At 47.8% G+C, this 233,727-nt stretch overlaps 5 protein-coding genes across 10 annotated transcripts in view; all 5 read left to right on the forward strand.

Annotated features, from left to right (window-relative positions):
- The window catches only part of CLEC19A (C-type lectin domain containing 19A), a 16,402-nt gene extending 5,714 nt beyond the window's left edge, over nucleotides 1-10,688 (forward strand). The window contains exons 2-5 of one of the 2 annotated variants that reach the window (XM_077316550.1): nucleotides 1-113; nucleotides 550-643; nucleotides 8,211-8,356; nucleotides 10,425-10,688. The exon at nucleotides 1-113 is cut by the window's left edge and continues 53 nt beyond it. In XM_077316550.1, coding sequence (XP_077172665.1) covers nucleotides 1-113; nucleotides 550-643; nucleotides 8,211-8,356; nucleotides 10,425-10,446 — 375 coding nt within the window. In that variant the 3' untranslated portion in view covers nucleotides 10,447-10,688. The remainder of the gene's footprint in view (nucleotides 114-549; nucleotides 644-8,210; nucleotides 8,357-10,424) is intronic. The other variant, XM_077316549.1, reaches the window with a different exon arrangement.
- A 25,543-nt stretch (nucleotides 10,689-36,231) lies between these two features.
- On the forward strand, nucleotides 36,232-135,954 carry SMG1 (SMG1 nonsense mediated mRNA decay associated PI3K related kinase). Its single transcript, XM_077316958.1, has 63 exons — nucleotides 36,232-36,573; nucleotides 53,237-53,400; nucleotides 53,636-53,791; nucleotides 56,353-56,489; nucleotides 58,155-58,213; nucleotides 59,196-59,409; nucleotides 60,757-60,882; nucleotides 60,970-61,042; nucleotides 62,281-62,378; nucleotides 64,249-64,422; nucleotides 65,307-65,531; nucleotides 66,233-66,334; nucleotides 68,158-68,427; nucleotides 68,995-69,125; nucleotides 70,457-70,618; nucleotides 71,878-71,996; nucleotides 72,810-72,897; nucleotides 73,549-73,650; nucleotides 74,413-74,553; nucleotides 75,516-75,715; nucleotides 80,774-80,970; nucleotides 82,051-82,215; nucleotides 82,836-82,990; nucleotides 83,566-83,711; nucleotides 84,855-85,056; nucleotides 86,308-86,417; nucleotides 86,605-86,752; nucleotides 88,552-88,711; nucleotides 90,640-90,760; nucleotides 92,091-92,339; nucleotides 93,872-94,156; nucleotides 94,369-94,513; nucleotides 96,976-97,111; nucleotides 98,258-98,488; nucleotides 100,289-100,466; nucleotides 102,021-102,182; nucleotides 103,005-103,222; nucleotides 104,242-104,396; nucleotides 105,042-105,264; nucleotides 105,885-106,131; nucleotides 106,591-106,820; nucleotides 108,328-108,576; nucleotides 108,754-108,892; nucleotides 108,970-109,079; nucleotides 109,620-109,838; nucleotides 112,585-112,775; nucleotides 113,511-113,683; nucleotides 115,289-115,568; nucleotides 115,783-116,055; nucleotides 117,772-118,006; nucleotides 118,952-119,175; nucleotides 120,327-120,477; nucleotides 120,570-120,759; nucleotides 120,959-121,428; nucleotides 123,290-123,427; nucleotides 124,552-124,704; nucleotides 126,653-126,832; nucleotides 127,643-127,870; nucleotides 129,399-129,610; nucleotides 130,303-130,409; nucleotides 131,521-131,700; nucleotides 131,790-131,896; nucleotides 133,397-135,954. Exons 1-63 carry the CDS (start codon nucleotides 36,440-36,442, stop codon nucleotides 133,472-133,474), a joined length of 11,025 nt encoding a protein of 3,674 aa, XP_077173073.1. The 5' UTR covers nucleotides 36,232-36,439; the 3' UTR covers nucleotides 133,475-135,954.
- A 2,348-nt stretch (nucleotides 135,955-138,302) lies between these two features.
- On the forward strand, nucleotides 138,303-147,823 carry ARL6IP1 (ARL6 interacting reticulophagy regulator 1). The gene is made up of 6 exons (XM_077316133.1): nucleotides 138,303-138,452; nucleotides 142,068-142,201; nucleotides 142,597-142,716; nucleotides 143,557-143,674; nucleotides 144,935-145,019; nucleotides 145,578-147,823. The coding sequence occupies exons 1-6, from the start codon at nucleotides 138,417-138,419 to the stop codon at nucleotides 145,694-145,696; spliced, it is 612 nt and encodes a 203-aa protein (XP_077172248.1). The 5' UTR covers nucleotides 138,303-138,416; the 3' UTR covers nucleotides 145,697-147,823.
- A 4,621-nt stretch (nucleotides 147,824-152,444) lies between these two features.
- Nucleotides 152,445-164,192, forward strand: RPS15A (ribosomal protein S15a). Its single transcript, XM_077316283.1, has 5 exons — nucleotides 152,445-152,616; nucleotides 157,789-157,926; nucleotides 161,803-161,882; nucleotides 162,895-162,980; nucleotides 164,058-164,192. Exons 2-5 carry the CDS (start codon nucleotides 157,794-157,796, stop codon nucleotides 164,149-164,151), a joined length of 393 nt encoding a protein of 130 aa, XP_077172398.1. The 5' UTR covers nucleotides 152,445-152,616; nucleotides 157,789-157,793; the 3' UTR covers nucleotides 164,152-164,192.
- A 4,088-nt stretch (nucleotides 164,193-168,280) lies between these two features.
- LOC143827136 (uncharacterized) lies at nucleotides 168,281-177,880 on the forward strand. Of its 5 annotated transcripts, none has more exons than XM_077316454.1 (6): nucleotides 168,281-168,431; nucleotides 169,661-169,801; nucleotides 170,867-170,960; nucleotides 172,485-172,644; nucleotides 173,923-174,075; nucleotides 174,507-177,880. In XM_077316454.1, the coding sequence occupies exons 2-6, from the start codon at nucleotides 169,674-169,676 to the stop codon at nucleotides 174,677-174,679; spliced, it is 708 nt and encodes a 235-aa protein (XP_077172569.1). In that variant the 5' UTR covers nucleotides 168,281-168,431; nucleotides 169,661-169,673; the 3' UTR covers nucleotides 174,680-177,880. The 5 variants fall into 5 exon arrangements, with proteins under 5 accessions (XP_077172569.1, XP_077172571.1, XP_077172568.1 ...); XM_077316456.1 differs by lacking the exon at nucleotides 168,281-168,431 and adding an exon at nucleotides 168,458-168,476; XM_077316453.1 differs by lacking the exon at nucleotides 168,281-168,431 and adding an exon at nucleotides 168,957-169,258.
- Nucleotides 177,881-233,727: the final 55,847 nt, after the last annotated feature.

Here is a 233,727-nt window from a genome sequence, read left to right on the forward strand (position 1 = left end):
GAAGGGTCCTGTTACAGATACTTCCCCATCAATAAAACGTGGGCCGAGGCAGACTTGTACTGTGCAGAGTTTTCCATTGGTCTCAAGTCGGCCAAGCTGGCTTCCATTCACAGGTAAGGACTGAACAGCGGCTGTCCTCGTGTCAAAGCCTGCTCTTGCATCCTGGCAACCTTCTTGCACACGGCCAGAGTTTGGAAAGGACCCTAACAGGGATTTTCCTCCGGTGTAGGCCAGAAACAAGGCCTCCCTCCCATTAGCATTGGTCAGACATGACTGCCATGAAAGGGCAGTCTCTGCAAGGTAAGATCTTGCACCCAAGTGAAAACCTGAAACTGAGGGGGTGGAGAGGGTGGTTGTCTGGCTGTGCTTGCAACCATTGTACGGTACTGTCTCCTTTTCTCCACACCACTCAAGCATTATGGACACCAGGTGTGTTTTATCCGTTGCTCTCCTGACACATTGCCTAGCACCCAGCAATACTGTTTGCTCATTACACCAACCCTCTGGTGGATTGCCTCTTCACCCTACATCTCCCTGTTTGTTTGGCAGCTGGGAAGAGAACGTATTTGTATACGACTTGGTAAACAGCCGCGTACCTGGGATACCCACCGATATCTGGATGGGGCTGAACGACCTCAGGCAGGTAAGGAACCGAAGCATCACAGACCCTGTGAGGAGGACCCTGCTGGATCAGAGCCGAGAGCCCATTCAATCCAGCTTCGGTTGTCCATCAACATATGGTTCCGCAAACAACAAGGACAAGAAGAGCTGGTTTTATACCCTGCTTTTCTCTACCTGAAGGAGTCTCAAAGTGGCTTACAATCTCCTTCCCTTCCTCTCCCCACAACAGGCACCCTGTGAGGTGGGTGAGGCTGAGAGAGCCCTGAGATGACTGAAGAAGAAGAAGAGTTGGTTCCTAGATGCCGCTTTTCTCTACCCCAAGGAGTCTCCAAGCGGCTTACAATCTCCTTCCCTTTCCTCTCCCCACAACAGGCACCCTGTGAGGTACATGGGGCTGAGAGAGCTCTGAGGGAAACCGCTCTGTGAGAACAGCTCTAACAGCAGGACTACGACCATTCCCAAGGTCACCAAGCTGACTGCATATGTGGAGGATCCAGCCTCCTCTTATGGTTCCAGTCAGAAGTAGACTAAGCCATGCTTCTCATATTTGTCATGGGGGGGGGGGGCAAGGCAAAACAGGACTGCCAGTCTCTCATCTGGGCTGGCTCGTGGTCAAATCCTGTGGCAGTGAATTCCGTAAGTGAACTCTTCCTTGTAAAAAAAAACATCAAAACTGTCCAGGGCCAATTCTGCAACTGTTGGATAATGCACTTTCACTGTGCTTTTGCGGCTGGATTTTCCCGTGCGGAACAGGAAAATCCACTTCTAAAGTGCATTAAAAGCACGTTATCAAACAAGTGCAGAATGGGCCCAGGAAAACTTAGGAACCTTTTGACTTGGACTCCTTCAGGGGTTCCTGAGAATCTCCTCATTTAGAGAAGCCAGCTATTTGGACAGCCCTCCCAGCCTGGGCCAGACAATGACCCTTTATTTATTTATATTTATACCTTCGATTTCTATGCACCGCTCATCAAATCATAGAATAGCAGAGTTGGAAGGGACCTCCTGGGTCATTTAGTCCAACCCCCTGCAAAATGCAGGACACAACCCTATCACTCATCCACTTCTGGGGTTGACTGGCCTGTGGCAGCTTACAACAGGATGTCAAAACCCTGTGGGATTTGCCATGTTTAATGTTTGGTTCTGTTTGATTTGATTCCTCATATCTCCTGGTCAGATACATCCTCCCCCACCACCTGCTGGGCCCCTTGCCTTTCACTTCCTTTCACTTCCTTTGTAATTCCTTTTCTCCTGGGGCCAGCCCGACACCTGGGCTGTTCCTACTATCTTCTTGATGACCTGATAAGTGACCAGCCCCCACCGCTACCTTGCTGACCATCTGCAACTCAAGGCGAAACATTGACTTGTGGGGGAGTGGGGGTGGTCCTTCGGGGAGCCTTCAGGGAGGGTGGCCTATCCCCTGTGCAAGCACCGAGTCATGTCTGCCCCTTGGGGTGACGCCCTCCAGCGTTTTCATGGCAGACTCAATACGGGGTGGTTTGCTAGTGCCTTCCCCAGTCATTACTGTTTACCCCCCAGCAAGCTGGGGACTCATTTCACCCACCTCGGAAGGATGGAAGGCTGAGTCGACCTTGAGCCGGCTGCTGGGATCGAACTCCCAGCCTCGTGGGCAGAGCTTTCAGGCTGCATGTCTGCTGCCTTACCACTCTGCGCCACAAGAGGCTCTTTGGGTGGTCTATACGTGTGAATACATAAATAAAATAAAAATAAATAAATACTCCAAAAGCAAGATAGGACCTGAACCGAGGGCCCATCCTCAGTTCAAGCGATAAGTGTTTACGATCCTGCTCCGATGCTACAATCAAGAGTCTTGTTGGTGTCTACGGGGGGCAATCCTCTCAGATAAGCAGGTACATCTGGGATTAAAGAAAAGAATGAGAATATCTATCTGTATATTTTCACATGCTCTGAGCATCAAATGGCCAGTCAGCTGCATCATGAGGCTTGAGCAACACCCTGTGGACTTAGGACATTTGTTGTGACATGAGCTTCCCTCTCCCCTCAGGACTTGAGTTTCTGTCCGTCTGGGGATGCCTCCGAAGCTGCTGCCTCCGCTTATTAAAATAATCACTTCACTTTCACTGAGGGTATCAATCAAATCAATATTTATTTACGGTCATTCAGGCCAAAATTAAACTACAAGCAATTGAAAACTAAGACCATTTAAAAAGAGAAGAAGAAGAAAAAAACACAGTAATAGTACTATAAATTTTTTAAAACATCTGACAACATAAAACTTGTAAGTTGTTACATTCAGTATTCAAGACTGAGGGTAGACTGGCCATGGGGAAGTGGACAGGACTGGTCATGCTGGACTTCTCAAAACAGGCAGCCGTTGGTCCAGAGAAACAACCCTCCCCCCCCCCCGCCAAAACAAAACAAAAAAAAACGGGTGTATGACATTTTTCTTCGGATAAAATACCATACATTTTATTTTATTGGGGTTTTTATGTATTGGGTTTTTTATGTATTGGGGTTTTATCTTGTTAGCCGTCATGAGCCCTTGGGCAATGGCTCATTTCTGCCTTGAAACCCCACAGTGGTTGAAGAAGGAGAGTTGGTTCTTATATGCCCCTTTTCTCTACCCGAAGGAGTCTCAAAGTAGCTTACAGTCGCCTTCCCTCTCCTTTCCCCACAACAGACACCCTGTGAGGGAGGGGAGGCTGAGAGAGCCCTGATAATACTGAAGAAGAAGAAGAAGAAGAAGAGTTGGTTCTTATATGCCACTTTTCTCTCCCCGAAGGAGGCTCAAAGCGGCTTACAATCGCCTCCCCTTCCTCTCCCCACAACAGACACCCTGTGAGGTGGGTGAGGCTGAGAGAGCCCTGGTATTACTAAAGAAGAAGAAGAGTTGGTTCTTATATGCCACTTTTCTCTCCCCGAAGGAGGCTCAAAGCGGCTTACAATCGCCTCCCCTTCCTCTCCCCACAACAGACACCCTGTGAGGTGGGTGAGGCTGAGAGAGCCCTGGTATTACTAAAGAAGAAGAAGAAGAAGAAGAGTTGGTTCTTATATGCCGCTTTTCTCTACCCAAAGGCGTCTCAAAGTGGCTTACATTCACCTTCCCTTTCCTCTCCCGACAACAGACACCCTGTGAGGGAGTGGAGACTAAGAGAGCCCTGAGATGACTGAAGAAGAAGAAGAGTTGGTTCCTAGATGCCGCTTTTCTCTACCCGAAGGAGTCTCCAAGCGGCTCACAATCCCCTTCCCTTTCCTCTCCCCACAACAGGCACCCTGTGAGGTACATGGGGCTGAGAGAGCTCTGAGGGAAACCGCTCTGTGAGAACAGCTCTAACAGCAGGACTACGACCATTCCCAAGGTCACCAAGCTGACGGCATATGTGGAGGATCCAGCCTCCTCTTATGGTTCCAGTCAGAAGTAGACTAAGCCATGCTTCTCATATTTGTCATGGGGGGGGGGGGCAAGGCAAAACAGAACTGCCAGTCTCTCATCTGGGCTGGCTCGTGGTCAAATCCTGTGGCAGTGAATTCCGTAAGTGAACTCTTCCTTGTAAAAAAAAAACATCAAAACTGTCCAGGGCCAATTCTGCAACTGTCGGATAATGCACTTTCACTGTGCTTTTGCGGCTGGATTTTCCTGTGCGGAACAGGAAAATCCACTTCTAAAGTGCATTGAAAGCACATTATCAAACAAGTGCAGAATGGGCCCAGGAAAACTTAGGAACCTTTTGACTTGGACTCCTTCAGGGGTTCCTGAGAATCTCCTCATTTAGAGAAGCCAGCCAGACAATGACCCTTTATTTATTTATATTTCTACCTTCAATTTCTATGCACCACTCATCAAATCATAGAATAGCAGAATTGGAAGGGGCCTCCTGGGTCATCTAGTCCAACCCCCTGCAGAATGCAGGACACAACCCTATCACTCATCCACTCCTGGGGTGAGCTGGCCTGTGGCAGCTTACAACAGGATGTCAAAACCCTGTGGGATTTGCCATGTTTAATGTTTGGTTCTGTTTGATTTGATTCCTCATATCTCCTGGTCAGATACATCCTCCCCCCCCCACCTGCTGGGCCCCTTGCCTTTCACTTCCTTTCACTTCCTTTGTAATTCCTTTTCTCCTGGGGCCAGCCCGACACCTGGGCTGTTCCTACGATCTTCTTGATGACCTGATAAGTGACCAGCCCCCACCGCTACCTTGCCGACCATCTGCAACTCAAGGCGAAACATTGACTTGTGGGGGAGTGGGGGTGGTCCTTCGGGGAGCCTTCAGGGAGGGTGGTCTATCCCCTGTGCAAGCACCGGGTAATGTCTGGCCCTTGGGGTGACGCCCTCCAGCGTTTTCATGGCAGACTCAATACAGGGTGGTTTGCCAGTGCCTTCCCCAGTCATTACCGTTTACCCCCCAGCAAGCTGGGTACTCATTTTACCGACCTCGGAAGGATGGAAGGCTGAGTCCACCTTGAGCCGGCTGCTGGGATTGAACTCCCAGCCTCATGGGCAAAGCTTTCAGACTGCATGTCTGCTGCCTTACCACTCTGCACCACAAGAGACTCTTAAGTTAAAGGTAAAGGTAAAGGTATCCCCTGTGCAAGCACTGAGTCATGTCTGACCCTTGGGGTGACGCCCTCCAGCGTTTTCATGGCAGACTCAATGCGGGGTGGTTTGCCAGTGCCTTCCCCAGTCATTACCGTTTACCCCCCAGCAAGCAAGCTGGGGACTCATTTTACCGACCTCGGAAGGATGGAAGGCTGAGTCCACCTTGAGCCGGCTGCTGGGATCAAACTCCCAGCCTCACGGGCAGAGCTTTCAGACTGCATGTCTGCTGCCTTACCACTCTGCGCCACAAGAAGCTCTTTGGGTGGTCTATACATGTGAATACATAAATAAAATAAAAATAAATAAATACTCCAAAAGCAAGATAGGACCTGAACCGGGGGCCCATCCTCAGCTCAAGCGATAAGTGTGTACGATCCTGCTCCGATGCTACAGTCAAGAGTCTTGTTGGTGTCTACGGGGGGCAATCCTCTCAGATAAATCCGGGATTAAAGAAAAGAATGAGAATATCAAAAGAATGAGAATATTTTCACATCCTCTGAGCATTAAATGGCCAGTCAGCTGCATCACGAGGTTTGAGCTTACACCCTGCGGACTTAGGACATTTGTTGTGACATGAGCTTCCCTCTCCCCTCAGGATTTATGTTTCTGTCCGTCTGGGGATGCCTCCGAAGCTGCTGCCTCCGCTTATTAAAATAATCACTTCACTTTCACTGAGGGTATCAATCAAATCAATATTTATTTACGGTCATTCAGGCCAAAATTAAACTACAAGCAATTGAAAACTAAGACCATTTAAAAAGAGGAAAAACAACAACACAGTAATAGTACTATAAACATTTTAAAACATCTGACAACATAAAAACTTTAAGATGCTACATTCAATATTCAAAACTGAGGGTAGACTGGCCATTGGGAAGTGGACAGGACTGGTCATAGTGGACTTCTCAAAATAGGCAGCCATGTTGGTCCAGAGAAACACCCCCCCCCCCCGCCAAAACAAAACAAAAAAAATGGGTGTATGAAATTTTTCTTAGGATAAAATACCATACATTATTAGGGTTTTTATGTATTGGGTTTTTTATGTATTGGGGTTTTATCTTGTTAGCCATCACGAGCCCTTGGGCAATGGCTCATTTCTGCCTTGAAACCCCACAGTGGTTGAAGAATAAGAAGAAGAGTTGGTTCTTATATGCCGCTTTTCTCTACCCAAAGGAGGCTCAAAGCGGCTTACAATCATCTTTCCCTTTCCTCTCCCCACAACAGACACCCTGTGAGGGAGGGGAGACTGAGAGAGCCCTGAGATTACTGAAGAAGAAGAAGAGTTGGTTCTTATATGCCACTTTTCTTTACCCGAAGGAGTATCAAACTGGCTTACAATCATCTTTCCCTTCCCCACAATAGACACCCTGTGGGGTGGGTGAGGCTGAGAGAGCAACATGGCTGCTTGAGAAGCAAGTTAATTCAGCGCCCAAAGGGACTTTCTTCCAGCTCTGTCTGGCCCCCTCCCTTGACACAGCCCAGGTGGTCACTTGGATCCTGTCACACACCGGCATCACAACTAGACGACTGGAGTGCCCCATCTACTTAGGTCCCCATTCAAAGTCAACTCAGAGACTCCAGCTGGGGCAAACAATGCATAGCTCAGGTATTGTCAGAAGCTAGGCAGAGTCTGTCTGTTATTCCCACTGGTTGCCCACCAGTTACCTGGCTATCACGTACGAAGCCATGTTAGCTTGGTTCATCTGAGCTGGATCTTCTGCAGGTGCCAGCATCCCTTTGTATACATGTACACGTGTACATGTTGTGGCTGTCTTCTTGTGGAATGGCTGGCCTGAGCTCAGGAAGGTTCTGACCCTCCTAGATTTTTGCAAAAGATGCAAAACTGATTCAAGAGCTTTTTGCTTTTTACCCTGCATTGAACAGGGGGTTGGGCTAGATGGCCTCTATGTTCCCTTCCAACTCTGTGATTCTAGTAGTGAGCTCCCCCTTATAGGAGGTCTTGAAGCAGTGGCCAGACAGACTCTTATTCTGGATGTTTTCTGCTGATCCTGCCTTGAGCAGGGGGTGGGACTAGTTGGCCTCTAGGGCCCCTTCCAACTCTATGGTTCTATGATTCTATAATTCTACCCAGGCAATAGGGCTGTTCTGTAATAAAATGGTTCAGAAAACTGCTATCCTAGAGGGTTTAGGGCTGGGGTAGTCAACCTGTGGTCCTCCAGATGTTCATGGACTACAATTCCCATGAGCCCCTGCCAGCAAACGCTGGCAGGGGCTCATGGGAATTGTAGTCCATGAACATCTGGAGGACCACAGGTTGACTACCCCTGGTTTAGGGCATATGGACTATACTGCTGTTTACAGTACATACTGTAATTATGATCTGATCATGTCATTTCATCATTGTTCATTTTTATTTAATTTATTTGTTGTGTTAACGTTTTGTGCTGTGTTGTGTTACTGTTTATGCTTATTTCTGCACACCAAATCTCATTTCATCGACTTTGGACACCTCCTACTGTTGATTCCACTCCGTAATGCTGTGTAATCCGCTTTGACTCTCACGGCAAACCATCAGAAGCAAACAAATTCTCTAGAGCGGGGGTAGTCAAACTGCGGCCCTCCAGATGTCCATGGACTACCATTCCCAGAAGCCCCTGCCAGCATTCGCTGGCAGGGGCTCCTGGGAAATGTAGTCCATGGACATCTGGAGGGCCGCAGTTTGACTACCCCTGCTCTAGAGCATCACGTTGAATGCTTAATTTTTTAAAAAAAGGAGGCGGGGACAAATTTCCGCCCACTTTTTACAAGACATGTTGCAGTCATTAGATGAGGCGATGCCGATCGAAGCTGGTTTCATGTTATGCCACGAGGAAAACTGCCATCAGGACATCTTTCTTCGAGCTCTCTTCCCTGACAACCATCCTGGTTTAATCGTGGTCATTCCCCCTTGGGTGTTTGATTTTCCATCGCTGTTGGAGAAAGGCCATGATGACATCCTTTCAGCTCTGTTTCCATCCCTGTCTCCCTGGTGATCTCTTTTTGGCAGGAAAGCAATTTTGAGTGGACAGACGGCTCATCGTATGATTATAACTACTGGGACGGCAACCAGCCAGATGACGGCATTCTCTCCAAGCCAGAGGATGAAGACTGTGTCCAGATCTGGTACAGATACAGCAGCGGTAGGTGGCAGAGGTACACTGCACCAGAGAACAGGAAAAATTCAGAGGAAAAAAAACCCCATTTCCTCCTGAGATTTTTTAAAAATTATTCTTAGCAGAAAATTGAACATTTGAAGGAATACTAGGAAAAAAACACAGAAAATTTGGGAATTTTGGGGAGTCCTGGGGGAAAAAAAACTCCTATGAAATATTTTCTCTTTTAGAATGAGTGAAATGCCTGTAAAGACAAGGTGGGCATTCTGTAGACACAGATGGTTCCTGCATTCGGAGACATACCTTGTTTTAGCCTTGCCTTGAATTTCCTTTGGATGCTGTGATTTGACCCTACCTTTCCTCATTTGGGCTTTCCTTATTTCCCAGGCTGAAATCCCAGACATGCTTTCTGCACTGAGTCTTGACACAGTCAGCCCCACATCATGCTTTGCTACCCTTCCCTTTTTCAAAAACTGTGTTTTTTGCAAAAACGGTGTGTACTTGCACCTTTGTTTTCGTTGCACCTGATTCCCAGTATTCTGTGCTCTTGATTGCCTCCACCGTCCCCCACAAAGTGTAATGTTTAAAAAACCATGAGTTATAACATTATAACATCACTAACTTCAAAGCCCGTTCCTAAGAACAGGCCTTGAAAGAGTCCCTTCCCCTGGCCAGGCAGCTTAAGGTGGCTTTGGGCCGCAGCTCGTAGCCGGATCAAGGGGGGCGGGCAGGGGCTGGCCAGTTCGTTAGCAGGGCTGGGACAGAACTCCTTAGCAGGCCCTTGTTAGTAGGCCCTCCACCATGACCCTTTCCCCAGGGCCCTCTCCCCTTACCTGCTGTTGGCTCCAGGCACTGAGGCACATCTGAGAGCAAAGAGGCTAGAGTCCATGGACAGAGGGCGGGAGCTGCAGGGATAGGGCGTCCTGATTGGCCCTATTCCAGCATGGACAGCCGGACACGTTCCACCCCCCAGGCTGTTTCACAAATATTAAGAGGAGCCATGGATAACAATAACACTGCTGTGTAAGACTGCAAGACTGAAAGGCTACAGTCCACTTGCAGCATCCAAAGGAAATCCAAACTGATGCTGAAAGAAGATATTCAGAAACAGTCTATGCCTCTGCCCAGATGGGAGCCTTCTTTTTTGAGATGACCCTGCTTGAGCAGAATCCAGCTGTGGAAGGTCTCTGGCATCTGGCAACAGTTCCCTTGGCTCTATCCCAACAGCCACTAGACCAGGGCTTCCAAAGAAGGAGTGAAAGCAACGGAGATGGCGTGTCATTTCCCCGTTGGCCCGCCCCTCACTGATCCTATTCCACAATTCCATCTCCTCAGTCATTAAAAAAAGCAAAAAAGTTCTATTTCATCCCTGAAATGTCATATCTAACCCATTGACACTTGCAGCTAATCCATTTACACGGGGAGCTAATTAATTGTTTATACATTTTTTAAAAATTTGTTGAACATTTATGGGGAGATATGCCCCATACAAGAGCCTCTTGTGGCGCAGAGTGGTAAGGCAGCAAACATGTTGTCTGAAGCTGTCTGCCCATGAGGCTGGGAGTTCGATCCCAGCAGCCGGCTCAAGGTCGACTCAGCCTTCCATCCTTCTGAGGTCGGTAAAATGAGGACCCAGCTTGCTGGGGGGTAAAACGGTAATGACTGGGGAAGGCACTGGCAAACCACCCCGCATTGAGTCTGCCATGAAAACGCTGGAGGGCGTCACCCCAAGGGCCAGACATGACTCGGGGATACCTTTACCTTTACCTTTACCTTTATGCCCCTATATAGTCATGTCAACCCGCCTCCCTTCCCCAAATGGCCAATGATGGGCCTGGAGGGGGTGGGGAGGGGAGGGGCCTCGGGCGGGCGTGTCCACAGCTCTGCTTCCCAACCATATTCTGCACCATCGCCCCACTTCTGGGGTTTCTCAAGAGTAAGAAATTTGGGAGAGGCTAGCCTAGATCCTGCCACAAACTTCACCCTTCTGCGGCACCCCCCCTGAAAAATCAGCCTCAGTGTGTCAAATATAGGGTTAGTTCTTTTATAGCAGGAATATTATTTGAAATCCTGACTCTGTGTTTTCAAACGTTCTTTCCCCTTTCTAGCCTTGCGCTCCTGGAACGATAACAGCTGCCACAGAGAATTCCCATTTGTATGCAAGATTCCCTCCCTGGCTGCAGATTAGCCTGCCGATGGCTGGGATGGAAAGATGGAGTGGAATGGATGAACAAAGACACCTTTTCATGGGTTCCAATTAAAAAAGGAAAGGGAAAAAAAAGCATTGTTCTACTCCTGACTCATTGAATTCTCCACCTAGCCAAACCCAGAGGCTTGTTTGCATCCTGCGTGGCTGGGAGGACCCTTCTGGTCCCACTCGGGAAGCACCAGCCATGCAAATATAGCTTTAAAAAATCCCATGTGCAATCCTACTGATCATTTGATTGGGCAGAAAGGATCGACTCTGCAGTTCTGGAGGCCTCACTTCAAGAAGGACGTAGGTAAAATTGAAAGGGTACAGAGGAGAGCGACGAGGATGATCTGGGGCCAAGGGACCAAGCCCTACGAAGATAGGTTGAGGGACTTGGGAATGTTCAGCCTGGAGAAAAGGAGGTTGAGAGGGGACATGATAGCCCTCTTTAAGTATTTGAAAGGTTGTCACTTGGAGGAGGGCAGGATGCTGTTTCTGCTGGCTGCAGAGGAAAGGACACGCAGTGATGGGTTTAAACTTCAAGTACAACGATATAGGCTAGATATCAGGAAAAAATCTTTCACAGTGAGAGTAGTTCAGCAGTGGAGTAGGCTGCCTAAGGAGGTGGTGAGCTCCCCCTCACTGGCAGTCTTTAAGCAAAGGTTGGATACACACTTTTCTTGGATGCTTTAGGATGCTTAGGGCTGATCCTGCGTTGAGCAGGGGGTTGGACTAGATGGCCTGTGTGGCCCCTTCCAACTCTAGGATTCTATGACTCCCTCATTGCCCCTCCAAGACAGATCTTTTGGGACTTCAGTTTTCTTAGACGCAACTAGGCATGAGCAGTCCCTGCACGCTGCTATTCCCATGGCCGTCAGGCTACCCTGGCATCAGTGGGCATGGCTTCACCAACTGTGCCACTGCCCCCCCCCCAGCCCTTAAGGGGGGTTGGACAGACAGCAGCAAGGAAGATCCTTGGGAGAGTGGAAGGTCTTGAGACATCCTTGAGAAAATGCATGCGGAGAACTTGTGTGCCAGCCATGTATAACTCTGAAGGAGTTAACTCTGAACCCAGCTACAGTTTGTCATTTCTCTGTCAGCCAGCCAGATTGGGGCTTGCATTTGGTCCTGGGTGAGAGAAAGAAGGAACTAGGGATGAATGGATCTTCCTCGGGAGGTGGTGGGTTCTCCTTCCTTGGAAGTCTTTAAGCAGAGGCTAGATCGGACAGAAATGCTGACTCAGTGAATTAAGGCAGATGGGGAGTGGGTGGGCAGAGGGGACTGTGTCAGTGCTTGACTCTTTGGGCCCTTTTTCTTGCAAGCCCAGGGAAATGCCAATTGCCACTTTGGGGTGAATTTCCTGCAGGCCAGACTGGCCAGGGATTCTGTTTTTTGGGGGGAGGAGGAGGCATCGTCTGGGCCTGGAATTGGGTGGGCAGGTAGTTGGGAATTCCCTGCATTCTGTAAGGCAGGGGTAGTCAAACTGCGGCCCTCCAGATGTCCATGGGCTACAATTCCCAGGAGCCCCTGCCAGCAAATGCTGGCAGGGGGCTCCTGGGAATTGTAGTCCATGGACATCTGGAGGGCCGCAGTTTGACTACCCCTGCTGTAAGGGGTTGGACTAAATGACTCTTGAAATCCCTTCTAACTCTATGGTTCTATGATCTTCCCTTCCACATCCTTTGCTGTTCCAGAACGGCTCTCTGTTTTGTAATTGACTCTTCCTTCGTTCAGATTTAACAAGGGGAATGTCTAAAACTGTCGCCCAGGCCGGTTGTGTTGCCGTTCAGTTCTTCCAGCTCACGTGTCTCTTCGTGTGCCCCCCCCCCTTCTACACATGCGTGCCTTGATGAAGCACTCTAGCTCCAAGCCTGCACATCAAAGATTTGCTCCTGCGAGGCAAGCTGTGATCGGTGCCCCCTTTTCCGTTCCTACTTGGGAAGGAAAAAAACAGATGCAGGCAAGCGTGAGGAACAGGTGTGGGTGGGGTAAGCTGGACCTCTGTGCACAGTTCAGCAATGCGCTAAGCAAGGGAGCCTCTTGTGGCACAGAGTGGTAAGGCAGCCGTCTGAAAGCTCTGCCCATGAGGCTGGGAGTTCGATCCCAGCAGCCGGCTCAAGGTTGACTCAGCCTTCCATCCTTCCGAGGTGGGTAAAATGAGTACCCAGCTTGCTGCTGGGGGGTAAACGGTAATGACTGGGGAAGGCACTGGCAAACCACCCCGTATTGAGTCTGCCATGAAAACGCTGGAGGGCGTCACCCCAAGGGTCAGACATGACCCGGTGCTTGCACAGGGGATACCTTGACCTTTACCTTTAAGCAAGGGAGAACTCCCACATCATCGGTTCCCTTTCGGAAACAAACCCAGCAACCTCCGGACTCCTTGAATCAATCTTTGTTGGTCTTCAAGGTGCCACTGGACTCTGTTGTGCTGCTTCAGACCCACACGGCTACCCGCTTGCATTTGTTCTGTGCAGGATCCCCGAACTGCAATCTTTCAGATATGGCCCCTTCCACCCCCCTCCACGTTCTGCCACATGGATCAGGCTTAAACCGGGCCCAAGAGTGTACACAGCGTATTCTCAACAAGACTGCATAACATTTCTCTCTGTCTCTGTCCAATTAAGTGGCTGCAGTGCTTTCCCTCTTCTCTTTTGCTCCCTTCTAATCGCTGAAGTTACTATTTTAGGATCTTGCTATCTCAACTGGCCTTCGAGGGACCAGTGACTCTTTTAGCTGCTTGGGCAGCTTCCGGGGCGTTCTTGCGATTCGGCTACAGGAGAAAACTCAATTTGGCTACAGGCTGAATGCAAACGGGGGGGGGGGGGTTGGTCAACATCGCAGCCCACTTATGGAGAGCCCTCCCCCCATCAGGTTTTCGAGGCAGGAGAGAGCCAGACGTGGGTTGTTGTCACCTGCCTCTGCAGTCCAACCCTGGCTGGCCTCCCATGCAAATACTCGCAGGGCCGACATTGCTTGGCTTACAAGACCTGATGAGATCAGGCTGGGTTGCAACGTCAGAATTAGCGGAATGAAACCCAGAACATAGGGCAGAATTTCTCCATGGATTTCAGAGGACTTAGACTGAATGTCAGGCAAGGGCACATCTTATCTACCTACCTACTTACCTACTTACCTACTTATCTACCTACCTACCTACCTACCTACCTACTTATCTACCTACCTACCTACCTACCTACCTACTTATCTACCTACCTACCTACCTACTTACCTACTTATCTATCTACCTACCTACCTACTTACCTACCTACCTGCCTATTTACCTACTTATCTACCCACCTACCTACCTACTTACCTACCTACCTACTTACCCATCTATCTACTTACCTACCTACTTACCTACTTACCTACTTAGCTATCTATCTACCTACTACTTACCTACCTACCTACTTACCTATCTACCTACCTACCTACTTACCTACCTACCTACTTACCTATCTACCTATCTATCTATCTACCTACCGCCCTCCCCGGAGGCTCAGGGCTGATTACATAAAACGTAGAAACAATACAAGAAACAACCCATAACATATAAATAACCATAACATTAATACTACTAATTGTAACAGGGGTAACAGTGCAAACAGGTCCAGGAGCTGAACGAATTGATGGATTTCTGGGAGGGAGGGAGACCTCAGTGCAACCCTAAACCGAGAAGGGCGTAATTCTGCTTAGGATCACCCTGGTGCAGAGTAAAGCTGAACCTCCAGGGGTTAGGCCCTCTGGTGATCATGGCCCCGGTCACACAGGCCTAAGAGATCAGCACCTCGCCTGTTCCTTTGCTCCCGGCCTCGGTTTCCAAAGGAGTAAAGACTCTGTTATTTTCAAGTCACCCTTGAGCCATTTGTCGTCTCTGCACCGTGCACCTGGTTATGAGTCAGCCCTGAAAACAGCGACCTCTTGGCTTCAATGCTGTGCCAAATTGGTATGAAATAACACAGCATTTCCCTACGAAGGGGGAGACTGCAGGGCGGTTGCTCTGTTTTGCACTTGGTTTGCGGATTCACCTTAACGGGATTAATCCCATGTTTAACTGCCCTGCCCTTCTTCTGACATCTCAACACGTGGTTATCTGTCTTCACCAGCCCTTCTCAACTTTTTTACTTTTGAGAACCCCTTGAAACATTCTCCAGCCTTCAAGAAACCCGAGAATTGGGGAGATTGTGCAGAATGTGGTTGGGCAGCCAAGCTCTGGACACACCCACCCGGGACTCCTCCCCTTCCTGCCCCTCCAGGCTCCTCACTGGCTATCTGGGGTGTGTGACATGGTGTGACATGGTCACACCCCCCAGCAAATGTTTAACAGAATTAAAGAATATATAAAAATGAATTAACTCCCACCCAGTTGGGAAACCCTCCCAGGGCCGTCAAGAAACCCCAGGGTTTCATGAAAGCCTGGTCAAAGGTTCCCAGTCTAATGTCGGCTGGTTGAATCAAGGAGAAACTTCTTCAGCATTGGCTTTGAGGGGCAAGGATCAGTCGGCCAAGTTGCCACTGCAGAAACTCAAGAGATTTCCCCAGTAATTCACTGCGGAGGGACAGCTGTGCCTCGGTGTCCCTGGGGGCTCTTTGCCATACATCCTTGAAGGTGGCCTTTCCTTTCCTTTTGGGACAAGATTAAAAATGCCTTCTTTCTCTGGTTGGGGCCTGGAGATCTCTTAGACAAGTGGTTCTCAGGCTTCCTGACTCTGCGACCCTTTAATCCAGTTCCTGATGTTGTGGTGACCCCCCAGCCATAAAATTATTCAAGGGTTCTTTCTCAGAAATTAAACCGAAACTGACCCGTGGCGTGAAGATCCATTGTTCATGATGGTATATAAATTGGGTTGTTTTTCTGGGGTTTCTCAGTTCAGTTCTTCCTCTTGTCCCATCACACTGATCTTGCTCTTTTCCGCTGCTCCAGACAGACAAACGCTCTATCTCGATCTACCCCGCAAGGCTGTTGTGTGGATGGCGCCACCCCCCTCAAGCTGGTCGCCCTGCCGCAACTCCTGTGAATGAGTCGTTCGACCCCCAAAGGGGTCCCGACCCCCAGGTTGAGAACCACTGTCCTAATAGATCTTTAGATGTCAGAGAACAGTTTCCCTGGAGAAAGTGGCAGCTTTGGGAGGGGGGTGTATGGCATGACACTTGCCTGAGATCTGTCCACTCCCCAAACTCTGAGCAAGCTTTAAATTTTGCCAAATTGCTGCTTAAGGCTGAAAGTTGACTTAAAAAAGAAAAGGGTGGGAGAGAAGGAGGGGGAAATGACATTGGGCATGATGACACCCCCAGCCCCTCCCACACACTGCTCTTTAGATCAGGGGTAGTCAAACTGCGGCCCTCCAGATGTCCATGGACTACAATTCCCAGGAGCCCCTGCCAGCAAAAGCTGGCAGGGGCTCCTGGGAATTGTAGTCCATGGACATCTGGAGGGCCGCAGTTTGACTACCCCTGCTTTAGATTAATGACACTGCAGTGCTTAGTTAGCCAGAACTGGACAGAATTCCTGAAACAACTAAGTATTCTGTTCCAGAGGATAAATGATGCTTGTTTAACCACAAAGGCCTCCAAAGTGTCAAATTGGTATGTAATAGGTAAAACAACTTGGGCACATACTGGAAAGTGGGGCGATACAACCGGACTGGAACAAAGTACAAGCCATACAGGAATCGCCCAGACCCTTTACCAAAAAAACAAGTGAGAGTATTTATTGGATTAATTGAGTCCCAAGATTTCTCTGCTGAGCGAGTTCTCTGCATGCAAGGAGGGATTCTTTAAAATACAAAAATATTCAAAGTGTGAATTCAACTTCAGTGAGAAGCCCAGTCCCTTCTGCCCCTTCAGGACCTCCTTCTCCCACACTGCTCAGGCCCGTTTCACACAGCAGCACCTGTGTCCTGCTGAAATGTGTCCCCCCCGAAACATCTGTCCTCACGGCAGACCCAAACATTATGCTGGGACCATGCAATGTGTGATTAGTAGACAAGAGTTCTAGCCTAGTTTTCTCCCTGAAGTGCTACTTCTCTACATGCGGGGATTTTTTAAAGAAGAGGAACATTTAGTCACATGAACCGCAGTCTGAAACACTGCAGCCCACACTGATGAGGCCTGGCCAGGATATACTCTCTTCCTCTCCCCCATTCTCTGTTGTTTGTTTAAAAGCACCAGGCAGCAAAAGCCAGAAGCCCAGGCCAACGAATTACAGCAGACACTGAGGTCACTTTGAGAACAGGACGAGGAGGGAGGAATAGATCCAGCTGAGACACCTGCAGTTTTGTTTTGGGAAATAAATAGCCACCCTAAATGGCTGCGTTGTGATTGTCTTGGCATGTGAGTTATACAAACCGGTCCCCGCCTGAAGTGGAGCCAGATAAGGGATCTCTGATGTCCAATTAATTTTTTAATCTCCACATCCTGTGAGGTAGACTAGGCTGACGGGGAGTGACTGGCCCAAGGGTACTGAATTTCACAGCTGAGTGGGGATTTGGACCCAAAACCTCCCAGCCAACACTTAACTTTGGGGAGAAGAGTTAGTTTTAATACCCCACTTTTCACTGCCCCATGGACTTTCAAAGTGTACAATGGCCTTCCCTTCTTCTCGCCAAAACAGACACCCTGTGAGGTAAGTGGGGCTAAGAGAGCTCTGAGAGAACTGCTCTGTGAGGACAGCTCTATCAGGACTGTGACTAGTCCAAGGTCACCCGGCTGGCTGCATTGGAGGAATGGGGAAATCAAACCCGACTCACCAGATTAGAAACTGCCAGTCTTAACCACCACACCAAACTGGCTCTATAATTCTTATCTATTGGAAAAAAATATGCATATAATCTTTTCAAAACCGTCTGTTGTATTTGACTCCAGAATTTAATGTAACAGTTTTTTAGGTCCTGAAAACTGAAAGATGGGGTGGGCTTTTAATTTCTCACCCCTTCCTACACTTGGACTCTCCCTGCCTACTGTAGGAGCCTTCTGGCGACTCCAACAAGGGATATAAACACGAACAAAGCTAAAGCACGTTTTATTCCAACAACAACAAGCCTTTAATAGCATATGACGTTTATTTATAATGGCAGACCGTAGTCAGGTTACTTTGGAAAGCATTATCTTGCACCACAAAACTTTTCACGGAGGAAATCCAGGAGTGATGTGTGAGGCTTAGGAAATTGCCCCTCTACCTCCTAAAGGGGCTTGCATTTTCCTCTTCTCTATCTCTCCTCAAAAGGCTGTCCATGAATATATTGGTATGACGGGGCATTGCCGATATCCATGGTCCGTGGTAACTGCCATTGAGCCGCCATCTTGTAACTGGCTCCACCTCCCCAAGCCACCATTTTGTGTCCCGCTCTCTTGGGTTGACTACAAGGAGCACTAGTTGACAACAACAAGATCATGCAAGCTAGCAACCCACCCCAGCCCTCCCCTGGACCACTGCTCCCTGCCAGACAACGCTTGTTCTTTATCCCTGCCATGGCAACCGTTGACAGCCCTGGCAGCTCCACAGAAGAAAATGACAGTGTGTGTGTTTCCAGATGACTTGGTGCTGACTTCCTCTGTAATTTCGTAGACGAGGCAGGGGCCAGTTGTGATTGTTCCAGGGCTATGAAAGCACTTTGTTATGCTAAAGTTATAAGGAGGGGGGGATAACTTCCCATACTGATCTCTGGGGCAATTAGGGCAAGTTTTGGGGGATGCACATCTTTGCAGGTCTTTATTTCCCCTGATGGAAGCCGGTGTATGATGCCAGCATTTCAGACTGTGCATCTGTGACTGCCCAATAATCAAAATAATCGCACATTGGAGCCAATTGCATCGGCTCTGCTCCTTGAGCCGCCATTTTGTCACTGGCTCCACCTCCCCGAGCCACCATTTTGTGTCCAGCTCCACTAGGTTGACAACGAGGAGCGCTAGTTAACACAAAATCTGTGTGTATGAATCATGTATAAATAAGGAGGAGGGAAAACTGATCTATTTTTTTTCACTAGAAAGAAAACAGACCCTCCATTTATTAATTGTTTGGGTATATGATTAGCGCAAGAGCTACAAGGATAGACTTTGAATTGTTGGGTTGTAAGGTCAAACATTACCTCTGCCGCCAACTTCCCAGAACCCAGGACCACATGTAGGTCATGTATGCTGGTTAGTGATACCAACCTCAAGGTGGGAGTCGTCCTAGAATTACACCTAGTCGGGCAGGGCAGTGGTCTGGAGCAGGGGTAGTCAACCTGTGGTCCTCCAGATGTCCATGGACTACAATTCCTACGAGCCCCTGCCAGCGTTCGCTGGCAGGGGCTCCTGGGAATTGTAGTCCATGGACATCTGGAGGACCACAGGTTGACTACCCCTGGTCTGGAGCATGTTGACGCCTGTGATTAGGACTCCCAGGGGCTTCAGCCATTCGAGGCTGAGGATGCTGGTGCCCCGCCCCTCGACCACAACCAACAGCAGGAGTCCGGAGAAGGTCTTGAAGGAGATGTAGAACTCTCCTACGCCCAGTACTGCGGGCGCCATGCCCTGAAAGCCCTTCACCCAAATAAGCAAGGGACGTAGGGGCGGACCCGCATTTGGGCAGAGGTGCCGGAATGTGGAGCTTGAAATTATGGAGAGCGAAAACCCAGTGTCGAGCTCCATCTCACACGGGGAACCCTCCATCGTGACCTTGATCCTTCCTGATCTTCAGCTCCGTGCAGAACTGCATGCTGGTGGCTGTGGTGGACGCAGCACGGCTAATGGTGGTGATGGTTGCTGTTATATGAGAGGACCACCGCCAAGGATTGGCAGGACTAGACTGTGTGCCCTTGCTGGCATGTTGGTTTTTGTGTTTATTTCCCATTGTCCAAGTCAGTGGTACTGGGACTGCCCGAGGGTCCATGTTGCCCAGTAGTTCCCTTTGAGTGGCACACATATATCAGGCATACTGACAGACAATTGCATAGAGACCCAGTTTGGTGTAGTGGTTAGGAGTGCGGACTTCTAATCTGGCATGCCGGGTTCGATTCTGCGCTCCCCCACATGCAGCCAGCTGGGTGACCTTGGGCTCGCCACGGCACTGATAAAACTGTTATGACCAGGCAGTGATATCAGGGCTCTCTTAGCCTCACCCACCCCACAGGGTGTCTGTTGTGGGGAGAGGAAAGGGAAGGCGACTGGAAGCCGCTTTGAGACTCCTTCAGGTAGAGAAAAGTGGCATATAAGAACCAACTCTTCTTCTCCTTCAGTAATCTCAGGGCTCTCTCAGCCTCACCCACCTCACAGGGGGTCTGTTGTGGGGAGAGGAAAGGGAAGGCGATTGGAAGCCGCTTTGAGACTCCTTCAGGTAGAGAAAAGTGGCATATAAGAACCAACTGTCCTTCTTCTACAGTAATATCAGGGCTCTCTCAGCCTCTCCTCCCTCACAGGGCTGGGAACAAGCTAGGAGAGAAGATGGAGTCTGGCCCAACTGGGGGGCTTTCCGCATTCATCCAAAATAGCACAATGGTTACTCATTGAAATTGCTACAGTTTTGCCATTATGCACAACGTCGTTGACAATCTGCCACACACCTGAAACCGATCCGCAAAAAGCGCTTCGTTGTAGCGCTTTCAGGGAAATCCCAAAAAGTGGATTCACCCTCCGGAAAGCGCTACACTCCTGCAACCAATCTGCAACACTAGCGGGAAAGTTCTGTGCGTTACCATTGTTGCGGTTTCTGCAAAGTCCCTCCCCCTGGCTCTCTCCTCTGATCTTCCGGCGAAGCGATCGCCATTTTTTTTTCTCCGAGCGAGCGGAGATCAACGCACCAGCGAGCCTTCGTTTAGCCAGCGAGGCTTCCCCGGCTGCAGTCCCTCCCCAAAGCTCTTTACAGTCTCTTTACAGTCACCAAGCACAAGCAACGCAGAAGCCCGTTTGCTGGTTTATTTTCCCTTTATTTTTCACACTGTTTTCGGCCGAAAATCGCGCCCGTGAGGGGGGGGATTTTTTTTTCACTCGGGGGGAACATGGCAACGATGAAACGGCAGCTCAAACACCACCTGCTAGCTGGATGGGTCTCTCTGTAGCAACGAATCAACGCAGATTCGTTGCAACGGGTGTGTGTGTGTTTTTTTTAAAAAAACCTTTCTTAAAGGGAAAGGGGCTGTTTGGGAGCATGCTAACGGCCGCCCATTGGCTGCTTGACGGCCAGGGGCGGGACGAGCTTGGCAATAGCGCTTCCTTTCTAGTGATTTTTGCCGAGACCGGAAGCCTGTGGGAAACGATAGAAATGCAACTGGATTCCACTACAAAGGCAAGTATGCATAACGATGAATTCCACTATTTTAAATGGCGATTTTTTGTTCCGCAAACAATTTGCTACATGGATCCCGGTGCGGAAAGCCCCCAGGAGAAGACCTGAGAGATGAGCTGAGGAAGCTTGACAGAAAGCCGCCTAGCCCCTTGACCGGTGTTTAGGTGTTTCATGTATTCCAGTGGGCCAAACCAGGAGCACCCTGCAGGACAGATAGCATCGTGGAGTGCTGCAGCTTCTGCAAAGCTGTCTATGTTTCTAAAAGAGACTGGAAGACACCATTAAGACTCTGGAGCGCTGCCAGTCGTCAGAGAGGAGTTGGACTGACATGTGGAGGCATAAAACAGTATGTTCAGGGCCCTGTGGTCTCTTTGTGTTTACAGAAGTGGGAGGAGAAATGAAAATAATATGATATATAATCTGTCTTTCAAGCCGGGCTCCATCATGTCAGGCTAACTTAACCAGATTGCTTTTCAACCTTGACATTTGAGTCATGAAAAGGAACAAAGTAGCTAATACAGATCTCTTTTCTGTTCCGCTATAATAGCCAGGGATGCTAAAAAGCCTTTTTTTGGATCACCCCTTGCTAGTTTTGAACTTAGGCTCTTGTTCCGTCTTGTTGCATAACATGCTGGGTGAAACTTGGAAATGTGCTCTTCCTCCAGGCCTTTGTTTGAGGCCAAGATTGCACTCTAACCATCTGAAGCCCCCCCCTGCCTACACCCCCCTCCCAGATTTCTGCCTAAGCCATTCCCCTGTCATCAAAACTGGGCCAGCTGAATGGCTTTAGCATCCGGCCTAATTGACTTTTGATTTCAAAGGTTTTATTGTGCAAGATTATTCCCCTTATTGTAAGCTGCCCCAAGACCTTTTTGGAGGAGTATGGCCTAGAAATGCAAAGAATGAATGGGAAGGGGACCCAAGGATCCAGATGTGAACATTGATAGAATGATGAAATTGTTGAACCAGAACCAGGGAAACCCGGATTCAAATCCCCACTCTGCCCATGAAACTTGGGTGGGGGGGTCATCATGACCCAGTGTCCTAGGGTTGTTGTGAAGATACAATAAAATGCAGGAAAACAACATATGCCAACAGGATCGCCTAGGCCTCCAGGAAAGGGAGGGGGGGGTGTTGTCGAAGATCAGTGATGTAGTGTTTAAGGTTCCAGGAAATATCCAGGTTCAAATGCCTCACAGCCATGAATAAAGTAGTTCATAGGCCATAAGAACAGACAGACCAGTTGGGTTAGACTAGGGGTGGGCAAACTGTGGCCCTCCAGATGTCCATGGACTACATTTGCAGGGGGTCGCGGGAATTGTAGTCCATGGACATCTGGAGGGCCACAGTTTGCCCACCTCTGGGTTAGACCAATGGAGCATCTAGCTTGGAATCTTTTTCTCCACGGTGGCCATCCAGAGGTTCTCAAGCAGACACCAAAACTGGCCCCTATTGCTAAAATGGGAAAGTGCTACCAGTAGCCCAACAGACCTCAGGGATCCAGCCCATAATTAGCAAAAGAGGCCCTTGGTTGGTTTTGCTGCAACACACTCAACGCTATTCATTGGAAGGACTAACCACACCTTCCTTCTTGGTGTGGGGGAAAAAAACATAATTTGCTCCTTCTCTGCACAGATTCCCTATGTCTTATATTCAGGTTGGACTAGTTGGAGTCCTTGCACCAGTCTCGATTATAAGAGATGCTGCATGGTTATCATCCTGTGAGTTTTTCATGGCTTGACCTCATCATGTTCTATGTGTGCTCATCCTCCCCATGCACAAAGGTGCAGAAATGTCCAGAGCATGGCCTGGTGTCCCCCTCTCCCAGTAATTGGAGGCCAATGTCTGACAATGAACGGTGGGCTGGTGGCAGGCCATCCCAGGAATATAGGGAGGAAGCGATCCCAGAGTAGCATCTGCTCCGTGTCTTTTCTACCATGTGGTTCCTCCTTGAATTTGACATGCCCACCATTAAGGAGTTTTAACCCCAGTTAGCTGTCTTTTTCCTGGGGCCCCTATCCAGACTGCTCTCCCAAGCCAAGCCACTTTTAAAAGTCAAATTACATGCTGATATACTTTAGCCGAGAGCCTCTTGTGGCGCCGAGTGGTAAGGCAGCAGACATGCAGTCTGAAAGCTCTGCCCGTGAGGCTGGGAGTTCGATCCCAGCAGCTGGCTTAAGGTTGACTCAGCCTTCCATCCTTCCGAGGTCGGTAAAATGAGGACCCAGCTTGCTGGGGGATAAACGGTAATGAAGAAGAAGAAGAAGAGTTGGTTCTTATATGCTGCTTTTCCCTACCCGAAGGAGGCTCAAAGCGGCTTACAGTCGCCTTCCCTTTCCTCTCCCCACAAAAGACACCCTGTGAGGTGGGTGAGGCTGAGAGAGCCCTGATATTCCTGCTCGGTCAGAACAGTTTTATCAGTGCTGTGGCGAGCCCAAGGTCACCCAGCTGGCTGCATGTGGAGGAGTGCAGAATCAAACCCAGCATGCCAGATTAGAAGTCCGCACTCCTAACCACACCAGACTGGGGAAGGCACTGGCAAACCACCCCGTATTGAGTCTGCCATGAAAACGCTGGAGGGCATCACCCCAAGGGTCAGACATGGCTCAGTGCTTGCACACTTTATACTTTTATACTTTTTACCTTTTTTACACTTTTACACTTTTTACCTTTATACTTTAGCCATTAGAATAGAAGAGGAAGTTCCAGATGCAGAGCCCAGATTCTGTTTGGCCGTCTGGGTTTGTTTTTTTTAATTGCCCCGTCTCATCACCATGCACAAGCCAAGAGAGCTGTTATAAATCAGTATATTCTTGGTACTTAAATCCTCCTTCACTGGCAAGCATTTTCCGAGCCACAGCAAGGCATTTGAGAGGTGTTTACGATCCGAGAGCCAGTTTACTGTGCATTTAGTGGGCCTGCCCCAAGGCACCGATATTCTGGGGAAAGAGCTAACTGGCAATTGGTCAAGTGTTAAATTGTGTTATGCCGCACGTTAGTCATATAACTTGGGTCCTTGAATGGAGCTGTATACAGTGGTTCTGTGGCCTCTTTGAAATGACCTCACGGTAAACTTGAGCCAAAAAGGCAGAGAGGAAAAAAATACAGTTTATCGTTTGCGTGATTTATCGTTTTATGATTTTTTAAAAAATACCCCATGTTTATCCACAAAAGCATAGAATTACAATAGAATCATAGAATCATAGAGTTGGAAGGGGCCACACAGGCCATCTAGTCCAACCCCCTGCTCAACGCAGGATCAGCCCAGAGCATCCTAAAGCATCCAAGAAAAGTGTGTATCCAACCTTTGTTTGAAGATTGCCAGTGAGGGGGAGCTCACCACCTCCTTAGGCAGCCTATTCCACTGCTGAACTACTCTGACTGTGAAATTTTTTTTCTTGATATCTAGCCTATATCGTTGTACTTGAAGTTTAAACCCATTACTACGTGTCAGTTCAATAGTCAGTTCATTATTAAAAAGGGCCACATATCCTGGCAGAGTTGAAAAGAAGAACGCAGTGGCCTATAGAGTTAGGCCTAAAATCTTCACGCAAGTGCACAGAAGCCAAAATTACAAACATTCTAACAATCCAGAATAAGTCAGGCAAGAAAATGCCTGGATGAAGCAAAGAGAAAAGTTTATTTTGCACAAAATGGGGACATCACACAGCACAGCCAAAATTTTATTTGAGGTATAAGCTTTTGCGTGCATGCACACTTCTGCAGACACAACATGGGAATTTACAAGTCCTCAGAAATAGGCAGAGGATGAGCGATAAATTAGTAAATAGCATAATTAAGATGTTCAATAGCTTCAAGGATGAAACAGGAACAACAAAGTAAGTGTATAAAGCGTCACTTTCCAGTCAAAGTTCTCGATGAGCAGACTCTTGGATGAAGAATTCTCTTTATTATCTGTACAGTTATAGCGGTTTCTCAGTGGAACAGGCTTCCTTGGGAGGTGGTGGTTTCATCTTTGGAAATTTTTAAGTAGAGGATGGAGAGCCACCTGACGGAGAGGCTGATTCTGTGAAGGTTCAAGGGGTGGCAGGTTACTGTAGATGAGCAATAGGGATGTGAGTGTCCTGCATAGTGCAGGGGGTTGGACTAGATGACCCAGGAGGTCCCAAATCTGTTATTCTATGATTCTATTAAACGGTTAACGAAAGATGCACATGAAAACACTCCTGGCTTTAAGCTTCTCCCACCCCCTTCCCAAGCACCCTTGGCACCAAATCCCAGGTGCATTCATTCTGTTTCCCACGCAAGGAGCAAAAGGGGAGAGGAGCCCGCTGTCTGCTACCCAAGGTCATGATGAGTCAGCAAACAAGCACTGAGGAAACTTTTGGAAATTTACTGCCAGCCTCCCAGGGTCACAAAGTTAGAATACCATGGTGTACAATTCCCAGCTGCCCCTGTTCTCTGGTCAAGCACAGAAAAGCAGGGGAATAGATCATGGATGGCACAACTGAGATTATGAGGATAAAATGGCAAATACAGGTCCAGAGCAAATCAATATGGCATGAACATGTGACAGTAGATTCATGGCAATAAGGTTATCTTTAGTTTGGGTTCAACCGTTTGATTCTATCTCTGGGGGGGACTGGTAAATTCCCATTTCATTGTGTCTGAGGAATGAGTTAAATTAAACTTTGTTGGTCTTAAAGGTGCCCCTGAACTTCAGCTTTCTTCTACTGCTTCAGATCAACCCGGTGGCCAGTGTGAATGTGTTTTTTTCTATTCTGTGGTATTGGTTGTGTTTTCCGTCTGAGCCATGAAACGTACCCGGAAGGGTGGCTATTTGTTTTCAAGTGTGATTGATGGATTAGATATTTTTTAAAAAACATTTCAGTACCTTTAAAAAGTATTATCATTTGATTTCTGTTGGCTAGCTGCCTTCGAGTCCTTTGCAGAGAGGCATGGTAGAGATGTTTTTGCAAGAAAGGGTTGGAAAATTGGTTTGCTAACATATGGAACCAAGCTGAAATGGCTAAATTAACTCGAGTATGTATGCCTGAAAGATCGAAGGAAGAGGATTGAGATGTTCCAACTACCATGGCAACCCCTGATTAAATTTATAAATATGCATTGGAGCATGGATGTGAACTTTTATAGACCTTTTGCGCTAGTATAGGAATGCATCTGTATTATCTGTTTTCTCTTCGTTTGGATATTTATCTGATGCTTTAAATCCATTTAATTTTCGAATCATGGGAGGGCATTGCTGGGTATACTTTCTAAAGTTAAAGATACGCAACAATAATATAAGAAGATGTCAGCTAATGAGTAGTAAGGAGGCAAAAGGGACACACCAACAACCCTTCAGTACTCTGTAAATGAAAATTTCCAGTTTGAGAGCAGGGTAAAAGGCAAATCTACTCAGGTTGCTTGTGTCCCAGAGGATTTAATGCGAGGTGTTTGTTGGGAGCAATCTGTGGAGGACATAATCTACTATACTGTCCTCTTTATGTTAATCCTCCTTAGAATCATAGGATCATAGAATCATAGAGTTGGAAGGGACCTCCTGGGTCATCTAGTCCAACCCCCTGCAACATACAGGACATTCCATGCCCAAGTGATCCCTCCACCAAAGGAATCTCCAGAGGAATCTTCTTATCCCGTGTTTTTGCTGACACAATGCTGCACTCAGTGTGTTGCAAGCCCTCCTGTGGCAACAGTGAAAGTTTAGCCACTTCCTAAACCTCCTAAACCTTCCTAAACCTCCTAAACCTCAGATGGCTCTCCAGCCTCTGCTTAAAAATTTCCGAAGATGGAGAACCCACCACCTCCCGAGGAAGCCTGTTCAGCTCTGTCAGGAACTTCTGAACTATAGACAGCTGGTCTCTAGAGATATTAAATAATCGTGTAAACTGGTTCTGAAGCAGTCTCCCGTACAGTCTGGCATGGGAAACCAGGGCAGCAGGTTCTAATTTGATTCCCTGCTTTTCCTCCACCTGCAGCCCGCTGGGAGGCCTTGGCCAGTCACAGTTCTTGCAGAGCTCTCTCATCCTCACCCACCTTGCAGGGTAAACGAGTAGACGATGGTCAGCTGCTTTGAGACTCCTTCAGGCAGTAAAAAAATACAAAAACCAGCTCGTAGAATTGGGGCCTGATGCAGAGCTAATACTCAAGGATTTGGCTGTAATTTTGCTCTTCCGGATACGATCTAATACCAAGTCCATCTGCTCATGAAGTACCGTAGACCAGGGGTAGTCAACCTGTGATTCTCCAGATGTTCATGGACTACAATTCCCATGAGCCCCTGTCAGCGAATGCACAGCATCCCATTTGCTTCCAAATGTTAATAGTTTGGATGGTGCATTTCAGTGGTGAGGCACTGCCACCTAGTGGTTACGTGAAAGAATGTTCCTGGATGACTTACTGTCAGGAAAGTTTAATAATAATGGGAGGGGGGTTCAAAGCAGAGTGGTTTATCCATAGGCATGCTACCAGAAGCACCCCATTTTTTAGGAGACAAAAAATAATGTGATGTTTATCCCTCAGAATAATATCTGCTTAAAGAAACTCAAGAGAATACCCCCCCCCAATTGCTGTGAGCTGATACTTTGCTTTCCACATCTGGGCTTTCCTCCCTTCATTTCCCAGGCTGAAATCCTCCATAAGCTTTCCACATTGAGAGTCAGAAAGAGGCAGCCTCCCATGATGCTTTGCTCCCTTCCCCTTTTCCTTCTTTTTTTTTGCAAAACGGTGCTGCTTGCACCTTTTTTCCATTGTGCCCCTTAATTCCATCATTCTGTGCCCTCAATCCCCTTCCCCTTCCTTCCCCAAGTGAGGTTTTTAAAAGTAGGTTATCGCGTTACAACGCTGCTGCAACATAACAAGCAAAACGACCTCTATTTTTTAAGGTTATAAACAGCGTTGTAACACAATCACACACCCCGTTTTTTAAAAAATCAGATTTTGGGATGGAGGAAAGGAGGGGGAGGAAAAGAGGGGGCGGGAGGATGGTGACGAGGAAAGGGGCGGGCACAAATGACTCAAAATGGCAGCTGCGGGGAAAAACCCGAATGCCAGCATTTCTCCATTGGGCAGACCGGAATTAGATTCCGCCTCCAAAAATGAAACCACTGTCAATGGGAATTCCTTAACCACACAATAAGTGAGAGGGCAGTTCGGGTCTGTGCCTGGAAGGGCAGATTTTAATACGGAAACTGTCTGAATGTTACATTCCAGAAGTCGAAAACTGAGAGCAGCTTTCTTAATCAAGAGTCCGTCTTCCAACTACCGGTCAAATGGACAAACAAGGGACAATCCGTCAAAAATCTGTCTGTCAAAAATCTAAAAAAATCTTTAAAAGTATTATTTATGACCTAGAACTGCTGGACACACATTCTTGTGTCCATTGGTTTTACGACAGGCCAGAATTTTAGGAGACGTGCCTGATGTACATACATATTTATGGATTTATTGGCTTAGAAAATTTACATGTAGATAAGACTGACCTTGGTAGATTCATTGCCGCTTTCAGAGATCGGCTTTGCACACAGAAGGTCCCAGGTTCAACCCATCAGCATCCCCACTTAAGAGGCTGAGGTAGGAGGTGAACGTGAAAGGTCTGGGACCTTGTAGAGCTGCTGCTGGTCAGATAGGCAAGACGGACTTTCCCATGCTTCTGTGAGACCTGCTCCAGGCAACTCGCAAGGTAAAACCAATTCAATTAAATCATAAAGCCACCAACACAGAAACAAGACAGGGCATAAAGAGCAGCACTCAGTGTCTGAAAACGATATCCATCAGAGTCCTCGGGCTACAAGCAGACCATAAAACCAGCGTTGGAAGATGGAAACGTCCAGTTAGAATTGATCTGGGAAGTAAGGACAAACACAGCCTGGACCCCCTCCTCTTCCCTCCTCCATCTTTTTGATGACTCCGTTCCCCAGGTGGCTTGTCATCGATTCTATTTTGAGCATCCTCTCCGATCTGGCAATGACTCTAAGGTTCAGTGACTTTGCAGCCCCGTTTGAATCCGCTGCTTTGCTTTGCTTGAGGACCAAGCCCCTCACCCTGAGCTTACCTGCAGGGCTGGAGAGCAACCGCTGGCAGGAGGCAGTGTCTCTGCAATGTAGCTTACCTGGGGACAGGTTGTTGTAAGGGAAAAGTGAAGTGAGCACTGTCAGGTGGGGCGGTGACAGGCAAGGGATGTCCAGTGGAGAGTAGGAGAGAGATTTGTGGACACAAACCAGTGTGGGGTGAACGCAGCTACAGGAAGTGGTCTAAAATTGTACCCGACACTTTATATCACCTATTGATGGAGTGCCCTAGATCAGGGGTTGACAACCTGTGGTCCTCCAGATGTTCATGGACTACAATTCCCATGAGCCCCTGCCAGCGTTTGCTGGGAGGGGCTCCTGGGAATTGTGGTCCATGGACATCTGGAGGGCCGCAGTATGACTACCCCTGATCTAAGCATTATGATAGGAATATGACCAATAGGCCCTGACCTAAGGGCCATAAACAGTGAAAGACATTCCAGAAGTTTATCTACAATGTCCAATCCAGGAGTTCTCCAGGGGAAAACTGGAGACTCCCGTTCGAGGTTTGAGGATGCTGTCTTTAATCAAAGGCAGACAATCAGACAGCCTCGCCTTGGGGCAAGATTTACAACTAGCAGCCAGTTCTTTTCCAGAGCTCAATTTACACATCAAACAGGCTTCACTTCAAAGGCTGCATTCCAAGAGAAGGTTTAACAACAAGCTAACGCTCAGGAACAGATAACAGTGAAAATAAACTATGGAAATAGATGGGGAAAGCAGGTAAATTCCAAAACAGAACATAATTGACTGTTTAGCTCCAGGAGAGAGTTGGAGAAGCTGGTAGAGGCCTGACAATGTGGTCATGACATCCAGTAAATGTCTAATCAGTTTTAGAAATATATTAAAAAATTAATTAACCACCACCTATTTGGGAAACCCTTCCGGGGCCATCAAGAAACCCCAGGGTTTTACGAAACCCTGGTTGAGAAAGCTTGATTTAGGACAGGGGTAGTCAAACTGCGGCCCTCCAGATGTCCATGGACTACAATTCCCAGGAGCCCCTGCCAGCGAATGCATTCACTGGTAGGGGTTCCTGGGAATTGTAGTCCACGGACATCTGGAGGGCCGCAGTTTGACTACCCCTGTACAAAGCGCTGAGGTCAAACCTGGGCTTTATAGACACACAGTAGGCTTCCACCCCTTTCCAGAAGTGCGGGAGAACCTTTTCCCATGGAAGAATTGTTTGATCCTAGCCAAGTGCATATACTGGAGACAAGCAGACTGGGAGGCCCTGGCCATATGGCCGTGTGGGAGCTACACAAATCTACTAGCTGACCATTTCAAAGGGGCAGGGAAGGAGAGCAGAAATCCCCACTTCTAGGAAGAAGGGGGGGGGGTTGAAAGGCGACCTGGGGAGATCAGAGGAGGACAGAAGAAGCACCTGACACAGTCTTGGCTGGCCATGTTCAAAGCACTATTGTTCAGCTGTCCAAGGTCATGGTAGGAAGAATTCAAAGCAGAGGCGTTAGCACCCAAAGTCAAGGCAGGCAAAGACCAATGCGTCGTCTGGGGCAAATCAAGCAAATCATTTGCTGGCAGGGGCTCCTGGGAATTGTAGTCCATGGACATCTGGAGGGCCGCAGTTTGACTATCCCTGCTGTGATGGCTTAGCCCATAGAGTCCTTGTTCCTCAGTCCTCCTCAACCTTTGGTTAATCATCTGCTTCCTTCAGTCTTCTACCATAATGGGTGGCAAGCCGGACACTCCTTCTGCTGCTTAGTTCTTGCCTTCATTTTTGGCTCCTTTGTTCAAGAGGCTCACCGATCTCCTGCACCTCTGCCCTTTCCAGGGACTCTTTGCTAGTTCCGGCTGTCCCTCAATGTTTTTGCCCCATAACTTCAGTCAACTGGCCGGCCTCCTTTTTGCGGCCCTCTCTCTCATTCTCAGATCTTTTGGGCAGCCCTAGAAATAGTACTGAATTGTTTACCTTCGGCAAGGCTTGGCTCAAAAGCAACCCCTAAGCTTTTTACTTGATCTACTGAAGAAAGCTTATCTAAGGCTGGTAGATGGCACCAGCCTAACACTGTGTCTGGATTAAGCTTCAGTTCAGATTTAGCTTCTCAGCCATTTGGCTGCAGTCTTAAGACATTGGCCTAGGGCCCTTATGAAGGCTTGGGGAGGGGGGGAGGGAGAAAGGGTGCCATCCACATGGTTACAAACAGGGGGAAAACCCCACGGGGCTCAATAAATCTTAGAAGAATCCCTATGTTTTTGCTAGAGGCAGACAAAGAATGAAGACAAGTTGCTGTCTTCAGAATCTTTAAGATCATCTGACTAGATTCCCAGGTAATGTCTAGTTTCATTGTGAAACTTCTTCAGCTTTGTAATAATTGCTATAAATTACAAGGAATGATCTGTTGTTATTCTATTGATTTACAAACAGGTTTCAAAACAAATGTATTTACTGTGTGACCCAAAAAAATTCAAACCAAACACAGGGTCTCTTGAAAAGAGAATTGAAACTATTGCCAAGTAACAAGGCAATAGGAAATGTATAACCAATGATGATTCAAAATCAATGATGATTCACATGAAGTACAATTAAGTACAATGCCTGAAATTGGCTAAACCAGCCACTAGATGGTGCCATCATGTTGACATTCCATATTAGATTGGTAGATGTCGCTTCTCATTTTGAGTGTTTGCTGGTAAAATGTGGGTTTGCATTTGCTTTTGATGTTATGGCACCATCTAGTGGCTGCTTTAGCCAATTTCAGTCATTGTACTTCTAATCATAGAATCATAGAGTTGGAAGGGGCCATAGAGGCCATCTAGTCCAGCCCCCTGCTCAACGCAGGATCAGCCCAAAGCATCCTAAAGCATCCAAGAAAAGTGTGTCTCCAACCTTTGCTTGAAGACTGCCAGTGAGGGGGAGCTCACCACCTCCTTAGGCAGCCTATTCCACTGCTGAACTACTCTGACTGTGAAACATTTTTTTCCTGATCTCTAGCCTATATCGTTGTACTTGGAGTTTAAACCCAAACTTATAATAGTTTTACATTTCCTGTTGCTTTGTTACTTGCCAACAATGTCTGTTCTGCTTTCAAGAGACCTCGCGCTCTGGATTTTTTGACTGTGTGGTAAGTGCATTTGTGCACCTCCACTATGAACTTCCTCGGCCTTCCCATCACAAAAGGAATTCGAGGGCAACATGGTCACCTCCCACCCACTGGGTGCCCACCCCCTTCAACCCATCCACCAGCTCTTGCCTTGCAGCTCATGGCGGTTTACATGGGAATAAGTACAGTGCAACTTTACATGGAATATGGGAAGAAGTACAACGCAACAATGCAACGTCAAGTAAATACAACAATAGCAACAGGGATCTCGCAACAGTTCCAAAAACATTTTCACACAGTCCCATAGGTTGGTCGAGTCGGGTTCCATTCATGGGGCTCAGCAGAAGATGGTGGTTTGGCCAACCTCAGCCAAACGCCTGGCAGAAGAGCCCTGCAGAACTGTGATAGCACAGGCAGGGCCCTGATCTCTTTGGGGAGCTCATTCCACCAGGTGGGGGCCAGGACAGAGAAGGCTGTGGTCCTGGTTGAGGTCAGAAGTGCCTTTTTAGGGCCAGGGACCACGAGCCAGTTGGAGGGTGGCAGAGCATAAAGCTCTTTGGGGGGTATTGGCAGGGAGGCGGTCCCTCAGGTACACTGGGCCCAGACCGCATATGGCCTTAAAGGTGATTAAAGGTAAAGGTATCCCCTGTGCAAGCACTGAGTCATGTCTGACCCTTGGGTGACGCCCTCTAGTGTTTTCATGGCAGACTCAATACGGGGTGGTTTGCCAGTGCCTTCCCCAGTCATTACCGTTTATCCCCCAGGAAGCAAGCTGGGTCCTCATTTGACCGACCTCGGAAGGATGGAAGGCTGAGTCAACCTTGAGCCGGCTGCTGGCATCGAACTCCCAGCCTCATGGGCAGAGCTTTCAGACTGCATGTCTGCTGCCTTACCACTCTGCGCCACAAGAGGCTCATCAAAACATTAAGTCTGATCTGGAATCCAACTGGTAGCCAGTGTAGTTGTAGGAGAGCAGGCCGGGTGTGGAGCCTCATGGTGTTCCCGTGAGGATCCTGGCAGCTGTAGTTTCCGGATCAAGGTTAAGGCTGTCTTCACCTCAGTTGAGACAGCCCTGCATGAGGCTTCATCTCCTGGGCCCGTTGTCTCTTGGTTGGTCTGAAGCAGCCCAGATTGCTGCTGGATCATCCTCTGACAGGAAGCCGTTTCCCTGGGGAGAAATCTCCATTGCTGGCAAGGGAGTGGCTGAGCAGGAAACGGATGCCACTTGGAACACCTGTGTGGGCACCGCCAGGTGGCCGCTCGTCTGTCTCCCCCCGAAGCAACAGTGCCTGGTGCTGCCTTTTCAGGTGGTTCATGAGGACACTTGTCGAGAAATGGGTGCCCTTCACTCTGGAAGTGCTTCCAGACCTGGGCGGTTCAGGAGCTCCAGGACAACTAGCAGCCTCAGGAGTCCTCTGAGCCGCCTCCAGTGAAGAGCTCTGGGCTGAAACACCATGTCCAAAGGTGGGGACAGGAGGAGAGAAAAGAGGGGCAAGGGGGTCAGATGGCGGTGTGAGGGGTTGTGCCTCCAGCTCTCTCCTTCTTGCTCCAATTCTCTTCTCTTCTCTGCTCCTGTTGCCCCCCTGACTCAGGCCTACTGGATCCTGAAGGAGACCGTGAAGTCGACAGGTGGACTATCCTCATACTCCTCCATATACTCCTCCAGGGTTCTCTGCATCCTCGGGCACATGCAGATCACATCCCCAAAGCTCAGCCCAAGGGACAGATCAGACAGATCTTCCAATGACAGCCACAGGACCCTCGGCAGTGCCAGAACCTGTCCCCTGCATGCACCTCTGAAGGTGCACCCCCAGCGGTCAGAGACACTTACGGGCACTCTTTATAGTGGTGGAAGGTGGTGCCAAGGTGGGCCTCTTTTCAGGTAGGGGGGAAGCCATCCCACTCCCCCTTCCCTCAGCCCCTCTAGTCTTCCTCATGGCCTTGCCCCCAGGGCCCTTCTGGTTTTCCTGCTTGCCACTCATACCTAACCCTTGGCCAAACTCTGTCTGACTTAAGGTACAGGGAAATTAGAGGCCCTGAACTAACTCCACTGACACCTGTGTCTAAAAGAATTCTGAATACTTGATATGACAGCTATTTTTTTCCCCTCTTGTTTAGAAAGCTCTAAGCTGACAAGACTTCTAAGGAGATTTTTGCTCCTTTCTGTCTACTGTTGTTGTTTTTAAACAACTAGAGAAACCTAAATGACCCTAGCTAACCTTTAGCGGGAAACAATGTTCAACCTTTTTAGAAAGTTAAGGCAAGGTTTCAAACAACTAACTATGACACCTGACAGACAAGTCTAGGAGGAAGGCTGCAGAGATGCACAACAGCAGACCCCCCACCTCTGCCACTAAGAACCCAAGAAACTGGTGGGCTTGCCTTGAAGTCCTCTCTCTAACAGAAAAGCTGGAGAACTATTTAACTGCAATGAAGAGGTGCTATTTGCCTTTTCCCTTATAATTCCAATCATGAGCTGGCTAATTACGGAAGGAACTGAAGGTCTATCCGGAGCGGTTTGAAGCACACATTTGCGTTACTTGAGGCCTGGGCACCAGGCGAGCATTGGCTGAAGTTGGCTGCAACGTTCTTGAAGGGCAGCTTGTTGATGGCCAGTAGGTGAGTTGTGGCAGGAGTGCTGTGGAGCTGGGCAGTGGCCAAGCCCTTGTAGGCCAGCGGCAGGCCCTTGTCTGGGCTGGCCTGCAGCTTTTGCAGCTTGTTTCTCTCAAACAGGGGCAGAGCAAGTTGGATGGGGGCACTGTCCCTGTCAGCCCCCTGCATCTAGGTTAGAAGAAGACTTGGGTTTTGTACCCTGCTTTTCACTGCCTGAAGCAACCTGCAGTAATGTCAGAGCTGTGAGAGCTCTGACATTACTGTTCTATGAATACAGCATTATCATGGCTGTGACTAGCCCAAAGTCACCCAGCTGGCTGTATGGGGAGGAACAGGGCATCAAACCTGGCTAGCCAGATTAGAAGCTATCCCTTTTAATCACTGCACCAAGTTAAAGTGGATGTTCTAAATGTCCATTCAAAAGTTTGGACTCCTCTTCAAAGGTTGGTTCTCCAAGAGAGCACCAAACTGATACGTCCAATAGGAACAAAACCCTAAGGATCCTGGGAATTGTAGTTTGGTACAAGAGGCCTGGTATATGCTGCTGCTCCAAGGAAATGGCTGGGTCTCATGTGTGACTTGTCAAACAGCCTTCTGGGGGGGGGGGGCGGGGGGGGATAGGACAAAGCAATCCACATTTACACTGGAGCATGGGCCTGCAGTACAGCTGAGCTGGCTGTGCTTGATTTTAAAGGAAGAAATAAATGAAAGACTGAGAACAGCAGCTGCTGGACACAAAATCTTTGACATGCTGGTCACCATCATGTCATCTTCTTTTCTGTGTTGGTTTTGTTCAGCCGTGGCAGCCTTTCTCAACTTTTTTGATCATTGAGAAACACTTGAAGCATTCTTCAGGCTTCAAGAGACCCCAGAAGCGGCACGATCATGCAAAATGTGGTTGGAAAGCATAGCCCCTCCCCTTCTCACCCCCTCCAGGCCCAGAATGGCCATTTGGGGAGGGGTGGGTGGGTCAACATGTATGATCATATCGCCCAGTAAACCCTGAGTTATGTAATGTTTGTAGACCTACATATTCTGGAGTGTGTGTGAGCCATTTTTGAGACAGTCCTCAAACGGCAATGACTGTATCTCCCCTGGAGGAAATTTTGCAAGGCAGCCCCCCCAAAGTGTGGCTTAGCACCCTCTTCGAACACAGCCATGGTGTCAGAAATAAAAAAGGACTTTCCAGCGTGGTGCAGTGTGTCTGACTAAACCAGGGGTAGGCAAACTGTGGCCCTCCAGAGGTCCATGGACTACAATTCCCATGAGCCCCTGGCAGGGGCTCATGGGAATTGTAGTCCATGGACCTCTGGAGGGCCACAGTTTTCCAGTCCACGTTTATCTGGCCACCCCTGGACTTTGGGAGCCAGAGGCAGGGCACAAATGAAGCATATCATTTTTTTTATTTTTATTTATTTTTATTTATTCCCATGTATTCATTTATTTATTTTATTCCCATTTATTCATCCGTTCCCATTGACACTTTTATCAAGAGCCGAGGCAGGCAGCCGGACCCCCCACCCAAAACCCTTCAGGCGGGAGGCGGGAAAGCGGCGCCGGGGTCGGACCTGAAGGACACCCTCCCTTTTCCCAGGATGCCTCGCGGCGGCGGCGGCCCAGCCTCAGCCCCTGCGGCCTGCGTTCCCGGCATGCCGCGCGGCCTCGCCTCAGCCCGACCAGCCGCGAAGGAGCAGCGGGCGGAGGCGTCGGCGTCGTCGGAGGCGTCGTCGGCGCAGGCGCAGTCGGGGCCGCCGCTGTCGTCGCCAGGCTGCCCCCCACCCCCACCCGCCCTTCTTCTTCTTCCCGGGTGAGGCAGCGAGAGGAGCCGCCGCTTGGCCTGAGGAGGCGGACGAGGAGCGCGCCCGCTCGTGCCCGCCCGCCCGCCGCGCTTTCCCGCCTCCCGCCGCGTTCCCCGGCCGGCCATGCCGTCTCGGGCAAGGTAATGAGCCGCAGAGCCCCGGGGTCTCGGCTGAGCGGCACCGCCACTGCCTCCTCCGCCTCCGCCTCCTCCGCCTCCTCGTCGCCCGCCGCCAGGCAGCACTATCACCCGCGCAGCTGGAATGAGTGGCCTCCCAGGTGGGCGTCGCGCTGGGGCTTCGCGGGGGGGGGGGTCGCGGCCTAGTGCGGAAGGAGGACCGCGTGGGGGGGTTTTTTTTGGGGGGGGAGGAAACGCCCACTTTGGGCTGCTCCGCCCACTTTGGCCCCAGGGGCCCATGGACTACAATCCCCATGAGCCCCTGCCAGCGTTCGCTCATGGGGATTGTAGTCCATGGGCCGCCCCGTGTGCTGGACCCTGTTCCTGGTTGGTTTGGGGGAGGCGGGGTTTCTGTTTTGGGAAGGTGGGGACGAGGCCTGGAGGAAGGAGGGAGTGGGTGGGTGGGTGGGTGGGTGGGGAAGGAATGGGTGGAGGGTTTTCCCCACCTTCCCCACCCACCCATGCTTTCTCCTTGTGTTTTCATTCCTATGATCGGAGCTGAGGCCTGTGTAGTTCCGGATGTTTCTCACTGCTAGTGTGTGTGTGTGTTTGAGTGCAAGTTGAATTGAGATATCACAAGGTGTTGGTATATAGGTCAGGGGAATTTGCGGTGTGTTTGCGGGGAGGGGGAGACTTGGTGGGATTGATGCGACTTGTTGGGTGACGGCGGGGCGGCGGGGCTTGTGTCGGTGTTGGGAATGAATTGGGGAGCGTGCGTGAGTGTTTTTGTTTTTCGGACGTTTGTGCACTGCTGGATTATGGTTTTGTAAGTTGTAGCTGGGCTACAATAAATCTAAACTAGTGGGGGGGGGCAGGAACAGACAGGCGCCTTGTGGTTTCTTAAAGATGAATAAGTTCTGATTCTGGTATTGGGTTTTGTGGGTGGGGCCCCGCTGTACTCATTTAGAAGTTTGTGCTTGCCTTTTTTCCACAGTTGGGAGCCAAAGCAGATTGCCACATAGTTTCCCTCGCTTATCAACCCAGCAGGCACAGGAGACAGGTTAGGCTGCCGGAGAGTGAGCTTCCATGACTGAGTGGCTGTTTGAACCTGGGTCTCCCACATCCTGACTTGCTACTTCATCCAGTGCAGCTCTCTGGCTTTCAACTGCTTCTTCATGTGAGCAGAACTTTCCTCCAGCATCAACGCTTGCAGCCTATAGATGCAGCGGAGTCTTGTGGCACTGCTGAGGCGGACAACTTTATTTCAGTATCGGCTTTTGCCAACTAGCGGCTAGCTACTTATTGACCGTTTACGCACTGGGGATTTCATGCCAGGCTGCAGGCTGGATTTTTAGTCATGGCAGGTTGTCCCACCTCTTCCTGCACCCACACGGGGGAACATTTGGCCTGGTGCACCTGATCCGCCTCTGATTTGTGCTCCTGCACAGGAGCTGGGGCAGTGAAGTTCCCAGTGCGGAAACGGTCATTCAGGTGCTTTGAGTGGAAGCTTGCTTTGTGGCCCTTTATGGGTTCACTTATGTGTTCATTTTACTCAAGCATCTGAAGAAGGGACCACGACCACTTGTCCATGACCATGTGCTGGAACAAAATCTTGTTTGCTTTAAGAGTTCCACTAGAGTCTTTGTGGAGAAAATCGATCGCATCTACCCAAGTGAACTCTGTTTAGTTCATGGAAGGTTGTTGGATAAAAGGTTCTTACTCTTGAAGGGGTTCCTGTCCCTTTCTGCCGCATCAGACAGATGTGGGAACTACCTTGGAGTTACAGATAGCTGATAGAGAGGTAGAAAAAACCGTGGCATCATTTGTAAGGGACTGATGTAGGGCAAGAGATATGGAGAATAATGTCAAGGATTTAAAGTTATTTTGCTGCTAATTCTGTCTCGGTTATGTGAGCAGCCCAGGAACCTTACTGCATTCACCTATGCTTCCAACACTTCCCAACCAGTGTTTGTTCTTAATAGGGTAGATTTCTCTTTGACATTTTGGGTTAATTTTACCGGCTTGTCAGCTGTCATCATCTGGAGGGACAAATTTACAGGACCTTTTGAATTGCATCTACAACTGAATTCGTGGGGACTGATTGGCCGTATTTGGATGTTGTGACACAGTTTACTAATTTGACAGGATTAACTTTTGTATATACATTCTCACTGTCATGATGGTCAGTTCATAGTCTGCGGAAGAGTGCTTGCATTTGAAAGCTCACACCTTGAATAAATCTTTGTTGGTCTTAAAGGTGCCACTGGACTCTGATTTAACTTTGTCCATGTTAACTTTTCTAGAAGGGTGGAAGTCTGGGTCGGTGTCAAGACTCTGGGGAGGATCATGTGGCTTGTGAAATGGTTTGTAGCCCTGGCATTTTCTATTGACAGTTAACTGAAAGAGAAAAGTTTGAAATACAGTGTGGCCTTTTGAGGGGGAACTAAGGTGCTGATCTGTTTTGCACTGAACGATTTGAGCTTCAGTTTTGTTATCAAACATAAGTGTAGACTTACTGGCTTGTAGGATTTTTTTTGGCTTCCACTTATTTAAAAAATGCTCTAACCTGTGGTGGCTATTCTGAATCCTAAATATTCTGGGCAGATTTTTTAAAAACTTCAAACACACAGTGTTAAAGGAATTGGCACCTGCATGCTTTAAACCTTGTGTGTAATGGTGATTACTTGGATTCCTTGCACCAAATTAATGTTCATGTATGAAATGAAGCCTCCCAGTTGCTCATCAATATTTAACTTTAGAAGTGCTAAGTCTCTCTCTTAAACAGCAAATAATTTTAAATGATTGTGGCTGGGATATCCCCATTGTGATTTTTCATTGCAGATCAAACTCTTATGTCCTTTTGAATGTCTCTTCTCTTTTGAATTGAATATTTACTGCCTTCCGTGTGGTGCCTTTGAATTGAATATTTACTGCCTTCCGTGTGGTGTGGAGTGGTGTGTTTCTGGGGTAGAATTTCAAGCCGGAAGGGCCACAGGCTGGGTGGAATGTAGTTATGGGTTTCTGTTGGTTTGGGACCTTATTTTCCTACATTCTGGTATCAGAATGAAATCAATCAATCAATGCTTATTTAGCAGTAAATGTTTACAATATTTTTTTCAGGAGCGGGATATAATGCAGTTTCCCCCCCCAAGGGGTGTGCTGTTCATATAACAAAAATAGAGTCCAGTAGCACCTTTAAGACCAACAAAGATTTATTCAAGGCGTGAGCTTTCAAGTACATGCATTCTATCCTCAGACTAAATGAACAGTTTGGTGTAGTGGTTAGGAGTGCGGACTTCTAATCTGGCATGCCGGGTTCGATTCTGCGCTCCCCCACATGCAACCAGCTGGGTGACCTTGGGCTTGCCACGGCTCTGATAAAACTGTTCTGACCGGGCAGTGATATTAGGGCTCTCTCAGCCTCACCCACCCCACAGGGTGTCTGTTGTGGGGAGAGGAATGGGAAGGCGACTGTAAGCCGCTTTGAGCCTCCTTCGGGTAGGGAAAAGCGGCATATAAGAACCAACTCTTCTTCTTCTTCTACAGCCATCATAAGTGTAGGGATATAAGGCAAAAGCAAATTGTGGAAAAATTTGTAAACTGTGTTCTAATATCCAAATTAAGCCATAAGATGCCATATAATCCTTCTTTGCTAAAACAGCTAATCAGTCCTCTTGAGTTCAATTGTAGTTTGCAAAAACATTGGAGAAATAAAATTGTCTGTTAGTAATTAGTAATTGATGGCAGGCACACCCAGTCAGGCTTTCTCAATTAGGATTTTGTGAAACCCTGGGATTTCTTGACAGCCTTGGAAGAGTTTCCCAAATGGGTGTGAGTTAATTAATTTTTATCGTTTTTTTACATTTGTTAAACATTTATTTATTTATTTTGATTTTTCTACCGCCCTTCCTTACGGCTCTGGGCGGTTTGCATAAAACATTGTAGAACATTTACATAGATCATATAACAATATAATAGATAACAATCATGATTGTTGTTGTTAGGTGCCAAGTCGTGTCCGACCCATTGCGACCCCACGGACAATGATCCTCCAGGCCTTCCTGTCCTCTACCATTCCCCGGAGTCCATTTAAGTTTGCACCGACTGCTTCAGGGACTCCATCCAGCCACTTGATTCTCTGTCATCCCCTTCTTCTTTTGCCCTCGATCGCTCTCAGCATTAGGCTCTTCTCCAGGGAGTCCTTCCTTCTCATGAGGTGGCCAAAGTATTTGAATTTCATCTTCAGGATCTGGCCTTCTAAGGAGCAGGCAGGGCTGATCTCCTCTAGGACTGACCGGTTGGTTCGCCTTGCAGTCCAAGGGATTCGAAAGAGTCTTCTTCTCCAGCACCAGAGTTTAAAAGCCTCAATTCTTTGATGCTCGGCCTTCCTGACGGTCCAATTTTCACAGCCATACATTGCAACTGGGAAGACCATAGCCTTGACTAGACGCACTTTAGTTGGCAATCATATAACATACGATCATGATATAACATATAAACTAGAACAACATTTCAACAAACAATAACATTGACAATCCCTAGGTAGGTTCGACCTCTCAGTCTGGAGGGTGGAGGGACCTGTAGATGTTATGGGTCAGTCGGCCTCAAGCAAATGCCTGGTGGAGGAGCTCTCTTTTGCAGGCCCTGCGGAACTGTGGAAGTTCAGACAGGGCCCTGATCTCTTCAGGGAGCTCATTCCACCAGGTGGGGGGGGGGGCAGGGCTGAAAAGGTGATTATCAGGTGATATGACCATACCTGGTCATGTCAACCCACCCCTCCCCCCAAAATGGCCAGTGTTGGGCCTGGTGGAGGAGGGAAGGGGATGGGACCCCGGATGGGAATGTACGCAGCTAAACTCCCGAACCATATTCTGTCTGATCACCACTTCTGGGGTTTCTTGAAGCCTAAAAAATGTTTCAGAGGTTTCTCGGTGGTAAAAAATTGAGAAACACTGATCTCAGTGAAAGTGCTGTGGATTGAGTGACATGCAAGACTTAGCTTTGAGCCTTTGTTCTTCCGTTAATTGTGAAATCTTAGTAGAATCTCTAACAAAAAAACCCCCTCAAAATCATACAGTATTTAGAATGTAAATTAAGATTTAGAGATTATGTTTTCTGAAGGCAAATACATTTATTTAGCCAAGCAGTGTTCATGAAGCATGTGTTAGTCAAAAAGTGCACATAGCTCCAAAGCTCTCTAAAATAGGGCATACCCGTTTAATACAGTATTTACAGTACAATTCTGTGCATATTGAAAGTAAGTCACACTGACTTCCTTGGGCCGTGCATGTGATTCCAGGCTTACAGTGACACTTCTGAGCATAAAAGCCATGCAGAATTGTGGAAACCTGTAACTTTATGCAGTCCAAGGATCCCCGAGAGGTCTGTTAGAGCTAGCTTGTGAATTGCCAAGCCACAACAGCAAGGCAGGTGTAGAGGGCTGCATGCTCTTATGACAATGGACAAGTTGAAAAATGTTACCTTATTTGTTTCTATAAATCAGTTACAAGGGGCTTGTGCTGTATCACCGAAACAGTATTGACACCAGGAAAGCCTGTGTGAGAATCAGAAATGTGCATGTCAACCGTTGGAAGAGGCTCAGTGCTTCAGAATTAACGTTGGTCCCTTCAAATACGTAAACAGCAGCGTAACTCTTAGATTGGCCGGGGAGTATGAATACTGGTCCTACAGATGAACTACATGCCAGATTTACCAGATTTACTCAAAGAGTGTGATCTCTTTAAAATGTTACATATACAAAAAGTTGTTTTTGGGTGTAACTGATATGCAAATGCAAAAACCCAGTCTTGCATTTAAGTAAACACTGTCGCCTATAGTGCTACTGTACAAAATCCTGTGAAATTGGGATGCGTATGAAATGAAGAGAGGATAAAGGTAAAGGTATCCTCTGTGCAAGCACCAAGTCATGCCTGACCCTTGGGGTGACGCCCTCTAGTGTTTTCATGGCAGACTCAATATGGGGTGGTTTGCCAGTGCCTTCCCCAGTCATTACCATTAACCCCCCAGCAAGCTGGGTACTCCTTTTACCGACCTCGGAAGGATGGAAGGCTGAGTCCACCTTGAGCTGGGTTGAACTCCCAGCCTCATGGGCAGAGCTTTCAGACAGCATGTCTGCTGCCTTAGCAGTCTGCGCCACAAGAGGCTCTAAACTTTATGTAAAGGTATAGGTATCCCCTGTGCAAGCACCGGGTCATGTCTGACCCTTGGGGTGACGCCCTCCAGCGTTTTCATGGCAGACTCAATACGGGGTGGTTTGCCAGTGCCTTCCCCAGTCATTACCGCTTACCCCCAGCAAGCTGGGTACTCATTTTACTGACCTTGGAAGGAGGGAAGGCTGAGTCGACCTTGAGCCAACTGCTGGGATCGAACTCCCAGCCTCATGGGCAGAGCTTTCAGACTGCATGTCTGCTGCCTTACCACCCTGTGCCACAAGAGGCTCTGAAGAGAGGATACCCAAATGCATATCTCATTTGAAACAGCTTATCTCTATGTACATCAGACATGAAGTTTGTAGGGATTTTGCAGATAAGGCTGCCACAGCCCATTCTTTAACTACTGAAAAGGATTAAATGTTTAAGATAATGTCCAGCCTTTTCTTGGTAATAATTAGCACTGTCATCTCCCTTGCTTTACAGTGAGAAAGCTTCACTTGCTAATTTTGTGTGGGTGCTGGGGCGTTATTAGAGGTTTAGGAGCACGGCCAACAGGAATAAGTGACAACATTATTGGAGAGTTTAAACAGACTCCGTTTACTTACCTCTGACACCGTGAATTTTAAATATTTATGTAGATTTTTATACCGCCCTTTGCTGTGGCTCTGGGCGGTTTACATAAAACATGTTGGAACATTTACATAGAACGCTATCAGTAGCGTCCTGCATAGTGCAGGGGGTTGGACTAGATGACCCAGAAGGTCCCTTCCAATTCTAGGATTCTATGATTCAGTATAACAAGAACAATAACATACCAACTAGAACAACTAGAGCAGTATTTCAATAACTATAACTTTGACACTCCCTTGGTAGGTTCGACCTCTCAGTCTTGGGGGGGACGGGACCTGTAGATGTTATGAGTCAGTTGGCCTCAAGGAGAGGCCTCCTGATTCTAATCCACTATTCCTCCTTCCTAGTTATGCACAGACCCTTAAAACATGCCCTGCACCTTCTGGAGTCCTCTGTGCCTGCTTCCTTCCTTCCTTCGTGGCATACATGTTACTTTCAGCTGTCAAACTAGTTGGGCCTTCAAACAACTTTTCCCTTTTCTCTCTCTCATGAAAAAAAAAACAAAAAAAGACTTATTTCATAAGCCAGGCTGTGAGAAGCATGCTTGCTGGCTGTAACCTTTGTTAGCAAGTCATTCCTGGCATGCTTCGAACCAGTGGTTTTGCCGGAGAAACTTAAAAGTTGCCCAGTAAATAACTTCTTGACACCGGCTATTGTTTGGTGGTGGCGGAAAGGGCTATCACATGGCATTCCAGTTACGGTGACCCCATAGCGGTAAAAGCCATTGGAAGGTGGTTTCATAGAATCATAGAGTTGGAAGGGGCCACACAGGCCATCTAGTCCAACTCCCTGCTCAACGCAGGATCATAGAATCATAGAACCATAAAGTTGGATAGGGCCATGCAGGCCATCTAGTCCAACCCCCTGCTCAACGCAGGATCATAGAATCCTAGAATCATAGAGTTGGAAGGGGCCACACAGGCCATCTAGTCCAACCCCCTGCTCAACGCAGGTTCATAGAATCATAGAATCCTAGAGTTGGAAGGGGCCATACAGGCCATCTAGTCCAACCCCCTGCTCAACGCAGGATCATAGAATCATAGAACCATAAAGTTGGATAGGGCCATGCAGGCCATCTAGTCCAACCCCCTGCTCAACGCAGGTTCATAGAATCATAGAGTTGGAAGGGGCCACACAGGCCATCTAGTCCAACCCCCTGCTCAACGCAGGTTCATAGAATCATAGAATCCTAGAGTTGGAAGGGGCCATACAGGCCATCTAGTCCAACCCCCTGCTCAACGCAGGATCATAGAATCATAGAACCATAAAGTTGGATAGGGCCATGCAGGCCATCTAGTCCAACCCCCTGCTCAACGCAGGTTCATAGAATCATAGAATCATAGAGTTGGAAGGGGCCACACAGGCCATCTAGTCCAACCCCCTGCTCAACGCAGGATCATAGAATCATAGAACCATAGAGTTGGAAGGGGCCACACAGGCCATCTAGTCCAACCCCCTGCTCAACGCAGGATCATAGAATCACAGAATCATAGAGTTGGAAGGGGCCACACAGGCCATCTAGTCCAACCCCCTGCTCAACACAGGATCAGCCCTAAGCATCCTAAAGCATCCAAGAAAAGTGTGTCTCCAACCTTTGCTTGAAGACTGCCAGTGAGGGGGAGCTCACCACCTCCTTAGGCAGCCTATTCCACTGCTGAACTACTCTGACTGTGAAAAAATTTTTTCCCTGTTGCCTGCCTTCCCATAGCAATCCTGGCCTTCCTCTGTGGTTTCTCATCCAAGTACTAACCAGGGCTGACCCTGCTTAGCTTGTTAGATCTGATGAGATCAGGCTAGCCTGGCCATCCAGGTCAGGGCACTCTTTGGTGCAAGAGCGACATGAGCTTCCTGTTTCAAAAAAATCCTTTATATTTGTTCTGTGGCAGAGGCCTGTCTTATCAGGATTGTTGTGTCCTCTGAGACCAAAAATAGTCTTGAATTCCCAGATTAAACAAACAGATTCCCCACTCTGTCCTAGTTGTCATTTTAAGAATCCCCCCTCCCCCCCGGCACAATTCTTATAGACAACCCTATTTTTTTCAGAATTCTGATTCTAGGCTATGCTGGAGAACTTTGCCCTGAAGTTTAGCCCTTCATAATAAAATAAAATGCACAAATGGAATGGGAATTTAGGTGATGTGAGGCTTTTGAGAGTGCAGCTCGTGGTGAAAGTCAGTTGCCGCCTTATCATGCAATTTAGTGGAGTTCTTCATAATCCACTTCCCTTTTTTATCGGCTTTTATGAGGAAGGCACTGAGCAGAGTATTTGAGGGTCATTAACCAAATTCATAAACGGTAATGACTGGGGAAGGCACTGGCAAACCACCCCGTATTGAGTCTGCCAAGAAAACGCTAGAGGGCGTCACCCCAAAGGCCAGACATGACCCGGTGCTTGCACAGGGGATACCTTTACCTTTAACCCAATTCATATTAATTTTATATACTATGTCCATATAAAAAGGGTTTGTTTAAAATGTATTGACTCCCCTTTTCTGTGTTTTGAAACTCCTGGTCAGGAAAGGTTTGAAAAACATGCGAACAGGATACTGTTTAGACAAACAAACCTGAGGAAGGAGTCTATGTAAGGGCGGGTCAAAGTCCTGTGCAGCCTTTAATCTATAGTAGTCTTATAACAACTATAAAGAGCTGATCATGTGATATTTAACCTCTTGAGAACCAGTGTGGTGTTGTGGTTAGTGTAAAAACCTAAAAAGGTCCAAATAGGGGGAATGAATGTAAGCCTTTCTAGGGTAGAACACACATTTGAAATTTAGGACTAATATTCATTAAAGTTAAAAACCTTATAGCGTAGCCTCAATTAGCTCAGTGCATACTAATGCTTCCACCGACCAGACGCACTTTGGCGTTACCGCCTTTATCAATGGTCATGCATGACATAAAAACACCATATGTAGAATCATCATAGAATACATAAAGTCAAAGTGCAAGAAGTGCAAGAATTGTTATTCTCGTTAGCTCCTGTACATAAGATGATATACTCAGAACATTTTGGACCTTATTCATTTCTGTGGACCAGAAGACCATATTAAGGCCTCTAATGCTTCAAAGGCAGGCCAAAGTATGCTGCAGGGGTCAGCCTCGGATCGTGGAGACTTACTCTCCCATAGCATATTTTTGGGTAAGCCTGGGGCAGTCGCATGCTCTCGGCCTGACCTGCCCCACAGAGTTGTTGTGAATATAAAATGGAGAAGGCGAGACTGTTGTAAGCCGCTTGGGGTCCTTGTTGGGGAAGAAAGGTTTGTGTGTGTGTGAAATGAAGTAAAAACCAAGAAATGCTGCAGGATAAAGTTCAACTTGCTTACTTTATTCAGAGCAACAATAGGAAAGCACTCGGGACAAGGGACGTGGGCCCAACTAAAAAGCAAAATGCCGTTCGGCATCTTGCAGATGAGAGCAGTTTCCCCGACGCTGACCCACTTTGCTCAACTAACTTGTCAGAGAAGTGTGTGAATAAGAACTGACAATAGGACAATGGAGTACTATATAAACAGTCTGAGTGGGATCCAGGTTGGTGAATCTGCACAAAGGAGCCTGGAGCGTACTGAAGTGGGCGAAGAAGACTCTCCAGTCAATCAGAGAGGGAGTACACACAAAAAAAGAAACTGTGACAGCAGATTGGCTGAGCCAGAAGCAGAGGGGCAGTTTAAGAAGGAGGTGTTTTTAGTGGCTCATACAGATAGATCTGTTTGCTTTGTATGCTAACAGGGAGACTCAGGGATCTATCACCCAGAGGCTGAAATGATGGATGTTCTAATGCAGGGGTAGTCAAACTGCGGCCCTCCAGATGTCCATGGACTACAATTCCCAGGAGCCCCTGTTCTAATGGGCCAGAAACCCTACTGTATGCATTCCCTCCATGAACAGTCTACCTCGATGGTTTACTTTAGAAGAAAAAAGAAAACTTTGTCTGAGAGCAGCAATAATTATGATAACACCTTTTGGACCAAGAATGCCATGGGTTTCAATTCTGAACCAACTGGCAACACAACAACCACTCAGAATACCCAGTAACACCAGATATGAGGAACCAGGGTCCAGTCTGACACCCGAACCCAGAATGCTTATGTTTAACTGCATGAGGCTTGAGTGGAAAGGCGACTTAGGTACAGAAGTTATCAGCAATATTTGGACGTCCAGGTGACAGTTCACAAATAAAATTTACAATTATACTTGGAAATTATTGGGTTATTGGTGTAGAAGTAAAAAGGTAGACTAGTTAAAGCCGATAAGGTCAAAGAGATGCTAGACTTTCCCCAAGATGGGGCGAACTAGAAATTAACAGCAATAACGTTAAGGAGACAGGTATTGGCATCAGCAGCAGCTGTGCTAGTTAATGGGAAGTTCTTATCAACGCATCCACACGTCATCAGGTTTCTGAAGGGCGTGGCGGCGACAGGTCCCCTGGTGGTTCATTGGTTTCCCACATGGAACCAAAAGGTGGTCGTACAAGGCCTCACCAAACATCCTTTTGAACCATTGCGCAGGGCATCAATGAAATTCATGAGAAGGTAAACTCTGTTTCTGGTGGACATCATCTCAGGCAGGAGAGTCTTGAAGTTAGCAGCAATATCAGCACATAAGAGCTGTGGCCATCCTTACTACCTCAGGTGTCTTCAACCTTTTTATTCCAAATCCAAAACCATGCAGCTCAAATGCGGAACCCAACCAAACTGTACACCTCCAGGAAGGAAAGCCACCTCAAGGGAATTAGGAAACCCATCAAGGAAGTAAATCGTGCAGCATTTAAACACCTAAACAGTAAAACCTCTTTTACCATTTATATATTAACACTGACAAAGAGATTTAATCAACTATATTTATAATACCTTCAAAGGTTGCTTTATGAAGCACACTATGCAGGTCTTTGAAGTCCATGGGCTTAGTGCACTTGGGTACAGGTATATTTTGGCTTTTAAGAATTTAAAATGTAAGAAAATACCTGAAAGAGCACTTTCTCCCATATAGGGTGATATTGACAGGCTAGAAACCTGGGCTAAAATGAATTTCAGCAGTGATAAATGTAAAGCTCTTCATTTACTTAGGAAAAATCATGTGCATCAGTATAGGATGGGCGAGACTTTTCTTGGCAGCAGTACGTTTGAAAAGGATCCTGGCGATCTTCATTGACCATACCCTGAACATGAGTCAGCAGTGTGACATGGTAGCTACAAAGGGAAACGGGATTTGGGGCTGTTTTAAAAGAAGTGTAGTGTCCGGATCGCATGAGGAGATTGTACTTTACTCTGCTCTTGTAAGACCGCACTTGGAGTCCTGTGTTCAGTTTTGGGCACCACAACTGAAGAAAGATGTAGAGAAACTGGCACGCGTCCAGAGGGCTGCGAAGATGGTGAGGGATTTGGAGACCAAATCTTACGAGGAAAGGTTGAGAGAGCTTGGTCTACTTAGCCTGGAGAGACGACCACAAAGAGGTGATAGACATCTGGAAGAAGCTCCCGAGTGTTAGAGCGGTTCCTCAGTGGAACAGGCTTCCTCGGGAGGTGGTGGGTTCTCCTCCTTTAGAAGTTTTTAAAGCAGAGACTAAAAAGTCATCTGAGAGAAAGGCTGATCTTGTGAACTTACGCAGGTTGCCGTTGCTTGTCTCTTGTGGCCCTTCCTTGCATAACCTGATCATCATGTGGGATGGTGGGTGAATTTACTCCAAGCCAGGCTGGATTCTGGAGATGTTTGGTGGTGGCATGAAATTGGGGGGTCACTATGGGTGGGCAGGTAGTTGTGAGTTCCTGCATTGTGCAGGGGCTTGGACTAGATGACCCTGGAGATCCCTTCCAACTCTATGATTGAAGGATGGTGGTAGTAAGAACTTTCTCCTTGGAATGCAGCCTTCTTCACTGGTTTTGCACCTTCTAACAAGGCCACTTTCCTCAGCTACCTAGGTATTTCATAGACCTTTGCTGTGGGTGGCAATGTGGAATTCTTGGCTTTCATTTTTCTTTCTGTCAGACTCTATCCTTAGAGTGGAATATATCCTTAAGAGATGGGGATGACTTTAGCCGCTTTCTGTGTTAGGTGGTGTCTAGTTGCCTCTGATTAATACCAACCCTGTGAAATAATTACCTCCTAAGCATCTTAGCACTAACCACTAGGGGAGAGAACTTCGGTGTGGTTCAGCCGCCTCGGCAATCACTGAAGTCCAAGGTGGACAGCACCGTGGCACGGAGGAGAGGGGTGGTATGCCGCTGCTGGGGCCACCCCTTCCTCTCCAGGCCGTGGAGCTGGCTGCCTATACCACCCCTCCTCTCCGTGCTGGGGGGCTGGCCACCTCAGGTTTCGGTGATCGCCGAGGCGGCTGAACCATGCCGAAGCACTCACCCCTACTAACAGCCTTGCTCAGGGCTTTCATAGTGAAGGCCACGGCTTTCTATATTGTCATAGAATTTTTTTAAAGTTGTATGGAATAGAAAGGCCATTCATCTCCCCCACACAAAAACTCAGTGTGCAGAATGACTTAAACTATCCATCATCCATTCTGTGCACTCTTCACTTTCCTTCTGTGAGTGTCCTGCATAGTGCAGGACGTTGGACTAGATGACCCATGAGGTCCCTTCCAACTCTAGGATTCTATAATTCCCACCCTCAAGCAATAGCGCCCATTCATAAGAAAACAATATAAAATCAAAGACTGACCGGAAGGACAACTCACTCCCTACCTGATTGGCCCTCACTCCCCTCAGGGCCAATCAGATAGTGATGACCTGCCCCAGCTGCCTTTCCTTCCTGCTCCCTCCAGGTGGAAGAGCCCACCCCTCTTCCTGCCCACCTCTCAAAGATAAGCTGGCCAAGCTGGGTGGCTTGGGAGAGGAAGAGGCTGGGCTGCAGGCCAGCCCCAGGAAGGCCAATGAGGCCTCTAAGGCTACCCACTCACCCACGATCCTGGGGGGTAAAATGGTTGCCTGTCCAACTTCAGGGGCCCTCAGTGGCCTAGAAGATGCCACATGCCACCCCAACCAGTTCTGTGCTGCCACGTGCAAGACTCTTCGAGGGCCACTGTGCACTTGGGCAGCCCTCGGAGGCCCAGAGGACATTGCACACCCCTCCAACCGGGTCTGCGTCGGTGTCCGTAGGCCTCTTCGAGGGCTGCTGTGCACTGGGCTGGCCTTTGGAGGCCTGGGAAACGCACGCCATCCTGCCTGTGCAACATTTTCCAGGTCCCTCTCATCTCCCTTCCTTCCTTCCTTCCTTCCTTCCTTCCTTCCTTCCTTCCTTCCTTCCTTCCTTCCTTCCTTCCTTCCTTCCTTCCTTCCTTCCTTCCTTCCTTCCTTCCTTCCTTCCTTCCTTCCTTCCTTCCTTCCTTCCTTCCTTCCTTCCTTCCTTCCTTCCTTCCTTCCTTCCTTCCTTCCTTCCTTCCTTCCTTCCTTCCTTCCTTCCTTCCTTCCTTCCTTCCTTCCTTCCTTCCTTCCTTCCTTCCCTTCTCCACCTGGATGTTGGCAAACCATCTGGGTGCACGTGGAGGAGTGGCGGGGGGACGGCGACAAACCTAGCTCTTGCTATTTGAGTCTGTTAATCTTTACTCACTTTGCTGTGCTGGGGGGGGGGGGCAGTACCCAGGAAGGCCATGCTCCAGACCTACGCTCTAGTATCTGATGCATTCCTAGGTGTACTGGGCTTTGCCCATATATTATATAATAAAAATCTTGTAAATTTGTGAGCGTCGCCTTGCTTGAATGAGGAATTAATGTGGTGATGCTATGACAGGTGCCGTAATCCTCAATGTCTCCTTCTTTTGGAATTGGGATGTAAATTGAGTATTTCTAGTCTAGGAGAGGAAGAAGGAAGTGAGGGAAGTGAGACGGCTAGAGCAGGTGTGGCTGAAGACTCTCGGTGAGGCGACAAGAACATCTTATCACATGCTTATGTGGGTGTAGGAGATGGCGGTGAAAGTGGCAAAGCGTGATTTCTTCACCAGGGAAATCGCATCCACAAGCTCTTGCCTGGCAGAATTATTTAGGGTAGTTGATCACTTACTGCCCTGGAGGAAGGGCGTCAAAATACTAGTATGTTGGATTTACGTTGTGAGGCATTAGTGAGCTTTTTTGTGGATAAAGTCTTGGTGCTCTGCTGTGAACTTCCTGCCACGATTGATACAGAATGTGAACTGGGAGCTCCATGGCCATCACGGGGTTAAGGTTTGATGGCTTCAGATGGCTTCCCTTTAACCGAAGTGGACAAATTGCTAAAGACCACCTCTCCCCTTAGATCCCTGTCCGTCATGGCTACTCATGGGCGTCAACCGGTGGATAGGAGGCCCCTTGATGGACATTGCTTTGGAAGAATTCCCTCATGGGCTTAAGGCAGCAGTGGTCTACCCTCTACTTAAGATACCTTTGCTGGACCCACAGGACCCTGCCAGGTGCTGCTCAGTATCACATCTTGCATTCCTGGGCCTGTAGTTGAGAAGGCCATAGCAGAGTAGCTCCTGGCATTTTTGGAGGAAATTTTGGCCCTAGGTCCATACTATTCTGGCTTCCAGTGGAAGACAGCATTTTACCACCTCCACCAAGCCAAGCTACTAGTGCCCTACTTGGCCCCAGAACACCTAGTCACAATGATCCACATGACGGTCATCTCTAGACTAGACTTCCGCAACTCGCTCTACACGGGCCTACTCTTATCCTTGATCCAGAAACTACAACTAGTGCAGAATGCCGTGGCCAGGATTCTCACCAAGACATCATGGAGATCCCACAACTGGCCTGTACTCCAACAACTCAGCTGGCTCCCAGTTGAATTCTGGATCAGACTTATCTTCAAGGCCACACGTGGTCTGGGCCCAGTGTACCTGGGAGACCCTCTCTCTGCCTGCACCCCCAAAAGAGCATTATGCTCCACCGCCACCAACTAGCTGGTGATCCCTGGCCCCAAAGAAACACGTCGGTCCTCAACAAGGGCCAGAGCTTTCTCTGTCCTGGCCCCCAGCTGGTAGAACAATGATATTGATCTTGAAAATTGGGTTGAAAGCACTTGGGTGGAAATTAAAAGTGGGAAAAATAGTAAAGAAATCTTAAGAGTCGCCAAAGGATCTGCTGGCTCGACACGATCAAAGCCGATACAGGGATGACCATGAACCAACTGAAAGAAGCAGTCAGAGATGGGTGCATGGCGAAGACTTTCCTATAGAATCGCCAAGGGTCGGACACGACTGAACGGATAACATCATCATACTAGACCACCACCTCAGTTTGATTAGGATCATTCAGATGCTACAAATGATTAAACTTTTAAGGAGTAGAGTCATAGTAGTTATGAGGGATTTTAATTCTGATATTTGCTGGAGGTTGAACTCTGGAAAAGACTACTAGGTCAAATTCCTTACTTCCCTTGCAGGCAATGTGATTGTTCAAAAGGTAGAAGATGCCACAAGCTCTATTAGATCTTATTTTAACAAATGGAGAAGGTTTGGTTCACGTGGTGGAGGAGATTTGTTCCCTTTGGAGTTTGAGAAATATTTGAAAAGCATTTTCTTGAGAAGCATTTTCTGTCCTGGCCCCTGCCTTGTGGAATGAACTCCTGGAACATATCTGGATGCTGCCAGAACTAATACAGTTCTGCAGGGCCTAGAAGAGAACTCTTCTGCCAGGCTTTTGTTTGGGGTCAATGACATGGTAACGTCCACTATCATTACTTGTCATGTATCATCTACCATCATAAGAAGCCCCAAACTATATTCTGGCTCTGGGGAGCATATAGGAAACATCCTAAGGGGCTGTTTTTCACCAACTGACTTATTTATACTTACATCAATAATACTTTTAACTATTTTTGGTCTATTTTTATGAAATATTAATTCTGCGTTTGGTTGAGCTGCCTATGCTGCCTCGGAGAGTGGTGCAATCTTTAGGGGGAGATTGGATGAGCACCTGTGATGAGTGTGTGTGTTTTTAAGTCCTCAAGAAGGTGGGGGGGTTGGACTGGATGGCCTCCGTGGTCCTTTCCAGTGCTGCACAATCTGGATTCAATTTAACGTTTCTATTTCTTTTTGCAGATCTGATAGTGCAGCAGCTGACCAAGAGAATTTAAAATACTCTTCCTTCAGAGACCGGAGTACTTCTTCCTCCTATGGATTACAACCCTCAAATTCAGCGGTGGTATCTCGACATAGACACGATGATATCAGAGTCCCCGGTGATGTACAGAATGAAGAAAAGGGTACTTAATTGTCATATGCAAAAAAAATGCTAGCTAGTGTAATTAATTCAGTCTGAGAGAGTCTTTTAAAAGAGGCCCTTGGGGACGGATGGAATGCAAATCTGAAAATTAAATAAAACTCTGCGGCAAAGACCAGCTAATCTTTGTAAAGTAAATAAGTGGAAAACTATAAGGTCACATTTGGCTCCAAGAGAAATCAGCAAGTGTGACTTCCGGTATGTATCCTCCTCTCTAGGTGGCTACAGCGTCAATGGAGGATCTGGGGAAAATACTTATGGTCGGAAGTCGTTGGGGCAAGAGCTGAGAGTTAACAATGTGAACAATCCTGATTTTACCAGTGTTCAGCATGGGAATCGTGCTTTAGTCGCAAAAGACATGAGGAAAACACAAGGTAAGCTTTGTGCCTGGATTGGAGGATAATTGTCTGACGGAAGGCCCTCGAGCAAATGTTCATCCCTATCGAAATGTGTAGTGTCAAGATTGAATGGCTGCAATACATTTAGAATCATAGAGTCGAAAAGGGGCCATATATATTTGCTTTAGGATGCTTAGGGCTAATCCTGCGTTGAGCAGGGGGTTGGACTAGATGGCCTGTATGGCCTCTTCCAACTCTATGGTTCTGTGATTCTATGATTCTATGATTCTATGATTCTATGATCCTGCGTTGAGCAGGGGGTTGGACTAGATGGCCTGTATGGCCCTTCCAACTCTATGGTTCTGTGATTCTATGATTCTATGATCCTGCGTTGAGCAGGGGGTTGGACTAGATGGCCTGTATGGCCCCTTCCAACTCTATGGTTCTGTGATTCTATTTCTTTTGGTTAAAGTCAGAAAATGGATTTGGAACCCCTTTATGTGTGTCTGCCGTCTTCCTAAACTTTTGAGCAACTATAACATTCTGCGATCATAGTTTGCCATCAATCCCTGGTGTACCAGAGTAGTTGACTCTGTGAAGCAAGCTGGTCTTTTTTCTTCTAAGAAAACGAATTGGAGCAAGAGAAATGTGAATTATAAGGACAACCTTTTCCACAGAAAAAAACATTTGTATCAACTGACTGAATCTTTATGCTTTAACACAGTAACAATGCTCATTGTGATGGAGATGGTTGTGGAGGACTCCCAATATGTGTGTGCGTGAGGGCGGCACTTCTCCATCGCATGCGTTCTGCCTTGCGGTGTTGGGCTCCAACAGCATGGGTATTATAGTTACTCTTGGCAGCCCCAGGGTCTGGAACAGGATTTTCCATCCTCAAGACACTTGCTAGATGAACCAGTTTCTTTTATGCCACAAAGGTTTAGGGGAGCCATTGAAATATTATCCTTGTCATAATTAATCTGACAGATTGAACTACAAGGAAGAACAAGTTGAGTTTTGCAAGAAGGAATAGGCTCAGTTCTCAGCGGTATTTGTGGTCTTTCCTGAGAAAAGTAACGAGACTATTATTGGGGAGTAAGCGAACTGGCAGGGGCTCATGGGAATTGTAGTCCATGGACATCTGGAGGGCCACAGTTTGACTGCCCCTGCCCTAGAGTATGATAAAGTGATGGAATCCAGGCACTGTCTTGAATGTATGAGACTAGATGGGGTCTGTGTGTAATAATTCCGTGCTCAGATGAAGTCTTGGACTTGAGCAGTCACGATAGAGGGCAGACGATAGTAATGAGCTGTGTGAAAACTACACGGTGTAAAACAAGTTGCTCTCAGTCCTTTTTAAAAATAAAAGTATAGTAAAAATCAATGACTTGAGGTCACCATTAGTATCAGAGCTACTTGTGTTTTTCTTTCTTAGTAACTATAATAATAGTTAGCTTGTATCTCACTTCGGATTTGATCTTGATATTTTGATTAGGGCATGAATCGAATCTTCCCATGAGAAGGCCTCAGTTTATGTCTCCTGAACTGATGTTTGAGGAGGCGCCTCCTCGGACATTTCACGGACCTTTGTCTGGTTCAGTTTGGGAGTTGAGTGGCAGCCGTTTAGGGTGACAACCCAAAATGGCTCCAAGGAGTTTCAGCGTACTGGATTTGCTTCCCTTCGGCGCTCTGAAAAGGCTTCCTGTCCTTTTGGCCTAGCATGGGGACCTATGAGGTTCCTATGAGGTTGCCCAGTAATCTGACTCTTGTCACAGTAAAGAAGTCTTTATTTATTGGTTTTACAGACATACTCCAGGCCTTTGACAGAACTGCCAGACTAGGTCAATTTTGCCTCTTTAAGATACATGTTCAGCCCCCCCTCTCAGTTTGGCTGCCTGTTCCCAAGTCTCCAGATGCTCCCTCCCCCCAATATGTACACCACTTGTTCCCTGTTATTATCAAACGAAGCACAAAAGGCAAGACACTGTATGTCAATACAGACAAGAATCGAGAGCTCACTTGGAATTCAAGGCCACAAGTTGGAGATAGCAAAAGAATAACATAGGTAGCAGTTAATGAGCTCACAACCTCTTTGGCCCTCCTCATTCCACCAGGCATGGCACTTGCATCTCTGACTGGGGCAGAACAGATTGCTGCATAACCCCCTCCCCTCCTGCAAATGGGCAGGACGGGTAGAACAGCCTCAGCCAGGCCCACAGGAAGACCCTGCTGTCAGGCCAAAATGGCTGCAAGCATGGTCAGCATGAGGTACCACTTCCCTCCCTTTGGAGAAGCCTGCTGAGAAGGTTTGCAGCCCATTCTGCCTGCCAGTAGGGCCTGCACGGCTGTCAGCTGTCAGGCCGAAAGACCTCCAAGCCATTTCTGCACCACCATCCCCTCCCAGGTTTCCCTCCACTTCCATGCGGGAAGAAGTGAAACGTAGTGGCCCAAACCAGACTTGTTTGTTTCGGGGTGGAGCAGGGGGGTGGGTTTGGGTGTTTAGTTCAGGAACGCCCTGAACTGAACTGGAATTTGCTGGTTTGTGCCCATCCCTAATTTCGATTGAATATCATCCATGGTCATGCTCCTGTTTCCAGACCGATCATTGTCTTACTCTGATGAGTCTCGACTGTCAAATCTTCTTCGGAGGATTACTCGGGAAGACGACAGAGATCGAAGACTGGCTACTGTAAAGCAACTGAAAGAATTCATTCAGCAACCAGAGAACAAACTGGTAAAGTAGTGCATGGATATTTGTCTTCAGTCAACATATTAATATCGTATGCCTCAGAATGAAAGGTGGCCATCTTTTAGGTATGAGATTGGGTGAGCGTGTGTATGTGGTTAAGGCTGTGGTGCCCTGTGCAGCTCCTAACTCACATATTCACATTCCCTTGATTATGTCATTTATGGATTTTTCTTGGTTGCAGAATATTCATTTCTTGATGTGGAACACATCTACTGGCGTGGTCCCTGTAACGGAAATGATAACGGACGCGAAGTCCGTTGTCCTGCTTTGGAGCGTGCCAGTAGATGGCCCACAGCAGCACCACTGCCACCAGAGCAGTGTGGCCCAGCACTGAGCCCCATTTGCTGCTCTGGTGACACCACCGCCAGTCTTCTGAGGCCAGTGGAGGGGAGGGAAGTCTGTGTGTGTGTGTGTCTGTAAGAGAGAGAGGGGGCCAGAACCAGGGAGTCCCAGATCAGGAATGTGTTCCACATACTCTGTGTTTTTTTTCTTCTTCAGTACTCTCCACTCTGCCTACACACTGGTTTAATACTTAACTGCTTGGAATCCTGAAGTAGTGGGCAAGGCAGTGGAATTGAAGAAGACTTAATGCATTTTTTTATTCCTCACCTTTTGTTGCTGCTCTGACATGAGGGATTCTCATTGCTGTGTAGGCATTCCCATCAGGGGGAGCAGCTTCTTCCACGGAGAGGAAAGGATTACAGATTGGCCTGCTCTTTTCTTTTGGCCCTGTTGAGGCTGATCTTCCCCAGCACTTTAAGGGGGGGGGGAGAGAACGGGTGATCAGTTTCATCACAGTTAGGAGGAGCAAGGATGGAGTTGGTGTCCCCCTTCTGACAAACAGCAGCTCCTCTTCTGGGAAACATGCAGCAGTCCTTTGGGAGCTGAAAGAGGCCAGAGCAAGCAAAAACTTCATATGCTCCTCAGCTTTAGCTGTTTGCTGTGGGCCTAGTGTTGTGGGCCTCCACCCTTCTGGATTCCTGATGGTTTTCAAAAGGACCCACGAGGATTGAATGGGTCAGTGACCAAGGTTTCTTTCAGACTAGGAGGCTGCTCCATAAACACAGCAAAAGGCGTAAACCAGCTCCTCATGTCCCACCTTTTCTATTCAACAAATTACTTAAGGCAGGGGTAGTCAAACTGCGGCCCTCCAGATGTCCATGGACTACAATTCCCACGAGCCCCCTGCCAGCATTCGCTGGCAGGGGGCTCCTGGGAATTGTAGTCCATGGACATCTGGAGGGCTGCAGTTTGACTACCCCTGACTTAAGGGATGGCTAACCTCTTCTGGTGGGGGTGGTTGGAAGATGGTTTACTAGGGATTTGACTTGGATCCCTTAAAGGGAAATAATATTTTTAGTGTTAAATGAGACAGTGTCTCAGAATCTTGAGTGACTGCTGCGGAGGCCTTCTGACCACTGCATCCTGTTCAGTGGGAAACCGGCCGGCTGAAGAGCAGCATTGCACATAGTGTCATTGGTGACCTAGCTTTTATAAGGGCTCCCAAACTATATTGTTGCAAAACCCATTGAGTTGCACAGTACAGAACAGAATATCAAACACTGGTAGCCTTTTTAAAAATGATATAGCGAGCTGAACTTGTCTCACCAGAGCACAAAGTCTAAATGATGTTTCTGTCTCCTGTCGTAGGTGCTTGTTAAACAACTGGATAATATCTTGACTGCCATACATGACGTGCTTAACGAAAGGTAAGTTGGAATGCAGGAATCTAAGCCGTTCAGAGGATGCTTTCAATTCAGTTTGGATGATTCTGCGGGGGTTTTTTTCCCAAACTGAATTTTTTAAAGCATATGACAGGGTCACTAAACAAGCAAAATTAATCTGGCAAATATTTTTTTCTCTTTGAGAGAGCTTGTTTGTGTAGATGTATGTGGGTGTGACAATCTGTGCTGGGGGGGGCAAGGCAGTTTTGGTCCCATGTGCACAACTGCAACCCACATAATCGTGCAGCTTCCACACAAGGGGAACGATCTTGGGAGGAAAGCCCTAGAAAATACCTGTGGGAAATGCTAAGTCTGTGAATGTAGGCAGATTGAAAGTGGGTGGACAGAAGGGATTGTGTAGGTCAGTGGTCCCCAACCTTTTTATCACCGGGGACCAGTCAACACTTGACAATTTTACTGAGGTCTGGTGGGAGGTAGTCTTTTGCCGAGGGACGTCGCCACCGCCTGAGCCCCTGCTCCACTTGCTTTCCCGCCGGTGCCCCTGACTTCCCGCCAAACACTGGGGGGTGCTGCCAGCAGCAGCTGTGCCACGCCGAGGGGGAGCCCCAGCCATGGCGGCTGTTGGAGAACACCAAAGGTGAGCTGGCGGCAGAGTGGCAGGGCAGCAGCCGGGGAGGAGGAGCCGCGGCCCTGTACCAACTGATCCACGGACCAGTCCCGGTCCCCGGACCGGGGGTTGGGGACCGCTGGTGTAGGTGTTTGGCTCTTGTGGCCATTATGTGCATTCTGCAGGGGGTTGTGCTAGATGACCCTGGAACTTCCTTCCATCTCTGTGATTCTGTGATTCTATGACCTTTGGTAAATGAACGCAAATAGAGAAACCCCACTATGAATTATTGTGGGCCTTCACAGTTGTCTTAGCGGAAGTGATACCCGATTGTGCAGGCCTCTGATCCCGTTTCCATAAGTAAAAGGTGTGTTTTTTTTGTCTTCTTTGTCCATGCAGTAGCAAATTGCTTCAAGAGCTGAGACAGGAGGGCGCTTGCTGTCTCGGTCTGCTTTGTGCTTCTCTGAGCTACGAAGCTGAGAAGATCTTTAAATGGATTTTTAGCAAATTTAGCTCATCCGCGAAAGACGAAGTTAAACTTCTTTATTTGTGTGCAACATACAAAGCTTTGGAGACTGTGGGGGAGAAGAAAGCCTTTTCATCTGTAATGCAAGTAAGAAAAAGTAAAAGTAGACCAATTTTTCTGTTTGTGGAATGATTTTCTTAAATGAATTAATAGAATCGTAAGCAGCTTTTGTGTATTGGCGTGTTAGAGCCAAAATATATACTGCTTTCTGAAATGTTTCTTTTTCTGTATAGATTTTATGAATTTAATAAATTTTTTAGAGAGAAAAAATCCAAAGAACAGTAAACACAATAAAAACATAAAAGAAAAAAGATAGTATAATAATAAGCAATATAACAGATAAGTATTTTTCAGTTTCCAGATGATGATCTACTTGGTCATTGTAATTACTCAAGAATAAGTCATTATACTTAAATTCTTAAACTCGGTGATCGCTGAGGTGGCCAAACCATTTTGGTGTAGTGTGCACTGAGAGCCAGTTTGGTGTACTGGTTAGGAGTGCAGGCTTCTAATCTGGCATGCTGGGTTCGATTCCCCGCGCCCCCACATGCAGCCAGCTGGGTGACCTTGGGCTCACCATGGCACTGATAAAACTCTTCTGACCAAGCAGTGATATCAGGGCTCTCTCAGCCTCACCCACCTCACAGGGTGTCTGTTATGGGGAGAGGAATGGGAAGGCGACGGTAAGCCGCTCTGAGCCTCCTTCGGGTAGAGAAAAGGCGGCATATAAGAACCAACTCTTCTTCTTCTTCAGTAATATCAGGGCTCTCTCAGTCTCACCTCCCTCACAGAGTGTCTGTTGTGGGGAGAGGGAAAGGAAGGCGAGTGTCAGCCACTTTGAGCCTCCTTTGGGTAGGGAAAAACAGCACATAAGTACCAACTCTTCTTCTTCTTCAGTAATATCAGGGCTCTCTCAGTCCTACTCACCTCACAGGGTGTCTGTTGTGGGGAGAGGAAAGGGAAGGCGACTGTAAGCCGCTTTGAGCTTCCTTCGGGAGAGAAAAGCGGCATATAAGAACCAACTCTTCTTCTTCTTCAAACCTCGCTGAAGTGCTCATGCTTGGTTTGTAGTGTCTGGGAGGGACAGGAGAAGTGTGTCAAGCTGGAATAAAATGGGAGGAGCCTGGGGTGTAGACTACACAGCAGCCCTGCCGTCTTATTCCCCTCCATACAAGTGGAAAGTCTTCTGACGCATCTCAAGCGACCAGTTCCTGACAGACGTCAGAAGACTTTCCACTCACATGGCTCGCTTGCTGAACATGCAGCTTGTGGAGAATGCAAACTGTTCAGTCTGGAGCTGCCATTTGTTTCACTGCAAGCCTTTCTAAATGATTCATTTTTAAGCAGGCCGTGTGATTTATTGGATCAATTGTTTTGTATACTGCAAATAGTGTTTTGAATAAACTGACAGGGTTTTTTTTGCCCCTTTTAAAGCTTGTCATGACCAGCCTGCAGTCTATCCTGGAGAACGTGGACACACCAGAACTGCTTTGTAAATGTGTCAAGTGCATCCTTCTCGTGTCTCGCTGCTACCCTCACATTTTCAGCACAAACTTCAGGGTAAGCGTGCTCGCCTTGCTTTTTAAATATGTGCAGACGCATAATGCTTTACAGATGGGTCAGCGTTTTGTTTGTTGCTTTTCCAAGGACACGGTTGACATATTGGTTGGGTGGCACATCGACCACACTCAGAAACCTTCTCTGACTCAACAAGTGTCCGGTAAGTCTTGAAAAATGAAATATTTGTACGCGACAGCCGTGTAGAATCGTAGAGTCGGACAGGGTCATACAGGCCATTTAGCTCGACCCCGTGCTCAGTGCAGGATCATCTTCCTAATCAGCGAGGTAGATCGAGCCCCCCCCCCCCCGTCCGTCCGTCCGTCCGTCCATCCGGGGTTTGAATAGGACATGGTTAGATCTCCTTCTCTACTCCTCTAGTAGTGGGGGTTGGGAGTGAGTTTTCCGCCACGTTGGGCTTTTTGGATGTCTTTTCATGGGTGTTTTAATGGGGATTTTATAAGGTGTTGTAACCCGCCACGAGCCGAGCAGGGAGTGGCGGGGAATAAATCTGGGGGAAAAATAATAATGTGAAATTGGCTTCACTAGATGTGAATTATCTGTATACATGAGCTCAGGATATATCCCTAGCTCAGGATCGTCTGATCCCCAGGTTCTTGGGCAGAGAGTCTTTGCTAAACCCCTTCAGCCTTAGTGCCTTGTCAAGTGGGCCTGAAGCCTCCACCTACAAAGCATGCACTCTGCCACAAACCAGGATGATGCAGTGGCCACAGTGTCAGTTTAGATATGCTCCTTTATCCCTGTCTAGCCTTATACCTTCTTTTAGATGAGCTGGCCGTTCTGTACTGTTTTGATTTCCCTGTTGAAGATGAGTGCTGCTGGTCCTGTAGTCACATGCAACAGAACTAGGCGTCATTGTTGCTGGCTATTTACTTTTGCTACTTTAGTTTTATTTATTAATATACTCGCTTCAAAGCCCGTTCCTGAAAGGGTCCTCTTAAGGTGGCTTTGGGCCGCAGCTCGCAGCCAAATCAAGTGGGGCAGGCAGGGGCTGGCCAGCTCGTTAGCAGGCCCATGACAGAGCTCCTTAGCAGGCAGCCAGCTGGCCAGGAGGCCCTCGTGAGCAGGCCCAGCCTAGCAGGCCAAGAGGCCCTCGTTAGGAGGCCCCCCACCACGATCCTTTGCCCAGGGCCCCCTCCCCTTACCTGCTGCTGGCCCCAGGACTGAGGTGTCCAGGGCCGGAGGGCAGGGCCAATCATGACAAAGCTGGCTGCACCCTGATTGGCCCTTTTCCAACTTGGACAGCCAGACACGCCCCACCCCCTAGGCTGTTTCAGAAATATATAGAGGAACAACAATGGATAAGGATAAGTCAAGCCAATTATACTTTCAACTTTCTTGTGTTTCTAGTGGTCTGATTTCTTTTTTCTTCTTTGGCAGGATGGCTACAGAGCCTGGAGCCCTTTTGGGTCGCTGATCTCGCCTTTTCGACCACACTTTTGGGTCAGTTTCTTGAGGATATGGAAGCGTATGCTGAGGTAATACAACTTGGGTGATGACTGGAAAGGAGACGGCTATTAGGCGAACTCTGACATGGTACCTCCCTCCCTGTGCCATTCACACACACACACACACAAATACTGCATTGTGGATTTTGGAAAGAGTTGACTGTGACCGCATGTAAAACGTGTTAAAGTAGCATTTCAAGCAGTGCTTTGAAGTGCATTAAGCGAGATTTAAAATATGCAATGTTTTAATCAATATTGGTTTAGATGTTGGTATTTCTGGCTTCCCTCTCCCCTCCCCTGGTCTCAATCTTACTTTCATGGTAGCCATGAGCGAAACCCTTGAAAAAGCCCTTCCAGCTTAAAACAATTGTTGCTTGAGATGTAAGATTAATGTTGCGAGTTTTCCTTCAACACAAAATCGGAGTCCAGTGGCACCTTTAAGACCAACAAAGATTTATTCAAGGTGTGAGCTTTTGAGTGCAAGCATTTAGTCTGAGGGAGAGTGCCTGCACTCGAAAGCTCTCATGCCTTGAATAAATCTTCATTGGTCTTAAAAGTGCCACTGGGCTCCGATTTTGTTTTGGTGTGCTGCTTCAGACCAACACAGCTACCCACTTGAATCTATGCAAGTTTTCCTTATGATTGATGGTAATGGAGCTGTATATGCCATATAATTTGCCGGACTTGTATATTCCTCCAATTTTCAGCAATCAGCAGAGTGAGAAGAAATGAAAGGGGGTTGGGATTGGCCAGACAGGCTTAATAAGAACTGGAGTTTGAGTGCAATGCCACCCCAGAGGAGGTGGAAGCATCTCCAGATTATTTTTCTCCATTCCAGGCAGGCCATCTTTGGGAGAGTGGTCCTTCTGGAACGAAAAGTGTAGCACAAATTAAATAACCTGAGATTCTGTGTTGCTTTTAACCATTTTTGTTCACTAAGCTTTGATGTGGCGCTAGAAAGTGCCATCGGGTCACCATCAAGCTAAGACAGCCCTTTAGGGCAGGGGTAGTCAAACTGCAGCCCTCCAGATGTCCATGGACTACAATTCCCACGAGCTCCTGCCAGCGTGTGTACAAGCGGAGAGGCCTGATTGTTATTGTTATGTGCGAAGTCATGTCCGGCCCATCGCGGCCCCCTGGACAATGACCCTCCAGGCCTTCCTGTCCTCTACCATTCCCCGGAGTCCATTTAAGTTTGCACCTACTGCTTCAGTGACTCCATCCAGCCACCAAATTCTCTGTCGTCCCCTTCTTCTTTTGCCCTCGATCGCTCCCAGCATCAGGCTCTTCTCCAGGGAGTCCTTCCTTCTCATGAGGGGGCCAAAGTATTGGAGTTTCATCTTCAGGATCTGGCCTTCTAAGGAGCAGTCAGGGCTGATCTCCTCGAGGACTGACCGGTCTGTTCGCCTTGCAGTCCAAGGGACTCGCAAGAGTCTTCTCCAGCACCAGAGTCCAAAAGCCTCAATTCTTTGACGCTCGGCCTTCCTTATGGTCCAACTTTCGCAGCCATACATTGCAACTGGGAAGACCATAGCCTTGACTAAACGCACTTTTGTTGGCAGGGTGACGTCTCTGCTTTTTAGGATGCTGTCTAGATTTGCCATAGCTTTCCTCCCCGGGAGCAAGCGTCTTTTAATTTCTTTGCTGCAATCCCCATCTGCAGTGATCTTGGAGCCCAGGAAAATAAAATCTGTCACTACCTCCATTTCTTCCCCCATCTATTTGCCAGGAATCGAGAGGGCCGGATGCCACGATCTTCGTTTTCTTGAGAGGCCTGAACGCCAGATTTAATCTCAACGTGCTCGTGTGGGCGCAGAAGATTTATGATAACATGGCTTCGCTTTATGATCAAGTCTTCGCTTTCGTTTGCATTCAACACACACGCTCTGTTCTGTTTTAGGACCTCAGCCACGTGGCGTCTGGAGAATCCGTGGATGAAGACATACCGCCTCCTTCTGTTTCACTGCCCAAGCTGGCAGCGCTGCTCCGGGTTTTCAGCACGGTGGTGAGGAGTATCGGAGAGCGGTTCAGCCCCATTAGAGGGCCACCCATTACGGAAGCTTATGTAACGGATGTAAGACTTTTTGGTGCACTTCTTGCTGCTTGGGAGTTTGGTTCATGAGTTACAAGAACTGGATACGAACACTGAGTGGTGCAGATTCTAGCAGCTCAGTCTGTGCTTTAGATTTCTCAGTTTTTAAAACATTAGAATGTATTTGCCCTGCTTTTGCTTTCTTTAATGAACTTAGGCAGATGGGGAGTGGGTGGGCAGGAAGGGATGGGCCAGTGTTTGTCTCTTGGGGCCCTTCCTGGCACACCCAGGGAATTGCTAATCACCACTGTGGGATGGTGGGTGAATTTCCTCCAGGTTGGACTCTGGTGGTGGTGGGGGATCAATTGAGCATGCAATTGGGGTCACTGTGGGTGGCCAGGTTGTTGTGAGTATTGTGCAGGGGGTTGGACTAGACCAGTGGTCCCCAACCTGCGGGCCGCGGCTCCCTCTCCCCGCCCCGCCCCCCCCCGCAGTAAAAAACTTCCCAGGCCGGGAAGCTTGTTACTGCGGGAGGGCGGGGAGAGGGAATCAGGGCCGCGCCGCGCACTGCGCATGCGCAAAAGTGCCGCGCACGCGCTATTTCAGCCACGCATGGCGCATGATCGCATGCGTGGCTGTGGCCCGCGCGTGTGCGATACGCGGGTGGGGCAGTTGCCCTGCCGGTCCCCAGCCTCAGAAAGCTTGGGGACCACTGGACTAGACGACTGTGAAGATCCCTTTCGACTCTATGATTCCTTTCTCTCCTTTCTGGTTAAATAATGCTTATGATTTTCTATACAGTGCTTTCTTCTTAGTAAAGAAATGATGGGGAAAGCTCTAAATAGCAGGGCAGTTTTAGGGCTAACTTGGAGGGAAATGTCCTCCCGTATTGTGTACTCATTCTCCCCCCCCCCTTTTCCCCCCAGGTCCTGTACAGAGTAATGAGGTGTGTGACCGCTGCCAACCAAGTATTCTTTTCGGAGGCTGTCCTGACGGCAGCCAACGAGTGCGTCGGCGTCTTGCTTGGCAGCCTGGACCCCAGCATGAATGTGCACTGCGACATGGTCATTACCTATGGGCTGGATCAGCTGGAGAATTGTCAGGCTTGTGGTACTGATTATATCATCTCGGTGTTGAACTTATTGATGCTGGTACATACAACCCTCATCATATCTGGGCTTACTGGATAAATGACACCCCCCTTCCCCCCTTCAAGTTAATAAGAGGAGGGCGTTGGGAAACCTAGCTTTCGTTTTTGGATTGGGGTGGTTTCCCTGTAGACTGGGGAAAGGTCTGGGTGGGCTGAGAGGATCGAACTTGTTCGTAGAAGTTAGAGGTAGCTGTGTTGTTCCAGGGGGGGAAAATCGAAAAGCAGAATCCACGTTAAGACTGTTTTGAGGCCAAAGGACACAAAACAGTATGCAAACTTTTGAGTTATCTAGATGTTATTTGAAAGTGTGAGGCGGGGGGAGTGGAAAAATTGGGCTTCTTTGTGGGGGTAACTTGATATAGTGAGCTTCGTAACTGATGATTGGAACTCTTTCCACACACAAACTTTCTTGTTCTGCTGTCAAAATGTAGATGGAGCTTGTACTAAATCTCTCTACTAATACTAAGAACCATTGCAGTTCTGGTATCCGTTGGCCGCTTATACTGTGCTATAGGGAAGAACGGTAGGCTGGATTGTGTGTGAACAGTCGGCAAACGTAGCAGGAATCCTGCATTGCAGTGGTTTTAAATTTGCTAGTTGTAGTTGCCAGTTTTCTGGAAGTAGGTCTTAAAAAGCAAAGTTTTCAAAAATCGGGGCTCCATAAGGGACTGCAGGTATGACGAGTGCTTATTTTTGTCTTAGATCGTTGAACAAATAAATACAAAACTCCCGTCATCCTTTATAGAGAAGCTATTTATACCGGAGTCAAAACTGCTTATGCTCCGGTACCATAAGGAAAAAGAGGTAATGCTTTCGTTGTTTTATCTAAAACGCTTTGTTAACTTGAACATTTCAGTGTTTTCAAACAGACAGACTCGTATGCCTGTAAATATGTATTGCTGAATGTAACGCAAAAGTTTACAACAACAACAAGCCTTTAATAGCATATAATACAATATAAGTACAATATAAGAAGGGAAAGTGCAAAAGGATCCACTGCTAGTGAGAACAAAGGCAAATATCATGCTTTACGCATAATACATTCACGTTTTCTCATGGCAAGATGTGAAAACTTTGCTACTGGTTCAATTATATCAGGGTTCTGGGATGTCAAAAGAAACTGAGTCTTTCGTTCATCCGATTGAAAAGTTTACAGAAGAAGAGTTCTTTGTCGTAGGATTAACCTTTTGGAAACAGAAGAATGACCACTGCAGTAGCACTTATTTATGGCGGGGACAAGCAATTCCTCAGTTTTGTCCTGCAGGGTGTTTGTTCTGCCCACTAGTAAGCATTGTCCCCAAAGCACAGCCTGTTACCACTTACAGTTTTTCTTCCTCTGAATAGAGAACAGCTCCATTTAGCACAGTTGAGACTTAAATAAAAAACCGTTTGTCTCCTGCCATGTGCTTTGGAGGCTCCTATGATTCTGGTTTGGAGGAGTGAATTCTGCCTTTCTACCTTGAGCAATGCAGGCTGGGACTTCAATGGGATGTTCTTATGTCCTGCTATAACCAGTTGGTACTTTAGGCATCCCCGTCCCCCCAGTGCTCTTATGTTGCCAGTCCTTTTACGGGTACTACTGCTAATCACTTTGTCAGAATTCTTTCCTGGACTTGATGAGTCTTGCCAGTCAGGTTGTACATATCAGAGAGAGAGTGGGTGTATTCCCTTAGGGTGCTTGGCTAAATCTTTAGGTGATATGAGCCCTGTATGTAGCAGTCTGAGGAATTCTCAGAGAGAGATGTGAGAACGGGAAACTTCAAAACATTGCTTAAAAAAAATTGCCCAATGACAATTACATATAGCGTAGAGTTTTAGAATACCACCATGGAAATTCGTAATTTTGCAGGTCATCCTTTATTTTGGTAAAACAGCTTTTCTTTGAAAAGATATGTACTTTGTTATTTGTTTAAATACGAGAGCCAGTTTGGTGTAGTGGTTAGGAGTGCGGACTTCTAATCTGGCATGCCGGGTTCGATTCTGCGCTCCCCCACATGCAGCCAGCTGGGTGACCTTGGGCTCGCCACGGCACTGATAAAAGTGTTCTGACCGAGCAGTGATATCAGGGCTCTCTCAGCCTCATCTCCCTCACAGGGTGTCTGTTGTGGGGAGAGGAAAGGGAAGGCGACTGTAAGCTGCTTTGAGCCTCCTTTGTGTAGAGAAAAGTGGCATATAAGAACCAACTCTTCTCCTTCTCCTTCTCCAGTAATCTCAGGGCTCTCTCAGCCTCACCTCCCTCACAGGGTGTCTGTTGTGGGGAGAGGGAAGGGAAGGCAACTGTAAGCCACTTTGAGCCTCCTTCGGGTAGAGAAAAGCGGCATATAAGAACCAACTCTTCTTTAGTAATATCAGGACTCTCTCAGCCTCACCCACCTCACAGGGTGTCTGTTGTGGGGAGAGGAAGCTAAGCCGCTTTGAGCCTCCTTCAGGTAGGGAAAAGCGGCATATAAGAACCAACTCTTTTTCTTCTTCTAAAGTCTATTTTAAATGGGATCTATCAACTGTGGTGGATGTCTGGCAGGCAGTTGTATCCCCCCCCCCCCAAAAAAAACAACAACTACCTGCAGACCCCGTCATTGCAAAGCAGTCTGGGCTTGACTGACACACTGGTCCTTTCTGTCTCCCAGGTGGTTGCAGCAGCGCATGCTGTCTATCAAGCGGTGCTGAGCCTAAAGAACATTCCCGTTCTGGAAACAGCCTACAAGCTCATCTTGGGAGAAATGGCCTGTGCCTTGAACAGTCTCCTTTGCAGCTTGCAGCTCCCGGAAGCGTGTTCCGAAATCCAGCACGATGCTTTCAAGAGCCACGTGTTTGACGTGGCCAATGCAAAGTTCGTTGTGATCTTTGACCTGAGTGCCCTGACCACAATTGGAAACGCAAAGAACTCCTTGATCGGCGTAAGTGCAATGGGATCGTCTTTGCAAAATGAAAGTATGGTGTCGGTCAGCTATGAAAATAGGGGGGGGGGTGACTACACTTCTGCTTGACTAGAAAACCCCTTTTATTATTCCACTCTGAACAACGGTAGACTCACTGATTCTGTGAGCAAGCGAAAGCTCCTTGATTTCACTTTAGGATGTCACTTTTGAGGGGAGGCCGTTTATGTGCCTGTTGTTCATGGCAACACTGTGTACATTGGCATTTCCCACTGTGCACAGGCTTCCAGGTTTCCTTGTTTTGCGATCGGGAATGGCGTGGGTTTTTTGGCGGCTAGAGCTTTTTATTGTCACTAGCAGCAAAAACAGGAGAAGGCCAATCTCTTCGGGGTTTGTACATTGTATGGCATGAGCATTGCGCTTCACAAGAAATCCTCTTGTAGCTGCTACAATCTCAAGCAGTTAATTCTGGGCTCAGTATTTGTTGCTCTCCACCTGTCCACCCTTTTCCTAGCAACCAAGCGGTGGTCGGGGCCAGGAGCAGCCTAATTGCTGTGTCTGTTTTGTTCTTTATGATTGCCTGGGCAGATGTGGGCTTTGTCTCCAACCGTGTTTGCTCTGCTGAGCAAGAACCTGATGATTGCACATGAGGACATTGCAGTTCACTTCCCTGCGGTCCAGTACGCTGTGCTCTACACACTCTATTCCCATTGCACGAGGTAGGAAAGGATTGATTTCATTATTGGGTGGGGGAGGTAATGTGCATCCTTTTGAGGGATCAATTGGTTGAACCACTGGTGCTTATCATGGGAGGATAAGCGCATGAAATTTAGTAGACTTGGGTTTTGCGCAAGGGCATGGAACCCAGAGATCGCTTGTCTAAAGGAAGAAGTCAGAGAAGGCGGTAAACTGAAACTGTGAAACCCAGGAGAAGCGGAGGGTATATGAGACGAAAACACTGGCACTGCTGTCAGCCACTAGCCTGCTTATTAATTTCCTCACAAAACTATCTTTCGTATTGTCATATTATTATAATATCTTAATGCCCTCTTGGTTTTCCTTTGAAAAACTGGGAGGAAGCATCTGCTTCTGTCGGCTCGAACAGCTTTGCTCACAAACATTCAAATAATGGGTAGAATTCATTCATTCATTCATTCATTCATTCATTCATTCATTCATTCATTCATTCATTCATTCATTCATTCATTCATTCAATATACCACCCTCCCCTGAGGGAACATGGGAACAAGTACTGCATGACTCAGTGACAATGTCGCATAGAACCATAACAGTAACAGTGGTTACAATAGCATTTTAGTAACTGGTTAAAGAATCTTAAGATGTTAACCATCCCATGGTCGTTCAGTTCATTACACTGTGGCTTAGGTTTTCTCGGGCCAAGTAGGGTGCTAGTAGTTTTGCCTTGGCTCAGGTGGTAGAACCTGCGCCTCCATGGAGAGGGAGGCGTCCAAGATCATGCCCAGGCTCCTGGAGGTGTGAGCCACTGATAGCTGTACCGCGTCCTGGTTGGGCAATCGCACTTCCTCGCTTGGACCCTTCCTACCCCAGTCATAGGCACTCTGTCTTTGAAGGGTTGAGCTTCAGGCGACGGCTTGAGCCAGCTCGTCGCTGTTTCCAGGCAGCTGGCTGGGGGAGAGTCAGGGTGGCCGTCCATCAGGAGGAAGAACTGGGTGTCATCTGCATATTGATGACATCCTAGCCCAAACCTCCGCACCAGCTGGGCCAAAGGTTGCGTGAAGATGTCATATAAGATGCTTATGGCCTCCGGCTGGAGACCGAGGAGCAGGGCCTGAAGAGAATGGTCTCTACAGACAAAGGAGGGCAGGGTGGGCTAGAATATGACGATTGCACCTCCCCCCTAGACTTTGTTCCTGAGTGATGCAGTGCAAAAGAATCACTTTACCAATGACAGCTTCTCCTGCACGGGATCTGAAGCTCACGTTTTGCTGGTTGATACGCGTTTGCTTGAAGCAGTTGGCCCGGCCTCGGATAAAGCTGAGCCAAAATTTATTTTTGCTCTGCTCTTCAGGCACGAGCATTTCATATCCAGCAGCCTGAGTTCGTCTTCGCCTTCCTTATTCGACGGGGCTGTCATCAGCACGGTCACCACAGCTACAAAGAAGCATTTTACTATTATACTGAACCTCCTGGGACTTCTGCTGAAGAAGGACAACCTCACCTACGATACCAGGTGCGTTTGTGCTTTTCTGTCTATCTATCGAAGAGTGGCGGTGTCTTACATGAAGATCAGTACCAATTTAAGCAGCAGTATAGACCTGAAATCCCGGAGGCGCTACGAATTTGTAGAAGCTGGGTTTTGTTAAATAAGCAGTTTGTTTCGATAAGAAATGGTTTGCGTACGCGGGACTGTTTCAGAGCAGTTCGCAAACGGTCAGCAGTGTAACGTAGGACATCTTAAACTGAACCTTGATGCTCAGTGCACATACTCAGATGCAAACTCTGTAGAGTTCGTTGGCACCTATTCCACAGGTAGCCGTCAGAGGGCTGTACTCTTAATTATGTTGGCTGCAAATTATTGTGGCTGGGCTCATCTCGTGATGATTAAGTGAACTGACTCATGAGTACCAGTAAAGCTGTAAGCCAGAATCAGGCCATTTAGCTCCGCGTTTTGCTCTCCACCCAAAGCCCTAGGCCAGGGATCCCCAATGTGGCACAGTGGCACCCGCTGATACCTTTTCTGGCGCCCATGAAGTGTTTTAGGAGGTGGGTGAGGCCAAGCAAGCCTTTTGCGGAGTGAGGCTTGTGAATAATTGTTAAGAGATCACATTGGCTGTCCAGATTTTTTAAAATGCTGCTTTGGCAAGTTTCTACACACTGTTGCTGAAGTTAATCTGTGACAGTCATTTTGTGGCTGGTTCCGCCTCTCACGGCAGCCATTTCGTTGCTGTGCCCATGCTGCCGTGTCCGAATTCTGGATGATCTCGCAGTCTCAGGAAAGTTGAGGGTCCCCCAGTGCTGCTGGGGCTCAGCTTCGATCCTAATCTCCGCACTCACTCTATTTGCTCACCAGACCAGCATCTTAATGAAGGTTCAAGGGGGTGGCAGATTACAGGGGATGAGTGTGACAGGGTTGTGCAGGGGGCTGGACTAGATGACCCAGGAGGTCCCTTCCAACTCTGTTATTCTAAGAGAGGATGTGGCTTTCTTGTCCCATAGGCCAAAAAAGTTGTCTTCCTGATGTCACTCAGATTTCATGCCTTATATTGTAAACAACTTCATAGAAGGCGGATAAATCTGTGACTTTATTATGGTTTAGAACAGGGGTCGTCAAACGTCGGCCCGCCAGATGTCCATGGACTACAATTCCCGTGAGCCCCTGCCAGTGAATGTTGGCAGGGACTCATGGGAATTGTAGTCGATGGGCATCTGGAGGGTCGCAGTTTTGACTGCCCCTGGTCTAGAATGACGGTCATGTTAATATGTTTCTAGGAAACTGCTAATCACGTGGGCTTTGGAGGTGGCTGTTCTAATGAAGAAATCCGAGACGTATGCCCCGCTGTTCTCCCTGCCGTCTTTTCACAAATTCTGCAAAGGACTTCTAGCAAACAGTAAGAGGCTCCTTTTTCTTCCCAGTCTTGCTGTCCCTGCTTTGCTCATCCAGTCCAATTTGAAATGTCATTCTTCAAGAATTGATTAGAATTAATTGTGATCCGTAGTGAGATAACTTAGCGTGGGCGTAAAGGCCATAATAATCTTACAAGGCTGTGCACTTCTGTGCTGCCTTTTTCACATGGGGGAAAATGGAATAGAAAATCCAAAGGATTGTGAGGAGAGTTCGGTAAGCCCGAGGGCACGTGGGGCTTCTTCTCGTCTTTCACCAACACTCCTTCCCTTGTGCTCCCTTGCAAGCCAGCCTGGGAACCGAGGGATGTTTCAAATGTGGTTTAAGATGTGCCCGTGGGGGTCAGCTGCTCACAGTCGCCCTGTGTTAAGCGGCTTGCGTCTCTTGGAACAGGCTTTTGCATAGGCCGGGTGGTTAGTTCAAATTCCCTTGAGTGACCCTGGGCTTGTTGCTTGACCTTCCTCTCACAATCACTCCTGTGTGATAACCTGGAGGCGAGGAGAAGCAGGCTTGTGGCCTTGAGCTCCTCGGAGGGGGAGAGACCAGAGTAAAAACGTCATCATGGCATAAACTTTTAAACATCGGCCGACCCTGGAAGCACCAGTCATAGGAGGGTCTTGAACTAGCGATGCTGTGGGTATGCTTACATGTAGGAATAGAGGGTTGAGGTACAGAAAGAGAGCGCAGTCTTTGATTTTGATCTTCAGTGCATCTTTGATTTCATGGTAGAAAGGTTTTTAAAAGGGGCTGCTCTATTCGGATGGAAAATAACGCTAGTCTTTCTTTATCCTCTGCACAGCCCTTCTAGAAGATATAAATATTTGTCTTCAGGCCTGTAGCAGCCTCCATGCGTTGTCACCGTCTCTGCCTGATGACCTGTTGCAGAGGTACTGTGGCAATTCTTTCTGTTCTCACGTCAAAAATCATGTTCAAGTTTGGTGTCGTGGTTAGGAGTGCAGACTTCTAATCTGGCATGCCGGGTTCGTTTCTGCGCTCCCCCACATGCAGACAGCTGGGTGACCTTGGGCTCACCACAGCACTGATAAAACTGTTCTGACCGGGCAGTGATATCAGGGCTCTCTCAGCCTCACCCACCCCACAGGGTGTCTGTTGTGGGGAGAGGAAAGGGAAGGCGACTGTAAGCCGCTTTGAGCCTCCTTCGGGTAGAGAAAAGCGGCAGCTAAGAACCAAGTCTTCTTCTTCTTCAGTAATCTCAGGGCTCCTTCAGCCTCACCCACCCCACAGGGCGTCTGTTGTGGGGAGAGGAAAGGGAAGGCGACTATAAGCCACTTTGAGCCTCCTTCGGGTAGAGAAAAGCGGTATCTAAGAACCAACTCTTCTTCTTCTTCTTCAGTAATATCAGGGCTCTCTCAGCCTTACCCACCTCACAGGGTGTCTGTTGTGGGGAGAGGAAAGGGAAGGCGACTGTAAGCCGCTTTGAGCCTCCTTCGGGTAGAGAAAAGCGGCATATAAGAACCAATAAAAATAATTCTTATTTGTTTTTGTGTCTCCTTTCCTTTTTGCGTGGGGGCTCGTAGATGTGTCGACGTATGTCGTGTCCAGCTCTTTCACAGCAGTGCTCGCATAAGGCAGACATTTGGAAAACTCTTAAAATCTATTCCTTTGGATGTAGTATTAAGGTAAGTGGCTGGATTTTGAAAGGAGAGATTTGGAGTGCCGGGAAGCTCTATCCAGTTCTGTTACTGTATTGTAGTCAGATAGCCCACGTTCAGACATCACCCCAGCCTAGCATCATCAGACAATGATTGAGTTCCTATGAACAGGGCGGTGAAACTGGTCACCTGCAGGCAAGGTAGGGGATTGTGTACCTTCAGGTGCTTTCCAGTGGAAGGGCAGGCAGTAGAAACGAGAATTCCCTGAGTGTGCGTGTCAGAGGGAAGCAGAATGCGTGAACAAGATGGGTTAGAGCAGCGGTTCTCAACCTGGGGGGGGGGTCGATTACAGTATTTGCTGGCGTATAAGACTACTTTCCCCCCCTGAAAAACATGTCTCCAAGTGGGGGGGTCGTCCTATATGCCGGGTGCACTTCAGTTGGGATAGACATAGCTGCCCATAGTACTGTAATGCAACGTAACAAACTCTATATTTTGAGTGGAAATGTTGGGGGGTCGTCTTATACGCCGGCAAATACGGTAATCCTTCTCCCAGGGGTCATTGAGGCCTCCGCTGCTGCCAGTGGGTGGGAGCTGTGAGGGAAGGGGAGGCAAGCCCCAGCCAGAGCACTGTGGGTGGGGGGCGGTCTCCATGGGGAGGCAGGGAGGAGGTCCTGGGAGAGAGGGGGACCTGCCTGCACGTGGCCTGCATCCACCTCCAAGCCTCGCCCTCGGGTGCTTGCGGGCGGGCAGGGGGAACTAACGGTATAGTTATTTCTGGCTTTCTAGTAACAACCATCACACAGAAATACAAGAAATCTCTTTGGCCATACGGAGTCACATGAGCAAAGCCCCGAGCAACACGTTCCACCCGCAGGACTTTTCTGATATCATCAGCTTCATCTTGTACGGGAGCTCTCACCGAACAGGGTAAGAGCTCTCTGTTTTTGTGTTTACAAACAAGGTATTGGGGGGGGGTCAGTCATAGAACAACAAATAGTGCACGGTTCCCTTTTTTTCTTTTGGGAAACATGAGTACTTTGCTGGGATCGGTGAATAGCTTAATGTAGTGAGCAGTTTGGTGAGGTGCCTGCTGTGTCATCCATGATGCAAATGCAGCCAATGCTTTGATTAAGGGTGATTGCACTGATTGATTAAGGGTGATTGATTAAGGGTGATTGCTCTGCAGGTTCTACCTTCTATATCGCATTTGCTCTTTCTGCCTTCTGCTAGCGTTGCTCTCGTGGGAGTTCTGTAATGGCCTTTACCATGCCGTAAAGGTGGACTGGCCATTAAAGCTATCCCCTTGTTCAACCCAGTGTGGCTCTCAGAGGGACAAAGAGAAAGCATACAGCAAAAGGAAAGGCTGTTAGTTATTTGAAATATCAGGGTGCTTGTTTTCTCTGTCAAGCGTGTCAAAGGCAATCCTCTCCTCACCAAAGAATAAAGGTAAAGGTATCCCCTGTGCAAGCACCGGGTCATGTCTGACCCTTGGGGTGACGCCCTCTAGCGTTTTCATGGCAGACTCAATACGGGGTGGTTTGCCAGTGCCTTCCCCAGTCATTACCGTTTCCCCCCCAGCAAGCTGGGGACTCATTTTACCGACCTCGGAAGGATGGAAGGCTGAGTCGACCTTGAGCCGGCTGCTGGGATCGAACTCCCAGCCTCATGGGCAGAGCTTTCAGACTGCATGTCTGCTGCCTTACCACTCTGTGCCACAAGAGGCTCCTGGACTGACCATTACTTGGGATTTTATTTGCCCTTTGCCCCAAGTACCCATCAAAATGTTCCTTGACTATCATTTGCTCACTTAGACATTCTTCTTTGGTTCCAAGTGAAATATATTATTCAGACATACATATAACTGTCTTGATGCTCGATTTTGTCTTCAGGAAGGAGAGCTGGTTGGAAAGGTTGTTTTACAGTTGCCAGAGGCTGGATAAACGTGAACAGTCTAGTATTCCACGCAATTTATTGAAAACAGAAGCCGTGCTCTGGCAGTGGGCTATCTGGGAAGCAGCACAGTTTACTGTCCTTTCAAAACTGAGGACCCCGCTGGGCAGGGCTCAGGACACGTTCCAAACCATTGAAGGTAACCTTTTCACAGCTTAATGCATGCAAGCATTTGTCTGCGTGTGAATCTGTGCTTAGAAAGATAGCTTTCTTTGAGACTTTACAGAAAACAGTGTGTTAAAAGGCAAAGCTGCACTTAAGGAGCTGTTGACCTTTTTTTAGAATGATAGAGTTGGAAGGGACCTCCTGGGTAATCTAGTCCAACCCCCTGCACTATGCAGGACATTCACATCCCTCTCGCTCACCCACTGTCACCTGCCACCCCTTTGAGCTTTTGTGTGTATTAAAAGTATTAAATTACTATTCTTGTTATTACAGTTACTAAGTTATATCACTGAAGCACAGATAGTCAGCTACTTAAACATAAACCAAGCCTTCCTTATACCCAATGGATGAATTGTATCCATTGAGTTTATCATACCCTTTAGATAAAACATTATCATTCAACTCTAATGGCTTTTACATGTATCTCAGAACTGCAGTTTGAATCACCTCTTCTGATTTAACTGTATTCCAGTAATCCACAAATGGGCAGCATATTTGTACCAGAACAGCCTGTGTGCACTCCCTCCCCCTTCAGTTCTTCACTGACCGCTATCTTATCCGTAATTGTAACGAGCCATAATGAAGTTCTAATTGTAGTCCTTTAGGGTGACTGGTTCATTTGATCATGCACTGTGGTTTGAGGATAAGAGTATGTCCATTATGAGGGTCTTGGAGTTGGAAAAGTGGGACTAGAAGTGGTTTCAGCCAGGCCACAACCCACTTCCGCCACCAGGAAGGGAATCAATATGTCCTTGCTGCTATCTGGATCTTTCAGGCCACCGTGATGTCACCCCTACTTGATGGGGGATCCCTTTGTGCATCCAGTCATTTAACAAAGACGCTGAGTGTACGCCAGACTTTGGATGTCCCCAACTCTGTAGCCTATTTTTCCTTATGTGCTGAGTTGGGCCACCATTCCATTGATGCACACGTGGATTGCTACCATCAGATACTGGCTCTGGATACAATTTAGTGCTCCACCATATAGTCTGGTTTATTTGCAGGCCCGTATGTTTTGAAATGGTCCCAACTAATAACTTATAAAATCACATCTTGAGGCATTGACCGAGACTCCCTGGCCAATTCTGGCAATGATCATATAGTCATGGTAATTCAAAGAAGAATTTGGGATGTCGAAGGCCAGTTGATGCATGAAGGAGCGGGTGGGACGTGCTGTTCATGCTCCCTGGGACTTCCTTGTCCATCAAGAGAGCCAGTTTGGTGTGGTGGTTAGGAGTGCGGACTTCTAATCTGGCATGCTGGGTTCAATTCTGCACTCCTCCACATGCAGCCAGCTGTGGGTGACCTTGGGCTTGCCACGGCACTGATAAAATTGTTCTGACCGAGCAGTGATATCAGGGCTCTCTCAGCCTCTTCCACCCCACAGGGTGTCTGTTGTGGGGAGAGGAAAGGGAAGGCAATTGTAACCCTCCTTCAGGTAGAGAAAAGCGGCATATAAGAACCAACTCTTCTTCTTCTTCAAATTTCATGGCCTGCTACTTGTCTAATCTAAGAACCCCTTTATATTGGAGAGCTTTTATTCGGCCTCTTCCCCTCGGTTATGGTGACAGGCAAATAACAGGGACATTCCCCATAATGAAAGCATCTGCAGTAATTGCCACAGTGAACCAGGTTCGCTCCCATCACTTTACACTACCTGGTAGCAATTACCCTCAATTTCATCCACGTTTGATTGTCCCTCTGCTTCCGTCTGTCAGCGTCTCAGATGATAAGGCTATCACCCGGCCGTTGGATGATAAGTCCCCGGAAATTACTGAGCAGGTTGCGGAATTTTTAATCTATGGTTTTGTCACTCGGGTCTAAAGGATATTTGTCCTTGGGAGTGTTATTCCTTAGGTATATAGCTGTATGGGGGCACCTGTCTCAGTTGTAACACTTTGCCATGAAGGTTACTCGCTGCTAGTGTCACTTTTTGTAATGCCATTAAAGGTACTGACTGACAGTGCTATTTACTCTGTGTCTCACAGTGAGCCCCATTAACCATGACCACCAACCAGAAGAGACTTGCATTCTTGATGTGAGGCCTTCACCTTAGGGAGGCTCACGGCTTAAAATCATAGAACCATAGAGTTGGAAGGGGCCATATAGGCCATCTAGTCCAACCCCCTGCTCAACGCAGGATAATGGAATCATAGAGTTGGAAGGGGCCATACAGGCCATCTAGTCCAACCCCCTGCTCAACGCAGGATCAGCCCTAAGCAGGCTTGTCCACCACCTCCAACTGGAAATCACTTGCCAGCTGCTGACTACCAACTGGCCTAATTTACTGAAACGTGGGGCAGGTTCCATATCTGAGAACACTGCTCAGAGGAGCTACCAGTGGCACGATGAAAAGCCCTGTGGGGCTGCAGTGCCACTGAGTAGCACTGACTTGCTTTAGGATGCTTAGGGCTGATCCTGTGTTGAGCAGGGGGTTGGACTAGATGCCCTGTGTGGCCCCTTCCAACTCTATGATTCTATGATTCTATGGTCCTGCATTGAGCTGGGGGTTGGACTAGATGGCCTGTGTGGCCCCTTCCAACTCTATGATTCTATGATTCTATGATCCTGTGTTGAGCAGGGGGCTGGACTAGATGGCCTGTGTGGCCCCTTCCAACTCTATGATTCTATGATTCTATGATCCTGCATTGAGCTGGGGGTTGGACTAGATGGCCTGTGTGGCCCCTTCCAACTCTATGATTCTATGATTCTATGGTCCTGCATTGAGCTGGGGGTTGGACTAGATGGCCTGTGTGGCCCCTTCCAACTCTATGATTCTATGATCCTGCGTTGAGCAGGGGGTTGGACTAGATGGCCTGTATGGCCCCTTCCAACTCTATGATTCTATGATCCTGCGTTGAGCAGGGGGTTGGACTAGATGGCCTGTATGGCCCCTTCCAACTCTATGATTCTGTGATTCTATGATCCTGCATTGAGCTGGGGGTTGGACTAGATGGCCTGTATGGCCCCTTCCAACTCTAGGATTCTATGATTCTATGATCCTGCGTTGAGCAGGGGGTTGGACTAGATGGCCTGTGTGGCCCCTTCCAACTCTATGATTCTATGATCCTGCGTTGAGCAGGGGGTTGGACTAGATGGCCTGTATGGCCCCTTCCAACTCTATGATTCTATGATCCTGCGTTGAGCAGGGGGTTGGACTAGATGGCCTGTATGGCCCCTTCCAACTCTATGATTCTGTGATTCTATGATCCTGCATTGAGCTGGGGGTTGGACTAGATGGCCTGTGTGGCCCCTTCCAACTCTATGATTCTATGATTCTATGATCCTGTGTTGAGCAGGGGGCTGGACTAGATGGCCTGTGTGGCCCCTTCCAACTCTATGATTCTATGGTCCTGCATTGAGCTGGGGGTTGGACTAGATGGCCTGTGTGGCCCCTTCCAACTCTATGATTCTATGATCCTGTGTTGAGCAGGGGGCTGGACTAGATGGCCTTTGTGGCCCCTTCCAACTCTATGATTCTATGGTCCTGCATTGAGCTGGGGGTTGGACTAGATGGCCTGTGTGGCCCCTTCCAACTCTATGATTCTATGATTCTATGATCCTGCGTTGAGCAGGGGGTTGGACTAGATGGCCTGTGTGTCCCCTTCCAACTCTATGATTCTATGATTCTATGATCCTGTGTTGAGCAGGGGGCTGGACTAGATGGCCTGTGTGTCCCCTTCCAACTCTATGATTCTATGATTCTATGATCCTGCATTGAGCTGGGGGTTGGACTAGATGGCCTGTATGGCCCCTTCCAACTCTAGGATTCTATGATTCTATGATCCTGCGTTGAGCAGGGGGTTGGACTAGATGGCCTGTGTGGCCCCTTCCAACTCTAGGATTCTAGGATTCTATGATCCTGCATTGAGCAGGGGGTTGGACTAGATGGCCTGTATGGCCCCTTCCAACTCTAGGATTCTAGGATTCTATGATCCTGCATTGAGCAGGGGGTTGGACTAGATGGCCTGTGTGACCCCTTCCAACTCTAGGATTCTAGGATTCTATGATCCTGCATTAAGCAGGGGGTTGGACTAGATGGCCTGTATGGCCCCTTCCAACTCTAGGATTCTAGGATTCTATGATCCTGCGTTGAGCAGGGCGTTGGACTAGATGGCCTGTATGGCCCCTTCCAACTCTAGGATTCTAGGATTCTATGATCCTGCATTGAGCAGGGGGTTGGACTAGATGGCCTGTGTGGCCCCTTCCAACTCTATGATTCTATGATTCTATGATCCTGCGTTGAGCAGGGGGTTGGACTAGATGGCCTGTGTGGCCCCTTCCAACTCTAGGATTCTAGGATTCTATGATCCTGTGTTGAGCAGGGGGCTGGACTAGATGGCCTGTGTGGCCCCTTCCAAATCTAGGATTCTAGGATTCTATGATCCTGCATTGAGCAGGGGGTTGGACTAGATGGCCTGTATGGCCCCTTCCAACTCTAGGATTCTAGGATTCTATGATCCTGCATTGAGCAGGGGGTTGGACTAGATGGCCTGTGTGACCCCTTCCAACTCTAGGATTCTAGGATTCTATGATCCTGCATTGAGCAGGGGGTTGGACTAGATGGCCTGTGTGACCCCTTCCAACTCTAGGATTCTATGATTCTATGATCCTGCGTTGAGCAGGGGGTTGGACTAGATGGCCTGTATGGCCCCTTCCAACTCTATGATTCTATGATTCTATGATCCTGCATTGAGCAGGGGGTTGGACTAGATGGCCTGTATGGCCCCTTCCAACTCTAGGATTCTATGATTCTATGATCCTGCGTTGAGCAGGGCGTTGGACTAGATGGCCTGTATGGCCCCTTCCAACTCTAGGATTCTAGGATTCTATGATCCTGCATTGAGCAGGGGGTTGGACTAGATGGCCTGTGTGGACCCTTCCAACTCTATGATTCTATGACTTAACACATTTAAACATTTTGTTTCCCTTTACCACGAGGATGCAAACCATTGGTGGGTTGCTGGGTTGTGGCTAAAGCTGCCGGCCGGCCCCGCGGTCTTTTTGAAATGTCGCCCGTGTTTCCCGCTAGGTATCATTCGGAGTCTCGCGGCCCATACTTTAAACCCCGACCAAGACGTCAGCCAGTGGACCACAGCCGACAACGACGAAGGCCACAGCAGCAACCAGCTGAGGCTAGTCTTGCTTCTGCAGTACTTGGAGAACCTGGAGAAGCTGATGTATAATGCTTACGAGGGATGCGCTAATGCCCTGACCTCCCCACCCAAGGTAGGTGTCTGCCAGAAACTGTTGTAGTTTTTCTCCCGTTGGTATGGGTCACATTTGTGTAGCTTTCAGTTGCTTTGAAAATCTCTTCCTTTGTTTTTATGTCCCCCCCGCCCCCCCGTAGGAAGCCTTCTCCTAAGCACTCTTAACCACTACACCAAACTGAGAGCCAGTTTGGTGTAGTGGTTAGGAGTGTGGACTTCTAATCTGGCATGCAGGGTTTGATTCTGCGCTCCGCCACATGCAGCCAGCTGGGTGACCTTGGGCTCGCCACGGCACTGATAAAGCTGTTCTGACCGAGCAGTGATATCAGGGCTCTCTCAGCCTCACCTCCCTCACGGGGTGTCTGTTTTGGGGAGAGGAATGGGAAGGCGACTGTAAGCTGCTTTGAGACTCCTTCGGGTAGGGAAAAGCGGCATATAAGAACCAACTCTTCTTCTTCTTCTGAGATGTCCTTGAAATATTGAATTAACATTGCATATACAATTAAGGAAAGCTTGATATTTCATCCAAACGGGACCGTAGTAGTAAAATTGAGCTCCAGTAGCAACTGCTGAGTTGAAAACGCTGCAATGTATTTAGACTAGTATCAAAGCCCGTTTAAAAAAATGGGCTTTGAAAGGGGCAGCAGGGTGTGAGCATGTGCCCCTGGCTCCCTGCGGCCCGCGAAACGGGCTAAAGGGAGTGGAGAGCTCAACCCACCCCACCCCCTGTCAGCCACGCTGCAGTGGGAGTCTCTCTTTGGATTGGGAAGCGCTGTCACCATGGTGAGAGCGTTTCCTGGGCCAAAGGGAGTGGAAAGCCCCCCTTCCCCCTTGGTGGCAGTGCTTCTGCAGAAGGCTCCCTTGCATCTGTGAGGCAAGGGGTGAGCGCTCCGCGAGGGAGGGCGGGAGCCGCAGTGGCAGGGCCAATCAGGGTGCGGCCAGCTCTGCCGGGAGGGGGGGGGGATCTAGATCTGAGTTCTCCTTGGAAGGTTCCATTTGTTTGTTTGTAAAATTATCAGAATTCCACGCAATATAAATTGTTCTGTGTCGTAGCTGTGTTTCACTGGCTTACATTTTCCTTTCTCACCCATTTGTGAAGGTTATCAGAACCTTTTTCTACACTAACCGCCAGACCTGCCAAGACTGGTTGACACGGATTCGACTGTCTATCATGCGGGTTGGATTGCTGGCGGGGCAGCCGGCCGTGACTGTCAGGCATGGCTTTGATTTGCTGACCGAAATGAAGACCAATAATATTTCGCAGGTATTCCGGGATTTAGGATTGGTTAAATTGAGGGCGAAATAAATAAATTCTCAGTGAAAACATGGGCTGTTTCTGTCCCCCACGATGAGGCAATTAGGGAGAATGAGCCATTGTGGTAATGTGGCACATCTGGGTAACCAGATTCCCAAAAACTGAAAAGTTCTATGAAGCGGATCCCCGTTCCCCACAACGGCAGGATCAGAATATATGGTGCTAGATTGGCATCTGGAAGACCCAGGTTGGGATCCTTCCCTGGCTGTGAAAACTTGTGGGGTGACCTTGAACCAGTCACACTCTCCTTCTTAGTGTAGCCTACCTACAGGGTGGGTGTTAGCCTAAAATGGAGGAGGGGAGAATGAAATAGAAACCGCCAATGGGGAACCACATGCCCATCACTGTAAGCTACCCAGTTGTCTTCTGTTCTCCTCGCCCTCCCCAAAGCCGGAAGGGTGGGTGGTATAGAAATATATATAATAAATACAAATCTTAAATGCTGTTTTGGTGTGGCTGGTCAGGATCATCTGTCAAAACAACGGCTGTGAGAAGAATCCTGAAGGATCGCCTTGTTTCTTTCCTGACTAAGTTGATGTCTCAGTTTTGCTTTTTTTCCCCCGCTCTAGGGAAACGAATTGGAGGTGACAATCATGATGGTGGTGGAAGCCCTCTGTGAACTCCATTGCCCCGAGGCCATCCAAGGCATTGCTGTCTGGTCGTCTTCTGTCGTCGGCAGGAGCCTTGCCTGGATCAATTCTGTCGCTCTGCAAGCAGAAGGACGGTGGGTCAGGGTGTCCTTCCGATGCGTTCTGCCTTCAGCTCTGTTGATCATGGTTGAGGGAGGTGGACAAGATCTTGCCCCACTCTGCTCTTTTCAAAACTGGGACCCAGAACCCAGAAGCAACTGATGCTGAGAGAGCATCCTGGTTATCTTTTTGTCCCCACCTCTCCTTTCCTCTTTGCCGTTCCCATTATGGAAGAGCAGTAGGGAGGGGAGGAAACGAAATGAAAGGGCCAGGATGAGATTTCTTCCTTGTCTGTCCCTTGATTGTATCTGTCTCGCCCCATGGCTTTTCAGAGTTGGGGGAGAGACGAGCGTTGGAGTCTTGGGAATGGGGTGGTGTGTGTGTTAGTCTGTATCCAGGATAACTGCATGTTTCGTGAAACTCTCTCCCCTGGTCTCTGAGAAAGAAGCGGGCAGGACAATGGGATCTAGATTGGGCCAGTGAGCCTGCAGTTGACCCTGGCATGACGATTGCTTTGCTACTGTTTTTTTCTGATGGGCAAGGTTGCTGTAATCGGGTAGATCCCCTTTAGAAGTACAGCTAACCAGTGATATTTAAATTCTTTTTTAAGGTTTGAAAAAGCTGCTGTGGAATACCAGGAGCACCTCTGTGCCATGACTGGGGTGGATTGCTGTGTAGCAGGTTTTGATAAATCCGTCCTGAAATTAGCCAATTCAACCAGCGGTAACAATGCCAGCCCCAAACACTCCTTGAATGGTAAGTATTAACGGGGGGCAGGCTTTTGTTAACAAGCTATGGGATAGCTCTGGGCTTCGATAATCGGAGCCCACTGGCGGCCCTAGCAAAGACTTCACATGTCGGTGTGGTAGCACGGGAGGTGTGGCACCCCTTCTCCTTGGGGCAGGCATCCCTTTTGTTTGCCGTCAGGAGCGCCTGCAAAATTAGAAACGGGCCGTGCCTTGGATTTTGCGAGTCGGTTTGAAGGACACTGGTGAGAATCACATGCTGCTTTCTTACAAGCTCACATCCCCTTTCAGAGCCGGAAGGTCTGTTGTGCTGTAAACTTAGGACTAGGAATGAGCGGTTCGGAGCGGTTCGGCCACCTTGGTCTTCGGTGATCGCCGAGGTGGCCGAACCGCACCGAAGCGCTCACTCCTACTTGAGACCACCAGTGCTGACTTGCTGAAACCAGCGTGGGGGGGAGCGAAGTGCTGCTCGCCCTCTGGCTGGTGTCCTTCCTTTTGAGAGCTTAGAGGTCCCTCTCAAAGGCTCTGCGTCATCACCAGGCAAAAGGGAGCTACTTTTCATTTCCAGGAAAGAAATGGTGTCCCTTTCCCCCAGGCTGGTTTCTCATCTTGTTCCAGGAGCTGTTTTTGTTTCATTTTGCCTAATTAACTCTCAGAGAAGGGTGGGTCCTCTCTTGCTTGCTTTGGGTGAGGGTAGAATGACACTGGCCCAAGAGCATGATTTGGTCCCTGGGCTACTTTGATCAAGAAGAACAAGCTTAGGAAGTTGGTTATTGATTGATCCATTTATTTATTCGTCAAACTTACATGCCGCTGCTCCTGGACCAGCTAGCCTGCAGTGGCTCACAACATCTGACTATATATGGCTGTAAACAGTGGAACAACATGGGAAAAGTAGTATATTTAGTTTCTGTATTTGTCAGCAGTTGGGTGAAGCTTAAAATATCCCTTCTATTCAGTAGAAGCGAAGTTCAGAAAAGTAAATCAAAAGATCTGCTATATTCGTGGCCTGTGTATCAAGAGACTCTGGTCCAAAAGGGTATCAAGAGACTCTGGCCCAAAAGGGTATCAAGAGACTCTGGCCCAAAAGGGTATCAAGAGACTCTGGCCCAAACAATGTGGGCCTGACTCATTTTTGTGTCTGATTTTGCAGGGGATTTGCGAAAAGCAGTCCTGGTCAAGCCGAGTGACTCTTCCCCCGAAGTGATCAACTACCTGGGCAACAAAGCCTGCGAGTGCTACATTTCCATCGCGGACTGGTCCGCGGTGCAAGAGTGGCAGAACGCCACCCACGACCTGAAGAAAAACGCAAGCGGTGCCTCGGTCAGTTTGAAAGCCGATTTCAACTACATCAAGTAAGCATCGTCCCCCTGAGCTGCTGCTGCGCGGGGATCTTAACGTGCCCCTTCTGCCTGGAATGAAAGAACAGAAAAGGGGGGGTCCTTATTAAATTTATGGCCTGCGGTCCTTCTGAAGCTCCAGAAAGGGTTCTTGGGTCTCTAGTGCAGGGGTGGTCAACCTGCGGTCCTCCAGATGTTCATGGAGTACAATTCCCATGAGCCCCTGCCAGCATTCGCTGGCAGGGGCTCATGGGAACTGTACTCCATGAACATCTGGAGGACCGCAGGTTGACTACCCCTGCTCTAGTGGATTGTTGCAGAACAAGATTTCAGCCTTCTGAACAGCTATGTTCCTCCAGCCACAGGGAAGCTTCCAACTATAACAGCTGGGGGAAAAACTTTTCACTGACATGTAAAATTCTCTGCTGCAGGTTTTGAGCGTCTTTCCTAACTTTTGTCTTGTTCAAGAGCAGAAGAGGACTTATAGTGTGCGCTAAGGGATAAGAGTGTTTGTGCTTCCTCTAGATTCTCTCTCACCGGCTTGATTTTTGTCGCTTCTGTGTCCAGCCCTAAGGCTCATCTCTGAACTTTAGTCTTCCCTCTACAGCAAACAAGACCAGATGAGTCAGAGCAAAGAATATCATCATGCTGGCTCATTGACGGCCCTTGTGGTTTACATTTCAGTCTCTCTAGATAATGGGAGAAACATCAGCTTTTGTGCTTTGGAACAGGGATAGTCAACCTGTGGTCCTCCAGATGTTCACGGACTACAATTCCCATGAGCCCCTGCCAGCGTTTGCCGGCAAACGCTGGCAGGGGCTCGTGGGAATTGTAGTCCATGAACATCTGGAGGACCACAGGTTGACTAACCCTGCTTTAGAATATTAGCTTCTGCTTCTGGCACTCTTGTCATTTTGGATTGTGTTACTTCTTTGTCCAGAGACCTCTGGGGTTTTACTTCCAGGCCCTGCCTGGTCTGCTAGAATATTTTAAAAACAATCAGTGACCTTATCAACATATTTAGCCCAGTTAAAGAGAGCATTGTGGGGTGTGCCTGTGCTTGCAAATACTCTCGAAGCTGAGTTGAATTGGGAAACTCATGGGATTAATGAATTCTGAAATGTTCAAGATCTACAGGAGTGTGTGTTTTGCAGTTTTGTGTAAAGCCTTCTTGGCAAATAAATTGCTGTGTTTCTTTGGATTTTTTTTCAGTTAAAATGTTGGGGGTAATAAAAGTAAACCTTCTGAATTAAAACTTTATTTCAGATCTCTTAGCAGTTTTGGTGCTGGAGAGCTTACGGGATGCACAGAACAGCTGGAATTACTTCCTGGGGAAGACATCAACCTCCTTATTGGAGGATCCAAGGAAAAAATAGGTATTATCTGAAATTCTGCTGGATGTCTGAAGACTTCCCAGATCAGTGGACTTTGGCTTTCTGATATACCATTCTTAAATAGTGGCATTACCCTTGTGTGTGGTGGGGGTGGGGATGGGAGCAACCATCAGTGTAATGAATGTCAGCAGCCACTGCTGTGTTAATATCCAATATCTAATTTCTGTAGATATGAAGAAGCTCCTGCCTAACATGCTGTCTCCTGATCCAAGAGAACTCCAGAAAGCTCTTGAGGTTCAGTTACTGAGAAGCTCAGTGTGTCTTGCAACATCTGTAAACCACGTGGAGCAGGAACAGAAGTGGCAGCCCATTACTGAGTAAGTGCTTAATATAAAGGTAAAGGTATGCCCTGTGCAAGCATCGGGTCATGTCTGGCCCTTGGGGTGACACCTTCCAGCGTTTTCATGGCAGACACAATACGGGGTGGTTTGCCAGTGCCTTCCCCAGTCATTACCCTTTACCCCCCAGCAGCAAGCTGGGTACTCATTTTACCGACCTCGAAAGGATGGAAGGCTGAGTCGACCTTGAGCCAGCTGCTGAGATCGAACTCCCAGCCTCATGGGCAGAGCTTTCAGACTGCGTGTCTGCTGCCTTACCACTCTGCGCCACAAGAGGCACCCGGATATGAGAACATATCCAGGTGCAAAATCCAATTTTTTACATAATTCTTACAGGTAAAATAATGTGAAAACATATTTATACTCTCCTTGGCCTTTCCCAACAAAGTCACAGCATCTTCCCCAGCCCTAAGGCTTCCACTAAACCAAAAACCTACCCATCCTGAAGCATACGTTCCCTCACCCTAACCCTAACTTGAGAACTTAACCGGGTGTAAATTCCTATTTTTTACATAATTCTTACAAGAAAAATATTGTGAAAAAATATTTATACTCTCCTTGGCTTTTCACAACCACGTCACATCATCCTCCCCAGACCTAAGGCTTTCATGAAACCAATAACCTACCCATTCTGAAGTGTACTATCCCTACCCCTAACCCAAATTGAGAACTTAACCGGGTGCAAAACCATATTTTTTTGTCGCTGCCTTAGCACTCTGCGCCACAAGAGGCTCTAAGTGCTTAATATAGCTGCCTGGAATACAGCTGTCTGTAGCATTGTTCTAGCCAGATGATCACAGCTTGGAGCCAGTTGCTGGGTGTATAAGTGGAATCCCCCCCCCCCTTTTCTCCTGCCAAATGTATAAACTGCGTTGTCTGTTCTGAGATTCCAGATAGGGATGTGTTGGAACAGTAGCCTTGTCATCCATTGTTTCTTCTCAAAGCCTAGTGATTTAGAACAGTGGTCCTCAATCTTTTTATCACCGGGGACCACTCAACACCGGGGACCACTCAACACCTTTTACTGAGGCCCAGTGTAGTTTACTTCTCTACTCTCAACCACTGCCGTGGAGCTCTCTGATCGCTATGGTAATGTTTTAACATCCCTTCAAAATAAGAGACAGACACGCCACAACAATGAAGTGTGTTGTAAAGGGCTGGGGGGGATGAAATAAAGGGCCGGGGGGGGGGGGAGAAGGCATCCTTCGGGGCCCACCTCCAATTAGTTGAAGGACCACATGTGGTCCGCGGCCCACAGGTTGGGGATCGCTAATTTAGAGCATTCAGAGTTGCAGGAGGGCACGGTATACGATATCAGTCCCTGCACTCGGGCAAACTCTCCTCCTTCCCTTAATCCACTAGCCACACACAGTGGGGGAGATTAAGTGTGAACCGGTTTCCTGAGTGAGAGCCCCCGACCTCCCTTTTGAATCTTCGACATAAATTTTCAAGTATGCAATGAAACGAATCTAGCACAGTTTCTCATATTCCTTCGCTTTATCTCAAGCCCCCAAACCGTCCGTGTAGAAATGGTGCCTTTTAAAAAGATACGTGAAAGTTCACGGTGTAGACCAGGGGGAGTCAAACTGCGGCCCTCCAGATGTCCATGGGCTACAATTCCCATGAGCCCCTGCCAGCGAATGCTGGCAGGGGCTCATGGGAATTGTAGTCCATGGACATCTGGAGGGCCGCAGTTTGACTACCCCTGCTGCAGACAGTTGGATCATGTAGTTTCGTCTCTGTGGTGAAACGCAACAGCTTGAACCCTTTTCTTTCAGGAATCTCGTGAAGTACCTGAAGCAGACATCCCGAATTGCCATTGGGCCTCTCAAGCTTGCCACCTTGACTGTGTCTCAGTCTCTGCCGGTGCTGAGCACTTTGCAGCTGTACTGTTCATCTGCTTTGGAAAATACAGTGTCAAATCGACTTTCCTCAGAGGTATCGTTCTGCTTTATTTCACTTGTGTCCTTATGGGTTACTTTGCAGACTTCCATCCTAGAGTTGGAAGGGACCTCCTGGGTCATCTAGCCCAACCCCCTGCACTATGCAGGACACTCACAGCCCTATCCCTCATCCACTGTCACCTGCCACCCCCTTTTGTCCGCAGCTGTCTCTGAAACTTACCTAGATGTCACTATGAAGGGAGAAGTAAGGGTAAACTTTGGCATAATGCTTCTACCTCTCAAGGTTCGGCCATGCCCTACAATTAGGCCACATTAAGGATGGGACTCGCAACAGGAAAGCCCTGGGCAGTCTGTCTTTAGAGAGGGTGAACCTAAATGAATCTATAAAGCTGGTTTCTACAGAGCCCGATCGTTGGTCCGTCTTGCTTTGTGATTCCTGCTCTGGCAGCAGCTTTCAGGACTTCTAATTTGGCATGCCGGGTTCGATTCTGCACTCCCCCACATGCAGCCAGCTGGGTGACCTTGGGCTAGTCACAGCCCTGATGAAGCTGTTCTGACCGAGCTGTAATCTCGGGGCTCTCTCAGCCTCACCCACCTCACAGGGTGTCTGTTGTGGGGAGAGGAAAGGGAAGGCAACTATAAGCCGCTTTGAGACTCCTTCGGGGAGAGAAAAGCGGCATATAAGAACCAACTCTTCTTCAATGACTTCTGTCTGAGATCCTGTAACTAGAGATGCCAATGATCTTGTGCCTATGAACTTAAACCTGTTCTTACTGCTCACAGTCTTTGAGTGCACCATTATAACAGCCACGCCGTGTTGTAGGGGTATGAATTGCAAACAGATTGGCTTGAGAGGAAGTAATGGACTACTGGCTTGGAAGGCAGCAATAAAGCATTGTACCAGTGTAAATGAAAGCACATGAAAAAGCAACCAAGAGTGCCCTTAATAAACTGTTGCTGTTTAACTCTTGCTTCTAGACTGCAACTGTGATGCAAAGGCCCTAGTTCTCTGGGTGGGCGGGCAGGGATTGATTTTTTTCCCCTCGGGCAGCAGCTCCCTTTCAACACTTTTAAAATCCAAGGGGAACCCCAAAACTGTTTGTGGTATACTGAAATAAAAAAGGCCAACCTTCTAGCCTAAGTTGCCTCAGCAGTTATTTAGAGCAGGGGGTAGTCAACCTGTGGTCCTCCAGATGTCCATGGACTACAATCCCCATGAGCCCCTGCCAGCAAACACGGGCAGGGGCTCATGGGAATTGTAATCCATGGACATCTGGAGGACCACAGGTTGACTACCCCTGGTTTAGAGGGCTAGCATGGTGTCGTGGTTATGAGCGGCAGTTTCTAATCTGGGTTTGATTCCCCGCTCCTCCACATGCAGCCAGCTTGGGTGACCTTGGGCTCCTCACAGCATTGATAGAGCTGTTCTGACTAAGCTCTCTCAGCCTCCCTGACAGGGGGCCTGTTGTGGGGAGAGGGAAGAAATTGTAAGCTGCTTTGAGACTTCTTCGGGCAGTGAGAAGTGAGGTATTAAAAACCAACTTCTTCTCAATCTGGACGTATAAAAATAATCTCAGTTTGCAATCCACTCTTTGTTCATCTTTAGCGAAGAAACCAGGGGTAGTCAAACTGCGGCCCTCCAGATGTCAGTGGACTACAATTCCCAGGAGCCCCTGCCAGCATTTGCTGGCAGGGGCTCCTGGGAATTGTAGTCCACGGACATCTGGAGGGCCGCAGTTTGACTACCTCTGGAATACACAGTGTGTGTTTCAAACACTAATTAAGAGATAACGGATTCACATTATGTACATTTGGGTTGTCTAGCCATAAATCTAAATGGGGGTGGACAGAGTGCATGGAATCTGTTCAGGAGTATTTGTACTTGAAGCTTGAAGCAGCTCAGAGGGAGCGTAAACAGTTTGCAGAGACCTGTTAAACACAACTTCTGTCCTTTTTACATAGGATTGTCTCATTCCTCTCTTCAGTGAAGCATTGCGGTCATGCAAGCAGCACGACGTGAGACCCTGGATGCATGCCCTTAGATATACAATGTACCAGAATCAGTTGCTGATGAAACTAAAAGGTATATGCCGTAAAACCCAAAAGCACTTTTCTCCTAATTTACCTACGTTAAAGCGCAGCATTTGCGGATGGGATTGCATCTCCTTATCCCCCAATGAAGGACGTGTTTAGAAACACCGCCTCTCCTTAATCTGTTTTTCCTCCCCAAAACGGAAGTCGAGCACATCTCATGAGAACGAGATGCTTTTTGGTCTTTATGCCACAGTGCAAACGTGGGTAGAGTTACCCCACTAAGCCAATTGGAGTAACTTTGGAGTTTTTGCATGATTATTATCTATTAGATTTTTATACTGGCCCTCCCTGCAAGTGTTGCCCTGCCCTGTAAATCACCGAAATGTTTCTGGTAATAACTGGGGCTTACGTGGACATCATTCTTGCTCCATTCTCTCGTCGTCTCGATTGTAGGGCCGGGGAGTGGGTTGGTTTTTCGTTCGCCATGTTATGAGTTTTAGAGTCTTTTAATGGGGAGTTTTAATGGGTTTTTTTTTTTAAGACTGTTGTTAACCGCCCCGAGTCTCAGGGGAGTGTTGGGATATAAATGTAGTAGTAGTAGTAGTAGTTGTAGTAGTAGTAATAATAATAATAATAATAATTATTATTATTATTATTATTTATTTATTTAAGTGTCTGAAAGGAATGGTAAATACAGCCTCAAACCAAGGCCAGTATTGCTGTTGTCTGGCTGTTTTTAAAGGAAGATATTTTTATTTTTATTTTTTTTTAGCAAGATTTTTATTTTATTTTCCAAGATTAAAGATGACACAATACAAGTAATCTACATTATTAATACAGGAAAAAGTAGGTTATGCTCTTCATTTGATACACTTAATTCCCCGTTTCGATCCCCTTTTAAATTATTTTCTTAAGTAATTCAGATAAGGGCCCCATTCTCCTTGAAAGGCCTCTTCTGTTCTTCCATTGACTATCAGTGTCAGTTTGGCCATCTTGGCAAAGTCAGCTGATTTATTCAACCAGTCTTCTATCGAAGGTAGTTCTTGCGTTTTCCATTTCTTGGCCAATTCTAGTCTTGCTGCCGTCGTCGCGTAGAAGAATAAGCTTTGTGTGTGGGTTGGGAGGCACTGCGGAGGTACACTTAAAATAACACAGATTCAGCTTTCATAGGAAATCTAAGACCCCACATTTTCTGCACAACATTTTTGCCCAGAACTTATAAACTTTTTCACATCTCCACCCCATATGGAAGAAAGAACCTATTTTACCATCACATTTCCAACATTCGTTACCACGGTTTTTAGCAATTTTGGCGATCACCTTTGGTGTCACATACAAGGAAGATATTTTCAAACCCAGGTGCTTTCTGTATTTTTCAGAGCAAGCTGTCCCAGTGCGAAGCCATTTGATGGAGCTGGGTCTGACCGCCGCAAAATTCGCTCGGAAACGGGGCAACGTGGCGCTGGCCACCCGGCTGCTTGCCCAGTGTAGCGAAGTCCAGCTCGGGAAAACCACCACGGCCCAAGACTTAGTCCAGCACTTCAAAAAACTCTCGGCGCCCATTCAGATGGACGAGAAATGGGGCCCCGAGCTTGAAATTGAAAAGACCAAGCTGTTGTACACAGCCGGTAAGTCTCCGTGGCAGAGCTTTGAACAGAGCAGCGGGAAAGTGTGCATGTCACTGAACTGCGTTTTGCATAAGGCTATACGCGGCCTGGGTCCCGTCTACCTGCGGGACCGCTTGGTTGCTTATGCCCCCCGCAGGGCACTCCGCTCTGCGGGTATGAATTTACTGGTTGTCCCGGGCCCACGGGATGTTCGCCTGGCCTCGACCTGGGCCAGGGCCTTTTCAGTCCTGGCCCCAACCTGGTGGAACGAGCTCCCAGAAGAGCTAAGGGCCCTGCGGGATCTACCAGCTTTCCGCAGGGCCTGTAAGACGGAGCTCTTCCGCCAGGCATATGGTTGAGGCCAGGGCAGCTCTCCCACAAATCCATCAGAGGATCCCCTCCAATATTGAGATCTCCAACATCGAGATCATTGTTAGATCTATTGCATTGGCGCCACCCTCTTCTGAATATTATTCTCCCCACCAGGCTGAACTTGGGGGGAACTCAGGTAACTAATATCAGAATAGTGACCACCGCCGCTTATATGTTATATGTAACTTTTGTTGATGTTAATTGGGGTTTTTATGGGGATTTTATTGTGTTTTAACTACTTATGTTGTAAACCACCCTGAGACCTATTTGGAGAAGGGCAGTCTAAAAATTTAATAATAATAATAATAATAATAATAATAATAATAATAATAATATAATAATAATAATAAGCAAAAGATTAATTTATCAGCCCCCCTCCTCCCCCCCAAAATTGGGGTGTGTGTGATTATTTTTGGAGACTTGGGTCAGGAGGAAACAGCTAGACATACCTTGTAGTGAAAGTTTTTTTTTAAAACTTTGCTGGGCAAATCTCCCATCCCCCACTGCCCTGAGATCTCAGAGTGGGTTGTTGTCTTTTTCAAAAATGGCCATAGTAGCAGCGGGGGGGGGGGGGGAGTGATGGTCACCTGAGCAGCTCAAGTGGAGATTTCTTCACTCAGTGATGCCAATGGGGCATTGTGCTGGCAGTGTGATAGTTGGCTACATAACCCCAACTGCAAAGAACCTGCTTCTTCTTAAATATGGCATCAAAGTGGCAAATAAAATGGTCTAAAAAGGTAAATCAGGTTTTGTGTGGCCTTAAGGGAAAGATGCTGCCAGCTCCTGGTTGTGATGGCTAAGAGATGTGACTTCTAATCCGAAGAGCCGGGTTTGATTCCCCGCTCCTCCGCGTGCAGTCAGCTGGAGGACCTCGGACTAGTCCCAGTCCTGTTCCTGCGGAGCAGTTCTGTCAGAGCTCTCTCAGCCCCACCTACCTCACAGGTGGCCTTGTTGTGGGGAGAGGAGGGAAAGGTACTTGTAAGCCGCTTTGAGACGCTTTCAGGTAGTGAAAAGTGGGGTATAAAACCCAACTCTTCTCCTTGGGCTCCAAAAACGTTTCCCTATGCAAACGGATAATCATAAGAAAGAGAACCATTGTGATGGGGGAGGGCGCAAAAGATACGGAACGCGAGTTTCAAATCACCCCACAAATCTAATATTGGGACTTTGCCCGCTGCCAGGTCAGTCCACCCATGCCATGGAGATGCTGAGCTCCTGCGCCCTCTGCTTCTGCAAGTCTGCCAAAGCGGACTCTGCTGTCGCCAAGTCCATCCTCACGCTGGCCAAGTGGATCCAGGCGGAATGGAAAGAGATTTCGGGGCAGCTGAAGCAGGTCTACCGAGCACGGCAGCAGCAGAACCTGGCCGGCCTTTCGACGCTCTCCAGAAACATCTATGCCTTGATCGATTTGCCGGCTGTTAACGCTATCGAAGAGGACTACCCCAGGATTGAAAATGAATCCACAGGTAGAGAAGGCTCCCCTGCCAGCTTTCCAGTTTGCTGGCTTTGATGCTTGATAAAGGAGGGGGGCTCCACGTGGATCAATAATCCCATAGAAGGTTAAAATGGTACCAAATCGGAAACGTTGAGCAGTCTCATAATATGGAACTAGGACATCGTCGTAAGTTGTGTCTCTTCCTTTAAAAAACCAAAAAACCAAGTCCTTGATTCTCTCTAGTGAACATTGGCGTTGGAGAACCAGACTTCATTTTGGGGCAGCTCTACCGTCTCTCTTCCGCACAAGCGCCGGAAGTCGCCAAATCCTGGGCAGCCCTGGCCAGTTGGGCTTACCGATGGGGCCGAAAGGTAGTTGATAACGCCAGGTAAATTTTTTTTAGCCCTAAGGACAAGTTGTGTGTTTTGATGTACGCTTGCCTCTGCTGATGAAGGAAGCTCTTGCCAATGCCTGAGAGCTTTAATGGATGGAAAACTGAGAAAGGCAGTGGAATGGGATGGGGAAGACAGTGGGTCTCCCAGTACTGGCAGGGTAAGGAGTGCAGGCTCATAATCCAGTTCATTTTGTAGTTATTAGTGGCTATAGACGGGCCAGGGATGGAAGTAAACAGGGCTTTTCAAGTTAATGGCAATAGCAGATGTGGTTCTCAGTGAACTGCAGAATGGGCTAGACCAGGGGTAGTCAAACTGCGGCCCTCCAGATGTCCATGGACTGCAATTCCCATGAGCCCCTGCCAGCGTTCGCTGGCAGGGGCTCCTGGGAATTGTAGTCCATGGACATCTGGAGGGCCGCAGTTTGACTACCCCTGGCAGACCAAATACAGGATAGTGGGGTTTTTTTGGTGGGCTGTGTGTGTGTGGAGTGAAGTGTTGTGGTTCTATAAGATTTCAGTGAAGTGTGGATGGATGTACTGTCCTTCAGGATGTTAGTTTGTTCGATGTTCAACGAACATTGGCATACCATAAGGAAAGGAAGAAATTTAAGGGTGAAATAAACGAGGTTACATCAGACCAAAAACCATAATAATAAAACATAAGCTCCTAAAAAACTTTTAAAATTTATGTTCAGTAAATCTCAGTTATTGTATCAGTGCTCCGCATGTCTCAGACCTTTTATTTCTCTGTTATGCACAGAAGGTCCAGGGCGATTCTCTAAGCAGTATTATGAAATAAAGTTTAGACCACAGTCTACAGGGGTGTACACTTTTTAAAAAATATAATAGCCAAGAATTCTACTACCCACTCAGTAACTTCAGGAATCCTATCAGCTAATAAACATTTAATACATTGTTCAGGTAAATCATTAGACTACTGCAAATCAGGGCTGTTCAGATAAATAATCAGAATATTACTTACTGGACCAGTATTTGAAGGTGTTGGCTAAACATCAGTTTGGTGCCATAGTAATGATTTAGTAACATGAATACTAAAGATTCACCTAGTGAATATTAATATCTGTGTGTTCCATGTTTGAATCTCCCTATCATGATTAGTTTGTATATTTTTTAAAAGCCTGTGCAGTTTCCCCCTCAGTGTTGAACTTCCTGTCTTGCAACCTGTTGCCTTTCTTCTTCAATGTGGCCTGTTTGGTTTATTCTTACCTAATTCTTTACTAGTCGGGTATTCTGTCTGACTCTGCTAATGTCGACTAATGCAGTGTTCGCCATTTGTCGCTTTGTTAAATCAAACAACGTGCAACAGGGGGGTGTCAAAGCGTTTCCTTCTCGTGGAGAAGGTCGGAGGTCCGAACCCCAGCATCTCCAGTTAAAAATAATAGGATAATGGACGAGGAGCTGCTGTTGGTCAGAGTTGACAAGCCAGTGGTCTGTTTTTTCAGTCCAGTTCAAGCTGCCAGATTCAGGGGGGTTGGGTGGGAAAAGAGAAACCGGGAAGAATTGCTTTAGGATGCTTAGGGCTGATCCTGCGTTGAGCAGGGGGTTGGACTAGATGGCCTGTATGGCCCCTTCCAACTCTTCTATGATTCTATGATCCTGCATTGAGCAGGGGGTTGGACTAGATGGCCTGTATGGCCCCTTCCAACTCTATGATTCTATGATCCTGCGTTGAGCAGGGGGTTGGACTAGATGGCCTGTATGGCCCCTTCCAACTCTATGATTCTATGATTCTATGATCCTGCGTTGAGCAGGGGGTTGGACTAGATGGCCTGTATGGCCCCTTCCAACTCTATGATTCTATGGCCTGTATGGCCCCTTCCAACTCTATGATTCTATGACTAGATGGCCTGTATGGCCCCTTCCAACTCTATGATTCTATAAGAATGTATGTCTTCTGGGGAATTGGTTGTGGCTACGTAGTAGGGACCTGTTTCCAGTTGGTGGTGACCTAAAGCAGTGGTCCCCAACCTTTTTATCACCGGGGACCGGTCAGCACTTGACAATTTTACTGAGGCCCGGGGGGGGGGGGGTTAGTCTTTTGCCGAGGGACGTCACCACCGCTGCCTGAGCCCCTGCTTTGCTTGCTTTCCTGCTGGCGCTCCTGACTTCCCGCCGCCCACTGGGGGGCGCTGCCAGCAGCAGCTGCACAGTGCCACGGCCAAGGGGGGAGCCCCAGCCATGTCGGCCACTAGAGAGCACCAAAGGTGAGCTGGCGGCAGAGTGGCAGGGCAGCCCCCGAGGCAGCAGCCGGGGAGGAGGACAAGGAGGAGCTGCGGCCCGGTACTGGCTGATCCATGGACCGGTGTGGGTCTCCGGACCGGGGGTTGTGGACCACTGCCCTAAAGCACCAAGCAATTAACACTTAGATTTGAAACAGTGTTCAGTAGGGCCCATCTCTCCGGCTTTTGAAGATGACTAAATGTGTGGTGTTACAGCCAGGGAGGTGTCCGCCTTCTGCCAAGAGAGAAATCTGAAGTTCAAAACCTGCTTCCAGAAAACATTGTGGAAGAGGACAGAGAGAAAATCTACAGCATTCTTGGACAGGCGGTGTGCCGGCCAGCTGGAATTCAGGTTAGCTGCAGGAGAAATAATCTGTGCAACACTTCATTTCATTTGCGGTTGCTAGACAGGTGGGAGTTTGTAACCACTGAAACATTAGAAAAGAGCTTTTAATGGATCTGAATGTCTGAATTAAACTGCTACCTAAGGTCAGCATAGCTCAGCGGTCAGGAAATGATAGTTCATATTCTATGCTGCCGTTAATTAGCCAGATGCATTAATAAACCAGTTCCACTGTCATTTTGAAGCAAAGGAAGTTTCTGTATTGTGTTATGATAAAATACAGGAGAACGTGCAAAGTTTTTCCTTTAAAAATACTAGAATTTTTGATGACGGCAAAAAGAACCTATATAACTTTCTTTATCCAACAGATTTAGTGGGACTAGAGTAAGTCTGCATGGGATACCACACTGTATGTAGTCTGGTGCATTTATCTTATAAATAAATAAAAGGACTCACAGACTCAAGTCCTCTTAAGGCCCATGGGGCAAAGAAAACCATTGGCTGTTGTCTGAACTATTAAGACCTTAGAGGAGCATGGCAGGGTTTAAAGGGTTAAAAGGGGTGTGTGGTGATGCTGCTTAACTATTGGTGCAGGTTTAAGTGGTTTTATATGTTTTTGTTTTTAACCATATTGTTATTGACCGTATGTTGTACACCACCCTGAGCTGGCGTACTGAGAGAGTGGTATATCAATCAAATTAATAAATAAAGATAAATACATAATAATAGATGGTCTCAAAAAGGAGGCGCAGAATCAGAGGAGGCGTCAGGCCTCAAAGGATTTGGAAAAGAGTGAGTGGTCTAAAGCAGGGGTAGTCAACCTGTGGTCCTCCAGATGTCTATGGACTACAATACCCATGAGCCAGGAAATGCTGGCAGGGGCTCATGGGAATTGTAGACCATGGACATCTGGAGGACCACAGGTCGACTACTCCTGGTCTAAAGGAATGAAGAGAAGGTGATGTTGGAGGCTTCTTGGGAGGGAAAGAATGCAAAATGAAGATGATGATAAAGGCTGAAAGTTCACAGTGGATTAAAGTTCTGACTTATAACTGGGGCTATCCAGGCTCTGTGGCTTTGAGTGGCAGCGGATGCCTTTTGTGACCTGCGTTGCACGTGCTGCCTAATATTCTTCCACGGTGATCTGTGTCGTAGGACGAAGACATGACCCTCCAGATCGCAGAGAACGAAGACAACGAGGAAGATGACATGGTGGATGTGATCTGGCGCCAGTTGCTGTCGAGTTGCCCCTGGCTTTCGGACCTGGATGAGAATTCAACCGAGGGGCTGATCAAGGTGTGGAGGAAGGTGGTGGACAGGATCTTCAGCCTCTATAAACTCTCGTGCAGTGCTTACTTTACTTTCCTGAAGCTCAACGCGGGCCAGGTAGGTTGCATTGTTTTTATTTATGCATGTTTATCAATTGTGTGAGTAGGGATGAGCATGAACAACCCCACCCCCGATGTGGTTCGGTTCATGGTCCCCGAACCAACCCAAAGAGGTGCAGAATGGCTTGCTTAGAATCGCCCCTGCATTAACCACGAGCTGACTGAAGTGAGTTCAGTTTCCCTTTTCTCCTGGGCCATAAGTCACTGATGTGAGAAAGGGGGCAGGGACTTCCCTGGAAGGTCCTTCCCTCACTGAGGCCAGGAGAAAGGGGAGGAGGAATACCTGAGTATTTACCCTGTTGGTTTCGCTCCCCCCTGAAGGGGAGGAAGCAAAGACAAGGGGTTGAATGGCCATACTGGCCAGGGATTCTGGGATTTTTGGGGGAGGAGGCATCATCGGCATGAAATTAGGACCACTGTGGGTGGGCAGGTAGCTGCAAATTTTCTGCAATCTTCAGGAGGTTGGAACATTCTCCAGGGCTTCTCAACTGGGGTTTTGCAACACCCTGGGGTTTTGCGGGGCCCCCCAAAGGGGTTTCATGAGATCGAGAAGGAAAAATATTTTTTTATAGATTTTTAAACATCTCTCCATTAGATACTCATATATGGTAAAGCTAACCTGCCCTCCCTCACAAAATGGCCTGAAGGGGCTGGGTAGAGGAGGGGCCTCTGCCATAAACATACTGGCTGGCTAAGGCTTGTTGCACATGGAGGGCGTTCCTGCCTGCAAGGTAACCTCACCTCTTGGATTACCGATCCTTGACTTTTTCAGGAGCGGTATCTCCACTTGATCCTGGGCATGTCAAGAAGAAGAAGAAGAGTTGGTTCTTATATGCCGCTTTTCCCTACCCGAAGGAGGCTCAAAGCGGCTTACAATCGCCTTACCTTTCCTCTCCCCACAACAGACACCCTGTGGGGTGGGTGAGGCTGAGAGAGCCCTGATATTCCTGCTCAGTCAGAACAGCTCTATCAGTGCTGTGGCGAGCCCAAGGTCACCCAGCTGGCTGCATGTGGGGGAGCGCAGAATCGAACCCGGCATGCCAGATTAGAAGTCCGCACTCCTAACCACTACACCAAACTGGCTCTCAATGTGGGGAGAGGGGAGCCAGACAACTAAACCTGATCCGGAGTAGTTCCCTTTCCTTCCTCCCCTTCTCAGCATTTTATCTCTTTCTCGGGCTCTTGGTCGCGCCTCGATTACCTGGTGCTTCCTGTTCCAGAGTGCCTGAACTATCTCTGAGGAATCTGGAGACTCCCCTCGTGATTTGTTAATTTTTAAAAATTATTATTACAACCAGTCACCCCCCCCCAAAAATAAATAAATAAATAAATAAAACCCAAAGAAAAGCAAGGGGGAAAGGAGAAGAGTAAACAAGCAATAGGTTGCAGACTGGCTTGGTATTACAAGGACACAGGAAGGGGCTGGGCGAAGCGGCTGGTGGAACGTTCATAGAATCATAGAATCATAGAGTTGGAAGGGGCCATAGAGGCCATCTAGTCCAACCCCCTGCTCTACGCAGGATCAGCCCTAAGCATCCTAAAGCATCCAAGAAAAGTGTGTCTCCAACCTTTGCTTGAAGACTGCCAGTGAGGGGGAGCTCACCACCTCCTTAGGCAGCCTATTCCACTGCTGAACTACTCTGACTGTGTTCAAAAGGCATAACTTTTGTCTACTTAACAAACCAGGATGGAGCTGTCTTTCAGAGTTCTTTTTGTGATTTGTTGTGCAGATATTTCAGCGAATTGCACTTGTGAGTGACGTGTATCTGATCGGACGAGCGGTTTCTTTCTCGTGTAGGTTCTGCTGGACGAAGATGACCCCAGGCTGCATCTCAGAAACACCGCTGAGCAAAGCACGGACGATGTGATAGTTATGGCCACCTTGAGGCTCTTGCGGCTGCTTGTGAAACACGCCGGGGAGCTTAGGCAGTATCTGGAACATGGGCTCGAAACCACCCCGACAGCCCCGTGGAGAGGTGCGATAGCCTTCCGTGTCTAGCAGCTTAGAAACCAAAATGGGCAAAGCTTGAACCAACACTTGCCAACCGATGGCTCCTGTGCGACGTCAGATATAGTGAAGTTGCCATCCTGCCCTAAGAAGGAAGAAATTGGCTCTTTGCTTCCCAGGAATATGGAAATGCATGTATAGCTGGAATTGGTCCCTCTTTTTTGGAAATAAAGTTAAATACACTGCACACCTTTATAGGAGCATAGCTCATTGGAAGGGAAGCATCACATAGTTTTAAGATATTCTAAACAGATTTTTTTTATCATAATCGTATAACAAATAATTCCTTTGTTTTTCTGCAACAGACCTCTGAGGGTTTTTTTCTTTAGCGCTTTCCTACCGATAAACTTAATAAATCTTACCCTTTCTCCTTTCAATACTTCTAGTCTAGAAGAATATAGACCCCTGTGCTGTGTCTAAAGGCAGTTAATTGGATTTTGGATTAAAACTCTCGTATGTTGTATAACCAACTAAAAGTATCAGTCAGAGACAGAGGCACATGGTGAAAACTTTCCTATAGAATCGCCAAGGGTCGGACACGACTTACCGGATAACATCATCATGTTGTATAATAGAACCAGAGTCCAGTAGCACCTTTAAGACCAACAAAGATTTATTCTTTGTTGGTCTTAAAGGTGCCACTGGACTCTGATTCTATTGTGCTACTTCAGACCAACACGGCTACATGTTTGAATCTATCATCACATTGTATAATTTTAGCTGATTGCAGAAGACATTCTGGCTGGGCTTCTCTGTGCCTGTGAAACGGTCGCTGTGACCAGACGGTTACAGTGCATCCTTTTGAAATTATCCACATGGATCTAATTGCTTTTTGGGTAATAACCCATTAATTCAGGTTGTTAAGATAGAACTCTGGTGATATTGATTTAATTAGCCTTAGAATCTTTAGATAATCAAAGCAGTATATCCCTTTGGGGTTTAAGAGCCAGTTTGGTGTGGTGGTTAGGAGTGCGGACTTCTAATCTGGCATGCCAGGTTCGATTCTGCACTCCCCCACATGCAGCCAGCTGGGTGACCTTGGGCTCGCCACAGCACTGATAAAACTGTTCTGACCGGGCAGTGATATCAGGGCTCTCTCAGCCTCACCCACCCCACAGGGTGTCTGTTGTGGGGAGAGGGGAGGGAAGGGGATTGTAAGCCGCTTTGAGCCTCCTTCGGGTAGAGAAAAGCGTCATATAAGAACCAACTCTTCTTCTTCTTAAGACTGTTTGTGCCTGACTTGTTGGGCTTGCTCTTTGTTTTTCTTTTATAAGAACTCACTCTTGATAAGCTACCTTGATAAGCTACCTGAGCAGGAAAGACAGCCTTTAACTAGTTGCAAGAAACAAACAAATAAACCTCTTCTTGCTTGAGATATAGAGAAAGATTAGATTTCTTTACAGTTACTTTACAAGAACTATTACCGTATATGCTCTCACATATGAAGATGACAATTGTGGGCTCTTTTTTGGTACAAGATATAAAGTTACCTTTGTGTTCCTTCCTTTTTATCTTCATTCAGGTATTATCCCTCAGCTCTTCTCTCGTCTGAATCACCCCGAAGTCTACGTCCGGCAGAGCATCTGTAACCTTCTTTGTCGAGTAGCACAAGATTCTCCTCACCTTATATTGTACCCTGCCATTGTGGGAACTATTTCCCTTAGCAGTGAATCTCAAGCTTCAGGTGTGGGCTAGTGGAAATTGTACAGGCTAACTGCAATATGACAATTTGCATTTATCGTTGTATGTTAGAACAGGGGTAGTCAACCTGTGGTCCTCCAGATGTTCATGGACTACAATTCCCAGGAGCCCCCTGCCAGCAAACGCTGGCAGGGGACTCATGGGAATTGTAGTCCATGAACATCTGGAGGACCACAGGTTGACTACCCCTGTGTTAGAATACTGTCGTAGTTTTTGACCAACCTTTTCTGCTGTTCCCCATCAGTGGGGGAAGCCATCTGAGCTGATAAGGTCACACTTTCTCTCCAGGGAGGGCTGTACACATTTGTGTAGATTCTATGGTAGGCTTTCTCGACCAGGGTTTCTTGACAGTCCTGGAAGGGTTTCCTGAATGCTTAATGCGTGGGAGTTAATTATTTTAATATATCCTTAAAAATCTCCTCCATGGCCAATGATGGGCCTGGAGGGGGTGGGAAGGGGAGGGGCCCCAGGCGGGCGTGTCCACAGCTCTGCCTCCCAACCAAATTCTGTATGATTGTGCCACTTCTGGGGTTTCTCAAAGACTGAAGTTGCCAGAATTATGGTCTATGGGAGAGTCCCTTTCAGGTGCTCATGTCACCTCTAGAACGGCATCTTGCATGATCACCCATTTTTACTGTGAACAGAATCACAATGTAAGGAACTGTATGGGTTTTGTAGTAATGGGCAATCTCTTTGTCATTTCGGTCAGGGCTGTAGCTTGCTGGCTTTGGCAGACGCTTGAATTCTGACCAAACCGAAATGAGCTTTCTCTCCTCCTCCTCCTCCTCTTCTTTCTCAAACGTAGGGAGCAAATTCCCTTCTGCAATCCCGACCTTTTTGGGAAACATCCAAGGCGAGGAATTACTGGGTGGGGAGTGTGATGGGGGAAGCCCCCCGGCTTCTCAGGAGAGCATCAAAGACGAGGCGAAAATGGGCTTAAATGAAGACCAGGCCATGATGCAAGACTGCTACAGTAAAATCGTTGAGAAGTTGTCGACCGCCAATCCCACAATGGTGATGCAGGTAAAACTTCAGGTCGTGTCTCCGGAAGATGGAGACAGAGTTCAACGAGATCTGAACACAATGGAAAAATGGGCAAATGAGAACAAGATGCAATTTAGTAAAGATAAGTGTAAATTTCTGCATCTGGGTCAGAAAAATGAAAAGCATGCCTACTGGATGGGGGATACGCTTCTAGGTAGCACTGTGTGTGAACGAGACCTTGGGGTACTTGTGGATTGTAAACTAAACATGAGCAGGCAGTGTGATGCAGCGGTAAAAAAGGCACATGCCATTTTGGGCTGTATCAACAGAGGCATCACATCAAAATCACAAGATGTCATAGTCCCATTGTATACGGCACTGGTCAGACCACACCTGGAGTACTGTGTGCAGTTCTGGAGGCCTCACTTCAAGGAGGACGTTGATAAAATTGAAAGGGTACAGAGGAGAGCGACGAAGATGATCTGGGGCCAAGGGACCAAGCCCTATGAAGATAGGTTGAGGGACTTGGGAATGTTCAGCCTGGAGAAAAGGAGGTTGAGAGGGGACATGATAGCCCTCTTTAAGTATTTGAAAGGTTGTCACTTGGAGGAGGGCAGGAGGCTGTTTCTGTTGGCTGCAGAGGAGAGGACACGCAGTAATGGGTTTAAACTTCAAGTACAACGATATAGGCTAGAGATCAGGGAAAAATGTTCACAGTCAGAGTAGTTCAGCAGTGGAATAGGCTGCCTAAGGATTTGGTGAGCTCCCCCTCACTGGCAGTCTTCAAGCAAAGGTTGGATACACACTTTTCTTGGATGCTTTAGGATGCTTAGGGCTGATCCTGCGTTGAGCAGGGGGTTGGACTAGATGGCCTCTATGGCCCCTTCCAACTCTTTGATTCTATGGTTCAGCCTTTGATTCGCATTTCAGGGCTTTTGATTTTCTCAGCTGTCTAGGTGGCCCCTTGCACTTACTCTGTGACACTGAGATGGCTGCTGATTATTGGGGAAAAAATCACAAAGAGCTCAGTGGTTGTTGCTATTTGCTGTTGGATCCAGGTCCAGATGCTGGTGGCGGAGTTGCGCAGGGTCACTGTCCTTTGGGACGAGCTGTGGCTGGGAGTCCTGCTGCAACAGCACATGTACGTCCTCCGGCGGATTCAGCAGCTGGAAGATGAGGTGAAGCGAGTCCAGAACAACAACACCCTGCGGAAGTAAGCCCACCCTTGTGTATTACCTCAACGAGCAGGGGGGGCACAGGGTCCCTGTTGCTCTATCCCGAGGCACTGCTTACCTGGGACGTGGCCTTGGATCTTGGCATTGTTCTGAGAGCGATCCCTATTGTGGGCATGTCAAACGTGCAGTCGAGCACATTTAGCAGGGCATGTTTTACTAACTACTAATGGTTGATCTCAGCGGGGGGGGGGGGGGAGAGGCAGGCACGGTTGCTGGCGGCCCGGTACTGAGGCCTTCGTGGCCCGGTACTGGGCCGCAGACCTGGGGTTGGCGACCCCTGCTCTAGGACACAGCTTGCGGCAGCCCATGGAACATATGATACCTGTGGTGGGAAATATGGTGCATGCGTCAGCTCTGGGGTGGGGCACCCCACTTTAGGAGTTTTTAAGCTAGGAACAAAATCTCTGTGCCCGCCCTGAGCAGGTGGAGCCCCAATTTGTCGGCACAGAAACTGTCGATGAACAGCAGGTGGCTGTTTCCTTAGCAGCATTGGGTTAAGTTTCTTGTTATGAACTTTGAAACCATGTCACGAAATCAGAATGGAGCGAAAATAATGTTGTCCGTAATGTCAGCGTCCTCAGAAGGCAAGTGATGTTTTCTGCCCCTGCGCTTCTGTCTCACAGAGAGGAAAAAATTGCCATCATGCGCGAAAAGCACACAGCCCTAATGAAGCCCATCGTATTTGCCCTGGAGCACGTGTGGAGCATCACCGCAGCGCCTGCAGAAACCCCTCATGAGAAGTGGTTTCAGGACAGCTATGGAGATGCCATCGAGAGCGCTCTGGAGAAACTGAAGAACCCTTCGAATCCCGCTAAGCCTGGGAGCAGCTGGATCCCTTTTAAAGAGGTATGGCATCAAAAAAAGAGGCCAGCAGGGTATAAATCTTCAAAACATGGCAGAGAATAGGCAGCTCCAAAGGAACTTTGCCTCCTGTCTGGTAATCTTTAACACTTACGTAGCTGCTTTTAATATTTGAACAGCAGCCTCCTGGGTGGAGCCGGTCTGGCCTCTGTTTCTGGTCTACGGGCCAATCAGGACACGCACAGCTTTGCTTTGCTGTGCGTGTCCTGATTGGCCCGTAGACCAGAAACAGAAGCCAGACCGGCCCCCAACATACTTGGCAAGGGGCAATCTGGCGCAATCACCACTATTGTGCCCCTGACCACTGCCAGAAGAGGGGATCGGGGGGGGGGGGGGGGCTGGCCAGGGGCACAGTTCCCCGCCCCGAAAAATCCTGCCGAGGCTTGGAGAGGCGGTGGCAGGGCTTTTCGGGGCACGGGGGAGTGCTGGCGGCTGGGCTGCCCAGGGAGAGGGGGAGCGAGGAAAGGGGATGCTAGCGCCCGTTGTATTTGCAGATACAACGGGCTTTAAACCTAGTAAAGTCATAATTCAGCCGCTGGAACTGTAGGATGACTTGTATCTAAGCATTCTGTTTGTTTGTTTTACTTTTGAAAAAAAAAAAACAGGTCATGCTCAATCTCCAGCAGCGAGCTCAGAAACGCGCCAGCTACATTCTGCGCCTCGAGGAGATAAGCCCGTGGCTGGCCGCCATGACCAACACTGAAATTGCTCTCCCCGGAGAAGTGTCCGCCAGAGACACGGTCACCATTCACAGCGTGGGGAGCACCATTACCATCCTGCCTACCAAAACAAAGCCCAAAAAGCTCCTCTTCCTGGGCTCGGATGGGAAAAACTACCCGTACCTTTTCAAAGGTACGTGCTTTGGCGCAGCTTGGCCTGCAGAAGCTTACTGGAGTCAATCCCCAGCATCTCCGGTCAAAAGGATACAGCTGCCCAGAGGCAGCTAGTTGGCCAGAGTCTGAACAGAAGGGCCTTTGGTTTGATTCAGCCATGGCTCTGCTTATGTTCTTATGGCACACTCTGTTTGATGCTGTTCATTTAAGCCAGGGGTAGTCAAACTGCGGCTCTCCAGATGTCCATGGACTACAATTCCCAGGAGCCCCTGCCAGCATTTGCTACCCCTGATTTAAGCCTTCTTGTTTCTGGCAGGAAAGGAGTCTGGCATCCCAGGCAGAGAGGCTGCTTTGGACCACGATTAGTTGCCTGACTTTCTTACCTGCTTTTCTGCATGCGGCTGGAGAAGAGCCGTTTCAGTCGGAAACGAAGGAAGCCTGTCGATGAACTTAAATACCCTTCTGCTTCTCCACGCAGGCCTGGAGGACTTGCATCTCGACGAACGAATCATGCAGTTCCTATCCATTGTCAATACGATGTTTGCGACAATCAATCGCCAGGAGGCACCGCGGTTCCACGCCAGGCACTACTCCGTGACGCCGCTGGGAACAAGATCCGGTCTGATTCAGTGGGTGGACGGAGCCACCCCGTTATTTGGCCTGTATAAGAGGTGGCAGCAGAGAGAAGCGACTTTGCAAGCCCAGAAGGTAATGCCATCGACAGGTGAACCAGCAGGCTGTGAAGCGGAGACCTGATTCGCCGGATCAGGTTATCGGCGGCACTTGCTCGAATTGCGCAAGCAGATGATTGTGACAGTTGCGAATGCCCTAACCCATGAAAGGAAAAAAAATTGTGCTACAAATCCAGGCACAAACGTAGGAAATCATATGTGGGTGTAACTTCCGTGCCCTGGTTCAGCTTCCGTGCCCTGGTTCAGCACTGCTTTATGCAATAGTATTCTTCGTTGAGGGGGGGGGGGGTTTGCCTTTGGCACGCTTGACAGAGAAAACAAGCCCCCTGATATTTCAAATAAATAGCAGCCTTCCTTTTGCTGTATGCTTTCTTTGGTCCCTCTGACAGCCACACTGGGTTGAACAAGGCAGAGGTTCTAAATGAGTTTTGTAGCCTGTTCCAGGAGTGGGGGGGGGGTGCTTATATTGTTTGTTTGTCCCCCCCCCCCTCAATTGCCTAAGTTTGAGGCTCCTGAGAATAGATATATTTGGCCCAGAGAAGAAGTCATGTCTGCTGGTACTTTGAGGTGCAAAGAGCCCTGCTGTTGGTGGTGTTTCTCAGTAAGCAGCACAAGGAAAGAGAGGCAGAAGCTGTCATTGTGGTCCTTAGTGCAATAGAAGATTCTTGCAAAATTGGGGAGGGGAAAAAGATCCAGAAATTGCTCCGATTTGCCATTAGAAAAAAGGTTACCGATTTAGATAGGGTGATGCTACCCTCTGGACCAATCTGATCAAGTTCCAAAGAGATCTCGAGTTATTTGAAAGAAGCACTTTATCCCACTCAAACAAAGAAACAGTAAAATTCCTCCTGTGGAAGAGTAGGGGCCATATGATTAAGCAGGTTGCCAAATTCTGTGCACATGTGCGGGAAAGACAATTTAAGCTTAAGTGAAGATTTTTAGAGGAATTTTACTATGCATTTTTTAAATAATGTACCTATAAATTATACAATTTTATATACCGTATTTGCCGGCGTATAAGACGACCCCCCAACATTTCCACTCAAAAAACAGTACTATGGGCCACTATGGGCAGCTATGTCTATCCCAACTGAAGTGCACCCGGCGTATAGGACGACCCCCCCACTTGGAGGCATGTTTTTCAGGGGGAAAAGTAGTCTTATATGCCAGCAAATACTGTATTTTAAATTTTGTACTGGCTCCCTGATTTTGCAATCTCCTACTCTGAAATGTTTTTTCTTGCTATCTGTTTTATCTGGCCGCAGTGCTGTATTAAAATAAATTTGATTTGATTTGAATTTGATTTGAAGCACTTTTTCCCACAATAAGTTTGGATCATTCTTCTTAAATTGTTCTGGATAGGATATAGAAATCAGGAAAAATGGGACGCCCCACTTAGGTTTGTTTTATATGGTGCAGATCTCCATCCAGTCAAGATATGGGATATCTATGGGATAATCATTCCAATCAGCATAGGTCGCTGTCACCAAACTGTGTAAATAACAATAAAACGTATGTTTCAGGCCCAAGATTCCTACCAGACACCTCAAAATCCCGGAATCGTTCCAAGACCCAGTGAACTGTACTACAGTAAAATAGGACCGGCTTTGAAGGCAGTTGGGCTTAGCTTGGATGTGTCTCGCCGAGATTGGCCTATGAACGTGATGAAGTCTGTCTTGGAAGAGTTAATGGAAACCACCCCACCAAATCTCCTCGCTAAAGAACTTTGGTCCTCTTGTACTACGCCTGATGAGTGGTGGAGAGTTACACAGGTAGGTAGAGGCCTCCGGTAAACGAGATTATAGTTTTAAGTGTTGTGTGGTGAAGGGTCAGATTCATAACTTGACCAAACCGCCCAAGAGCCATAGGGAAGGGCGGTATAAAAACCCAAATAAATAAATAATAAAATAAATAAATAAAGCTTCTTTTTTCTCCCCCCCCTTCCCAAGTCTTACGCAAGGTCCACTGCGGTTATGTCTATGGTCGGCTACATCATCGGCCTTGGAGACAGACATCTGGATAACGTCCTTATTGATATGACCACCGGAGAAGTCGTTCACATAGATTATAATGTTTGCTTTGAAAAAGGTAAAGGGCAAAAACGACACGCACCTGACGTTGATGAGGTGGGGTGCCATGCTGGGGCTGAACTTTTCCTCTTGCAGGGAAAAGCCTCCGCGTGCCAGAGAAGGTCCCGTTTCGGATGACGCAAAACATTGAAACGGCTTTTGGAGTGACCGGAGTGGAAGGGGTTTTCAGGCTTTCCTGTGAGCAAGTAAGTGGCAAGATATATTGTACCCTGTTTGCCCCCCCCCCTTTTCACTTGTCATGCTGATTTGGGAAGGGTTTGCTCTTTCTTCTGCTGCAGGCACATATAGGGGAGGTCAAGAGTTATACGCAGCAATTAATTTCTGCTTCTGATTACTAGAAATCCAGTGGATGCTGTAGCTTGCTTAAGAGTCTTCTTGGTTGTGGCACCAAAATTGTGGAAATCTCTCCTTAGGGAGAGTATCTATCCCCCTTGATAGTTACGTTCCACCACTGAGTGAACACTTTTCTGTTTCATCCATTGTTGCATGACTTGAACCTTTCTGTGTGTGTCTATATATATATATATATATATAAATGAATAAAATGTTTGATTTTTAATGTCTTCTTAATATTTTGCCGTCTCATTGTTCAGAAAGGCAAGATACAAATATTTAAATAGTATTGTCAGGCCTTAAAAAGCTAAGGTCTCAATGCTCAGAATTGGGGCTTGCTACAGAAGTTGCAAAACTTAAATGATCCGGGGGGATATTTTCCCCCAAAACAGGTCCTGCATATTATGCGGCGTGGCCGAGAGACCCTGCTGACGCTGCTCGAAGCTTTTGTTTACGACCCACTTGTGGACTGGACTGCGGGAGGGGAAGCTGGGTTTGCTGGAGCTGTTTACGGAGGAGGTGGGCAACAAGCCGAGAACAAGCAGAGCAAAAGAGAAATGGAAAGAGACATCACACGCAGCCTCTTCTCTTCCAGGGTAGCCGAAATCAAGGTAGGTGTGATCCCCATCATGTCTTTTCTATTGAGACAGTGCAGCTCTCGCTTTTAAAAATTAATTGTTACACAAATGTTGTTGCCTCATGTCCTCTTAGCGCTCGGCTTTCCGTAGTGAGCGTTCCTGAAAATAGTCTTGCAGAAATGTTCTCAGCTCCAGCTCTAGATATTCACTCCACCATCGTAGATGCTGAGGTCATCGGTGCCACAGTTCCAAGAGAAGGACAGAGAAATATAAAGGTCCGGGTAGGCCCCGGTCGTGGGGATTCACAGCTGTGGGTCTGGACATGCTCGCTGCCCTTCTGACTTCCGTCCCATCCCCAGAAACGGGGTGGTGAGGGCTAGGGTGGAGCCGACGCTGATGTTGTGCAACACCAGGTCGATTAACAACAAATCCTCGAATCCGTGAGACTACTTCGCAGAGCATGAGGTAGACCTGGTGTGCGTGAGCGAGACCTGGGCACAGGAAGGCGAAACTGACGCCCTGAAAGGTGTAGCCCCATCTGCGTTTTCAGTCTTTCACCAGTCTCAACTCTGTAGAAGTGGAAGGGGGTGACCTTCCCTCTCTGGGAGGCTTACTCCTATAGGGCTTTTGCAGCACCAGTGATCCCCAGACTGGAATGTGTTGGCTTGGGGTGGAACTCAGTCGAGAACTTGGCCATCTGGTTGGTGTACTGCGTGCCCAATGCAACATCAGCCGCCCTATCGGGCCTGCTGTAGGGGGCGGCCACCTGGGCATTGCAGTTCCCTAGGCTCACAAACCTGGGAGACCTCAATGTCCATGTGGATTCGTCGGCTCTAGGACTTGGCTCGGACCATGGTGACACTGGTGGGGTTCTTGCAGTTTGTTACTGGTCCCAAGCGTCAGGCTGGTCATACTCTCAATTTGATCTTTGATGCCGGGGTAGAGGTGTATTTGATGCCATCTAATGTCGTCCCCTGTTCAGACCACCATGCCCTGAAGTCCCAGCCGGGGATACCACCCCCTCCCTGTTTGGGCAATGGGTGTATTTTAGCCTACCTTCAAAGACATGGATCTGGATGGATTCCTGGATGCCCTGTGGGACCCAGTGCCCTCCTGGGAATTAAGTCTGCGGGCTCAGTGGTCACAGACTCCTATTCTTCAGAACAGCTCTTTTAATTTAGCAGCTCCAGCCACAGCCTACAGCTACCGAACAGAGAAAAACAGGCAAACTCATGCGCTTTTATACCTTTCAGGCAGCCAGCTGCTGCCTCTGAGGCAGCTGCATTGACCGCCAATCGCATTCTGGATCAAGTTCAGGGTTTTGGTCTTAACCTTCAAGGCCATTTGCAGTTTGGGCCCTGCATATCTGAGGGACCGCCTGTCTCCTTACGCTCCCCCCACAGGGCCCTTCGCTCTGCAAGTTTAAAATTGCTGGTGGTCCTTGGACCACAGGAGCTGCACCTGGCCTTGACCAGGGTCAGGGGCTTCTTGGTCCTGACCCCTGCCTGGTGGAATAAGCTCCAGGAAGAGCTAAAGGCCCCAACAGAGCTATCACAGTTCCACAGGGCCTGCAAGATGGAGCTCTTCCACCAGGCATTTGGTTGAGGCCAGGCCGTGGAAGATCTGGGGTCTCTCCTCAGGATGTCCAGTACATCTAGGGCAGGAGGTGCCTCCGTCCCCTGAGGCCGGCTGGGCATGGAGTGTAGGCAGCAGGCGTTTTTGGCCCACACTGGATGGGTGGGTTGGGAGGGATGAAGGGGGGTTATGCTGCCAGGAGGTTTATATTTTTTCACTGGCAGTCTTCAAGCAAAGGTTGGAGACACACTTTTCTTGGATGCTTTAGGATGCTTTGGGCTGATCCTGCGCTGAGCAGGGGGTTGTACAAGATGGCCTGTATGGCCCCTTCCAACTCTATGATTCTGTGATTCTATGATTCTATTTGTATTTTGTTATTTTACTGGGGTTTTATTGTAAGCCACCCCAAGCCGGCTTGGACCAGGAGAGATAGCTAGTAAATTAAACAAATAAACCATCCATTGCTAAAGATGGTGTGTGATTTCTGCCTGTCAGTCATAATGCTAATTTATATTGATACATCTGTCCAGTAAACGTCAGATGGAAGTGATGCATGGTCTTAGGCCGGAAGTATTTCTGTCCTGCCTCGAAACCAAAGTAAATTTTTGTGTTCTCTGCAGCTCCTGTGTTGTGAACAGACCAGGGGAGACACAAAAGCTTCTTGAGCTTTCTTGGTCAACACCAAATGCTCGTGCCTCACCTCTGCCAGCAGTTTTACTTCCTTCTAGCCGTGCAGACTAAGAGTACCTCCCTTTCGGTTAGCTGTGAACAATAAAATCCTGTATTACCCAAAAGGAGTGAATGGAACGGAAGACTTCCCTATGTAAAAAAAAAAGTTTGCACACAAAGATATATTTATATTAAACTTTCCCCATGACTTCCAAAACCTAGTCTTCCTTAGTGGTTGTTATTGTTGTTGTTAGGTGCGAAGTCGTGTCCCATCGCAACCCCCTGGACAATGATCCTCCAGGCCTTCCTGTCCTCTACCATTCCCCGGAGTCCATTTAAGTTTGCACCGACTGCTTCAGTGACTCCATCCTTAGTGGTAAACAGGGTAAAAATACATTATTTAAGCAGAAGCCTCAACAGCAAATGAAGCGTCAATAATATCAGCCAGACAAGAATGGCAATAAAATAATCCGCAATAAAGTTCTCTGAGTACTCAAGTCTTGTTTTTCTGCTGACATAAATACTTGTCTCCTAGGTCAACTGGTTTAAGAACAGAGATGAAATGGTGACTGTCCTTCCGAAGCTGGATGCCGGCCTAGGAGAATATTTGAACCTGCAAGAGCAATTGACAGAGGTGGAGAAACTGCAAGGCAGACTCTCGGAAGAGCTTGATTACCTGGAGGGAGCAGAAGGGGTAGATCACCCGTCTCACACCCTGCAGCACAGGTATGGGGGAGTCTTGGCTGTCTTTATAAGGCCTTCAGTTCACAGGGCACTGTAAAGGTAAAGGTATCCCCTGTGCAAGCACCAGGTCATGTCTGACCCTTGGGGTGATGCCCTCTAGCGTTTTCGCGGCAGACTCAATACGGGGTGGCTTGCCAGTGCCTTCCCCAGTCATTACCGTTTACCCCCCAGCAAGCAAGCTGGGGACTCATTTTACCCACCTCAGAAGGGTGGAAGGCTGAGTCAACCTTGAGCCGGCTGCTGGGATCGAACTTCCAGCCTCGTGGGCAGAGCTTTCAGGCAACATTTCTGCTGCCTTACCACTCTGCACCACAAGAGGCTCTTATACAGGGCACTGTACTGAAGTTTAAAAACTGCATCTCCTCCCCTCCTGTTTTGAGGGGATTCTCAGGAATCATTTGCCACAGCAAATCCAAAAAGAAATGTATGATGCAGCGTAAAGAGGCTGTTACTAGAAGGCAGAATCAGGCTGTGTGTTCACACTTATGATCTGCCTGACAACTGTCTTAGTGTCATCTATGGCCAGGCAGGGTAGTGGATTTAATGTTTAACATGATGTGACAGGAGGGGTGTATATGGTTTGCTAGCTCTAAACTGGCCCACACCATTTGGAAGGACACCTTTGGATCCCGTTCGGAGATTGCTGTAGGAATGAAAGTTTAATACATGACCATCTCATAAGGTGCTTTGACTTTTTGCCATTTCCTTCCAACCCAGGTATTCTGAGCACACACAGCTGCAGTCCCAGCAAAGAGCAGTGCAAGAAGCAATCCAGGTGAAGCTGAACGAATCTGAGCAGTGGATGTCTCACTACCAAGCGGCTTTCAACAACCTGGAAGCAACGCAGCTCGCAAGCCTTCTCCAGGAAATCAGTACCCAGATGGACCTTGGTACGAAGCAATCAGGTGGTCTCCCCTCCCACCCACAGGCCTGGCTGGCTGCAGACCTCTGAAAAGTTGCACACTTTCAGTGATTGAATAATGTTGTTTTTCTGTTCCAGCTGGGCTTTTAATTGCTTTGATATTTTAGTGGATTGTTAGATTTTTTTTTAAATGCTATTCTGATTTGTAAGGTGTCTTGAGCATCTTCCATCTTGCTCTGCAGCCCAACATTGGGACGGCGCATGCACAGGCTGGCCACAGGCCAATTTCTAGCTTTCAAGCTCCACAATGGGGCATCCCGCCTCCAGTTGGAGCTGCTTATGCACAGGTTTCCCCACTGTTTGCATCACATGCTCAGAGGGCAGGATGTCCCTCTTCCCTCAGCTCCTTCTCCACCACTGTGAGGGAACATGTACTTCTAGTGTGCTACATACGAGTGGTATTTTGGCCTTGACTTCTATTTTGCGCATCTAAAAACTGAATTTTATTGCTAGGTGAGCTTCTTTGTTTGCACCGTTCTCCCTTTTTGCATGATTGGCTGTTAGTATCCCACTCCCGTGAATCTTTGATGGTTCGGCTTGGGGTAGTCCTGGACCTGCTTCGTAAGTTAGGTCTGATAGTAAGCCTAGAAAAGTCTCACCTCCTTCCTTAATTGCCTCTAGTGAGAACTGTGAAAAAGCCAGGATGCTTTGCGGAATGGCCAGATCATTTATGAGGAATCGGTAGTCCGTTTTTACTAGGTGTCATAAGGGAGTTGCAGTTATGGTTCATTAAGAAATATAACCCTTCCACCCACCCTATCATCACTTCTGGCTTCCAGGGGTGGTTTTTACAGTCCCTGAGTTGGTGACTGCAGGGTGAGAACCTTACCAAGACCTTGTGCAGCGTGGAGGATCTACCCATGTTGGGTGGTTTCTCCCAGGGTGATCGGGGGGTTCTCATCCAGGCCAGGAAACCCTCCACTAGGCATTCCTGTCAGCTGCAATGCAGTTGTTTTGAGAGCCGGGCATCCCTCAGAAGCTAGAAATTATTCTCCGTGGCCAGCCTGTGCATATCTGGACACAACATGTCAAGGAATGTCGTTTGCAGCTCAGTGCCACTCAGCTTTCTACAGAGAAGCAGCATGTAAATCTTCTCCCATCAGATGTGAGATCTGCTCTGATTGTGGGGGTCTCACCCCTTGGGTTTGGTGCTAAGCAGCCCCATCTCTTCCCCCCCCCCCCAAGGAAACCAGAGTCCAGTAGCACCTTTAATACCAACAAATATTTATTCAGTCTGAGGAAGAGTGCTTGCACTTGAAAGCTCACGCCCTGAATAAATCTTGGTTGGTCTTAAAGGTGCGACTGGACTCTGATTTTATTGGGCTACTTCAGACCTGCACGGCGACCCACTTGAATCTTCCCCCAAGGAATGAAGTAATTTTACGTGTGGACCGGTGGCCAGTTAACGATTGTATTTGATAGCAGACAATTCAGTGTATGTAGCCCTTACTAGCTACAGGAAGAGTTCCTGGATAACTCGGGGAGGGGGGGAATAAAGTGAATGGACTTATGGACTTGAACATGCTGATTCCCCTGTCTCTCCTCCCCCCCCCCCCCGTGACTTCTTTTAAAGGCCCCCCAAGCTACGTGCCAGCGACTGCCTTCCTCCAGAATGCCGGTCAGGCCCACTTGATCAGCCAGTGTGAGCAATTAGAAGGAGAAGTTGGCGCTTTCCTTCAGCAGAGACGGTCGGTTCTGCGCGGGTGTCTTGAGCAGCTGCACAACTACGCGACTGTGGCGCTCCAGTACCCCAAAACCGTGTTTCAGAAGCACCGTGTTGAGCAGTGGAAGACCTGGATGGAAGAGCTCATAGTTAACATGACCATCGACCGCTGTCAGGAGCTTTATAGGAAGTAAGTCTTGGATGCTTTAGGATGCTTAGGGCTGTTCCTGCGTTGAGCAGGGGGTTGGACTAGATGGCCTCTATGGCCCCTTCCAACTCTATGATTCTGTTCTAAGTCAACAGCCGAAGCCCGTGGGGAGACGGAAAGGCTTCAATGGCTGTGAATCTTGAGAACTTCCGAACCTTTGGAAAACGTATGATAATTCTTAGCTTTATTCCCCCAGGTACGAGATTCAGTATGCTCCCCAGCCCCCGCCAGCCGTCTGCCAGTTTATCACCACGACGGAAATGACTTTGCAGAGGTATGCGGCCGACATAAACGCCAGGCTCATCAGGCAGGTGGAGCGCTTGAAGCAGGAAGCCGTCACGGTCCCCGTTTGTGAGGAGCAGTTAAAAGAAATTGAGCGCTGCATTAAGGTCTTTCTCCACGAAAACGGAGAAGAGGGCTCTCTGAGCTTAGCGAGCGTCATCATCTCTGCTCTGTGCACGCTTACCAGGTGAGGTGCTAATATAACCTGAGTGGGTGGTCCCTCCCATCAGAAAGGCCTTTTCTTTCTCTGTTGAGGAGGTTGGTGTGGTTGGTCTGCCTCTTTTAGGGGTGGACAAAAGGGAAGGTATCAAGGGGGGAGAGGCTTCGTCCTGAACTGGGCAGGTCCCATGATGAAGATTGGTGGGGTGAGAATTCTTTCCTTGAAACTAGCTTTTAAATTTGGTCATTTCCCAGTTTTCCCCAGGAGCTGGAGTCTTATGGTTTAATTCACTCTTCCTTCCATACTTGGATATTTGATTTTTGTTGCTGTTGCCAGGCATTCCTTTGAAGCTCCCCACCTTCTCTTTGTCCTTGAAAGTGTGAAGCTTCCCAGCCTGGGCTGACCTAGCATCTGGATTGATACTTGGGGAACCCAGACATTTAGTCTCTGGTTTTCTCGCCCTGTTAGATCAAAGGGGAGGCAGTGTATGGAAACTGGTCTTCCCGCGTTTTTGTTGGGGGTTGTCACCCCCAGTAGATATAAACCCTCTTCTCTCTTTGTTCCCTTTCTTCGCCAATTTCCCTGCTCTGTGTAGTTCTGAAGAACCATGCTAAGCTGTTATTCCTAATAAAGGCTGTACTGCTTTTGGACTAAATAGAGTCATCGTGGTTCTGTCTTAAAGATGGATTTTGCTGCAGGCTGTTTTCCTAGGTCGATAGATACAGAAACCTTTATTGGCATAATGACCAATACAAGTAGGGAGCTACAAAGTAAACATTTTTTAAAAAATCAAGCAGAGTTACTCAGTTTTGTTAAAAACAAGGAATTAATTCTAAAACCCTTGCCTAAAAATGCTCCAATACGGGCCGTTTGGGCAGGATCCTTACATCAAGTAATTTATGAACTTATTACAATTTCATCACAGTGGAATTGAAGGGAGGATAGAATGTCAGATATCACATAGCGGTAGAAAGAAAACTTGGAGCAAAACAAAATAATATGAGGAAGAAGATCGGGAACCATACAACCATGAAAACACAGTCTCTCCGCTAAATCAGCGGTCCCCAACCTTCATCTGGTCAGGGACCGCCTCCGGGGGTGGGGGTGAGCCAGCGGCCCGGCTGCCGCAGTTGCTCAAAAACACGCACGCGCGTAACTGCCGTGCATGCGCGTTTTGGCCACCAGGGGGCACAAACAATTTGGCCACCAGGGGGCAGCAATTCCATGTGTGCGCGTTACCGGCGCGCCGGCTGCCGTGCCGGCCTCTTTCCCCCCCTCTCACTGCAGGGGGGGAGGCAGGCGCGGCCGCTGGCGGCCTGGTACGATGGCATTTGCAGCCCGGTACCGGGCCGCGGACCGAGGGTTGGGGACCCCTGTGCTAAATGAATACGGTTAAACCTCCCTAAGAGAACATTAAAAAAGGGAAAGAGTTCAGCCGGGCAAGCAGGAAAGCTTTCCTGTGGGAGTAATCTTCAATAATGGTCAGGTAGGGTCTATTTTCCTAGGATCCTGACACTAACGAATCAGATCCCTGACACTGGAGACTTGCTGAGCAGTGAATACATTTGAGATGTCAATGTTGATTTCTCATGTATCGTTTTTTTCCCCCTCCTGGTTCTAAAATGCTGTACTTGGTGATGTTATTTTGCCTTTATGTCCCGAGTCTTAATGATCGCTTCCAAGGAAGCTGCGGCAAGTGGAGTCCGGGCCCCTCCTTATGAATGAACTGACTTCTCCCTTTAGGCGTAATCTGATGATGGAAGGGGCGGCATCCAGTGCCGGAGAGCAGCTGGTAGACCTGACTTCCCGGGACGGAGCCTGGTTCCTGGAGGAGTTGTGCAGCATGAGCGGCAACGTGACGTGTCTTGTGCAGCTGCTGAAGCAGTGTCATTTGGTCCCCCAGGATTTAGACATCCCGAACCCCATTGAAGCGTCCGAAGCCATTCACCTCGCAAATGGAGTTTACATCTCGCTTCAGGTGAAAAGTGGCAGCAGTGCATTGTCGGGTCCAAATAAAGGTTGGGAAAAGGTCAAGGTTAACACAGAGTCTCGTTTAGGTTGGGCCTGCAACGCAGAATAAGCCCACCGAGAGCCAGCGAAAGGTTTTTCCCGTCCTCAAAGTTTGCAGGCCTTTCTGATTTTCTCATGATTCTCATGGCACTGTTTGTGTTATGAATGGATATTCCAAACTAGGAACCAGTGAAATAGTTGTTGTGACATTCTTTTCCTAGCGGGGATTTATGGGCCCACATTAGATCTGCCCTCCAGGAGATGCACTGGTTAACTGCTCTGTGGGGAGAGGCAGCCCAGATCTTGAATGTCAATACCAACACCTTGAACCTGATCTGGAATGCCACCAGTCACCAGTGCATCTCCTGGAGGGCAGATCTAATGTGGGCCCTTCATGCGGTCCCCATAAGGACCCATGGTGCATTTTGCACCAGCTGCAAACTCCAGATCTGGGCTAAGGGCAGCCCCACAGAGAGCGAGTTGCAGTAATCTAGCCTGGAGTTGCATGGATCACTGTGACAAGGCCTCTGGGGGCAAGATAAGGCACCTAGTAGCTTCACCTGGTATAAAACACCTGGTGAGCTAAACTCATACCCTGCGCCTCCATTGATAAGCCAGCCTCAAAGGTTACCCCTAAGCTCTTAACAGTGCGTGACGCTGTTAGTTGTACTCTATCAAGGCAGGGTAGACACACTTGTCCCTTCTTTCCCCAGTCACAGGGCCTCCATTTTCGAGTGGTTCAGCTTCAGGCAGCTCTGCCGGAGCCATCCCACCACAGCCTCCAGGCATCTACCCAATAATTCAGCTGCCCATCAACAACATACTCGTGACACCCCAGCCCTATCCCACTGGACCCAGCTGTGCAAGAGGGCGCATATAAACGTTGAATAATATTTTGTGTTCTTCACGACAGGAATTAAATTCCAATTTCCGCCAGATCATTTTCCCCGAGGCTCTCAGGTGCTTGATGAAGGGCGAATACACTTTGGAAAGCATGCTGAACGAACTCGACAGCCTCATTGAGCAAACAACCGACGTTCCTTTGCAAACCCTGGTGGAGTCTCTTCAGGCTTATCTAAGAAATGCCGCCATGGGGCTTGAGGAAGAAACACACAGTCATTACATTGATGTTGCAAGGTAAGTCCAGGGGCTTGTGTGGTCTTTTCACTGTGCTTTGGATTCTCCCCTGCCCACGTAGGTTCTTCATTATATAGGAACGATAGAATCACAGAATCATGGAATCATAGAATCCTAGAGTTGGAAGGGGCCACACAGGCCATCTAGTCCAACCACCTGCTCAACACAAGATCATAGAATCATAGAATCATAGAGTTGGAAGGGGCCACACAGGCCATCTAGTCCAACCCCCTGCTCAACACAGGTTCATAGAATCATAGAATCCTAGAGTTGGAAGGGGCCACACAGGCCATCTAGTCCAACCACCTGCTCAACACAAGATCATAGAATCATAGAATCCTAGAGTTGGAAGGGGCCATACAGGCCATCTAGTCCAACCCCCTGCTCAACGCAGGATCATAGAATCATAGAATCCTAGAGTTGGAAGGGGCCACACAGGCCATCTAGTCCAACCACCTGCTCAACACAGGTTCATAGAATCATAGAATCCTAGACTTGGAAGGGGCCACACAGGCCATCTAGTCCAACCCCCTGCTCAACACAGGTTCATAGAATAATAGAATCATAGAGTTGGAAGGGGCCATAGAGGCCATCTAGTCCAACGCCCTGCTCAACGCAGGATTAGCCCTAAGCATCCAAGAAAAGTGTGTATCCAAACTTTGCTTGAAGACTGCCAGTGAGGGGGAGCTCACCACCTCTAGGCAGCCTATTCCACTGCTGAACTACTCTGACTATGAAAATTTTTCCCCTGATATCTAGCCTGTATCGTTGTACTTATAGTTTAAACCCATTACTGCGTGTCTTCTCCTCTGCAGCCAATGGGAACAGCATCCTGCCCTGTTGAGTAACCAACCAAGATCTCTTTCTTCCATTGCTATACGTCTTTGGATTAGAATCATAGAATCACAGAATCATAGAGTTGGAAGGGGCCATACAGGCCATCTAGTCATAGAATCATAGAGTTGGAAGGGGCCATACAGGCCATCTAGTCATAGAATCATAGAGTTGGAAGGGGCCATACAGGCCATCTAGTCCAACCCCCTGCTCAACACAGGATCAGCCCAAAGCATCCTAAAGCATCCAAGAAAAGTGTGTATCCAACAAGCCAAACCGTTGTCAGTACAAGTTCTTCCCTTTCTTCCTTGGCGTAGGATGCTTCATGCCCAGTACGGTGAACTCATTCAGCCGAGGAATGGCTCAGTGGATGAAACGCCCAAAATGTCAGCTGGCCAGATGCTGTTGGTCGCCTTTGATGGCATGTTCGCCCAAGTGGATACAGCATTCGGATTGTTGGTCGAAAAGGTACAGCCTGAGACGGCCAGGATTGTCAGTAAGGCGTGGGAGAGAGGGAAGGGCGGGGCACGCTGATTAACCCTTTGTTTGACCCCATGCAGCTCAATAAGATGGAGATCCCCATGGCCTGGCGCAAGATTGACATCATCAGGGAAGCTCGCAGTACCCAGGCGAACTTTTTCGACGACGACAACAATCGGCAAGTTTTGGAAGAGATTTTCTTTCTGAAACGACTGCAGACAATTAAGGAATTTTTCAGACTCTGCAGCACTTTTTCTAAAACGCTTTCAGGTAAGTACAGAGAACTTTTTACAGGTGTAAATTTGAGAAACGTTGGTGGGTGATGGTTTGGAATGGCATTTCATTTCACAATGAGCGAGAGGGTTGTGAGTGTCCTGCATAGTGCAGGGGGTTGGACTAGATGACCCAGGAGGATGACCCAGGATTCTATGATTCTGTGTGCTACTCTGGAATAATTTTCCTTTCCAAGGTATCAGTTCCATCGAAGGACAGAACACAGTGAACGGGCCGGTGCCGATGGTGAACGTGAAAGCCCTGTACCGGAATTCCTGCTTCAGCGAGGACCAAATGGCCAAGCCGATCAAAGCCTTCACCGCGGACTTTGTGCGGCAGCTTTTGATCGGCCTTCCCAACCAAGCCTTGGGGCTCACCCTGTGCAGCTTCATCAGCGCTCTGGGCGTGGACATAATCGCCCAGGTGGAGGCCAAGGACTTTGGGGCCGAGAGCAAAGTGTCCGTGGACGACCTGTGCAAGAAAGCGGTGGAGCACAACATCCAGGTGGGCCGGTTTTCACAGCTGGTCATGAACCGGGCAACGGTGCTGGCCAGCTCCTACGACACTGCCTGGAAGAAGCACGACCTGGTCCGGAGGCTCGAAACCAGCATTTCTTCTTGCAAGACGAGCCTTCAGAGAGTCCAGTTGCATATCGCGATGTTCCAGGTAAGGGGCCTTCGGAGGCTCTGTCTTTGGAAAGCCTTTCAGGCTGCGTTTGGGAGCATCGGCAAGAACATGGGACCGGCGGCTGCTGTTTACAGCAACACGCCCTTCTGGATCATCTCCTTAGGGCCGCACTCTCACCTCACCTCCTTGCACGTCCACTCCGTCCTCACAAAATATAGTAGGTTGCCAGGATGACTAGTGCTAGTTTCTAAAGTGCCCCCAGACTTTTGTCCTATTGTGGCACAAAAGGCTAATGTGGCTGCCCTGCTGGACTCTTCCGGCAGATGCCGTCCCCTGGCTTTGCACCTGGCTTCATTTATTCCGGATGGAAGTGATCACTGGCATGAAGTGGAGGCAGCTGTATTGCTACGTTGACAGCACATGGAAGACATTAGTCAATGTTATCAGTGTGCAATTCACTTGTGTAGCCCAGTAAGATAAAATTACTTTTTTTTTCTATGAGAGCCAGCGTGCTAATAGTGGTGGACTCTAATTTGGAGACCTGAGTATGATGCCCCACTCCCCCACAGGCAGTCAGCTGGGTGATCTTTGGTCAGTCACAGTTCTCTCAGAACTCTCAGCCTCACCAGATATCTGTTGTGGGGAGGGGAAGGGGAAGTGATTGTAAGCTGCTTGGAGGCTCCTTCAGAAGAAGGAGGAGAAGGAGAAGAAGGAGGAGGAGAAGGGAGTTGGTTCTTATATGCCATTTTTCTCTGCCAGAAGGAGTCTCAAAGCGGCTTCCATTCGCCTTCCCTTTCCTCTCCCCACAACAGACACCCTGTGAGGGAGGTGGTGCTGAGAGAGCCCTGAGATTACTGAAGAAGAAGAAGAGTTGGTTCTTATATACCGCTTTTCCCTACCCAAAGGACTCTCAAAGCGGCTTCCATTCGCCTTCCCTTTCCTCTCCCCACAACAGACACCCTGTGAGGGAGGTGGTGCTGAGAGAGCCCTGAGATTACTGAAGAAGAAGAAGAGTTGGTTCTTATATACCGCTTTTCCCTACCCAAAGGACTCTCAAAGTGGCTTACAGTCGCCTTCCCTTTCCTCTCCCCACAACAGACACCCTGTGAGGTGGGTGAAGCTGAGAGAGCCCTGATATTCCTGCTTGGTCCGAACAGTTTTATCAGTGCCGTGGCGAGCCCAAGGTCACCCAGCTGGCTGCATGTGGGGGAGCGCAGAATCGAACCCAGCTCGCCAGATTAGAAGTCCGCCCTCCTAACCACTACACCAAACTGGCTGAGATAGTAAATAGCAAGATACAAAATACCAGCTCTTTTTGTCCTTTCTTTATATAACGGGAAGATGGAGTGCACCAAATTCAATTATTCAGAGAGTTTAAAATTACAATAGAGCTAATGTATATTTTAAATATATAAATCCTCTCCCCTACCCCACGTCAGCCTGGCCAGATCTTAAGAGGCTCTCCGCACGGTTTTTGGCCGCTTTCCTCCTTGAAGGAGGCAGGGTCTGTGTGCCAGGGCGTGTGTGTTTTCTTTACTTTTAGGCCGCATTGTAAAGCTGTATAGTTCAGGGAGGCCTTTTCCTGACTTGGTATTTAATCGGTTAATTTGCTTGTTTGGTTGAAAGCTGCTTTGACCAGGAGCATAGAAAAACAGCAGCTAAATAATGAAATCTGGCTGTGCCTTCTAGAAGAGGTTTTTTCCCCCGTTTGTTAGCAGCATAGGTTAATAATCAGGGTTCCTTAAATTCTGTAAACGTTTCCAGTCGCTGAGGGAACTGCTGGATCATTTAATTCTGATTTTTTCTTCCTAAGAATAGGCATCTACAATTTTTGCGTGTATTTGCTGTTGATTTCCATCGCAACTAAAATGTATCACCCTCCTCCCCCCAAAAAAAACAGTGGCAGCATGAAGATCTCCTTATCAGTCACCCCCAAACCATGACAGTCACTCCTCCACCTCGCTCTGCGATTTTGGCGAATATGAAGAAGAAACTTCACACCCTTGGCCAGATTGAAGCCTCGATCGCAGCCGTCCAGGTAGGGTTCTTCTCGCGTGATGGAGTCCCATAGAGACACGATGCTCCTGTCTTAAAAATCTCAAGCACTTGTTGGGGGCCAGCACAGTAGTGTGAGTGATTCTATTTAGAACAGGGGTAGCCAAACGGGCCTCTTGTGGCGCAGAGTGGTAAGGCAGCGATATGCTGTCTGAAGCTGTCTGCCCATGAGGTTGGGAGTTTGATCCCAGCAGCCGGCTCAATGTGGACTCAACCTTCCATCCTTCCGAGGTCGGTAAAATGAGGACCCAGCTTGCTGCTGGGAGGTTAATGGTAATGACTGGGGAAGGCACTGGCAAACCACCCCGTATTGAGTCTGCCATGAAAACGTTGGAGGGCGACACCCCAAGGGTCAGACATGACCCGGTCCTTGCACAGGGGATACCTTTACCTTTAGCCAAACTGCAGCCCTCCAGATGTTCGCTGGCAGGGGGTCCTGGGAATTGTAGTCCATGGACATCTGGAGGGCCGCAGTTTGACTACCCCTGATTCAGAACAACAATTATTACTGAATCGTTTTAAATCCCAGACGAGTATGCAGGTGTTACCAAGATGCAATCTGTGTCAGCAGAGTTGTCATATTTTCAGCGTCATAATTTCCCCGTTACTACTTTCACGTAGCCAGAAAAATCAGACTACACGACAGCAGCCTTCAGCTCTAGTAGAGGGTCGTTATAAGAGCATTCTCCTCACACTGAGACGTTTCCGTGGGAGTGGCCAAACTGACTCAAGAGAGCATATATTGTTCCATTGTCCTGCTAATACAGACCTTCCTAGCAACTTGATTGATGTTTTCAGAACACAATTTGAATTTGAATTGAACACCAGGATGTGAATCGAGCAAAGAGACTACTAAGTGATGAGTCCCCCCCAAGTCACAACTCAGCTGGCTAAGTTCTGTGCCAATGCCATAAAAACCCGATGCTCCAAATCGTGTCATATTAAATGACCATATTCTTTTGGTCTTTTATGCACTGGCTTTATATAACTTGCTCTGAATGACTGCAATAAAGTTTGACTGACTGACAGCAGCCCCCCGAAAATGCTAAGGGAAACTTTCTAGGCCGGCTAGGGCGTCTCGATTTTTCACTTTGTTTACTCTCTCAGGAGAAGCTGGCCGCGCTCGAAGCCAGTATTGAGCAGCGCTTGAAATGGGCTGGCGGCGCCAATCCGGCATTAGCCCCGGTCCTCCAAGATTTTGATGCCACGATTGCGGAAAGAAGAAACCTCGTCCTTAAAGAGGGTCAACGAGCCAACCAGGTACTGTGAGGGACGGGACTCGAGAAGCTCTGGTTGATGTCAGTAACATAAACACTTCACGCGAGAGAGAAGCCAGACTAGCCGCCTGTTTCCGGTCACAGGGTCCTGAAGGCTTTTCTCCCCTTTCCAGCTGCAGCCCCCTGAACTGTTTACTCTGTAGAAGAAGAAGAAGAAGAGTTGGTTCTTATATGCCGCTTTTCCCTACCCGAAGGAGGCTCAAAGCGGCTTACAGTCGCCTTCCCTTTCCTCTCCCCACAACAGACACCCTGTGGGGTGGGTGAGGCTGACAGAGCCCTGATAATCCTGCTCGGTCAGAGCAGTTTTATCAGTGCTGTGGCGAGCCCAAGGTCACCCAGCTGGCTGCATGTGGGGGAGCGCAGAATCAAACCCGGCATGCCAGATTAGAAGTCCCGCACGCCTAACCACTACACCAAACTGGCTCTCTGGTCATCCGAACCTCAGGAACTAGTATAGAAGAAAGAGCAGGGAGTTGCAGTGGAGGAAAGAATTGACAGAAATCAGCATCTGCCTCTTTGGAAAACTTTTTAAAAATTGTCTTTTGGCATGCAGGCCACTTAGCAAAAACTTCCAGAGAGATTTCAGAACAGTATTTGTCCTATCCGTGGAGTTACCACGGAGGTATTTTGTACTGAGAGAATCCCAAATGTATGGAGACGCTTGATCAGAGTGTCGTGTGCTCTAAGAATCCGTTAATATTTCCAGTTCCTTTTGCGGAAAGCGGCTTGCTGTCCTTTCCCAACATCTGAATGCCATTGTTTGCCTAAAGTCATTTGGGCTCTCTTGGGGCTCTGATTTTGTCTTCCAGACAAGAATGATCAGGTTCTTAAGAGGAGAAAAATGGGTGAAGTATTATTGTAGCGGAAGACAGGGAAAGTGGTAAATTTCCTTGCCAGGGAAAGAAACTTAGTATCATGTGAGGATGAACAATATAGTCAATGGTGCCTGGCAGAAAAGTTTGGTCTTCATGTACTGGGTCCCCTCTTCACCTCAGTGGATTGTAATATGCAAAACTGTTCCAAATTCCTGATTTTAAATGGCCTCAAATAAAGCTGTGGAGTCGGTGTGCAGACCACACTCTTGATTGGCAGCAGTGAGGAGTAGAACGGCTATTCCATCTCCAGGTACCATTCCCTAACTCCAGCAAAATGGAAGCCCCAGGTAGCTCCTGGTGATAATACATGTTTTGGAATTACCTATCCCTATCTGTTTCTCTTCACACTCATGGAAAGAGTTGGGCGACTCCTCCAATAATCTAAATTAGCCGTTTGGACACTTTTAAAATTTCGTATGTTGAGTTGCAGCAGTACGGCTTGGGGTCAAATCTGGAAACTGTAGATGGGAAAGAGTGACAGCCTTTAAATGAAGGCAGCATTCTTCATCCTCTGTCCATTTGATCAGAAAGAAACATAGAAACATAGAAAAATAGAGTTGGAAGGGACCTCGTGGGTCATCTAGTCCAACCCCCTGCACTATGCAGGACACGCACATCCCTGTCGCTCATCCACTGTCACCTGCCACCCCCTTGAGCCTTCACAGAATCAGGTAGCTATCCAGCCTCTGCTTAAAAATCTCCAAAGATGGAGAACCCACCACCTCCCGAGGAAGCCTGTTCCACTGAAAAACCGCTCTAACAGTCAGGAACTTTTTCTGGATGTTTAGACGGAATTTCTTTTGCATTAATTTCATCCCATTGGTTCTGGTCTGTCCCTCTGGGGCAAGAGAGAACAACTCTGCTCCATCCTCTACATCAGGGGTAGTCAACCTGTGGTCCTCCAGATGTCCATGGACTACCGAAGGACCACAGGCTGACTACCCCTGCTCTACATTGCACCCTTTTAAATATTTGAAGATGGTTTAAGTTGCAAATGCTTGTGTCTCCTCCGATGCCGTGTTAAGCTTCTTTCTCCCCCCCCCCCCCATCTTGCAGGTCACTTTCCTCTGCAGCAACATCATTCATTTTGAAAGTCTGCGTACCAGAACAGCCGAAGCCTTAAACTTAGACGCCGCCTTGTTTGAACTGGTCAAGCGTTGCCAACAAATGTGTTCGTTTGCATCCCAGTTTAACAGCTCCGTGTCGGAACTGGAGCTTCGTTTGCTTCACAGAATGGTAAGCGGGGTTGGAAAGCCAGCAGTGGGACAGATGTCGGGATCCAAATGGCTGGCTCCTTCGTTGCTTTGCCTGACTTCATTTCCTGCCCGCTCAGCACTCTAGGTGCTGTAAGTCTAACGCAGGGGTAGTCAAACTGGGGCCCTCCAGATGTCCATGGACTACAATTCCCAAGAGCCCCCTGCCAGCGAATGCTGGCAGGGGGCTTCTGGGAATTGTAGTCCATGGACATCTGGAGGGCCGCAGTTTGACTACCCCTGGTCTAACGTGTCCTTTCAGGCGCCGTGCCAAACCATAATAAAGTTTTAACACGAAGGCTGGGTTGAGCCATTGCCAGTTAGTTATGACACATGTTTTAGATTGTGGTTTTTAGGCTTGCTTTGTTTTGTTGTTGATTACGTTTATTCGGTCAATTGACCCATATAAATGATACGTATGCAGAAAACTGGAATTAATAATAGAAGTTAATATATACAAGAATATTGCTCCATGAGTATTAAAATAGTAAAACAGTTTTAAGCAATGAATTGTTGGGAGCGAAATTAATGTTAATGGGGGAAGGGGAACAAAAAGGGGTTATAACATGTAAACTGGCTTGTTTTAAATACGTTGATTTGGGTTGCCACATTTATGCCTTGCCATTCCTTCCATAAAATGCTGGCATAAGATGGTGATTGTCTCATCCGAGAAGCCCGGATGTTAGGTTGAGGCTCAAAGCTTCACGGCTGAGCAAGCCACCTGGGCCGGCTTCACTTCTGCAGATGAGTTCCCAAAGCTGGCCGATGTGTCTGAAATGTCCCTTTGCTTCAGGGCACCAATCTCGAGCATCCCATTGGGAGCTCCGAATGGCTTCTCTCAGCTCACAAGCAGCTGACGCAGGACATGGCGACGCAGAGAACCGTCCAAGCCGAAAGGGAACAGCAGACGGAGACGGTGTGCGAAACCATTCAGAATCTAGTCGATAGTATTAAAACGGTGCTCACGGGCCATAACAGACAACTGGGAGATGTCAAACATCTGCTGAAGGCCATGGCCAAGGTAAGGAGACTGGACATATTCACGGGGATGGGTCTGGAACAGGGGTAGTCAAACTGCAGCCCTCCAGCTGTCCACGGACTACAATCCCCATGAGCCCCTGCCAGCGTTTGCTGGAGGGCTGCAGTTTGACTACCCCTGGTCTGAAGGATTGATCTGGCTTTTTTGATATCGGATGTTTTTGAAGCAGTTATACTTGGACCCGTCCCTTTTCCCAAGCTTCATCATCAAGTTTTAATTTAAGAATGGCTATTGGTATTGAGAGTGAGTCTATCGGAGGAGCTTCAAGTATCCTATAGGAACATTCAACACAATTTTGTGACCCCTGGTTGCGGTACTAATGAATGCTCACCATGAGGCAGCTCTAAGCCTCCCCTTAAAAAAAAAGAAAGAAAGAGAAAGAAAGAAAGCAAGAAAAAGCTAGAGCTATCTTCCTGCTAGGTCAAATACTGCAGAAGCCATGCTGTTGGTTAAGAAGTCCAGGTGACTTCTCTGATGAAATTCTCTTTTAATGACTCTCCCTCAATTTCTCCGGTGCCAGGCAGCCCCTAGGCCAGGTGATATCGATGGCTCCCTCTTCCCACCCCTGTTATTAGACTTTTTTTTTGGGGGGGGGGGTTGGGGGGATGGGTGATTGTGTAAATACCACCATGTTTCTGTGCTGCTGTTATGTTTTTATGTCCTGCATTTTAATTTTAATGGGGTTTTTATTGAGGTTTTAAAGGTAAAGGTAAAGGTATCCCCTGTGCAAGCACCGAGTCATGTCTGACCCTTGGGGTGACGCCCTCTAGTGTTTTCATGGCAGACTCAATACGGGGTGGTTTGCCAGTGCCTTCCCCAGTCATGACCGTTTACCCCCCAGCAAGCTGGGTACTCATTTGACCGACCTCGGAAGGATGGAAGGCTGAGTCAACCTTGAGCCGGCTGCTGGGATCGAACTCCCAGCCTCATGGGCAAAGCTGTCAAATGGCTGCCTTACCACTCTGCGCCACAAGAGGCTCATATTGAGGTTTTAGCTCAGGACAATTGCGACCCGCCACGAGCCAGTCTCAGGAGTGGTGGGAAATAAATGTAATAATTTATTAGTAGTTTAGTGTCTCATTGTTCCCGTCAACTCAGATCATTCAAGAAGCTAATATTGAGAGCTGATTCCATAGAGTTCACCTCAACATTTGGGGGAGGGGGGGACCATAGAGTTCACCCCAACATTTTGGGAGGTGAGGGGGCCATCTATGCAGATCATCAGTACGTTGAGGACCCGATGGCTACACTGTTGCACCAATTTGAAAGAATGGAGCAGTAGGGGCTGTGTGTTGGTACAAAGTTACAGAAGCATTGGGCCTGGACTTGATGCTGCATTGAGTAGGGAGGTAGACCAGATGGCCTGTATGGCCTCTTCCAGCTCTTGCGATTCTGTTCTATGACTTCCCTAGCCATTTCCATGATTCTTAGCAAATATGCTTTCCACTGTTAGCCGTGCCAAGAGATTCGAACGGTCTGCGGTCTCTAATGCGTCGTTATTTCATTCTAGGACGAAGAGGCAGCTCTGGCTGACGGAGAAGACGTTCCTTATGAGAACAGTGTTAGGCAGTTCTTGGGTGAATATAAATTATGGCAAGACAATATTCAGACGGTTCTATTCACGTTAGTTCAGGCTATGGGCCAGGTTCGCAGCCAGGAACATATTGAAATGCTGCAGGAAATCACGCCCACCCTGAAAGAGCTGAGATCCCAGAGTCAAAGGTAAGTTTCCAGGTATGGTCTGTGTGAGAGCCAGCTTGATGTAGTGGTTAAGAGCAGCAGAACTGGGTTTGATATTCCCCACTTCTCCACATGCAGCCAGCTGGGTGACTTGGGCTAGTCACAGTCCTGTCAGCTGTTCTCACAGAGCAGTTTTCTCCCAGAGCACTCTTAGCCCCACCTGCCTCACAGGGTGTCTCTTGTGGAACAATTGTAAGCTGCTTTGAGACTCCAGGTAGTGAAAAGCAGGGTGTAAAACCCAGTTGTTGTTCTTGCTGTCTTGGATGTCTGTTTTCAGTCAAATTTTGACATATTCTAGTTTTCAGATGCTGGCAGAAGTTGGCAGAACCTGAAAGACAAATTGGATTCAGCATCTTCTAGGACAGGAGTAGTCAAACTGCGGCCCTCCAGATGTCCATGGACTACAATTCCCAGAAGCCCCTGCCAGCGAACTCTGGCAGGGGCTTCTGGGAATTGTAGTCCATGGACATCTGGAGGGCCGCAGTTTGACTACCCCTGTCCTAGGATAAATGTTGCTGCGCATCACATAAAAATATGTGGCAAAATGGTCTCTACTAACCTTCTGACTTGAAATACGTTGCAATATTTCTGACTTCACATGTTTTCTGATGCAGGCATTTGCATTGATTTCCTACTTATAGCTTAAAAATTGATTTATCTCTTTGTATTTCTAGTGTCTACAATAATCTAGTGAGTTTTGCATCGCCCTTAGTCACAGATACAACAAACGAATGCTCAAGTCCAACGTCTGCTGCTACTTGTCAGCCAACATTTGCTGCAGGTGAATTAACAGTTTATGTTTAATATATATATATCTTCAGATGTAGTCCTCATGCTCCTGGCCTGACTCCTGGCCTGTGGTTTGGTGAGGGTGGGAGAAGCAGCACTCAGGCAAAAGTGATGAATGATTGCCCCCTGCTGTCGTAGCATTACGACAGAGTCCATTAGAGCAGGGGTAGTCAACCTGTGGTCCTCCAGATGTTCATGGACTACAACTCCCATGAGCCCCTGCATTTGCTGGCAAGGGTTCATGGGAATTGTAGTCCGTGGACATCTGGAGGACCACAGGTTAACTACCCCTGCATTAGAGGCTGTTAAATCTGCACCTATTCACTCCTAGTGGAAGAAGTCTCAGCCTCCCTCTGAACAAGATGGGATGGGATAGATTGTTGGGGTTTTATGGGGGTTTTATTATCTTTTAATGTTTTATTCTGTGAACCGCCGCAGGTTCCTTGGAAATGCGGCGGAATGCAAAACGAAATAATAAATAAATAAATAAATAAATTTTCCAAAGTAAAATGGAAAGAACTAAAATTATCACTTTACATCGTGGAATTCAGTTGCTTCACATAGGAGAGCAAATGTTTTCCTTTTTTATTGGAAAAATCCTGTACGTTTATTTTTGTTTTAGTATATTTATATATGCTTTATATTCTACCTTCCCTTGTGGCTCAGGGTGGTTTACAATGAAAATGGAGCCTCGGGGCATTTACAGTGAAAACAGAGAGATGAAGGCACAATAAAAATTTGTGGTACAATATGCAGGCATCTTATAACAAATATATAACATATGTTAAGAGCCTCTTGTGGTGCAGGGTGGTATGGCAGCAGACATGCTGTCTGAAGCTCTGACCATGAGTCTGGGAGTTCAGTTCCAGCATCCGGCTCAAGGTCGACTCAGCCTTCCAGCCTTCTGAGTGTTATATAAATTATATATTATAAACTTATATATATAGCTTGTAACTTACACTGTTGCCATATTCCAACTGTGTAAATGTTTTTATTTTTTATTTTGTTCTGGGACAACCCTGGCTATGCTTCCTTGTCCTCAGTTTATAAGTGACCTTCATTTCCCTTTTAATGGCATTCTCCCTATCTTTGTGTCTCGGTAGCGGTTCGTAGCAATACGGGGCAGAAAACTCAGCCAGAGGTCATGTCACAGAATACAAGAAAGTTAGTTCAGAAAACGCTTGCACCCTCAGCGGACACTCCTCCTGGCACAATCGCAGGAACTGCTAAGAGCGTTGTGTCTAGTCCGAAAAAGGCCATCAGGGATCCTAAAACAGGCAAAGGTAAGCCGTCGGATGAAAGCAGGTAGGAGTACTCCCCTTTATAATGAGTAACGCACTTAACGGATTTCAATGGGCTTTCCCTTTTTAAGCTGTGCAAGAACGGAATTCGTATGCAGTAAGTGTGTGGAAACGTGTCAAAGCCAAGTTAGAGGGTCGGGACTTGGATCCCAACAGGAGAACATCTGTTGCTGAACAGGTAATTAATTCCATGAGACAATCACTTTCTTCTTTGAGTTCTGCCAAAGCAACATCTTTGAAACTTGATTTACCATTTTGGGCCAGTGAATGTTTGTGCCCTCTTGTGGGAAAAGGCCTGGGAAGTATTTTTGCCACACACATGCATTTCTATAGGGGCCTGTTGCCTCCGGTCTGTTTAGGTCACATACTTTTCTAGTATAAATATGACAATATCCATGGTAAAATTAAAAGCATTCAGTATGAATGCTTATTTCACATTCAGTATGAATGCTCATTTCAAACGTTGACAGATGACATTTTCATGGACTTTAAAAATCAGTATTTGACATCTTATTTTTATGTGGAAGTAAGTCCCCCGAAGCTTATTTCTGCATGGAATTTCAGTTCTGGGACTGTAGAATTCAGTGACCCCACACTGTGACAGGTTTCTCCGCATTCTTTTAAAAATCACCAGTTCAGTTAATTGTAGACATACCGAGCTTTTATTTAGCTGCTCTTCTGATAAAGGGATTTGGGTGGATATGTGATTTCTGTCCACCTTTGCTCCAGGAAACAAACATGAAACAAAATAATAGCATTCATCCTTTTATCCTTCCCTTAAGCCATCCCAGCACGGTAGCCAATAGTTCTGACAACAAGTAGAGTAATCTTTTACTTTTTATTTCTTTAGTTTTGTTGCAATAAACTGTCATTGCTCGGCCAGCTAACTGTGCGTGCATAAAGTCTGCTGCAGATGCATTGTTCATATGCAGCATTTGAGAGTAGAGTCCAATACATGTAGATTCCTAGAGTTGGGAGGGGCCATACAGGCCATCTAGTCTAACCTCCTGCTCAGTGCAGGATCAGCCTAAAGCATCCAGGATAAGCATCTCTCCAGTCACAGCTTGAAGTCTGCTAGTGGGGGAGAGCTCACCACCTCAGGCAGCCAATTCCACTGTTGAACTACTGTGAAACCCCCCCCCCCGGATACTGTTCTGTATGTAGCTTAAACCCATTACTGTGGGTCCTATCCTCTGCTGCCCACAGGAACCACTCCCTGCCCCCCTCTCAGTAACAATTGTGCCCCCTCCCTGCCTCCTCTTCTCCAGGCTGAACATTCCCAAGTCCCTCAGCCTTTCCTCAAAGGGCTTGGTCCTCATACCATTCTCATCGCTCTCCTCTAAACCCTCTGTTTTGTCCACATCCTTTTTGAAGTGAGGCCTCCAGGTGCGGTCTGACCCATGCGGTATAGAGCAGGACCGACATCTTGCGTCTTTGATGTGATGCCTGTGTGGATACAGCCCAAGACTGCATTCGCCTCCTTTACCACCGCACCACCCTGCCTGCTCATATTTAGCTTACAGCCCACAAGTACCCCAAGATCTCGTTCACACACACTGCCCCCCCCACTACTCATGCACCAGTTCTAATTTCCTTTTAAGAGAATGCTGATTTTCCTAAGTGATGAATGCCATCGGTAGCACTAACTTTCTTTTTTTTTTAACTTGCCATTTCGTAGGTTGACTATGTGATTAAGGAAGCAACTAATCTAGATAACTTGGCTCAGCTGTATGAAGGTTGGACAGCCTGGGTGTGAACAGGAAGATAGCAGGTCAGTCTGGTTCAGCGAGGTCAGACACCCAGCAGGATCAACTCAGCCTCATAGCAGCACCACAGTCGGCTGGTGATGCATTTCTGGGGCTTCATGTGAGGAAACCTAGGCAATCTCGGTGCACTGGGAAAGTGAGTCCCGCAGAGTAGCTACACCTCAGGGATACGCTAAACAAAATGGCCTGGAAACACCCCCCCCCCCCGCAGGGTCAAGGGTGAAAGTTCACCGCCTGAACAACATGGCTGTCTTTCTGCCACAGAAGAACTGCATATCGTGTCGCGTCGGGGGGGAAATAGCTGCAGAAAGAAATTGGGAATGCCACAGACCACGGAATGATTTGGAACCCAGTTCCACCTGACCCTGTGAACAATCCAGGAAATACCAAACCCGAAACAGAGGGAAAAAAAAAAGGGGGGGTCGTGAAGAAATCACAGCACAGGAAGAATTGAGAGATTCAGAGTCTTGAGTCACTCTTGTTGCTTGGCGACGGTGCTGGTTGAGTTGACCAGGTAGTGCAAAAAAAAAAAGGAGAGAAAAAATTTAAAAAGCTACATGATATGAACTTCAGAAATGGACTGAAATGCAAAGAGCTGATATCTAAAGAGCTGCACATCAGCTGTATAAATATATTGGAAGAACCTCTATGAAGAGAGCCTTTGAGTCTTTTTTTCCCCTCCCCTCTTTAAGTTCTTTCCTACTTCTGGTTTATTCTTGTAGTTTAGGTGTATTTCCAGATTCGGTTTTATTTCCATCCTAGTGTTTCAGTGTTCAGGCAAATTAACCTTTTGGGGAATGGGTGGGTGGAGGGGGGCAAGCCAGTTTTCCAAAAAGCACAGAAAATGCTGCTTACTGAAGTGATTTATCTTTTTTTGAGTGATCCAATGCAAATTGCTGCGGTATTTTATTTTAAGGTCGTTTTTTGTGATTTTTATCATGTACAGTTTCCCCAAATTCACTGTGCATTTCAAAGCTTAATCTACCAGGCATTTGATTTCATGTGAAACTTCCTTCTGCTTGCAGGACGCCCTCCTTTCTAATTCAGACCTTTCCTTCCAAAGTTCATTCTCCTGTGATCCGGTGTAGTTTCTTTTGTAAACGTAGCCAATCCAATGTAAACTTTACCTTTTGAAAAAAAAAGAAAGAAAGAAAGAAACCAGGATAAAGTTTCCAAGTAGAGTTTTACAATGTTGATGAAACAAAAATCAATAAAGTGACGTTCTAGAGGAGGTAGTTTTATGCTGTTTAATTCACTTCATGTTTTGATTTACGCTTGTCAATGTACCTTTTCCGTTCCATCGGGGGATTTTTTTAAAGGATGCATAAAGCTAAGAAAGGCCTGTCTCTTTCTTTTCCTTGCTCTGGTGAAATGGTATAAAGATCTATGTGAAGTTATTTTGTTTCATATGACTCTCAAGTAGGTAGTGCTCACTTCCCCATTCATGGTGAATTACTTAATGTTTTTTTTTTTCCTAAGTCTACCTTGCACTTTTGAACTGTGGGTATGAAAGAGAAGTTGCTGTCTAAATGGCACTTTAAACCAGTCTTCAGTGTTTCACTTGCCTGCTTAAAAAAAAAAAATAATAATCAGTAATTTACAAGCTTGTACTAGATTTGCCCGAGGAAAGTACAGCTTGTTCCTGAAAGAACCTTTTGCCATTCTTCTCACTTGCTTGAAAGTGATGTTAGGATAGATGCAGCTTGATTGTCAAGTGGAAGATCAAATCCGTGGGGCTAGCAGGCCTTTCGTTGGCCTTTACAAGTCATTTGCTGCAAACGTCACTCACATAATTTCCTAGTCATCTCTTTTGCCATTAAAAAAAAAAAAGCTCAAATAGTAATTAAAGTCATTTCCAGCAGTGTGGCCTAAGGCAGCTTTTGCTCAGAAGAGTAGCAACCACACAATAACCTAGCAAAAGGAAGCAGGAAAAAAAATTCCAGTGTTTAGAACACAGAAGGAGCCATTTTGTTTCCTTGGGATATCTTACGCAGAGGAGACTTGATAACTGCTAATCATCTTCCATGTAGCTATGCCATGCTCTCCTTTCTGTTACCTGGCTTTGATGCGTTTATGTGTCCCATGTGCAGAAATATACTAAAACGTGTGTTTTAATGCCAGGATTCTTGAACCTTTGCCATGTATTTCAAGAGAGAGGGAAAAGGCTTCTTGGCTTTATTTTGTTTTTTAAGCAAAAATTGAGCTAAGGCAAAATTCAGTTTAGTGTGCTTTGGGTTTTCCATCCCCTTTGTGTATGAAGCATCCTTTACAAGCATTCTGTATCAGTATGATTCGAATAAGATTATTCCATGTTTCTATTTCTTGGAAGCTGGGATGGGGGCAGGCTGCTACACCTGTGATTAATGTATTATTATAACATCACTTCTCTCCAGAAATGAAATATGTATGGAGGTGGGGGGGTCTTTACTGCATAATGTAATAAAGCTTAAAATTCAGCTTGTATTCATAATGTCTGTGTGCGACCTCCACTTCTTTCAACTGCAGAACTAAATTCAGAATACTTTAGCATTACTGTGCAAGTATGCAAGGTACAGCATAATAAGAAAAAAATAGGAGAAATAAATTGGGGGCCCAGGATCTGTTCCAGTAAAGAATATCTATTTGTTCTTTGCACTGTAGCTCTCTAGGGCAGAGTCTGCACTTACTTTCTTTATTCCATTGTCAATCCTGTTGAATTCAGATCCCTTTGAACTCGGGTCTTGCTCCCCCCCCCATTGAAACAGGAAAGTCTTCTGCACGTGGTTAGGGAGGCTCAGAAGAGGGGGGGAGCCAAGCCTCTTTTTTTCTTTTCTTGAAGAGGGGTGGGAGGAGCCAGGCAGGGAGCCTCTTTCTTTTCTTGGAGGGGTGGGGGAGAAGATCGAAAAAGGCACAGGAGGGAAGAAAATCCAGGACCAACAGAAGTTGAGAGAAATTAGGGGCTTCTCCTTTAAGGCAAGTTTGTCACATGACCAGGTATGGCCTATCAGGTTCTCTACCACGGAGCTTGGTTTCCCAATCAGGATATTGAGCATTAAAAGCACTCTAAGATATAGCAGAATAAAGGTAGGGGTCACTTCGGATCAATCCTTCTTGCTGCAGAAGGAAAATTTAAATCGCCCCAAATCCAAACGGAAATCGCATTTGTGTAGAGGGCAGGGACTGAATCAATCTGGGGTTGGAATAAAAGCTCCATGCAGTTTACACCCAGGACAGGGGTGGCCAAATTGTGGCTTTCATTATTGGACACCTGTCCTTGCCCAATTAGCACAGCAGTTAGACATGTTAAAGGCAGTTCACATATTTTAATCTCAAATAACCAGCCAATAGGTATTAATGTTTTAGTGGTATGGTTTTATGAACTCTCTTGACACTCAAGCCAATGCAGGACCAAGTCAGGCAGAATAAACTGAGATGTTATTCTTTACATAATGTGGAGGAGCTTTCCTAAAATGATCGTTATCCCACCCTTTCCTTGCTGTGATTCCCCTTTCTGTGTTATCTTCCTTAATAATAGCGAGAGGCCTGAGAATAAGATACTTGGGGACAGCTAGTCTTGTAGAAATTGTGGGAAGATTTCCTATTAGATTGTATTCGATTAATAAAAATGGTGTCACTCTTTTATCTAATTGCTAAACTGAATTATAACCAGTGTGCATTCTGGCCCGTATTGACTGAGGATACAAAGTTCACCTCCTAGGTATGTTAATCTGAGAGACTGGCCTTAGATCACTGCTGCATGGAAATTAGTGCTGCAGTGTTTCAAGACAGCATCCTAATTTTCGTTCTTTATATGCTGCAGGGCATGTTGTGCTCTGATCAAGCCACAGCCTTAAGAGTGAGACCAGGGGTAGTCAAACTGCGGCCCTCCAGATGTTCATGGACTACAATTCCCATGAGCCCCTGCCAACTGGCCATGCTGACGGGCTCATGGGGATTGCAGTCCATGGACATGACTCCAGATGTCCGTGGACTACAATTCCCATGAGCCCGTCAGCATGGGGGCTCATGGGACTTGCAGTCCATGGACATGACTCCAGATGTCCGTGGACTACAATTCCCATGAGCCCCTGCCAAATGGCCATGCTGACAGGCTCATGGGGATTGCAGTCCATGGACATGACTCCAGATGTCCGTGGACTACAATTCCCATGAGCCCCTGCCAACTGGCCATGCTGACGGGCTCATGGGGATTGCAGTCCATGGACATGACTCCAGATGTCCGTGGACTACAATTCCCATGAGCCCGTCAGCATGGGGGCTCATGGGACTTGCAGTCCATGGACATGACTCCAGATGTCCGTGGACTACAATTCCCATGAGCCCCTGCCAAATGGCCATGCTGACAGGCTCATGGGACTTGCAGTCCACGGACATCTGGAGAGCCAGTTTGGCCACACTTGAAAATAAAGCAGCAGCGTGGGACGGTCGACTCTTAAGGCTTCATGACCTCGACCGTCCCCAGTCGGGAACTGGGTCCCAGGGTCTCAACCCCGCTTTGTCTGTCTTCCCAGCAGCGACTCACACCGCCGGGTGAAGTATTATGCGGAGAGTGCCACTGGGCCAGGGGAAGCGGGGATTCGAACCCGCAACAGGCAGGTCTTGGTTAGGTTCTCAAGGCGCTGCTCTCTCGCCCGCCCCTCCCCCCCCGGAGAAGGACGGGACCGTTAAACGGCTCCGAGACCGTGACGGCGACGCTCGACAACATCCCCCCTCATTGGTCAGGATTCAAACGGGAACGGCCCACGCCGCCGCGGATTGGCGCAGCTGGACGACCAATGGCGGGCGACGGCACGGGCGCAGCCAATGGGCACGGGCGGCTGCGCAGGCGAACGCTTCCGATTGGGCAGCGCGGGGCGGCGCTCGGGGGCGGGGCGAAAGGGGGGCGACTGGGAGCTTGGAGGCCGCAGCAGCAGCAGCGGCTGTCCACACAAAATGGCGGAGGGCGACAACAGGAGCACCAACCAGCTGGTGAGCGCGCGCGGGGGCCGAGGCCCGGCCAGTGGGCCCAGGAAGGGGGGAAGTGGTTTCTTTTTTTTGGGGGGGGGGGTGCAGCTGGGTGCCCCCCGGGCCTTTCTCAGGGCTGTCGCTGCTTGTCCTCCCTGCAGGTTGGGGCCTTGGCTGAATTTCGGCTTTGTGATAAGGGGGATGGGTTGGGTTGGGTTGGACTCCCCCTGCCCCCCTCCCCGCGAGGTGGGTGAGGCTCCTAAAATGTTACAAAGCTGTAGGGCAGGGGTTGTCAAAGGGCGGCCCTCCAGAGGTCCATGGACTACAATTCCCATGAGCCCCTGCCAGCGTTTGCTGGCAGGGGCTCATGGGAATTGTAGTCCATGGACCTCTGGAGGGCCGCCCTTTGACAACCCCAGCTGTAGCGGGATCGTGAGCTTGCAGCTTCTAACCGCAAGCAAAGCAAAAGCCTCTCCGCGTCCTTTTTCTATTTTTTTCCTGTGGCAGGTAATGCCCACTGTGGTCAGCGCGGATGATTTCCAGGCAGCGGCTTAAAAGCAGCCTTGTTTATTATTCATGGGGCGTATTTTTAGTCTGTCTTTCTGCCCTTGGGGTCACCTAGGTGTTTCTCTGCTCCCCATTCCCTCCCCCCTCCCCAATTTCTTCTCTCCACAACCTTGTGGAATTCATCAAGAGGAGTATATGAATGGCCTAAAGCAGTGGTCCCCAACCTTTTTATCACCGGGGACCACTCAACGCCTTTTACTCAGTCCCGGTGGGGGGGGGGGGTAGGTTACTCCTCTACTCTCAACCACTGCCCTAACACTCTCTGATCGCTATGGTCATGTTTAAACATCCCTTCAAAATAAGATACAGACACACCACAACAATGAAGTATGTTGTAAAGGGCTGGGGGGGGGGATGAAGTAAAGGGGGGGAGAAGGCGTCCTTCGGGGCCCACCTCCAATTAGTTGAATGTGGTCCGCAGCCCACAGGTTGGGGATTGCTAGCCTAAAGCACAACCAGCCACTTTCGTTGTAAATGTGGGCTTGAATCTCTGTCCTCACCTGACACCGACTGCTACACTCTGGCTGTCTCAGGACCACTTTTTAATTTTAAAAAAGGTTGGCAGATTTATTGTGGTAGAAGCCTCCTGCAGTGGAGTTGCTTGATGTCAAGATGACCCCAAGACTTCTTTTTTTGGCTTCTGCTGTAACTGTCAAATACAACTCCTTGATACTTCTGGGTACATTGGATGGCTGGAACCTCTCAGGGCCCTGCCAGAAAGATCCAGAATCAAAGTGCAATTGTTCTATGGAAATCAGCAGAATGCTTCTTGCATTCTTTCGTGAAGACTACCTGGCTTAGAGGTAGAAGGATGTAGAGTTTGTTTCCTTCCAAGTTAATTTCTGTTTTATCTGCAAGTCTGATTGCTGATCCTGTGGTGCACAGTGTATTCCTTCCTGCGTTGTTATCATAATTGTGCACTGCTCTGTCACGTCGTGTCTTAGAGAATCTTTAGCCGAGCGTCTTAAAAAAATATGCCATTATTATCTTATTTGTCCTGTATGACTTTATTGTCATCAGCTACTGTGATATTGAACCTCCTGCTTAGCTGCTTGTCATGCTAATATGGAATAAATGTGCTCTCTTCATGCTGTTAGGTGAACTGTGAGTGTGTTAGTGCTTCACAAATTGGTGGAAGAAGTTGGATGCTCAGTGGAGCAGCGTGGTTTATGAACACACTTTCTAATTAATTGGTTTTTGCTATGCATTTTTTCCCTGGTCTTTGAAATAAATTTTTAAAATTTATTTTTGACATTTATATTCTGCTCACGGTGGATCAGTCCTGGCAAATTTGTGCTTGCCAAATTTGCCTTTAGGTTCTCTTTGTGTTTCACTAAGAACCTCAGATAATCCAGTCCTCGACAAAATTGTCTTTTCTAAGCATTGCACACTGTACTTGTGACAAGGGTGCATATCACGGGATATTTCTCGCTCTAAATTTTAGGAATAGAGAAGAAACTAGAGGCCTAGCAGCATTAAATAGCATTCCTTTCAGAAAATAGATTAAAACAAACTGAAGTTTAATTATGGGAATCTAACACACTGATCGAGGAGCCTCTTGTGGCGCAGAGTGGTAAGGCAGCTGTCTGAAAGCTTTGCCCATGAGGCTGGGAGTTCAATCCAAGCAGCCGGCTCAAGGTTGACTCAGCCTTCCATCCTTCCGAGGTCGGTAAAATGAGTACCCAGCTTGCTGGGGGGTAAACGGTAATGACTGGGGAAGGCACTGGCAAACCACCCCGTATTGAGTCTGCCATGAAAACGCTGGAGGGCGTCACCCCAAGGGTCACCCGGTGCTTGCACAGGGGATACCTTTACCTTTACCCCTTAACACACTGATCAATGGGAGCTTTTCTTATGTTCAGGACTTATAGAATCATACAGATGATTCTTTATCTGCATTTATGACAATGAATTTTTTGCCTTAAACATTCGGTGCCATAGATATTTGGCCTTGAAAATCGGCTCCAAACGTCAGTTACGCACAAAATGCAAAACAAACAATTCCTCACTGTGTTACAGCTACACAATTTAGACCTGGGGTAGTCAAACTGCAGCCCTCCAGATGTCCATGGACTACAATTCCCAGGAGCCCCTGCCAGCAAATGCAAATGCTGGCAGGGGCTCCTGGGAATTGTAGTCCATGGACATCTGGAGGGCTGCAGTTTGACTACCCCTGATTTAGACAATCTTCTTTCTTGGAACAGGCTAGTATAATTGGAAGCTATTAAAAGACTGTAAATTATTACCTCAGAACCACGACTTGTAGAAATGCTCTGGGTCATCAAAGAACTGTGCTCTTCATTTTACTTGAGACCTGAAAGGAAGGCTTCATCCTGCCATATCATTTAGACCAGAACTTGGTCTTCTAACTTCCAAATATTTTTGTGTGTGCATACATGTTGGGATTCCTAGACATACAAAATAATAGAACTGAGTTAATGCTTCTCCTTCCAGCATTCAGTAAGTTTTCAAGGGTCCTCTGCCAGTGTCCTTTTTTGGGGCTGATGCACGGAATGATTATCTCTGTATTTGGGGAGTCTCCTGAGTGGAATGATCCCTCTGTTCTTATTTGTGAGTTTGGCTGCTTTGTCATCCATGTAAAGGTCAGGCAGGTGACTGTTGTAGTTTATGGAAATGTCAAATAGGACCTGTTGTGAAGGTGTGACTGTCAAGGAATTATCAGGCTGAGATCTACTGTCCTGTAAACAACATTTAGTTATGTAAGTCAACATTAAAAAAGCCAGTGTTGGTCTTTGTAACTACACGTACAGATTGATAGATTGGATCTAAACTGGCTTTTCCAATGCAAGATGGAACGTTCCTGTCTTTCTTGTCCCATTTCTGTAAAATATTGTTCCTGGGCAATAAAGGAACCCTGAAGAATGACGTGGGGGGTAGGGTGGGGTGTCTGCAGCAGGGGTCAGGAATTGGTGGTTGCCAGTTGAGTTTAGCTTCAGCCCGAAAGTTAATGGATTTCTCTGCTAATAGATGCCCCGTATACCCCATGAAGTATCTGCATGTTTTACTTAGAGCCAATGTTACGACCTTTTTAAAAATAGCTTTTGTTCGCAGGCTGCAGAGACAGCCAGTTTGGAAGAACAGTTGCAAGGATGGGGAGAAGTGATTCTGGTGACGGACAAAATCCTCCGCTGGGAAAAACCTTGGTTTCCGCCTGCCATAATTGGCGTCGTTTCCTTTGTGTTCCTGTAAGTTATCAACAATAGTAGCCGGCTTGCCTTGAGTAAGATACATGGTAGCAATAAATGAAGCCTGTAGCTTAAAGCTTTGCAGAACAGCTCCCCTGCTAGAATGCAACATGGCTGGGGGCGATCCCTGCAAACTGATATAGTTTCTAGATACGTATGCTTGAGCTTGCTACTTCCCCGTGACTGCTAATGAACAGCAAGGACAGTGCTTGTTCTGATCTTCCCCCACTTCATATGTGACCACAGTAGTTTTGGAAGTAGCTGTTATGTTGATCAGGGACATAGCAGGAAGGGTTTTTTTTCCCTTGTTAATTCTTTTAAAGCAAATGTCAGAGATTGAAGCATTAAACTTGGTTTTGTATCTCTTTTTAACTACTGTTTTCGTGTCCAAACAGGATGATCTACTACTTGGACCCGTCTGTTCTGTCTGGAGTTTCTTGCTTTGTTATGTTGCTTTGTTTGGCTGACTACCTGGTACCTGCTCTTGCTCCTAGAATTTTTGGCTCCAGTAAATGGTATGTTGCTTGAGAACTTAATGACCCTCCCTCTTTTGTTGTAGATTTTAGAAGAATGGAATGGATGGGTAGGGCACTGTGAGACTGCCACAACTGGTTTTTTTTTCAGATCTGGCCCTGGTCCGGTGGAATGCTCTACCAACTAAGATCAGGGCCTTGTGGGACCTTAATGAATTCTGCAGGGCCCGCATAACAGCTATTCCACCAGGCCTATATGGCTCTGGAATTTAACATCTAATGCCATTTAAGTGGCTGGCCTCTCCTGGGGAAACATCCGCTTGAACAACAAGGGTCATTCCACCTCAAAAATGACACCCTCAGCCCTCAATTAGCTGGTAGTTGTGCCTGGGATACTGAAATTTGCTTTTCATGTAAGATATGAGTTCAATGTTGATGATTGTATTTATTGGATTAATGTTATCCACCCTGAGCCACAGGGGAAAGGTGGACTACAAGAATAAAGGTTTTCTTTATGTGTGTGCATGGATTCAGAACAAAAACCTTCCTCCTGCCCAGTGCTCTTTATTGAATGGAAGGACGCTGAACACGGGTAAGCAGTTCATCTAATAGTGAGGAGGCAGCCCTAGTGCTTAAGGTTGTTCTTCATATGCCTCCTGGCATTTGTGAGCTTCTACAACTGTGTTGTCTTCATTGTTGTTGGCGTTAAACAGTACAATAAAGACTGGAAACAGCAAGAACTGTGGAAACAGTGAAACACTCATTTCATTCCGACATTTTTAACATGGGAAAAGGCGGGACAAATACAGTGTTTTACTGCTTCAGCATGACTTTGTATCTTGGCTTTTGCTTAATGATTTTTTTTTTCTTTTGTCTTTTAAGGACTACTGAACAGCAGCAACGCTTCCATGAAATCTGCAGCAACTTGGTAAAAACCCGGCGCAGGATTGTTGGTTGGTGGAAGCGTCTTTTTGCGTTCAAGGAAGAAAAGCCTAAAATGGTAATTTACGTGCTTCCCAGAAGATGTCATGTTCTCATTACCGGTTTTCACATTTAAACGCTTTTTAGAGCAGACTCCTTTTGCCTCTTTAAAAAGTTGGTCAGATAAATTGTCAAGCACGGACTGCATGGGAACAGCAGAAGGCTTGATTTTATGGCACCTCTCAAAACAAATTGAACCATTCATGAAATTGCCTTCAACTTGGATCTGTGAAAACCTGTCGTTTCATGTCAACCACCCTGAGCTTTCAGGGAGGGCGGTATACAAAATAAATAAATAAATGTTCGGTTAAATGCAGGTGGCTCTGCCTGAGACACTAGAACAAGGATCCCCAACCGTTTGAGCCTGTGGGCATGATGGGTGCATTTGTAATGTGGTTGTTGCAGGAGGCAGAGCCAGTCACAGAATGGCTGCCACAGCACCCCTTCAGCCCCAGGGAGGATCCCTGAGATGTGTTAGGGGCTGCTAACAAAGCAGTGCATCTGAAAATCCGCACAGCCAATCAAATAACCAATAAGCTTTCCTAAACACGCTAGGCGAGCACCAGGAAACGGGTCAGTGGGCACCATACTGTGGGAAGCCTGCCCTAAAGGGCTACTGCTGGTCTGAGTAGAGAAGGGAACGATACAATGAACTCAGTTGATAGTGATGTGGTAACAACAGCAACAATAACAATAATAAACGTAGAACAGATTACTAGGTACATTGATTAACTCATACTGAGGCCCAGTGGTCTGGGCGGATTTGTAATGATTGTCGGAGGGAAGCTGGGGGGGGGGCGAACAGTGGGAAGCAGTGGTTCAGATCAGCCTCAACCAAATGCCTGGCGGAGGAGCTCCCTTTTGCAGGCCCTGCTGAGCTACTGTAAAAATGGTATAATATCTGTTACTGTTCTACACAGTTTAAACTATGTGAGTCCTATCCTCTGCTGCCAACAAGAACCTATCAGGGCTCTCTCAGCCTCACCCACCTCCCAGGGTGTCTGTTGTGGGGAGAGGAATGGGAAGGCAACTGTAAGCCGCTTTGAGCCTCCTTCGGGTAGGGAAAAGCGGCATATAAGAACCAACTCTTCTTCTTCTTCTAAGTGAAGACCTTTCAAATACTTAAAGAAAGCCATCATGTCCCCTCTCAACTGCCTCTTCTTCAGGCCGAGCATTCATCAGAGCGTTCGTCAGCCACGTAATAGCAAGAACAGTGACGTACATAAGTTTCAAAAAACCTTTTAAAAGATTTTAAGTAACCGTCATATTTCTCTCCTAGTATTTCACAACAATGCTGTGCTCGTTAGCTGTGATTGCTTGGATAGGACAGCAAGTTCACAATCTTTTCCTCACCTATCTTATCGGTAAGCATTTTGCAGGGTAATCAAACACTGAAGATACGTCATTCTTTTCCCTCTGGTGGAGGAACCAAAAGGCTGTTGTGCTCAGTAAGGCTGTTGTGACTAGAACATGAGGAATTCTGGGAGGGCAGTGGTCCCCAGCCCCCGGTCCGGAGACCGGGACCGGTCCGTAAATCAGTTGGTACCGGGCCGCGGCTCCTCACCTTCCTCCCCAGCTGCTGCCTTGGAGGCCGCCCTGCAACTCTGCCGCCGGCTCGCCTTTGGTGCTCTCCAGCAGCCGCCATGGCTGGGGCTCCCCCTCGGCGTGGCACTGCGCAGCTGCTGCTGATAGCGCCCCCCAGCGGGTGGCGGGAAGTCAGGGGGACCGGCAGGAAAGTAAGTGGAGCAGGGGCTCAGGCGGTGGCGGTGACGTCCCTCGGGCCTCAGTAAAATTGTCAAGCGTTGACCAGTCCCCGGTGATAAAAAGGTTGGGGACCACTGATTTAAAGGGTTCTGCAAGATCATAGCTGCATAGCTCATACCAGGATCATAGCTCATACCTTTTGTCTTTTTTCCTTTTAGTGAGTTTCTTCCTGTTGTTTCCTGGATTAAACAAGCACGGGATCATTTCGAAATATGCTGGAATGGCAAAAAGGGAGGTCAACAAACTCCTGAAGCAAAAGGAGAAGAAAAACGAGTGAAAGCCCTTGCTTGCTACTGCACTCCACGGTGTAATGTGTTCTGGGAACAATTCATTCTAATTCGTGTGTGTTTCGTAGAATAGCGGTGCTTATTTCAGTCCTAGCCTTTTAACTTTAAAATGAGGTTTCCTCTTTTTTAAAATAGGATCTGTGTCGTTCTTTGACCACACAGTAAATCCAGCCTGCTAACACCGGCAAGTCATTCCTATAATAAATGCAACTAGCAGCCTCAGAGGGTGGGAGGGTTGTTAATCAGTGTGATGGTGTAAACGTTTTGATTGTATTGGTGTGGATGGCATCCTTGCTATTTATTTCTGGTGCAAAGACACTGGTTAGCATTCTCCATTCCTGTTCAGTGTTTTAAGGGATCTCTGCTGGCTGTCTAGATTTCTTTCCTGACACCCCTGCAGATGAAGTTAATAAACTTCTTTCCAAGGTTGTGGGCCCCAGACGACATGGATGAATGGGTCTGAGGCGTCATGACCCCCGTAGTACGAATTGCTGCACTTGAAAGTATGTGGAAAACTGAAGCCAGGGATTCACAATTTTCTTCCTATTTGAATTGCTGTAGTTTTGGAGTCGTGCAACATTGTCTAGTTTTTTTTTTTTTAATATGGTCTGTATACAAAAAAAAAATCATGTTAAATACGTGATGCGCAAGACTCAACAAGTCTGTCTGTCTTTGGTGTTCGTGTTTTCTTAATGCTGTTTTATTACCGTGTTTGAGTAAAATCTGTACTCTACTAAAATGATAGGCCTCTTAAAATTTGTTTGCAAAACAAAACTTCTGTCTGAATTGTAAACAGATGAACAGTGTTATCCTTGTGAGTTTGAGAACAGATTTCAGAAATACTGCAATTTTCTTATTACCCTGTAAGCAAAGAAGGGCAGAACAAAAAGGTGGGTGCTTGTTACTGCCTTATAGGGGATGGCACTGCTGATTTTAAGCTACCAGGCTACATTATTCTGCCAAAAAACTACAGCTCAGTAAACATCTGGAAAGCAAGTGTTCTTAAGATGGCACCGTTCGCAACTTCACCGGCTCCTACAAGCAAAAAAATGCCATAATAGTCTGATAAAAAAAGTTCTAGCTGATTCTCCCTAGAACATGAATGTAATTGTGCTTTTTTATCAGTACTCAAACTGCTAATCTGCCATGCCAGTGTGCTGCCCTGGAATTTTACATACATTTAAACAGAATTCTGCTTCCAGTAAAGGTGGCAAATTCTTTATAACTATATATTGAGAGGTCTTGAGTGAGGGAAAGTGTAAGGAAAGGATCTTTAAAAGGCCCTTATGCCTTGTAGATTGACTTAATAGATATGGGATTCAGAGTCGGTCCAGCTTTTTGAAATGCTCGATGTCTGATGATGCAGCAGCCACACCCCAGAGACAGCTGCTCAGTGCTGCTGCAGTATAGGGAGTAGCCCTGAGGCACAGCTGGGCGTTCTCAATAATTTTTTCCTTTGGGGACTGATGTTCCCAGGATGCTTCTTGGGTTATCAGTGCACTGAGTATTAACCTCTTCATGAAATTACCATCTCTCCTTACTGTTTCTTCAGTTTTAGCTTTAGATAGAACCCAGGAAGGGAGGAGCTTGGAGGAGAACAGTTATAGTTCCTAAGTGAACGGCTCTTCTGTCACAGTCGCCAGTAAGGACCAACTACAGTTACGGACACTGGCGACAGAAGCTTGTAGTGCAAAAATATAAGCTTTGAGAGATCTCAACCATTTTTGGAACTGTGGTGACATCTGAATTATTTATTGGAAGATACCGCTTCTTGGAAAAACCGTCGCATCTCTCCCTTTGTCTCTCCTCCTGCCCCCTTTGCTCTTATTTTGCATATCTGTTGTTTTAAAAAGGCTGTTTAGGCCCATATTGCAAACTTGGGCACACGGCAGTGGCAGATTTAATGTAATCGGGGGAGGAATGAAAGCAAAAGGATGTCCTTTCTGGAAGAGCTGGTAGGGTGGAAGAGTAAAGAGAAGCTCGGGTGAGGATAAGTATGTGTAATTGCTGTTTTTCTCGATGTTGCTGCTTTCTTCTGATTGCGTTGATACGTCATGTGGATGGTAAATGTTTAGCTAGGAAGCTAAATCTGAATAAAAATGTTAATATGAAAAAAATGCCTCAAGCACTATTTTATCAAATGTCCATGTCATCAGTCTACAGAGGGGACCTTGCCAAAATAAGAAGCTTGCCTAAGGTGACCAGATTTTCACATTGGTAAAGCGGCACACCATTGACCGGGAGGGAGGGGGGAATCTTGATTAAAAATTTGGTCTATATAGAGCAACAAAATGTTTCATAGAACGCATAGAATGCAAAAATAGTATTGTAATATATATATTTTAATTTCAACATAAGTACAATTTGCCAAGAGCCTCTTGTGGCGCAGAGTGGTAAGGCAGCTGTCTGAAAGCTTTGCCTATGAGGCTGGGAGTTCAATCCCAGCAGCCGGCTCAAGGTTGACTCAGCCTTCCATCCTTCCGAGGTCGGTAAAATGAGTACCCAGCTTGCTGGGGGGTAAACGGTCATGACTGGGGAAGGCACTGGCAAACCACCCCGTATTGAGTCTGCCATGAAAACGCTGGAGGGCGTCACCCCAAGGGTCAGACATGACCCGGTGCTTGCACAGGGGATACCTTTACCTTTACCTTTTTACAATTTGCCAGGTACCCCCAGATGTTCCTCCAAAAGTGGGACAATCTGGTCACTTTAGGCTTGCCAGGTGTGCTCTTCATGGTCTTTATGGTGTACTTTGCCTATTAGAATAAGTCCCGAGCTCTCACCAACTACTTCAGACCCCACTGGTGTGTGTGTGGTGGGGGGGGGGGGGTCTTGAGTTTTTGTGCTTGGGAACACTGAAAATACGGACTCGGCAAAATCAACCCACCCACAAAGTTTCTTGGACATCGTGCTCATGAGAATTGGAGAACAATTGAACTTTAATATAAAGCTTTCCCCCTCCAAGTTCCAATCTGAATATGTCCCTGCCAGCAGAATATGATGAAAGTAAAAGGGAGGAGGGAGGGAATTGGCCTGCTCAAACCCTTAAAAGCTTGCACAAGGTCTGTACCTTGTGATGGCTGTCAGTCTGTCTCCCATGACTTCTTTTTGTATGTTCTGCAGTAGAGACTACTAAAGCTACCGGAACTGGCCTAAGTATGTTTTCTTACGTTGTTTGTGCGAATGAGTAATAAATCTAAATAAATATAACCTGCCTTTCCTGTTAGCCTTAGGGCAGGTAACATCAGATCAATCAAATACATTAAAATAGCATCCAGAAACAGTAAAGACATTTTCCAGCTTCTGAACTTGCATGCTGAAGTTGGTTCCATTCTTTGATAGCTGATTTTTTTGATGTTTTGTCCCTGCCCCTCAATGTTTGTGGGTATTTCACTGGGAAGGCTAGCTAGTTAGATGTTATGGGTGTCATATTTCCAGCTTCAGCCATAGGCCTCATGGGAAAGGCCTCTGTCTTAAAATAAGGCCCTGTGGAACTGGTTAAAGTCCTGCAAGGCTGAGCATTCCACCAGGCAGGACAATCCTCTCTGGGGCCAGGGATAGGTAAAGGTAAAGGTAAAGGTATCCCCTGTGCAAGCACCGAGTCATGTCTGACCCTTGGGGTGACGCCCTCTAGCGTTTTCATGGCAGACTCAATACGGGGTGGTTTGCCAGTGCCTTCCCCAGTCATTACCGTTTACCCCCCAGCAAGCTGGGTACTCATTTTACCGACCTCGGAAGGATGGAAGGCTGAGTCAACCTTGAGCCGGCTGCTGGGATTGAACTCCCAGCCTTACGGGCAAAGCTTTCAGACAGCTGCCTTACCACTCTGCGCCACAAGAGGCTCTTAAGGGATAGGTAGGCTGCCTCTAATTATTAGAATGGAAAACATCTATGCAACATTAAAAGTTGTGTATCAATATATTTAATTTTTGACATGACCCCATCTGTAGACACGTAAATCCAAAGACTGAGGCCTGAAAAGACAGAATTTCTCTATAAAACAAGTGCAAATTTTGTAGAAAAATCTTGAAAACTTGCTGCCAAGCAACTTGCATTACTCAGCTCAGGCCGCTTGCTTGCCTCTGTTCAGCAACCTCACCATGACAGCCAGTGTGGTGTACTGGTTAGTTTCACAACAAAATCCAATGGCACCTTTAAGACCAACAAAGATTTATTCAAGGCATGAGCTTTCGAGCGCATTTTGTTGTGCTACTTCAGACCAACCTGGCTACCTGCTTGAATCTACGGTGAGTTTCAGTTTAGGAACTGGGAGACCTAGGTTCAAGTTCACTGGGTGACTTTGGGCAAGTCGCACACGCAATACAGTACCTTTATTGGCATACCGGAAGGAAAAGTTCTAGCTGCAATAAAACTGAATAGAAAATAATACCAGTTATTGCCACATATAAACTAGTATTACAGAATAAAACTTCATTGCCTAAGCCTGTGAGCAGCAGAATTATGTAAGCTGCTTTGGATTTCCTTTGTGGAGAAAGGTGGAGTGTAAGTGAAATAAAAATGAATACTTGTGTGGTGGGTGAGATAAAAACTAGATAAAGACAAATGGTGTAACGAGGTGATCTCTCCCTCATTGTGCAATTGGACTTTGTCTTTCAGCTTGTTCTGTGGAACTGGGCCATAATTTTCCCTGGTAGAAGTTGTCAGAAGAAGAAAAGCTGAAGAGTTGGGGGAGAGGCTTTGGGGGAAGAGAATGTGGAAATAGTGGGGGAGAGGAATTGTTATCTCCCCCCCCCTCCAAACAAGTCTTTTCACTGAATTTCAGTAAGACTTTTGACAAGGTTCCTCATGATGTTCTCATGGGTAAACTGGAGGGATCTCGACTGGGGTTTTGGATGGTTACGTGGATAGGGCTAGAAAACGACACAAGTCAAAGGCATTTAATCAGGTAGCAGTGAGTTACCACAGGGCTTGGTACTGCACCCAGTGCGTTTCAACATTTTATCAATCTGGATGAGGGGGTGGAGGGACTCCACACTACATTTGCAGATGATACCAAATTGGGAGGAGCAGTGAAGACCGCAGAAGAGAGGGTTGAACAAGATCCAAACGTGCTGGAAAGGTGAGAACAAATGAGAACAAGATGCCGTTCAATAAGGTGAAGTGCAGAGTTCTTCATCTAAGTCACAAAAAGGAGAAACATAGATGTGTGGATGAGATCTTGGGGAATTTGTGGACTGTAAGCAGTGTGATGTGGCGGTCGTGAAGGGAAATTCAGAGGCATCGCATCAAATCCTTGCAGGTTTCCTCCTGTAAATACATAGTACGCAATGTGTCAAGAAAGTATCCTTTCCTAGATTTGTTACTGAATACCAGATCCTCCACAAGAGCCTTGTCTGCTCTGCAGACCTTTGTTTAAGGCCACAAGAGAGAAAACAAGCCAACCCATAATCACAGTGTATATGTGCTCCCTGTTTCAAGAGGAACAGCTCTTCTTATGGAAATAGATTCAGGTTGGTAGCTGTGTTGGTCTGAAGCAGCAGAACAAATTTTGAATTTAGGAGCACCTTCAATACCAACAAAGTTATTCAAGGTATAAGCTTTTGTATGTATATACACTTTTTCAGATACTGTGGAACACAATTCCCTCAACCATTATATCAGACTTTCTCAACCAGGGTTTTGTGAAATCCTGTAGTCATGTATATTGACCACCCCTCAATGGCAGCATATAGACCTGGAGGGGGTGGGAAGGAGAGGGGCTCCAGGTGGACGTGTACACAACTATGCTTCCCAACCATATTCTGCACAATCATGGCACTTTTGGGGATTTCTCGAGACCTGAAGAATGTTTCAGGGATTCCTCAATGGTAAAAAGTTGAGAAAGGCTGCATTATATATAGGTCTGTGTTTGTGTGAATTACCAGGAAGGGCTAGCTAGAGTTTCAGGAGTAACTGGACTAGCTGAGATTAGATTAAGGCAGTTGTGAAGATCGGTGAATGGCATTCACTGTTTATTTATTACATTTATATACTGCCCTCCCTGAAGGCTCACGGCGGTTCACATAAAACAAATGATAAATTAGTTTAACAATAATATAACAAGCCACATAGAACAACAGAAAAATATGGAAAACATCAAATTAACGCATACTGAGAGCCCAGAGAGCTGTGGTTAGAACAATTCCCTGTATTTCCAACCAGTTTTAATTTATAATTTAGCAGATTTATGGTCTAAGCTGTTTTACATCTTGTTATTTTATGAGTTAAATCCATGTTTTGCCTATATTATTTTTTTCCAACGGCGAAATTGCTCATTTTGACTGTGCTGCTCTACAACCGAAATAAAAACATGTCTGTCTGTCTGATAGCCCAGTGGATTGGCCAGAACTGTAGTGGGTGCCATAGGAGGCAGCCTCAGGGGGGAGGACCAATGGGAAGCGGTTAATGCAGGGGTAGTCAAACTGCGGCCCTCCAGATGTCCATGGACTACAATTCCCAGAAGCCCCTGCCAGCATTCGCTGGCAGGGGCTCCTGGGAATTGTAGTCCATGGACATCTGGAGGGCCGCAGTTTGACTACCCCTGGGTTAATGAATCAATAAATATTTATGCATCTTTAGTTATAAAATAATTGTAGTTATTAATAATTGTAGTTATTAATAATTTTATTTTTACAGCCCCCCCTTCCCAGCTGGGTCTTCCCCCTACCAATAGGGGAAATCTGTTTCAGCGGAACGTAAGCACACGTCATCCACTTCCGCGGAAGAAACCCTGTTGCTCCTGGACCGGAACTTCCGCCGCCGCCTCGGCCCTCCCGCTCTCTATGGTGGGAGCCGACGAGAACGGCCCTGCCGGAAGCGCGCGCCGCTTTTCCGCCGGAGAGGCCCGCGCTTCCCATAATCCCTCGCGCGCGGGCGGCCTCTTTCCTTTTTCCGCCATCTTGCCGCGCGGGTGAGTAGTGCGCCGCGACGGGTCCCGGCCAGCATCCGCCGCGCATCGGGCCCATCCCGCCTCCCGGGCCGGCGGTTCCGCGGGCGTTCGGGAGGCCGGGCTCCGCTGGGCCGGCGAGGCCGGTTTGGGGCCGCTGCGCCCGGCCTGGCCTCGGCGGCGGGCCCGGGAAGAAGCCCCGGGGGGCGGAGCGGGTGGGCCAGGTAGAGGCGCTCCAGGCCCCTGGGACGGCTGGCGCGGGTGGCTCCTGGGCATGTGCAAAGGGCTGGGGTCTCCGCCGTCCCCTCCCGAGCTGTGCTTCCTGGGCCAGTGCGGAGTGCCCCCTTCTTCTGCCTTCACGCTTCCCCAGGGGCAAAGCCACAAGCCGAGCTGCACGTCCCGGGGCATGTGCAAAGTGTGTTCCTCGTATGTTTATTTTAGGGCAGGGGTGGGCCACAGTTTGCCCTGGCAGGGGCTCATGGCAGTTATAGTCCATGGGCATCTGGAGGGCCAGAGATTGCCCTGGCAGGGGCTCGTGGCAATTGTACTCCATGGACATCTGGAGGGCCACAGTTTGCTCTGGCAGGGGCTCATGGCAATGCCACAGTTTGCCCTGGCAGGGGCTCATGGCAATTGTAGTCCATGGGCATCTGGAGGGCCAGAGATTGCCCTGGCAGGGGCTCATGGCAATTGTACTCCATGGGCATCTGGAGGGCCAGAGATTGCCCTGGCAGGGGCTCATGGCAATTGTAGTCCATGGGCATCTGGAGGGCCAGAGATTGCCCCCTTCTGCTCCAGAGGCTGGGTGCATGGCTAGTGTTGCAGCCCTCGGGCCTGTGCGACGGCTGCCTCTTCCCTTTTGAGAGCACCTATGTGCCGAGCGTTCCCTCCTTTGCTGTGTTTACTGCGGAGTCAAGAGAACAAGCTGGGCCTCGCGTCAGAGTCTTGAGTGCAGGGCGGTTCTGGAGAATCTGAAAACAGTGCGCCTGCACAGGGGGACTTATTCCTGGGAGAAAGCTTCGGTCTTCAAGGTACCACTGGACTCAAAACTTGGTTCTGCCACTTCAGGCCAACCTGATGCACGCATCTGTGTGTGTCCAGAACCGGGCAGGTGTGGATGTGTAGTTGCCTGCTTGCAAAAAGGTGGTGCTTGCACTTAGGTGCCTCTCCAGTGATTGAGGTGCAGCTTCCTAAGCATTAATGATCACGGGGAGGGTGTGTGCATGCACACCATACCTCTGCACATAGGCGGTCCCCAGGAGATTGTGTGGTCCCATCGGGCAGGACCAGAGCGTGTCCTGGCTCCCCTTCTGCGCACCTTGGCTCAATGATGCGGAAGGGTCGTGTCAGACGCTTGGTCTTGGAGATCAGTCTGGTTTGCCCTGAGCTCTCTGGCCCGTTGCATCCACAGGTACTTGAGTCTTTAAAACAGAAATGCCCAGGAGTGCGCTGTGTGGAAAGGAGATGCTGTGTTGCTGAGCCCCCAACACTTCCTGTGTTTACTTTCGGGTATGGCAGAGAGAGTCTGTTCTCTCGTTGAGCGCGTGGGATTGGCTTCCGAGTCAATGCAGGGCCCCGGTTGCCAGTGGTGACATCTGCTCAAGATGTTTGGAAGAGAGCTGGGCTTTGGGGGTTCAGGAGGGAGGGTGGGAGGAGGCAGCAGCTTTGGGATGCTGCTAGGGTGGGGAGAAAATGTGGGGTGTGAATTGCATGTCTGGGCTCCAGCTCCCGAGATCTGTTGCGAGGAGGCAGGGGGAACAGTGTGGTACATTGCTTTGAAACCCCGTTGGAAAGTTAGTGTCTACCTAAACCTTTAAAAATAAACTTGTGATTGTTAGTTTGACCATGCATTGTAGCCCAGCTCTGTTTGCTTGAACAAATAATGTCGATTTGCTGCAGTTCCCTGCCAGGAGTGCTTGGTTTGATTTACTTCCACACCCCTTGTGAACTCCAAATGACCGTGTGACACAAGGGCTTGGGTCTGCGGTGGGCTACACTGTCCCCAAAGGGTGGCTTCAGGCAGTCTTGTTGCGTGTCTTGACGAACCTCTGCCTGAAGCTGCCTGGGATCCCTGTGACTGCTTGTTGTGCTGCAGCACTTACAAAAGTTGTACAAAAGCCATTGACAAACAAAACAAGGCTCGCAAACCTGTTTTGAGTTGCAGCAAGAGAAAGGTTTTGTAAATTGGAGGAAGAGATTCTGTTTCGTGGCTCAAACCCACAGTGGCCGTCCATGCCTAAGAATGTAGGCCAGGGGTAGTCAAACTGCAGCCCTCCAGATGGCTCATGGACTACAATTCCCATTCGCTGGCAGGGGCTCATGGGATTTGTATTCCATGGACAATCTGGAGGGCTGCAGTTGGGCTACCCCTGATGTAGACTGTTCATTGTATTGCAACAAAGATTAGCTACTGTTTTCGGCATTGACTTGAGCCTGTTATGTCATCCACCAACATCTCTGCTTTTCTACAAGTTGCACAGCATGAGAGCATCCAGAAATGTTTAGCATGAGCAAATCAAAAGACCCCGTCCAGTTTTCCCCTTAAGGCAAGGGCGGTGAAAGAGATGATTCAGGGACTGTTCCATGCAGGCTGAAGCTCCCAAATTCAACGGCAGGACCCCCTTAAAGGAGGGATAGAATCATAGAGTTGGAAGGGGCCATACAGGCCATCTAGTCCAACCCCCTGCTCAACGCAGGATCAGCCCAAAGCATCCTAAAGCAATCTTCAACTCTTCTAAGAACCTGGGTTCCAAGAGGGTATGGTCAAAAGTCAAGTAACATTTTAACAAATTTAGAGCCCAGTGACACCTTTAAGACAAGCACATTTTTATTGAAGGCATGAGCTTTCGTGTGCATGCACGCCCCCTCAGATACAATGTCACGGAATGGAAGTTCAGACTTACAGGCAAAGTGTGAGGGCAAATTAACATACAGCATAAGGAAAACGGTTAACAGATTCCAGAGGTAAATGGGGAAAACAGCAATCTGGGTTTATTTGTGTTCATTTGAGGTTGAATTGCACTTATTGGGTTCAATAAGTACGTCTTTATTCAGAGAATAATGGGGGACTAGATAGTCACTTGCTGACAGCAGTTAGTTGAGACCTCGCCCTTCTGTCCCCTCTCAGCTTGGAAACATTTTAGGGCATCGACTTCTTTGAAGTAGAGCATTTGGCTGTTTCTGTTCTCAGACTAGAAAAAAGCACATACATAGGATTCCAAATTACACTGCACTATACTAGTCATAGTTACATACAATCTACTTGTTCAAGTCAATTATTCCAATTAAGAGATAAATTACAATGCAGAGGACATTTGGCCATTCTGAGGGATTATTGAGGTTCTGGACTCAACAGGGACATTGGTTTCTTAACCTCACCACATATGCTAACCTGGATTCTAAATAATCCCTCAGAAAGGCCAAGTGTCCTCTGTATTTTAATTGTGACCCTGCTGGGTCTGCCCAGTGCTCCATCTAGCCCAACATTCGGTTGCCCTGGGGGGCCAAACAAGTAGTTTTTAGAGGGCCCTTGTGCTTGTATCCAGAGGTTTGCTGCCTCTGTAGATGGAAGCTCCTTCTGTCACCACAGATCTCCATGAATTCGCCTAACTCCCTCCAAAGCCTTTTGACCTGTGCAATACATAGTTTAAATATTTGTGAGTAAAGAAGTAGCTCCTTTGGTTCGTGCTGAACCTGTTTCCCACCGTTATCGGGTGCCCCTGAGTATTATGGGAGTGAGAGAGAAAATAATCCCTGTTTTTAGTTCCTGCGTTGTATGCATAATGTTATAGGCATCTGTCATAAACCCCTTCGTTGTCTCAAACCCTTTAATCCACTTGGTTTTGTGCTTTCTGCGGGAAAACCTTTCCTGTGCCAGAGAAGTTATGCTGCCAGTCACGGGAGACAGCTCCAGCTCAGAATTAGACTGCTCCTGTATGCTCAGATGTAATTCTGGGGGCAGTTGGAAGGGACCTCCAGGGTCATTTTGCCCAACCCCCTGCACAATGCAGGAACTCACCACTACCTGCCCACCTACAGTGACCCAAATTTCATGCCTCAGTGATTCCCCCACCAAAAATCTGCAGAGTCCAGCCTGGCAGAAATTCACCCACCATCCCACAGTGGCGATTAGCAATTCCGTGGGTATGCAAGGAAAGGCCACAGGAGACAAACCCTGGCACATCCCTTCCTGCCCACCCACTCCCAATCTGTCAAAGTTCATAAAATCAGCATTTCTGTCAGGTGACTATCTAGCCTCTGCTTAAAAGCTTCCAAAGGAGGGAGAACCCACCACCTCCCGAGGAAGCCTGTTCCCGGTGGTATATTAAACTTGCGGTGCACAATCTGGTTTTTAAAAGTATCTGGTTTTAAAAGTCCCTAGTGGTGTGTGTTCTTGGGAAGAAGAGGATCTGTAAAACATTTTGGAAGTGTTTTTAATACCCCAAATAGAACCTGGTTTGGTTTAATGGATGTGTTTTAGTTATATTTAATACCCCAAATTTAAAGCATGACCACATTGTTATGTCCAGCTAGGAACAAATACTTAAAAGTGAAATACTTGAGTTTTTTGGGGGAAATCAACTGCAGTGTAAACATTCTGTTTAAGCACAGTCAAAGTCTTACGTAGAAATTATTTATATTGACATGTAAAGACAATATTGTATGTACTTTGCTCATAGTGCTTAAATTTAACGTGGGGGGGGGACCCCAGGCAGCTGAGAGAGGCTCTAGTTCCTTCCACCCAAATAATTGTGTGATATGTTGTGGTCTCCTCTATTTCTGTCTTCCATGGAGGTCTCTGGAGTGCCTCAGTTGCTCTTGATGCTCTGCAGCATCACTTGGATTTAGATATGGATTAGTCTGGGACGGACCCCTAAATCTTCATGGGGGAGGTCGTCTCCCAGGACACTCCTGAATACCTGAAAGCTGCCTTATACCGAATCAGACCATGGGTCAGCCTGTCTCCTTTGACTGGCAACAGCTCTCTGACTGAGGTCTTTCACATCTCCTGTTGCCCGATCCCTTTCACTGGAGATGTCAGGGATTGAACCTGGGATCCTCTCTGCCAAGCCAGTGCTCTTCCAGTGAGCCATGGTCCCATCCCTTTGGTCTTAAGTGTTTCTAATGGACATGTTGGCAGCTTTAGGGATCAATGTGGACTTGGCCTTGAACGGTGTGTGCGTTTTCTCTTTGCAGGCACCATGGTGCGCATGAATGTTCTAGCAGACGCCCTTAAAAGCATCAACAATGCAGAGAAACGAGGGAAGCGTCAAGTTCTCATCAGGCCGTGCTCTAAAGTGATTGTCCGGTTCTTAACCGTGATGATGAAGCACGGTAAGTCCAGAACCACGTGCCGTGTGCGTGGCGCCGAAATGGGAAGGGTTTGGGAGAGGGAGGCATAATCACTGCCTTGGCTGTTGGGGCATTCGATGTTCCTGGTTTAAAACAAATAACCATACCTTTGACTAAGGCTATTCCAAAGAACCCAAACCAGCGTGCAGGCTTTCAGGTTCTCCAGGACTCTTCATCAGGCTGGGAGGTAAAGGGGGGGCGGGAGGAGGCACAGATTTCAGGCCCTGTTAGAGGCCTCTTCATGTGTGCACAGATGGATACAGTTATCAGACTGTGACCTTGGGCATTTTGGGCGGAAGAAACAAACATTGAAAGGACAAAGCCAGGAGCTAGGGTTGGCTGCTTCGGGCTGCAACAGCTACTGAAACGGCTGAAGTGCCCAACCCTACCTGGAGTTGGTCAGTGTTCAGTAGTCGTGGCTCCGTTTGAGGAGGTAGGACACTACCTTAGTTTAGGCCAGAATCCTTAGCAGTTCTGGGGGATTTGAAAACTTGCTGAATCTTTTTTTTAACTTTTAAATTGGGTCTGAATTGGTACTGCAGCGGCCTTGGATGGATGGACCAGCACAACTCCCTGCAATTTTGATTGGCGTGTATGAGATTTCAAACCAGTACAGTTGTTGTTTTGTACATATCTATGAGACTGGAAACATTTCCAGCTGCTGGTGGGTGGAAAAGATCTGATCAGATCGGGCTAGCGTGCACCATCCAGGTCAGGCCTTCTAGCTTCTGCCTGATTTTCTTTCGTTATAAACATGCCTGATGTCCAGTGTCTCATGATAGGCTTCTGCGTGCGTGGTGTCATTTAGTCTCCCTTAAAGCTAACAAAAAGTTGAGTAGAGACTTGTGTGCTTGGCCAAGTGTAGGAACTGGGTCCTCCTTGGCACATCCATGTTTTCAATGCCCTTGTGCCGTGTGAATCATAGAATCATAGAGTTGGAAGGGGCCATACAGGCCATCTAGTACAACCCCCTGCTCAACGCAGGATCATAGAATCCTAGAATCATAGAGTTGGAAGGGGCCATACAGGCCATCTAGTACAACCCCCTGCTCAACGCAGGATCATAGAATCCTAGAATCATAGAGTTGGAAGGGGCCACACAGGCCATCTAGTCCAACCCCCTGCTCAACGCAGGATCATAGAATCATAGAGTTGGAAGGGGCCACACAGGCCATCTAGTCCAACCCCCTGCTCAACGCAGGATCATAGAATCATAGAATCATAGAGTTGGAAGGGGCCACACAGGCCATCTAGTCCAACCCCCTGCTCAACGCAGGATCATAGAATCATAGAGTTGGAAGGGGCCACACAGGCCATCTAGTCCAACCCCCTGCTCAACGCAGGATCATAGAATCATAGAATCATAGAGTTGGAAGGGGCCACACAGGCCATCTAGTCCAACCCCCTGCTCAACGCAGGATCATAGAACCATAGAATCATAGAGTTGGAAGGGGCCACACAGGCCATCTAGTCCAACCCCCTGCTCAACGCAGGATCATAGAATCATAGAGTTGGAAGGGGCCACACAGGCCATCTAGTCCAACCCCCTGCTCAACGCAGGATCATAGAATCATAGAATCATAGAGTTGGAAGGGGCCACACAGGCCATCTAGTCCAACCCCCTGCTCAACGCAGGATCATAGAATCCTAGAATCATAGAGTTGGAAGGGGCCACACAGGCCATCTAGTCCAACCCCCTGCTCTACGCAGGATCATAGAATCCTAGAATCATAGAGTTGGAAGGGGCCACACAGGCCATCTAGTCCAACCCCCTGCTCAACGCAGGATCAGCCCAGAGCATCCTAAAGCATCCAAGAAAAGTGTGTCTCCAACCTTTGCTTGAAGACTGCCAGTGAGGGGGAGCTCACCACCTCCTTAGGCAGCCTATTCCACGGCTGAACTACTCTGACTGTGAAAAGTGGTGGGAACTGAGACGGTTGAGGCACATCTTGCCAGAAAGCTCAGTTTTGGTACTGTGGTTATGAACATAATTTTCTTAAACTATTTGGGACATCATAGTGGCTCTGAGGTGTCCACGTAAGGTTCATTAATCAGACATGGTCAGAAGAGTTCCATGGGCAGATTTCAATTTCCAGGCATGAGAACGGGGCAAACAGTTCCCCAGTCCAATTCCAGGCGAGCTGCTCCCAAGAACATGGGCATGTTTATAAACCTTTCTGTGCTGAGTAGAGATTTTTAAATACAGCATTAATTGAAGTTCCCAAGAAATGTCTAGATGTGAGTCCAGTTGTATCTCAACAAGATTTTGCGGGTGTATACCCTGAAAGTCCTGGTGGTCTGTGAGGACTCGAATCTAGCTCTTCTTCAGATCAGGTCAGCTATCCTTAGAAACTAAGCCATTTCTGTGGTCTCTCATCCAGCCTTCTTAGCACCTGTTGTATTTAAACAGTCTGTTGTATACTTTAGGATGCTTTGAGCTGATCCTGGGTTGAGCAGGGGGTTGGACTAGATGGCCTGTATGGCCCCTTCCAACTCTATGATTCTATGATTCTATGACTAGATGGCCTGTAAGGCCCCTTCCAACTCTTATGATTCTATGACTAGATGGCCTGTATGGCCCCTTCCAACTCTATGATTCTGTGATTCTATGACTAGATGGCCTGTAAGGCCCCTTCCAACTCTATGATTCTATGATTCTATGACTAGATGGCCTGTATGGCCCCTTCCATGATTCTATGACTAGATTGCCTGTATGGCCCCTTCCAACTCTATGATTCTGTGATTCTATGACTAGATGGCCTGTATGGCCCCTTCCAATTCTATGATTCTATGACTTGATGGCCTGTAAGGCCCCTTCCAACTCTATGATTCTATGATTCTATGACTAGATGGCCTGTAAGGCCCCTTCCAACTCTATGATTCTATGACTTGATGGCCTGTAAGGCCCCTTCCAACTCTATGATTCTATGATTCTATGACTAGATGGCCTGTAAGGCCCCTTCCAACTCTATGATTCTATGATTCTATGACTAGATGGCCTGTATGGCCCCTTCCAACTCTATGATTCTGTGATTCTAAACGTACAACGGGCTTAAAATCTAGTGCTACATATTTCATCAATTCCGCATACCATCCATAGCTTTTAATATACCCAAGTTTCAAAGAAAGTCTGTTCTACATGTTGCAATGAAAAATAAAGAATATTTTGGTTCAGAATTCACTTCCATATACCTTTATATTCAAAACTTGTCCTTTTTCTGCATTGTAATTTTACACATTACAATACATGTATTTAGTTTTTGAACTGTTTCGCATTCTAAGTTTGTCTCCTGCTTACATAACGGCCCATCTGTCCTTAGCTTTTGAAATTGATCTGTTTCTCAGATAGGTTGCTAATTTCTCCATTACTGCATTGTTGTCAAGTTTATTTTCCCACTCTTCTAAGCTTGGACAGAGGCCCGATTTCCATTTTGCTGTGTAGATGATTCTAGCTGCTGTCACCATATATTCAAACATCTCTTCTGGCACTTTTGACAAATTTAGGCAATATTCCTAACAGCATATTCTTGGCACCAGTGGGGAATTTAAATTTTAATCTGCATTTTCCTATGTATTTCCTTCCTTTGGCAAGTCCACCACAGCTCCAGGGAAAAGAGGCCTTGATGGGTAATGGGCTGGGCTCTCTTCATGGATAAAGGGGGTGGGGAGAAAAATCCACTATTCTTCACACTCCTAAAGCTGAAGGCCAATTTTCTAGTAGAAAATAGAGTGTGGAGTAGTGAAGGGAATCTCAGCCCTCCAGCTGTGAAAGGACAATCAGGGGTTGTGACAGGTTTGCTTAGATTTTCCACAGTGGCATGGCGTGACTATACTGAGTGTTGCTCCATTCCTTTCCAGGTTACATAGGTGAATTTGAGATCATTGATGATCACAGAGCAGGGAAAATTGTTGTGAACCTCACAGGTAGACTCAACAAGGTAGGATCTGACTTCTGACTTAGCTGCCAAACTTGAAACAAAAGTGATGGCTTAGGCGGTGTGCATGCCTTTAGTTTTCCTCTTGCTTGGGTGAAATTCTTGTGGCTTTAGGGGACTCTTAATGGGTCGAAGACTGCCCTGAGTGTAAGCAGAAATAAAAAAGTGTGGAAGGGCCGACAGACACGGTTGCAGGTGCACATGAATCTGGGTATTTCTTGTTGCGTTCTTTTCTTTTTCTCCGGTAAATGGGAATTTTGGGACAGCTTTGGAAAGAGGCACGAGTTAAACCTGAGTGCCTCTTTAACCTGGCCCCCTTGACTTACTACAAATTCACTACTCATAGCAGAAAGCAGTGTGACTGAAAGGCTATTGTAGGGGTTTTTTCCCCTTGGGGCATGGAAACAGCCCTCATTCCTGTCCCCGGCCCTTCAGATGCTCTGACTCGTGTACCTGTGCAGCAAAGAAGACTTCCTGTGCCCGGGTAGGACTGTCAATTAATATTATTGTTATCGTTCACTGAGCCAGCTTCCCGGGAGGGCGGTATCTAAATCAAATAAATAAATGAGAACTGACATGGGAATCCATCCTCATCAGCCCAAATACCCTAGGTAGGAATAATCAGCAATAGCCAGCAATCCCCTTGGCAGAAATAAGATGCCAGCAAGCTAATCCTACGCTGGTAGAGGTAACACCAACTGGTAGCAAGGAGTAACACCCATGCGGAGTGGGCAGTCCATAGCGAAAGCAAGGTCACACACTGCTACCAGTGGGCTGCCTTACGGTGGTGAGACGCTGGAGGGCACAGAAACCATTGTAGTGGTTCACATGCCTTCTCCTGATACGATTAGCTTTTAGGGAAGAATTGAATTTACAAGAAGACACGTCCTGCTCCTCTTGGCCACCTGAATTGCAGTCTTTTATTAGTCACTGAGGATGATGCCTGTGCATTTGAGACTGTTGCTGTCGTTGTTTTTAAAAAAAGGTAAAAATGCCCTTCTGCCTTCTTTGACAGTGTGGTGTGATCAGTCCAAGATTTGATGTCCAGCTGAAGGATTTGGAAAAGTGGCAGAACAACCTGCTTCCTTCACGCCAGTTTGGGTAAGTGTGAGTTGCGCTAGGAACGGGGGTGGTTCAACTTTGGTAATGAGGACTGCTGCTGAAAGCGTTGCCTGGCTCCTCTTTTCCCCCACTGTCTCCCCACAAGCCCTAGAGTCCTCCTTTTTAAAAGGCGGTCGAGGGTACTCTGAAGCAAGGAGCCCTTTAATGGGGGAGGGAGTCATATTTGTAGAAGAAGAAAAGCTGGTTCTTATATGCCACTTTTCTCTACCCAAAGGAGTCTTAGGCTTCCAGTCGCCTTCCCTTTCCTCTCCCCACAACAGACACCCTGTGAGGTGGGTGAGGCTGAGAGAGCCCTGATATCACTGCTTGGTCAGAGCAGTTTTATCAGTGCTGTGTTGAGCCCAAGGTCACCCAGCTGCTGCATGTGGGGGAGTGTGGAATCTAATCCAACTCGCCAGATTAGAAGTCCGCCCTCCTACCCACGACACCAAACTGTAGATCTATAGCAGCCAAATAAAACAGGAGACTTCAGAAACGAACAGAATTCATTCCCACATAAGCTTTTGTGAGTCATTCCACATGGTGTGCATGTCCATGTCCATTTATATTCACCATAGAAAAGTGGTGAGAGGAGAGATTGGCTGGTAGATCAGATTGGATCTTGTTTGAAATCCGCTGCTCTTTGTAATGCTTTTCAAGAGCCCACTCCGTATAGCTGAGAGCCCCCCCCCCTCAGTTCTTGTTGTTGGACAGGCAGTTGGGTGAACACGGCATCTAGTGCAAGATGAAAACAGATGAGCAGGTAGAATAATTCAGAGTGAGAGAGAAGTAGTTACGGTCCTTGAGAGAGGGGCATGCCATTTTACAGCAATAAATATCAATGCATAGTCTACTTTTCGGATAGTTTGTGATGCAGAACTCAAAAGGGGCATTAAGGGTGGGGGCAGGTAATTGTCCTATATATTGTTCAAGAAGCAAGTTAATTGGCTTGTTCTGGATCTGTTACGTGGGGGAGAACTCTTGCCCTGGACCCTTGTAAGTGTAACCGGCCAGAGCCGTAGGGAAGGGGGGTATAAAAATCTAAATTAAATAACATTTCTCCACTGTCGCCCATAGGTACATTGTGCTGACCACTTCCGCTGGCATCATGGACCACGAGGAAGCAAGGCGAAAACATACAGGAGGGAAAATCCTGGGCTTCTTTTTCTAAACTTGTAAAAAAAATAAAAAGGCAGCTTGATAAATGGTTCAGACGGACTGTTCACAGCTAGTTTGTTAAAGAGGTTCGCCCCTGTTCTCTAAGCGTGGATGCACAGGCATCTGCTCCTGCTGCAAAGTACAGAACGGCTCTTCTTCTGCTGCTTGTGAAATGCCCCCCTGACTTCTTTGGCTCTGGCTGCATCCCGGTGGCTCCTTCTCTTTGCATCCCTGCTTTACTGTGCCTCTTTTAAGGAACGGCTCCATGGTCTTGAGGTCATGGGCTGTACGTAATCTCATGTGCGTGTTCACCCTGCAGTTGCATTCCTGTTTTTAGCCTCTCCTCCCAACTAAGACTTTTCTACTAGTTAGGTAAAGGTAAAGGTCAAGGTATCCCCTGTGCAAGCACCGAGTCATGTCTGACCCTTGGGGTGACGCCCTCTGGCGTTTTCATGGCAGACTCAATACGGGGTGGTTTGCCAGTGCCTTCCCCAGTCATTACCGCTTACCCCCCAACAAGCTGGGTCCTCATTTTACCGACCTCGGAAGGATGGAAGGCTGAGTCAACCTTGAGCCGGCTGCTGGGATCGAACTCCCAGCCTCATGGGCAAAGCTTTCAGACAGCTGCCTTACCACTCTGCGCCACAAGAGGCTCATTCTACTAGTTAACCAATAGCTTAAACAATATAAGCCTCCACAGAGGAAATGGTGTCCCCTCTGTGTAAACCAGGGGTAGTCAAACTGTGGCCCTCCAGATGTCCATGGACTACAATTCCCAGGAGCCCCTGCCAGCATTTGCCCCTGGCATAAACCTTGGGGGAAATAGTCCAGAAACAAGACATCATGGTAATTTCCAAGAGACTGGGCATCGGAAGTCAGGACTCCTACACCATAATGCAGGGGTAGCAAATGTTGGCAGAGAATTGCTTGGTTTCCAATATATCAGGGGCTCCTGGGGATTGTAGTCCATGGACATCTGGAAAGCCACAGTTGGGCCATCCCTACAATATATGCAGTAGCCCAGCCTTATCGCTTGCAATCAAGAATAGGTACAGGGCCTGGGGCAAAAGGGCATGGTAGAGGGTGCAGAATTATGTGGAGGGATGGCCTTCACAAGTCATGGCCAGGACTTCCTGGCTTTCAGTTGTTCCAAGCATCCAAATCTATAATGGTGGTTTCCACTTTGCTAGCCAAAACAGCTGGATATTGAGGCAGCTTGGGGGGTGGGGATCCCTCAGTGCTGGAGTTGGCTCTGTCTCATGTGTTAAGCCCTGCTTGATCCTGTTTATAGAGAGTTAAGATAAATCATCATGACACCCATCAATAGAACCTGCCGTGTTGCTATAGGCCAGGGCTGGCCAAACTGTGGTGCTCTGGATGTCCATAGGGGCTCATGGGAATTGTAGTCCATGGACATCCGGAGAGCCAGTTTGGCCACCCCTGCTGCCGGATAACTGCCATCAGCTATCTAAAAATGAATGCTTCAAATCTGTCTCCAAAGCACACTTTTGATGGGATCTAGGAGAGGAAATTACCATCTCAGCCTCCCCTTTTTTGGGTTGTGTGTGTGTGTGTATAAATGCATCTTTAAAATGCATAAAGTGAACAGTCTTGTAAATATGTTATAAAAGAACAAGACTGCATACAGCAGGGATAGTCAACCTGTGGTCCTCCAGATGTCCATGGACTACAATTCCCATGAGCCCCTGCCAGCATTCGCTGGCAGGGACTCATGGGAATTGTAGTCCATGGACATCTGGAGGACCACAGGTTGACTATCCCTGGCATACAGGACTGATATATTCAAACTACAAACCACTTTCTATGTCGGAGCAAACTGGAAACAGTAGAGTTAGGATCCATTGTTACCACCGTGTGTACAATTCTAAAAGTCACATTCCAAAGATGCCGCAGAACGAGGATTGGGCGAAAAGGGAGTACTGAATCCTGGCAGACTCATTTTTTACTGGCAGCAAATGCAGCTGTTTTTAACACTTCAAAACTCCAGAGCACGCTGCTGGAATGAACCAGTGGTTTCTGTACCTCCCTCCTGAGAATCCTCTCGTCTGTCCTGTAAGTCTTGTGCAGTGAATTCAGAGCACAACCTCCCTTGGCTCAGATTTCATTCATGCCACGCTCTGCTCTGTTCTCCTGGAGCTCACCATCCTGTTCTCTTGGAGCTCACCATTCTGCATGAACTGGGGTTTTCAAAGCCCCCAAGGTGTGTTGGTGACTGCCTGTGTCAGGGAGTGATCGGGAAGGGTGGGTCACCTTCCAAGGATGCAAGGCTGCCGTTATGGAGCTGTTTTATTAACCCTCGCAGCCCAGTTCTGAAACCCACTGGCCCAGCCACTGAAAGCAACAAGCCTCTTCAGCATGCAGGGAAGGGTTTAAAGCCACACGAAAGCAGCTTCGTTTGAATCGTGGGACTTTATCCAGCTAGGAGCAAGTCACTTCATCCCAAATTGCAACCCATTGGGAAAAAAAGGCCCTCGTCTTTTTTTATCTTTTAAAATCTTTTTTTTAATCTTTTTTAAATCTAAGAAGCCACATTGCACTGAAAAGGTAGGTGCAACTGACTTGGGGTGAATATTAGCTTCCTGGATTTTGCCTGGGGTCCCCAGCAGCTCTAGAGCGTAGAGATGAATTGTGCATTTTAATTGTCGAATGGAGAAATTGTTCCCGTTGGGATAGGCCACCTCGAAGCTGCTCCAGGCCTCACCTTATTTTTAGCTGGTGGCTCTTTTTGCAAGCCTGTCTCCTACCTCTTCACTTGTTCCAGCAGGGAGCCCAAGGCATTGGCTTGAGGAGGGGGAATTCATCTGACCATGCTGAGAAAGGAGGACACCCCTCACCTTTCAGTGGCCTGGGTTGAAATCTGCAGAAATCCGATAGCTCTGTGAATCAAGGGACGCCAAGCGATAAGGGCTGGGAAAAAGTCACTCAAGCAACAGAGAAGACTCTGCCTAGGCCGATCTAGGCAATGAAAGGGATGCTTTTATTTTGCTTGTGTTGAGTACTTTGTTCTCCATCCAGAAAGTACTTCTTAGAGCAGGGGTAGTCAAACTGCGGCCCTCCAGATGTCCATGGACTACAATTCCCAGGAGCCCCTGCCAGCATTCGCTGGCAGGGGCTCCTGGGAATCGTAGTCCATGGACATCTGGAGGGCCGCAGTTTGACTACCCCTGTCTTAGAGGCTAGCTGGTCCCAGTTTTGCCCAAAGCCATAGCAAGCTTGGTGGATCCACTGCGCTCCTCAAAAATTAGCAAAAATTATTCTAAAACATGAAAGGAAGTGGTTTCTGGAAAGAGGGATAAAATACAAATGGGCCATAGAATTTCTCTCCCCTATGGAACAGTTCTGGGAGAGGGTTGCACACTGAATTCCCTTCCATCTCAGAGTCTCCACCCATTTTAACAGTAATAAGGGTTTATTTTGGCTTGCCTGGCTTTTTCGCCTGCTTGGTCATTTTTGAAAGAGATGACCCTTCGTTAACCAGGGGGAAGCAACCCCATTGTCCCTTCCAAGACATTTTAATCCTTGCCAGGGTTAGTCTGCCAGTACTTCCACTTAACTATGCTTGTGGAGGAATAATGTCAAAATTAATTTGAATTAGTTTGTAGAAGGAATACTGGATTCAAGAGCACTTTGCCAGCAGTTCTGGAATTTGATTTTCGGAGTATTGTACGAAAGATTTATTGAGGTGATGAGATTTCCCTGAGCTCCCCCCCCCCGCAAAGACAACATAGGAATATGTTGTATTTTTTATTTTGAGACAATGCAGACGTTATCGATCCCCCCATCCTTTTGACTACGAAGGGTTTTCTAAGCTGTTTACTTTGTGACACAGCAGTTTATTAAAAACCATATTGCTTTTCCTACAGCCTAGATTTACTTGGTTGATTTGTAAGAAAAACCCTTCATTGCTGTTTTTTTTTTTTTTGCAGGGGTAGTCAACCTGTGGTCCTCCAGAGGTCCATGGACTACAATTCCCATGAGCCCCTGCCAGCATTTGCAAATGCAAACAGTTTTACCAGCGTTTGCAAATGCTGGCAGGGGCTCATGGGAATTGTAGTCCATGGACCTCTGGAGGACCACAGGTTGATTACCCCTGGTCTAGTGTAGGGGGTAGACAAACTGCGGCCCTCCAGATGTCTATGGACTTCAATTCCCATGAGCCCCTGCAAGCTCCAGCGTCTCGGTGGTCGGTGGCCAAGGGCCGCCCCTTGCACGCCCAGGGGGCGGTGGCTGGAAGCGCGCGCGCTCTCTCTGCCGCCGGCCTCCCCCTCGCAGGTAGTTCCGTCGGAGCCCCTCGGAGGCCTTGCAGGCGGCAGGAGGGTGGGCGTCTTCATTTGAGGGCGGTCCAGGGGGGGGGGCGCGCTCTGGGTCAGGCGGCTTGCAGGGGAGGCGGGCAGTGCTGAGTTGCAGGGAGCGAGCATGACTCAAACAGGCGGTCGCAGGCAGAGTGACTCCGGAGTGGGGATACAGCTGCCAGGGCAAGGAGAAACCGGATTTCATTCATGCATATATCTGTCTATAAATCAGGGGTAGTCAAACTGCGGCCCTCCAGATGTCCATGGACTACAATTCCCATGAGCCCCTGCCAGCAAACGCTGTCAGGGGCTCATGGGAATTGTAGTCCATGGACATCTGGAGGGCTGCAGTTTGACTACCCCTGCTATAAATGTATGTCTCCAGGGGTAGTCAAGCTGCAGCCCTCCAGATGTCCATGGACTACAATTCCCATGAGCCCCTGCCAGCAAACGCTGGCAGGGGCTCCTGGGAATTGTAGTCCATGGACATCTGGAGGGCCGCAGTTTGACTACCCCTGCTATAAATGTATGTCTCCAGGGGTGGTCAAGCTGCAGCCCTCCAGGTGTCCGTGGACTACAGTTCCCAGGAGCCCCTGCCAGCGAACAACATGCTGAAGGTTCCGAATACTCCTATTGGGGGAATCTTCCCCCCCTCAGAGCCAATGGCTGCTCTTGCTCCGGAATCCGCACCCTCCCCCTCCCTCCAGGCCTGCTGTGAAGGAGCCTCTTAAGAGGGAAAGGACCTGCTTCAGAGAGCAACGGAGGGGAGTCTGAGGGAAAGGCCTACCTTGCAGGGTTGCTGTGCAGGTGGAACTGCATGCTGTTCATTTCATTTATTTATATTCATGTTTCTTAACCGCCGCTCCCGGACTCTGCCAGCTCGTGGCAGATTGTTCTAAAATCTTAAAACCCACGTCAAATACACAACAATACAATCCTGGTGGCAAAAACCAATTGATATCTCGTAGTAACAGCCAACACCACCCCGGGGGCTTATGTCAGGAGGGGCCCGATCTTCCTAGTGGTGTGTCCCTATTTGGTGGCTCCGGGCGGGTTTACTTAGGAATTGATTGCAAATATGATTTACTTCTGCTACATCACTCAGCGTTGCTGTGAAGGAAGTGCGCCCTGGAGATGTTTAAGGGTTCTGAATAGATTTGAAGGTTTAGGTTGTGTCGGTCCTCTGCTTCGTTCCTTGTTTTCGCCCAGGTATTTCTCCAGCATGTCACTGGAAGGAGGACTGTTCACCTGTGACGATCATACCTCCTGGAGGCTGGTGCTGAATGCCTACTGGGAAGTGCTGGCAGCTAAAGGAAAGAAGCAGAAGGAATTGGTCGCCTTAGATAAATGGTAAAGTAAAGGTCAAGGTATCCCCTGTGCAAGCACCGAGTCATGTCTGAGCCTTGGGGTGACACCCTCCAGTGTTTTCCTGGCAGACTCAATACGGGGTGGTTTGCCAGTGCCTTCCCCAGTCATCACCGTTTACCCCCCAGCAAGCTGGGTCCTCATTTACCGACCTCGGAAGGATGGAAGGCTGAGTCCACCTTGAGCTGGGTTGAACTCCCAGCCTCATGGTTAGAGCTTTCAGACTGCATGTCTGCTGCCTTACCACAAGAGGCTCTTTAGATGGTAAATTCCCTTTATTTTGACTCGGATCATTTTACGGCAGCAGGGTTGTTTTTTTTTCCCTTACCGATATTATCCTTGAAATCACATAGGCCCTGCTTTTCTGCTCGCAGCAATCCTAGATGGCTGCTTTTGGAAATAAAATTACTAACTATAAAACAGTTCATAGACATGGAAACGATGCCACTGGGGTCAAGCAGCGGCCGTACTTGAAAAGAGCAGCCAGCTGTGAAGCAGCTTAAAAGAGCCTCCCCACTGGATCAGACCAATAGCCCAGCATCCTCCCCCCCCCCTCCCCCCCAGCCAACCAGATGCTCCTGGACGGCTCAAAGCAGTGGCACAGAACCCGCGGCTTCCCCCCGAGGCTTGCAGCTTGGCAAATGGCATTTAAAAGTACCCTGGCACTAGATGTAGCAGTTCCTTGGCTTATGCTGAGATCTAGCTCACAAGTCCTTGCCGTGAAAGGTAAGGTTCATTTCTCCACCTGTTTTTCTGTTGAAACTCCTTTAATGTCTATTGCCATGTAAGATTATGCCGTGTTTCTTAAGTTGAACTGTGCTGGAGTGGATGTGGTTCCTGGCAACACAGGGGACTTTAACAAGCACTCTTGAGTCCAGCTGAGTCTCCGCTGATTGTGGAGGACCCTTGATGAGGTCCCCTTGCTCCCGGGTGGGGCTTACTGGAGCCCCCGTGAAACCACCTGTAAATCGGAGGAAGGAAAACGTTTGCTTCTGGCTGCTTTTCTCAGTGTTGTGCAAAAGGCTGTTTCTTTTCTGTCGTGGCTTGTAGGTATCAGGAGGAGCTGCCTGTTGCCATTGCGGAACGGAAGCCAAGATACTTGACTCTGGAGGACCTGGTCAAGCTGATGGGCTGGAAGCTTTCCGTAAGACATCCGTCTCAATATCCAGAAAAAGTTCCTGACAGTTAGAGCGGTTTCCCAGTGGAACAGGCTTCCTCGGGAGGTGGTGGGTTCTCCATCTTTGGGTTCTCCATCTTTTTAAACAGAGGCTGGATAGCCATCTGACAGAGAGGCTGATCCTGTGAAGGTTCAAGGGGGTGGCAGGTGATAGTGGATGAGCGAGAGGGTTGTGAGTGTCCTGCATAGTGCAGGGGGTTGGACTAGATGACCCAAGAGGTCCCTTCCAACTCTGTGATTCTATGACAGGTTGTCAGAATCTATTGCCTGCCTAATAGCGGTAGTGTGATACAGGTATTAAAGGGTTCACAGAATCATAGAGTTGGAAGCGGCCATACAGGCCATCTAGTCCAACCCCCTGGAGAGCCAGTATGCTGTAGTGGTTAGGAGTGCGGACTTCTAATCTGGCATGCCGGGTTCGATCCTGCACTCCCCCACATGCAACCAGCTGGGTGACCTTGGGTTCGCCACGGCACTGATAATGCTGTTCTGACCGAGCAGTAATCTCAGGGCTCTCTCAGCCTCACCCACCTCACAGGGTGTCTGTTGTGGGGAGAGGAAAGGGAAGGCGACTGTAAGCCGCTTTGAGCCTCCTTCGGGTAGGGAAAAGCGGCATATAAGAACCAACTCTTCTTCTTCTTCTTCTTCAACACAGGATCAGCCCTAAGCTGATGCTCAAAACCATGCACTCTCATTCTCTAGCTCTGAGCATGGGCATCTTAGCAATTTCATTTTGTGCAGCTTGGGTAGCCATGTAGAAGCCACGTACCTGGCCCCTCCCTTCCACAACTCCATCAGTGCGCTCTGGACCTGCTTGCACTGTTGCATTGTTTGCACTGTTACAATTATCCATTATTAGTATGATCGTTATGGTATATGTTATGGATTGTTTCATGCGTTGTTTATACGTTTTATGTAAACCGCCCTGAGCCTCTGGGGAGGGCGGTATATAAATAAAATAAATAAATAAGAAGAAGAAGAGTTGGTTCTTAGATGCCGCTTTTCCCTACCCGAAGGAGTCTCAAAGCGGCTTCCAGTTGCCTTCCCTTTCCTCTCCCCACCACAGACACCCTGTGGGGTGGGTGAGGCTGAGAGAGCCCTGATATTGCTGAAGAAGAAGAAGAGTTGGTTCTTATATGCTGCTTTTCTCTACCAGAAGGAGTCCCAAAGCGGCTTACAATCGACTTCCCTTTCCTCTCCCCACAACAGACACCCTGTGGGGTGGGTGAGGCTGAGAGAGCCCTGATATTGCTGAAGAAGAAGAAGAGTTGGTTCTTATATGCTGCTTTTCTCTACCAGAAGGAGTCCCAAAGCGGCTTACAATCGCTGAGAGAGCCCTGATATTGCTGCTCGGTCAGCACAGCTTTATCAGTGCCATGTGGCACTGGCTGTTTCGGGCGCAAACGGCTGCTTCGGACACCGAAACGCCCAACCTTACAGTCTGCCCCGGAGGTGCAGGCGGGAATAACTGGAATGCTTTTTTCCCTCCAGAGAGGCAAATTCCGCCCTCGTCTGCAGCAGCTGGTGGCCACAAACGCCAGCGAGGCGGTGCAGAGCTGTACTGAGAAAGCCTTCCGGCTCCTCCCGGATGTAGCAGCTGCCATAACTGAGCTCAGCCGGCTGAAGGCTGTGGGCCCGGCTACGGCATCCGGTGAGCATTTTGACTGTGAAGGAGCGACAAATGGAGAGGGGAAAACGCTGCACACTGCTGGGGAGAGCCATGTCTCTTCTGAACATTGCTGGGAGGCGGCGGCTGGTTCTTTTGAGTCCAAGGGGGCTTCCAGAGCTGGGAGAGTCCATTTTGCTAACTCATGATCCCTGTCTTGGTAGACCCACCTTCCCCTGAGGTGTTTGTGGCGGCCCTTTTCAGCACCTTCCTGGAGCACTGGAGCTTTTTAATTCGTTGCTGCTTTTTAATTGCGGATCTTTGTCACTCCCCTCAGCTCGCCTGGCGCTTTGTATTCAGCGCGCTGCTGTGGCTTTTGTCTGGTGTCACTATCCTCTTACGGAACGCTGGCAGGGGCTCATGGGAATTGTAGTCCATGGACATCTGGAGGACCACAGGTTGACTACCCCTGGTCTAGACCAGCCTTTTTCAGACTTTTGACCGTGGAGATGCCACTGACATTTTACCAGGCTTTGAGGCACCAGGAAGTAATGTCCGTCTGGCCACGCCTCCCTGCCACGCCCCCCAGAAGTGGGAGGAGCCTCAGGCAGCAAAGGTTTAAATGGCTGCCGTCCTACCCCTTCCCCAATCCCTCCCGGCCCATCATAGGTTACTTGGGGAGGAGACAGGTCAACCTGCCCAAATACTAGAATACCTTTTTGCTTGGAGCTGGAGATACAGGATGGGAGGGCTCTGCTCAGCTGCCATTTTGAAAACCCTCATGTCGCAGTACCGTCGAGGGGCCTTTGCGGTACCATGGTTGGGAAACCCCTGGTCTACATGTAGTTTGGAGAACGGACGGGTGCCTAACGGAATGCAGGACCTGACCATCTTGGATTCTTTTCTTTTTAAATCAGACCATGAGGGTCATCAGTGCTTTACAGAATTCAAGGTCCCCGTCCCAAGGAGCATACCGTCTTCTGTGCGCATAAGGGAGGGGAAGGATGTGGAAGCCGTGGTACAACTGCAAGAATCACCCCCATTCGCAGTGGGTGAGGGATGGTGGTCTCTCCGAATACTAGCAAAGAACCCTCACTTCATAAGCAGGCGTTGCCCCATGCTGAGGTTATGTGCGGTGGCTTCCAAATTGGCCGCTCCAGGCTTCATTGTTATTTTCTAAAGTTGTGAGTTTTCAGCAGGGATGTCCTGCCTTTAATCAGGCCCAGCTGCCTGGACAGCAACCGTTGGCTGCACTTTATAAAGACGACGCGATCCAGAAGTGTTTGCCTTCTGATTGTCAAACCGGCCTGTTTTCCGTTGCAGCAATTTTAGCGGCAGGTGCGCCGGACGCTGCAGCGTTCATGGCGGACGAGGCAGTGGAGTCCGTCCCGGGCCTCGCACCTGTCCGATACACGCTCAAGCACTATATGACCTACCTGGGCAAGATCCAAGCCTGTGCGGAGAAGCTCAACAAAAGTAAGTTGAGAGAAACCAGGCTCTGGGGAGCATTTATTTGGGGGCGTGCAAGGTGCTGAAGGAGTTCTGTTCTTGGTCATCGGAATCAGGAAGCATATTCAGGGATTTGCTGATTGCCACTATGGGGTGGTAGGTGAATTCCCCCCAGGCCAGGCTGGATTCTGGAGATTTTTGGTGGGGAGAGATCATTTGGGCTGGAAATTGGGGTCACTGTGGGTGGGCAGGTAGTTGTGAGTGTCCTGCAATAGTGCAGGGGGTAGGACTAGATGACCCTGGAGGTCCATTCCAACCCTGATTCTATTATGTGAAGCCCGAAGAATGTTTCAGGGGTTTCTCAATGGTAAAAAAAAGTTGAGAAGGGCTGCTATAATTACAATTTTCTAAGTAGGATTCTGTCTGCATTTGGCCTTCTCATTTTGGGTGTTTTTTAGCGGATCCAGAGAAAATGTGGATTCCGCACCTGGTGGAGAAGTGCCTGTGGGCTTGGGCTGTAGCCAAAAAACTCCAGCTGCCATTGTTCCAGGTGCTTGATGTTGAGCCGGAGAAAGGTGAGTGCAATGTGGAAGTGGACGAGGAGCTCCCCCCAAAACGGAAGAGGAAATGAAAAACGTGTTGGCTGTACAGTGATTTTTCTCCCCCTCTCGCCACGGAGATAAGCTTTTAATGTGGATCAGACAGGCAAGAGAACAGCATTTTGCTCATATCCCACTGAAGGACAGATACCTCCCCTACTCTGCGCCCTTCCTGGTTTCCTTTATTGGGCTGCAGTTTTCTGAAAGCAGGATATGCACCCAGCCATTGCTCACTGCCCCAAGCCGGGTGAGAAAAGATGTCAGGCCAAACTGGAACTGGGACTATATTCTGTTAATACAAGCGGGACATTTGGACTCAAGGAAATACAGTACAGGAGTTCAGATTTCACTGGCTTCCCTCTACTCTGACCTCTTTGAACAAGATTTCCTGCCTCCTTCTGGTTGGAAGAGTCTTTTCTTCTCTCTTCTCCCTCGAGAATCCAATCTCAAGAGGATTTGTGCTTCCTACTCCTGTCCCTGGATCCCAGCCTTGACTCTGGCAGTGCCTGTCCATCTCTCGTTTGCTCGACCTTGAGCTGAACTTTCACCTCTCCCAAGGAGTGTACTTGGAGCACCTTCACCTCCAACAAAGGCCTTCTCTGGAGTTCAGATCCTGCCAACTTCCCTCTCCTCTGGCCTCTTAGGATGAGATTTGGCGCTGGTGATCTTATGCCTTCCTTCAGAAGAGTTCTTTCCTTTCTCTTTCCTTCGTCTCCTCCCTTGAGGACCAAAATATAGAGAGGACTTGTGTTTTGTACTCCTGTCTCTGAATGGTGCCCTTGGCTGTGGTGTCCTTCTTGCTCACTGGACTTGGACTTTCGCCAAGAAGAGGACTTGGAGTATCTTCACCGCTGTTCTTGAGATCGAGACCTCTAGAGAACTCTGCTCCTGGATCCAGACCTGGATCGTGTCCATCTTGCGCTTCCTTCTCTCCATCTCATCCGATCCAGATTTCTCTGCCACTGGTCCAGTTTCTCATGGATCTGAATCAAGCCTAGGTGCCTCTGAAGTGATCACCAAGACAGCAATCTCTGCTTAGGTCCACGTAACAGACCTCGCACACCCCATAGAAATGGAAGAGGAACTGAAAAACTGCTGCCATGACTGCTTTTTTAAAAGAACTGCTCAATTATGCTGAGAAAACCAGCAGCCCCCTAATTCAAGCGCAATGCTTTCGTCAGCAGAGTTGACGTGTCGGATGGTTCCGGGACTCTGGTTTCTAGCGCCAAACTAGCTGGCTGTTTTTTGCAGGATAGGCTGCTTGTGGGATCTAGGTTGCTAATGTTGTAGGGCAGATTGAAAGGAGCAGTCCAGGGCAACAAGGTCAGCTTCGTTCATGCAAGCGAACAAGACAGCGGAGACCAGAGATGGTAGGAGGGGTTGCACTGCTATGGAGGGACTGTGGACCATTCTTCAGGGTTTCACTTTGGAATATTCTACCCTACTTCGGAAACTTTCTGTGGACCTGAACAGTTGGAATCTACACTTGCAGGCAGTCCCTTTTTGCTTCTTCAGGGCTCTGCCAGCTCCTTTTCTGGCACGTTTGAAGCAGGGCTAAAAGTCACCCACAAAACAATGAATTTTCAAACCAATATTTAGTCATTTGCAATAAAAGTATCGCAGAAAACATGAATAAAACAGGGTTTATTTCGCGTGGAGCATGTGTAGCCAGCAGGCCATATGTTTGAAGGATTGTCTGGCAAACCAGGCAAGAGACTCTGGCTTGCCATTGCTTGTTTTTGCATCATGATCCTAGTTTTCCTTGGAGTTCTCACCTCCAAATACTTACAAAAGCTGACTCTGCTTAGCTTCCGAGATCTGACCAGAGCAGGCATATCTGGGCTGTCTAGGTCAGGGTTATAAAATAGGAATTCAACAATAAATCGTAACAGCAACACTCAGCATTCCCTAGATGGACATCATGTATGAGCAGATAATGATTTAAAATATTTAAAATTTGGTTACTTAATAAACCTGGAGGAAAGGACATTTCATGGGTATTTGTGGATTTGCTGTGTAGATTTTCCTCAGTGAATTCAAAGACTGGTAACCACCTCTTTTGTGAAGTTAGATGCGCCCAATGCTATTGGTACTTAAAAAAAAGATACTTCTGTTTTCTTCCAGAGTTTATGGGATCAGAAACAGAGCTGCAAGCTAAAGCAGTAGAACAAAGCTTTATTTTGGATATTGTTTCATGCCAGCAAAAATGGCCATTGTTTTTAACAGGATCTTTTATCTTGGAATATTTTGAACCCAAAATTCTTCTCGATTTCTACTGTTTGAGGGCACAATCTGAGGAGGAACCAACAATGTGGACTGTGGTCCATACTGGAGTCCATTCTCCTATTTATCATTTGATTTTTAGACTGCCCCTCTCTAAAAGTAGGCTTGAGGTGGTTTACATTCATAGACAAATCTAAAACATCCTAAAAATTAAAACGACCCAACCCCTCTTCCTTACTGCAACCCCCAGAATGGGCTAAAGGCCCAGAACATATGCCCAGCCAAAGAAGAAAAGGGGAAAAAAGGGGGGGGGACCTAAAAGAAGAGGAGAAGCAGGAAACCCCTGTGATGTTAAGCTGGTTCCCTAAGCATTATGCTCCTCTTCCTGTTTCCCCTTTTAAAGTATACACAGGACATTTTTGTAAGCTATATCCATTAAGTATATTTTTGGCGTTCTCTGGTTAACCTTTGATAATGCTTTATTGCTTCAGGATTTCTTGTGGCCAGTGTAGAGTTCCAATTATTGATTTTTTTTTCTCTCTTCTCATTGTTCTGTGGTAGGATATAACAAAAATGAATTTTCTTCTAAGCTCTGCATCCCAGACTGAGGGCTTTTCTGAACTTATTTCGTGCTTGTATGCCCCATCATGTTGCTGTTTTTTCCTCCTGACTTTTGCTTCCTGAGTGTGGGTTCTTCTGCATGTCTTTCTCGCCTTTTCTTTTCTCACCTTGTCTGCATGTCTTTTTTCTGCATTTTCTGTTTCTTGCTTATGTACACACATTGTGTGTGTGTGTCCCCAGAAAGGACTACATTTGCCAAGCCTGTCTCCGAAAGATCAGAAGAATTTGTATTTATTTATTTTGATGCTCAGACAGTTTGATTATATTTCTCATAGTCCCTGATTGTAAGCTCACTGAAGGACAGGCTCTTAGGGGTGGTTACAGAGGTTTACAGCAATCTCCTGCAGTCGCCTCAGGTGGGCAAAGCATCCCTTAGCCGGTTTGCTGGGTTGGGCGGTATCTAAATTACATAAAAATAAATAAATAAAATTTAGCATGGCTTCGCTGGTTCATCCTGCTGTTTTCTTCTCCCCTGCAAGTGAAGGTTTACAAATCTGTGTGGGGTCTGTGATCTGTCAAATGCTGGACAAGTCTGGCAAGAGACAATATTCACACTAGAAGCGACTTACAACTTTAATCCCATTTCTGATGGGTCAATTGGCTCCTGGCGACATTGCATAAAATATCAAATGCATTCTTGACGATTTCTGCTCCTGCTTCCCCTCTCCCTCCAGAGACTTGGGACACAGGGGTAGTCAAACTGCGGCCCTCCAGATGTCCATGGACTACAATTCCCATGAGCCCCTGCCAGCAAAAGCTGGCAGTGGCTCATGGGAATTGTAATCCATGGACATCTGGAGGGCCGCAGTTTGACTACCCCCGTTAGAACATTTAAAAACAATACAAATACGTGCAATAGATAGAATCATAAAGCCAGTTAAAACATTGGATTTATTCTAAAAAAACAAAACAGAAACGAGCACGAGGGAAAGAAACCTTAAAATCCAGCAATTAAGATTCAAAAAACACAAATACAAGACAGAATTACAACAACAGCTGTGGATCTAAATGGAAATTGCTGCAAACGACTTCCAAATATCTAAAAGTGAGTCCACACACAAGGGCTGTTCAGCCCACTGGTGGACTTAAACGTTTCTTCTTGGGGCTCTCCAGATTCCCTTGGCCTACAATTCCCATGAGCCCTTGCAAGCCAGCCACGCCTCCACAGACCATCTTTTAGCCTCCAAGAGACAGACAGGAGCCAACCTCCCGCCGACGCAGACTCCCTCCTGCGCCGCTCTTCGAGTGGCAACGGGCGGCTTGGGCTGCCGGGAATTGTAGTCCTCCTGTTGCTCAGCTCGCCTTCGTTTCCACTCGCCGCCCGACTCCGCGGCCTACAATTCCCAACAAGCACCGCGCCCGACTACGCTGGCTGGGATTGGCTCTCTTCTCTCGGCTGTTGTAGCTGCACAGAATTGAATTCTACTTTCGCCCAATCAAAGAAGCCAGGAGGCTGGGCGCCGGACGATATTGACCAATAAGAAGGACCGTGTGTAACGCCGGGAAAGGCGATTGGCTAAGGCGCATAATGAAAGTACTAATAGGATCGAACGCCAGTGCTTCTCTTCTCTTCTCTTCTCTTCTCTTCTCTTCTCTTCTCTTCTCGACTTTCCTTCTTGTCTGTTTTAATTGCTGCTGGTTTTTTTTGTAATATTTACAATATGTAAAAAAATATGTCATATTTTTATTATTACTGCTTATTTACCATCAGTTTGCACCTGCAATTACATAGTTTTATTCTATATTCGTTGTGTATTGCAACATCAATCCTCCCAAATTTTATCTTTTTAGATTATTTTAAAAAGAGATTAGTGAGCGTTCTCATGATAACTGAATAAATCCAGTGTATAACATGTTCTGCCTTGCCCACTGTTCAAAATCCCTGCCAAGAGCATGTAGCTCGCAGTGGCCTTTTTAAGAAATAGCCAAGTTTTTGGATGGTTTCTCCCTCTTAGCCTTTCCTATCCCAGGACTGTTGTGAGAGTTCAAGGGAAGATGCCGAAACTTAAATATTATAGATGGCATGAATAAGTGATCACTACTTTCTATAGCAGGGGTTCTCCACCTTCCTAATGCCACAGCCTTTTAATCCAGTTCCTCATGTTGTGGTGAGCCCCAACCATAAAATTATGCAAGGGTTCTTTCAAAGAAATTAAACCAAAACTGACCAACGGCATGAAGATCCATGGTTCAGGATTGTATATAAATTGGGTTTTCTGGGGTTTCTCACTCCAGTTCTGCCTCTTGTCCCACCATGCCCATCTTGCTCTTTTCCACTGCTCCAGACAGACGAACGCTCTATCTCGATCTACCCCGCAAGGCTGTTGTGTGGATGGCGCCCCTCCTGACCAAGATGCTTGCTCTGCCATGATCTCTGTGAAAGGGTCATTCAACCCCCCAGGTTGAAATCCAATGTTCTATTGCCACATGAAACCTTTGGTCACCAAAACCTCTTATTTCTAGCAAAGTGAAATTCTACCGAGTGAAATTCTACCATATGATTCTTCCCTATCCAATGTTCTACCTGCCAGCTGTTTCTCTAAGGCAGGGGTAGTCAAACTGCGGCCCTCCAGATGTCCATGGACTACAATTCCCAGAAGCCCCTGCCAGCGAACGCTGGCAGGGGCTCCTGGGAATTGTAGTCCATGGACATCTGGAGGGCCGCAGTTTGACTACCCCTGCTCTAAGGAGAAGTTCAGTCCATCTACTGTATTGCCGTTCTCTAGCTTATGCGAAGGAAATTCTAAGAGAGTCACAGTTCATTTTCTTTTACACACTGGCTTTTCCAACTCTAATTTCCCTGCTTTTCAGCAGTAACTATCTTCACTCTATGTGGCTTCAGACAGGTGTCCTGGGGCTAAAACAAATTGCATACTTTTTCCATGGGATGCACAAGTTTTTGGAGTTTTTTTTAAAAAACAGATTCATTGAAAAATAATTAATTGGCCATAATGCAGGTAATTTGCTGCAAATATCCTCTGGTTTATTGGCACCCTTGTATGCATACTGGAAATAAAGCCAGTTGTAACTGATACAACGGGCGCTAGAAGGGGGGGAGGGGGAGGTATGCCTGCTGCCGTGGGGCAGGAATCCCTCCAGGTGTCTCAGTGAGACAGGTAGAGGGCCTCCCAGGCCAAGGGTGAAGGGAAGGCTTCCCCACCTTCCCCCCCCCCCCCCGGGCTGCCCATAGTGTCCTCCAGTAAAAGGTGCAGAAAGATATATATAAAAAGGAAGTAAAAGAAGTGAAGACAGGAAGGAAGAAAGAAGGAAAGAAGGGAAGGTAGGAAGAGATAAACATCAGGAAGGAAGGAAGAGGAGAAAGGAGGAAAGAAAGAAGGAAGGGAGAGGAGGGAGAAAGGAAGAAAGGAGGAAGGAATAAAGAAAAGCAAGAGGAAGAAGGAAGGATGGAATAAAAATCAGGAAGAAAGAGAGAGAGAGAAAGAAAGAAAGAAAGGAGGGAGAGAAGGAAGGAATTAAAAAAGAAAAGGAAGAACCTCCCCCCTCCCCCCTGCTGGCCCAATGGGAATGGAGGCTGCCACCCCACCCCATCACTGTTTTAATGCTTTGTTTATTTGCAGGATTGTTATCTGCGCATTGTGAAGAGGTGTCCGCTGATTGGTTGGCTCCCGGCACCAGCAGCCTGCTTCATTTCCATTGCTGACTCTGGGGCTGGAGACCTCTGTCTCCCTCGGTACTTCTCCCTCCAAAAGCACCTATTCTGGGACATTCCTGATGGTGCAGGACCCCAAGCAGGAGTGGTTTAAGGATTTGTGGAGCCCATAGCCGGTTTAAAGATTCGGGGGGGTCTTAGCAGAGTGCAATTGTGATGGGAACAGCCAAACTGAAGGCAGAGCAGCCCCCCGGTGGAAAGGGGTGTCACTCTGTGTGTCCTTAAAGAGGGAAAAGGGGGGAGGCTACAGCCATGATCTTTGGGGTGGGGGGAAGGCACCGTGTGGGGCCTCTCAAGTGCAGGGCCTGTCGCATATGCGACACGGATAAACCGGCCATGGCCTTTGTTTGACCGGGTTTGCTTGACATGCAAACATACTCTCCTCCCACACACCTGTTTGAAAGACGTGTCAGAAATTAGGCTTGTGCGCTCTGGCACCCTTCGGCAGCCATTTAACCCCGAGGTGGCCATCTGGCTGCCTCACACTTAAATGGCTGCTGAAGCGGCTGAAGCGTGCCAAAACACACAAACCGAGTCAGAATCCCTTGCTTATTTAAAGTAATTGTGGTCCCATAAACCTTCCATTTCTTTTGAATTCCATTAATGGCTTTGACTGCAAGAAATAACATGGGGCTCTTCAGCCCATCACCGCCCTCTCTGAGATATACAGCCTGAGAGAGCAGGGACACGTTCCTCAGGAGGACCTGGCTACATCACGATGCCGCAGCGATGCCTTGGGACCAGCCATCAGAAAACGCAGTGGCAGAGTGGCATTCTTTTTCAAGGTCGAATGCTCAGAAGGCAGAAAGGAAAGCAGAAGAAAATACACGTCCCTAAAAGCCAACGCAGCAACCCGTCTCCCTAGAATAAAGGCGCCTTGTCAAGAGCTCAAAATGATTCCGCAGCTCCGCACTATGATTATAAGTTTAATAAAAGAGCTTTAATTAATTTAGCTCTTGCTGGGTAGCTGTAATTACCATTTTGCTTTGACATTCTGCTGCCGCCGCTGCCAGTTCCTCCTGTGTTTACTTTGCGTTCGTACGATCGTGAGGGTTTTTCTTTTTCTAATTTCGAGTGGTTGGACGGCACGAAAGGCCAAGTTCCAGGAGGTTTTCTGGGATCACCAGCCCCTGAACTTTTACATACGCCTCTCTTGTTTATGCCATAAGGAGTGGAAAAAGGGACTGACGATTTTCTGGCAGGGAGAGTTTTTAAAATCCTGTTTTTTAACCAAATGTTTGCCAAAGTGCCTCTTGTGGCGCAGAGTGGTAAGGCAGCCGTCTGAAAGCTCTGCCCATGAGGCTGGGAGTTCGATCCCAGCAGCCGGCTCAAGGTTGACTCAGCCTTCCATCCTTCCGAGGTCGGTAAAATGAGGACCCAGCTTGCTGGGGGGTAAACGGTAACGACTGGGGAAGGCACTGGCAAACCACCCCGTATTGAGTCTGCCATGAAAACACTAGAGGGCGTCACCCCAAGGGTCAGACATGACTTGGTGCTTGCACAGGGGATACCTTTACCTTTACTTTTTGCCAAAGTGGCTTGTAGGAGTGGGGGGGGGGAGATAACACAGATGATGTAAAAATTCCATACAAAAGAATCGTGGGAAGGGGGTTATTATCTGAACTGGGACTGGTGCTCCTGGCCAGCCCTGAGATGGCCCTGGAAGCTGGGGTAGGAGGAAGCTGGGGTAGGAGGAAGCTGGGGTAGGAGGACCCCCTCTGCTCTGTGGAGCAGGGGTGGCCAAACTGGCTCTCGAGATGTCCATGGATGACTATCATCATCATCATCATCATCATCATCATCATCATCATCATCATCATCATCATCAAATTTGTTATCTGCCCTCCCGAGAGGCTGGTGGCGGGTTACAGCAAGTCCATCTAAGTGGTTGTAAACAAGAATTTGTATTGCAGCTTATTTAGATTCAGGTGAAATAGTAAGCAATTTATATTGAAAACAGAGATAAGTAGTTTTATGTTGAATGCAATACATGAGGAGGACCGTTATGAATATCGGTTTGGACTCGTTTTCACAATTCATACAAATAAATACTTTACAAGTGAAAAAGAAAGTCCAGCTAAAACCCCCATTAAAACGGACAACCAACAATACAATAAAGCAGCACAGCAGCGACAACATGGTGGGAACCCACCCACCGCTCCCCCACCCCACTTCAAGAGGGAGGAGGGAGGGGAGACAAGACTTGCAGATGGAGGGGGACATCAGGGGGAGACCTCATTGATCTTCCTTCCCGTCACTGATCTTCCTTCCCATGAGACCCGACACTTTCCATGGAAAGACAGGACATTTAAGAAGCCCTACAAGACTCCAAAGCAGAGTGACACCTCTTGGCTCGAAAGGACTCGGAAAGGGCGTGACTCTGCTTAGGACTGTGCGTCCCAGCCTTGTTCCCACTGAGGTCATAAAACTGGACGGTTCCCCTGCATGTAGACGCTCACATTTTTCAATTGGGGAAAAGATCCCTCCACATTGAAAGCTGGAGGACACTTGGAGGACTAGAGCCCCATTCCCAGAAATGCTAGATGTTGACCTCCAGGAATCTCGGTCCCCACCTACAGCCCCACCTACACCCCACCTACAGCCCAGTCCCCACCTACAGTCCCCACCTACAGGATCAGGGAGATGACCTCTGTGAGAATGTGGCCAGGCCTTTTGGAGCTAAAGGGGCATCTCGACCTGCCCTGGTGACAACTGCCAACAGACCCCCCCAAGGATGCAAGAGCTTCCGAAATGGAGGAAGGGGCAGGGCTGGTGGGAGGATGGCTGGTTGTGGCTGCAAGAGTGAGGAGCAGGGAGCAGGGGGACCTCTCAGTTGTCTGCAGCATCACTGTTTACACAATCCTGCTTTGGTCTGGGAGGCATGAGCCCACAGGGAATCTGTCTGGCGTCTCCTGGAACATCTTCTCCCCTTTCTGCACACAGCCACGGGTCGCTGGCAGCTTTGGGTTTGGCCCATGTGCTGCTGCAGGTTTTTGAGGGGGACTGGAACGTTTGGGGAAAGACCCCTTGTGAATCAGGATTGAACAGGAATGTTAATTCGATTCATATATCGGCTGCAAAGGCAATTAAGGTGTTAAAAACGGTGGTAAAAATATGCGTGTATTTAAGGGTTGCTTTCTCCAGCTCTCTGACGACTCCCAGATCTTGCTCGTTTTTGTGTGGCTGTATCCTAGTCACACATCAAATTTGCCCACTGCTAATGAATACGGGAAGGGAACTGTGTGTCTTCCCCTGTTTTCGGTAGGCCTGTCGATCACGCTCCTTTGTTGCTTTCTTATCTCCCTCGCTCCACTCCTCCCACACTGGAACACAGCCTGCTGCTTTCCGAATATCTCCTTGCCCAGGGGCCTCAGAGCTCGTGCAGACCCTCATGCGCCCTGCCCAGGCAACTGGCACCGTCCCCTTTGTTTTAGCGTCCTCGGGAAAGGGCTGGCCTTCTTGTTCCCTTCTCTGGGACTGCAGCCGAAAATGCGGACTGCAGACAGAAGGTGCGGATCAAACCGTCATTATGCCTTAAGGGAAATGTGGGGGGGGGGCTGCCCCAGCACTTGTGGAATTCAGAAGGAGGGCAGAGGATACCTCACAACATGGTTGCCTCGTGAGGGGTAACTCTTCTCTGGGCTGATCCTGCATTGAGCAGGGGGTTGGACTAGATGGCCTTTATGGCCCCTTCCAACTCTAGGATTCTATGATTCTATGAACCTGTATTGAGCAGGGGGTTGGACTAGATGGCCTGTGTGGCCCCTTCCAACTCTGTTATTCTAGGATTCTATGATCCTGCGTTGAGCAGGGGGTTGGACTAGATGGCCTTTATGGCCCCTTCCAACTCTAGGATTCTAGGATTCTATGAACCTGTGTTGAGCAGGGGGTTGGACTAGATGGCTTGTTTGGCCCCTTCCAACTCTATGATTCTATGATCCTGCGTTGAGCAGGGGGTTGGACTAGATGGCCTTTATGGCCCCTTCCAACTCTAGGATTCTAGGATTCCAGGATTTTATGATTCTTTTATTATTTGTGCTTTACTGCATAAACCAGGAGTAGTCCAACTGCGGCCCTCCAGATGTCCATGGACTACAATTCCCATGAGCCCCTGCCAGTGAATGCTGGCAGGGGCTCATGGGAATTGTAGTCCATGGACATCTGGAAGGCCGCAGTTGGACTACCCCTGGCATAACCAGATATTGGCCACACATGGACCGTTGGTTCTTTTTCTGACTCATAAGGGAAGCAGGCCCAATCATCCAATCATGAATTGAGCATGAAGACAAAATCCAGGATAGTGGATGCCAGTGGGGAAAAATATATATAACTGGGGAGCTCTTTGTAGCTTCAGACCAAATGGGAGTGGCACCACCCCCAATGGTTATGATCTTTCCTGCAGGGCCCAGGAGGCAGGCCGGGTCTCCTGCTGTGGCAACTCCACGGCTCCACGATCGGTGGGTGGAAAATGGGACCAAACCTGGCACCCCCCCTGCTGTCATGACATCACTTCCGGCATGAACCGGAAGTGATGTCAGCACGTTAGAGTGACGCTGTAGCTGTCGTGTCAAAGGCAATGCCTGGTGGTTGCTGATAGAGTCTGAGCGGCCATCCATCAGGAGGAAGAGCTGGGTGTCATCCACATATGGGTGACAACCCAGCCCGAACTTCCTTACCAGTTGGACAAGAGGGAGCATGAAAATGTTAAATAGGATTGTAGAGAGCACTGCTCCTTGTTGGTGGCGGCTTGAAGGTCTGTGTCCTTTGGTTCTCCTGCTGCCTGCTGAGTGATGTCAGTCCCTACAGATTGACAGGGACCAGCAGCCCAAGAAAGGTCCTCCTCTTGAGAGCTGTCGGGCAGCTCCCTGGATAGGGAAGGAAAAAGCTCCACTGCGGAGAGAAGCCATTAGAAGGTGTTTCGGCTTCAGCAAGCAGAGTGTTTCTCACAGCTGGCAACTGCCATTTGCAACACACAGTAATCCCTTTGGATACCGCCCCCCCCCAAGTTTATTTCAAAAATGGAGTGAGATTTTGTAATTTTGATGCGAGATATGAACGCCTGTTCATATCCAGTTTCTACTAGGTGAGCAAAGGTTACAGAAATTTGCCACCCCTCACTCCATCATTAAGATCCAGGAGGAAGCTTCAAGGAGAAGGAGGAACATTGGATAGAGGCTAACAATAAGTTTACTTGGCGATTTGGAGTCTTTTTCCTTTTAAAAACCTCAATTTTCACCGCTGCGTTTAAAAGGAGAAGGATGTATAAATCACATGTCATTTGGCGGTGAAGTAAAGCTGCCCTATGAAGAACGACACCAGATGGCACTCCAGGGCACCTCCTGTTTCAGCAGAGGGTGCTCTTGTCTCACGCAAGATACCCAGCGCCTTCAGCTTTTCTTCCAGAGGGGGCCTCAAAGACGACAATCTGGTTCTCCCCCTTCCAATTCCACAGTGTTGCATCTTTGAGTCCAATACCTCTACTTAAAAAAAGAAAACCAGCAAGAGAAAGGGATGGCTAGCTGAAGACATCAGCCACACCCTGCTGCTTTTTGAGGATGAAACATGAACACCAAAATATTTCCCCAGAAAGAAAGATGAAGTTCTTGTAGAACTGAGTTTCTGGAGCAACAGAACCAAAGTAGACTATGCCAAAGCCACTTCTGGACAGAAAGTGCTCTCTCTCTCTCTCTCTCTCTCTCTCACACACACACACACCCACACACACACAAACAAACACAAACACACACACAGGAGGCATGAAGTACAGATGGCTGGGATGCTCCAGACAGGCTTCCGTAACAGTGCACATGTGTGTTCTGGGTTGCTAGTTTTCAGCTGAGGATGCAAAACAACTTGCAGAAGAAGGGCACAGCCCTTGCTTACCTGCCCAGTGCGTTTTTACCCAGCCATCCTTCCAGCAACTGAGGACAGTGGGCAGAGCTCCCTGCCTCACATGATCCTCACACACCTCTCTGCCCAGATCCAAGTTCTTCCTAGCTACAGCACCACACTCACTTCAATGACACCTGCTTTCTTCTTGGTCCATTCTTCATTATTCAAAAGGGGGGACAGAATCAAGAGGGCTTCCTGATGATTATTGCACCTCCACCTGTCCTGAAAGGAGCCTGGTGCAGGACACACACCAGTTTTCTGACTTCCCAACTGCCCAAACCGTCTGCTTTGGCCAAGCATTGCCTGCTTTGCTTGACCTGCCTGGCCATGGAGTGTTTTGATGTCATGGCCATATTTTATACTTTTACCTTGCATTGCTTGTATCGCTTGACCTGCCTCACTGCGGGTTGTTCATGTCCTGTCTGCATATCACAGTGGTCTTTGATCCTGTCTGAGCATTTGGCCCATTGCAGATTGATTAACATTGATGCAAATGTAGCTAGCCAGCCCAGGGTTTTATGGAGGGCACTGAGTCCGAAGCTGTAGCAATGACCATCTTTTCACTGTTGTTGGGACTTTGCCGGTGCCTGCATCTGTCTGGGCCATTTGGTCAGGAAAATGCCTTCATGCCGAAACCATAGGTGGAGGGTCGATAAGGGAGCTGTAGAAGTAGGATCTTTAGTCTTAGCAAGACCCTTGCGATGATCAACTTACTAGTCTTTCAATAAAGAGATTTTCCTTCATTGAATCTGCTTATTGGGAGTGATCAACAACAATCCTATGAGGAGGAGATGGAGTTGCAAGGTTACCCAGTGAGGGTCATGGCTGTCTAGGGATATAAAACCAGGGTCTCCCCACTCCTAGTTTGCTAACCCTACTCCACAGTGTCTCACAGACATCCAAAACCCTCCAGTGACTAGACTGCCTAAAAGACACAACCCCTGCTCTCTGACTTACAATATGAGCCAGTCAAAGTGTTGGTGCCTTAATCTAGCTCAGGTGCATAAAGGGTCATAAGCAAGTTCCCAGGATTATATCCCATTTTGGATGAGAAAAACACATGCACACACATGCGATCAAGCCTGTTCCCTTAAGCCCATGGGGTTCCATAAGCACATTTACCGTTCTGGGAAGCTCCTTTGGGAGCCAATGTGCTATTGGGGCTAGGATCAGTGGCCTCTAATCTGGAGAACCAGGTTTGATTCCCCCCCAGGAAGTGTGGCTCTCCTCCACTAGGGTCAGGTCCTTTTCGGTCCTGGCCCCTACCTGGTGGAACGAGCTCCTGGAAAAGCAATAGGCTCTGCAGGAGCTTTTCAGCATTCCGCAGGGATGCTGAAAGATGGAGCTCTTCCGCCAGGTCTTTTGTTGAGGCCAGCGCGCTAAGGAAGAGCTGGACCCCCACCCACCCCGGGTTACTCTTAGGTGGGTTAATTGGTCAACGACCCCTGCCCCCCTTGGTGGTTAGTGGATGAGTTAGTTCTATTTAGCCCGCCGCTTTGGGACATTTTGGACATCTGTGGATTGTTTTGAATTGGGGAGTAGTTGGTTTTAGGGGAATTTTACTGGGTTTTTTATGTATGTTGTAACCCGCCACGAGCCATTGGGAGTAGTGGGATAGAAATCCAAACAACAACAACAACAACAATGTATGCAGCTGGCTGGGAGACCTTGGGGTAGCCCCAGTTCTCTTAGACCTCTGTTGTGGGGTGAGGAAGGGAAGGCAATTGTAAGCTGCTTTGAGGTTCATTTGGGCAAAGGAAATCAGGGTATGAAAACCAACTCTTCTTCTTCTTCAAATAAACGTGGAATACAATTAGGACAGAGGGCAACCCGGAAGAGTGCATTCTGTTGGATGAAACCAACCAACAAACCAACAACCAACCAACCAAATGAGTCCCCTGCTCAGAATCTATAACCTCATGATCCAAGCTGTTCTCCAATGTAGGGTAGAAAACAGGTGGGCCCAGATGGTTCTCCCTTCCGGTGTGTTTCTATATGGCTCAAAATTAAATGCAACCCTACAGAAAGGGCCTGCTTCTAGCTATCAGGGAAATCGCCCGACATCTTGTCCAGATTTTCCTGAGTGATGCCAATGGAAAATTTAGCAGGAAAATCCAAGAGGTTTTCACACAGGCAGTAATTCTGGTCTTCTGTTCTTTGCAGAGGTGCCGTCTGCCGTAGAAGGACACAACTCCGTTGCCTGAAATAATTAGGGCTCTCACCCGCTTTGAACTGGAGCTTCAAAATCATCCCCGTGACTCTCCGGGTCGCCTAGTCAATTAGGTTTTGTTAAAATGTCAATCCAGTGCTCCAAGCAGATGTATGGCCAGAGGGGAAATGGGGGGAAACGAAGCAAAGAACATCAGAGAAACTTTCCAAAGGCTTACCAACGTTCCCTTTGTGGACTAATTACACGGAAAGGGCTTTTAAGCGGTTGTTGACATTATAGCAAGAGACACTACCAAAACCTGAGACATCTGTAGGACCAGGAATGGCCATTGGGAGTATCCATGGATTCTCTCTAGGGCAATATCAGGGTGGGGCAACAGCAGACGGGAAAGGGTGAAGGCCCCTCTCCCCACCTGTTAGACCTAGTGAGGGTCAGGCCTCCTGTGTGCAGAACTCACTGTGAGCTCGTGATAGCCAGGGAGAAAGGAGATGGAAGGAAAGGCGATTGTAAGCCGCTTTGAGATTCGTTCAGGCGGTGAAAAGCGGGGTATAAACCCTAACTCCTCTTCCTTCCTTCTTCTCCGGCAGTCAGCACTGGTGATGCTGAGCAAAATGGACCCGAAGGCCAACTCCAAACAAGAACACTTTCTGTACCAAGATTATATTCAGGAGAGGAACTCAGCAAGAATAATTTCTGGTCCCTCAGATGCACCAAATGTGGCTTTGATTGTGTTTCCAATAAACTAAACAGCACACTACAGTGTGTGATTGTCGACTTGTTTTTCACTGCTCCCCTGCTTGAGCAGAATTACCATTTCGATCGAGGGGCCATCATCTCCATGAGAAATAAATGAATTAAGGGAAGGACACCTGCCAGTTTGGTGTAGTGGTTAGGAGTGCGGACTTCTAATCTGGCATGCCGGGTTCGATTCTGCGCTCCCCCACAGGCAGCCAGCTGGGTGACCTTGGGCTCGCCACGGTGCTTATGAAGCTGTTCTGACCGAGCAGGAATATCAGGGCTCTCTCAGCCTCACCCACCCCACAGGGTGTCTGTTGTGGGGAGAGGAATGGGAAGGCAACTGTAAGCCGCTTTGAGCCTCCTTCGGGTAGGGAAAAGCAGCATATAAGAACCAACTCTTCTTCTTCTTCTTCTAACAAACATGCAAATGAATGGAAAAGCGTTGTCTTGACTTGCTAGCCCTGGTTTCCGTTTGCTTCCGTTTAAAACGCATATTTTTGTTTAAAACACGTTGCAAACCAAATGTCACAATGAAATCAGCACTGGAGTGCATGAAAACAACGTGTTCCAGAAAAAGAACCAAAGATTTCTTTTTCAACAGCAAAGCCTGTAGAAAATATGAAGAATTTCCAGCTCTGAAATGGAACCAATTTGGCTGCATGTTAATTCTGTCTTACCAAAGCAACCAAAATAGCACAGCTGAGCAGACAAAGGCACGGCAGCCAGGTCTGAGACCCCTGGCTTTAGCTGCGGATGGCCTCCTTGGATCAGCAGGGATGCCAGGTTTCCAGGCAGAACTAAAAGGAAACGAATGGAAAAAGGAGGTCAACAGACACGACCATAACCCAGTAGTCAAGAGCTTGGTGAACATTACAGCACCTGTGGAATGTTGGCTGATTAAGAATAGAATTATTCTCAATGTTCTCAATGATTTACTTTCCTTGCAGTACTTCCCTGTGTCATTTCTTGACTAGTTTTGACAGCTCACACCACCATCCCAGTCTGTTACGTGCGTTGGAGTCAATAGTCTTAGCAGGGTGTAGCTGCAATTAGTATGGCCCGGTAACAGTCAACTGGCCTTAGATGAGCAGAGCAGAACAATGGTCCATTACTTTTGGAGTCCACCAGCCTCTTCATCTCCCTTTGAAGCCAGAACTGAAGCCTAGCATAAGGAGTCACATGACACATAGAATCATAGAGTTGGAAGGGGCCCTTGCAACTCTATGATTCTATGATTCCAGTCCAACCCCCTGCTTAATGCAGGATCAGCCCAAAGCACCCAGGATAAGTATCTGTCCAGTCGCTGCATAGAGAGATCACCCCAATAAACGGCGTAATATTTATATAATAGGTTCTTACTTACAGCAAGCAATATACAGCTGCACCAAGCCTCTAATAATTTATCCAGTTAAAATTGTAAATCGCTTTGAACGGGGCAGCCCTACGAACTGTGCAGAACCCTCCCCCCTCTTTGAATCATTCCATTTTGCATGGTTTGTAGAAAGCCACCTCCTTGGTGAGTCTGCTCCACAAGGCAGGAGCCACAATAGAAAAGCCACGTGTATAGGCAGGAGAGCCAGTTTGGTTTAGTGGTTAGGACTGCGGACTTCTAATCTGGCATGCCGGGTTCGATTCTGCGCTCCCCCACATGCAACCAGCTGGGTGACCTTGGGCTCTCCACAGCACTGATAAAACTGTTCTGACCGGGCAGTGATATCAGGGCTCTCTCAGCCTCCCCCATCCCACAGGGTGTCTGTTGTGGGGAGAGGAATGGGAAGGCGACTGTAAGCCGCTTTGAGCCTCCTTCAGGTAGGGAAAAGCGGCATATAAGAACCAACTCTTCTTCTTCTTCTGCAGGCAGGTTGCCACCTTCAGGAGCCCCTGCTGACACAAGCAGCCTTGCAAATGGATGTGCCTGTTTTTCCAAAAAGAAACCCAAAACGTTGGGGTGGGTCAGTATTTCGGGAGGGGTGGTGCATCCGCTGACCACACCTTGACTCTGGCTCTGCAGGGAAGACAGCCGGACGCAGCCTGGTACCCATCTGTCACTCCTGGATCCAGCTTCTGCTGACAGCTCTACTCCATCCAGCTTTCCAATTGCCACGACCGTTTCAGGAGAACAGCCGTTCTTTTTGCATCCCGCTCAGCTGAGACTCTATTCCAAGAGGAACATTTTGCACTGACCTTTAACTGTCATTTGCATTGGATTTTGGTGCCTCTGAACAGCCCTGGAAACCAGTTCCTGCTGGCCTGGAAAGGGGCAGAAACCCTAACAAGCACATAAAGTCCTGAGGAACTTCAAATGGAGGGAAAGTGGAGAAGCACATCATCTTCACAGTCTGTGAACCTTAAGAGGGCTTTCGTTGCTATCCCTTTGGGAAACTCCAGAGATGGATTTGATTAGCCACGGAAAGGCCGCAGGAGGTACCGTTCGCTGTGCAAGGAAGAATGTGTCTGAAAACCTCCACCTTTATTTCTGGGTCACTGTAAGCAAGAAGGGTTAGACCAGGATAGCCTACTACACAGAAAGTTTTGTGTATCAGACATAGGCCAAATGTTGGCTCTATATGAGGTCAGTCTCACCCGAGAGAAAGCATGATTTCCCTTCATGTCTTTTCCCGACAAAGTCCTTAATTGCTGGTACATCCAGATTCCCTTAAGCGAGGGTCCACCCAAAATGCAGATATGGCCAACAACCCCGATCCACCTGGAGTATTTATTTGTTTTAAGACCTGTATTTAAACTTTGATGTTATACACCGTTCTGAGCTGGCCTCTTTGTATAGAAGTCAACCAACCAACCAACCAACCAACCAAACCAACCAACCAACCAACCAACCAACCAAACCAACCAAACCAACCAACCAACCAAACCAACCAACCAACCAACCAAACCAAACCAAACCAAACCAAACCAAACCAAACCAACCAACCAACCAACCAACCAACCCAACCCAACCCACCCACCCACCCACCCACCAACCACCCAACCCAACCCAACCCACCCAACCCAACCCACCCACCCACCCACCAACCAAACCAAACCAAACCAAACCAACCAACCAACCAACCAACCAACCCAACCCACCCCACCCACCCACCCACCCACCCACCAACCCACCCACCCACCAACCAACCAACCAACCAACCAACCAAACAACCAAACAACTAACCAACCAACCAACCAAACAAACAAATTCTGGAAACATAGTAGCTGTGCCTAGTGGGGGAGCATTCTGGCCTTGATGCCAAAAAGAGGGGCTCCAAACTGAACCCTAACAAATGTCTACCCACTTGAAAGGAATTTTATTCATATGACTAGGGGCAAAACCCGTTGCATCCAGGAATACAACAGGCACTAGTCTCCCCCCCCCCAGTGAGGCCATGGCCAGGGCTGCTCAGAGTGGTGGGAGTTCTAGTTGGGATGGGCTCCCTCTTCCCCCCACCCAGGCAGCCCTGCTGAGGCCTGGTGAGGCTGTGGTCGGGGTTGCTCGGGGTGGTGGGCCTCTGGTGGGGGCTCTCCCTCCTTCTCCCCCACCAGGCCCGCAGTCCCAGGCCCTCCACCCTCCCTCTCAGCACCCGCTTGCCATCTGGCTTACTGTGGGCTGCCACTTATTCCATGCAGAAGAAGTTGGAGGGGGATGTGGTCATGGGAGGGACATCCTTCCTGATTGGCTGTTTGTTGGACACACAGCCAACTGGGCAGGGCAGGACAGGACAGCCTACCTGATCAGCAGTTAGGCGATGAGCTTTAACTCCTCCCACCTCCTCATTCCCATTTTATTTATGCTTACAGATTACAGATGTGAACCGCTCAAGAAACACAGAACGCTGTTGTGTCTGCACAAGAAGCCTTGTCTGCGCTTACTTCAAGAAGAAGGCATGCTAAGGAAAAATAATTGCCAGGCTGATTCATATAGATTTTGTCGGAACGATAATGCCAACCTTCATTACATTGAGAGCTCTTAACAGGCCCACATTGTTGACTGTACAGCCAGAGGAAAGTGGCAGCCATTGATAGCGGCATCTTTAATCTTCAAGGAAATAATAAAAAAGAGATGACTTGATGCAACAATAACCCCATTTTAATCAAAACATGGGACTTTCCCCTTGAAGCGATTCTTTGCCGATTCGCTGGCTTGTGTCCCATTTTAGCTTCTGATATAGACTCAATTATCAATCGCGCCATGAAGATGAAACAGTCATAACTTCCTAAGTCCCTTTTTATTCATCTTGCCAGATGAACCAATCTTCTGGCCTTTTGTCATAATCTTCTACAGAGATGCTTAGCTGAGCACATCCCTACTTTCCTAACAGCTATAACTCATCACAAAGGTCTTATATATAAAAGAAAGGGAGAACGTTGGGCAAATTCAATGCGAGAGTGGTCTTTCCACGTTTTCTGGAGAGCAAGTTCATCCACTCATAATTTATGTTTCTGGGCCTGGCAACCTCCACCAACGTGTGTCTCTTTGCCAAAGCAGAGCCCATCCCACACACAACCGGCAGCCATTTTGTGCTGGCAGCCTTTCTACAACTCCAGGATAATATAAGAACCAACTCTTCTTCTTCTTCTTCTTCTTCTTCTTCTTCTTCTTCTTCTTCTTCTTCTTCTTCTTCTTCTTCTTCTTCTTCTTCTTCTTCTTCTTCTTCTTCTTCTTCTTCTTCTTCTTCCTCTTCCTCTTCCTCTTCTTCTTCTTCTTCTACTGACTCTCTGGGGCAACAGAAAACATCTCTGCTCCATCTTTTACATGACAGCCCTTCAAGTATTTGAAGATGGTTATCATATCACCTGTTAGTTGTCTCCTCTCCAGGCTAAACAGACCAAGCTCCCTCAACCTTCCCTCATACGACTTGGTCTCCAAACCCCTCACCATCTTCATGACCCTCCTCTGGATGTGCTTGTTTGTAATCCTGATGTTATCTGCCTTGAGCCTACCAGGGAAGGGCAAGCTATAAGAATAAAATTATTATTGTTGTAGTTATTGTTGATTCATGTGGTGTGCACACAACACAAGACCAGCTGCTTCCATTGACTGTGGGCTGTTCCCTTTTCGCCTCTGGTAAATTCATAGAATCATAGAATCATAGAACCATAGAGTTGGAAGGGGCCATATAGGCCATCAAGTCCAAACCCCTGCTCAACACAGGATCATAGAATCATAGAATCATAGAATCCTAGAGTTGGAAGGGGCCATACAGGCCATCTAGTCCAAACCCCTGCTCAACACAGGATCATAGAATCATAGAATCATAGAATCCTAGAGTTGGAAGGGGCCATACAGGCCATCTAGTCCACCCCCTGCTCAACGCAGGATCATAGAATCATAGAATCATAGAATCTTAGAGTTGGAAGGGGCCATACAGGCCATCTAGTCCACCCCCTGCTCTACGTAGGATCATAGAACCATAGAGTTGGAAGGGGCCATACAGGCCATCAAGTCCAACCCCCTGCTCAACGCAGGATCAGCCCAAAGCATCCTAAAGCAATTCCCACCTCTCTTTTGCTGCTGGGTTTGGTATCCTGCCTTCCCCTGAAGTTCTGTTTTCACTCTTCAAATATTACTGCCTTGGAAGGAGAAACACTGCTTGTCAAGATTGATGGGGCTCCTCTGACACTCGTGGTTCCCCCCCCCCTTGTTCTCCCAATCTGCAGTTGTTCCTTGAGCCACCCATTGCTGGACAAAGGATTAGACTGGACTTTTGCTCCGATCCTGCAGGGCTCTTCTTTGATTCTTTCCTCTCGGCTCCTCAATGATTTCAGAGGAGACTCTGTTCTTTTGGCTACAACTCCAAAGGCACGGCCTAAATGCACAGGAGGGCCATGTTAGCAGCTGTCTTTTCTTGGCATTTTCAAGGCAACAAAGCCAGTCCCTTTAAAAAAAAAACACATGTAAGGCCAGCAGCATGTCTTTCTGGCTGGAGGACTTGCCGCTGTGACCAAACCGGCAGGAAACACAGCTTGGCATGTCTCTCCACCCCCCTGGACGGGCAGCTTCTTTGAGCCTTGCTTTATGGTCATACCTTTAATTCAGAAAGCATCTTTAGTCCCGGGCAGAAGAAAAGAATGACAACAAAAGAGCTCAGGCAAAAAGATGGAGCCGCGGAATAGCTCCACGTGAACCGAAAATGAAAAATTAGTAGGTGTTACTTGATAATATTAGTTTTTAGCGTGGTGGGGAATGGCCCAGCTGAGTATAACAAGGATAATTAACACAACCCCCATATGAGTGGGTGATCAAGGAGCCGGCTTTAGATTTGCAGCCCTGGGAATAAACGGAAGGGGAATTAATATAACTTTCCACGGTCATTTTGCCATATTGCAGCTCCGGGTTCCCTTGGAAAAATAAGTCTAGTGCGCTTCAGTTGGACCGAAACAGAAGTGGCAAAGCAAAATTGATAAACCCCATTTAAAAATTAGAAACCAAATCTAATCTGCGCGGAGGGGAATTTTGAAAAGTAACGACGTGGAAAGAACCCATGCAAGAAAATAACCCCTAAGGGAACATGTTTGTCGCCAGGCAAAAGATTGGTTGGGCTGGAGAGCCAGTTTGGTGTAGTGGTTAGGAGGGTTGACTTCTAATCTGGCATGCCGGGTTCGATTCTGCACTCCCCCACATGCAACCAGCTGGGCGACCCTGGTCTTACCTTGTCTGTCCCTCTTGAATGGATTGTACCCCTCAATTCTAGTATTCCAATTGTATTATCCCACCAAGTTTCTGTGATTCCTATTAGGTCATAGCCCCCGTCCTCTATTGGACTACTAGCTCCTCCTGCTTGTTTCCCATACTCCGTGCATAAATATATATTTCACCACTCACCTTAGAAGGTCCTGATTTTATTCCACAGAGAGCCCATGGGGTTATTGGCCAAGGACCATGGGAGCCAAAGGACCGATGCTTAATCGGGAAAAGAGGATGCAGCTGGTTAATATCCCGAGGTTAAGCATGGCTCCGTGTACATCTTCTGATTGCTACTCTCCACTGAGCTGCTGCCAGAGGGAGATTAAGGCCTTGACCTTTGCCCCCCCCCCTTGAAGTAAATGACAAAAGCTCGCATTGATTTCCACAATGGAGGATCAGAGGTTCGGAAAGCGTAAGATGTCAAGATGAATAGCGTTTCAGCCTCATCTTTATTCTCAACAAGCTTAATTTATTCCTTAGAACATTATGCCTTTCTTTCCTATCTCGGGTTTATTTTTAATCGCTTTTAGTTCGGAAGACGCCAATTATAACATCTTTGAAAGTCTCTTCCCCTCCCCTCCCCTCCCCATCAAATATGTTTCTTTTCTTGAAGACAAGAGATAGATCTGTGAGATGGAGATGGACTGAGTTATCTTGGTCTTAAAGAATGGAACCGATCTTTTTTATTCTTGATTTGCAATATACACTGGGTTTTAACGTTAAGATTTTAATCTTCTTTGATTGTTTTTAACATCTTGCAAGCTGCCCTTAATGCTCGGGGAAGGGTGGCATACAAATCTGATGATAAATAAATAAAATAATCCCAAGAGACTATGAGCACGAAGCAGCCAGGGCATTCTGAACGTTCCTAGGTAAAGGTATCCCCTGTGCAAGCACCGGGTCATGTCTGACCCTTGGGGTGACGCCCTCTAGCATTTTCTTGGCAGACTCAATACCGGGTGGTTTGCCAGTGCCTTCCCCAGTCATTACCGTTTACCCCCCAGCAGCAAGCTGGGTACTCATTTTACCGACCTCGGAAGGATGGAAGGCTAAGTCAACCTTGAGCCGGCTGCTGGGATCGAACTCCCAGCCTCATGGGCAGAGCTTCAGACAGCATGTCGGCTACCTTACCACCCTGCACCACAAAAGGCTCATGAACGTTCCTTGTGGCATCCTAAGTACCATTGCACCGAAGTAAATCAGCACAGTAGGACATAGCTCTGCTTAGAATAGGGTTAGTGCCTAGCCTCCAAGCTGACTTCTTACTGTCAGAAGTTGGTGGCTCTGCCAGGCGTCCCTGCATTGCATTTCTTGGGATCTTTTGCTTTGATCTGCATCTCGCCATTTGGCTGCACCTTGTCATTTGTTTAGACTTTGATTGAATCCTGTACCTGCCCCCATTTGTCATGCCAAGGGATGTTAGTGGGCCGTAGAGGGAGGAAGTCCTGGGGAGCATGGAATGCGTGAAGTAGGGTAGAGCGGTTCGGTGCGGTTCGGCCACCTTCGCAATCACTGAAGCCTGAGGCGGTTCATAGGAGGCAAGCACTGCGGTGTGGAGAGGAGGGGTGATGGCAGCGGCATGCCAGATGGTGGCCACACACCAGCTGGCACGCTACCACCACTGCCCCCTCCTCTCTGCGCCACAGTGCTGGCCGAACTTCAGTGATCGCCACAGTGGCCGAATCGCACCGAGGCGCTCAACCTTAGCGTGAAATGTCCTTGATTCCCTTTCCCTTTGCTACAGGGTTTTTTGCAGGGAGCTGTTGTGTCTTTGGTCCTGAAAAGTCTGCTTTCCCATTTGAACTGGGACTCAGGGGGGGCAGGACAGTGGGAAGGGATATATGCGCCCTGATGTTTTTGTTCTTTAGTCTTCACAATGTATTGACTAGGTCTACTTGCATGCTTTCAATCAATTGATCTTTGCACCAAGTCAAGGTCTCTTATTGTGGCAACTGGCAGAAGGCGATCTACCCAGTGCCTCACTGAAGTTCGTGACAGCCACCAAAACTGTTAATTGGACTCCGTCAAGAGTGGGAATTGCAGTGGCCCATCTGAGACATGCTGATCCAGCCAGAGGACCTCCATCTTCGCTGGATTTAGCTTCAGCTGCTTGCCTGGGCCAATCTGCCACGGCTTCCAGAAATCTGGCCAAAGAATCTGGGCATGTAGATGGACGGCACTTGCATTTTGCTCCCTTAGAGCAGGGGTAGTCAACCTGTGGTCCTCCAGATGTTCATGGACTACAATTCCCATGAATTGTAGGAACTGTAATCCATGAACTGTAATCCATGAACATCTGGGAACTGTAATCCATGAACATCTGGAGGACCACAGGTTGACTACCCCTGCTCTAAGGGAGCATTCGCTGGCAGGGGCTCATTGGAATTGTAGTCCATGAACATCTGGAGGACCACAGGTTGACTAACCCTGCTCTAAGGGAGCATTCGCTGGCAGGGGCTCATGGGAATTTTAATCCATGAACATCTGGAGGACCACAGGTTGACTACCCCTGCTCTAAGGGAGCATTTGCTGGCAGGGGCTCATGGGAATTGTAGTCCATGAACATCTGGAGGACCACAGGTTGACTACCCCTGCTCTAAGGGAGCATTTGCTGGCAGGGGCTCATGGGAATTGTAGTCCAGGAACATCTGGAGGACCACAGGTTGACTACCCCTGCTCTAAGGGAGCATTCGCTGGCAGGGGCTCATGGGAATTGTAGTCCAGGAACATCTGGAGGACCACAGGTTGACTACCCCTGCCTTAGAGTCCCTGGATACCCAAACCTAGCAGATCCTTTCCCTCACACGTGACACCACGCAGCCTCGGGTCAAGCCACCAGCCGTCAACGTGTCTTTCTAACGCGCCGCAGTTGTAATCCAGTGATCTGCATGCGGTCCGTCATCCCACCATATTAATGAGATTAGTTGGTAATTAAAAACTCAGCCAAGCCATACAGAAAAAGGGGGGGGGGGACATGACTCAATTAGCCGAATGTCACCGAATCTCATTTGCATTGCTTACCACAGATTTATTCTCTAATGAATTAGAAGAGAAGGGGAGGACACCTTCAGAGGGAGATCTATGGGCTTAAGGGCTTAAATACTTTTTTCTAACTCTTTTATATAACGTTGTGCTTTGGCTAGCGAGATACAAGCTAATATTGCAGAGTAGGAAGCAACAGATTGAAAAGGGGCCCACGAGATTGCCGTGAAAGCTGCTAAGATTAGCTTAGGCTTCCGAAGATTGAGATGCATCTTTTTCATTGCCACGAAGGGCCTGCAAGACAGAGCTGCCAGCATTTGGTTGGGGCCAGTAACTAATAACAACTGAAACCCTCCTGCAACTGGCTCCCCCCGGGAAATGAAGGCGATCCTGGGAGAATGCTTGATACTGCTGTGGGATGGAATTGGAAGGAGTGTTTTAACAGGTTTTAATTAATATTATAGAGCCTCTTGTGGCGCAGAGTGGTAAGGCAGCAGACGTGCAGTCTGAAGCTCTCTGCCCATGAGGCTGGGAGTTCGATCCCAGCAGCCGGCTCCAGGTTGACTCAGCCTTCCATCCTCCCGAGGTTGGTAAAATGAGTCCCCAGCTTGCTGGGGGGTAAATGGGAAGGGACTGGGGAAGGCCCTGGCAAACCACCCCGTATTGATTCTGCCATGAAAACGCTGGAGGGCGTCACCCCAAGGGATACCTTTACCTTTACCTTAATTAATATTAATTATATTACTGCTGATTTTATTTAACTGTTATTTTGTTGATATCCTCCCTGAGCCAGCTTGGTGGGTGGGGCAGCATAAAATAGTCTAAATAATAAATAAATACATTCGTGGCTCTAATATTTTGGTGGCTCCACTCTCGGCGGAACGCTGTCCGGGACACCTCCAGGTGTCTGGCCTGCGCTTCCACCAAAATGGGCCAATCCGGCTGGGCGCACCTGGATCAGGCCAGCCCCTGGAGCACCTGCCTCTAGAACCCAGCCGGGGGGTGTTCTGCCAGCCTCACGCCCAGACCTGCCTGCCCAAAGAGGACAGCGCTCCTGCAGCTCCGTCCCTTTGCCGGCGATCCATACACCCGCCAGAAGCTATCCTGAGCCAACACGCAGCAAGGCCATCACCCCACCCACCAGCGGGGCTCATGGCTCAGACGATTCGCGCCAACCCGACCAGCAGCAGGGACGTTCCCCGCCCACCAGCGCCATGCACCACTCGAGCGCCATGCGCCCTCTGCCCTCCCACCCACCCACCGATCCGTCCTTGCCACGCCAAACTGCTCAGGTACGTTGGCTTCCCCGTGCCCCTCTGGGGCACCCACCGCTAGCGCCCGTTGCCTTCCTGGATGCAACAGGCTTGAAAGCTAGCAAATAAATAAAATTTTAATTCAATTCATGTGGATTTCAAGTTCCACTGAGTCTGGGGGAGGCACCCTTGCAAACTGGCATGTTTTGGTCTGCAGCCATAGAGGCCCAGTGCAGGCTAGGGGCAGTCCTCCAAGTCCCTGCCCTTGTCAATTAGGAAATGATTCACTCTACATCAGGAGTAGTCAAACTGCGGCCCTCCAGATGTCCATGGACTACAATTCCCAGGAGCCCCCTGCCAGCAAATGCTGGCAGGGGGCTCCTGGGAATTGTAGTCCATGGGCATCTGGAGGGCCGCAGTTTGACTACCTCTGCTCTACATCGTGCAGAAAACACCGAGACACCAATCTGACACCGTTCAGGCTCAAATCCTGTCCTGGCCAGGGAGTAAGCCCAATTGACCCCAGCGGGACTGACTAACAAGGCAAGAGACTAATAAATGCCCTATAAGGCTTAAGCTCAACCTTATTTACTTTAGAGGAAGCCTGGGAGGTCCTCTAGCATGATTTTAATTGCTGCGAGCTATGTGTGTGTTCAAATCAGACCCACAGGACAAGGGGATTAATCCTTTCCGAAACATCGGTTATTCCAACAGCCAGTATTTGGGGAAATATTCAGGCGAACACGGAGAAAATTTGTGGAGCTGTATGGACTGAGAAAGCACCAACGCCCCCAGCCCCCCATGTGCTCTGGACCCAGTTCAAGCTGCCTCACCTTCCCGTTTCTATTTAGCAATCAAAACATGCTGCAGACTGGGTTGGAAGCGTAATTCTAAGAGGACCCAGCCAGGATCGCCTTCAAGACACCGTCGATGGCTTCCTTTCCCCACCTGCTGAAATGAAAGGAACTTGAAATGCAGAACTTTGGTTGGCCCGTCCAAAGAGGAATTTGCACTGTGGCTCTAAAACGTTACGCACATTCTGGCATTCGTCCTCTTCTTTAAATGGCAATCTGATTGTCCATTGTTCTACTTTACTCAGCCAAGCCTGTTGCGGGAAAAGAAGAAAAAAATTGTTCCATTGTGGTGTTTTAATGTGGTTACCTTCTTCCTTCATAGGCATCCTAGAGGCAAAGCCTAAACCACCCAGGGAAACAACGGCCCTGCACTGTGGCCTCCCTGGGGGCTGGCAATTTGGCAAAAGTGTAAATCATGGGTGGGGGAAGGAAAGAAAGAAAGAAAGAAAGAAAGAAAGAAAGAAAGAAAGAAAGAAAGAAAGAAAGAAAGAAAGGAAGGAAGGAAGGAAGGAAGGAAGGAAGGAAGGAAGGAAGGAAGAAAGAGAGAGAGAGAGAAAGAAAGAAAGAAAGAAAGAAAGGAAGGAAGGAAGGAAGGAAGGAAGGAAGGAAGGAAGAAAGAAAGAAAGAAAGAAAGAAAGAAAGAAAGAAAGAAAGAAAGAAAGGAAGGAAGGAAGGAAGGAAGGAAGGAAGGAAGGAAGGAAGGAAGGAAGGAAGGAAGGAAGAGAGAAAGGAAGGAAGGAAGGAAGGAAGGAAGGAAGAAAGAGAGAAAGGAAGGAAGGAAGGAAGGAAGGAAGGAAGGAAGGAAGGAAGAAAGAAAGAAAGAAAGAAAGAAAGAAAGAAAGAAAGAAAGGAAGGAAGGAAGGAAGGAAGGAAGGAAGGAAGGAAGGAAGGAAGGAAGGAAGGAAGGAAGGAAGAAAGAAAGAAAGAAAGAAAGAAAGAAAGAAAGAAAGAAAGAAAGAAAGAAAGAAAGAAAGAAAGAAAGAAAGAAAGAAAGAAAGAAAGAAAGAAAGAAAGAAAGAAAGAAAGAAAGAAAGAAAGAAAGAAAGAAAGAATGCAGAGGCCAAGCTGGGTCCCGTGGGGCTGGTGGGCAGCATTTTCTCCTTTTCCTGCCCTCCCAGACCCTTGAGGCCCCACCTCTAAACTTCAAGGGATATTCCTAACCCAGAGGTCACCAACCTCCAGGTGCAGAATCTCCTGGAATTGGGGATAATCTGCAGACTACAGAGATCAGCTCCTCAGGGGAAAATGGCTGTTTTTTTTTGGGGGGGGGGACTTTGCTATGACAACTCATCTCTAGGCTCCTGGAGGTAAAAGGGCTGCTTGGGAGGGGGGCGGGGGGGGGGGACTCTGTGGCACTGTGGCCCAGAATGGTTCCAGGATACCAATCTCCACTTGGGATCTGCTGGAATTGCAGGTCATTCCCAGGCAACAGAGATCAGTCCTCCTGGAGAAATGGGCTACCTGGGAGGGGAATTCTCTCCCCAATTTAAAAACAGGTGGTCCCCAGGCAGGGTCCAAGCCCAGGAGGTCCCTTCCAACTCTATTATTCTATGATTCTATGATTCTATCATTCTCTGTTTCTATGAGTTCCTCAGGATCTGTTCTTGGCCCTGTATTTATAAATGATTTGGATGAAGGAATAAAAGGGGTGCTTATTAAATCTGCAGATGATACTAAACTGGGAGGGGTGGCAAACATAGCAGAAGGCAGAATCAAGATACAGGATGATCTTGGCAGGCTGGGAAACCAGGCTGAAATGAATAAAATGGATTTCAATAGTGAGAAAATTCCCAGGCACAGCTCTCCAAATCTCCTGGCATTTTCTGAGGCAATGCTCACAACCCTGATATCTAATGGGTTTGTGCTCTGAGCATAGCATAACCCTTCTGTTCACTAAGAACTGTTTGCAAAAGTATCTGGAACCTGCAGGGGGAAACCGAGGAGAGTATAAATATAGCACAACATGTACATTCATTTCCTGCAGGCCCTTTAAGTCTCTTCCTGCCTCCCTCATATGGAAAACAACAAACTGCCTACAATCAAAAGCCAGCCTTTCTCCGGCTGTCTCACAGCATTGCTGCAGAAGGTTTCACAAAGCACACCACTGGGAATGCTCAGCCTGCCTTTGCCAAGTGCATCTTGCATCCCAGTTGACAGCAGGCGATTCAGGCCGATACCCTCATGGTGTGAGCTTGGGAAGCAAGAGCTTGTAAGAACTTCTGCCTGTCCAAGCTCTTCCACAGCTGTGCAGAGAGGAAGTAGTTAAATTGGTGATTTCAGAGCATTCTCTCCCAACCTCCACCCCATTTGTTATTTTACAATGCTCTAATGTGCTATTGTGCAACCACTTAGATATTTTTAGTGGCACCCAGCGAACAATAAATCGGAGGGTAATGCTCTGCCAGAGTGAGTGCTCCAACATTACACAAGATGGATTTGGGGCTTGTGCGCTTCATCCACTCTCTAATTTTAACTTTATTGTTTCGCTGATTTCACGGTTTGAACTGAGAAGTCTTATTTTTATGTCCCTGGCCCTCCAAATGAGTCTCGGAGCATGGCGGGCGGGGGAGAAACACTCTCGGCAAATTAAATTAATCTCGGGGAGGCGACCTCTGTCATTTAGTGAGTGGTTCTGGGGAGAAAAGCAACAGATAAACTTGCGTAATGAACCAAATAAAACTGAGCTGGCGTCCTGGCAGAGCAGACGAACATGGAGCTCGTGTGCTGAACACTAAAGGTGAGGCTCACCTTTTGTTAAACGAAATGGCTCCCTTATTGGTGATTTCCAAAAGCAGAAGCTGGTCATGGAGCTGCAGAATTCAGAGTCACTTCTGGCCATCTTTGCAGTTAATGGAAGCAGTATCCCTGGTTCTTGGGATTGATGCCCCCTGTCCCTAGTAAAGCCCTGTGCATGTTTTGTCTCTGATCAAATGAGAGTCCAGTCCCACCTTTAAATCCAACAAAGATTTATTCCTGGCGTGAGCTTTCGAGTGCAAGCCTTCTTCCTCAGACTACGAACTCCCGTCATGACAGTGGGAATATAAAGCAAAGATCAATTCTGTTAAATTAGTAAACTGCGTCACACATCCAAATGCAGCCATAGGATAATTCTTTACCAAAACAGCCAATCAGTCCCTTCGAATTCAGTTGTAGTTCACGAAAACATAGGAGAAGTTCCTTTGCAATGAAATGTTCAGGTCCTTTACTGAATGTCCTGGAAGGTTGAAGTGTTCCCCTACAGCTTTTTCAGTTCTGTGGTTTTTGAGGTCAGACCTGTGTCCATTAATTCTTTGGCGGAGGGTTTGAGCTGTTTGCCCTATGTAGAGAACAGAGGGGGCATTTTTGGCATTTAAACTACATGTAGAACGAACCGGCTAGAAATCAGGATTTTTCCCCTCACAATCAGCATAGTTCAGCAGTGGAATTGGCTGCCTATCAGCTCTCTTGCTAACTCTCTGTCACGTTTGCAGGGCTCCTACCAAGGCGCTAGAAATGACTATGGAATAACCTTTTTTTGAATATTGCTGACCCTGAATTCTTGGCACCTGCACACAATTACAGTTCCCCTGGCCCTTGGGAAAGTTGTCCTGGTTTAACCAATTTCAAAGTCATTGCGGTAGGCCAGAAGTCCACCCAGATGGTCTCTGCAGACTTCCAGAAATAGATCACTGCTGAAAGGTAATGGCGTTAAAGTTATCGGACGTTCTCCCTCAAAAACCTTCCGTGTTTCTGGTTATTAGGGGCATTGTATGGTAGGCAGTCTCCTTTCTTCACCAGGCTGAGAAGTCAGCTCATCTGTTTGGAGTCTTATCCACATGTCTCCTTGAGATGGAGACTGTGACTGTACCGTGTTCGAAACAGATTAAAACTTGAATGTCTCTTGTTTGCTAGATTTGCTATTGTACAGTACAATGGCCTCCGAAAACAATGTTGCTACTTTGCTTGATTGGGACAAAACTCCGAACATCCGAGCAATTTCCAGACACTCTGTCGAGATGGGGACTAAAACAATACCCCTTAAGGTTTTGGAGAATCTCATTGTTTCCCCAAACAAACACTTCTGATAGATTTCTGTAGGTTCTCGTCCCTCCGCTGTCCCTTTGCAAACATCTCTGCCCCTTTTATTCTCCTTCCTAAGGGGGACAGAAAACAATCCAAAATTAATTGAGAAAGCATTTGTTTCATTTTCACGGCTTTCATCCACTTTTTACAAATTCATTTTAAAAGTTCATGCAAAATCACTATACGAATAACCCACTTCTAGGTTCAAGGCCACAGGGAGGCCTCTGCCCCTTCCAACTTCATGCTTACACTTGAAATATATCTTTATCCAGCTTTTCCTCCAAGATGCTCAGGATGGTGTATGCCGGGTTTCTTCTAGATTTAGCCTCCATGCTGTCTTCTAATATTGTTTAAAACGGTGACAGTCTCTGGCCAGTATTGCTGAGGACAGATCCCCCATTCTCCTTTTCTGCACCAGTGGTTTCCTCCAGTTTCACAGTGAATTCCCTTCCAATTTTTTTTTCACTTCTGCATTTGACCCAACTTTACGAGTGGATGTTTGTTGGAGTTTTTCTCTCTCTTCTGCGTTGGTTTTCCAGCCTTCAGTATTCAGCCCACATACAGTTTGTGCCTTTTCCGGGTTTTTTTAAAGAGTGCTATTGCTGCGATTTTTCCAGTCCCCACCCACGTTGAACTCTATAGACATTTTTACAGATAATTTCTCCATCCCTTTCCCCATTCATCACAGCCGAAAGGCCCTCCTATAACAAACACTCTATTCCCCCTTCCTTTCCCCTTTTTTCACGTGGGAAAAGAACAAGATCGGCATGGAGGGGCAAGAGGCAGAACTGAACTGGGAAACCCCGGGGGAAAAAACACAATTGATATCCAATCATGATCTTCATGGCATTGATCAGTTTTGGTTTAATTTCTGTGAAAGAACCCGTGCATAATTTTATGGTTGGGGGGTCAACACAACATGAGGAACTGTGTTAAAAGATCGAGAACCAGTGGTCTAACAGATTCCAAAATTATACATTCCCTACGGTTTGGTGCTCTCTCTTGTTGAGATGCCCTTTAGTTTTTAATATTTCTACTGTCAGATAGTATCTTATGCCTCCTCTCGCATACAGAAACCCAACTATTTAGGAAGTCAAATTCCAGCCATCGGGGCTAAGATGGACTTAGTCAAAAAGCACCCTTCCGTTCCCAACCCATTAGGCAAACAGATGACCCAAGAGGAAAGATGTTCTCCAGGGGGTGGGGAGAGAAGCTAATTTTAAAAGCACTCCGAACGTGTCTTCCCCAGTCCTTTGATGCACTTCACAGGATGTATCACGGCCAGGGCAAAAACATTTCTCCATTGATTAATGCTATTATTGTGAACTGCTGCAGACAAGCCAATCTATAAATAAATTGCTGTAAGGGTTGGCCCTGGAACAAGGGGATCAAGTCCCACAAATCATTACGCGCTATTGATGTTATCACCCCAAGACAACAGATCCAGAATGACAGGGGTGGCTCAAAGCACTCTTAATAAACCCAAACAAACTGCAACGATTATCTCCTCCTCGTTTGCATTAATAATCGGGCTGCAGAAGACTTTCTTGCAGCAAAAGACGTTCCCCAAACGGCTTCGTGTTTCTCTGCGTCAAGTCTCTGTGTACAAAACAATTTTAGAGTTTAATTTTGCCAAGAGAGGCTGGGTCCCCTAATTGCAGTCATTACGAAGGAAGATGGACGCCTTCCCCACGGCACTCGAATCCTCTCGTAAACAGCTTGTTTTTATTGCCGTCTCACACCAGTCACGAAGAGTCTGGGCAACCTCTCTTGCAGAGAGCAAGCTCCTGCTCAGAAGGAGGAGGAGAATTCCTGCCTGCTGTGCTCGGGGTCTGTTTGATGCCTTCACTGTCATGGACACCGGCTCCGTCCCTTCCCCTTCCTCCGCACGATGTGTGCAGACTTGTTCATTGCTTGGGTCTGGAGAACTGCAGTGTTTTGATGTGTGTATGTGGGGGTTATAATAAGGCCACTCTGAATCCACATGGAGTGGTGAAAGGCAGGTCTGTTACGGCAGGGGTAGTCAACCTGTGGTCCTCCAGATGTCCATGGACTACAATTCCCATGAGCCCCTGCCAGGGGCTCATGGGAATTGTAGTCCATGAACATCTGGAGGACCACAGGTTGACTACCCCTGTGTTAAGGAACTGAAGCGAGGAAGAGGAAGGAGGCTGCAGGGCCTGGGTGTAAACCTTATTCCCAGTATCTGCTTCTTGCCAGCTGGGTGTTTTGACTTGCAGTGAAACCATCTAAGCTTTCCCCAGAGGGTGATGTGTAGCATTCGGTTCTTCGTTCCAACTGCTTCCAATTAAACTATTCCTCTTTATTCTGCTCGCTTGATTTCATTAACTGGATAGATTGCTTTATAGATTTTTGGAAACGACCCTGGAAGCTGTAGGCAGAGGGGAAGCAACTATTAAACTAAAACAACCATTTTGAATATGCAGCATGAGGACACACAGTCTAGTCCTGCCAATCCTTGGCGATGGTCCTCTCATATAACAACAACCATCACCACCATTAGCCGTGCTGGGTCCACCACCGCCACCAGCATGCAGTTCTGCACGGAGCTGAAGATCAGGAAGGATCAAGGTCACGATGGAGGGTTCCCCGTGTGAGATGGAGCTCGACACCTCTGCCCAAATGCGGGTCCGCCCCTACATCCCTTGCTTATTTGGGTCAAGGGCTTTCAGGGCATGGCGCCCGCAGTACTGGGCGTAGGAGAGTTCTACATCTCCTTCAAGACCTTCTCCGGACTCCTGCTGTTGGTTGTGGTCGAGGGGCGGGGCACCAGCATCCTCAGCCTCGAGTGGCTGAAGCCCCTGGGAGTCCTAATCACAGGCGTCAACGTGCTCCAGACCAGGGGTAGTCAACCTGCGGCCCTCCAGATGTCCATGGACTACAATTCCCATGAGCCCCTGCCAGCGAACGCTGGCAGGGGCTCATGGGAATTGTAGTCCATGGACATCTGGAGGGCCGCAGGTTGACTACCCCTGCTCCAGACCACTGCCCTGCCCGACTAGGTGTAATTCTAGGACGACTCCCACCTTGAGGTTGGTATCCCTAACCAGCATACATGACCTACATGTGGTCCTGTCTGAGACCTGTGCAGGTTGCTCTCGGGGTCTCTCCTGGCTGCCCTCCATTTGCTTAAGTTACAATTTTGAGAAAGGAGGGCGTGGGACCAATCACAAACTGCTGGGAAGTTGCAAGGCAGCCATCTTGGCTTAAGCAACATAATTTCTGAATAGGCACTTGTTGCAGAGCCAACAGGATGCCTCAAGGGTCACCTGAAGCATCTCCTGCTCCAGTGAGGTAGAGGAAAGCCAGGTTTGGCTCTTTGCCTTGGGCCCAGAAATTCCTGGGGATTTGGGGGCAGAATGTGGGAAGAGTGCCTTTTGGGGAGGGAGATCACCTGGGATGTACCATCACAGAATCCACTTTGTGAACCTGCCATTCTCTATAGGGGAACAGGTCTCTGTTCTATGGAGAGTAGTCATAACTCCAGGAGAACTCCAGACCCCATTTGCAAGTTGAAGAAGAAGAGTTGGTTCTTATATGCTGCTTTTCTCGAAGTCGTCTCAAGGTGGTTTACGATCTCCTTCCCTTTCCTCTCCCCACAACAGACACCCCAGGAGGTAGGTGAGGCTGAGAGAGCCCTGATATTATTGCTTGTACAGAACAGCATTATCAGTGCTGTGGCGAGCCCAAGGTCACCCAACTGGCTGCATGTGGAGGAGCAGGGAATCAAACCCCACTCACCAGATTAGAAGTCCTAATTCCTAACCACTACACCAAGCTGGCTCTCTCAGTACCATGGCACTGTTACCCAAACAGGTATACATGTTCTAATGAATATATGATGGGGGAATTTGCAACTTGAGGAGACTTACTGAGTGAGAGCAATAACCAGCAAGAATATTCCACTTATGTATATGGGAGGAATATCTTAGCCAGAAATCTCAGGCAGAGGCAAACTTAGTAATTAACTAAAAATATTTTATTGAAAAAGAAAAGTCCTTAACACACATTCACACTATTTAAACTAAACAAGCATACAAGAAGGGAAGGGGGGGAGAGTTGGTATGAAAGAGTATTGATATTTTGGTTGATAGCTACTTTCTGACACGCAGATGTCTGTGGAGAGAGAAGCAGCAAGACGAACCTGAGTTGGGGGTGTGTTGTGGATCCATGTCTGGTGTGGCATAACTTAAGGCCAAGTTTGAGTCATTAGCCCCTAAAACAATGTGTCAATACCCATTGCCTGTGTGAAATAAAGAATCAGAGCCACTGGCTTCGTCTGCAACAAAGAAACCTTGATTGAATTGAATGGAAGCCAGAGTGAGGTGATTCAAAAAAAGTTTTCTCAAGCAGTTGCAACATTAATATTCATACCTGAATGGTGTTTGGGTGTGACAGAGCCTCTTTGGTGGTCTAACAGTCAAGGATGGAGAAATGGCTGGGATAGATAATTTAATCAGTGAAGAAATTATTTAAAAAATAGTTCCAGGTTCCAGGGGGTTTAGCAAACAAAATTCCTTTGTTCGAGGCGTTTCCAGGTAAAAGACAGGTCACTGATCAGGCCCCCTGGGAAATTAATTACATTACTTTCTGATAGCCAGAATCTACTTGCTGGAGATGAACATCTTACTAGAGCAATCATGGCCTAACTCTGGCATGCAAACATGACTGCACAAGCTCCTTGGCTCAGCCATACTTTGCTAGAAATGTTATTATGAAAGGCGGTTTGTAGACATCCCCTCCTCTTTTGCACAGAGTGGCGTCCTGGGGTCCTGACAGCACTTTAGTAGGTATCAGGTCAGAACTAAGCTGTGCTGTCGACTCACCCCAACTAAGAGAACTCACAATTACTGTTTCTGCTGGCTGCAGAGGAGAGGACACGCAGTAATGGGTTTAAACTTCAAGTACAACGATATAGGCTAGATATCAGGAAAAAAAATTTCACAGAGTAGTTCAGCAGTGGAATAGGCTGCCTAAGGAGGTGGTGAGCTCCCCCTCACTGGCAGTCTTCAAGCAAAGGTTGGATGCACACTTTTCTTGGATGCTTTAAGATGCTTAGGGCTGATCCTGCGTTGAGCAGGGGGTTGGACTAGATGGCCTGAATGGCCCCTACCAACTCTATGATTCTATTGTCTTAAGATAACGATGTATCACAACGTCCCTTTATATCTACTGAATATTAAAGCTCCCCCCCCCAAGATGGTAGTTTTAATTTTGTTCTTTGAATTAGATTGCTTGCCCTGTTTTTTATTGCTGTAAGCTGTGACTCATGAAAATTCATACTGAAATCAAGGTTAGTCTTTAAGGTGCCTTAGGACCTCTGCTTTATTTTTGCTACAACAGACTAACAGCCTACGTTTGCACCCCTTTGCAAACTCTTCTTGGGCCTCAGTGATCTGGGAGAAGGGTGAGCTTCTATGTGCCAAACCAGGATTTCTCAACCAGGGTTTCATGAAACCCTGGGCTTTCTTGACAGCCCTGGAATGGTTTCCTGATTGGATGGAGTTAAAGAATTATATATAGTTTTTAAATTTGTTAAATGTTTATTGTGTGATATGACCATATAGGGTCATGTCGACCTACCCCCCCCCAGTGGCCAGTGATGGGCCTGGAGGGGGTAGGAAGGGGAGGGGCCCCAGGTGGGTGTGGACACAGCTACCCACTGCAACCATATTCTGCCTGATTGTGCCACTTCTGGGGTTTCTCAAAGCCTGAAGAATGTTTCAGGGGTTTCTCGATGGTAAAAAGTTTGAGAAAGGCCGTGTTAAATAAACAGATTTCGAAAATTGGAGATCAGGTTTTTCCCGGCTCAGTCAATCTGGTTTTTGAGGGTCAACAAGGAAAAGTTGTCCAGTCATCCTAGTCGCATTCTAAATAAGAACTACTCCATCCACCCACTTAATAGAAATGCAAAGTGGTCAGCTGAATTGACTCATTTCATCATTGCTAAATTGCACATATTCTGCTCCCGCAAGGAGTGGCCCCAAGGTCACGTAAATTTTGCCTCTCTCCTTTTCTCTCCCTGGATCTATTTACTAAAATAAACTGCAGGAGGGCAAAGAATATAAAGCACAATTTGTACTGGATCTAGCTGCAATTGCTAACTCTGAATTAAACAAATCCTTTCATGAATAATGGAGAAATGGGCCAGAGGGGGGGAAAAAAATCGAGATAAGATCTTCAATCCATGTATTTTTAATTGCTTCATTATCTAAAAATTTGGTATGAATAGCCGCGGATGCAGTGTTCTGCTAATGCGCAAAAAAAGGAATGTGAATTTCTTTCAGCCAATCCGCAGAAAGCTATCAAAAATTAATTTTGTGTGCTGTGATCATTGAAAACGTAAGTGATTTTTGTTGCCGTGGAATAAAACATGCTATTTATATGCTAATAGTGAACAAGTCTCTCTCGCCTGTCATTTTGATGCGTTTTTTTTTAGTTTTAATGAACTGTAATGAATTATAAGCTACTTTTTACTCTGTAGGTAAGAAACTCGGGAAAAGATAATGAGAGGTTGATGGAGACGGTGGCAGAATAAAAAATAAAGTGGGACAGAAAGTGACCTTTGTTTTTGTTGAATAATCTGAAGGGCAATCACTGACCTGCCCTGTCTTGTACATTTGCAAGGTTTCTTCCGGTCACTGACACACACATTTGGCAGGGATAGGGCCTCTCCCGGGCAGCTCATCCCTCCAGCCCTGGGAGCTCCCACCCATGGAAGACAGGAGGCCAAAAACGATCCCAGGCTAAAGGAAGCCCTGCCTCAGAGGCAGATGTCTGTGGCTCTCCAGATGTCCATAGATTACAATTCCCATGAGCCCTGCTTCAGCAGGACATTGCCCATCCCTCTTCTGCCATTCAGCTGGGTGGTGGCAGAAATATCCTGGGGGGAGAATGGGGGGACAGCATCACCAGCAACACAATGATGTCATAAATGGTGCAACTAGGAAGTGACGTCATCACATCCATAGAATCGTAGAATCAAAGAATCCTAGAGTTGGAAGGGACCTCCTGGGTCATCTAGTCCAACCTCCTGCACTATGCAGGACACTGGCATCCCAATTCGTTCTGGTCTGTCCCTCTGGGGCAAGAGAGAGACAATTCTGCTCCATCCTTCATACACACTTTTCTTGGATGCTTTAGGATGCTTAGGGTTGATCCTGCGTAGAGCAGGGGGTTGGACTAGATGGCCTGTATGGCCCCTTCCAACTCTATGATTCTTTGATTCTATGATTCTATGATTCTAGGGTTGTGAGTGTCCTGCATAGTGCAGGGGGTTGGACTAGATGACCCATGAGGTCCCTTCCAACTCTATGATTCTAGGAAAATTTAAAACATTCCAGCTAAGAGAATCAACACAATTACATTTTAAAATTCACAGACATTATCTCAAGCCATTGAGACTATCTCAGAGCTGCCGTAGCCCAGAGGGGGTAACAGTAGTTGACTGGCGCCTATCCCCTGCCATGCCAACACTCCTGGCAAAATCAGTTAATGAAGTTGTGGCCTTACGTTATGCCAACCCAAGTGTGAATGAGTCTTCTCCTAAGCCTGAATCTCCCACTCCTGCAAGTCAATGTTAGTATGTATAAAATGTAACTTAGAATCTAACTCTCTGGACTTAGGAGAGGAGACTGAACTCAGCACAGCTTGTCACTTGAGGGGACACTTCCATGCTTGGGGTACGGCCAGCTACAGGTCTCTTTTCATTACTTCTGCTCACAACTGGGAAAGCATCTGCCATTAATCACTAGCCTTAACATTTTTATTCCCCCTTATGATTTTGAGAATTGCAATGGAACCCAAAGGACTGATAACTCTGTTATTATAGCAAGACACTGTGCTGCATGTTTGTCGGATGATGCTGTTTACTAATTTCCCCAAAATTTAAAAGGTAAAGGTATCCCCTGGGCAAGCACTGAGTCATGTCTGACCCTTGGGGTGACGCCCTCCAGCGTTTTCATGGCAGACTCAATACGGGGTGGTTTGCCAGTGCCTTCCCCAGTCATTACCCTTTACCCCCCAGCAGCAAGCTGGGGACTCATTTGACCGACCTCAGAAGGATGGAAGGCTGAGTCAACCTTGAGCCGGCTGCTGGGATCGAACTCCCAGCCTCATGGGCAAAGCTTTCAGACGGCCTCTGTCCTTATATCTGCACAGTGATGATCCCTATTTCATTGTATGTGGGGAAGTGCGCATGCACATGAAAGCTCCCACCTAGAATAAAACTTTGTTGGTCTTAAAAGTGCCCCTGGACTCCGATCCTGTTTTATTGCTTTGAGGTGTTTTCCTTTGACCAAGAGTCAGTAGATACACCAACCCCCCCCCCCAACTAAGTGTTAATTCATTTGCTCAGCTATTTTTTCCCACTCACCTTTACATTTCTCTTAATTGTGGATCTAGCAAAACGTTCTGTACGTGTGTGCGTGCCCCATTCATTAACAGTGATAGATTGCCTTTAAATAATTTCTCTCTACCTACGAGCAGCCCCCATCAATTTCTCTCCTTCCAATTGAGGGAGTGTCGTCTGGCACATGCCTGCCGTGCAGAATAATTACCCTCGCTGTAAACATTCAAGACATCTGTGCTCATGTCACCCGCTCAATCACAGGCTTCAGGCTTCTTTTTTTTAAGCTTATCGCCACATTTGGATGCTTCCTCGACTCCCGCGGCATCAGGAACAGCTGGTTTCAAAGAATGTTTCGGCATCGGTATTAAAGGTACCTATTTTTATCGCTCCCCAAAACAACAAAACAACAGTGGGCGTTGCACGGACCCGTCACTGAAGGCAGCTTTGTTCGCAGGTGATACCCGTCTGTTCAGTATTTACGCCTGTTCTGCTCAAAGTCCCACCTCACCCCCCCAGCCCAAAATGTCAATTAACTGCAGCTCCATTTGTGAGGCAACGAGGTTGTCTGTGAGGAGCCAGAAATGCCCGAGGCAGGGCTTTCTCATTCCGCCAACAGTAAGACCGTTTATGCACTGGAGGTTTCATGCCAGGCTGCAGGCTGGAGTTTTAGTTACGGCAGGTTGCCCCAGCTCTTCCTGCACCCACATGGGGGAGCATTTGGCCCGGTGTATGTCGTCCGCCCCCGATTTGTGTTCTTGCATGGGAGCTGGGGCAGTGAAGTTCCCAGTGCGTAAACGGTCTAAGTGAGCCATGGCTAGCTTCTCTTTCCCTCTGGGTCTCCCCCCTTGCCAAGAGTACTGTGTGCAGTTCTGGAGGCCTCACTTCAAGAAGGACGTCGATAAAGTTGAAAGGGTACAGAGGAGAGCGACGAAGATGATCTGGGGCCAAGGGACCAAGCCCTATGAAGATAGGTTGAGGGACTTGGGAATGTTCAGCCTGGAGAAGAGGAGGCTGAGAGGGGACATGATAGCCCTCTTTAAGTATTTGAAAGGTTGTCACTTGGAGGAGGGCAGGATGCTGTTTCTGCTGGCTGCAGAGGAGAGGACACGCAGTAATGGGTTTAAACTTCAAGGACAACGATATAGGCTAGAGATCAGGAAAAAGCTTTTCACAGTCAGAGTAGTTCAGCAGTGGAATAGGCTGCCTAAGGAGGTGGTGAGCTCCCCCTCACTGGCAGTCTTCAAGCAAAGGTTGGATACACACTTTTCTTGGATGCTTTAGGATGCTTAGGGCTGATCCTGCGTTGAGCAGGGGGTTGGACTAGATGGCCTCTATGGCCCCTTCCAACTCTATGATTCTGTGATTCAAGAGGCCTAAGCTGGTTCATTCAAGGTAGTGACAGAATGTGCTGCATCTCTTCCTCCCAGCTGCAGGTGGCAGATTCCAGCATGACGGATTCCTTCAGGTTAAAAAGAATCCATGCAGTTAGGAGAGCAGCACGACGGGGAGGAAGGATCTGCCGCCTTTCTGGTGTTCTTGGTGCTTGATTTCTACTTGCAGGGAGTTTTCAGCCCAGGGAAGGCCTTCTAAAGTGGGGTGCAGTCAGTTCTTCAACGCCGGATCTCTGCTGCCTCATCTAGTTCGCCTAATTCAATAAGGAGGAGCGCGTAGTTCTAAATCTGGGTGACATGAATGAGAAGAATACATACTGGATGGGAGATGTACTTCTGGATAGCAGCACATGTGCATGAGATCTTGGGGTACTTGTGGACTGCAAGCTAAATATGGGCAGGCAGTGTGATATGGTGGTAAAGGAGACAAATGCAGTCTGGGCTGTATCCACGGGAGCGTCACATCAAAATCACTAGATGACATAGTCCTGCTGTGTACCGCATTGGTCAGACCCCACCTGGAGAACTGGGGGAAGTTCTGGAGGCCCTACTTCAAAAAGGAGTTGGACAAAATTTGGGAGGGTACAGAGGAGAGCGGCGAGGATGATCTGGGGCCTACAAGCCCTACAAGAAAGGCTGAGGGACTTGGGAATGTTCAGCCTGGAGAAGAGGAGGTTGAGAGGGGACATGTTGGGTCTCTTGAAGTATTTGAAGGGTTGTCACTTGGAGGAGGGCAGGGAAAGGTTTATGTTGGCAGCAGAGGAGAGGACCCACAGTAAGCGGTTCAAACTATGTGTGGAATGGCATCGGCTAGAAATCAGGGAAACATTTTTCACAGTCAGAGTCATCAGTGGAATTGGCTGCCTAAGGAGGCGTTGAGTTCCCCCTCACTTGGCTGTCTTCAAGCAGTAACTGGACAGAGATTTATCCAGGATGCTTTAGGCTTATCCCGCATTGAGCAGGGATTGGGACTAGATGGCCCCTTCCAACTCCTGTCATTCTATGAACATGTCCGGTGGCCATGAGGGAACGAGCCACCTTTGCAGTGATGTCATGCAGGTATTGCGGTCCATGCTTAAGTGGCTTCTGCTTGCTAGGACACCTGTTGGTTCTGATCCCATGAAGGAGTTTGATGGGGATTTCTATGCTTATTTTCACGAACACCGTTTTTACCTAATGTTTCAGCATTGATCCGGAAGACCATCATAAAATATAAATGCCAATCAGTTAATGTTAAGAATACCCCCGTTTTTTACTGTGCCATTAGCAAGTGAACTCAGCTGGTCAAGATGGTTTGATCTCGTGGATGCTCAAGTGAGGCATCTGGGATTATGTAGGAAAGGAAACCAAATCACGGCTTACCCATAAACATGATTGGGATGATTGGAATGGCCTTCAGAGAGATGGGTGTTTTAGCAAAGAATTGTCATATGGCTTGATTTAGATATTATTACACAATTTACTAATTGGTCACAATTTGCTTTTGCCTTGTATCGCTACTGTTATGATGTTTGTTCATGTAGTCTGAGGAAGAGTGCTTGCACTTGAAAGCTCACGCCTTGAATAAATCTTTGTTGGTCTTAAAGGAGCTGCTGGACTCTTTTTTTTTTTTGTGCTAGGAGGGAATGTTCTCCACTTCACCTTGGAAGTAAATATTCCACCAAATTTGATCTGCATTTGACCCTGGATGCTTTAGGCTGATCCTGCGTTGAGCAGGGGGTTGGACTAGATGGCCTGTGTGGCCCCTTCCAACTCTATGATTCTATGATTCTATGAACCTGTGTTGAGCAGGGGGTTGGACTAGATGGCCTGTATGGCCCCTTCCAACTCTATGAGTCTATGATTCTATGATCCTGCGTTGAGCAGGGGGTTGGACTAGATGGCCTGCATGGCCCCTTCCAACTCTGTTCTGATTCTTCAAATACCCCCCAAACTGACTCTGCTGTTACCACCAAATTCACTATTCCATGTTTTCTTCTACTGTCCAAAATATGAAACAGAAAGAGACGAATCTTTGACTGTCAGTAATATATAATGTAATTTTGAATTCAACTATCTGGTCCCAGGACAAGATAGCTGTCAGCTCAGCTTCTGCTTGTAGGAATGTTTCACACCGGTATGGAGACAGACGGGGCCGGCAGTAAATGGTAGGGTGGGAGCCGTTGATCACTGGCTTTGACAGTTTTATTTCTCCTGTGTTTTTGTGATGAGGGGTCTGATTGTCTGGTTTAGCAAAGAATTTTCCTATGGCTGTATTTGGATGCTGTGCCACAGTTTACTAATTAACAGGATTAACTTTTGCTTTATATTCCCACTGTCATGATGGTCAGTTCATAGTCTGACGAAGAGTGCTTACACTCGAAAGCTCACGCCTTGAATAAACCTTTGTTGGTCTTAAAGGTGCTACTGGACTCTGGTTTTATTGTGCTACGTCAGACCAACACGGCTACTCATTTGAATACATTTTTGAGAAATGGATTTTGAAACATTCATCCTTCCTTGACAATCTAAGGCGGTTTTGAGCTGTTTATGTCAAAATTGTGTCGTTTACATTGCAAACTTCTGCTCTATTGTCTTTTAAAATTTGTGACTCAATAGATGTATGACTTAATAAAACCAAACTGAATTGACTGTTGATTTTCATGCTGTTTAATGTCAATGGTGAAGGGGTTGAAGCTGATGATGGGGTGAAATTAATTCAAAAGAAATTCCGTCTGAACATCCGGAAGAAGCTCCTGACAGTCAGAGCGGTTCCTCAGTGGATCAGGCTTCCTCAGGAGGTGGTGGGTTCTCCGTCTTTGGAGATTTTTAAGCAGAGGCTGGAGAGCCATCTGACGGAGAGGCTGATTCTGGGAAGGCACAAAGGGGTGGCAGGTGACAGTAGATGAGCGACAGGGTTCTAGGAGATCTTGGCCCAGTCCATCTTCCTCAACCTGACTCACCTCATAGAGTAGTAGGGGTGAAAAACGGGAGAATAGTGTTGTAAGCAGCTGGGAATCCCCACTGGGAGAAATGTGTAAATATCTAAATAAATAAATTGGGAACAGAATGGAAGGCACAAGGGGAAATGGAGAGACACTACGGCGACTCTGTTCCTACCACAACCGCAGCAAGAGCATGCTGGGAAACCCACCCCGATGAGGCGGTGCTGACTGGTGTCTAGTTGCACCTGGGAAGGAAATGGAAAAAAGCAGCACACCTCATTTGAGAAGGTAAAAGTCAACCATTAATCAAACATTTCTCCAGGATCCAGCGGAATACAGAGGTCCCTTTGAAAGGCTGAAAATACGGGGAGGAAAAGAGTCTCCAAGAGGAGGCCAGCCTTTCAAACATAAAAATAGATTAGACTGTAACATTCTGTTTCACCTTGTGGGTGCAATATATCAGCGACCGTCCAGTTCATCTTGCCTCTCTCGCCCGAGTGGCCATCTGTTCTGTTCCCTGTTCCTCTCCTGGCCCGGTGCAGATCCTCCTCTGCCTTGTCAAATTCTACTTGTCCCCCATTCTGATAAACGCCTTTCTTAGGACTGCAGCTGGAACTGGGGTCCATTCCGCACAGCGTTAATGTAGCCGAAGTGTTGCCATTGTGTAACGCTATATTTTTCTCGTTATTCACGACGTCGTACACAATCAGCAACACTCCTGCAAAAATACCACTAGACTCTTGAGAACAACCTGCAACACATCCGGAAAAGACACGTGCGTTCACAATGTAGCGGTAGAAAGAATGTCCCTCCCTAATCTCTCACATCCGCGCTTCCAGTGTCGCGATCACCATTTTTTCCCCCTTAAACCATCAAAAGCAACGAATAAGCATTGCTTCTTTGGCTGAAAGCGTCTGTAAAGTTTCCAAGCACAATACAGCCCACCCCCCTTCAACACTGCCCATAATTTCAGCCAGGAATAGCAGGGGGGGGATTTTTTTTCCCTTTAAGAGTGTGCAAATGATTAAGCACCAGCAGAAAAGATCTCTCTGATACATGGAAGTAACGAATATATGTTGCCAAGTTTTTAAAAAAGAGTTCTTAAAGGTAAGCACGAACACAACAGTTAATTGGCTGTTCTGGTTGATTGACAGCCAGGGGCGGGAGGAAGCACGGAAAAACATCGCCTCCTCTGTTGCGATTTCGGTGAGAACGGAAACTTGTGCGTTAGGAGAACAGCGCTAGTGGGAGAGCCTTTTTTTCGATAGAAATGGCTGTGTGCATTACCGCGACCTGCCGCTTTCGCCTGCAGCGCTTTTCAATAGCGCTGAGACTTAGCGACGTTGCCCTTTGTGCGGAATTGCCCTTGGTCTTAAGTACAGGCATTTTCTGATTTGCAGGCAGGGGTCGGTTGTGGGTCTCTTGCCTCTTGAATCCAGCAATTCTTGTTTGGAATTTAGCCAAAGAGGGCTAGGACATTATGAGTTTGGTGTGCATTTTGCATTATCAGTAAAAAACAACAACAACATATATTTTGGACCGGCGTCACTAAACTTCTCTTTCCAGCCTCCTGTCAGCCATTGGAGTCAGCATGGATCTTTCCATAGGCACTTAATACTGAGTGAATTAGTACATTAATGGATGCTTCTTTCCCATTAGCAAACTATCATCTGACACTAATTCTCCTTAGGGTGGGTGAGTGCCTATTTAGCATTAACTCCTGTAATGGCTTTTGAGAGTCCTAACGCAATTAGAGATGTACATTAAAGACACTTATAGTTAAAGGAGTGGCAAGGAAGCTCCATTCAGCTACGGCATGCTCACAATCAAGATAACAAAGCGAGTGGCTGGTTTAGAGATGAGCGAATGGTCCTATTTTGTTCAGGAGTCGTTCGATGTTCTCCAAACAGCTGTCTGGAAATAGCATTCATCTCATTTGCAAGGTTTCCTTGTTGTCAAAGAAGATGGAGAAGAAGAGTTGGGTTATTTTTTACCTGGCTTTTCACTATCAGGAGTCTCAAAGAGGTTTACAATCACCTTCCCTTCCTCTCCCCACAACAGGCACCCTGTGAGGCTGAGAGAGCTGGAAGAGAACTGCTTGGTCAGACCCGCACTATCAGGACTGTGACTAGCCCAAGGTTATCTAGCTGGATGCATGTGGAGGAGTGGGGAATCAAACCTGGCTTGCCAGGTTAGAAGCCACCGCTGTGGGACCCAAGATCAAATCTCAAACCTCGCGTGAAACTTGGTGGATTTTCCTTCTATTGCTGTGGCTGGTGTTTCATATTCATTTGGATTCACATGGGTTCTGGCAGGAGCTCATGGGAATTGTAGTCCATGGACATCTGGAGAGCTATAGTCTGGCCACCCCTGCTGTAGTAGCCAACAGTGTCAGTTGATGTAAATACCTAAATAAATCCGTGTATTCCTGACAAAGAACTTTAAAAACGTATGCTAGTTTACAGGAAAGGTTTCGGTGTGAAGAAGGGCCAAATGTCAAAAAGAATCACATGCTCAATTCATTTGAGGGAAAAGTAAAATCACGATGGAGAGTTTTTCATAGTGATGAATGAATGTTCTCTGTTTAATTTATTTTTTCAACAGGTTTTGGGCCTCTGTTTGTTCCACGACTGGTTTCTGAGGACTGATTCATGCACACACATCTGTCTTTCCCTCCCTTTCCTGAACATTCCCTCTTTCTTCCTTAGCTCCTCCTGAAGTTCTCTGTTCATCCAAATAGGCTTCTTGGATCCTCTACCATATTTCTGTCTTGCTGGAATAGTCATGGCTTGAGCAGGCGTGTGACTCTTACCTGCATAATTAACACACCCTCTCTCCTCAAAATTTGAAATTGATCTTTTTTTAGAAAAAGTTGGTAATTTAACCGTAACAACATAGCTGGCAAGTTTATTTCCCCATTTTTCTGAGCCTGAAAAGTCATCCCGTTTGCATCGTATATACATTTGAATCGTATATACATTTTGCTGCATATACAATTCCAGCTACAGTCACCATACATTCAACTACCAAACTTTTTGGTAATAGGCAATATTCAATTGGGAATGTGCATTTTAATACATTCTGCATTATTCCATGTATTTGCTTCCTTTTTTTGTGTTTCTTCACATATGTCAAAAGGTTCTGTCTATAGCTTGACACTCATAGAATCATAGAGTTGGAAGGGGCCATGCAGGCCATCTAGTCCAACCCCCTGCTCAACACAGGATCATAGAATCATAGAATCATAGAGTTGGAAGGGGCCACACAGGCCATCTAGTCCAACCCCCTGCTCAGCGCAGGATCATAGAATCACAGAATCATAGAGTTGGAAGGGGCCATACAGGCCATCTAGTCCAACCCCCTGCTCAACACTGGTTCATAGAATCATAGAGTTGGAAGGGGCCACACAGGCTATCTAGTCCAACCCCCTGCTCAACACTGGTTCATAGAATCATAGAGTTAGAAGGGGCCATATAGGCCATCTAGTCCAACCCCCTGCTCAACGCAGGATCAGCCCTAAGCATCTTAAAGCATCCAAGAAAAGTGTGTATCCAACCTTTGCTTGAAGATGGCCAGTGAGGGGGAGCTCACCACCTCCTTAGGCAGCCTATTCCAACATTTTCCTTTATAGTTTTTAATCCGATTCCTTAATATGCTGTGGAGTAATCGACCATCTGAAAACATTTCATACCCATTTTATCTTAACATCTGACTGGCGGCAAACTCAATTTCTTGTCCCCATAACGGGTCACCTTGGTGCATAGGTAGTGGCTTTCTAAAATTCGGCATCCATTTTATCATCCATTTTGTCACTTGTTCTTCTTCCTTTTCCAACTGACTTTCCAAAGGGCGTGCAGAACACATTGGGAGGGCTGGATCTGAATAATAAGGGCCTGACTCCTCACCCAGCCAACGGCATCCCAGCTTCATGGCACCACATGGAGTTACCTGGGGCAACAGCCCAGATCCCAAGAGCCATGTGGCTTTACACCTCAGCCCCCCCGGACCCCGGGGGCCTGGAGGGCAGCAGGCTGTCCTCAGAGCTCTGCTGGTGGTGGCCATGGTGTCTCCCCACTTCTCAGGCCTGCCCTGCTTTGCAGAGGGTGGGATCAGCCTGGGGCACAGTGTGTGGGGTGCAGCGACGGCAGAGCCCCAAGGCCAAGCTCTGAGCATTGCAGCTCTGCGGCTGCAGCTGCCATGTACTGGCACGCTCCTAAGGCAGGGCGATGGATGTCACGTCCGTCATCATCTCGTTTCAGGAAACGCTCTGGGACTTGTGTCCCACATCAGAAAGGAGCCAACGTAGAACATGACCAATGGAAAAGGAGCATGGAGACTACTGCCATGGCGACAGGAATGCAAAGGGCAGGATTTTCTGCAGCAAATTGGTGGCCCAAGAGATCTCTGTTGTGAGAGCCTCTGAGGGCCAAGAAGCCAGACCAGGCATGGCAGCAGGGAAGAAAGCAAAAGGGGGCTTACAAAGGCAGAAGGATGTGATGTGTGGAAATGAGCGATTTTCAATAGCACTGAGTCGTCAGTTCATACAGCAGGGGATTTACCGAGAGGCTGAATTTGACAGGGTCTCCTTTGAAGAATGTGGCCTTTGAGGAGTCATCATCCAATACTGCATTGGCCACGCTACATTTTAAGGAAAACATCCTCTGACTCAGAGGGGCTTGGGAGCCTTCACAGATTCAAAAGGAGCTAGCAGGGCAAATCGCTCATTGGCTCTTCTTGCTGCTTGTAGCAACATAGCTTCTGAGGACGTATCCCCTGGTCCCTCGTGCAGGAAATCTGGGGACAGACATCAAGAAGGGAAGATTGATTGGTAGGAATTGGAGACGAGATAGATGGGAAACCACAGGGGGTGGGATGGAGAAAGAAGACCTGGAGCCGTTTGCTGATAGCCCCCCCCCCCAACATCTCTGGTTGTAAGAGCATCCACTGAGCCATTTGTGCAATCTAGTTTCACAGCTTAATTGCGATCCTCGCTGAATTGAAGATGGCATCCCCTTAATCCTCATCCTTGCATCTGTTCCTGCACAACATCTGGGCCTGCGGTGGTATTGTGGCCCATGCATTGGGGGTCTGGAGGTGCAGTGGCCTGCCCCCTGGGAGCTGTGTGGCCTGCACCCCCGCCCCTGGGAGCTACATTGTTGTGCTGACTCCTGGGTGCCTCATTGCCTTCACCTCAACCACTGGAGGCCTGGAGGGCAGCAAACTGGCCTCAGAGATCTCTTAGCAGTGGCCATGGTGTCTCCCTGCTTCCCAGGCCTGTCCCGCTCTGTGGGGGACAGGCCTGGCCTGGGAAGCAGGGTGCCACAGCGGTAGAGCTCCAAGGCCAAGATGGCGTAGGTGACGTGGCTACGTCCAGTGACTGTGTGGTCTGGGTCTCTTCTAATGAGTTAGTGGTGCTGGTGTCAGGCTCTGGCTCTGAGATTGGGGTCTGGGGCCCTAATCTCATGGGGCAAATTGGAACCTCTGGGTCCTCACATCACCCAGCGCTTGATAGATTTAACTGGAGATGCCGGGATTGAACCGGGGACCTTCTGCATGCCAAGGGGCTGCTCCGCCACTGAGCCCAACATCCTTGCACTGCTGGATCCCTCAGCCAGCGTGGAGCCTGCAATGCCTCCGAATCTGTTCGTTCTGTCACTGCTAGCCCTGTGTGTCCATGTCCCCTTAACTGCTTTGGGCCATGCCCAAGCAGGTTTGAAGAATTCTGCCAAAACAACTCGTTTGCGATTTAGGATTGAACAATTAGGGCCTAATAGCCGCCTTGAAGCCTTAACGGCTTATGTAAGCGATGCTGGCTGATGAGCCTGTCCCTCCGGAGGGCACCTGACAGGCGCAAAGCAAATTTATTCCTCAGTCAACTGGCGAGGCCAAGAAACGTCATCCCTCCGCAGGTCCCTCCTGAGCACCAGGGAGCACCTGTCACCTGGCCAATGAGGCTTAATGCATTGATTGGGCTGCTTTCTTTGGGGAACTTGGCCGTTGCCAATCGGAGACAATTATTATCCAGGCAGAAGGCAGCCCGTGGAGATCAGCTTTTTGGGGAGACGGCCATATTGCAACTGTAAAGAAACAAATTGGAGGAAATGTGCTGCCTCCCGCTGACCCAGCTGGTTGCCAACCCAGTGCGGACTTGCCAGGAGATAAGCAGCCCTTGGATTGAGCTGGCTCAAAAGGGCCTGTGCGTTTAAATCCCGCCGTTCTTTCGCCAGAATGGCCACCAAGGCGGACGCCTTGGTGGCCATTCTGGCGAAAGAATGGCGGGATTTAAATTTCGTAAAACAAATGAGGCTGTTCGGGGTCTGCTGGTGGCCTGTCACGTCCCGGCACTGGAGACGAGGGTCCCAGTGGTGGCTGCAGTGTCCTTCTCGTTGTTCCCGAGGGTGGGGGGTCAGCTGTGGGAGCCTTAAGGCTACAAGCAACACTCCAGCCTACCTGTCCCTGCCAGATGCCACCTTGAACGTGGGCAGCATATCGGTAGAAGGCACCAAATTTGGGGCTGCTGTCAATCTCCGAGCTGCCTGGGGTTCCGGGCACAAGGTTATATTTTTGGCTATATTCTGTGGTTTGAGGGCTACGGGAAGAAACCTGCCAATTCTGGCAGGTATTTCCCCGGGTCCTGCTGGAGAGGGACGAGTACTGATGAGGTTTGTGCCCTGGGGGATGCTGTTGCCGTTGCAGTCAAATTGTGGTCTTTTCCTTCAGATGAACTCTGTGTGTGTGTGTGTGTGTGTGTGTGTGTGTGTAAGAGAGAACACCAGTCAATTATTTTCATATTAATTTTTGTTTACAGCCAAAGTTGGACTTTGTGATCATTCAGGTGTGTGGCGAACGACTTGCAAATCAAAAGGAATCAAGATGTCCAGGTGGCTGAAAGCAGAGGACCACCGACCCTGGCGTTACTGCCAATATCAGACCCGGGGAAACGGTTGCATAGAAACCGTGGATGGGTGGGAAGGAAGACCACGGCTTCTTCCCAGGCACAATCTTGCCGGTATTTTTATACCTGTTGGCAAGATATAATTATATGCAAATGTAACACTTTGAGGCAAAGTCTGCGGAGCTAAATATAGGATGCTAATATTTCATAAGGTGCAGAGGTTCTTCTTGAACAGCTCTGAGGAATACATTTTCCGTTCCGGAGGCCTCGCTTCAAAAAGGACGGGGAGGAAATGGGGAGGGTGCAGAGGAGAGCGACGAGGACGATCCTAGAATCATAGAGTTGGAAGGGGCCATAGAGGCCATCTAGTCCAACCCCCTGTTCAACGCAGGATCAGCCCTAAGCATCCTAAAGCATCCAAGAAAAGTGTGTATCCAACCTTTGCTTGAAGACTGCCAGTGAGGGGGAGCTCACCACCTCCTTAGGCAGCCTATTCCACTGCTGAACTACTCTGACTGTGGACATTTTTTTCCTGATCTCTAGCCTATATCGTTGTACTTGAAGTTTAAACTCATTACTGCGTGTCCTCTCCTCTGCAGCCAACGGAAACAGCATCCTGCCCTCCTCCAAGTGACAATCTTTCAAATACTTAAAGAGGGCTATCATGTCCCCTCTCAACCTCCTTTTCTCCAGGCTGAACATTCCCAAGTCCCTCAACCGATGTTCATAGGGCTTGGTCCCTTGATCTGGGGCCTGCCGATGAAGCCCTCTGAGGAGAGGACCTGAAAGCGCATTCTGTCTTACAACAGCCTTGTAAGGTGGGCTGCCATTAAACCCATATTGCGGATTGGAACCCATGACATCCTCCATCACAGACAAACATCTTAGCTCAGTTCAGTTCTTTTTTTTAGGCTGCCGTAATAACTTCCTAAGAGCCTCTTGGGGCGCAGAGTGGTAAGGCAGCAGACATGCCGTCTGAAGCTCTGCCCATGAGGCTGGGAGTTTGATTCCAGCAGCCAGCTCAAGGTTGACTCAGCCTTCCATCCTTCCGAGGTCGGCAAAATGAGCACCCAGCTTGCTGGGGGGTAAACGGTAATGACTGGGGAAGGCACTGGCAAACCACCCCGTATTGAGTCTGCCATGAAAACGTTAGAGGGCATCACCCCAAGGGTCAGACATCTCCCAGTGCTTGCACAGGGGATACCTTCACCTTTAATAACTTCCTCTATCCATTTTCACCTTTAATAACTTCCTCTATCCATTGAGTTGTCCATTATATGTGGAGGGATTGAAGAAGAAGAGTTGGTTCTTATATGCCACTTTTCTCTACCAGGAGTCTCAAAGCGGCTTACAATCACCTTCCCTTCTCCCCTGCTGTAACTTATTCTGGAACCTGAACTCTGGACTGCAGCTAGCATTTTTCGGGAACGGGTGGATTTGGTTCCAAGCATTCCGTTGGTTCCCAGTATATTTTGTTGACCTGCTTCTCACTTATAAAAGAAGCTTCTTAAACCGAACAACAAACAAATATTCACTGGGAGGGAGAACACAGCAACCCCCCCAATCATTTCCCTTAAAAATAGCAGAACATAGAGCCCAATTAGTTAGTGTTGGTGCCAACCACATTCTGAAGCTTGGAATGGACTCATGTCTTTAAAAACATTCTTTAAAAACATTTGTAAATGAACCCATAAATAGAACAGCCAACAGAGACCCCTCCATTCAGCCCTTATCAGGCACAGCAGGACTGAAGACTTTAATCACATCTGGTCCATATCGCTGGAGAGATTCAGCACATCTGCATTTTTAGAAAAGGCATTATAGAGAAACGTTTCCTCAGAGAGGTGTGAGCGGAACAGTTTGCAGGGCTCCCTAGCAACAAACCACTCTGGCAAGCAGAGGGAAACACGCTCTTAATGTCCCGCGTCCTTTTCAAGGATGTATTTGTGCCATTGGCCTAAACTGCACTCCTCAGGCTGCAGCAGGCTGAAGAGTCATGCTGGACGTCCTCATGGAGTGTTGCTGTCCAAATGTGCACTGCCTGTTTGGCAGGTGACTCGTTCAGCATCTTGAAACGGACACTTGTGCCGGGGGTCGGGCAGATCAGGAGCACCAGTGGTGGGTTCTTTTAGAGCAGGGGTAGTCAACCTGTGGTCCTCCAGATGTCCATGGACTACAATTCCCATGAACCCCTGCCAGCGTTTGCTGGCAGGGGCTCATGGGAATTGTAGTCCATGGACATCTGGAGGACCACAGGTTGACTACCCCTGTTTTAGAGGATTCTCTTCCCCTTGTGCTGCGTTCTTGGAGTTTTCCCACACAGGTTATTTGCCTTGGGTGGTTTTGGAATTTTCCTCCCCCCCCAAACGTAGATAGGTTTGCAGCATTTCTGCACATCTAAAAAAATAGCGTTACGCCAACGTAATGGTGTAGTGCTAAAAATGGCCTCTGGCCATTCTTTACCTTCTTCTTGTCTCGCTTCCGTCTGCTGCCTTTTTGTGCTCCTTGCATGCCTGCCTGTAATGGCAGGTGAGCAACGCACTTTACACGCGACTCTCTTCCACCTATCAATCAAGCCAAACAACCAATCCCCTTTCTAAACTTTTTAAAGGGCCCACGATGCATGCTAATTTTTTAAAAAATTCAATCCTTCTTTGTTGAAACACCTATGCATCTAATCATAGATGTATAGTGATTTTTGAATGCCTCCCATTATGGAATCATGAGTCTTGAAACGTAAGAAAAATAATCTCATTCCTGGTTTTTTCTTTGGGGGGGGGGGACTTCAGAGAGGCAGGCTTTGTGTGACAACTTGGGGATTTTTTTTTTTTTGCTTTGCTTGCACAATTGAACACCTATTCGTTGCTCCAGGCAGTTTGCTTTAAAAAAAGAGAAAAACCCATCCCCAGGGGAAGGGAGAAGGAGGTGGGTGCGAGGGTGGGACATTGGAAGCGGAGACAGTGTTTCTTCACCTCCATACATTTCTGTGGCCTGTTCCCATGTGGAAACCAGTCTCAACTTGCTCAGGGCAACTGCTATATGCCCCCCATTGGTAGAAACACAAGAGGTTATGTTCATTCAACCCATGATGTTTCTTGAATAACACCAGGAATTGTAGCGATAAAGAAGTAGCAAGCCAGAGAAACCCAATAGTGGAACTGAATGGCAGCAGCTACTGTGGGCTGGGGTTTTGGGTAACTCACAAACACTAGCCTGTCTAGCCAAGCATCACCAGTTCTGCCTGAGGGTAGCTCGTCAGGCCCTCTGGAATCAAAGGGTTTCGATTGATCCTCGGACGTTCTGCATGCAAGCCATATGGCCTGCTGCCCCTGAGCCAGAACTCCTTCCAATATGAACAGCAAAGAGGTATAGAAAAAGAAAAGTCCGGCAGGCATAACACTTGTAGATACTTTGAGCCAAAGCTGGGATTAGACCTGGGGCCTTCCGTCCATAAAACATGTGCTCTGCCACCAAGCCCCACAGCCCTCTCCTGGATGCAACTCAAGTTCATGGCGTGAGTAACCCCTAAAAGAATCAAACGGTAAATTGCCTTTCTAGCGTGAGTAACCCCTAAAAGAATCAAACGGTAAATAGCCTAAAGACAGAGCTTTAAAAATTTTATTTTAAAAGTCTACACTTGAAAATAGCTTGACAGATAGGATTTTATACAACTGCAGGGATTTTTAAATTTTATTTTTGGTCTAATGTAACATGCTTTCTCCCCGGTTCTCTTAGATAAGGCACGGTTTGTTTCAGTTAAATGAAGGACAAAGAAGCATACTGTCAAAATCAAATTGCCAATCACATTCTACGACGTGAGAAGTATTCAGACTCTCTGAACTTCTCCAACCTGTGTAAGATGCCTTAAATATTTAACAAATCCTCCTTAAAATAAACATAAAAGTATCAACATCTTTCTGTATGCCACTTCATCCTGCCAACTGAATAAAATAATTACTGTATATACAGATTTCTTTTTCAAAATAGCTTACAAAATATTTCCGTACAGTATTTATGGCTCGGAACAAAACAACTTTTTAAAAACACTCTCCCATCCAATTCTTTTAAAGGCAAGAGAAGCAATTGTTTCTTGCGGGATATATTTTGCCAGAAATAAGAAACGCAAGCAAAGAAGCTCTGAGATTTAGAGGTGACCTTCATAAACTGGCCGGTATAGAGAGACTCCTTCCTGCCTGCCTGCCTGCCCTCTTTGAGTCATTCCAGCATCAGAAAGATGAAATTATGTCTTGTGCATAAATCAGCTATATAAATGTGGTCAGCATATTGTACACAAGAGTAACATTCAAATCACCAATCTGCACATGAGAGGTGCTAAATTAACAGACCTCCTTTGTGTGAATTCTCAGCAGGCGTTGTTTCTCTGCTTCAGCCAGGTCTTAGGGGCAGTGACCTACCTGGTCAGGTTCAGCAGCAAAGACGACTGAATTCTTCCAGCCATACTAGGAGATTGTGCTGGGAGACCCATAAGTGCATCTTCCCAGTATTCTCCAAAGGCAAAGAGCGGCCATGTGGGGCCCTGATTCAGGGGGAGCCTCCAATGCTCGTATTCTACGGGTTGAAACTGTCAGAGTGGGGCTTTTTTGACAACCCCGGAAAGGCCAAAGAGACGATGCCTGGCTGCTCCCGTCCTCTGCCTCTTCCTAGGCTAACAACTGCCCATTAGACTGGCAGAACTGCATGGCAAAGAGGGGTTCCAATCTGCATTGGGCCCCTAGACAGCTGCTGTGAAGATCTTCGATTACTTGGAAAAGCAAACCCTTGGCAGGTAGTCAAAGCTTTCTTTATCAACTAAGAAAGTATTCTCATCAAGACATTGTTGAAACTGGGGTCAAGGGTCAAGGTCTCTGCACATATATCCCGAACCCTGCCTCCCCTCCCTTGGGAATACAGCGAAAATGGGGGGACATCTAACAGTCTTACCACTCTGATGAGAAGTTCGGCTTCAAGGGAGAAGGGGAAAAGGAATGGAGCAAATGGGGTGAGAAAGAGGGGACGGGGCGGGAACGGGAACGCAGGAAGGAACAACAGGGTCATAAAACACAGCAATGGAGACAAGCTGGCCCCATCTCCTACACAGAGGTGAATGCTCTTAAGGCTGTGCGGTTCGGCCGCTTCGGGGATGACAGAAGGCCGAGCTGGCCAGCACTGTGGCATGGAGGGGAGGGGTGGCAGCCGAAGCAGCCGAACCGTGCCTGAAGCAGCCGAACCATGCCAAACTGTGCCGAACCATGCCGAACCGCACAACCCCAAATTAGTTACGGAAACAAGATCCAGCTATGGATCTCTTCCTCTTTGGACCACACAGACTACATCCCCCCTGAATTCCCCCAGACCTTTCGTTGCCCAGTTAACAAACACTGACGTGTACAGAGCATGTTTGCATCCTGTGCATACCTGTACACACACACACACACACACGGACAGCTAAAGGCACACGACTGAGAATCCAAATATTATCAGGATAACCAGGAAAAGCATTAGAATGAAAAGGAGGCAGGCATACATGAAGCAATCATTTCAGTGCCCAAACCAGAAAGACAGACAGGGTAGACTTGTGGGGAAATCTCTTCCCTAGATGGCCAGCTTGGGGGGAGGGAGTAAGAGAAGACCCCCCTCCGCCCATGATGCTAGATGCATATGCACCTGGGAGGCAGCTCTTTTGGTGGCTGGGGAGAAGCTCTGAAAACTGAACCCTCCTCTATGTCCCTCTGCAAAGCCCCAGGTGCACAGAAAGCTGTCTGGCCAGAAGGAAGCTCATGAACAAGCCAGTTTTGTCTGTAGGGATCTTTTCCTGCAGCAGAAGAGCATTCTATCCCAGGAGCACCTACCTCCAGCTGGAAACAGGTACAGCTCAGGCACAAGGAAATGGCCCCAGTGGGAAGAAGACCTGGTTCCTAAGAGCGAATGGCTACGAAAATATACTGCTTTGCAGAGGTGATGTAGAATGATGGTGCAGTGATCACTGTAAGAGGAAGGCTGGCCTGCAAAACAGACCAGAATAGAAAACGGGTGTCTCTGAATGCCTCGGAAATTTTGCAGGATGCTCAACAGTTTCCCTGGTTCTGCCCTAGGCTCTCCGTTAATGAGAATTTCAGATACCATATTGCAGCGGAATAAAATTAATCATAGGGCAGAATATCTGCGTCGCATAAAAGCGGGCAAACAGATGTCCGGGAAGCTGCCGAGTTAATGTAGACGCAATTAAATCGTCAAGTCCCTGATGTTCGTGTTTTTTAAAAAGTATTGAGCTGTACCCCTGCGAAACAAAGAAAAGCAGCTTTGGGGTCTGGAACGCTGAAGATGTTCCAGGGTTCAGAACGCGCAGAAAGGTCAGTTCACACATTCAAACCCGATCTCTTAAACTCGGCTCACAAGGAGGCAGTGGGAATGGACAGCACAGCGCTTCAAATGTGTGTGTGTGTAGGGAAGCCGGCACAGCTGGCAAAGGGACGGCCTGTTCCACCAGCTGCACGTTCTGCCACTTCGTTCTCCTGGATTTGTAAGCCGGTCTCTGTTTTCTCCGTATGAGGTCTCCTAGTGACAGGACTGCATGGAGAAATCTCAGTGTGGAAAGGCCATTTCAGCTCTGGAGGGGCTGCTGGTCTCAGCAGGCTGGCTCTGCGCATCGCCTGTTTCTGGGCTGCCCGGTCAAGCATTCAGATCTATGGTGCCCAGGGTTCTCCTAGAATTCAGGAGTTGTGAGAATCTGCCTGGTACAGGGAGGCCCCTAACATCAGTCCCTCTCATCTCCAGGATAGAATTATAGAATCCTAGAATCATAGAGTTGGAAGGTGCCACACAGGCCATCTAGTCCAACCCCCTGCTCAACGCAGGATCATAGAATCATAGAGTTGGACGGGGCCATGCAGGCCATCTAGTCCAACCCCCTGCTCAACGCAGGATCAGCCCAGAGCATCCTAAAGCATCCAAGAAAAGTGTGTCCCCAACCTTTGCTTGAAGACTGCCAGTGAGTCTGATCAGGTAGCCAATGATGTGAAAGGCCTCTTTACCTGAGTCCTCCTTACCTGACCATGGAGGCGTCCCTGAAATACTTTTTCAGGCTTCGAGGAGCCTGGAAGTGATGTCTGCTGGCTGCACTTCCCAGCCCTGCCCCTCAGAAGTGACACGTCACAGGAAGTGACATCATCACCTGTATCAACAGGCAAGCTTGGGGAGGATTGAGGGAGGGAAAGAGAGGTGGTTTAAGGCCGGAGTAGGCATGCAGGCTCCACCCACTCCCAGGTACAGAAACCACAACAGAGCTCACTCATGCTCAGGAGGGGGAACAGGAAGCAATGGAAGCTGTAATTCTCTGGCTAGTGGCCAAGTCCATTAAGACAGGAGGGGAAATGCCAGGGAACCCCCTCCAGAGGTTCCACAGACCCCTCGTTGGGAATCCATGGTGTAGTCTTAAGATCTAAGTGACCCCTGACACTGTGATATTAGTGGCCTATCAACTGGTGTTTTCTTTCCTACCACAGCAGATGGGGGGTAGGTGGTGGTGGGGAATGACGACGGGAACAAGGCAGAAGGAGACCTCTCCATGCTTCCCCACCCAACTCCCCACGACTGCTGTGAGGGAAAGGCATCACTGATCTCTCCCGTTCCCTGTTGATTCAGCAGTGGAATAGGCTGCCTAAGGAGGTGGTGAGCTCCCCCTCACTGGCAGTCTTCAAGCAAAGGTTGGAGACACACTTTTCTTGGATGTTTTAAGATGCTTAGGGCTGATCCTGCGTTGAGCAGGGGGTTGGACTAGATGGCCTGTATGGCCCCTTCCAACTCTATGATTCTATGATTCTATGATCCTGTATGGCCCCTTCCAATTCTATGATTCTATGATTCCAGGGGCCCTGAGATGTCACATTCAATTAAGCCACTCGGCACAAAAACCTCTGCCTGATGTGCATCTCCATCCTGCTTTCACAATTGTGCGTGAGCAGTGGCACCAGGCAAGAGATGGGCAATCCAAGGTGCAAGCCACAGTGCAAATATCTATGACTCAAGGAGCATTTAGACATGCATCCAATCTAGTCCCTCAACCCAGAAAGATACATGCACCCCTAAATAGGATCCCATACACTAAAACAGGGGTAGTCAAACTGCGGCCCTCCAGATGTCCATGGACTGCAATTCCCAGGAGCCCCTGCCAGCTGGCAGGGGCTCCTGGGAATTGTAGTCCATGGACATCTGGAGGGCCGCAGTTTGACTACCCCTGCACTAAAACCTTTTGCTGGACTGGGGCACAGAAGAATGGCATCCCAAGAGATTTCTTTTTTTTTTTTGGTGAAAGTCCTGAAGTGCACACCCCATTAAAGGAAAGCCGGAATCTGA

Source organism: Paroedura picta, chromosome 17 (assembly GCF_049243985.1).
Source record: "Paroedura picta isolate Pp20150507F chromosome 17, Ppicta_v3.0, whole genome shotgun sequence".
NCBI classification, from domain to species: Eukaryota; Metazoa; Chordata; class Lepidosauria; order Squamata; family Gekkonidae; genus Paroedura; species Paroedura picta.

Bases quoted from the DNA above. Each gene is read 5' to 3' on its own strand.
- LOC143827136 (XM_077316452.1), top strand. From the start codon at position 169,530: ATGATTTACTTCTGCTACATCACTCAGCGTTGCTGTGAAGGAAGTGCG. The intron at 170,961-172,484 runs GTAAGACATCCG...TTTTCCCTCCAG, and splicing joins TGATGGGCTGGAAGCTTTCC to AGAGGCAAATTCCGCCCTCG. The intron at 174,076-174,506 runs GTAAGTTGAGAG...GGTGTTTTTTAG, and splicing joins TGCGGAGAAGCTCAACAAAA to CGGATCCAGAGAAAATGTGG.
- SMG1 (XM_077316958.1), top strand. From the start codon at position 36,440: ATGAGCCGCAGAGCCCCGGGGTCTCGGCTGAGCGGCACCGCCACTGCC. The intron at 72,898-73,548 runs GTACTGTGGCAA...GGGGGCTCGTAG, and splicing joins CCTGATGACCTGTTGCAGAG to ATGTGTCGACGTATGTCGTG. The intron at 121,429-123,289 runs GTAAGGGGCCTT...CAAAAAAAACAG, and splicing joins TGCATATCGCGATGTTCCAG to TGGCAGCATGAAGATCTCCT.
- RPS15A (XM_077316283.1), top strand. From the start codon at position 157,794: ATGGTGCGCATGAATGTTCTAGCAGACGCCCTTAAAAGCATCAACAAT. The intron at 161,883-162,894 runs GTAGGATCTGAC...CTTCTTTGACAG, and splicing joins TCACAGGTAGACTCAACAAG to TGTGGTGTGATCAGTCCAAG. The intron at 162,981-164,057 runs GTAAGTGTGAGT...TGTCGCCCATAG, and splicing joins CTTCCTTCACGCCAGTTTGG to GTACATTGTGCTGACCACTT.
- ARL6IP1 (XM_077316133.1), top strand. From the start codon at position 138,417: ATGGCGGAGGGCGACAACAGGAGCACCAACCAGCTG. The intron at 138,453-142,067 runs GTGAGCGCGCGC...TTTTGTTCGCAG, and splicing joins ACAGGAGCACCAACCAGCTG to GCTGCAGAGACAGCCAGTTT. The intron at 145,020-145,577 runs GTAAGCATTTTG...TTTTCCTTTTAG, and splicing joins TTTCCTCACCTATCTTATCG to TGAGTTTCTTCCTGTTGTTT.